Here is a 285,903-nt window from a genome sequence, read left to right as displayed (position 1 = left end):
TCCATGACAAATCACTGAAATCAGAGAAAATCTAATTTACAACACAAACTCTTTTTCTTCTGTGTGTCTTTCCCAACTGAAATCCAAGTCAGAAACTCCGGGTTCTGCAGTACCTCTAATCTAGCAAAACTGTGGGTGTAAGAGAGATGAAAAGCAATCGCATGAGGTCTCCAGGGCTGGTCCACAGTGACTCCAAACCCTAAATTGCTCATCCCTTGAGCGTGGTTTACAACTGCAATGGATCCTGGCAGAGCTGTGTAACCAGCACTTAAATAAAGCGGAGGCAGCAAACCCTCCTGAATCAGTGGTATCTGTTCTGGGAAGGGCTGACCCAGAGACAGCCACAGCAAGAAGGTACTGAAACCCACTGTCTCCTCCTAGAACAGAAATGAAGGTCACAAAGTAAAGACCCCTCCAGCCAGCCCTGGCCTCTGATTAAAATAAATCCCTTTCATGCACAGACAGTGGTTTGAGAAGGGGAAATACTGAACTGTGGTGAAAGCCTGGAGAGTTAATGGCTGGGCATCCTGGAATGGAAATACAAGTGACATCCATTCAGGTACAGCTCTATACCCCAGCCACTGGGGGTATACAATCATTGTTTATTGATATATGTATTTATTATATTATATTTATATTATATTATATTTATAATATTAATATTATAATAATACTATTATAATTACTATTATAATATTATATTTATATTTATAATATATTATATTTATATATTATATTTATTATATTTATTGATATATGTAACCCCACTGGGGGTATACATCAATGTACAGGCATGTTCCCTTCTCTTACACTTAACTTCTTTCACAGTAAAGCTGATTTTTATGGTTCTTTCACCTGGGAGCAAATGTGAAAGCAACTCATTCTTAGGAACTAGAGATGAAAGGTTGTTTGGGGTCATACACATGCCATCTCTGGAGCCAGGAAAACGATGGTCCTCTGTGGACAGTTGGTGCTTTGCCCCAGTACAAGAATCAGCATCATTATTTCCAAGTGATGGCGGCTGCCACTGTCTCTCACTAGAATGATAACAAAACCAGCACTGTAGTGTGGTCCTCCTACCCACTGTATTGTACTCTCAGGGCCAGCAGACACCAGAGATATTCGGGCACTTACAAGGTTCACTTCTTTATTTAAAATGCACTAGAGGAAATACTGGTATAATACACTGCATGATTGGCCCACATAACTTACTGCTGTCAGCTATGACGGAGAAGGAACTGTGAGGAAAGGAGATGGCATTTATAGGAGTTGAGAACATCCTCTGTTACACCACACAAGCAACGGCCATGGCTTGCAGCCCCACGAGAAGACAGATTTCCATAAAGTACCTGAGGATTGAAAATGGAGAGCAATTAAAACCCTCCAGACCAAACCAGCAACGTTCCTCATGAGTAGGTTGATGTATAAATATACTTCACACCAGATCCATATTTCTGGGGAAGACCATTAAGTTCCTGGGAAGCCAACCTCTGGCAGAGGCAGAGCTACTCACCAAGGGAGGCTGTGACCCTGAACACAACTCCTACACCACCATCACAGACAGAGAATCTTGCAGAAGTATTAGTCCTGGTGCCAGCAAGCCTGTCGCTGCCTGATGAATCCTGTGTAAGTCACTCTTCCCTCAGTGCAAGCTGCCATCCTCTCCTTCTTGACCAGCTACCCAACAGATTATTTTTGTCCTGGATCACACAGTCCCAATGTTACAATTACACGCTGACCTCAAAGACTTGCTTTTCAAATTACCCTTCTTCAGCAAACCCTCTGTCTAGTGGCTTGGGTGGGTTTCTCCTTTTTTATTTTTATCTCTAAATGGTTAAATATGGGTGTGGTTGAGGAGGGAGGAAAAGAAGAAAGAGAAAGAAGCAGAGAGCGGGAGGGTTGTGGGGGTCATAACTGTCCTCCTCAGGACAGAGAAGTCCATGTGCTCCAGAGGAGACACTTGGATTCCTCCCTTTCCCCAGCAGCATCTTCTTCTGGAGGGTCAGTTCTCCTTGCTGACAAATGTCATTTCACCACAGTGACAGTGGCAGTCCCCCTTCCACACAGCTGCACCTAGGGACTTATTCTTGCAGCCACTACCTAAACTCAGAGACCCAACAAACCAGTGTCCTTCAAACATGGTGTAAAAATTGGGACTTTCCTGTAAATGTCGATGTTAAATGTTTTCTAAACAGAACAGACAGAAAAGCAAATTGGAAGTGCTCTGAAGGGCCTAAAGGCGAACAGGGCTGAGGCAGCCATGACTGTAGAGATGTTTTCTCAGTGAAAACCATGTAGGAGAGGTGTCACCTGTCCGTGTTGCTGTTCGCAGTCCATCAAATCCCTGCAAAACTTCACAGAATGCACAGAAACCTCCTCAGGAAAGATAAGCGTCTTCTTCAAGGATGGAGAGTAGGAGGAAATAGGACTTGGGTCTGTCCTAGCAAGGAAGAAAAGGGAAGCAACTCACAGGCTGACAGGAGAAACTTCAGATCAGCAGCAGCATCTCACACCTACGGTGCACAACAATCTTATCAGTTTGCTACACACTCAGGCTTTCCCTCCATGCTCTAAATAGCTTTAAAGCCCAGTCGGAATAGTTTTAAGGCTGATTTGAGCCACAGTGAATTGGCTCCAAATGATATAAGAAGCTTTGGCTGGACTGGTTATGAAAGCTGGCCTTTTAACAGCCTTCTGAGGCCAGTGGCTGCTCTTCCACTCATAATTGTCTCCTTCATCTTCAGGCATGCATATCACTTCCACACTGATCCACATACCTTGTCCTCCTGTCACCTTTGCTGCACACTGGCTATGTCAGGGTCCTGCCAGGGTGAGCTTCCATTGTATCAGACCTCACCAACACAAAGCCAAGTGTGGCTCGCAGAGGAGACCTGCACACAGAGCCTTGAGCTGTGTATTTGAGAAGAAGGGACCTGTTATTCAGGTAAGTGAGCCTGAGCCCCTGTTCTGGCTGGGGGTTCAATTGCAAAGACAGATCTGAACATCATCACAGTGGAAATGATCTCAGCAGCATTTTTGGCAAAATCAGTGTTCCAGAGGCTTGGGAGAGATGGTCCTCTTCTGGAAAACAGTATTCTTCCTGCAGCTCCCCTTGAACACAAGATCTTTTCCCCTTCTCCACTTTCTACGCAGTGGTTTTGGGGTGCTGCCTTGTGCTGTGGCAGAGCTTCACCCTCGCTTGCAGTGGCTGCACATCCCAGTGGGTGAACTGATGTATGGTTTGGTGAGAGCTTTTTGGCTTGGTTGATTTTGTGAAATGCTTTTGAAGGCAATGACACTGAAATGGGTCTGATATCCACTGGCACAGGCTACAGGCTGGTCAGCACAGCCCAGGCTGGGGCAGAAAGCAGCACCGAGCTCCAGTTAAGTGGTACCTATAAATGCTGTTAAGGGACACAGTGATTATGAGCAGGCATCTGAGGACTCCCCTTTTCTCTCTCATTTGGATTTAAAAAGCCACATCCACCTGCAACATTTGCTGACTAGTGTTTGTTTCACTGGTATCAGTCAGCAGGACATCAGTCAAAGGTCCTCATCCCTGAAATAAATAAAATCCCAATTCCAAACTCTTCTCTTTTAACAACCTCCAATAAATTTGCTCCTTTTTGCAGTCCTGGGGTCAATCAACTAGAGACTGCCTGGGCAGAAGCTTAATTAAGCTCAGATAACACAACAGAGCTTTCACCCCCTCAGCCTCCCTCTGTACACATCCTCCTTTACACATCTGGATAAAAGCTTCGCTGCTAAGCCTGGAGAGAGCAATTGCTTTGAGCAGAGAGTCCCGGAGAGCACATCTGAGCTCCCAAAAAGCATTGCAAACTCTTGCATCATGCAGAGGCAGGAGAAGCCAGAGCGGCTCGGAAGTGAGAAGATCCACTCTGGCAGCTGCTGCCACAGGGATAGGGTGACGCTGGGAACAGCAAAAGGTGTTTCGACTGAGGAAACCTGGTGCCACAAGTTATTAATCTTCCAGCAAAGGCAGGAATCCCAGCGCTGCTCTGAGGGTGCAGGAGGAGCGAGCCAGCCATTCAGGACTAGTCTGACGAATCTGGCTCCAGCTGCTCAGCTTTATTAAGGACAGAAGCCCTCGAGGGGTGGGATCTAGAGGCATCACAGAGAATTTCTTTTTCCTCTTTCCTAAGCACAAAAGGCAGAAGTGGAATGTAGCTGAGGAATGCTTTGCCCTTGGAAGGGATGTCATAAATCTCCCTGGATGTGTATTTGGTTTATTTTGTGGGAGTCATTCAAAAGGAAAATGCAGATTGTGGGGCTTAGTGCTCAGCCTATGCTGGCAAAGGATCCCTGACAAAGAATGTCCATTGGCAGGGAATTTCCTGACTTTGCAAGTGAGCAAACGCCTCTTTTTCGGTTACTCTAAAAGCTGTCTCGCTATTATATAAAAGGTTGCTATGAGGCAGACTGTGATCAGTTCTGCTCCAGAAGAAGGACAAGTAATAATCAGCCTGATTTGCAGGAGGAAAGATTAGGGCTGTGCTCCAGAAAGTGTTTTTTTTACCAAGGAAGGTCTCCTGGGCCGCAGGGGGCTGCTGGGGAGCTGCAGCATCCCCATGGCTGGAAGCATTTCACACATGTGTCAGGCACTGCTCCTGGGTGACTCCACCTCGGAGAGGGGGGAATGGCTTCTGAGACTTCCTGAAGTCCCTGCCAGCCCTCTGGTGATCATTACTGTGTCATTATTTAACAGTGGGAGTGTCGCCTTTGGGACAGGGGCTTAAGGAGGATCCTTCCTGCAGTGGAGATCACTGGACCTAAGGATAGATTAGCAGGGAAGAACAAAACGGAAGGGAACTGATGGGCAAATGGACTTTAACAAAGCAGCCTGGCAAAGAAAAAGCCCAAAGGTGACTGTGGATCTACCACAGAGCAAGATAAGGCCAAGCTGGCTGGCGGAAGTGTGCAGGGAGGAGAGAAGGGATTACTCCTGGGGTCTACCAGTGAACTCTATGGGGAGGTCATGACACAGGCTGGTGGGATGGCAGTGAGCGATATGGGAACCCTAAACCAGGGTTAGAGAGGACCTGGTGGAAGAGGAATAGACTGCATGGAGCCAACCACAGCTGCCTGCAGTGGTTCCACCCTTAATGTGATCACCACAGTGGAAGGCAGCAGAGGCTATCAGCCACTAGCTATCAGCCATTAGCTCTACACAAGTATTTATAAATGGTAGAGACTTAGTTATTGCCAGTGGTGATAAAACCCCAGCTATAAAAGCACAAAGCCTTTCTACCTGCCTGTTTGGCCAGGAGTGGGGTAGGCTGAGCAGGCAGAGCTGCCTTTAGAGCTGCAGGATGCCTGGGGAGGGGTGGAAGCATGGTCCCTACACACACCTCATGACCCCTGCTGTGAACCTCAAAAACTGGCCAGGTGACCCCTACTAGAAGCAGCTGTGTGGTGGCATCACTGCTGGAGGCCACAGCTCCAGATCAGACACACATTGTCATCTCATAGCTCTGTTCATCCTCCAGCAATGCAGCGTTGTTCACTCTGTCAGGTTACTGGAGATTCCCCTTTCTCGTGTGCTTGTGAAAAGAGATAAAAGGTGATACCATCAGCGAGGAGATGTCTGTTAAGAGTTTAATTTCCTAGAAGAGGAAGCATGTTTGCAGTGCTCGGTGGAGGGGCAAAGGCCCCCACAATACATTTTAAGAGTCCTTCAGGTTGTTGCCTGCTGTTGTCACCATGTTTTCAGTGTTTCTGCTCTTGTCAGGGAGCACAAGTATCTTCTGTTCTGTACCCTGTGCTTTCACATGGAGAGGAGGTGCCTGTGTAAAGCAAGCGACCTTATCAAGAAGTCAGCAGTCTTGGGTTATTACCAGAGCTGGACTAAGCACTTTGCTGCTGTTATCATTGCTATTGATTTTACATTTATAGAGAGCTGCAAATTTACACAGTGCTTAATAAACACAAAGTTTCCTGGACTGCAACTAATGACAGGAGAACTGGGAGGCCTCTAAAAAACCCAACCCTCAACATTTAAAACACCCAACTCACATTTACATGATATTTCTATGCTATGTTTTCCACTGTAGTAATAGGCTGAAGATTAGAGGAGTTGCTGATGCACTCCTGTATGGCCACACGCGTAAGGACAACAGGAGAGCAAATGGATCTAACATCCTCTCAGACAGAATGGCAATTTTATGCAACCTATCCCACTGATGTCACCCAATGTTTTAGACAGACAAGTCCAAAATGTGCTGACCAACAGTGAGTTAGCACAAGGTATTGGGTTCTACTCCTGTTGTGACACTTAACATTTCAGTCAGGTTTTCCGAAGGTGCAGCATGTCCTTCTTGCAAGAGTGGGGCTGAGTCTTGGACTGGGTTACAACATGGGATATCACTGGGCTGAGTTATCTGTGAGCAGGAAAGTCAAGCAATGTAAGATAGGGCACAGCACTATTATCAGCACAAATGTTTTGACTCTGGACAAATTATTTGTTCATCAGCTTAAAAATTAAAACCTTTTGGCTTAAATCTCCACTGGCATTTAAAGGATGTTTTTTCTAAAGAGACCTCTGAGAGCAGGATTAATGTCCCATGGCCCCTCCACTGTACATCCCAAAGTAATCACTTTGTGCAACACTTCCTGGCAAAGAGACTCAAAAGGAGAAAAAGGAATAGGAAACAAGCATGGGAACAGGGAAGTTGGAAGACGCAAGGAAAGAGTGGAAGTCATGTGGCCTTGAAGGAAGAGAAAGGAGCACACACAGAATCCAAATAACTTCTGATGAGTTAAAGAGGCAGGCTGAATGATTCTGGGATGAAAGCACTGGAGAGGCCTCAGGAGATCTGAGTCGTCACAGACTGGTGCTCAAAGGGGACTAGAGACAGAAGTGAGGTTAAGCCCAGTGTTCGGGAAGCACTCAGGGAAGTGGAAACCAGTACCTGAAACCCCAAAACAAAACCGCAAACAAACAAAACCAACCAGAGAAGGTTTTACATGCAGAGATGACATGTACCAAAGCTGAGCTATGGCAGAGACCTTGTCAGGAAACCCTGCGAGATACATCTTCCCTGGAGGTGTGGATATCCTCCAGGAGTTTGGGTCCTTCACTGTGAGTTCCATCTTCAGCTCCTCACAAGGAGTAAAAGTTGTGGCACTCCTCATTCCTTGCTTCTGCTCTGGAGATCTGGCTGTAAATGGAGGTGTACCACTCACACAGTTTACCTTGGCAGGCTGTAAACATCCTACTGCTGGCTCCAGGGTGTGCCCAGGCCCTTTCTGCACAGCTTCTCCCTATTCCCGAGAGGCTGGCACGGAAGAATGGCCCAGCCTTGGAAAATATTATCATCTCCCAGAGAATGCTGGTTCTGAGCTGTACCCAGAGGAAGCCAGGCTGCACTTGGGGAAAACTTGGTGAGAGGCTGGGTGAAACTCCCTGGGCTCTACATACACATGGAGAGGAGCAGAGACATTAGCTTTTGAGAAGCTCATCTGAGAATATGCCCTTACATCTTAGCCTTGACACTGTGCTTTCAGCCTGGTACCTGCCTATGTGCCACAGATATAGTGTTCCCTCAGTTATATTTTTGGAGTGCTGGGCATGTGTGGATGTAGTAGCATATTTACTTGTCTGCCTTTTCCTCCAGACTATCTCAAAATACCTGACGAGGCATTAATGGCTGGAGATTCCCAAGGTCCCACAGGAGTATTTCCCCACCAAGTATTGACTCTAGTGAGAAGGAACCTGAAGCAGGTTTGAAGCCCCTTGGCCTCACTTCAGGCACACTGAAGCACAGCTCTGCAATGCCATCTGTTCAGGTATCTTCCTGAACCGCCCACACAGAGGTGAAGGGCTTTCTGTCCAGTTCTGCGTCATGTCTGACGTCTACAGGTTGGGTGGAGAATTGACTTAGAGCAGCCCTGCAGAGGACTTGGGGGTGTTAGTCAATGAAAAACTGAACATGAGCCGCTGCAGTGTGTGCTTGCAGCACACCAACCAGTCTTATCCTGGGCTGCATCAAGAGGAGCGTGACCAGCAGGGTGAAGGAGGTGATCCTGCCCCTCTACTCTGCTCTCGTGAGACCTCACTTGGAGCATTGTGTGCAGTTCTGGTGTCCTCAACATAAAAAGGACATGGAACTGTTGGAACAAGTCCAGAGGAGGCCACGAGGATGATCAGGGGACTGGAGCACCTCCTGTATGAAGACAGGCTGAGAAAGTTGGGGCTGTTCAGCCTGGAGAAGAGAAGGCTGCGTGGAGACCTCACAGCAGCCTTCCAGTATCTGAAGGGGGCCTATAAGGATGCTGGGGAGGGACTCTTCATTAGGGACTGTAGTGATAGGACAAGGGGTAACGGGTTCAAACTTAAACAGGTGAAGTTTAGATTGGATCTAAGGAAGAAATTCTTTACTGAGAGGGTGCTGAGGCGCTGGCACAGGGTGCCCAGAGAAGCTGTGGCTGCCCCATCCCCGGCAGTGCTCAAGGTCCAGGTTGGACACAGGGGCTTGGAGCAACCTGGTCAAGTGGAAGGTGTCCCTGCCCATGGCAGGGGGCTGGAACTACACAATCTGAAGGTCCTTTCCAACCCAAATCATTCTGTGATCCTATGATGACACAGGGAATTAATTACATATCATTCTAAATATGATTTTTTCCTCTGTATGGTAGTGTATCTCAGCAAAACAACCATGAGGGCTAAACCATGGTTATTCCTCTGTGCAGTGTTAATGTACAGCCCTTGCCAGCACTCTATATAGAACATTTCAGTTTCACTTTAACCCATCACTGCTCCACCTGCACCTTTCAATGCAGCTGCCAGGCACATATAATGTGATTCAATTTGACTTGGGAGTTTGTCTACTCTACATGGGCCAGTAGATACCAGAGCCTCAGTACACAAGTTATTTTCAGCTTGTCTGTGACACACAATTCCACCACCAGGCTTGCACAGATATATAAATCATGGAGCAGTCTAAAATAACAGGCCCTGAGGAAACATCTGTCACCTCCAGAAGCTTGAGAGGGAGGAGGATGGAGCATTCAACTCAACAACTAACTGAATTCTCCTTTAGATCCAAGAAAGCGGAGTGCAGCAAGCCTTTCCAACAGAGACCAGATGCCTTGGCAGTTAGACATTCACATTGCCTTCACACTGCATTTGACCTGTGAATGTAGCGCATGCAATACAGAGATGCTCGCGATCTGGGTGACTTTAGTATCACCTTTTATCTTTAGGATGAATGGACTGCTTTCTGGATCTTCTTCCCCCCAGAACTGACTGGCTGATGGGCCTTTGCAAACTGATCTCTTAATCAAAGCACACTGAACTTGCTGGGATGGAACTTACTGATGGCTGCTGTAGTGCTGAAGCCTGCCACCTCCCCTGCCGGTGGAGCCTGTAGGCCAGAGCCTTGCATATCCCACAGCTATTAACGTAAGAAATCAGGATGAGCGCTGGGAAGTTGTGTTTTTGTTCCCTCCCTCCTCCTATTTGATGGGATCTGATCTTTTTTGGATGCCGACTCCACTCATTCTCCGCTGCTCTTCAGAGTGGAGGAAACTGCAATGGAGAAGAGGAAGAATTAATAAAGGCAAATTACACTGTATGGAGCGCTGCTCATGCACCTCACACAGGGCGAATGCTCCCAACCTGCGAGGCACGAAGGTAAAACGGAGACGGGAGGCAGATGGTGCTGCAGAGGCAACCCCTGGAGAGGGTGCAGGCCCGGGCTCGGCTCTCCGGAATCCCCCTGCCCCGCCGCACTCCCCGCCCCTGCACAGCCTCCCGTCCTCCCGTCCTGGTGCCAGCCGGGGAACGGGCGAGCCGCGGCCGCTCCCGCCTCACCGCCCAAATATTTACACTGCAGCGGGTTGCAGAACGACAGAGGGCAAGGGGGGACAGCGCAGGCTGCTGGTGCAGGAGCCTGACCCCATCACGAGGCCGCTTCCCCCGCCGGCTGCCCCCGCCCCAGGCTTCCATGAGGGGAGGCCCTTCCCCTGTACCGCGCGCGCTGGCGCTAGCGAGGCGCCGCGCGTGCAACGCCGGGCCCAGCCCGCAGTGCTGCTGCCCTCTGGTGGCGGGCGGGCAGCACTGCAATGTCCGTGTTTGTGTCCGTGAGCGTCCGCGTCCGTGCCTTGTCCGTCTGTGTCTATGTCCGTGTCCGTACCCATCCATGTCCGTCTTGTCCATGTGTGTCTGTGTCCGTGTCCGTGTCTGTGCCCGTCCGTGTCCGTGCCCGTCCGTGTCCGTGTCTTGTTTGTGTGTGTCTGTGTCCGTGTCCGTATCCATCCATGTCCGTCTTGTCCATGTGTGTCTGTGTCCATGTCCGTGTCTGTGCCCGTCTGTGTCCGTGTCTTGTCCGTGTGTGTCTGTGTCCGTGTCCATGCCCATGTCCGTGTGTGTCTGTGTCTGTGTCCGTGTCCACGTGTGTCTGTGTCCGTGTCCATGCCCATGTCCGTGTGTGTGTGTGTCTGTGTCCGTGTTCACGTGTGTCTGTGTCCGTGTGTGTCTGTGTCCGTGTGTGTCTGTGTCCGTGTCCACGTGTGTCTGTGTCCGTGTCCATGCCCATGTCCGTGTGTGTGTGTGTGTCTGTGTCCATGTCCGTGTGTGTCTGTGTCCGTGTCCATGCTCATGTCCGTGTGTGTCTGTGTCCGTGTCCATGTCCGTGTCTTCGCGGTCCGTGACGGTGCAATGCAGAAGGATGGAATAAACGACCAGTTCATGCTTTTCACTTTTGCAGCCTTTCTGCTCCTGGTTTCCGTGGAAGAGCCCATTTCCCGGATCACAGGGAGCGGTAACCTCTCCTCATCACCTCCCGTCCCCAGGGGATGTCGGTGACTTTGTCGGGCAGTTGGCTCTATTCCCACTGCCCCGCTGCTGTTTATCGTCACCCCATCCACACACACGCGTGTCCCCGCGGTACCCGGGAGGTGATGACAGCCTGCCGGCGGCAGCACCCCGCACGGCCGCCAGGGGGCGCCGCCGCCGCGGCCATGGCGGAGGAGGGCGGAGCCGCGGCCGCCGCCATGAGCCCGGCGCGGAGCGGGGCAGGCGCCGGTTACCGAGCGGGGAGGGAGGGTTCCAGGGGAGGGGAGGGTGAGCGCGTCCCGGAGCGCCCCGCATCCCACTGTGAACAGCGGTGTCCCATGAGTGCCCGCGGGGACGGCTTGGGGAGCCGAAACCTGCCACAGGGAGGGGCTGCTCCGGAACTCTTGCCCTGACCCTCAAAGCGGTGTACGAGAGTCATAGAATCCCAGACTGGATTGGGTGGGAAGGGACCTTAAAGCTCATCCAGTTCCAACCCCCTGCCACGGGCAGGGACACCTTCCACTAGAGCAGGTTGCTCCAAGCCCCTGTGTCCAACCTGGCCTTGAGCACTGCCAGGGATGGGGCAGCCACAGCTTCTCTGGGCACCCTGTGCCAGCGCCTCAGCACCCTCACAGGGAAGAACTTCTTCCTAATATCTAACCTGAACTTCCCCTGTTTAAGTTTGAACCCGTTACCCCTTGTCCTGTCACTACAGTCCCTGATGAAGAGTCCCTCCCCAGCATCCTTGTAGGCCCCCTTCAGATACTGGAAGGCTGCTATGAGGTCTCCACGCAGCCTTCTCTTCTCCAGGCTGAACAGCCCCAACTTTCTCAGCCTGTTGAGTCCTCACGTGCTTGCTCGAGCTTAGAGACCAACTCCTCACCTCCAGCTCAAATGTGCTGGTTTTACCAAGCCACACAGAATCACAGAATCACAGAACATCAGGAATTAGAAGGGACCTCAAAAGATCATCTAGTCCAATCCCCCTGCCAGAGCAGGAACACCTGGATAAGGTCACACAGGAATGTGTCCAGGCGGGTTTTGAATGTCTCCAGAGAAGGAGACTCCACAACCTCCCTGGGCAGCCTGTTCCAGTGTTCAGTCACCCTCACTGAGAAGAAGTTTCTTCTCAAGTTTAAGTGGAACCTCTTGTGTTCCAGTTTGTACCCATTACCCCTTGTCCTATCATTGTTTGCCATTGAGAAGAGCCTGGCTCCATCCTCGTGACACTCCCCCTTTATATATTTATATACACTAATAAGGTCACCCCTCAGTCTCCTCTTCTCCAAACTATAGAGACCCAGCTCCCTCAGCCTTTCCTCATAAGGGAGATGCTCCACTCCCTTAATCATCTTTGTCGCCCTGCGCTGGACTCTCTCCAGCAGGTCCCTGTCCTTCTTGAACTGAGGGGCCCAGAACTGGACACAATATTCCAGATGCGGCCTCACCAAGGCAGAGTAGAGGGGGAGGAGAACCTCTTTTGACCTACTAACCATACCCTTTCTAATGCACCCTTGGATGCCATTGGCCTTCTTGGCCACAAGGGCACAGAGTCGGCTCATGGTCATCCTCCTATCCACCAGGATGCCCAGGTCCCTTTCCCCTTCACTGCTCTCTAATAGGTTATTCCCCAACCTGTACTGGAACCTGGGGTTGTTCCTGCCCAGATGTAACACTCTGCACTTCCCCTTTGTTATATTTCATCCCATTTTTCTCAGCCCAGCTCTCCAGCCTGTCCAGGTCCCGCTGGATGGCAGCACAGCCTTCTGGCGTGTCAGCCACTCCTCCCAGCTTAGTGTCATCAGCAAACTTGCTGATAGTACACTCAATTCCCTCATCCAGAGGAAGCCATCCAAGAGGAAAATTTTCCTTGGTGAAGAGAGTCCAGAGAAGGGCCACAGATATGATGAGAGACTGGAGCTATGAGGAATGGCTGAGAGAGTTGAGTCTGCTCAGCCTGGAGAAGAAAAGGCTCTGGGGAGACCTTAGAGCAGCTCCAGTACCTAAAGGGGCCTGTAAGAAAGATGGGGAGAGACTTTTTGGCAGGGCCGGTTGCGATAGGACAAGGGGTGATGGTTTTAAACTAAAAGAGGGGAGATTCAGGCTGGATGTGAGTTAAAAATTCTTTACAATGCGGGTGGTAAAACACTGGCACAGGGTGCCCAGGGAGGAGGTGGCTGCATCATCCCTGGAGACATTCAGGGCAAGGCTGGATGTGGTTCTGGGTGACCTGATCTGGTTGAAGATGTCCCAGCTCATTGCAGGGGGGTTGGACTGGATGAGCTTTGAAGGCTCCTTCCAACCCAAACTATTCTATGGTTCTATGACAGAGGTGATACTAAAGCTGCCTCTCATAGCAAGAGGTCTTCGCATGGTGGATCTGATACATCTTTGTATCACTGCACTGACACAGAAAACCAGCCTCATCCTGGTGCCCAGAAGGGTCCAAGATATAAATATGGAGGAAGATGTTGATGGAAGCAATAACTAAGGATGTAGATTAGCTGTCCAATCTGGCTGTTTCCTTCTGAACAAACTGACTCTACAACTCGGATGTAGCAGCAGTTCATATGGTAGAGCTGGTTTTCACTGACAGCTTGGCTCCTAACCAGTCTGTTGTGAGCAGCGTGATGCTTCATGCCAACCACAACTCACTGAGAGGCTGGGCAAAGACCCGGGCACTGAACCCCAGTATCCATGGCTATACTGGTAGGGGATGCTCACTGGCAGCTGGCTCAGGTCCATCTCCACTGCCCTAGCAGCAGGGTGGCCGTGCAGTGAGAAGTGATCCTGCTCCCTGTGTGCCAGTGTGTTGATGATGTCATGTCATCTGTTCCCTGCAGGAGCCCGGGGTTGCAGTGCAGAAGGATGGGATAAGTGAGGAATTCACGCTTTCCCCTTTCGCAGCCTTTTGACTCATGTTCTGATTTGCATCAAACACCCACCTTTTGCAAAACCACCTAGTCTGTTTAAACCAGAATCCAAACAGAGCTAGGAAACAAAACGAGAGGGCAGAGTTAACCCAGGTTAGCTCCCTGCCCTTGTAAAAACTGGGACTGATAAGGGCTTTATAGTGCTTCGCTAAAGGGAAAACTCTATATTCAGAAGTGAAAAAACTTCTAATAGGTAGTGGATAATTATAAGAACATGGAAACTATCACAGACGTTAATGTTCTTCCTGTCAGCAGACTGAACTGGCAAACACATATATACATTTGGCAAGGTGATGTAAATGGTAGCAGATCACCTTAATGAGATGGATAGAAGAAGGTGCATAAAGACGTCCTTACAGATTCCTCACACGTGCGAGAGCTGATCGCCAATGCCATTGCTGTGTCAGTATCTTTAATGCTTTATCTTTGATGTTGGTTCAGCATAATCTAGGACCTGTGGTTTCTGCATAGTAGCAGCTCCTTAGGCTGCCTTGGGCTGCCAAGCTGTCTCCAAGTCATGCAGAGGAAGGAACATCCACAGAAACAGGAGTGGAAATCAGCAGAAAATCTATAAAGGGTTGCTAACTTACAAAAGAGCTGCTAGAAAAGGGGGTTCAAGATGTGCCAGTGAAGCTGAGCACACTAAGTTTGTGTATTGCATTTGGTAGGAAACTTATACAGAAAATTGTCTGTGGACTGAAAGCTCAGAGATATAAAGGATTATAAAAGGCACGTCAGGGCTGAGCTGTCTGCTCCATGGAGTGCACAGGCACAGCTTTCCCAGCCACAAAGGCACTGCAGAGCCTGCAGCAAGTGGAGTATCAGACACAGAAGAGTTCAGTCTGGAGTCCATATCATGGACGCAAGAGCTGAAAGAAAGAACCAGGAAGCTGCTCAGGAGCAGCCTGTCCAGGAACAGTTCACCAAACATCCTATCCCTTTTAACACATTTTCCATGGGCACTTTCCTTCTTATACGTAGCACATCCTCATTTAAAGGGGGAAGTATCTGGATGATCGGCAACTAAGAGATGGCAACTAAGTTCAAACAAATTACATACTGAATAAAGACATAGATTCCACTGAACTTCTACGACTGTGGATTTTGATTTGGTTAAAAACTAGTCAGAACCAAAGTCTGAAGACATTTAGCCCTGGAAGTGGTTTTCTTCCTAGGTCTCACACTACCTGATTACTGTTTCTACACATTATCATGTCCTTTAATAGGCAAATTCCCTCATACAGCAGTCTGCCTTAATATCTCTCTTCTCTTCCCATCTCTTTGGCCATATATTGCTTGTTGTGCTAAGTGCTAAATGGCTCTTGGAAAGTGCTAAGGAGGTGTTGTGAAAGGGCTAAGCCAGGTTTCCCAAACAACTGCCTGTACAGAGAAACAGTCCCATCAGTAGGATGTGCCAGGAGGCCCAGCGGCAGTCTGGTTGAAGACCCTTGTTTTGACAAGGCTGGGGAATTGAACTTCACGTTTGTCTTCTTTAAGATAGTGTAAATGAGACATTTTCACCGTGTGGAAGTGAAGCTTTATTGACCCCAACTGGAATGGAAACACTGGATGCTTGGTCAGAAATACCTGACAAGATCAGAGTGTTCCTGCTAAACAGGTCAAGTTCATCCGCTCTGCCTGCTCCACCAGAAACCACCTCAGTCCCAGCACTCGATAATTCTCAGAAGTGAAGAGTGGTTCCTGGATGATGATAGGAACAAAGCCCCAGGCCCACCGGCCCCAGCACGAACTTGGCTTCTGAAGCCCCAGCCAAAGTCAGGAAGAAACCCAAAGCATCCATCCTGCAAAGAGGCACGCAGTCACCAACACCAATTCAGACGTTTCTCAGCCAATCACCATTGTCCAGCCATGGGCAGATAATGGATCAATATTCTTTGTTTTCTCCAACAAAGTGGCAGCGTATTGGGTCCACCAACAAGCATTGACCAGGGGATAAACTTCAACGTGCCAGCAGAGGAGAAGCTTTACCATACCAGAAGCCACTTATCTGCAAGACCATTTCAAGAAAGGAGAGTGGACGTGGTCTTCTAAGTGAAGCAATCTCCTGGGTGAACCAGCTCAGTCTGTGGTTGCAGCTCGTTTATGTGCTTAACTATTGGAAGATGTGGATCTTGCCCTGCATGCACATGAATTGGGATCACAAGACACCTCTTTGCCACTGTCACTTGGGGGATCTCTGATGGGCTGTGGCAAGTGGATTGAATCCAGTGAGTGCTGGCACGGACTGGCTTCCAGCCCGAGTAAGCTGCCACTCTGTGACTGATGGGTAAAGTTACTTGTTTTAACTCTAATCCAAGAGGTTTGCCACCCCCACCCCCCCGCACTCCATCTTTAGCTAGTGATTATTTTGTTCATTTTATTGGGTGCTATAGATATTATCCATTTCTGTATAAAATAGATGTAGTATCATGAGCATTGAGGGCTGCCTTGCTAATTGTTCTAATTCTGCAATTATATTTTTGCAATTAAATTAGTGCAGGTTTGATGCTTGCCAATACATTTAAATCAGCCCAATGAATTGGTTTTTTATACTAACAACACATTCTGAAAGCACGTGTTTCCCTTAAGAAGCATAGCATCTGTAACTGCTTTACTGAGCTATTTGGGTTCGGAAATGTGTTTATTACAAAAAATGCCACAGAGCCTGTTATGTCCTATGTAGTATTTGCCATGTAGGCTATTTATAAGACAAGTTATTTATAAGGAGAATCATTCATAAGGAAAGTCAGTCTGTGTTATTTATAAGGAAAAGCCAGGCTCATTATCTCATTTTATAGTCAGAGATTTTGTAGCACAGAGACAAGTGAAACAGCTTCCCTAGTGTCCTGCAGCAAGTCCAATTTGTCCCAGCACATCCAGCCCTCTGCCCACTAGGCCACATGCTCCTCTTATGTATTCTTCTTTCCCCCACAACTCCGCAACAAACAGGATAGGTCAGTTTTGTTGCATCCTACCAGCAACGATCTACTGCAGAGGATACAACTTCCTAAGTAATGATGGATCTCCATAGAGATTCCCAACTTTTACTAGAACCCTGTGTTTCTTGATTCATTTTCAAGACCTGCTAATCCCATTTCATGCAAAGCAAAGGAGACATTAATCACTAGATTTGGCTGGTGGAGGTTAACAAACCCGTCTTTGCCACTCACCATTGGCTATGCTTTGCTTCTCCTGATTGAGAAACAGGGTGAATATCTGTGGGTTCCAGAATGGTTCTGAGGTTTTGGTTGTCTTGTTTCCTCAATAAAATTCAAAGTGCTGCTATTCAATGCAGCCAACTCTAGGGAGAATTGAAAACACAGAGGAAAATATTGACAGTGTTTTTCCCCAGTTAAATCACAACAGAGACTAACAGCTACCGAAACACAGAATGTCCACATAGATGTAGGTAGACAGGCAGAGACTGCTGCACTGACAAGGGTTTAGGCACTTTATATTGCCTCCTGGAAGCCTCCAGGACCTCCTCACCAAGATGTTCAGGAACAGCTCAATAGGAGGGGCAGGGGACATAATCCATGGCCTTTTCCCGTCAGCTGCCACAGGATTTCTCTGTAACTTGGTAGGGAGGAGGAAGTTGCTCTGCTTTCACCATCAAAAGAAATGTTGGCATCTCAGGGGGTTACAGCAAAATAAGTGATTTTGTCTTCATTTCTGGGGTAGCACAGTTTAGCTGTGGCCACCCTGAGCAGATGCCTTGAGCTTGTTTCCATTTGCATCCCACATTTGCTGCCCATTGGCAAGCCTGGCCATACCTGCAGCATCCCTGGATGAAGTTGGTCACAACATGGTGAAGGACACAATGCACGGCCACCTCTTTAGCTCCACGACTTCATTCCCTTATAGAATCACAGAATCATAGAATGGTTTGGGTTGGAAAGGACCTTAAAATCATCCAGTTCCAACCCTCTGCTGTGGGCAGGGACACCACACACTAAACTGTGTCACTAAATTATACTTAAATGTCAGGGGCTTTCATATCTTCCTGTTTTGACAGCAGAAACCTCTTCTTGTCCCGCTTACATGGGCAATGAGAACATTTCATCTTTACAAGCCGACAGTCACCACCTCATTCTCTAGGCTTGTCCTTAAAGAAAGCTTCTCAATCTTAGCGGGAGATGTTCCTGCCCATGGCAGGGGGATTGGAACTGGATGATCTTAAGGTCCTTTCCAACCCAAACCATTCTATGATTCTATGGTCCTTTGCAGGACATGTTTTCAAAGCCTCTTCTCAGATCTGCTGCTCGGTTGTGAAACCTTCAGTTGGTATCCTGTCCTCCCCAGGCCAGGAAAACCAAACTGGCCACTTGCATTATACACCCAGCACCCTGCATTAGCTCTACCCTTTTTATGTCACAGCATCATACTCTTGCCTCCTGTTCAGTTCATGGCTCACGCTCCAATCTGCCTGTCTGCAGTAATGCCGCCTGGCCACTTATTCCCCATCTTCTCTTTGTGCTTCTGATTTCCTCCTCTAAGTGTAGCACTTTGCACTTTTCTTTACTGAGTTGTTGATTTTCTCCAATTTAGCAGGATCATTCTGAATTCTCAGTCCATCCGCCAAACTGTTTGCATCCTCTCCCAGCTCGATGATGTCTGCAGATTTTATGAGTACTCTTTATTCCCTCGTCACAGGTTGTTAATGAAAATACTGCATAAAATGGATTCCACACACAGATGTTGGAAGGACCCTGTTTGAAAACTCCTCCAAGTCTGACAGTGAGAAATTGAGAATGGGGTTGTAAAGCTATTTTTTAACCAGTCATGTGCCTACTTTATGAGGATTTAATCTGAGCTGGGGTTTTTCTTGTTTGCTTAGGAGAAAGTCATGTGGAATGGTGGCAAACCCTTGTGAGAATCAAGATGTATGACAACTCTTACTTCCTCCTTGCCTATGAAGAAGGGTATATAAAGCCCACATCACCTAAGCTGAGAAGGGTATTTTTGTACAGGCTTGAACTGCTTTATCAGTCTCCAATCTTCAGTTCAATTGCTACAATTCTTTTGTGTAGCCATAGCCCAAGTAATTGTCTCCAGTATCTCAATGATTAAAGCTCATTCAGAATTCCAGCAAGCTTCGATACAACATTTTCCTCCCTTGCCACAACAATAGTCAGAGACCAGGGATTTTTTTATCATTCCAAATTCAGCGAGGGAAAAGTTGGCACTAACACACACAGAGCAGTGAAAAACTCCTTTGCAAAGCCACGGAGATGTAGGTAGGTTCTTGAAGCTATTTCCTACTTCGTAAAAGCCACACTCAAGGAAGCACATGGATGTGTGATCACAGTTGTGTATGCCATCCATCTAATGATTTTAATTTATGCACGGTTCTGCACTCCTATGAAACCCTGATGCAATCAGTGTCATTGCAAGGAAGCAAAGCTGTTGTTACAGATGAGTTACAAATTCTCATTAGCCATCAGATGTTGCACTAGACAAGTGTTTGCTATATCCTCAGTATATGATGCACTTTTTAGTGCTGTTTATTGGTCATCTATGTACTTTAATAGCCTCCATCACCCCAGTATCCGAACAACTCAATCCCACATATCCTTGTGTCGAAGAGTGGCTCACCTCTCTGAGATGCTTTTCTTTTTAGGGAAACTAGTACTTCATCTGAAGGAATGAATAGTTATGATTCTGTGATATTGGAAGTGACTAATCCAGTGTTGTAAATGGGATAAAGGGAAATGGAATGTATTTTGAGAACAAACAGTAATCATTGACACAGTAATTTGCATCCCTAGATGTTATAATAATGACTAAGTATCACTTCCCCTTGTTTGCATAAGGAAGAGTAGGCAGAGAAATCCAGTGATTTGGCTAGCGCACCACTAGCAAGCCACTGAAAAGAAGAAGAGCTGAACGTAGATCGCTGTTCTTGCACCTTGTTTTCCTGTTCTCTGCTACACGTGTGAAATACAGCGCTGTAAAAGGTGTGATCCCTTCCAGTACTAATGACTCTGCAAGGTCTTCAGTAGTTTATGCTGGAAACAGCCAACAAGAGTTGGTCAAGACTTGGGGTGGATTTAAAAGAGATGGAGAGCAATGCATTGCCTTCTGAAGAGCTGGTTTGGGTGGTGAGTTGGGATATATGAGGTGCCAACAGCCTCAGTCTGTGCTGTCGTGCTGATGGAGCTAACATACTTTTGCTGCATAAGGAAACTTTATGCTCTTCAGAAATGGATTCCAATTGCATGGACCAAAGAATACCCAGTGACCCTTCTGCTCCAACTTACATGGATTTAGATGGGGAGTACTCGCTATGAGTGGATCCTAAAGGTGCGTTTGTACAGTGAGCAGCTCTGCACAAACATTTCTAGACAGGCAGTCCCCGGGAAGCCAGAACCACTGCATCAGAGGGATGGAGTGTTCACAGGCTGAAAAGCAAATATGTTTAATGTCTTAATTTTTTTAGCAGAAAATTAAGGACCTGAGGTACAATTCACTTTGCACTGAATAAAGGGAGTGCAAAACATCATCGGTAGTAGCGGTGGTACCATTCTAAAATGTCTTTGAATCTCACACTGGCTGCAAACCACAGAATCAGGGCAAATAGCAGTTAACACAACCTTTACTTAGCTTCTCCTGACAAATATAAAGCAAAGGGTGAGGCAGTCTCACACTGACATATGGACAGATATAGGCAAGATTTACCTAGAAAAGGTAATCACTCTTTATTCTCTTTGTGGGTCCAAAGAGAAGAGCAAAATGGGTAGCTGTTACAGGCTTCACTGCCTGAGGATATAACAATCTAACGAGGGTCAGTCCAGCACCTTTCTGTAGTCCACATATCTAAACACAGGCGGTAGACTTTACCTAATACACAAAATAAGAGTTATTAGGGGTGTGTAGGGTCCAGTTACAGGCAGCAAAGGGCAGAAGAGCCGAGTATCTGGCTGCTGGGACACCTCAGGCCAAAGAGGAGTACCAGAGCTGGTGCAGACCAGGCTGTCTTGCCAGAGGGGTCATCCTGGCTCATCTTTGGGCAAGAGTCTTCATGTTTTAGGTTTGGTGGAAAAAACCCCAAACCCCAACCAGTTTTAACCCCCCCAACCTGACAGCTTCGCAGGTGAGCTGTACCCTCCTCCTCCTCTCTGCTTTTGTCTTACAGCTTAAATGCTGCTGGGCTTGTGAGGTCTCCTGTGTGCGAATAACCCCGCTGTGCTGCGGGTTGATTGGCGCACTTTGGGCACCAGTGAGATGAAGAGGAAGAAATATCTGTTTACATTTGAATAGGAGATCGGAAACTCAAGATTCTGACTCACTGCCACAGCGCCAGATAACTGGGAACACCCTTCTCTTTTCTTCTGTGTTTTCCAGCTGGGGTTTTTGTCTCCTTTTCTTCTTTTCCTTCTCTCTCTCTCTCTCCCCCTACTATGTCTGAGTGTTTCTGTGACTCTTGGTTCTTCTCTCAGATTTTGCCTCCCTGGTCTCATTTCCCTTCCTTTTCTTTCTTCCTCCACACTTCACTTCCTCTCCAGCTTTCCTCATGGCTTGCTCTTCTCGAGTTCTCATTGTAAGTCCTTCTTCCCAAGCTTGTCCCTCTCACAGGCTATCCCAAGCCTGACTTCCCCTGAGGAGGAGAGACACAGACATTTTGCCTGAAGGGTGACATTGGCAGGGAAAGCTGGGGCCAGGGGAGTTCCAAGCAAGCAAGGAATAGGGTGGAAGGAGAGGAAAGCAGGAAGTGGCACTCACCAGGATACAGCAGGAACAAGAAGAGGAAAGAAAAATACCAAGGAAGGATGGGGGGAAAATGATGAGAAGCTAGGGAGGAGCATAAGCAAGAGCAGGGGGAAGCAGGAGGATGTGAGAGGTGCATTAGGAGGCAGGAGAGAATGGAGACTTCATGGAGGGAGTAAGTAAAGGTAGAACTACACTTGCAATGACAGAGGGGAGATTTAGATTAGACATTAGGAAGAAACTCTTTACTGTGAGGGTGCTGAGGGGCTGTAGCTTGCAATGCAAGCCCTACTTTGCTTTGTAGCACAGGGACTAATGTCACAGTAGTGTGTGACACTGCACACAGCCTGGGTGCAGGCATGAGAAGCCCATATAAATTTGGATATTTTCCTGCACTCCTTCCATCAACTGCATGAAAGGTTGCCAGAAGTACTGCTTGGACCACGGGTTTCACAGGGGATGAAGGCACAACGGATCCTCTCAAACGAAGACAGTGACACAGAGGAGATGGTGCTCAGCGCCATGTGTGCCTTCAGCTGAGTTGCCTGGTACCCTCCCAAATCCAGACACCCAGAGACCTCCAAGCTCTGCTCTTCTGACACCTGCCATACTCGGGTATCCTGGCAGCCCCTTGGGCAACCTGTCCTCCACAAGCTGAGGTTCTCTGGTCCCTCTGTATCACACAGTCCTACACTCCAAGGACTAGTGTTCCTTGAGCTGACTCACATCACCATCATGGTTGTACCCTGACCCTCAGTATTGGCATATTGAGGCCAATGGACTGAGGTCTAGAGACCCCCCTGAACGTCGAGTGGTCCGTGAGGGGTCCTCACAGAATAAATGCCCTGAGGTGTCCTTAATGTTAAATGGAGATGTCCCACATTATCCCAAATGGAGGTGTAAGTGACACTTCTTAACTGTATTAGTCTGGGGTATCTTTCTTGAAGCATCACCTGTATCCCTGAGACTGAAGAACCTCAGCTGGTCCCAAACCAAGCACCTCAGTCCCCTTGAAATTGATGTTACTGGTCCTTACATTAAAATGCTGAGGAATTTCTGTCTCCAAATCACATTCGTCTGGGCCTCAGTGCATGGCAGCGCCCTGGACCACTTCGGATGCTGCTGTACTCCCAGGCACCATTCTGCCCCAGCCCACACGCTATTGAGATACCCCAGACCCAACACAGATTAAAGTGTCACAAGGACCTTCCTCACCCCACACCACTTGGTGCCTCCCTCAAAGTGATAGAGCCTGAGATGCCCTCATTCAACATGGAAAGAAGCAGCCAGCAGTGGTAGAGGCCTCATTGCTGCATTCAATTTCTTCTTCCAGGTGAAGATAAGGACCGTATCTGAATAATCTTAATGCAAGCTCTGTTCTGGCACAGGCATATCCCCTCTGCACATGTTAAGCCCAGGGTCAGAGGTGGCAGTAACAGTAAGATAGGTAATGGCAAAGGGCACGTTTCCTCACTGAATGCAGTTTCAGACTGAGATAAGGGCTGGAGTTTGTTAATGCTGATGCTGCATACTATGTTTTCAGGGGTGGAAATAGTCCTTTCCTTAACTATTTGTACCATATCCAAAAACCCCATGATTCTCCTCAGAATCAGGTGTTGCTGATGCTGCCCCATGACAAGCATTGTAAGGGTGGGACAATCCCATCTTGCAGTGGAGAATCCCGCTGCTTCCCAGGACAAGCTCCTGTGCCTGTATCTTTCCAAAGCGCTTCAAGGGGGCAGCTGTATCTTGAGCCAGAGGATGCAAAATGACACTGTTATTTACCTATCTAATCACACCGTTTACCCTCAATGTTGAAACAGAGGAGGAGCCACTAAACTTTTCAGATGCCCAGCAGAGAAGTGGGACAGATAGAGGCAGATCCTCCCAAGCAGTTCACACCAGCAACCAAAGGGAGTGACACAATGAACCAGGAAGCCAAAATTCAGCTAAACCCTCCTCAATCTCTGCTGCTTCTGCAGCTGCCTGATGCTGAAAAGGAGCCATCTCGATGCCAGAAGGAGATAATCCGCTGACAGGCGGTTATGCTGGTAAAGATAAATAACACAGGCTATTCGATCCCCTCTAAGGACTCCGCAGTAGAAAGGGTGTCACTTCCTATCCCTCAGTGCTTTACAAATAGCAGAGAACTGCTGAGGGGTGCAGTGGGCTGGGAATGGGCTTTTAGCACCTTGATTTGGTTCCCTCTCAATCTGTGCAGCAGGTATTCCTTCTCCATGAGGGCAGGTAGAGTTCGAGGTCTCCCCTTTTATCCATTAAGGCTAATACCCCTCATGCCATCTTCTCATCTCTGCCAGGAGGGATTCCCTAAAGAATTCCTAACTTTTGAGTGAATTCCCCACAAATATCCATGGTTATAATTACTCCTTGGCCCTGTAAGTTGAGGTTTGCTCATAGCAAAGCCCTAGGTAGCAGCAAGCATCCTATGCAAGTGAAGAAAGACACGGTTCATGTGAAGCTAGGGAGTTAAAAATATACTTTGCCAAGTCTCAATATTATATTTAGTAGTGCTGTCGTTGCCATGGTCTGAGGATAAAGAAGGGCAAGTCTTGAAGGTAATACATATCTATTACGAGATCAACCAGTACTGCTGGAAAACAAACCCAGCTTTTAGGCACAAAACCCTTTCTTTAGGTCCAAACTTGAAGCTGCAAATTTCATACAGGTATTTGTAAATAGAATTTTATTCTTGTTATAATATGCATTGCTTCCTCTCCTCAGTGCTGTCAGAGAGGATGTTTCATCTCTTCGACTTCAGATATCCCGTCAGGAATGAGGGATCCACTGCTCCTCGAAGTACATACACATGGTGCAGAGAGAAGGCTTTGGAAAGACGGGTGACTTTTTAGTCCTGAGAGTAACATCTGAGGTGGGAATGAATCAGCCCAGCAGCCATCCTCAACAGCAGTACATCATACATGTTAGCTAAGCCATTTACAAACACATGTCCTCATGCCTGGAAATAAAACCTTAAGCCTGTGATGCTTTCTGAACTCTTCCCTCTCTTCTTCCTCCTCCTCCTCCTCTATGTAGCACTGGCCCCTAGTGGAAGCTGCTGGGTGAGTTGACCCTGGTCTCCATATCCCCAGGGAAGAGGTTGGCTGGGATGGGAGCTGGTGGGTGCCTGCAAAGCTGAGCCACACCGGGCAGTCCCTGGCCCTGCTCCTGCCCAGCACCAGCTGCCTGTATTTCAAGTGGCAGAGAGCAAGGATGCTTTTTTGGTTTAGGAGGGATGTGTAGCCCGTTTCCTCCACAGCCTTCCAACAGCCCGCTTATGTGATTCCTGTTCGAACACTGTGTTTTATGAAAAGATAAACTGCTTCTCATTCCAATGAAGGTGATAGGAATGGCAATCTAAGGCCTGTTTTCATTCTCAGAATAAAAAAAAACCCAACCCACAGTACAAGAATGTTCACTCTATTAAAGTAAAGAGCAAAGTCTATATGCCATTGGCACACATGGATAGAGAGGAAGCCTCTTGTACTGATTTCTTTTTATCCTCCACCAAAATATTACTACTTCCTTTATTCCTGAACCCATGAAAGTGACAATACTAAAAGAGACCAAAGATGCATCATTTATCACAGCCTTTCTCTGATAACATCCCAACTTGGGTACTTAGGAGGACTGTGAGAAATGGGGTGCGTCCAGAAGGATCTTCCTCCTGGAAGCCTCTGGCAATCAGTGGTAAAAGGGCGTGCTGACTCCAGTAGGTTTGTTTCATCCCTTTCTGAACATATTCATACTTTCAGGCCCCAGGAAATCTTGCAGCGATGAGTTCCAAATGTAATTATGCATCGAGGAAAAAGGTATTGCTTTTTGTTTTAAACATTGCCTGATCATTTCACTCAGTGCCTTACTCTTGCATCTCGAGGAATGGTGAAAAACCGCTCCCTATTCTCTTTCTCCATGCCACTCTCCATTAGCAGGCCTCTATGTTGCCTCTCAGTTTTCTCTTATTTCAGCTGAAAAGTCCTAGTCATAGAATCATAGAACAGTCAGGGTTGGAAAGGACCTTAAGATCATCCAGTTCCAACCCCCCTGCCATGGGCAGGGACACCTCACACTAAACCATGGCACCCAAGGCTCTGTCCAACCTGGCCTTGAACGCTGCCAAGGATGGAGCATTCACAACTTCCCTGGGCAACCCATTCCAGTGCCTCACCACCCTCACAGTAAAGAATTTCTTCCTTAGATCCAATCTAAACTTCCCCTGTTTGAACCTGTTACCCCTTGTCCTGTCACTACAGTCCCTGATGAAGAGTCCATCCCCAGCATCCTTGTAGGCCCCCTTCAGATACTGGAAGGCTGCTATGAGGTCTCCACGCAGCCTTCTCTTCTCCAGGCTGAACAGCCCCAACTTTCTCAGCCTATTTTCATACGGGAGGTGCTCCAGTCCCTGATCATCCTCGTGGCCTCCTCTGGACTTGTTCCAACAGTTCCATGTCCTTTTTATGTTGAGGACACCAGTCCCTATATTATTTTTCCTCAAGGTGAATGATATTCCCTATCCTTAATGTTGCCTTTCTAATTCTAGCGTATTTTTGAAACACCATCCTTCAGCTTGCTCTGAGGGGTTGGGCACGCAATGGCTTCATAAGTAGGAAAATACTTATGTCTAGTAGTATATAGTAGTATAGTATATATACTATATACTATAGTCGTATATAGTAGTATAGTATACTTCTAGTATACTAGTAGTATAGTATACTACTATAGCAGTATAGTATACTTATAGTATATGAGTAGGAAAATAGGAAAATTTCCATAGGATTTTATAGACTTCAGATCACTCCCAACTCCTTGTTTAACAACCTGCCTGATGGCAAGCACTGCGTCAATGCTTTCAGAAGCCCTGCTGATATTAGCAGCGAGACTAAGGTGACCTGGAACTTTGCAATGTTTTCCAACTATCACAGGCTTTTATTCATCCACTCCGGTGTTTCCAAGTCCACTGCAAGAGAAACTAATCAAATTATGTCATGTTTCCGCTTGATTGCCTAACAGAGTTTTGAAAGAAACAGCCTTTTTATTCTGTTCCTCCTAGTGAAAGATACATTTATACTTACATGTACGATTCACATAGGGAAGCGATGCCAACGAGATCTGTGAATATATTGACATTATCTGTCTTTTAGCTGAAAAGCATAACGCTCATGTATCTACTGTTATTAATCAATTTTGAGCACAAAGAATGTACAAACAGGCTTAATTGCTGAATTCCCTAACTCTTGAGTGATATATTTTGCAACTTGCCTATCACTCAAACAACAGAAGACTTGAGTGGAAGATATTAAAATCAATTATAAATAAAGTATCTGTGTAGACCTCTCTCTACATACCCATGCCTCTGGATTTATGATGCAGTAGCTGTATTGGAAGACATGACTAAGTACAAAGGGCATCGTCTTGCTGTGCAGATGCCTTCCATGTCTGTCAGGTTTATTGACTCTTTCTTGATCTTTACTTTCCCCCTTCTCACTCTATTCAAAATGGAGCTGGATTCAACTCTGGATTATCCAAGAAAGCAGCAAGACAAGATAACGCAGCCAAAGCAGAAAGCCAGGAATTAGCCAGGCCTGCCTGGAAGGTCGGAGAAGAGGGTGTCATGCCATTGGGAAGGATTGGTGGCCACAGCGGATGTGATGGGCAGGGGACCACAGCTCCAGAAGATACCACACTGTGAGGCATGATGCTGCAGGAACACTGCAGTGCTGCCACGAGCGCACGCTAGTTCAGTGTCAGTCACCTCCGGGGTATCTGCACCCACGATACAGTTAATCCCAGATAATCTCGAGTTGACTAACACTGTTTGTTGTTAGGCCATGAAAGCCCACTTCGAATCCCTGCCCTGGCACTGACCTCTCTGTCCACTGAGTCACTGTTAACTCTTACTCTTGCATGCAAAGCCAGGCACAGCTCCGCTTGTGGATTCCCCATCCCTCCTTCGGAACAGTTGTAAAAGAGTAAAACAGCCTCTTTTGTAGTTTCACAGCTCCTCTTCCTTCCCTTGACCCTATGCTGGGCCACTTCTCAGCACAGTGAAGTCAGGACAACATGTAATATACACATGGAATTTCAATAGTTTAACACTCCCCAAAGCTTACTACTTCTGCACTGCTCTCAAACACCAGTACTCTTCTTGCTATGTCATTCTATAGGAGAAGATGCTGTTCAGCTGGGAGTCCCAAACTGGCAGCTCAAACATATGCATAGCCAAATACTTAAAGAGAAATTAACTGATTTTAAGGTGCTCCATTCACTCAAATCCCAAGCTCTTTATGTATCATAGAATCATGGAATGGTTTTGGGTTGGAAAGGACCTTGAAGATCGCTTAGTTCCAAATCTACTGCCATGGGCAGGGACATCTTCCACTAGACCAGGTTGCTGAAAGCCCAACCCAACCTGGCATTGAACACCGCCAGGGATGGGACATCTACTGTATCTAGTGATATGGAAGGATTTAGGGGTCAAACTTATGTAAGTATTTTTGAAACCCATAATTATTATGTTATTCAAGTGCTTAACATCCTGAAATTGTCATCAGCCCATAGCTTTCCTAGGGCACCTTGCTTCCCTGCCTCTCCCCTGTAGTGCCTTTCTACATTGCATGTTCTCTGGGGTAGGCTCTGCTTTATCATGTCTCTCCTGAGATGCCAAAATGACCACTAACACCTAAAAGAACTAAAAAGAAACTATATCCTGTCTACTGGTGGTAGTGTTGGTGGTGTAATTTCCTTTGGTGGGTCCTTAAAAACATACTCAGAAGCTTCATTTCCATCCACAGCTCTCCAGTTCTACTAAAATTTATCTCCTCCAAGTCCCCTAAAAACAGAAGTGAGAGATTTCTGCTGAAGGCATCTGAAAAAGGGTATTCTGATGGAGACTAGATATCCCTAATCACAGTGGTGCAACAATCTCCAGGTGAAACATTAAGTGGGGTGACCGATGTGACAACAAATCAGCCTGAATTAGGGGTATTACATTGTTTAACAAAAAGGGTGATGAGCTTCTTTTACCCCATGAGCTGCATTTGCTCCTAGGATACTTCATAGTGCTGGCTTAAAAATGAGAAACTGTTCCCTGGACCGTTTGCATCTTGGCACACAATTTCCAGCTCATTGTGATTCTAAGCAGTGTACGGGATCTGTAAGCGTGCTTAGTCAGCCTGGGCAGCCACCTGAGAGCCATGAGCAATGTCCCCTTTATGACTGCTCACATCTACTTAAGGAGAAGAGATAAAAAAAGGGCGAGGAAACCCATTCCTCTTGATTCCCAGAGCCAGTATCGCTGCTCACATCTGCCTTCAATCTGGAAGCAGGCAGACCACCAGGCTCTCTGCAAGCAGATGCACCTCCACAAGCGGAGAGCAATGGCTTGTGAAGGGTAAGAGACAAGGGGCACTCTGGCCTCCCCAAACTGCAGGTCTGATATGGAATTACTGGTTGAAATAGCCAGCATTTTGCTGGAGGTCAACAGATAAGGAGCTGCCAACCTCCCTAACTTCACATACCGTAACCTTACTGTGAGTGGAACCCTAAGAGGGGAGCAAAGGGAGAGCTCTGGGGGCTGCGGGCAGGTACGAGATGATAGTGGCTCCTCACCCTCTGCTCTCTGGTGCAACAGGCCAGGCTACCCTCTGAGCTGCACTCCTCTGCTTTGTATGAAATAACCGGTACCTCTGCTAAGCAAAACAGTAAGTGATAAGGGGAAGAGAAAGTGAGACAGAGTCATCCTCTCAAGGCTAACCTTGGGAGAGCTCGCATGCCCAGTGAAATCCCACTGCAGGCATGATGCTGTGCTGTGCTGACAGGCCTTCCCCAGCAAAACATGAATTTTGCAAAAGGCACAGGGCAGCACAAAGGCTGAATTACCTTCCCTGGAATATAGATCCCAGGCAAGGCACTCCTATGACTGTTTTAGCTCTACCTCCCAGGCACAGCATCCGAGGAACGAGATTTGCAGCTGCATCGCTCCCAGCTGGACCAATGGACCACTGCCGAGTGACCAAGTCCTTTTGGATGGGCCAGGGTAAGCAGAGGTCTGCTTCATTAGCTCCTGTGCAAGGCAATAATCCATGGTCAGAGTCAGAGGTTGTTGTGTTAAGCCACGCAGTTTTACTTAGGCTGATGTCCTTAATGGCGAGCGCCTCGTGTGCGTCATGTTTTCAGGCTGTGGCCCCAACTGGTGGTCTAAACCGTCTGCTTAATTTTCCTTATCATCTGGAAGTGAGTGATGCCCTATCCTTCCCAGACCCCAGGAAGAGGAAGGTATTTGCTTGCAGAAGGATTTCTTTGCCTGGATCCCGCTGGAGAGATAACCCCGTGTTCAAACACCGATGAGAAAACCAGGCAGGTTCCTGACTGTTTTCATCGGCTGCAGTATGTCTTGCCTGAAACGGTCTTACAGCTTTCTCTTTTAAGCACGGCTGCACAGGTTATCTCCCCTCTTACTTGCAGCCATCCAGCATCCCTGCCAAAAGCACAGTGAAAACCAGCAATAGGCAAGTAACTAACTCCTGGTTTATCTTCTAAGGTAGTTTTGGTGTGGAAAACCAGGGGAAGAGAAAGTGCTGTGTGGCTGCTCCATTGCCGACTCGATCTATGTAACCTGTAGCTCAGGCGCCTTTGCACTTGCTAATTCCTTTTAACGCGAGTTGTTACAAGACTGTTTCTGCATGTGACTAATGGCTTCTCGGATGCTGCTCTAAGTGTTCTTAGCAAACAGCACTGTAAGATGGGCTGGCTGTAGCAAAGCTAGCACATTATGATGCAACTTGTTGTTTTGAACACGTAGTACAGTAACCATCAGTAATGACACTCGATTACTTTCGAGATGCCCCTCCATGCATACTTTACACAGACGGCGCTTCCTTCTCTGAAATTCACCCAAACTGGTGAAAGAGCATTCAATGAGAAGCAGCACTGAGCAGCTGCCTGCAAGTTCTCATCAGAAGCCTCTTGATTTCTGTGACTTTTCCACTAGCTTTGGAAAGAGCTGACCTGTACTTGTAAGAGCTCCTAGGAAACAAACTGGGCAAAGTGAGCATTCAAGGTAACGTGATCAAGCAGACAGTGGAAAAGCCAAACCAAGATACAACTTTTGATGAGCAGCATGAAGACCACATTTAGAGGCAGAAGTACGGAGGGCAACCTTGTGCAGTAAGACTAAGAAAGCTAAGGAGAGAATTCTTTTCTTAGACTTCTCGCAAGATTTCCTTTCACTGCCAAGGAAAGGGCGCTCGAGATCTCTGTATGAAGCCAACAACCAACCAGTTTACTCAAGCGTGTAGCTGTGCATCAGAGGCTACCATTGCTTCTGAGCTCATACATGACACCACTTCTAATGCTACTAGAAAATGGATACCATACATACAGCTATGGAGGCCCTTTTTGCTGGTCTCATACATGACACCACTTCTAATGCTACTAGAAGGTGGGTACCATACATACAGGTATGGACGCCCTTTCTGTTGATGTGGAAATGAAACTGGGAACCATGGAGGCTGGGACCACTCCATCATCACAAGTCTGAACAAAGGAGTAGTGTACATAGAATCATAGAATAGTTAGGGTTGGAAAGGACCTTAAGATCATCTAGTTCCAACCCCCCTGCCATGGCCAGGGACACCTCACACTAAACCATGTCACCCAAGGCTCTGTCCAACCTGGCTTTGAACACTGCCAGGGGTGGAGCATTCACAACCTCCCTGGGCAACCCATTCCAGTGCCTCACCACTGTAAAGAACTTCTTCCTTATATCCAATCTAAACTTCCCCTGTTTAAGTTTGAACCCGTTCCCCTTTGTACGTGTGCTATTATTAAAGGAAAAACTCTCAGCATGCTTATAAAGCTCAGGATCTATGGCTTAAACTGCCAAGTTCGGGGTATAAAGGGGCTGAGCACACCACCTGTGAGCCAAAGATCAGTGTGGGTAGCATGCAGTGAGTGTACCAGGTATCCTGAGATGCCCATCACAGCCTCAGTTCTAAGACCATCCATGCACAATTTCTTTGCACATCTACAGCAGCAGCTAACAGTTATTTTTTTGGCTTTGAACTTTGTCCAAAGTTCATCTCCAAAACAAACTTCAGTCAAAGTGCCCGTATCGACTCCTCAGCAGAATAAACATGCTGAATCTCTAATGACGCTTCAGCACTCGTGCTCGCTTCTTCTAACCTGCTTCTTAACCAGAAAGATAAAAACCGGTGAAATAAACAGCCTTTACTCAGGATTTGTTTTTCTGGTGCCTCTATCAAAGGCCCTGAAGGACAAAAGCAACTCTTGTCTGGTTGTTTTCAGAGTAAGCTGACTCCTTGTTTTACTTCAAACCCTAACTGAAGGTAACACAAAAATCCAGGCTGTTGTCAGGTTCTAACACTCGGCCTCTGCAGCTTGAACCACTGGTAGTAAAAGTTTACACAGAGGGGGGAAATACGGGTATTTGGAGGGGTTTAAGAACTGGTTATGGAGTTGAGGCTGGAGGGGTGAGAGGAGGGAAGGGGCTGGATATAACTGCAGTAAACTAATGTATGATCGGACGGCAATCAACCTGACCATGGTACTGCTTGATCTGAGTGGCTGTAAAGTACAATGAAGTATTAAATGCAAACATAAATTCATTAACAACCATTTAATATTTTTATTGCACTGACCATAACACTTCTTGTCACAGTTGGACATGTTAGAAAACCTATTGTGAAGGCCACTAGATTTTTTTTGGTAGTCCGGTGGTATGTGACCTTACCTATTAACCCATTATGTGCTCTTTTCAGTAGCTATTTGATGGTGTTTTCTATGGTTTTATGTTTTTTAGTGCTCCACTACCTCTGCTTTTCAGATTCAGGCTTGTAAAAAAAAAACCGAACAAGTTTATAAAAAACAGGGGATAGGGAAAATTCCCTCAAAAAGCCAAGCAATGCGACACTGAAATGGAAAACAAGGGCATTTCTGGAGGACTCCATTTGCTTCGTACCTTTTCCTTTTCATGCCCTTAAGGTTTGTGTCTTCAAGCTCTTATTTACCAACCCACAGGCTAGAAGTTTAATGAAACAAAAATAACCTCAAGTTTCTTGCACAACTGTACGAGTCCAGGAGCTACAGCTTTAAGAAAGGCACCAAGTTAAGTTCACAATTCAAATCCCACAGAACTTGTTGACCAATGGGCGGAAAAGCAGTGGAAAATTAACAGTAATTAAATAAACTACAGCTTGGTAGCCCCATTTTTTGACAGTGGAGGGGGAACCTTGCTGTGACCCCCCCCACCATCGAGCACACCAGAATCCTCCAGATGATAACACTGCGCATTACTGCCCAATTATGACGAGTCCTCGAGTTACTCATCACGACTGCTTTATGGACTGAGTTTCACAACATAATAATGAGTTCATCGCGGTTTCCTGAAGCATCTGCAGAGATAATGCAAACACTTTTCTTCCCAACTTGTGAAGGCTTTGAAGGAATAAAGTGATGTGAGTGGATATGAAAAAGAAGAAATAAATCAGTTTTGCACTGCATCAATCCCCAGCTCTCTGCGAGAACTTGTGCAAATCCCGCAGCGTCCAGAACATGTCCCACTGCTTTATAGCAATGGTGGCTCCGAGATAAAGGCAAGGTTTGGGGTAATTCTGGGACTCCAAAGACTTTCAGAAGCCGGAGGCATGTACCACGGCTGGAAGTTAAGCTGGTTTATTGCAGGTAAGGGCCGATCCTGCTTAGGTTTGGGCAGCCCCCAGCATCTGAATGCCTAGGAACTGGGGGGCGCAGCGGCCCGACGCTGCCCTTTCACGGGAGAACGGACACAGAAACACCCGAGGAGCTTTATGCACCCCAAATCCTGATCCTGTTGCCAGCAACCCCCAAACCCGATCTCACGGTTGTTTTCCTTTTGCCTCAACAGGCACCGCAAGTTGAGATGTGTGATGTGTGACTTTCCCGCTTGGAACCTGCTTGGGAAACTTTGTGACTCGCCGAGATTTATTGTTGTCTTTTGGGAGGGGGATTTAAAGAAGAAGAAATAAAACAAAAAAAATAAAGGAAATACAAAGTAAAAGCAAAAAGGCGACGAAAGCTGACGAGCAGCCCGAAAGCAAATGGCAGCATCACCCAGCGCCGGAGCACTTAAGTTAATCAATAAATAACCGAACCCCGCTGCATGAGGCGGAAAAGCGGCGGCGGAAAGAAGGGGAAGAGAGAAGAGGGAAAACCCTCCCCGGGCCGGAGAGCGGGAGCGCGGCTCCGGCCAGGAACATGGCAGTGCCGGCAGGAGGGAGCGGCGGCGATGGGACAGGAACAGGGATCGGGCTGAGGCTCGGGATGCGAGGAACACCGCTCTTCCCCCCGCCGCAGCTTCCTGCGCCCCCCCACACGCACACCCCCGGCCCTGTTGCATCAACTTCCTGTGCGGAGCCCCTCGCGCGCGGCTCCTCCCGCCCCAGCTTCCTGCGCGCGGCCCCGCGCCCGCGCTCCCGCACGGGCGGGCGGGGGGAGAGAGACGGAGAGGGAAGGAGGGAGGGGAAGCGGCGGCGGGGGGGGGGGGTGCTGGCCCGCTCACTGAGCCCCCCCCCCTCCCCAATCGCCCCCTTCCATCCATTCATCCATCAATCCCTCCCTCCCTCGCCGTGCGCCCCCCCGCCCGGTGCCTGCGGTGCGGTGCCGGTGCGGTGCGGCCGCCCGGTGCCGTGTCCCCCCCCCCCCCCCATCGCCGCTCCGGCAGAGTTTGGTGCCCTACTTCACTCTACTTTAGTTTCACTCACTTTACATCCGGGCTTTTTCCCTAGGCAATGGATGCCGCAGCACTACCCGTTCCTTAGGCAAAGGGAAATAAATTCGCCGCACCGACACGTCAAGTAGTCCCCCTCAGGAGGAGACGCTGAGCCCGCCCTCTACTCCGCTACACGCACACCCCACACCCCCCCCTTTCCCTTCTCCTCCTTATCCTCCTCAACCCGGCCCCGCTATGGCGGTGAAGGATGATGAAGGGGAGGGCGTGGACCCGCCGGTCCGGTCTTCCCCTCGTTTCCCCCCGCGGGTCTCCGTCGGCGGGCCGGGGACGCGCGCGGCGGCGTGTCGGGAGCGCGCCTCAGGCAGGGAGGGAGGGAGGGAGGCCGGCGGCGGAGGGATCTGCAAGCGGTGCTGCGGCCGGGCCGGGTGAATGGGATTGAAGAAGAGTTCAGCTTCTCGGCTTGTTTTTGTGTCACAGTTTGTCTCCTCCTGCGCCTCGCCGGCTTCGTGCCTCCCTCCCCGCCCGCACCCTCCTCCCCGCCGCAGGACGAGCCCCCCACGGACAGGGGGAAGGAAAAGGACCCCACAGAGGCGAGAGCGAGCGAAGAGGAGGAGGAGGAGAAGGGAGCAACCTACCATCTTCCACTCCCCGCTTAGCTTAAAGAAAGTGAGAGGAGGAGAGAGGCGCCCAGAAGAGGGGGACAGGGAGGCCCGGAGGAGCGGCGGCGCCGGCACCCTCCCCCTATGAAGAAGAGTCCTCCCCCTCACACAGAGGTCCTGCCAGGGGGACCCGGGCCGGCCCGCACCAGCACCGCCGCCGCCAGCAGGGTGTAGTATCCCACCTTTCGGATTCGCCTCCTCCTCCTCTTCCTCCTCCTCCCTGTCCTCCCCTTCCCCCCCATCCCTCCCACCGCGGGGCCGCCGCACTCTCCGGGCCAACTTGGCGATGAGGAGCAGCAACTTCTCCGCTGCTCCCCGCCCCCCCCCCCCCCCTTTTCCCCGTCCCCTCCCTCGGGGGGTGTTGGTGGTGGTGGGGAAGAGCGGAGCGTCCCGGGGCACCGCCGCGGTTCCCCCCCTCGGCCTTTCCCCGGCGGGCGCCGGCAGAAGTTTTGCGAGCGGGAGCGGTGGAGGTGGAGGAGGGTGACACTTGGGGTGAAAGGAGGAGGTGACACATTGGGGTTGGGGGGAGGAGCAGGGGAAGGAGATGACACATTGCACTGGGGATGGGGTGGGGGAGGGAGGTTTATCCCCTCCCCTCCGGTTTCCTTCAGGATGATTATTTCCAGGCCCTTTTTCTCTCGGTCGGGTCCTTTCGCCGCGATGCTGTCGGGGAAGTTTTATTATTATCTGGGAAATGATGCCGCTTTCCGCGATGGATAATTCATAGGAAACCCGCTGCTGCGGTGCATTTTTTGTGCGTTTTTATGTCTTTTTTTCCCCCCTCCTTCCTTTCATTCGTCTTTGTGGCCCGAGCAGCGCCGGGAAAATTCCGTTTCTTCTGCAACTTGTTATTCCAGAGCCGGGCCTGCCCCCCCCCCCCCCCACCGCACAGGGGCTGCCCTTCCCTCACAAATACGGGGTTGGGGCCGGGGCTCCCGCTCCTGCCCCGCTCGGCTGCCGGCCTCGGCCACGGCTACTTCTTCATTCTTATTCTTTTTCCCTCCCTCCTGCGTCCGTGTAGGTGGAGTGTGGCTCTATGTGGGACTCTGCCATTTGGTCTAGTGCTCTTGTGCATGCTCCTTTCTTCACTTGCCTTCCTGCGGGATTTATTGTTATTTTTATTTTGATGGTGGTGTATGTTTGTTGTGTTTTTTTTTTTTTTTTTATTTTTTTTTTTTTAATTTTTTTTTTTTATTTTTCCAAGCTTTTCCATCGGTAGAGTTTTGTTGGGTTTTCTTTTTCCCCAAAAACACCTCTGCAGTTCGGTGGATTGTACGCTGAGGTTTTTAGGTGAATTCGGATTGGATTAATGCATGGAGCTCTTCATTCAACTTCTTCTCAAGTGTCAAAAAATGAGGCTATGAACAGATGTGTTTCAATATGGAGAGATTTCCAAGTTCCTAATTCTTGGGGGTGGAGGAAAGAGTGCCATTGGAGAGTGGCTTTTGTTTTCGATTGGTGAACAAATGTCATCACATTTCAGTCACGTGCTGTAATATTCTTTGTTCAGCTATCAAAGTATGGTATCTACTACACCTGTTCCCACTTTTTAATTGTAAGTAACGGTGATTCTTATCCTGCAAATCTTATACTTGTGGATAGGGAGCACAATTCCCATCTCCCTCCCCCCCTCCTGCCCCCTTGGATGTTTGTTTGGACCCAAGCGCTGAGCTTGACAATGAACTTTTGTTCACTGTGGAGGCTGCGTGTAGAAAGGTCCCACTGGGGGTAATAACTTGCGTGTCACGAGGAAGTTGTGTGCGGTGATGTGCGGTGGGTCTGAGCATGGAAGTGCGATGGGGATGTGTGAGCACTCATGGCAGGGCTCTGGGAAGGGGCAGGCTCCCCTGGGCCAGTGGCATTTTCCTAGCTAGGTACGCTGTTGCTTGCTATCAGGTTAGAGGACAGATGCTCCCGTGCACCCATATAGATAGATGCATCTTTTTTGCTTAACCATAGCTTTTCAGGTGTTAGAAAGCAAAAGGGTTTTGGCTGTCTGTTTACTTTTTTTTTTTTTTCCTATTTTCCCATTGTGCTCACTTCTGACAATGAAGGCACCTGCTTAGTTTCAGTTTTGGAAGTCAGCCTCCTCTGGCTTTCCTGGGCTTGCCCGGAGCTCGCTGGTGAGCTGGATGTGCTACATAGCGAGGGAATGTTTAACTTGGATGAAAAGAGGCTTATTTTGGAGCTTAGTTTGTGGAAAAAAAAACCAACCCACCATGCTTTTCAAATTGGGAGGAAAAAACCCCGAACCCCTAAAAATCATAACTTCTACGCAGTTAATATGTAATGCTCAAACTTTTAGATTGAGCTTGTTAGCGATTGTGTACAATACAATTTTATAGATGATATTTAAATAGTGTTGTTAGCTTACTGGCAAGAACTGGATCTTAAAGAAGGAGATGAAAGGTACATAACTACCCATGTTAGTTGAAGTTAATCACTACACTTTAGAAGGATCACAGGCTTTGGGAATATATCTGGGCATGTTTCATGATAGCTGTGTGAAACTGTTTCTGTGGGGGCATTTTCTTTATTTTTTTTCTAGAAAGGAATTTTTTAGCTCAGTAAACGAAATGTTAATACTGTATTAAAAACCCCCAAACAGATGCAGCGCTGCTTGAATGTTTTTAAACCTTTCAACCTTACTGTGCTAGAGAAATTAGGTTACTTTATGCTAGTTACATCAGCTACAAGTTTGAGCTGATAGAGAAGGGAGTATGAAGCAACCTCTTTATCCATTGATTTCATGTTGCGTAGTAGCATGTCTGGAGTATGACTTCAAGGTCTTAAGGGACCTTGTCCAGCAGAAGGTAGGTGCTTGCTTGCTAAGTACTTACTGGATGTCAGCTACCCCAAGTTTTTAGTCACACTGACCTGAGTGACAGCAAACTTGAAGTGGATCCCATTAGGGTGATTTTTTTTTTTTTTCAATTAGTGATTTTTAGTGATCCTTTTGCAGTTATCTAACAGAGCTGATGTGTATAATTCAAAGTGTCCCATTAAAGAATGTTATTAATAATTATTTGACTGTTAGTCATCGTAAGATTTCTACCTGAAAGCTTTTAATCTTTGCTCTTCTCTGTGTGCGTCCTAAACTGGATTTGTTGTGAGGTCGAAGAAGGCATTTGAAAATGTTTTTCTTCCTTTAGGGAATACAAATACAAAAGTTTCCCTTCAAAGAACTTAAAGCAAAAGTTGAAAACTGAAACTTAATGCTGCTCAAAGGAAAACACTGTTGTTTTCCTGCTTCAGCAGTAGGATCACTACTTTCAGTTTAGGTTTTGTAAAGATCTCTCTTCACCCTAGGCTATTCAGCTTCAGCTGTGTTTCAAGTATTGAGCCTAAATAGTTCTTGTTACAACTTTTCTTTTTTAAAGATGAGGTTTTGTGTATGTCTGTGAAACTTCACTGTAGAAATTAGAATTAAAAGGAAATGACAAATCCTTGGGCTGGATCTGTACAGAGGAGGTAATTTTCCTGCTTTTTATTATTTTTTTTAAATAAAAATGTTTTAATGGCTCCTAAAAAAAGTTGTTAAATTCTGTGTGCAGTTGGGATGCTTTAATAATGGGCCTGGCTATCACTTGGGTTGTTCATGCGGTTTGTTTATAATGGGTGTGATTGCATGCGAACACGTTGTAGCTGTTCAGTTCCTGTCTACTTAAGTGTCAGACCCATGAAGAACGTTGTTCAGTCAAGTAAATTGATACTACTGGAAGTTGTTTCCAATGGAGATTTCACTTTCATTTCAATACCAGTTGGTAGGAACCTTGATGGACTTACCTTGTTTCCTATGTTAGGGGCATTTTGCATGGATACCAGAAACTCGAGATGAACATCATGTGCGAAACACATGTTGGTGACTTAACCTTTTTACTGTTGTTTCGGGTTTGTTGTTTGTTGTGTTTTGCTTGCTTAAAATCTTCCAGAAAGACCTTAGTAGTGTGATAGGGCTTTGCTTTTCAGGGCGCCATCACGGTGTGATGTGAGCTATAAAGCAGCCCAGCCTTCAGGGGAGGCTTCTTGTGTAAAAGGGGCAGTGCTAAAAACCTATTATTAAGCTTCTAATAGTATTTCTTCACTGTCCCCTTCACCCTTTATGCTCACAACTGTGCAGACACATGTGTAGCTGTGTACTAGAAGTGTAAGACTCCACAAAAGGCCTGGCTCCTGTATGATTGTGAATTGCCCTTGTTCAATTACTCTGTGCCAGAAAGCAGCTCACATCCTGTTTCTGATGTGCTTGAACTGCACAAAGGTTTTTTAGGAACAAACCATATACTGGGAAGGTGGGGCAGTGTGCAGGAGGGGTTTGAGATGTCTGCCCAATGCACGGGGCAAAATATTTACTTCTGTACCCTGTAAATAGAGGGTAAACTGAAGGATAGTTTTTATAGGTATCTTACATTAATATTTCATGTTCACTATAGCACAAAGCCGGTGTCTGGCTTGTGCCAGGGGCAGGATATGCATTACGCAGGCAAAAAAGAAGTTTATTTACATTTGGGGATGGGGGGGGCTTTGTATTTTCTTATTTTCCTTTTTTCTTACTGTAAATACAGTCTCATTAAAAAAAACCAAAAAAACCCCAACAAAACAACCCTGTGTTTCTTTAATAAGTTTTCAATAAATTTTGGCTCCTGCACCTTACGAAGTTCCTCACTGGATTAAAATTGGTTAAGTGTGATTTTAAGTTTGAGTCTGCTTTTGTTATGTCAAAACCTCACGAAAGCAAAATGGCAAGTGTGGATATAGAATGGTTATAAAACGTACGAAGACCAAAAGAGGTTTTAAAATGTGCTTAGTGCTGAGGAAAGGTGCACTCGTGTGACATCAGACTTGACAGAATCTCCTATCCTTAACATGATTCTTAAAGCTATAGAAAGTTCTGAAAGGTCCCTTCGGTCCGAGAGCATTGCCGTGCCTGCTGCCCTAACAAAGCCCCAACTTACCACAGCATCTTTTGTTTTAATACTTTGATCGTCCCCGGCTTTTGAGGAAGGAATGCATTACATGATGTTGGCTTCTCTGCAGCGTTTATTTTCTGTTTTACTGTTCACATCATTGTAATATCTCAGTTGGAATTAGCAAGCACCCTGTGCCTTAAAAGCTCTTTGCCGGGGTGGTTTGACCTCTCGTTCGTTCCCTCTTACCTGAGATTTCATGTTTGCTATCATTGCAAACACTCACTCTTTGATCAGATTGTATGCTCAAAGCATGCTTTAAAAAACCCACGCCAGAAAACATACAATCCCCCCCCCAATACTGTTTCCCCCCAGCCCTAACCTAGTGTTTGTTTTTACTAGTGGAATGCGTTTATAGATAGTACATAAGGAGTGAGGCTGTGCCTAATGTGAGCTCTGTTGTAGGCCATGTTCACACAGTTCTGTGCTTTTTTTAATGTCGGATCTCTTAAATCGTGTGTTCTTCAGATCGGCCCTTCCACCTGACAGTGCTGCGCCTGTAGGACAAAAGGGAACGTTACCAAGTTCACTTGCTCCAGGAATTGTGTGTGTGCCTCTTTGCTGAGGGGCTCTTACCATCACATCCGTGATTAGAAATGTGTTTGGAAAATGTAGCCCCTGTGTTTGTGTAATGGGAGTGTGGGTATGTGACTGCTTGAAGCAAGCAAGGGCAGATTGGAGCCTGTGGCTCTAAGATGGCCTGTGCTTGTACTTGATCTCCAGGCCTACGAGAGGAGAACTCCAACACAGCAGCCGAGCGTATGGTCGGTTCAGTTTCGTTGTTCCTGCCTGTGAAATACAAGCTGTCAGTGCGAAAGGGAGAAGGAGCGTTGATTCCTTCCTTTGCTCCCCTCCAACCCTGCCGATCCAAGTGTTGTTAACTGTGTGGATCCTGAAAGCAGAGCAGTTGCAAACAGTTAATTGAAGAGACCAAGTGATATCATATTGAAGCTTTAAATTGTTCTAACAAAACTTCTGAGTAATCGCAATAATTATTTTCTGATAAGCTGGCTGATAGTAACTATGGCAACAGCTGTCTTTGGCCTATGGACAGTATTGCTGTATTGACAAAACCTTTAGATGCTCCTGCAGCCTCTTGGTAGGGAAGTGCATCAGGATGACTCTTGGTGACTGGAGCATCATTGTTTGTGTCTCTGTTGTAGCGGGACGGTGTCTTTCTCTTGGGTCAGAATTGTGGTCCTTTTTCTTTCGCAGTGCTGCCTGCTAGCTTGGAAACCCTGCTTGTCCGACAGGGATTAATGAAACCTAGAAGGACTTGGATGGAATTATGCATGCATATTACTGTTTTTTAATAATAATCCAGAGCTTCGGGGAAAAGGGAGGGAAAAGAAAGGAAGACTTGCTCATTTTGATCCCTGGTTGTTTCCTTCCTCGATTAAAACCTTCTTAGAACAGACTGGTAGGGGGAGCTGCCCTTCCCTTTACTGGAGTACAGCGTATTCTTCTCTGAGGCCTACGCTGAGACACAGCTATTTAATTTTCAGCTAAGCTCTGCTTTTCTTTTTGCAAGAGAGGCAAGCTCCTGCTTCAGCACATTGTAGAAATGGAGGAAGAGAGTAATTTGTTTCCAAATTAGTAAATTGTGGACAGGGTGAATATGCCCCATATCAAACACACTTTTCTGATTAATATTCAGAAGAGCACACTTTAGTATTAGTAAATGTAGCAATCTTGGGGGTGGGGAAATTCTTGCTGCACTTTAGCATAAAGATGTTAGAAAGTATGGCTCATTCTGCGTGTTTGAAAGTAGCAGAACTGCTGATGATGCTTTGGGAATTGTTAGTTAGCTGATGTTTATTTTTACTGAAGTCTTTGTCCTCTGAAGTTCAATGTATGAGACTGGATATTGATCCAGCTTTACCTGATGGCTACTAGCAGCAGTCTCCCTGTACGATACGTGCATGCTGTTTGCTGGCCCGTGCAAGTGTGCAATATGGCCTACATCTGGTCTCATCTTCAGTAAGAATGTGGCTCCTGGAAACTACAGGCCCCAGTATGCAGTGCTGTGTTTTTATCTGAGTAGCCCGCTTGGATTGCCATGTACTAATGCATCCTGGGAGCTGTAGTTTTCCTGAGCAGAAGTTGGTGATTCAGGGAGACAAGCGGAAGATGCAGTGATGTTGTAGAAACTGAGTCGCTGATACCTTTTGTAGTGCTCAGTTGGTCAGCTTAAACATGTGCTGTTATCACTGTGTAGCAGCACATATTTTTGTTCACAAGTTGAAGACAGTTTGTAATTCAGAGAAAAGCAGTCAATGGAAGAAGTTTTCCACCTGCCTGTATGGTTTTGTACAAAGGATATATTAATAACTACACTTACACCTGGCTTCAGCTGTGATGGCAAGTATTCTGTTTGATATTCTGGAGATTTTTAACCTTTCAAGGCAACGTTCTGGATAGAAACCTTCAGAAGGAGGAGGCAACATGGTTGCTACATTCACCTTTCAGACTGCTGCCCAACCATCACAGGAGGTTTCTGTCAAAGCAGAAGGGGATTTGGATGGCTCTTTATCTCCTGACCTCTCAGCTCTGTTTCTTGGGGTTGAATGATGACGATGTTGCTGTACGCAGCAGAACTAGGGAGGCTTCTGTGGGTGTTAGTGACACCATTGCTGGTCACCAGGAAGACACAGGATCTCAAACTCGGGTGTTGGCAGCTGCAACCACCCACAGAGCACATCTGGTGAGTTTTGGCCTGCATGTTTCAGCACATCTGGCAGGTTTTGGCCTGTGTGTTTCAGCCCTGGCCACTGCGCTTGAACTTGCATCGAAGGTGAAGTGTTCCTGGAGTAGGGGTAAGGGAAGAGTAACTTTCAGAATGCTTATTTTTTTCATATCCATTAGGAATTTTGTGGTTTTATGCAAGATGTTAACTAACAGTGTTCAGTGCGATTTGCTCAAGTTAACCTGGATGTTAATTTGAGTTCAGTTGTTAGCCCAGTAGCAAGTTTAGTGTGTGCTGTAGTCATGTGTGCCACGTTTTGGATGCTGCAGTTATCTTAAGTGCTTGCTCACTTAAAAACTAACTTTAACCGATCCAAGTCAATTTCTTTGTTCTTCAGCTTGTGTGGGAGAATCATGAAGACAGGTTTATATTTAAGTGCCAAACAGGATGAAGTAAACCTGTTTGATGTTTCTGGGGAAATTAATTAGAGCTCCAGTCTTGGAAGAAGTCATGTGTGTTTTACTTTTAAGTCCTGCAGAAGTTGGGATATCTGAATGCCTAAATCGGAACCTATATAAATAGTAGTGTGATTAAGACCTCTGAACTTTTAGTGTTGGGGTGTAGCTTCTTTTTATTCACCATAATTAGCTTATATCTATTTCTGTTTGGCAAAATTCTTTTAGTAAGTGCCTGGGAATTCCACTCGGTATAAATTTAAAGTTCCTATTTGCTTCATGGTTGTGCCAGCCCTCCATCCCCCCATATCCCCCCAGATCAACAAAAAGTTGTTCTCCTTTACTTGCACAGATTATAAATATGACAGATATTTAGGTGGTAGTAGCTTCTTTGAGGCAGGGAATGTATTTTGTCAGCATTGATGCATTGTATACTGTGTACCTTGCTGATGCTTCTGTTTAAAACTGATACAGAAAGGTAAATCTATACAGAGAATCATCTAAAACTTTACATATGCTGTAACAAAGTTTGTAAACAGGTAATAATACAGTTTTAAGTGTTCCTAGCCCCTTCACAGCCCATGTGGAGCAAATTGCTGACAGGACACACAGTTAGTTGAAATAGTTACTATTAGTATATTGATATGATTAGAAAGGCTGTCATTGTTGCAGTGTAAGGGTGAAATTCCCTTTCAGTGGCTGATTGGGCCTGCACAACAGGCAGGAGAAGAAACCAAGATAAATCTGTATGCAGTGGAAAGATGATGTATCTTGTCCTTCAAGGACATTTTACCCTCTGTAGAGAGCCTGTGACAGTGCCCTTTGTAACGCGGCTGTATCAAGGTATTCTAGATAAGGAATGTGGGTAAGAGGGATGTACAAAAGGGTTTGATGCATAGTTGTAAAGAAAAACTCTTCTATAGGTACTTCTTATCTCATAAGAGCAAATGTGGCCTGATATGGGAGGACATCCTGGCCCTACTCGAGTCGTTGGAAGCTTCCCAGTTGACTCAAGAGTACCAGGATTTCATTGTTTTCCCCAAAATGGTAGTTCTAAGTAGATTTTGCAGAGACGAAACACTGACAAAGTTTGAAGAATCTGGTGTCTAAGATACCGCTGCTGGCAGCCCTTGGGGATCTCACACCAGGTACTTTGTCTCCTAGTGTCTTTGCTGCTCCTTGAAGAAGTGGATAATATTGAACTCTTGTAACTCTTTGTAAGAACTTGGAATCTATTTATTCAGGCCTTTTGCTTAATTTAACACACCAAATTTTACATGGAAGCCAGAAATTAGTCCTTGATGTATCCAAGAAATACTTTTTGTCTCTGTCTTTTCCCTCTTGTGACCAAACTGCCCCAGTTGAGATGTTCAGTCTGAAACTTGAATAACCTGACTTGTGATGGGTTAAAAACCAAAATCCCAATAAGAAAAAGGTTCCCACCTTTTCATAACTTCATGAAAGGGCTACAATGGCCTCTATTACTGATAACAAAGCTTTTTGCTAATTTGCATCTAGCTGGAGCTCCAGATACCTTACTGTTACACTGCTGCTTAGCTTGCAGGAATTGTCTCTGGTAAGCATCTTTATCATGTAAATCTATTGTTGTGTGTAGCATGTATTTGCAGCATTAAGGATGCTCTTGTCAGCGACCCCAAACGGAAAGGATGTGGCTACCTGAGCTTCCCTTATTACCCTTTCAGAGAGTACATTCTGGTCAGGAATAAATGGGGATGCACTAGCAAGGTTTGTGCTGGTTTTGAACACCAGGTGCCTGTCCTTGAGTCAACTGCAATTCCTATCCCAGGGAGTAATCCCACCATACCATACCCCTTCTACTGCATTCTCTGAGGATGCTGCTGAAATCAGTGTGCATTTGTTATAATGAAACTTTTTTCAGACTTAGCCTCCATTTTCCACCCGCATTTTGGCATTTTTCACTTTTCCTTTGAATTTTATACTCTCAAGTAAATATGGAAATCCCTCGCTTCACATAATTCTCATTCCTGTATGGCAATTTCTTCTTGGCTTAAAACTCGCGCTGTCTTCTCCCACCTTACTTCTTGCAGGAATTGCATTTGGATGCCTGGCTGTTGATGCAGAACTCTTAATAGATTGTGCAGTGTTTAATGAAACACTGCAGGTTTTGCAGTCAGTCAAAACCTGATGTTGTTGGTCTCTTAAATGCATGCTCCAGGTTAGTGCCTCGCTGTGCAGTATCTTCTCAGCTGCAGAGTTGATTAGTTCAGCACCACAGCTCTGTGACTGTGTGAATGCCACTACCTCAGGTTGTTGTTTTGCACTGACGTTGTCATTGCTATGAAGTTGCAGGAGTGAAAATACAGATCTTGGGTTTGCTTCTTCCTGATGCAAGATAAAAGTGTGATTCCTCAAAACTTGGGACCTTCTTTCCGGTTTCCCTTTTCTAACTTAATCTTACACTTCTCTGCCCATGATCGGTTTTGTCCAGAAATGCTGATTTTTCTTTATGTTAAATGTATTGTTAATATAAAGGATGATCATGCATAGAAGCAGTCTTACCCTAAGGCATCTGAAAACTTAAACTAAGGAAGGGGACAAGTATCTGTTAAGTCCCTGCTTGTTTGTGTCTTAGAAATACTATGTATTAGACATACCCGTTTTTTTTCTTTCAGGTCTATCAGAGACTCCCGCAACCCCTTCAGAAACTCTTGCATAATTTAGGTAAATGCTATCTGCATAGTTTTTCCATAATTTTTGCCACTTCTCCACTTATGCAGGATACATTTTAAGCCTTCAGCTGTGAAACCTCCACTGTGCCATTAGATTTTGTTTTCTTTACATTGCTTTCCATGTCTTTGGTAGTCCAGTAAGCAGTAAGACTCACATGAGCTTCTTGGAGATCAGAAGTTGTATTAGTAAAGACTTACAAGTCACACAATAAACTTTCATGTATGTTTCTGGTTCCTCATATGGCTCCCCCCCCCCCCCGTTGTGTAGTAACCAGAGTCTTAAATTGAAAGGAGCTGAGATTTTTCTCAAAGGCATTTTAAAAGAAGGAGGAAAAAAAAGTCCTTGAAAGAGCAAGGAAAGAAATATATAAGGACAATGTAAGGAGTAGAGTGCATGACAATTTCTCTGTGTGTATGTGGAGAGAGATGTGTTTAAACATCTTTTTTTAGCACAGGACTCTTAAAAATCTGGGCATGAATTTTTGGATAACAGAATTTATTAGAAGAGTAACTGCAAAGAAGTTACTGTAATGCTGGGCACTGCACTGATACCACAGTAGTGCTGTGACTGTAAACATGTTATTGTGAGTGTTGGTCTCTGTGGCATATGCAGTACTAGTTTGGTACCCCACAGTGTTTTGTCTCATCTGCTGTTATGGTTAAGCCTTCTTGCTATGTGGTGGCTGTCTCCATTTCCCAGGACAGTGCTAGAGTAGGGCTGTTGTATATGTGGAATCAGTAGGCCCCGGGAGAGTGGTTAAAGGTTATGGTGATGTTGGTGTGAGGGCATGTCAACGAGGAGCAAAGCACCCTGGGAATAGGTCCTGCCTCCTTAGGAAGAAAAATAGTTGGGGAGGGAAAACTGCCACAAGAAGCCTCTTTCAAACTGCCGCTGCTTCTGTGTAATCATACCATCCTCAATGATACCCTTTCACTCTATCAGCATTGTGAAAGTTGAAAATGGAAATGCCTTTCAGTTATAGCTGGTTATAAAAGCCATGAAAAATCAATAAATCTACAGTTTAGTCTTCCTGTTTTAAGTAGACAATCAGTTAAAAATCCATAGTAGTCAGTGCAAGCAAAAATGTTTCGGACACTTCATTTTCCTTGGAGCTACTTTGGAAGTCTACTTTCATTGCACAGCAGTCCTGCACTTAGCTTTCCTTCCATTAAACAGTAATTGCATGCATGTGCAATTCCATGTTAGGTTGACACAGTGCTTCAGTGTTGTGTTTGTGTGATATAGCATGTAAATCTTGCTTACATTGAATATTTATGGTTTCGAGAAGAAAGGAACTTCTGTTAAGTGTATGGTTACTTGAATTCTTCTTTTCAGATTAGTGACTACCATCAGTACTCCCACATGGAGTGTGACTACCCCAGCTACAAATACCATTCTCCAGATGCTACAGTTCCCATTTGTGTGCTTTTGAGAAGGAAATAAAGCACTTTCAAGGGGTAAAGAGGAAGAATGTAATAAAAAGGGAAGAGAAGGAAGAATTTGAGGTTGATACCTGTGGCTGTATGTTTCCAGGGAGCAGTGAGAGTGCCAGCTGACAGGAATGTAGGGGAAGAAAAATCAGAGCACATCAGTGTATTAATTTTGGAGTGCTTCCTGTTGACTTGTTAATACTGCATGGAATTTGGCCCAGGCAATCTGCTGTTGTGAATCAGCATAGTTTATTCACTTGAGTATAGGTGTGCCTGTTGTTACTTTAAAATCTGCTCCACTTCAAAGATAACAGGTCATTCTGGTAAGTAGTGGTATTCCCATGTTTCGGATTAGAAACTGAGGCAGAGAGGAATTGATTTATTCTGCATTACAGTAAATGTATTGAGGACTTTAAGTTAGGAACAGAGGCCCTCACTTGTGTGTTTAATCCAGTGAACTGCCTGCTTCCTTCAAGTCCTGAATGTTGCTACCTTGTAAACAAAACCAAGCCTAAAAATGATTTACTGATTAAGTACAAGTGGTGTACAAGTAAGTAGAACTTGCCCCAAAGGAGCTGAGATTCTTGTAAAACTGGTTGTACAAAATAAATAGGCTACTTTGGTTTTTGAAGTGTTGGATATATTTTTATGTTAGTTTATCTTGGACTGGGGGTAGAGTGGAGGTTTGAATGGGAGTGGGAGACCACCTGATGCCAAGGGGACATAATGATTAATGAATGTGAATTTGAAATCCAGTGAGGTCTGACTTGCATGGGTAAGCACTGGTGCCAAGAAACAGTCCTGAGAAGTTCTGCACAACCTGAAAGAACGGAATAAAAATGGTGGTGATGGTTGCTGCTGTTGAAAATTTTTGTCCACCTTTCCAGCTCCCTTGCATTATGCTACATTTAATACAAGAAATTGCATATTATCACATAGGCATGTTTTTAAAGGTACTGTTACATGTCTCAAGAGGGTCAGAGTTAAGGTTAGTGCTCATATTTACCAACTTGAAACATCCCCAGAATGTACTTGGTCTATGACCAGCGTGTGAGTGAGGATCCTGTAACTTTACTGCTTAATATCACTATTTTCTGCATTGTACTTTCCGAGTCTGGTACACAGGACTTACCATTCCACACAACTGGCTATGTTTTGATGTGCAGCAAGGCTGAACACTGAGTAACTAATGTCAGTGCTGAAGTCTTGCCTACGTATTAAAACTGTTCTGTGTACAGCTTATGGGGGCAAAATTCTCTAAGTCTCCCAAGTGAGTACTGTGCAGTGACAGGTATCTTGTTCCATATTATTTGGACAAACACCTTTTCCAAGGAGAAAATCAGCAGAGTTAGCAATACCCAAATTTCTGTATCTGTCCCAGTTGGCTGGATCCAGCGTTGCTTTCACTAACTCGTCTGGTGCTGCTTAATAAGGACGCTATATTTCAGTGCAAACATGAAAGGTTTCTGCTCGCTGTCTGCTGTAAATAGATCACTTAAAAGTGTGAGTCTGCTTAGAACTTCATGTGGTTGATTCTGTGACTACCCATAGCATCAGGCTTTTGGGTTCTGGTGGGATGTTGAATTATGATCTTTTAAATGCATGTCTCTTGGTTTCCAGTATCTCCAGTTACAACCCTTAATGGCACTGCTTGAGGTATCTGCTGGTGTCTTAGAGTATTTGCAGAGCTCAGGAACTTTGGCATATGCCCCCCAATGTCTCATTAGAGTTCCTGTTTTGAGACTGGTTCTGCGTAAGTCTTGGTTGTCTTTCCACAGTAAGCTGCTTTAGCGCAATCTCTTTTTACTGAAGTGTTTTTATGCTGTGACATCTCAACTATGTAACTGTGGAGACAGCTTCAAGGCCAAATACAAGGCAACTTCAGTAACAACTGCGTCTCGTACTTGTCGTGGTTTAAGCCCAGGCCGTAAATCAGAACCACGCAGTCTACTTCCCCCCCCCACACCTTTCTTCCCTCTGCTCCTGGAGAGACGGGGAGGAGAATCAAAAGAATGCAACTCCCATGGGTTGAGATAAGAACAGTTTAATAACTAAGTTATAACACAAATCACTACTGCTACCACTAATAGTAATAATGATAAAGGAAATAACAAGGAAGAGAATACAACCGCTCACCGACCGGTACCTCACCCCCACCCTGCAGCGTTCCAGCCCTTCCGGGAACTCTCAGTTCTACATCCTGGGCATGACGTGCTGTGGTATGGAATACCTCTTTGGCTAGTTTGGGTCAGGTGTCCTGTCCCTGCTTCTTCCCAGCTTCTCCTCCTCCCTGGCAGAGCATGAGACTCACAAAGTCCTTGGTCAGTCTAAACATCGGTGTTATCAGCTTTGTTCCCAGGCCAAAAGTCAAAAACACAGTGCTGCAACAGCTACTAAGAAGGAGAAAAACTGACTGCGACTGCTGAACCCAGGACAGTACTCCACAATGTGATTTCTGTAATGCAGACTTCTAGTTTTGGTGATCTCTTGATTTATAGATGGGTGTAACGAAACTTCGTGAAGTATCTTCTGGTGTTAACAATTTAGTGACTGGCATGCTTCTTCTGATCACGTGCAGTTAGCCCCACTCTACATCACTGCTTAATGACGTGATTCTGCAATAATGAATGTGGATGATAGATAACATAATTCTGAAGTATATTGCCTTGGCATTAAAGTCCTGAGATCCAAAGAGAGAGTGTTGGCTGGCACTGCATTTTTTTCAGAGAAAAGACTTTCCATTCTTGTTCTCGATGTTGCCAAAGGAAGCAGTTCTGCTTTAAATGCAAGTGTCATGGAAATGTGAAGAAACCCAATGTGGGAACTTTGTTGCACCAGAAGGATCAGCCTGCATCATCACTAAGACCAGTAGCTTGAAATTGCAGGCAAATGGGCATAAACTGTACAGAGGTATCCATACAGCTGCCCTGTTCTTCCTCTGTCTCCATGCAGCATAATGTGTGAGGAAAGAAAGACGGCTCAAAAGCATTGCCTGTATTTTGGGCTATATTGAAATCAACTGATTTTTCCTGTATAATAGTTGAAGAAGTATCAGCAGATAAGAGGGAGAGCAGAAACTCCCCTTGAACTTAGTAGGAGAACAAGAGGATAAGCATTTGTGCTTTATTGTGAGCAAAAAATGAGTGAGATTTGAGAGGCTTCTTGGTACTTTATACCAAGGTCTTTATACCTTGCTTAGTACTTGACTTTGCTCTCAGTGAGAGATGGGGCACTTCAGAAGAAAACTTCACAGGTTACGTATCTGGAAGACAAACTCTGCACCTGTGGGTGGGCTTTATTAATGGGGTGGAGAAGAGAGACATGTTGCCCCATGGATAATCAGCAGAAGCACTGAAGCATGCATATGCTCACTACACACACGTTATGAGTAAATCTTGTGGCTCTCCTGGGTTTATGAACAAGTTCAAGTTGAAACATTAAGCCTATGGAGTGAGGAAACACATAGCAAATCGGAAGCTCCCAACTACAAATAGAATTTCTTTGACTTGTTAGTTTGTTGTGCTGTTTGTTGCAGGTGTAGTTTGCACAGGTGATCTTCAGGATGAAGACAGTGTTCCATTGCTGTTTTCTTTCAGCAGGACCAATTTCAAGGTTTTGCTGGTCTGGATAACAAACCTTCCTCTCAAAACAAACTGAAAGAACTCCAAACCAACCTGATACTAGCCCTTATGTGAAATGAAAATGAAATGTTACCTCACCCTAATATCCTTACTTTGTTGTCTTTTTCTGTGGCTTAAGAGGTTTCTCATGTAAACCAGGTCATCGTCAGCTTCCTTACCAGAGTAGCTGGGCAATAATAGCTTTGAGGCAGTGTTCATGTCTCATGAATCTGATCACAGAGCTTCTGCTTTTTTATATATATTTTAATCCTTGATACTTGCTTGTTCCTGATAAGAATGATAAGCTTACTGGGTGCATCTGTCTTCATCTGACTGCCTACAGCAGTACTGAAAGGTGGTGTATGTATGCTGGCCACTTGCTTTGTTTTCCAGACCTGTTGTAATTTGGGCTCTAGAAAATGAAACTTCTGTGTTTCTTACAGATTGAGACCTGCTTGTTTATCCTACATGGCTTTCAGCTTGGCTATCTTCAAAAACTCATCTGTCAGGGAGAAGGAAGCTGACAGTAATGAGAAAGCAGACACTCACCAAATTGTTCAGGCAGTGCTTTCGAGCAGGATTAGCAGTACTTCCTAGCAGAATGCTGTTCAGTGTTTGTCCTGGGCCTCAGCTTGAGGTTATGCATTTTCTGTGACAGTAGTACTTCAGCTAGGCTTCCTTATTAAAAAGGAGAGCATCCAGTACTGCTCCAGGGTCAGACAGGACCTGATGACTTTGGCAAGATGAGATTTCTTGGAGAGAAGTCAGGCATTCATCTGCGTATTCCCTTTGCATCCATTGGTTCAGGAGATCTTTCCTCTGGTCAGCTGGGAGGAAGCCAAGTTGTTGCCAATCTTAAATGGGTCTTGGCAGTTTTTCCTGCAAACATCCATGGCTTATGTTTAATGCTGCTTTCCAACTTTCTGGGTCTTTCTCTGTTAGGAGAGGCTAGCTGCCTGAATCTGCCTTGGTTGAAATTGTGATTAGTGAGGGGCTTATAGAAGAATTTTTCAGCAGTCTGATGGGTTATGTAAAAGAAAATCTGTACCCTTGAATATTTGATTGTGTCTTTATTCCAGTGTTGTGTTATATTACACAATAAGCACAAACCAGTTTGATTTCTGCTTCACAAGTTACAATTCCTGCTTTTAACGTTACATGCTTGAATTATAGCCTGGTTTATTTACCAGAAGAACCAACCTCCAGAACAACCCAAGGCATATACCAGTATGGCTGCTCAGTGTGATTAAATGTAAGAACTAACATACTGTGCTGGACCAAATGTCCATCTCATCCAGCATCTTGCCTTTATCAGCCGCCAGCAGCAGCAGCTGACTGAACGGCATAGGAATGGGTGAATTCTGTCAGCTGCTGAAATATTAACAGTAAATTTCTGACAGACACTTGTTTAGCTGCTGCCTGAGATGGAAGCTACATTTGGGCTATTGCACTGTGAATAGCAACATCAAACTATTTATAGGTGAATTTGTTTGCTGCCTTTTTGAACTGCATTTCTATCTGTGGCTTCCATAGCGTTCCAGAGCAGCAAGTTCCACGCAGTTTAACTGCATTTCCTGTGAACATGGTGGGTCGATGGGAGAAAACCAGTTTCATTTGTTTTAAACATGCTCCCTAGTTGTTCTTCCTCTCCGTACCATTTCTAGCTCTCCCCTTTTTGAGGTGGAGCAGCCAGAATTACATGCAGCGTGCATCACAGCACAATGTTCCCTGTTTGTTCTGGTTCTGATACCTTGTGAGATTTCTCCTGCTGCTGGAAGTTAAACTGTTTGCTTGCAATAATCTCAGTCTTTTTCGTAAGTAGTAATGCCTAGTTTAGACTCATCGTTGTGTATTTATAGCGAGAGCTATTTCTGCCTCTGAGTGTGTTACTTTGCACTTGTCGACACAGGACAATAAAATGACAAATGAAAATCATTCGTTAGTATCAGATCCCATCCAACTCTTTGAAGTTTGCTTTAATTTTAACTGTCTGCAATAATGCAAAGCATCATCATGTCTGCAAACTCTTTTTTTTGCCAGATGAGTTAAAAGTACATTCAGAGACTCAACCCTCATCCTTTGTATGGATCCCTGCTTTTTGTCTATTTAGTGTTTTATGTATTTTCAGCCTTTTAATATATTCTTAAGAAGGGAGAGGTTCTCTCCTGTATTTGACTCTTACGTTGGCGTGAGGTGTACAAATGGGTTCACTGTCCTGTTAGTTTATTGATGCAACGTGGTGTATGACCCTTTTGCTCTTCCAGATGTGTATATTCCAATGTCCCTTTTCTTCTGCTTTGAAGCTAGACGTCCAAAAGCTTCATTTCATTAAGATTGCAATCTTCAGTATGAATGCTCAGAAGAAAATGTTCTTCAGAAATGTGGGGGTTTGGGTTTGTTTTGTTTTTAATGATGATTTCAATGGCCAGCGTTAGCTTAGTACCATGAATTATATCAAGTTTGTCATGTTTTTGTAACGACCAGTTGTAAGTTTATTGTTTTGAATAAATACCAAGAATCCACTGCCTATCTCTTTTTGTCATCTGAGTAGGATTTTCATCTGTTTTATTTAAAACTCTGGTTTGAAACCCAAAATCTGGTTCACTCATTCAGCTTTGATCTCAGTGAGGGGTATTATGACCAGTTTTAAGGCAGTTTGAGAGGCAAAGGGCAGGTGTTAACTTTCATTGGTTTTATCCTTCTTTATCTAGAACATCTCAGCTTGGTTTGGGGGGAGTTTGCATTAACTAGTTGAATTTTTAGATAAGTGGGAACAGACACTTTTCAGAGCAGAAATATTGCTAGAAAATACTGGTTATTTTGGTGGTTATGTTTGTACATGTGAATTTACCTTTCCCTTGCTGCTCAAAGTATTGATTGGGGATTAAATAATTAGACTGACAGAGGAGTACATGTGTTTGCTCTTACCATATCTGAGGGGTAGGAAGAAGGGCTGCGACAGACACTTCTGTCCAGAAGACTTCTAGCCTGAAGGACAAGGCGACTAATGAGTCATGTATGAACTTGCAGATGTGACATCCAGACTGTGACAATTTACCCACTGTGGGAACTGCATCCTTTACTTCAGCTTTGCTTGGTGTGTACGGATTGTACACACTGATATCTGGGTGGTTTAGATGATTGTTGGGGGAACCATCCCCTTTTCCACTTCCTTGCTATTTGTGCATTTGGGAATTTAAAGGATAATTTTACATTATTATATTCAGCAGCTCTTAGCAGCTTGTGCTCTTGTGTGGGTGCATCTTGTGATGCTTTGCAAGTTGTGGAAAAAATGTGTTTTTGGTAGGTTAGTATTAATCTGTTGTGGAATTTGAACAGTCTGTAGTGTGCTTGTGTGACTGCAGCAGGAAGTTAATAACTGCTAAAAGTTTAATTCATAAAAATTAACATTATCTTGACTGCTTGTGTAAGAACTTTTATGCAGACTTTAGAAATAGGCCTGAGAGAGATGTTCATGAATGAATGTGTTTTGGTTTTGTAGCGCATGTAACTGAAGCAGCTGAAGTTTGCTTTGGTGCTTTGCCTCTACCTGGACAAACCATTGTTCTGTGTATTAGTGAACTTTATTCAGATGCTTCTAACACATACAAAGCCAAGAAATGAATATTTGCATTGTTCTAAACCAGGTTATCATTATTGTGTGCTTGTGTTTAAAGATGAAATGCTTTAAGTGACTTGATAGAGGCTATTCAAATGAACTAGTTCTGAAACTGGCAACACACGCTACTGCTGATCCAGGGGCCTTTGGTCTGTTCACTAACCAACCATCCTGTCCTCTTCAGAAAGAAAGTACTTATCATTCTGCTGTCTTCCAGGAGTGGAGCCTGTAGTGTGTATGAAAGGTAGATATAAAAGCCACTTCCCCCAAAACCTGTGCCAGATATTATGTGCTTGTTAATGCAACTTGAGAAAATAGGGCTGAAATAATCGAAATTCTTAATGTTTCTCCAATAGATGGTTTGAAAATATGCTATTTAGCACAGGTCAAAATGACAAGAGGGACTATTATTCACTAGGAGTGACATCTGAGACATTAAATGCTTCTTGTTTTAGAATTCTTTAAAAAGCTCATGTTGTTTTGGGAACTTGAATCCTGCCTGGTGCAGGATATATGTTTTCTTGCAGCAGAGGGTGTGCGGGGTGGTGATGTTCTGCTTTTCCTTCCTTCTAGGGCAGGTGTTTCTTGGAAAACAAGGGGCTGAAATAAACCTTGTAATTCAGTTCAGGTCTATTGTGCAGAACAGAGAGGGGGAAACAGCTGCTCAGATTTTGAGGTCAGAAAACAAACCTGTAATGGGAAAGAGAAAGCGGGTCTTTCCAAGGTGCGTGAGCAAACTCGTATATACAGCTGTTCTCACTTGTCCATCTCTTTTGTGTTGGTTGTTGTCTAATACTGAGTTCCTTAGGACTCTGTCATAAATGTTTCACGTATCAAGTGTTGTCAGGGTTCCCATTGCAATATGCTCATCAAATCAGTGTTTAAACAATTATGTATTTATTAAAGAAAAGAAAAGCTTCAGGTACTCCAGATTGTCTAGGAAGTCTTTTAATTGCTGTGGAGCCTTCCCTGGAAGGAACAAACTGTGGCGATACTGGGAGGAGGGGAGATTGGGTTTGGGTTTTCTATTTTTTTGGTGTGGATTCTCTAATTCTTTAAAGAAGAAGTGCAATGAAACCATTTTTGCCTCCAGTATTCAGGTAAAACGTGTATTTCTGTACTTGCCTCTGAGTCTCAGTGTTCTTTCAAGCCTTCTGTATGTGTTTTTATGCAGTATTTTGATATATGTTTGACCTCCAGAACTCTACCCCTTTTTGTTTAGCCTGGTGAGATGAATGTTGAGACTTCATCTCTACCTTAGTTCATGCTGTTGTGTTTCCCCGGTAGTTTTGTGTCAGTCTCATGAGACCGTGTTGCATCAAGTACTTTACCCAAAATGTCATTCAGGGTAAAGCTATTAGAAACTGTGGTTTTTATCTCAGTGCTCCATTCTTGCCTGGATGAGAAAGTTCATGCTATATAGAGACAAAACTTCTTTACTTGTTTTTGCTTGTCTTGAGCCTGGGTGTTGCAAAGCACCCAGGTAGATTAGGAATCCTAACATCAGAAAAATGATGAATTAGATGAAGTAAAAGGCTCAGAGTAGTTGTCGGATTGGGATTAACCTGGCAGAGAATCAAGTTCTCTGTAAGAGAACACTTGAGGTACTTGGGCCACCACTTTTATTTAATAGCTGTGTATGAAAATAAACAGGAATTGGTGTTGAAAGAGGGAGAAACGGGTGAATACTGAACCAGTGCTGGACTTGGATAGCTGTTGAGAGAATGAGGAGATGTGAATGTTCAGAGCCCAGTGGGAAGCAAGTGAGGAAAGGGATTTTTTTTGCCCTTAGTGATACGCTGTGACAGCAGTGCTGCAGCCTAAGTCCTGTTGCATTCAAGGAACAGAACCTAACAGCCGACAATGGCTCAGAAGCCGCAGGGAAGCTGATGTAGCGAAGAAGGGAAAAATTAGGGCCACATCTTGCACAACAAATTGTGATTCCCTTGTCTTTAAACAGAGACGCTGAAGGGAGCAGAGAGGAATAGCAGATCTGGTGGTTTAAATGTGAAGGGAGAAGGGGTGGACTCGGGCTCCTCTGCAGCAGCACTGCACGCAGCCTACCTGATTTAGGCCTAGCGACGGCTGCGTTGGAGGCCTTGGGAAGGCAGATAGCTCAGAAGCGTGACGTGCCTGGGAGTGTGTACAGCCTGCATGCGAGATGCCAGGGGCTGGGCCTGACTTCCCTTCTAACAGCTCTGAGAATGTAATGAAATCCCTTCTCACTCACGCTTTTATTTTGGGATGGAGGAGGAGAGAAAGGAGCTCTCGATATTCTGTCTAGTTCTGAGTTTGATACAAGCGTGTTTTGCCTAATTCTGTTTACTGGCTTTTTATTTAGACTACTTGTAAAACATGTTGATGCTTCTAAGTGCTCTATCATAATTTAGCAGTCCACAAAACTAGGAACTCGTGAGAAGCCTAATGCTGTTTATTTTATTAATATAATCTCTACCCAGAGCAGACTGTTCTTATTGTTAGAGGCTCTTAAGCTGGTCTGTATTTCTTTTTTTGTGGGTCTCTGTGCTCTGCAGATCAGGGATGCCAAAATGCCAACATACCTTAATGAAATAATAGCTGGGGAAATAAAATAAGCTTGAATAAAAAGCAAATCAAATTCAGATGCAGAATGTTTTCTAATAAATGTTGTACTTAGAACGCGTGTTGTATTTATTCAAGAGCAGAGGAAAATGTGATACCTTTCTGGTAGCAGCAGAGGGTCCCTGCCACCTTTCATAGGGTTCTGAGCACCCAACTGTATCAACAGAAGTCTGAGGTTTATTTTGCATAGAACTGTGTGAAATTAAAGTGCCACAGTATTCTGTCTAGGAAAAAAAAGTAAATCACTTCTAGCAGGTGAGAAGCTTTTACCTTTTTCATCTCGTTCTTAAAATCTGATGAGGGATTAAGAAACAAACGATTGTTCTTTGATACTTTTGTCATGTGAACATCTGTTCCCTAACAAATCATTTTCATGTTGGCTTCTGACAATTATTGAGAGAGAAGGCAGTGACACATTGGAGCCAGTGATCTGTATTGTTGTAAAGGCAAGGATTTACTTATAGCGTCTCATTTGGAGCCGTCTTGCTTCAAGTTACAGCAGAAGTTCTACAATAGATAAAATGAACTGTATTCTTTTCAGTATGTTTCAATATCATAAAATACAGAACACAAAGATGTACATTAGCAGCTAATTTTCAAGTTTATTCTGCTGTTTTGTATATACATAAAAATGGCTTTTTTTAATGCATCTGCTAAAATAATGAAATTGAGGGGGCCAGTTTATTAGAAGAACTGCGCCAAACAGGAAATGTTGGACCAATGCTTGTTCCGGTATATTGACATGAGAGTTGACCCATAGCTAAACCAGCACTGGTTGACTTGATTTTAGTGTTTAAAGTACATCTTAAATGATGATTTCTCTCCTTAACCTTTTTACACAGTCTCTTCTTGAGCAATACAGTCAACAAGTAAAGAACTGTTATCCCTGTGCTGTAATGAAGATAAGTAGAAAATAGTGATTTCTATTCTGCCTGAGTAACCAGCAGCACACAGAGAATTCAGATGCCTGACAAACTCAGATGCCTCTTTTTTTCCCCATTGGTTCTGTAGGTCTCCCAGTCTCAAAAGGAAAAGAATCTGTTCCTGTGACTGGATCACTGAAAGCATAACCCTCAAGCCAAACTTCTGACCAGGTGGGGAAAGTGAAAGATAACTCCCTGATGACTGCAGTAGTTAAAAACGAAAACAGGAAAGTGCTCAGTCTCCTATCTGCTATTGCACACTGGAACTTGACTGCTGAAGGAAGGTCTCTGTTCTGCTAGCCCAGTGCTTTTGCTGCTTAAGCTATTGCTTGGTGCTCCTCAGACCTATCTGTGAATCACTTCAGCTTTCTGTGGACTCACCTACTGCTCCCCCATAAAAAGAATGGGGACTGCTGGAGGTAGGACCTTGCAGCTGGAGGAGAAGATAAAGGAGAGAGCCTTGGTTAGATAGATTAGCTGCCTGTGGGAGTGTCCCAGCTGCAGGATGAATTACATGAAGAAAGGGAGGCAGAACTATAAACTCTGTGCAGAGCTGGGATTTAGTTAAACCTCTTGATGTGCTGTTAGCCTAATCTTTCCTTCTGCATGCTGGAAGAACTGGGCAGGTTTTGTGGCTACTCTGAGAGAAGAGCTTTACTGAAGGTACCACATCTGGTTTGGGAAGAGCTTTATAAATATGGAAGTATAAGTGACTGGCTGTTGTAAGGTACCCACCATAGAATCACTAACCACAATTTGTCTGCATTTTTAACTGCTGGCTTATTGTTACATGCGTGTACCTAGCAAATGTCTGCTATTTGTGGGAAGGTAACATCAGTAGAAACTTGTGTCCCTCATCTCTATAAATCTGTCACTGAAAATCTCCTCATCACTCCTTGTGATGCTTTAAACATGAAGTCCTTGTGTTGCAGGGCTTGTCTGTATTTATGGTTATTTTCATTTGTAAATGCATGTTAAATTTTGTTGTTCAACAAATTTTCACGTTAGTCTTCTACTTCTTAATTTTAAAATGCATCATATAACTGTGTCTGTTTCCTCCCTGTTGCATGAAAGTTGCCCTTCATCAAAGTACTTTTAACGCTTATTTGTTCCCTTAACTCATATACTCCTTTAAATAGTTTTCATTCTACTTTGTAAGCATGGAAGTGGTGTAGACATAATATTTTTAAGGTAGGAGTAAACCAGGGTGTCTAATGGGACCCCTGCTGTTCTGAAATCTCTGCAGCAAGAAACTGCAGGCTCTTGGGATTCTGTGCAAGTGTAACAGGAAGTTTTTTGTGATGGAAAATGGTTTTATAGAATATATATATTCCCTTTAAATGAGTTCATACGTTCATGTTGAATAGTCCTTTAAAAATCCATATTCTTTCACCTTGGCTCTCTCAGCTGGGCAGTCACAATACTTTGCTCTCATTGAAATGCTAGGTTTAAGAAAACTTTGATTTGCAGTCACTCTGTGCTAACACTGAAACCGAAAGCTTGTGTTTGCTGGTGCTTATATTTTGGACTGGCACTTTCAGTGTTTTCTCTCTAAAGCTTGGAAAAACATGCAAAATACTTGGTTGCTTAAAGTCATGTATACTTCCCTTGTCCTGCCTCCCCTCTCAGGAGCAGAACCTTTCCCTTCCTTATCTGCTGAGAATACGTGTGCGTGGAGGGGGTGATGGTGGTTTGTTTTGTTTAATTTTATTCCTCATCTTTCCTGTTTTGCTCTCCTAACTTTTTTTCACTTGTTTGGCATTTCCCCCTGCTGGCAGATTGAGTTAATAGCACTTTCCTGCTCCAGAGATGGAAGTTGTCCTTGAATGTCCCTGTTTTGTGGTGGACGTGTTGGCTGCTTTTCTGATTGCATTCAGGGTGTCTCTAGTAGATAAAATTCAAGGAACAGTTTGAACAAGCAGGGGATATGCACATAGTTGAAGTTCTCCCCACCACAAGTGAATTAGCACTTCCAGTGCCAGTCAGAGATCCCTCTGGTTTTGCATTTCATGCCTGCAGTCTTGCAGCGCTACCCAACTCATCTCCTTTTGTACTCTGGACTTCTTCCCAAAACTCTTAGGGCACTTCTGCCTCACTAACATATCGTTCCCACAAGCCAATTATTTCCAAGATATAGTGGATTGCTGGAAGGGGAAAAGTAGTGTGGCACTCAGGGTGAAATTTCTCCTTGTGTTTAAAAGAATAAAACAAGAAATCAGGGATCACTCCATTCTGAATGGAATTTAAAGGCAGGGGGGAAATACTTTAATCAGTACTGGAGTGATTTTCCTGATGTTTTACTTGTTCCTTGCACCTTCAGTTTTAAAATTAATTACTAGGAATCTTACTATGTGTGTTTCCTATAAAGTAGTCTTCCTTCCTCCTTGAAACTCCTCTATCTCCTTTTCCCCAAATACTCTTTTGTCTCTGAAGAAGACTTAGTGGCTGGAATGAGCAATTTGCAGCGCACCTTAAGAACAGGTTAGTGGACCCTAAGTACAGGTTAATGAACTGATTTTTCTAGGCATGTTAATAAAAACCACCCCAAACCAACACAAAACCTCCTCCAGATAATTTCCTTTTGAATTTCTTGCACATTCAGAGGCAAAACAGTGGGCTAGTACAGCTAGGAGTGCACAACTCCCAATTTTTATTAAGCTTTTCATCCTTTTTCAGCTCCCAGCTGTATGTACACTCTTTAAATACATTTAAAATGATTTAAAAAGAAGAAATCCTGTTTTAAGACTTACTAGATTAATGAACGTTTTTGGATGTTTAATTGTTAAACTTTGTTTTCTAAAAAAGCCCACAAAACCTACAAAACAAGCACCCAATAACACATTTTCAGCAACTTTATGTGGTAGAACAAAACTCCAAACTCTGCTTTTGACTGATTTATGTCTTTCCATCATGTAAATCTTTTCATTTTTGCGAGCAATTACTTTGCTCTCTGCTTTAGATGTGACACTTTGCTGTTGCACTGTTAGTAAAGCATTAACTTACAGACATAATTTGGCCTGGGGGTTCCTCTTAGTGTATGTGTAGGTAAACAGTCCTTCCAAATAGCAAAGCAATCCACTAAAATTAAAATTGAGGTCATCCAGCTTTTGACATGAGCAGGAATTTAACCATGCTGCATAGAAGGTGGTTTTGTGTTTACCCAAGAACTGGTGAATAATAACTCAGTGAGCAAAGTGAGGCGTAATGTTCTTGTTTATGTTTGCAGTACCAGAACCTTTGAATGCAACAAGTGCTATAAAACATCCCCATATGATGGTTTCTGGGTGCAAAAAGCAGCATTGTATTGATGGTGGTTTTATGAATGTCAGAAGGGGTTAGATGGGACCCTTAATATCAAGCCAGGAAGAACTTCTGACATGCTTACTGATAGTCATGTTAGAGAAACAGATTTGCTATAATTTTCTAGTTTAGCTGTTATTTATTAAAAAACCCCAAACAGTTTCCCTGGATGTCTTATTTATCTTACAGAAGGAAAGAGAAAAGCAAGGAATTGACTTTGTGGTGGGTTTTGTGGTGGGTTTTGTTTTGATTGGTTCGTTATTTTCCAGCAGCACCTTTCTCCTCTTCCTTTAGAAGGTGTATGTGTGTGAGGAGTGGGAGGAGGAGTCTCTTATTTTAAAGATGGCTTAAATGGTTAATCCTTGGTGAGTTAAATTATGCAACCTTTTTCCCTTTCAAGTGTAAAGTGGCTTTAGGAGGTGCTTCTCTGATTCGAGAAATACTCTTCAAAGCAGAGGGGTTCGTGCATGAGTAAAAAGTGCAAAGCCACATGCATTAAATGTACTCAGGTGAGAGAGAGGCAATGCTGAGACTTTAAAACATCCTCATGCTGACTTCCCGGTAGGCCAAACATGGGATTGTGGGGGGGATAGGGAGAAAGAAGGGAGAAGTTAAAGGGAGTTGTGCAGATGAGCAAACTGGAAGGCACAGCTAGACACTGAAGTCTCCGTTCTCTAGGGCAATCCTGTTGTCCCTTTACCACCTGCTTGGCACACATTAGTGGGCTGACTGGGAGTTCTCCCAGCTGCTGCATGTGGGCAAGGTCAGATTCCCTGCGCTGGCACACGGGAGCCTTGTTTTTAATCACGGAAGTGACAGCACCAGCTCTGCTAACGATGGTCATTGAAACGTGAGCTTATAATAATGTCATTTGAAAGAGCTTGTACATCATCTGTCTGGGCTGTGCTTGCTCTGTCTTCTTGAGACTGCACAAATCCTGTCCTGTTGAGGAACAGGAGTTGTGTCATTTCTGACTTCAAAATCACAGTGAAATAACTGTTATGACTTGTTTTCCTAGAAGATACCGAGTTCTGTCTATATGCAGGGTGCCTTTCAAATACAGGAAGAAGAGCTATTGCTTTGAGGAATTCACATCTGAAGACAGAGGTCTGACCAATGCTGTTAATACCTTCTGTGTGTGGTGTATTTTGCACCAAATAAATTAAATTTTTAATTGATGCTTTACCCTTAATGCTGGCAAGCAATGCTCTGAAATGTGAAGGAATGTCAGGCTCACAATTGCCTGTGCACAGCCATTAGACCTTTCTCATCCGAGTCTATTCTCTGCACTTGAACAAGACTGAGGTCCTATTGGCAAAACATAAAAATGACATAATTAAGTATTGTAATGTGAGATGTAACTTTAATCAGGAACTTTACATGTACGTGCTCTAACAGTGTGTGCTGTCTTTTAGAGTTAGGAAAAATGTTGACAAAATGGCTAAAAGTAAATTGTCACTTCTCCCCCTTTTTCCAAGTGAGTTTCTAGTTACAGTAGCATAAACTATATTGTGTAACTTAAATGTAAGAATAGGTATCTGAGTGATGTAACCAAACATCTTAATATGCAGATACTGAGCATTGAAAGTCTTAAACCTTCAGGTTCTGTATGCGATAATGTTTAACCACCATGTGTCCGTTCTTCTGATGTCCTCGGTTTCATGTTTGAGGTCTTTGTTTTTGTAACAGTCCCACGAAGCGAGGAACTTTTCTTCTTATTTACAACCTTCAACACAACGTCTGAAGTTGGATCTGCAGAACATGATTGCTTTGGTAACAGTGATGTATTTTTCCTTACGTATATTATATAGAATTGTTTAAAAGGTTCAAGAGTCTTTTTTGGGGGGTGGGGGGAGTGAAAATATTACTTCAAGTGTGTGCATGTATCAAACTGGCCTTCCCGTTTAGTGGCACTGACAGGATTCTCAGTGCTAATCAGATTCTCAATGATCGATCTCGCTAAGAAAAACTTGTTTCGAACACTTTGCTGTTTTATTTGGCTAATTCTGATTGCTTTTTTCGCTTGCAGTAAACACAGGAGAGCACTGCTCAGGCTTTTCTTCTAATCCTACGTAGGTTTTGGGAAGCAGAAGTGGATATAGAAATATGACTCCTAGAGCTGGGGTTTTATAAACCCCCAAATGTTGCAGAATATACTGTAATAACCTGAGAGTGAGCCAGGCAGACTCCTGCCTTACACAGCTTTTACAGCATGTGTTTCTAGAGCCTTCTAAAGGCAACCTCAGTAAAATGAATAGCTGAGATTTTGATACATTTCTGCTTGCTGAAGTTTTTGTTAAGAAACCCTACAAAATGCTAAACTCTAGATTTTTCTATTGATGTGAATGATTGTGAGCTGTGTGGTCTTAACCTTCCTAATATGTTTTGTAGTGAGTGAGAAAGGCAGTGTGAGTTTGTGTATGTACTCTTGCTGCAAACAAATAATCTGGTTTAACCTATAGAGCAGATTTTATCTGGTACCTTTTTCATTAATACTGTTCTGGGTTAGTTCCCTGTAGCCACAAATGCAGAGAATAGTCAAGAACCAAAGCTACAGATTTAATTGGTCATAAAACGGTCTTTACCATAAATATTAAGAGTAGTAGAAAACTTAAGTCTAAGATGCTCAGAGTTGCCAATCTTGTATGTTTATTCTTCATTCCTCTGTCTCAGTTCCCTATCTGAGAAAACTTGCCTGTGTCAGGCGCAGGTTTTTCCTGTGGCTGTTGTTCGTGTGCTGCTTATGAGGAAACCAATTCTTTCTTTGTGATAGCATTTAGATACTGAACAAAAAAAGCCATGCAAACTGGAAACTCAGAATGAAAAGAAATTATTCAACTGATACTTGATTCTCTGAGCTTGTCCCCTGTGCTAAATAAGGCGGAAATGCCAGTAAAAAAGCTACACTTGCATGAGGATAGAATGAAAGTCTTTTGTATTTCCAAAGGCTTGACTTTCAAACACTAACCTGTTCTAAACACTTAAGAAAAAACCCTGTAGTAAATTATGTGCAGAGGAGGATGCAAATGTGTTTCCGTTCCCTCTCTAGGTCCCCTCTAAGTGACTTCTCCAAGGCAACACAGCAAATCACTTGGTCAGTCATGATTAAACTCCTGGTGTTCCCAACTTCATCCTCGTGAGTCCCTGGGTTCCCAGCCTGGGGTTGCAGCCCTTCAGAGTGGTTAAATGCAATTGCAAGGTTGGTAACTGTGCAGCTTTATTCTGCACAGTTCAGCCTTGATGAAGGTAGGGTCCTGCTATGGAGGAGAGTCCTTATGTAAGGGGGGAAAAGGAAGGAAGGAGCAGTTAATCATGCTGTTATTTTTAAGTGTCAATTTTCTCTCCAGTTCATGTGTGTACTTGTGCTACAAGTGCATTGATGTTTTTCTTTTTTAGAATGAAAATCATGTTCTTTTATTCTCAGGCTGTATTTGCAGATGTGTAGTACCCACTGGTTTGTTCAGCTTTCCAGAGTTAGTCACCTACAGCAGTGAGATTTCTTTTCAGTTATTATTAATAATAGCATGGAGATACAGTTGTAGTGGTTTGTTCAAGAGGGATGTCCAGTGCTTGCATGATGAAAGAGCTTCCTGTATAGATTTTTAAGCCATTTAGACTGATAGTGGGAGGTGGAGATGATAACTAAGGTTTTAATATTGAAGAAACAATTAGAGTTTGAGAATCACACCCTCAGCACCTTCAGCAATGAGGAGCGTTCAAATTCTATAGCATCCAGAGCAAAAGCTCTTAATGTGAATATAGCCTCAAAACAGTCCATACTCACCAGTTTATAACCTACCATGTTAGCAGTTGGATGCTATTTAGCCTGAAATTGCTCTAAAATTAACTCAACAACTTATTTTCTGTTATATTTTGTTGTTCCAAGCACACAACAAGATTTGAGGCTGGGGGACACAACTACCAGTGACTCCCAGCACTTCCTGTCCTCTTTGCTGTTCTTGGTGTTCATCAGCATCCTGGTTCTGCTGGTTAGGAAATGTGAACTCCTCCACTTGTGCTGGCCTCCACTTAGCAAGAGATGATGATGATGTGGCTTTCTACTGCTGTGTCTATTTATAAGGCTGGAACTTAAACTTCAGCACTGTGACGACTTGTGTGTGGCTAGAAACATATCTGCGAGGATCTTGTTAGGTGTGGAGTTGAAGCTTAAAATACACTAATATTCTAGTATTTTACTAGAAAATTGGAGTGTTTTGAAGGCTTTTTTTAGCATCAGGGAAAGTAATTGAGCAAATGAGTTATCATTTATATTTCAGCTATCTTTTTAGGACTCTGACTCACGAGTCTTTTATGATTCATATGAGGATGATTTAAGACATACTACCTTGCTCTGCTGCTAAAGTTTGTTCTTCCCATGACTCAGGCAGTGTTAACGGGCAGCGTATCCTCTCAGCCTCCACAGTTCATGACCTAGGGTATTAGCTTAAACTGCCATTGATTTCAGTTTACGTTAGTGCTCTGGGATTTGAGCTCTGGTGACTGCTGACACACCACCTGCTCTACCATCTTTGTTGTCTTGGTGTAGCTTCTAGCAGAGGTGATGGGCAAGTGTCTGGGGTGGGTAACCTCGTCATACTTAGATGCGGCAAGTGACAGGGCTTGTGATTTAGATGTTAAATGTGATGGAGAGGAGGTATTTCCCCCTGGGGAAGGGGACACAGGCCTTGCGCAGAACTAGAAAAGCTTGTACCTGTAATCTCTTCTTCCCTTAGTGACAGTAATAGTTTGTATTTTAATCCAGATTAGAGTTGTAGGTCTCCTTGGCTTTCCCTGCTGTGTCAAACAGCTTTTCCTTCCAAGTGGCATTTTATAGTTAGTTTCAGCACTTAAAAAAACCCTGCCAAAACCCCATATGCCCGAAAACCAAACAAAAAACCCTCTCCCAAACCCCAAGCAACTCCTTCCCCAACTTCCAAATGCTTAAATTTCCTTTTTTTTTCTCTTTCAAACTGTAGTTAAGCTGATTGTAATAATCTTTTACTGTTGTTTTCCTTTTGTAGGAGGAGGTAGAGAGCTGAAGGGAATAACTTCCTCCAAACCGGTAAGTACTCCTTGCCAGGGCTAAGGTGGTTTACCTAAGAACAGATGATAGGAAGAGCTGGCCTCCATTGCTGGAAAAGTTTGATGTTTACAGAAACTGAAATCCTATCTGTTCTTATATTCAGAAAATAAAACTTAAGAAGTAAATGTTACTGATGGAAACCCCAGTCCTATGAATAAAATCAGATTTGGGCCCAAGGGTCTGTAAGTACCGAGGAATTTAAATTCATCTACTCAAAAATAATAACCTTAAATATATTTTTTCCCTGTGTAATGTGAAAACCAGATTTATTTGAAGGAGGTTTTGGTGCAGAAAGAGTTCTGTCTAAAATTCAAAGTTAATCAGAGTCTTTCCATGCACAGAGAATGCATTCGAGGCTTTTGTGTGGTTCTTTTATTTTTCTATCTGTACACCTTGTCATCATCTGTATTTCTAGTGTAGTTTCCAAAATAGCTGTAGTTCAAATACTGTTGTGATATTTTAGAGGTTCTGGTGTGGATTGTATTTAATTGAGATGATACTAGAGAAGTGTTAATGCACTTAAGTGATTATTGTAGAGTTGAAAGTTTGATTCAGTCTCTGAAGATACATATATATATATATATAATATAAATACCTACTATATTAACTGCAGTGCATTGGTGTCCTCATCTGGGTATGAAATTTTAAGTCCTGAAGCAACCACATAAGATATAAGAGGTTACTTATAACAAATGCATGCTAGCAAGAAACTGAATGGAGGACTGCTGCCTCCAGTAGTTGAAATCAATCCAAGTTGAAATCAGTCAATCCAAGGAATGGCAAATTTCCCTCTTGTTCTCAGTGTTCTTTCTGGAAGCATGTCTGGGTGTGCAAGGGATGCAGGTAGTCCACAGTCCTCTGCTTTCCTCTTAGAAATAGATGATTCAGGCATCAAACAAGGCATTTGCATGTTTTCCTTTAAAAACGAGTGGGATGAAGGATGTCTGCAGACCAACCCATCCATGCAATTTCAATCATCTCCACTGTCATAAGAGTAAAGTGGAAAATGCAGTATGTTTTATGATTAATCCAGAGATGACTTAATACATTTTTGGATGTGGTATTCTAGGTAGTTTACAGTGTCACAGGACTCAAGTTTTTGAATCTTCCCTTGAAGTTAAGTCTGAAAGACTGAAAGTTCAAAATATAGAATTTTGCACTCACACCATCTATGTGACTACTTGCTTATGTAGTTACGTACCTGCTTTCAAAGGGAATACTAGCAATATTTATTGCTATATAATCAGCTGCCCTCACAGATATATCTAGACATTATTCTACATAAACCAGAAAAATACAGGCTAGGATTTGTTGAAGGTAACGAACGATCACATTGGGTAAGTATTTAAAGTACTTCAGGGGAATTTTTGCACAGGGATAACTTTGGATAGTTATTCCTCAAGAAGGAAAGCTGCAAGTGCATGTTCCTGACTGTTTCAATTCTAGAGGGGTACAATCGAGTAATAACTGTATATATTTCATGCTCAGAAATCAGCAACTTAGGGAAAGTTTTAAATGAATTATGGTTGTTCTTGTCTTCATCCCTGTGAACACGGCTGGGCTGAGCATCCACTTCCTTCTGCAAAGCACGACCAGTTTTTTCTTAAATCTCTTAAAAACTGGTTTTGGAAAAAACCTTTCTAGCTGTTCCAGGTATCTGTGAAATCAGGTTGGATTAGTTTTTATGAACCATCAATACTACAAATCCTATCGGTCAAATTAAGTTCTGCATTAATCGTAGTTGCATGATCTTTTACAGAAGTACCATGTCATTTTTCCCATGAGCTAGTAGTGAGCTTTACAGTCACATGTATTAAAATTACAGATACTGCTTGCATTCTCAGTTGAGAGGACTCTCTTCTGCTGTTTTGCACTGAACTTTAAAGTTACGTAGTTACAGAGTGGTGCTAGCTATTCATCATGAGTTATTCTCATTTGTTGAGGAAACCAGATGTATCTGTATCTTTACCCAAAACCTGAATTTCCAAGGCTTCTAAAAGACTTTTTCTCTCTGGAGTGGGTTCAGTTTTCATTAGCCAGCCTCCCACGTGTCTTTTTGAAGCATGGTTTCTTTCAAAACTGCAATGCTAGGGTCCTAATGCAGGCTATAGTTGTTCTTGTCAGTGAGTGGAAGTAATAATACAGGATTCTGTTTTCTCATTAGTGTTTGTGGTAATAGAACAGGGAACTATATGTAATTTCCATGTATCCCTTGATACAAATTACAATTTTATAGAGAGTAGTGCTGCAAAGGCAGCTGGTTTTGCTGATCTGTGTCACATGTGGGAGAGGCCCTTGCAGAAGGTCATTTCATGTGTTGACTAGAGAATCTGATCGAGCCTTTGTTATTTAAATAAGTAACTTTAACAGCAGACAGCACTGACAGAGAATGAGTTTAAATATAATGCTTTTTAAACCCCTTTGTAGTCCTCTCTTTTTGTAACATATTTCAGTTTGGAAAGAGAAATAACTAAGTTAAATAAGCAAATACCCCTTCCTGTTCTACCCCCCTTTCATTTTCAGGAGTTCACAAACTTGTCCAGCACCTCAGTTTGCTGTAGTGAGACAACATTAAAAGTCTTTAACTTATGAGAATTATTCTCCTTTTACAGCCTACATGTCTAATCTAAACTGTCAGTATCCTTTTGAAAATAATGAAGTCCTGTTAAGAAAGCCTCCGAGTTGGCTACAATACCTGTGCAATAATTGTGAGCAGTTTTCAAAAACTAAAAGAATAGGAACTGTTTTAACACTCCAACAATTCTTTAATGGATGGTGTCTGGATGGAGAAGTGGCTGGAAAGATTGCTGTAGTATGTTTTCTGATGGCTTTTATGCGTATGTATTTATAGCTGTTTTTACACCAGTTCCATTGTGATGTGTGAGCATATGGGAGTCTTAATCTTTAATTTCAGAAGCTGATACATTTAATGTGTTTATGAGCAAAAATCTCTTGTCCAACTTCCAAGGCTTTTAGAAGTATGGCTGATAAAGCTTTTGTATGTCAGAGGTTGGAGGGATTAATTTGTTTGTAGTACAAATGAAGATGGTAAACTCGTACTCACGTTCTACAAGTAGAATTCCAGGATTAAAAAGACTTCAAAATTAATGGTTTTGAAAAAGTCTTCTGCTGCTTTGTATCAATCTTGTGTTCCTTCAAAATAGGTTTCAACAGAAGTGACTAACTCAGCACTAACTGAGCAGTAGGTTATTAATACATTAACGTTGTTCAGTCAAATTGCACGCACACCATCCCGTCTAAGAACAGCTCTGTAGTATCGTGGAAGTATGCTAATGCAGTACGTTCTGTTTAACAAATCATTGCTGTTGGGGTTGCAGAATTTTAGTCTCCAGAATATTTTCTCATCTACCCATATTTTTAAAACCTTCTCGTAGTTAATTTTTTTCTAATTTAATATGCAACTGCAGTAGGATATTGGTAGGAAATAGCTGCCTGCAAACTAAGATAAGGGACAAGTATGTCAACTTTGGGATATGTGGGAAGTAACAAATTTGGCTAAACGACTCCAAGGCAGGCGTTTCGTACAGCCTGTAGAGTTCTTGTGTTGGAAAGACTGTTTGTGTTTAGGCTAGAAAGCTGCAGTTGCATATAGTTCCCTACCGAATTCTTGCTCTGTTATCTCCTTTTTGACTTCTGCCCTTCACTAACCAAAAGAAAACCTTTTTTTTCCTACAGCACTGGTGTTAAAGAGGAAACCAGAAACTAAAGGCACTGGAATCAGCAAAGACACTTTTAGAGAAAGTGGAGAAGGTAGAGAATGGAGCTGCAGACTCTACAGGAGGCTCTGAAAGTAGAAATTCAGGTTCACCAGGTAATTTGTATTCTTCCTTGCTTTTGACTTTCAACTTAAAGCAGCATTAGTATTGCTGATCATATTACTCCTAACGGTAGCATTAATAGCACTACAACTATAGTAATAATTGTTTTATAAGCATGAAGCTACTTTAGGATTTTATACTCTGCATTTTGACCTCACCACCTGTTGAGTTTTAGCGAATGTGAAATATCTCTATATCAGGCTGTGGGTGGGCATATTTTTTTCCTTTCAATACTTTGCACCAGTGATAAAAACATTCTGAAAACTCCATATTCATCAATTTCTGTCTGGAAGGTTCTGAAGCCAACTTCAGCATTCAGTTGGCAGTGGAAGAATATGGTAGAGGAACTTTGAAGTGAAATGACATAGTGCTGTATAGTCTCATCTGGTGCTTCTCCTCTGGAGTGTGTCTTCTACTTTAGTACCTTGTAAGCTTGCAGTTGTGTTGTTTTGCTAACCAAAATGTAGTGCTTGGCCCCAAATTTTTACTTCTTGGGTATTTTTACTGATAGCTAGTCCGATACTATATGGCAGTAGAGTTGCAGTTTGCCATTCTGTTACAATATGAGAAATGCTGCTACTAATAAAGCATAATTTATCAAATATAAAAGAGGAGTTGGAACCCTGTCTTACCCTTAAGATGATCTTAAGGCCCTTTCCAACCTAAAACCATTCTATGATTCTACGACATATGCTTATTAATTCCTGGAACAAAACTCCTTCAGCCATAAATGCAGAGTAGCTGCCAGCTTGTAATGTTAAATTTATCGATGAGACCTTTTCCAAAGACAGTTATCCAGGTGTTTCTGTTGGGTATCTGAAGCTCACAACTGTTACACAGTGGATAAAAGAAATATATGCTAGGTTATGCTGATTGGTGTAACCTATCACATAACAGTTGCAAAATGTTTCCAAATTACCTGGAGACTTGTCTAAACAAGTGTTCTAGATGGCTGGTTCAGTAGTTGCTGCAATGATGAACATAGTGCAAGAACTTGAATGGGCGGATTAGGAAACTGAAGCAATGTTTACTTTAACAAGATACAACTTTCAGCTGGGGAGGAAAACTTGAAAAAGCTAAAGATAAATTTCCAGAACTACAAAGTATTTTGCTCTTACCAAACTCCAAGGCCTTTGCATTCAAAACTTCAGTGAAGTTGTGTGGGTAAGGAAATTCAGAGATTGCCTGGGGCATTTTGCTGCAGGCATTAAAATGTTTAAGGCCAGTCAGTATTTTTTCCAAGTCTTATCTGCTGTATGGTGATCAAAACGTTAGTCATACTTAGGTTTGTAGAACAGAATCTGCCTCGTGTGTAACTTCATTGCCCTTTTTGCTTAACAAAAAACTTTTAGACTGTGAGTTTGCAGTAATCTTTAGCATCTGTTCATGATGATGATGACAAACAGGGATGAAGACTGGAAAATGTCCAAAAGGACTTTTTAGTTTTTTTAGGAACTTCAAAGTTGTTTGACCCTGTTTGTCTTAGCTTTGCCCAGTCCTCATTAAAAGTGATCTCTGCCCTGAGATCCACTTTAATTAAATTTAGATCTAGTTGCTGAAACTAAACAAGTCATTATAGCAGAAGGCTGTCTTTTTTCTTCAAGATACTATATATTCCTGTAATCAGGGCTAAGAAAAAGAAGTCTAAATGTTTACAGTGGAAAATAACACTTGCAGCAACATGTTGGGTGCTTCAGTAGACTTCTCTTGAGCTGTGCTGGAGTGGTTGCTACTCTGCTTGTCAAATGGCCACTGATAGAAATGGAACTGGTTTTACACACACGCAAAAAGAAATCTTCATGTTAAATGCTTGAGCTATATCGTATATCTTTGGATTCTGTAACTTAGAGATACATTATAGAATCATAGAATTTTTAGGGTTGGAAAGGACCTTAAGATCATCTGGTTCCACTCTTGACAGTGCTCAGGATTGTGGAGAATTGTCTCACTTACATTTTACTTATCTAGTGTTTCTTTTTCTGAAGACTCTCCAAAAAAGCTTGCCAACACTCATACAGCCATAGTTTGCCATCCCCTTGTAAGTGGTGGATGAGTGTCTATGATGAGCATACAGAGTTCAGCTCTGTGCTGTGAGCAAAGCCTCCCAGCTTCCTGATGCAGCGCATTACCTGTGACTGCTCACATAGCTGTGGAAAGGATGCTCAGCGTGACTGTATTTTTACTTGTAGAATAGCTCCTTGATTCCTGCCTATTCCAGTTCACCTCCAGAACTCTGCCTGAAGCTTTATACTGCTACTTTGGCAAAGTGTATCTTAAAATACCCAAAGGAGGTGTTGAGCTGTTCAGAAAAAGCTCCTTTTTTTGCTTCATTTCAATGATCAAAGAATCCCCCATAAACGCAGTCTGACCAGGTCACTTGCTGTATCAGAGCACAACTTGAATATTCAGGTGTTCTCCATGCCAAAGCTGTTGCTTATCCTGAGAAGCCAGGACAAGTAGTCAATTCTGCTGCTGTGCTGGCTTAATGAATGTTATTTTGAAACCGTTTGCTCTTCACAGCTTTGATCACAAGAGGTGTTCAAGGAGGTGTATTTAGCTGTTCTCACAGAAGGGTTGGGTTTCATGGATGATTCTTTGAGCTGATGTGTGGAGAGAACCTAAAACATCCTTTTGCTTCTCTGGAAAGATCGTTAGGTTTTAAAATACCTTAGATTTAGTTTGTGTTCGGGGGTCAGTGCAAAAGAGCATTATATTTTTATTTGCTTATGGTTGGGTGATGCGGTATTGTGTGATCCTTAGATTTAACAATATTTGATGAACAGTTTACAGTCACTGACTGTACTGTGTCATGGCTGAGTTTGTACAAGCACTTTGTACAAAAACTAACAGATTTGTTGCTCTTCAAACTCTGATCTGGCAGAAAGCACTGACGAAAAACAAGCTAAGCATGCAAGCAAAAGGGTAATATAACACCTTAGCTCTATGACAGTGAATGGCAGCATGATAAAATAATAATATTAAGTGTAGATAAATGCCAGGTGATGCACTTTGGAAAAGCAGTCTTGGTTTTACATCCGCAATAGCAGGCTGTGAAGTAGCTGTTGGCGCTTGCAGTGTCAGAGTACTTCAGTGTTGTAGTTTTAAACTTTGTCTCCAGATGATAGAGATGAATTAGCGAAGTGCAGGGAAGAGTGCTAAGAGTGAACACAGCACTGGATTGATTCCTGTATGAGGAGACTTCCAGTGTGACGAGCAATGACTGATGGGGGAATATGTGGTATGGAAAAAAATGTAGGAGGAAGTTGAGTAGAGAAACAGTCATAGATTCATAGGATATCTTGAGTTGGGAGATAAGGATCATTGAGTCCAACTTCCAGCTCCTCCTGACTTGAGCCAAGGCTGGTTTTCCCTAGTTCTTTTTGTCCTCACACTTGCATTATCAGGAGCAAATTCAAAAGGAAAAGGAGGTCCTTTTACATAAGAGTCCTATATTTTAACTTGCAACTTACTGTCACAGAATCTTGAGTATTTGCCTGATTCCGAAAGTAATTAAAGCAGATTAATGGAAGAAGAAATGTGTTACTAGCTGTTAAACCTAAGACATAATCTTTAAAGACATCAGAGATACAGATTCCTTAAAGATGGGGAAATAACACTCCGTGCTTGTCCAGCACAGGCATCATGCTGATGCCTCTGCTTGCTAAGAAAATTCAGCAGGTAAACCTGTGGTCTGATGCAGAATTATCTTTGTGTTACGCTTTTTATAGTTAAAACCATTTTTAGGATGTGAAATGAAATAAACTTTAATTAGTTGTCAAAGTCTGAATTCTCTGAGTGGTATCAGTGCAGGTGGAATGAAACATGTTTCTCTTGCTTTGTCCTTCTGTTTCTCACTCCTTTTCTTGATTCTGAAGAGCAAATAGGGAAGAAAGTACAGACTTTACATGGTTCTTTGCGTATGTGGAAGGGACGTAGCAATGTGATGAATAAATGTGGCTGTAACCAAAAAAGAAACTGGGAATTTTTTGTTCACATTGCATTTTCATCCTGGGCCCTGGTTTTCTTTGGTGACAGCCTGGTAACTTTTTCCTTGCTTAGCAATAGACAGCATTCTCCTGCAGCTGCCTGAAGGAAGTGAAGGAGAAAGAATAGTGAATGGTAACCATCTGTCTGCTTTCCCTTGGATGTGGAGGGCATCTATTCTACAATGATCTCAATCTCTCTCTGAGGTCTTCCATGTGGTACCAGCCAAGCCAACACACGGACAGACCCTTAGTACTTGAGACATTCTGCTCTTGAATATACAAACAGCTTTTGTGCCTGCAGCAGCTATTCGTGATTTGTGTTTCTTGTGACTGCAAGCAAAGAAGGCAGCAGTTCTAGAGGAGACACAGCTATTAGATTATTTTACCCAGCTGGCTTAAATTGTCCTTAAAAGACATCACTTGTTCAAGAGCTCTTTAGGAAAAGCAGCAAAAGTGGTGGCTTAGTGCAGTAGTCTTACTATATTAAGTAGGATGGGTTGGAAATGATGGATTCCAGGCCTTGTTGTTGAAATGGTGTAAACTGAATAGTTTGCTTTTACAAAAGTTCTTAAAAATGTTGAATTTCAAACTCTTGAACAAGATCCATAATGAAATTGTGTTGTTGCATCTCTTTCTAGAAATTGGTTGCCCAAATGAAGCAAGATCCGCAGGTAACTATTGAGTTTTATATTGCATTATTTAGCCTTAAAAATAAAGGAAGTAACAGTGCATGAAGCTTGAAAATTGTAGATATTTCTCAATCATGTTCTACCTGCTATCACAGTGTTTAGAATGACTGCTGATAGTTTAAAACAAAACCAATACTTTTAGCTTTAGGGAGCCTTTTGACTCCTTCATAGTTTAAATCATGTAACTCTTGGAGACTATAGTGCAGTTTAAACATGCAGTAGGCTTCTGATTCTGTTGGAAGCTGCTCTTCATAAAATCTGCCAGCACTAGGATTTGCATTCTTCATTTTTTTGAGTATCAGAAGGTTGTGCAAGAAGAGATAGGATATTTTGTCCAAATAGAGCATGTAGCTTAAGGCTGTGTTCAGATTGCCTGTTTTAGTTGTCCAGCTTAAGCACTGTAGTGTCCAGAGAGTGGGCACTTGGAATTCAGATGCTTCTGAGCTACTGAAGCTAGATTATACATAGACGGCAGAATTCATCTCTTTCCCAGTGGCTGTGGAAGGAGACTGTGTTGTCTTGCACAGCAGTTAAGCACTCCATTGAGTGCTGATTGAGTTCTGTGAAGTTCTCTAACCAGTTTGAAATGTTGAGTAGAGGGATAAGGGCAGCTCCCTTGAGGCTTGCTATGAAGTGTTTCCGTCCCCATAAAATACTGAATATCCTGTAATATTTTGAGCATATATTTTTCTGAGCTCAGTGGAGTGCAAAGACAGCTTTTTGTAACAGTCAAGTAGTTAGGCCCCTGACAGGGAGGGATGAACAGGGAGTGGTACTGGAAAATCTGCTTTGTAGAACTTCCTTATTGTGATGGCACCTGGGTAAGGTCTGCTACTCTTACTTGCTGGGAAAGCCTACTAATGATAAACTTGCAGGGCAATTTGCTTTCAGTTCAGGAAGAGTAAATCTGGTCCCTGCTTCCCATGCTCATAATGCATTTTAATCCCCAGTTATTAAGTGGAATCTAGAAGAAGGGAGGATAACTGGTCAGTATCTGGTTTTGCTGGAATTGTGTGTATATTGAAGAAGACTGTCTACAAACTGAGACTGTAATGCGTTTCAAAATTCTATGGAGGAATATAAAAATAGGGAAGTTGTCCTGAACATGAAGTTCCTTTAAGGATATTAATGACAGGAATATGTTTTAGTATTTCTGTGCAGCACAGAAAACCTGTGTAATCTAGTGTAAAGAGTTTACAGCATAAATAAGAACAAAAATAGTGGGGGGAAAGAGAAGAACTCAGGGAATTTTGCTTCCCTGTCACGTTTCTACAGAGCTTCACAGGCTTTAAAGTGAAGACAGATTTTTGTATTTTAGTTTTAGTCAGAAACAGATAATCCTGCTAAAATAGTTTCCTGACTGCATCCTTATAGTGATGTTTATGGCTTTCATATCTTAAACTTAAGAAAGTGCTATTGTAAGCAAAGTGCTGATATGAATGATGTGTTAATACAAATGTAATTCTCTTAAATACAGTCTAAGGCATAAATGTACATAGAAATAAAGAAATGTGTGCCGTCATTTGACACATGTGTCAAGTAAGATTTAATAGATAAGTTTGCTGCTGGTCTACGCAGTCAAATGTATGATAATGTCTTTGTATAAGTAGCATAAGTGGGAATGCTTTAGGTAATACATCATAGCATGCTACTGTAAACAATATAATACTATTGTATTATAGCTTTACAAATTAAATGAGAAATGTTTGTTAGCTTGATGAAATGTACAGACGTGCTTTATAATATGGTAAGCACTAATGGATGTTTTAATGAAATCTTCATTCCAAACTGAGTTTTTTTCTGAGTGCCAGAAAAGTCCTCTGGTTATCATTGCACTCAGTGACTTAAGCAAGGCTTTGTTGAGCCTCTTGAATCTTATTGGCTGTACCTGTACATCCAGAGGTGCTGTGTTTGTAGTATACAAAACAAACTCAAACAAAAAACAAACCACCTTCCTGCTACTACTCTCTGTTAACAAATGGAATATCTTTCTCACAGATATTTTTTCTTTCTAATCAGAACGCTGATTTGAAGAAACAGCTTCATGAACTTCAAGCCAAAATCACAGCTCTGAGTGAGAAACAGGTAGGGAAACAGAGATGTATTTTTAACACCTTGTTCCAAAGATTTCACTTTTCCCAGCTTCCAAGAGAGCTGCTAAATTTTTAAGTGCAAAAGTAAGTGTGAGCAGCCAGACACTTCTGGTTTGTATTTGATTTGAGTTATTAGTACTCTATCAAACAAGCAACTAGAGTAATCAGTGGAAGCTATAGCCCTTTCTCATGTGTTGAAACTAATGCTTTATATTAAGGGAGCTGGGAAAATGAATGAATATTGTCACTTCCTTTATTATTATCTTGAAACTTATTCTAAGCCAGACCGTTCTGGTTTAGGTAAAGTTGGTCCATACTGTCTGGATGAGGATGCTGGAATTTTTCTGTGTGTCTAGACCAACTAAATTGGTGTCAGTTATGGGTACATAATAGACGTTTGGAAATTAGTGTGCTTTTGCCATGATAAATTGTACCACAATTGTCTTACATTTGCTATTTAGTAGGAATTCTCTTTGACAGATTTAAAATGTAAGTAATAATTACAACTGAATACTTAATAGAAAGATTTTGGAACTTGAAAATGTGTCTTGTTGGGTGGGTAACTAGAAGGAAAATAAGTAACACAGACATCCACAAAACTGGTTCTCTTGTTTTTAAAATAACAAAACAGTAACACATGCAAAAAATCCTCATACAGAACTGCCCTCCAAAACTGAACTGACTTGAGCAGTCAATTGTATTGCTATTATGTCAGTAGTGGAACCAATGGGTTAATAGATAACACCTTTGAGGGGAAACAACATGTGCATAGGTAAGCATAGAGTTATGCGTTGGTGTCACGTGTAGATACCTGCATTCATCTGTTGTTATCTGCATGTGTTCTGAGAATTACCTTTCCAAAGGAAATGGGCAGACAGTGATTAGCATTTATCTACAAATTGTTTGCTAAACAATTACAGTGTGTTTTAGTAGTGGAACAGTGAGTGTAGGAAGGCATACGTAAGGATAATAAAGAAAATGATTTTTTAATGAGAATACTAATTCAATAAAAACGGAGGTTTTGCTGATGTGGTGGCATGCCTCTCTTGAAGATGATTTATTCTCTAAAACCAGCATGAGGCTCTGCATGTGGCTGTGTCTCACAGCAAGCGGCTTCAGAAATCTCTGATAAGCTCTGGAGGCCCATGGTAATTTCAGAGTTAGCTTGCCTTGATGCCACAAAGCAACTCATATTGACTACGAGTTCACATGATCAGCAGGGACGGTGAGATGGGAAGGTAAGAAATGAGTGCGTGTATCTTACTGTAACTTTTAAACTTGGATTCATAACTCTTGAAGGTTATGTTAGTGTATAATAACAATTATTGTCAATTGCCCATCACCAGAAATGCAACTCTGTCTTTTCTGCTGACAATTACAGTTCAGTGAGCTAAGGCATACTCGTTCATGGCACGAGCATGGGCTGTTTCCAGAAGACTTTGAAAAACAAGTTTCTGACTTCAGTTCTACCACACAGAAAATACAGTCAATACAAAGTCACAGTCCAGCTTCCTTCATTATGTATTTATGGTTTTGATTATCAGTAGAACAGTGAACTTCTCTGTTGATGTTTAAATATCTTGTTATATCTATCGCTGGACCACAGAGCTGCCGGTGTCCCAGATGAAAGCGGTATTAATGAAGTATGGCTGCTAAAATGCATTGGTCATGGCAAATGTGAGTTCTAGGAAAAAGCCCCACAACTTCCCAATGCAGAGAAATGCTCACTCCCTCTTATTTGTAGGACTCTGTGGTACAGACATCTGTGGCTTAATGTGCAGAGTTGAGCGGCATCTTAGAGACTACAGCAGAGCCTCTTTTTTCTCCTGTTCTCACTTTAATTTCCTTTTAGGAAAAATAATTATTATCAGCTGTTTTATGGGGAGAATATTATCCAACAACTTAATTTGCACACAGCATGGAGAAATGTGTGGTTTTGAATAGTAAATAAATGCTTTACATCGTGCAGCGCATTTCTGAGGAGGAAGAGTGCAAAATGTGTTATCTCTACTCTTGTTTAGAGTCAAGTAAGTAGTCTTGATATCTGACATCAAAAGAATAAACTCTGAGGGCCCAACTCCACTCTGGACAGTGACAGAAGGCATGAGTGTCACTGTTTGATTAGTTTTTCACACTTCATTAAAAGCTCAAGTTCCAGCCTGCGTGGTTGTCCGTACTCCTTGACAGCGTTGTAGAGCTAATATCCTGATGTTGAGAGGCAGAATACCGCAGTATTTCTGGCTCCTGCAATATTATGTCAGCCTAATGAACTCTTTTTCTTTGCTCTCTTATTTAGTGAAGTTGCATGAAGACTTGTGCAAGAAGCGAGCCAGTGGTAGGTTAGCTAAAAGCTTTTAGCTGCTTTAGGACTTCTCTCCGTTTCTGAAGCATTGTGAGAGTAGCACAGACACTTGCTGCCAGTCGCTGCAGTGATTCAGTGTGGCTTAGGTTTCTTGCTGAGAATTAATAATGGCAGCTCTGTTTGGAAGTTTGTGAAATTGAAGAGATCTGGCAAAGGACAAAAGGAAAGCAAGTAGGTTGTGCAGTGTGTAGGCTTAAACCTAAAGGAATTCGTTAGCTGATGCGGGGTTCAACTCTTATAGTAGAAGGTATGTCGTATATCCATATGCTTTTTGAAAATGTGAAAGAGGTGAAAATAAATGCTTTGATTTGTTTCACCTGAGAGCTGATGGAGCAGTGTATGCTGGTTGTGATAGCTTATGGAAGAAAAACTACAAAAAGAGGAAAATCTTGAACATAACTTGCATTTAAAGGCAAGTAAACATGAATCCTTCAGACAATAATTTTCCTCTGTTCGTCTCTTTGTTATTACTGTGGAGTTCTAAGCTGTGCTTACTGTATTTTACTAAGCTGGGGGCAATAAGGTGATGTCAGTTTAACAGTCTTGTTCCTATAAATGTGAGTGCTGCACTTTGGAAACCTGAACGCAGGGGTTTTTAAACTGGTTTCTTCTTTCTTCCCCCACCCCGCTCTCCGTTAAAGAGAAGTCAAAAGTCACTGTCTACAAAACAGTTTTAGTTACCAAATTGAAGCTTAGGTTGTAAATATGAATTAATTCTTTTGCTGTGCAGCAGCTTTATTATGTTTTCATCTTTCTTTCTGAGAAAGCCAGAGTCTTAGGTCTCAGCACTCTTTCTTTCACTTTGTATTCTATGAGACTGTCTTCCTTTGGTATTGTGTTTTGTAGGCTTTTATGATGACCTATCACTACTCCTCTTTTGTCTGAGTTAAATATGTTCACATAAAGAATTGTATTCCTGAATTTTTCCATGAGGAAGTTTACCAGTGTGCACTCTTTTTGCTTTGGGGAGGTGAAGTGGAAGTTACGTGACACCAGGGAAAGACTGAGATAGAGCAGGGCTAATGTAAAAGAGCAGGAGAGGTGTGATCTTGAAGTAACACCTTTTTTCTACTTCTTTCCATACATAGCTAATTAAAAAGTTACAATAGGATCTTGTAATGTGTCATCATTGAGTATGTATCGTAACAGTACTCTTTTCCAGTGACAAGGAAGAAGTCATGTTTATTTGACTAAAGCAATGTAAAGAAAGAAGTGGGCAGCAAACAAATGCTTTTTAGCAATATCATGGTAAATGCAGAGAAATTTCTACGTCTGTTCTTCTCCCCATTTCTTGGAAAAGTTGGAGCAACATTCTACCCTAAATGTGGCAGACAGCTTCTAGGGATAGTCTTTGACCTTATGGTAAAGATGTGATACGCATATCCTAAAGTAATAGCCTGGCTCTTTCGCTTGTGTTTGAAAGGAAAATTAAAGGTCTCTTAGTGTAGTTGCAGGGAAATTCATTGCATCTTCAAGAGAAGAGTCTTGTGAAATCTAGACTAGTATTCTAATGCATTTGCTCTTGACATGGAAAGAATAAAGTGGATCCCTTTGTTATTCTGATTTCTGAAGAGTAGTATAGACTTGTATGGAAAAGTACTCAGTTGATAGCATGGGGATACTTGTGTGTTTATTTTTCAGGAGGAAAAAATTTAACATACTTTACTGTGAAGAGTAGTTGAAGCTGTAGAATACAATGGGGAAAAAAGCACGCTATAAAAGTGAGCTTATCTCTTTCATTATGAATAGGCAAATCTAGTGAATTAGAATCATAGAATCACAGAATAGTTAGGGTTGGAAAGGACCTTAAGATCATCTAGTTCCAATCCCCCTGCCATGGCCAGGGACACCTCACACTAAACCATGGCACCCAAGGCCTCATCCAACCTGGCCTTGAACACTGCCAGGGATGGAGCATTCACAACCTCCCTGGGCAACCCATTCCAGTTCCTCACCTCCCTCTCAGTAAAGAATTTCTTCCTTAGATCCAATCTAAACTTCCCCTGTTTAAGTTTGAACCCGTTACCCCTTGTCCTGTCACTACAGTCCCTAATGAAAAGTCTCTCCCCAGCATCCTTGTAGGCCCCCTTCAGATACTGGAAGGCTGCTATGAGGTCTCCACGCAGCCTTCTCTTCTCCAGGCTGAACAGCCCCAACTTTCTCAGCCTGTTTTCGTATGGGAGCTGCTCCAGTCCCTGATCATCCTCATGGCCTCCTCTGGACTTGTTCCAACAGTTCCATGTCCTTTTTATGTTGAGGACACCAGAACTGCACACAATGCTCCAAGTGAGGTCTCACGAGAGCAGAGTAGAGGGGCAGGATCACTTCCTTCGAATTCTGCTTCTATTTAAAGCTTACAGCAAATGGAGCTAGTTGAGGTTATTCTAAATCCTGCGTGTTCAGGGTGAGACTCCTTTTAACCTTGCCCTTGAATACATAAGTAATGGGATAGGAAGCTTGGGGAAGATTTTAAGAGTGGTAGTGTAACTTAACCATAGTTTTATGTAGTTGAATAAATGTAAACACGTGGTTTAGACTGACAAAGGGAACTTGTTATTTAAGTCTTCAAAAGGTGTCAGGAATAGATTTAAGCATTAATGTTGCTATATTTATTACAGGTACCATAACTGAGTAATGAAAAGATTGGTAACGTGCATAAATTCATCCTGGGAGACTGTTCTTTTTGAACGCTTGTCAATCAGAGTAAAGGTGAATTTTTATAGAGGCTTTTTAAACACATTATCAGAAAATTGTACCCGAAACGTGTTCCATCATATTCTGTAAAGATGAAAGGCAGGGTTTTGGTAAGAGGAAAGTAAGCACAGGAAAGCTAGAGAGCAGGAGGGAAACTGGGCACAGTTGATGGGTAGGAAAGAGCACTTTGAAATGGTTCTGTAAAAGAAGGTAGGTAAGATATGCCCATATGTTGTAGATGCACTTAATGAATACCATGAGAACTTTAGGGCTGGAAATAAATAATGAAGTCACTTCCTTCTTCCTACCAGTTATGTCTGGAGTTTCTTACCCCTCCTTTCCCCAAGGTCCATCAAGGGCATATTAAAATGCCAGTTGTTCTGTCAGTAATGGAGAAAGTGTGCAGTATGAACGTGTGGTAACAAATAACTTGAGGCAGGTGATGCTTAATTTCAGTTCCAGTTGTTTATCCCTAACTGTATGTATGACTAAACACCTATCTTCTTTAAGTATATGGCGTGAATGATAAAGATATGCTAATTTCCATGTAACTGCAAGCACTGATTTGTGCCAACTGTTTATAAAGCAGTCTTAAAATACATGGAAAAACAATTTTGTACCTTCCCAGAGTTTGGTTTTAATAATGAAACCCTGTAGTGATGCACTCCGATCTGCCTCCTCCTCCTATAATTGACTATTTATAGTTTCCTTTCTTAGACAGTTTGAACTAGTCACTCTTCCTGTCAAAAGCCACTGGTTTATCTGGATGTCAGGAAGAGTAAGTTAACAGCCTCTGTGAATCATCAGACCCTTTTGAACCCTCTGATCAGTGTGAACAGCACCTGTTTCGAAGGTGAATGTTTGCTTGAGAAATCTGCATGAGCTTACTATTTTAATCTTTGGTATTTATTTAATTTGCATCCAAATTTTGTGGGAAAATGTGAATATAATGACTTCTCATTAAGTTATCATCTCCCATATTCTCAAGATATACTGGCTGAAGTGAATGTTGAATGTTGTACAGATGATCGTAGATAGGCAGAGTGCATGCATCTCTCCCTGCTGCCTCTTTTGCCCCGAATTCTCTTGCAAAAGTGATATTATAATCACCTGCATATGACTGAAATATTGCTAAGCTTTCTCAGACCTTTTTGTAATGCTTAAATCACGATTAAACCCATACTGGCATCTGAACTTGGATTCCCCATTCTTCTCTTAATGTAACTCCACCTAGACTCCTCACTGCTGGTCTGTGAACTTAATTTTTGCACATCTAAATATACATTAGCACCAGAGTAACTTGATTTAGGAAATGCAAGTGACCATTTAATGGTATCATTAAAGAGAGCAAAACTCCATCCACACTCTACCCTTGCTACCCTTCCTTTAGCACTGCTTTTTTGGCATGATTTGTTAATTTTTGAGTTTGTGCTGTATTTAAGCCAGGTTTGGATGCAGCTGAGGAACTTTTTTAATTGAGCCTTGTTGGATACATCTTTCATGTAAGCCAAGGCACAACTCCAAAATAGCCTGCTCTGCTTGAAAATCAACATTGTAGCTAGAAAATGGGCAGTTAAACCTCCATATTTCCTTCAAAATCCCATCCTGATGGGGAGAGTTGGTTATTAGGTGCTCCTGCATGTCTTGACTTGCTGGATAACCTCACACATCGCTAGTTATTGCAAAGCCTGCTATTCCCTTTTCCCTTTTATACTTGGAGGAAAGACAAGCGAAACATCAGATTATGGGGACTGGGATTTAGGATGTTTTGTGTAGCACCCTTAAAGGCATCTTAGTTGGAGGCTGGGAGAAAGGATTAGATCTACTAATGAATTTTTATAAGTGAAAACAGATGAAAATAGCCCATTCTGCTCCATTCTGCCTGCCTTGATGGAACCTCAGAGCCACAGAAACAGCGTTTTTATTTATTCCAAGTGTATCAGTGTTAGATTCTTGGATTTGATTCCCTTTCTGGACCCTTATGGGTCTTTAGTCCCTATTGGAGTTGTTTCGGCTGTTCTGAAAACTGTTGAACTGCGAAAGGGAGAAGAGAGAAAGACACTGCGTCTAATGCTTAGAATGCAGGCAAAAACTTGTCTTTGCTGTTTGTTCTATGTTGCCTGGTACTTGATTTGAAAATAAGCTTCTTCCTGAAATTGTGCTTTTTGAACTATGAGTTACTGAGTGTAGTACAGCTGTGGGCTAAAATACTTGTATTAGGAAAGATTATCTTATTTAATGGTACTATGCCAAGAACCAGACTGACGAGGGCAGTCAGTGTGAGGTGGTGTTTTCCAGCATCTGGGTTCCATGTTACACCCTCATAGTGCTTTGTGAATACGCTCAGTTCAACTCCTCATGCTTATTTTTGAAAGGGACTGAAGTGAATGTGGTATTCTTACACTGCTTCCGTACTGCCAATTTGGAGTTGGTTTCTGTTCAGTCCTGGCCTTTATAGGCAGACCAGGGGTCCTTTGTTCTGGACACTGGATAAATAAAGAGGAAATGTGCCTTTATGGGAGTGATTTGAAGAGGAGATGGCATACTAAGGAAGCATGAGAGGGCCAGATGCATGTACAATACTTAGGAAAGCTTGTTTTAGGGTTTGCCTTTTATATTGGAAGAAATGTTATCTTCCCTGCTCTAGCCACTATGAGGGCTTTTTCTCATTTTGTTGTGGAGACTATGATGGGCTTGGGCCTTGAAGGGCTTGAAGAGGGAACAAACCCTAAGGATAAAAGGGTAAGAATGCCCTTGATGACGTTTCACTAAGTCTCATAGAATGGTTTGTGTTGGAAGGGACCTTAAAGCTCATCCAGTTCTTACCCCCTGCCACGGGCAGGGACACCTTCCGCTAGAGCAGGTTGCTCCAAGCCCCTGTGTCCAACCTGGCCTTGAACACTGCCAGGGATGGGGCAGCCACAGCTTCCCTGGGCACCCTGTGCCAGCGCCTCAGCACCCTCACAGGAAAGAGCTTCTTCCTAATGTCTAATCTAAATCTCTTCTCTTTCAGTTTGAAGTTTCATCTGGTCTTGTTATCTATTTTAGACATACATATTTGGTACTGTTGTAGGGAGAGAATGCAGTCTTCATCCTTAGCAAACATTGGTGTTCACTGAAGTTGTAATCTGCTAAGCATTTTCTGTCCATAGAATTAAATGAGTGGTTTATTTATTTCAGATGTGGGTCAAGTCACTGTGAATTTTACTATTTGTAGCAGGTACAGTCAGTTTCTTTCCGTGTTGTGCTAATTTCTACGTTAACTTTTAGGATACTTGTTCTGACTTACTAAAACTCCAAAAAGTGTATAGACTCTTTAAAGCAACTTTTCCCCTGCACTCGCATTGCAGAGGCACCTGACAGGGTGTCAGGGAAGATAGGAGGACAGACAGTATGTGGGTTTTCTTGGTGTGTTTTTGTTTTAATTAGGTCCATTATTTTCTGAGCTTTCCGTTTCCCCCTTCAGGCTTAAGTCTTGTAAAATCTGGTACGGATGTGCAAGGTGTCTTCCTCAGCTTTCCCCCTTTATTGTAACGGAGCGGGTAGATTTAGGCACTGGTGAGTGCAGAATTCTGATGGAGATTTTGCTGGAATAAGGTTTGAATTTCTATGGGGATCAGTAGAGAGGTGGAGAGAGGGTGCTTCCCAGGAGGCAGTGCAGACAGGGGAACCTCATTCTTCCTTTTCCGTGTTGCCTTTGTGAGGGCGCAACCCTGCACTCCTTTGACTAGGGAGGTCAGGCTTCAGTTTGTTACCTGTTTTCCCTACAACACTTATCTGATGTGCTTGCTCTATGGAAAAGAATGCTTGTTCTAGTCTTCCTTTGTCTGATAGTGAGAAATTCTAACCATCTTCTTACAGTAGACTTTTGAAAGCTAGCAGGAAGAAAACCCTTTGAGTTGTGATGAGTATTTCTTCTTTGTCCTGTAAACTCCCTTCAGGGTCAGGTGAGGTGAGTTACAAACAGTTTAGTAGTTGTGTTTCCTTTATTTATTTTACTTTCCTCCCCCTCTTCTGTTTCAAGATTTCCTCAGTAAATGTTGGCAGTGTGTCATAGTGAATGGACACTAGTGTGTAAAAGAGCTGGATCCACGCTGCCCTACGTAGGAAGGGGAAATCAGGTAGCTTTTTCTTTACCCAATAAGTAAAGCCTCAGTGGTGGTGTTTGTACTGTTTATAGAAGGAAGAACTAGCTTACTTTATTTTTCCTTTAAAAATAAACAGAGAAAAACTACGTAGGAACTCTTTAATATGTGATGTGAATTTTTGGGACATATGCTTTAGAGCTGCTTAATGTCCCACACAACAGTGAGTGGCTGTTCTTTTATTGTGGACTTGTGAAAACGTGAATAGTTGGCAGTATTTAAGCCTGTGGAGTCTTGCTCCATAGCCATGAGCTTTCTTCATAAGTTGCTTCATTTTTGTTCTAGTATGGCAGCTTTTCAGAGCAGTGCTTTGTCCTTTGGAGTTGTGGCCAGCCTCTGGCAGTGTGGAAGTGCCTGATGGTCAGCAGCGTCAAAAGCACCACTCACACCTTTGGGCTGGTAATAAATGCTCCAGTGATCAGCTTGGACAAAAATACATTCTCAAATTCTCCACCTCATTCTAAATTTTGTCATGTATCTCAAGAAACAGAAATACCCCATTCTGCAATTAAATAATGTGGGGGAAGCAGTTTTACAGTAGCCCAGGACACTAAGCTCCTAACACTTGTCTACTGGGAACTCAAAGTTATGTGGCCTACAGGTGCTATGCTCTCTGTTTGAAACTTGGAAATAGAAGAAGCTTTTCAATTTCTAAGTTGTTTTCAAATGAGAACAAGTTCCTGGAGATCCAGGGTTCAGTTCTACCTGCTGTGTAGGAACTACTTTCTCCATAACTTCTGTAATGTGCAGGAATCCTGCACTTGAAGGCTGGTTTGGTAGGTGTTTCCTCCGTACAATGAGAGTCTTAAAAAATGAGTCATCTAGATGCTTTACTGTGTTGAAATTGTCCACTTCAAATGGATGAAAAAGAGCAAAATCTTGCTCTAAATGTTAGAATTTCTGCTGCTACCTGATCAGGATTGGTACTTTAATATCTTATAGAGAAAATGGCCCTCTGTTCCTGCTTCCTCAGGAGAGCATCACGTAAGTGTCAAATGCTACTACTGTTGTTTAAAGAATGGAATATTGTTCCCTTCTTTTAAACTTCTAGCCTATGTTTTGGTTACCTATTGAGGTACTGTTGTTTGGAGTAAAAATGTGTTGTAGAGCTGCTTTTGACCTGGCTTTAGGAATACAGAAATTCCTGTGTAAAGGATTTTGGTGCACAGTACAGTACTGGAGTGAGGAAGATTGATTTTAATCAGATCTTAGTCTTTTTCAAAAGCAAATGAGACTAATTTATATTTATAGATACAGACAGAAATGATTTGAAAGATTTTGTCTTTAAATGTAACTTAGTGTATGTTAATTTCCCTTAAATATTCACTTAGACATGCCTATGACAAACCAGATTTGGAGTTTATAACAGTTTTCTTTATGAGGAACTGGTGAGAGACTCAGTAATTTCTCCCAAATTACTTTTAAATGCATTCAAGTAGCTGCATAGCTTTTGTCTAACAGAGTTTCAACAGTCACGAATGGAATTTCTGCAAAGGTCTTGATTTTTGAGCAAAATACAAACCAGTCAGATGAGAAATGGCAGCTACTACAAATTTGGATTTGATCTGTTAATGGAAAGATCTTTTTGAGTGGAATTTTAGTTATAAAGTTGTGTCTTTAGGATCTAGTATGAATTTGTGGATCACTTTGGGTACTTGAATACTCTTCTCCTCCCTGGAGTTCAGGGTTATGTGCATCTCCTGTTAACAGGAACATTGGGTCAGGCCTTCAGTGATGTCAGTTCAGCTTTAAAATCCAAAGAATCCTATGGTTAGAGTCCATTAACTTAAAACATGAAGCCACTTTAATTTTTAGCCGTGTCTCTATTCTTAGTTTAGTAATCTGAAGGCCTTTAAATCCCACTTACGTGGAGAACTATAAAGAGAAAAGTCATCAAGAGCTCATAGAAATTGGCACTTGGAATGCAAACATCTCCGGGCACTACAAGTCAAGCAGATACACCAACTGCAGGCAAGCAAAATAAGCTGTTGGGCAAACTAGCTTGGGAGCCAGATGGATCCGCAGGCAGAATGGCTTTTCTGAGGTCACCAAAAATTGTTAGATACGTCAGTCATGAAACTAAAGCACTTGGAGGAAAAAAATAGCCAAACATTTTTAGAAACAGCTATGCCAGCCTCATTTACCTTACTGATGCTCCACAGCGCGTTCTTCCCAGTTAAACCAGGTAAACCCACAGCTGATAGATTTGTTATATGTTTTGTTTTGAAATAAAAGCCAAATGCATTGCTTTTATTCTTTGCATTAAGAAGGTGCATTATGGTAATATAAAAATGTGTCAGGTTTATCCCTAAACCTTAATTTTTCTGTCCAGAACACAAGCTGTAATTGATGTGTTTAGTAGGACAGCCCTGCAGCAGCAGGGATGTGGCACTACCTGGGGACACTAATACAGTGTAGCTGCTTAGTTTAATGTGGTAACATCACCTTGGACTGCAGTTTAACTCCATGTATAATACACCAGGTGTTTCATTTGAATAGTAAGAGACAGTTACTGTCCTCATGTTCAAGAAGAAGGTTTAGAACTTAAAATGTTCCATTGCTCTTACTCTGGTTTTTTAGTTTTGAGTAGAAATGCTACTTGTAAACTAAAATCCTTCAGAGCAAGAGTTAGCATTTATTGGGTTTGTGTGTTCTCTGACAGTGAGGCCTGCTCTTAAAGCATTGGTGATAGTGCACAGTGCATATTAAGTAATCTGTATGGCACTTATAGAAGGTTAAGGGTAAATAAACAGATTTTGCCCTTTCCTCTTTCTTTTATCCTGTTTATCTCTTTCTGCTGTATTAAGTGATTTAAGCACTCTTTATTCCGTCATTTCCTAGTGGGTTTTACATAATTTAGGTTTAGCTACGTGGAATCAAACTTGATGTACTTCTCAGAATAATCTTTGTGGGTTCCAAATGATTCAAAACTTGCTGGAATAAAAATCCTGATCATTTGAAGCCTTGCAGGTGATAGAATCTCCTTCACCTTCATAGTTCATTTATGTATACCTTTAAATGGTGACTGTTTTGCTAGCTTTTAAAGTATGTGTGATATCTATATTCAGAAATGTGGGTTTTCTAAGCAGTGTGTGTATTATTGTATTTAGCAGATAGTTAGCTTCCCTTCTGACCTCTCCTGAGTTAGCAGGAGACCCACTTAACTGACACACATACAGTCATTTTGAGCCTTAGCTTTCAAAAATATTTTAGTGGGTCAGATGTCTCCAAAATTTCATTACATCCTTTATTTGCCTTTAAAATATTAATGATCTGCTCAAGCAAAATGCTGATTAAGACTACAAAATGCTGAGACAAAAGGTTCGTTTTACCACTTACGGTACTCAGGGTTTCTCTGTGTTTAGTTCCATGTCTCAAGCCCTATTAAATATTCTGAGACCACCCGAGCTGAAGGCTGTTTGTGAAAAGACAAGCTTTGACTAATTGTTCACATAATCTCTCATTAAGTTTGTATGAGAAGAGAAGTGGGTTCTGGACTTAAATTTTACCCGTCTGAGGTGTGCAGAGAGGTGGGTGGTACTTTCTTGTTGTTCTATTTGTTAAAGTTCTAAGTACCATGCACAGGGTAGTGTCTGTGCTCTTCTGGACTGCCTGGGATAGGCAGTAAATCTGTGAAAACAGCCTGTGCCTACCTTTATGTTTCGAAAATAAGCTGTATAGATGTCTATAAACCTAAATTTTCCTCTAACAGTGCCTTATTTTTCCTCTAACAGCATCAAACATTAATGTTTCCTCTAACAGCATCAAATTCTAAGGCCACACAGAAATGCTGAGCGCTGTAAGAATCTTGGGCTCGCTTTGTAAAACTCTTAAGACTTGGTGTCACTGCTGCCACGTCAGGCTGAAAGATGAGTGCAATCAACTTGGACCAGAATAGGGACAGGAGAGTATCTGAACCAAAAATAAGAGGAAGGCAGGACTGCAGAGGCCTTGGGGTAAGCCCTGTTAGCAGCCAGTTCTGATGAGAAAGCTGTGCTGAGGCTGATGGTGTGTTGCTGGGGCATGGGTATAGGGTTTGTGTGCTTCTGTTTGAAGATTTGGTAGGAGCTTGGCCCATTTTCAGGTGGTCTTTGTCTGCATTGCTGCATTGGGAGCAGGGGAAAGAGGCCCTTTTTGTGTCTCTGACTGTAGCTTACTCTCCCATAGTGAAGAAGTCATAGCATAAGATGGTCATTGATGCCAAGAGAACCATTTCCCTCTGGTGAACGGATTGAGATTGTAAGAGCAGTTGCACCCAAAGGCACTTTAAACTGTTTAGAACAGTTGCAGTCCCATTTGATTTGCTCAGTGTTGCCCAGTGTCCATCACTGCTTTCATACCTGCTTTTAAGGGAAGCTGTCCAGCTGTGCTCTTTACCTCATCCCAACTCGGACTATTCTTGTTCCTTGGAGATGAAGCCCTTTGTGCAGTCTACTTGTTTATGAAGGTCAGCAAAGAGAGGAAACTGCAACTAGGGGAGTGGGATGCATCACCTGAAAGGATGGTGCAGCTTGTGCATATCCTGTTTGTGCTGATGTATGCTGCTGTCATGGTTTGCAACTGTGTGATGTCCCCAAGGCAGGTCTGTGCCTTCAGTGTGCCAGGAGACAGTAGGCATCAAATGTAGCGTCCTCAGAAAGAAAACCTGCCTGTTACAAGGTTTCAGGTATTTAAACTGCCTTGGTTTTGGTTTTGAAACTGGTTTCAGGTGGTTTTTTAATACTGGTTTCAGGTATTTAAACTGCTTTGGTAAGGGGTCAAGTTCTATGGGAAACCAGGTACTAAGAAAGTATCTTTAAGAGTAATTCCCCCCCTCAGTGCATTCTGTTACCCTTGCCTGTCTTAAAAATGTTTTGAAATCTCTTATTTTGTAGGGCTGAGCTCATTTCAGTGAATCATTTAATCATTGGTGTGTGGCATCTAATTTATAGATAGTTCATCTCTATGTAGCCTATTGCAAAAGATAAATATTTCTTTAATGAGCTTTTGTACTTCTGTTTTTGCAATAGGCCTTTGCTAACTCAGACTAGGGAAGTACCTGCTTTTTTAATAGATGTTCATCCTGTACTAAAAATCCCCCCAAACCTGCTTTTACAAAGCTCCTGTTTTCTTTGTCTTTTCCTAATGGTCCTTGAAAGACCGTGAGCAGGTTGCAGAAGAAATACCTGTTTAAGAACATCCTGTGGTTGGGCTGATGATAACACTTTGTTAGTTACTGAAGCACTATGCAGGAGCAAGCAAAGTCAGGTTGCACTTTTACTTTGTCTTCCTCTGGAACCAGTGGTTCCAGTGCTGTGCTTCCAAGGCACCAAATTCGCTGTTTCAGAGGCAAAACGGAGTTAGGATCCCATACCTTGTGGTGTTGTAGGCTGTGATTATATTACCACTTTGATTAAGCTTCAAGTTAGACTGCTGCTGTGAAGGTATTGACTTGTCTCTTGCCTGGTCTGACTGCTTCATTCTGCCCCTCCCTTGTGCCAGAATTAGTGCTTGTGTTGCTGTGCAGTAACTGGAATCAAAAAGTTGCCTGGCTAAAGTCTGAAGCGGAGATGTGCTGGGTTTTGAGCGTGATCCAGTTTGCTCACTTGGCTTGCGTACAGTTCAGTGAATGCTGCTTTTGGCATAAGGGAGGAGGCAGAAAGAAAGGGCTGAAACAAAGAAGTGTGGAACAGCTTTCATTTGACAGTTGCCTGGATTTATCCTGGAGTAAACAGCTGTGTAACCACAACCTTGAACCCAGCCCATGGCTTGGTAGTCTCCTTTCTCAGTGATGCAGCTGCAGTACCTGTACCTGCAGCTCCTGAATGGCAGAAAGGAAGGCAAGTTCTGTCTGTCTTCTTCCACTTGAGTGCCTAATCCACACATTAGCTGTATGCATGAAGCAGGCACAACATTTGTCAACACGGCACAATGAGTGGGATTTAAGTGTAAGGGAAGGTGATTGTTACAGTTGGACATGGAAAATTCCTGTTAAAGCTTTGCATTTAGTTTGCCTCCATTGATACTATTTTCAGAATAACCTAACACGGGAAGTATGAAGATGAAGCACAAAAAGAATCTGAAATGGTTCTTGAGTGTACTTTGGAGAAGCGAATTTGTACCACTTGACTTGTGCATAGGAAGAAGAGCTGAGAAGGGGTTTGGGGAGCTCTTTGACAGCAGAGAGCAATCTGAATCCTCAGGCATGATGATTTTTGTTTAGCGAATTTCCAGCTGAATTAGTTGGAGACAGAACTTCTAAATTCTGCCTGAGCACTGAAGTTGTGATTCTGGAGTGTTTCAATGTAGATCATGTGTGCCAGAGCCAAGCAGAAAGCAATGAGGTGTCTTTGAAATCTCGTACGGGCAAAGCCTTTATGTGTTAATCTCTGGCTTTGAATAAAGCTATTCATGGGCAACAGGAGATCAGACTCAAATGATAGCCCACGGTGGGTATCTGCACTCCTGCTGCCCACTTATGTAAAGGAGGAAGCCCCTAAATACTACTAAAAAGGCTGTGAATTTTCCACAGCTGCTTTTATTTTCCGTGGTCTTACACAGGCATAGTCACAGGGAGAATTTGCCTTGCACTTGGACCTTGGTTAGTAAGTATCAGGTTGTTTTTTATGCATGAATTGGAAAAGAAACATTTCTTTTTCCTTTTAAATTGTGCAGAGTTGATTCAAAATAAGTAAAAAAAAATAGTAAAATGACTTTTTGCTTGCATTTTTTGGTATGGTTTGGTTTTCTTGGGGAGGGTTCATTAGATTTTAAACGTATGATTGAGCTACTGAAGATGACAACTTTTCTGCAGTCGTGTTTCAAAGTGTAGTGGGATGTATAACAGGAAAGCAGCAACATGACTTCCACAAAATCACTTTTGGAATCAAGAATTCTAAAGGGTAACTTCAGTCTAATGCTGTAAGGCATCTTTATATTTGAGATCAATATACAGCAGTTGCTTTTGATTAAGACATTTATCATTTGATTGTTAAAAAATGCTGAGGACAGAATGCTAAAGGAGAAGAATATAGAGGTTCTGATCTCGTTGATCATAAGTGTGGATTTAAAACACTTATATACATAAGAACTACCTGTTAAGACAGGTGCTTATAAGAGGTGTTCTGATCTCTTTTCTGCTTCTCTGTCCCCTGAAAATCCCCAGTTATAATTGTTTTATATGGTAGCGGGGTAATGGGTAATGTGTTTGAGAAGAAAGACATCTGTGAAGCTTTAACATAGAATCCTAAAATGGTTTGGGTTGGAAAGGACTTTAAAGATCATTTAGTTCTAACCCGCATCATGTTCAGTAGTTTATCACTGGTGTGCTGTTTCAGTCAGGTTGTTTCTGGACAAACAGCAGCCAGGTCAGGCAGAAGAGAATTGTAAATGACCAAAACTAACGAAAATGAATGAACAACTCCCTTCCTTCTCCACGCCAAGTTACCACAACCACTACAGTGAAGAAAGAAACTGCAGGAAAACTGTCTCCTGCTACCCTCCACCTAAAGAGTGAGAAACCTTGAGCTCACTGACAGTAGGCAGAGGTAGGCTCCTTTACATGGAGGAAGTAGGAAACATCCTTTGACCCTAACTTAAATTTATCATATCCCAACCCCCCCGTCAAAGAGCTCTGTTAATACAGCACATAGTTCAACTCAAGAGACACAAACTCTTACAGGTTGCTTCTGGGAAATGAGTTATGGCTCAGTGATAAGAAATGAGATTGTGAAGAAGTGAAAAAGATGGAGAAGTTCAGTCATGGGGTACACTTGAGTATAAAACTTCTGTCACATTTTTATGTCTGATACCATAATTGGTGTTTGATAGGGTATGGTAAATGGAAAGCTGTAGGTACAGCAAGAGCTCCGGAGGTTGCCTAGTCCAACCTCCTCCTCAAGGCATATATGTACTTCGTGAACATGGAGTGATAGCAGCCTGACAAAAGGGATTGATGCCTTGGATTTGTATTACTTGAAAAGAAGTCTAATCATTGTTTTCTGATTTGTATTCCTTAGTATCCCTGTCTAACCTCAATGCATGTGCCATCAGTCTTCATATGTTCACTTGTATATTTGAGAATCTTTTTTCTGGGCTGGAAAATTCCCCCTATTGCGGCATTTTAGGAAGATGTTTTGAAAATGGTTGGTTTGGGGTTTTTTTCCTAAAACTCTTCCAGGGCATTAACATTGCTGCAGCTCTGCTGGCACTAAGGCCAAAAGGAGCGATGCTGTCTGCAGACAGGTTTTGTTACTGTGTCGTCTGCTAAGTGTTCATGTGATGGTGAATAACCAGTGCTTTTCTCTTGTGCATCCAGCCATTAGTAACTGCAGTAGATCTGAGCAGGCGCTATGACAAGGAGGCAAATGTTTCCATTTGTCCATCTGAAAGGTCTTATTCCAGTCTGAAAAGAGCCTTAAACTGAGTGTTCCAGTGTCAGCGTTTGAGATGAGCTCTTTCTGAGTCAAGTTGAGAGCTGCTGCTAAGCTTGTCTTTTTATGAGGAAGTGAGGAGCACAAAACCTACTGCATTTTCCCTGGAGTGTCAGCTCTGTTTATTGTCTGTATACATGTAAAAGCCCTAGCGCTAGCTCCATCCCTTGTACAGTTAATTACCCCCCCTGCTGCGGGCCTAGGTGTGTGCTCTTCCTGCTCAATGATGTGTGAATTGACTGAAGAACATACACTCCTGTGCAGGACTATGCAGACAGAGAGAAAGCCTTCGAGAAACACAAGAGAAAGAGGATGAGGTAGCATGTGGCTTCATGATCTGTCATGCTGAATACAAGCTAAAGCTTGCAAAAATTGGGGATTTCAGTTTTACAACAGGTAACTACAGAAAAGCACGGCATACCATTGTACTGTAACAACTAGCCAGTTTTTAAGGTGTTACTTTAGGAACAACAGTAATAGGTGGTAGCATCAATAACCTAGAAATGTTCTTCAGTATTTCAAGCATCTGAAAACTCCTAACTACACAATCTCAGACAAGTAACTGTTAAAGAACAGACTTGTGCTCTTAAAACACAGCTACACACAGTCCTAAAACAAGACAAGATGCAAACTCTATGAAGTCAGTAAAACTTCAGAGTAGCAAAGGTGCCTGTGGTATTTAATGAAAGAGAAATAAAATCGTTCTGTTGTGTGTCTAGTTTTATTGCAGAATGGACCTGGCTCATTCTCAGTTTTCGTACCCTATTTCCATACAGGCTTCAACAAATGCACACACCAAACTTTCACTAGATTGGGCAAGGTTTGATAATCACCTTTGCTGCTATATATAGAGTCTGTATTAAGCATGGACGATCTCTTTTTACACTTACCCTTTTAATCAACTACTGAACAACATTGTAGTCACTGCATTGTGATAGTTTTCTAATGAAAGTATACACGTTGGCCTTTGAACTTGAAGTTTATTCTGAGTCCTCTTACTGTCCTTGCATATACATCTTATGGGAGATAATTCTTTATGCACTGGAGATGTAGATTCAGATGTGAATTTTGCTTAACTGTGAGGGGACAGATGCCAGTGTGCAGTTAAGGATGCACACTAAGTACTGTAAGATCTCCAGTGTTTTCCTGTAACTTATATGCTGCTTTACCATCTGCAAATGCTTCCAAGGTTTTGCACAGTTGACTGAGGAAGAGTAAGAAGCGTTTTAGTAGAAAGAGGCAGGAGGTATTCTCCCCAGATGCTGTGATATCAGCACGCTGTAGCTGTGTAGAAAGGGCACCTGAATGCTCTGTAATGTGGACAACCTTCAGAGCAGGGATGTGTACATTTGAAAGTTTAATTTCTAGTGCTGTTGAAATCTGAAAAATACAAAGGGAAATAGTGGCTTTCTGTTCAACTGGAGTCCCAAAAGGCAGGTTTAAAACTTACTTACACTTGTGATACACTGGTCTCTCCTGTTCACCCTAAAGCATCCAAGCTGCTCATCACAGGATGATTTTCAGTTGCTTGGGAGGAGGAAGGGACTGAGAGGATACTCGTGAAAGCAAGGAGGGAGAGGAAGACTGCGGCTTTGATCATCTTCATTGTGAAGTTTATCAAAAGACAAGAAAAGATGTTTACTGTCTATTTTCCCCTTACTATTTCCTCACATTCTCTCTTCACAGAGCACTTTTGCAGCACATCCTGTTCAATGAGTAGGTAAAAAGGAAACAGTCTGGAAGTTAGGAACTGCTCTGAATTCTAATTCCTACTTCCCTGTCATTCACTGGATGTACTTGCAAAACCTTTTTGCTTCTCTGTGCAGATCCATGCTCAATTAAACATGGCTCAGAGTATTTCATGAAGTGACTAAAAAACTGAAGGTACATTAATTTCTGTTTACAAACCACCCAGATTATGCAAAGAGCTATTTTACTGTTAAATCTAATCCCTCTGCATACATGGTCACGGGCACAGAAATACCCCGCTGTCCGCATATACTGTAGCTATGTATAAACATTACCCCTGTATGTCTTCTAATTTTTGAGAAGATTTCTTGGTTTGGATTGTGGGTTTTTAAATCCTTCCTGTATATGGAAAAACTTACAGATATATTCTGGTCTTCCAAGGGGAAACATGCACAAGGCAATAAAAGCTTTTTCATTAGGCGATAATGTTTGTGCAAGTGCTGTAGAGTGGCATTGTTTAAATAGTGCATTTAAGGAAGGGAAGAAAGAGAACGTCTGCAGGACCCCTGCTCCTCTCCGCACAGAAGCAGTTAGAATCAATTCTAAGCTAATTGTAAATTTGAACTTTGTAAGATGCATCATTTTAACAGTACATTCTTTGCAAACAAATGTGCTTTAGTATTAAACTGGAGGGTTTTAAGCTTGTTTGAAGCTCCTTGCAGCAGGATGATCAGTTTGAAGAAGGCTGATGAGAGACTAGCAAAGTTTTACTGTCGGATTGAAAGCAGGCATAATCTAGATAGAAATAAAGTCTTGATATAAGGGGTATTTGTGCAGATTTGGGTAGGATGGTCTAGTGGAAGATGGCTCTGCCTATGGCAGGGCAGTGGGAACTGTATGATGTTTAAGGTCCCTTCCAACCCAAACCGTTCTATGATTCTAAATAATGTTTCTTGACTTATTTTCTCCAAGTGTGCTATATTAGGAGTTGTCAGAATCAGCCTGTTCTTGAGCAACTGATCTCAGGTTTGAACTGGATTTTAGTGTCATTGTGATAAATTTATGCTGGCTGAGCTGTGGTGCCCAATGAGAAAACCTTGTTAATGCATGGCAAAGACAGAAACTGGTTTAAAGCTGTTAACCACAAGCCCAGACTTGCCCAGTTCCCTTGATATACTGCAAATTCAATTAAGTGGCTGGATATAAATCATTAAATGCACATTTTAAGGTTCTAAAGGAGATTAATTTTTCATTGTTCTCCTCACACGTAGCCACCCGATCTACAATTTATAGTTCTAAGAGCTAGGAAAATTATTAGAGGATTGTCCTTCAGGATATTGAAATGCTCACATCAGTAATCCTGTTTGGAATGCTTGCTCCTGGCAACATCGCTTTTAGGTATAAATATTCATACTCCACCTGGAACAAAAACCTGCTGATTTTTGGAAGTGGGTCATTTTCTTTAAGAAGGAATCCTTTGGCAGTTTTCATTGTGTGGATGTAATGCTAGATCAAAACAGGAGAATTATGTGGCAGTGTTTGTCTGTCAATGTGTTCAGCTGAAATTTAGATACGTTGACAAACCCTCACACAGAGAGGAGAGAGCTCATTCACAGCCGTGTGAAGAAGGCTGCAAAAGTATTGTGCCATAGACATCATTTGCCTTGTTCTGCTGTTTTCTTATTCTCTTTAACTAATTCCTTCAGAAGTAATTACGCTGGAAGTCACATAAATGAAGATTTTATTCCCCAGTGCATGAAATGAAGGCACAAAACGTATAGGGTTGTAGAATGTGGATTTTCAACTTTGTAGAATTTACTTCTGTAGAATAAGCTGTAAAAGACTCTCCAGATCAATTTGTTAATGTTTGTGTGGTGCTTTGAAGTATTAAATTGCCTCATAAGCAATAGGGACAAAATAGTGTTACAACCTACTTTGGTTGCTCATGCATAAGGAAGAGCAAACTCTGCTGTTAATAATACTGGTGGTTTGGTAGAGTGCCATCATGTCTGGACACCATCTAGATATGTGTAGGTGGAGAACCATCTGTGGAGATGAGTCTACAAATATAAACACCTATTTAGGACAAGGTCTTAATGTTCAGTTATTTCACATGTGAATCCGGAACATACTTTCATGCTTTGTTTTGCTGTGAAATGAAGTGTGGAATGGAAGAAAAGAGTCACATCTACTCCTGGTAATCTTCACTCTGACATATTTACTTAATCTTATTTAGAAGGTTTTGAGCTTCTTCCAGAAAAATTCCAGATTTTTATATCTTCCAGTGGTTCTTTGGTTTTGGTTTGTCTGTTTCTCTTTTATGGTTTTCCTTTGCTTTGAGAGAAACTCTTAGAAGATAATGATATTTGCTGGTGAGGGAGTGCTCTTATCCTTTTGTGTCAGAGAACAGAAGAAAGAAGAGTGAGTGCCAGCTCTACACTGGCCTTAAGGTAGCCAGTGTATTTCTCTGGCAAGTTACTGCCCTGTCAATAGAGAGGAGGAACATAGTGCATGCTTAGGCTGTGCCAGCTCAGTCCCATATCGTACCTCAAACTCATGCTAATAATTTACAGCAAGATGTCAGGCTGTGAGCAGCCATGGCTGAGGAGCAGAGTTATCTTCTGTTCTACCAACTGATTTATTTTTCCTAGCTAAATTTGGAAAAATAATAGGTGCAATGCATAGGAGACCTGACTTGCACATCAATTCACGTTACTCATTGAGGAGACTTCCGCGGCCTCCAGACCACTCATGAAGATCAGAATAGAAATGGTACAAAAGAGGATACTCAAAAGGTTCTTTTATTGAAAGCCTGTTGTTTACCTGTTGATGTATATGATGGAAGAGCTAAATACATTATATAGTGTGTGTATGGAATTAGTTGACACAAGCACTGTTGTATTATGCTCTCTCTACTACCCTTATGTCATTGGTGACTGTTGAGCGTTGACTTCCGATCAGTTGTAAGGATGCCCTTTTGTCCTGCTGCTGCAGAAACTAAGCAGAGCTGATTTTACAAAAGGACAGCCTAATTTTTTTTGGTTATAAATGGTCATCTTAACTTCAGTTTAGGAGCAGAAATTCTAGACAAAAAAACCTAAATATTTTCCTTCATTTTAAAGCAAGTTGAATTAAAATGACGGAAGGCAAGAAAAATAGATCAAAATTCTTGAACGGTATCTTTCAAAGTTTGTTTGAATTTAACAAGAAGTTGAAATACATACTTTTTATGGAATAAATTCTGCATGGATGGATTTAACAAAAAGATTTGTATTTAACAAAAGTTTACAAAACTTTTATTTAACTTAATCAGAGCTGCTAAATGGGCCAGAATATTTACATTACATAAGTAATGTATCAAAGAGTTTATCTGTGGGTGTTGCTAATTATTTAGTACAATGTGCAGCATACTCCAGCCCCTCCCCAGGCTTAATTCTCATCAGTTGAAATCAATTCAGTTCATTTGAATTGGTGCAGCATCAAGTCTCCCATGAAAAGCTCTCGTGTTTTCTGAATGATACCATTAACAAATAAAGTAGTTGGACTCTCAGTCTCTATGTTTTAACTGTTGATTTACCTCTGTTGTCAGAGAAAATGAAACAACAGATTTTCAAATGGAAACAGGCCAGAGGGGATCTCAGAAACGTGCTCCAGCCACGGGACACCTGTGCAAAGCAGCCTTCGGAGCGGTGTTCCCAGCAGTCATCGTGAACGATATCGATGGCTTACTCTTAAAGATACTGAATAGTAGAAGGGTGACAGTGTCCATAACACTTAATAATCACCATACCAACCACAGAACTTTATGACTATTTAAAAATTATTATTATTAATGACCTGATTTATGATTCACATGTAAGGCATGAATTAATGACATAGTTAACTGTTAACATTAACTGTTTATTTCTTTAACATAAACGTGCAGGCCTAATGGCTCAGTGGAGGCTCTTTTATTGATCCTGCAGTCAAGTTTTCACCTGTTTGGTGGAACACGCTGCTCAGGACAGTGGTGCCATCACCAGCCTTGAAGGTGTTCCAAAGAATGTGTGGATGAGGCTCTTAGTGACCTGCTTTAGTGGTGGCCTTGGCAGTGCTGAAGTAATGGTTGGACTTGATGATCTCGAAGGTCTTTTCCAGCCTGGTTGATTCTGTGGTTCTCTTCAAAATGTGAAACTCTCAGCCACATTTGCGAGTTAGAAAAGAGCTGATTCTTGAAATGCTCTTTGCTGAGCACCCCCCGATTTGTTTATCAATTGTCTTAGAATATTGAAACTGAGAAACCAGTGAGTAGTTCAGGGATTTAGTCCATACATAAAAGACAAAGTAAAAGAAAAACCCTTGAAACACACCATTAACAACAGCCCTAAGAGTATTTAAACCAGGCAGTTTATGAAGTAACATTTTTTTCAACTTTTACTTTACATCCTAGTCGTATAAAGAGAATGTATGTTTCTGATCAGCTTTATTGAGTCTAGTATATGCATTGCTAACACAGGAATTGCTGTCCAAACAAAACTGCTTTTAATGCGGGGAGGTGGGTGGGTGGGGATTGTAAAATGAGTTGTTTCCTGGGGTTTTCGGTCTTAGTTCTCTGTCAAATATATTTTATTTGTAGGGCTTGTCCATGTAATATTTGAGAGGAGTCATGGAGTAAATCTCAAAAACTTAGTACTTTCTGACTTCTATGAAGGTGCAGGTTTGAAGTGCCTACTCACCACCTGCAAGTGGAAAACAGACTTTGGAGGTGTTTGGACCATTGTGGAAAATTGCTCTTTTTTTAACTTTCAGATTATCATAGAATCACAGAATAGTCAGGGTTGGAAAGGACCTTAAGATCATCCAGTTCCAACCCCCCTGCCATGGGCAGGGACACCTCACACTAAACCATGGCACCCAAGGCTCTGTCCAGCCTGGCCTTGAACACTGCCAGGGATGGAGCATTCACAACTTCCCTGGGCAACCCATTCCAGTGCCTCACCACCCTCACAGTAAAGAATTTCTTCCTTAGATCCAATCTAAACTTCCCCTGTTTAAGTTTGAGCCCGTTACCCCTTGTCCTGTCACTACAGTCCCTAAGGAAGAGTCCACCCCCAGCATCTTTGTAGGCCCCCTTCAGATACTGGAAGGCTGCTTTGAGGTCTCCACGCAGCCTTCTCTTCTCCAGGCTGAACAGCCCCAACTTTCTCAGCCTGTCTTCATAGGGGAGGTGCTCCAGTCCCTGATCATCCTCGTGGCCTCCTCTGGACTTGTTCCAACAGTTCCGTGTCCTTTTTAAGGACTAATTATTATTAAGGATTGCAGCAGGTAGTGTGGAGTGTAAAACTATAGCAAATCTCTGGAGTTCTTTGGAGTAGAACACAGAGCAGACCTTTAGCAAACTTGTGCAGTGTTCACAGTTTAGTCTTTTATTGGACTGATACAAATGAAGTCTTGTTTGTTTCTAAACATTCGTTTAATGGTCTAAATAAAACTGAAGAATCCTTCTTTAAATTAGAATGTGAATAGTGAAAATTGATAGAAAGCAAAAAAAGATTTTTTTTCTCCTTTCATAACCTTTTGAATCTCCTCCAGTTATTTAATGAAGTCCTACTAATATGAATATGTTCAGAAACTATATTTTATACTGCTGCTTCATGATATCTCCAGATCCATTTTCCAGTATTAGGCAGTCATTCATATGATGTTTGTCAGACAAGCATGTCATCAGCTGAAAAATGGCCAAAAATCATCTCCTTCTGTGAAATCCAGATAGCAGGGAAGCTGGTTCACATTGTGCTATTTATTTCAGTGGGGTGAAAGTTTCATCTCTTGGCCTCTTTCTGTCCCAGATTTCGTAGTTTCCTGTCTTTTTCTGCTACCAACAATGCAGTCTTCCATTTCTATATTATTCAGGTGTGCAGTTTTTAGGTTATATTTTTGTGTGTGTGTTCATGCCGTTGGTTGTAGTCATCTAGGTCAGCTATAAATCTGGTCCTTGCTTCCTTAGCGTCTTAAGGGCAAGCCTCATTTCATGACCCGTCTTAACCACTGCACTGTCTTCAGCTCTGTTCTAGACATGTCTATTGTGACAGAAGGAAGGGAGACTTCTTTCACTTCCTAACATGTAGCTGTTAAAATAATGCTTCCTGCTTGCTGATTTAATTGTCACTCTTATTTTTGTATTCCCCCTACTGTTCCCCACCCATATTAGCATCAGATTTGAGCTCCTTTCAGTACTTTCAAAGCTCTATATAATTCTGCCCTTCCTTACTTATGTTCCCTTGTTGAGTTTCCTGTCTCTCCCCCACTCGCTCCACTTCTTTAATGTTCCCACACATCCATCTGTCACTTCTTTAGCAGTTGCTTCCATGTCATCTTCCATGTTACCATCTATGCATCCTGTGACCTCTCAGGACTCCTCTGTAGAGGTGCTTAGCTTGGCCACAGGTAAGTCCCATTTAAGAGTACACTTTGCTGCTTTTATGGAGCTGAGTTGGATTTTATGTTTAAAAAACAATCTTTCCTGTTTATTATTCCTCCTCTTGTAACTTCTTTTGCTGTATCTATAAACTGTACATTGCTCATATTACCAGTTCCATTTAAATGCCTAGACAGATACCCTGTTGCTCAAATGTCTAGAATAATTCAACACATTACCAGCAGCAGCATGTCCTGCACCCCAGCTAATCAAAGACTTTAAACGTTTTACAAGCTGTTAGTGACAAAACTTGGGGCAAAGTGGCCTCAAGTTTCCATCTGCAGGAGAGTAGATCATACAAGTAGGAGTGGGGAAAAACAACTTCTGGAAGGCTTGTAGACAGCCTTTAAAGATTACATCTGCTGGAGCTCAGGCTGTCTGGATAACAGCTAGTATGTTGTTTGTGTACCAGTGCTATGCAAGGAGTTTAAACAGCTATAACTTCAGAACTTGCATTGTGCTTGCAAAGGTCACGGGTGAATTTCTGTGTGATGTGTGGGATCAGTAAGCGCCTGGGCAGGAATAGGAGCCTGTACATGCTGATACTGATGTGTAAAACTGCATTTAATGTTTTAACGTGTCTGTGTCACCTATATTGATACAGAGTCATGGCAAAATTTAGGCATCTACTGAAAACTTTAGCTCAGTGTGATCTTGCTAACACTCTATTAGAGCACAGATACTTCAGTCTTGAATTTGAGGTTTTGGCTTTGTTTGGTTGGGTTTTTTGTGTTGTTTTGCTTTTAAACAGTACAACTCTGTTTTGGGTCGAAGTGTGGGGTCCTGCCTGAAAAAAAATTTGAAGCAAACAGATCTGTCTTATGTCACTTTAAAAGAAGCAAGATGTAAGTTTAACCCTGACCAAGGTTTGATGATGAGCTGATGTTCAGGCTTCATGTTCTTCTGCTGCACACATCTGCTTCCAGCTTTCTGGAACTGAACTTTAAGCACCAGTAGGTGCACTGCCAGTGTTGATTCCAGTATTTTAAAGGAACTATGCAACAGGAAAGGTAGTTTTTAATTGATCCCACTGAACATAATCAAATATAAGCTGTATACTAACATATGTGTGTATTGAAACAAAATGATGTGCCTTTTCTGAAATAGCCATTAAACCAACTGGACTTCGAACTTTTTGGCCTGTGTAGAGCTGTGAATGCATTGCCAGTTACTTGGAGCATTATAGCCAGTAGCAGCCCTTCAACAACATTTTCCCTGGTGTACTTCATCTTAAAAATGCCGATGCTACTTGTAGAGGATAGATTCTGATACAGTGATTTTTGATACAGTGGTATTTCAACATACAGGTTTGCTGACAGGATGAGATAAAACTAATATCTGACTAAGTAATTTTTTTATAGTCAAGAGAAAACATTTTAAGGACAGAAAGTCAAACTGTTCAAGTGGGAACAGTGTCTATACTTAATGGGTCACAAGTACAATACCAGAGACCACTTCTTGTAATTTTTGTAATAAGAATTGTACTCTGAGATTCATCCTTTATATAATCATGATGAAGTTTTTTTTGACGGCATTTCTGTGTATAACGTAAGTCGGTTTTAATGGTAACTTTGATTTTTAGTTTGTGTCTAGTTTAAAAATGAGCTGGCAGACTTCTGAGCCTGCTTATCATCAGTTTGGAATTTGGGGAAGTACCTCAGTGAGTTGGACAGTGTGTGTGGCTTGAGTGATAGACTAGACTGTGTTTTGGGGTTGTTGCTACAGGCTCAGTGTTCAGGTGCACATATTCTTTCCCAGTATCTAGTGGGACAGGCAGTTTAGTTGTTTTTTCTAAAGACAGCTGAATTATAACCCTAAACATTTACTTTAGAACAGACAAGGCAAGTGTGCAGGCCAGTTGTGCACATGTATAAATCAGGTAAACAGTAACAGGTTAGTGCAGAATTGCGTTCACTGTGAGTAATCTTAAAAACAAATGTATTTGTGCTTGAGCCTGTCACGCATATTACAGAGCTTGGAGGAAATATGCAGAAATCACTCTATCATGTTAGTAATCTAATAGAAACGGAGGGAGAAAGCAGAATGATGAGAGACAGCTGCTGCTGCCGCTGCTGCCCGGATTGGCAGCCTATTTATAATCAGGCAGGCTGGTAGTTAGATTGCTGTGCTTGGCTCTAACACATCAGATACCAGTGATGACTGCATAGAACGCTAAGCATTTTATATCTTTAAAGCAATGCATATTTTTCACATACTAAAGAAATGACAATAATGGACCAACCCAAATTTTCAGCCTTTTAAATAGTTTTGAAGGGTGTAATGCTTTCATATCAGGAAACTCTATTTAACAGATTGTTACTGGATTTTCTCATGACTCAAAACATGATAGGGTCGTAAGGCTTGTTTACATGTCCTGAATGCCATCTGAAATAATGGTAGGTGAGATTGAGTGTCACATAAATCTTGGTTGTGTATGAAAATAAGTGTGGAACAGTTGCCAGCCTGTTTTGTGTTTTGCTTTTTATTCTTGTTTTTTAATTGACATTTTAAACTCGTGCAGTGGTATTGCCTTAAAATTACCCTTTTAAATATTAGGGCAATTCCATTCATAAATCACATGGGGGAATTACAAAGGCAGGCATTCATTCCACTGGGAGGGGATTTTTGGCTAGATGTCTGCATAACACACAAGGGCATAGAGCCTAAGTGACTTGTTTCGCTACTCAGATGCAGGAGTTTACCAACTGATCTGGTTTCATGCAAAGGTGAGTTCCTTCCAGCCTCTTACCTTTCTGGTGTCCTCAGCTCCTTTATTCTGAAACTCTGGCAAGCTTCAGAAATCTTTAAAAATATCTTATATTTTTATATTGGGAATTGTTTTATGGTGAGATTATTCTAACCAGGCTAATGCTCAACTGAGCAACATAAAGTATTGTGTTACATCTGGACCTGATCTGCTGTTTGGCATATTCCTGGCAAGGAGATAAGTGAAATATTTTCATGTATTGAGCTAATGTAGTTAACTTTCCTTCTTTATCAAAATGTGCTGTGAGATTGTAATTGATTTGGTACCTTAATTCGTGAGAAAAATGAGATCTTCTGTCTTTTGGAGGAGAAAAGGGGAAATACAGGGGAGGAGGAGTCTCTTCTTTGCACAGCGATGTCCTTGCCTAAATAAACATGAATGTAAGGACTTCACCGTGCTGCCTTGTGGCTGTGAGTTCTAAAAGTTACTAAACCAAATTACTTTATTTTCAATCCAAATTGATTATTTTCATTTTTTTATATTCTTTTTCAGTTTTTAAAAGGACTTGTTTCTTTCTGTAGCACTCTTTCACTCACTTCATCTCAATCAATTATATCGGCCTAATTTTATTTTTCACTGCTGACCACATTGCGGTAGGCATTCAAAGTGACTTACACTGAAGTAAAGCTGGTTCAACTGTAATTTCTAGGATTTCCTTTTGTGTCTCAAAACTAGTTATAGTGTTTCCATTTTAATATGCTAGTGCATGTAAATGCCTGTTTCTGTCACTTGCTAAGGTACTTCATATTAAATTCCTTCATACTTTAAAGATATTTTATATATATTCTCAGTGACTATTTCTGCCCTAATTTCATCAACTTCATGCCAACATCATCTGTGGCATCTCACATATGATAGATACACATATGAAGATACCTGGGCTTGTGCAAAGCGTTTGACACTGTCCCACACGACATCCTTGTCTCTAAATTGGAGAGACATCAATTTGATGGGTGGACCACTCGGTGGATAAAGAACTGGCTGGATGGCCGCGTGCAAAGAGTTGTGGTCAATGGCTTGATGTCCGGCTGGAGACCGGTAACGAGTGGTGTCCCTCAGGGATCGGTGTTGGGACCGGTCTTGTTCAACATCTTTGTCGGTGACATGGACAGTGGGATTGAGTGCGCCCTCAGCAAGTTTGCTGATGACACCAAGCTGTGTGGTTCAGTTGATACGCCGGAGGGAAGGGATGCCATCCAGAGGGACCTCGACACGCTTGTGAGGTGGGCTGATGCCAACCTGATGAAGTTTAACCATGCCAAGTGCAAGGTCCTACACCTGGGTTGGAGCAATCCCAGGCACAGCTACAGGTTGGGCAGAGAAGAGATTCAGAGCAGCCCTGCGGAGAAGGACTTGGGGGTGTTGGTCGATGAGAAAATGAACACGAGCCGGCTTCAGTGTGCGCTCGCAGCCCAGAAAGCCAACTGTATCCTGGGCTGCATCAAGAGGAGCGTGACCAGCAGGTCGAAGGAGGTGATCCTGCCCCTCTACTCTGCTCTCGTGAGACCTCACTTGGAGCATTGTGTGCAGTTCTGGTGTCCTCAACATAAAAAGGACATGGAACTGTTGGAACAAGTCCAGAGGAGGGCCATGAGATTGATCAGGGGCTGGAACATCTCCCATATGAAGATAGGCTGAGAAAGTTGGGGCTGTTCAGCCTGGAGAAGAGAAGGCTGCGTGGAGACCTCATAGCAGCCTTCCAGTATCTGAAGGGGGCCTACAAAGATGCTGGGGAGGGACTCTTCATTAGGGACTGTAGTGACAGGACAAGGGGTAATGGACAGGGGAAGTTTAGATTGGATCTAAGGAAGAAATTCTTTACTGTGAGGGTGCTGAGGCACTGGAATGGGTTGCCCAGGGAAGTTGTGAATGCTCCATCCCTGGCAGCATTCAAGGCCAGGTTGGACAGAGCCTTGGGTGCCATGGTTTAGTGTGAGGTGTCCCTGCCCATGGCAGGGGGGTTGGAACTGGATGATCTTAGGGTCCTTTCCAACCCTAACTATTCTGTGATTCTACATGAAAAGTAAAGTTATAGGCATGTATTCATCTTTTGTGGAGACCTCTGTAGATGTTAAACATGAAGTGTCCACTGATTCCTCCGCAGCCCAGCAGACTGGTGTGCTCCCTACTCTGATGCATCTCAGGAATGCCTTGGTATTGCCGGTACATCTCTGTTGTTTGCTGTTCGCATTTCCTCTCATGTCTCCTTATTTCCATCTTTCATTTCACCTGTCACAATTGATGCTTCCTGATATTGGTGTGTTAGGGATGCGTTTCCCTCCTGAAGGATGCGTGTTTGCCTCTAATAACCTCTTCAATCACACCATTAAGGAAATTGGTTAATTTCTCACTATTTTGCTTCCTATTCTAGATAGGTTTTTTTTCTTTGTTTTATGGCTTCTGTGATTGTATTTTTCACTTGGTAAAAGGCTTTCTGGTAAGTGCTGGGAGTTGTTTCCCTTCTTTCATTCGTAAAGCCTTGAGACCCACATGATTTTTCTGAAGTTCAAAGTTAGCAGTTAGTGTTTGGAATTCCAGGTGTACACCACGTGCCCTTTCCCAGAGGGATCCTCTGTGGGCAGTATTCATACACATTTGTGTATAAGTGCCTGGATTAGCTATCTAGTGGCTTTGTAGGAGCTTCCAAGCATGATTGGAGAACTTTGGGAGTTCGTGAACTGAGCCATGGGATACTTCTGGATATCCGCCCCCTGCTTTTGAAACCTGAAGTAACACAAAGCAGGCAGCTGTGGCGATGCTTTTAAGTTTTTGGCTGAGATTCCAAGGGAGTGCTTTCCATTAGAGCATCGCCTGCCCTACAGTCGGATATCGCGGCTGGGCCAACATCCCCATTTTGTGGCCTTCCACAGTCAGGCTTTTCTTTCCTGCCCTTTTCCTTTCCTCCATGCTCCAGTGACCGCTGCCTTGTGACGTCTTTCTGCTAGTGCACTCCCTTTTCTCATTGGGTTTTGTTCCTTGGCAGAAATGTGTTCCAGCCCAGGAACAAAGACCAGACCAGCTCTGGGCGAGTACATGTATTTTTCCTTTGCGTGTGCTCACATACGTCAGCTGCGTGTTGGAATCCATTTCCTTCCACTGCTCCCCAGTCAGAAGAGTTTCTTATGTCATTATTCTCGTGACCTTTTGTTTGTGGGGGTTGGAGTGAGTGAAAGCCCCAGTGAAAATGTTGACCTGAAGCACTATCAGGTTCTGTTCCGAAAAATGCAGATGGATCAGCTGAGAGAAAGCTTGTTCACTTCTCAGGAATTACACTGTTAAAAGCACTGTGCCCTGAAGGGAAGTGAAGCCAAACTAAAAGCAACAATGTCCTGCTAGGAAGTTACTTACCTTGGGCTGATACGGAGTGTGTATGCAGTCTGTTTCCCTGCAGTTGAATGATCAGAATAGGTATTCCTTCTACTTCTGTAGGATAAAAATCCATGCAGGAAAGTGGCCTCTCAGTTTAGCTTGCAGGCACCCTTGTCCTGCTTCATAATAAAACCAAAGGAGAAACGGGCCCAGGCCAGCGCTTGGTTGCCCTAACTCTGACAAAGGTGGCATTGACTCAGTGTATGCTTCTTCATTCTGTCTGGGATTAAATAAAGGCCTCTCTGTGTTCTGGAGAACTAACGTGTATTCTTAGTTGAACTTAGTTATAAAAAGGTAGGTAAGATGCTGGGCTGGAAGCTGCAGCAGGGCTTGGCTGATCCCGCTGCAGAACTGGATGCCCATTTTATTAATGATGGAAAATAATGCAACTGTTTTAATAAAAACATTAGCCCAGACTGTCAAATGTCCAATGTTACACTCCTGAAGAGAACTTGTTTTCACAGGCTCAGAGCCCCATCTGCTTTTATTGATTTTAATGCCTTTAAAATTAGTCTTTTCCGTGCTTAGGCCTTGACTTCGCATTTGGGGGACGCACACTTGCATTTTTGTTTTTAAATTAATCTCTCTGTTTCCGTTTTCCCATATGTGAAGTTAAAGAATAATGAGTACTTTACTCCCTACCAACATTACAAGGTTATTGTGAAGATTAATTATGCTTGTAAACATTCTATAAAACCTAAATATTGCCAGCAGTATTACTGTGCTTTATTAGGTATTTGCATGCCTCATCCTATAAATAAATGTGTAATGTTCAATGATGAGCAGTTAGCAGTTGATAGTTTATAAAAGAAGGAAAAAAGATTGTTCATTTAAATTCCTCCTTTTCTTTTAAAAGGTACCTACTTCAAGTTATTGCAAGTCAATGTCATGCCCTGTTTCAATTTGAATAAATCTAATTTTAATGAAGATAATATTAAACAATACAGGGCTGTTTCTGACATCTTAAATCAAATGAACCACCTCACGGAAATCGCTTGGTACACTGCTGGAATTAGTGTGTATGTGTTAAATTGAATTATAACGGCCGTAGTCCCTTCTGCAGGTAAAGAGCATATTTCCTCATTTATGCATATTCAGTTGATTTAGTTTTATAATTGCTTCATAAAGAGCTGAAAAACAATCTTGGAGAATCATTGAAGAATCATAGAAGAATTGGGGTTGGAAAGGACCTTAAGATCACCTAGTTCCAATCCCCTCTCTTAATCTAGAAGTAAAAAGCAGCTGAAGAAGGGCAAGATCTACTAACTCCAAACTCTTGAAGGACATGTTCACTAAAACCAGTTCAATTTTATGTATATTATCAGATATATAGTATCTTATCAGATAGCCCTTCTCTGTTTAATCCATCTGATTTAAATGCAAATCATGCCTTCATAAACCTCCATTCCCCTCAGATACACAACACAGTCAATACATTGGTACTGATCTTTTTTAAAATGTACAGTGTCCTAGTGCAATATCAGTATTCTCCTTGCCACAAATTATAGGAAGAGATTAAAGGAATAAAATCTATTTAATAATCATTTTGAACGTAGTGATCTATATGTGAATAATTCGAATGAATGTATGCTTAGGTTTATTTTTACTTTAAAATTACATTGATCTGAGCTACTTTCTGATTAGTGAAAATAAGCTGAAAACGTAGGGACTGTTCTTATGGCAGTGTTTTATGGATTCACTGCCACTGAGAACCAGATTTATTTCTACAAAGTTAAAAGAAAAAATAAATCCAAATTCAGAAAAGATTAAAACCCAGCTGTTTAAGTGAAGATTTTTCTGTTCAAAAGAGAACATGCAGTCAAAGCTCACTGACTTCCCTGGGTGCCTCTGTGGATAAAATGTACCTTTAGACTTTAATTGATTTAACTCAGCTGATGGTATAGGGGTACCTATAGATCTTTGTGTTTAGGAGTCATAAAGAGTGACAGCATTGTCTGGGTCTTTCTCTTTGTATCCGTATGATCTGTTTTGTTTGTAGTGTCACTGGTGGATGTTCCCTTCTTTATCTGAATACCTGGATAGGGGGTTGTGTTAGAAGCAAAGATCAGCAGCACTGTGCTTTTGCTGCAGCATTGTAAGAAGTGGTTTCTTGATACTATTCTGTTGATTGTTAGATTACCTCCTTGCCTTCCCTGTGCCATGTGTGTATGTTATTCCAGCCACAGCTGAACCAGCAGGGCTGAAGAGATGAGGAGCCTGCAGAAAGGTGGGATTTGTAAGTAATGGAGTACTGTGTAGGATGCAACTACAGCCTTTGCTGTCAGCATCCGGAAGTGGATGTGTAACTCTCCATATTCAAATTACACTAAACTGAGAGTTTGCATTTTGCTGTTTGATTTTTTCAAGGGAATGATTCTATAGCACATGACTTTTTTAGCGAACAATTCTGTCATTTCAGTATGTTTGATAGGTTTTTGTGTCTGGTTTTATTGGATAGACTTAAATGCAGGCTCTTTTAGGGGCTTGGTATGAATTGGGATTTCACATCTTAGTCACAGCATGGTTTTGCCACACCTGTTTGTGCATGCTGCCCTGATTAATATTCAGCTGATGTCATTCTGATGTAACTTGATTTGAAGCTGAAGTCCTGAGCTCATCAGAAAGAGCTTCTCGTGGCAAATGAGAATGCTGACACCCCAGAAATGCTTCAGAAGGCTTTCAAAAACATGAGGAGTAGCTTTTCTCTGTGTATTCAGGAAGTTAAAGCAAAAGCCAACTATTTGGAATGAAAAACTGCAGGTCCTCAGTATAATGTGTATCTCATAGTGTGCACACAAAGGAAATATATCAATCTTTAATCATCGAAGACAAAGCTGATGCCATGAGAAGAACTTTGAAAATGAGTATTTAAGAAAATAATATTGTGTTGATATGTACCCCAGGTCAGACTTAGGAAAATGTCTCGATACCCAGTGATAGGACTGGACTTTCAAAGCATCATTATTTCTCTCTAGAAGCTGACTTCCAAATAGGAATCTTTGCTTCTAACACAACCCCCTATCCAGGTATTCAGATAAAGAAGGGAACATCCACCAGTGACACTACAAACAAAACAGATCATACGGATATAAAGAGAAAGACCCAGACAATGCTGTCACTCTTTATGACTCCTAAACACAAAGATCTATAGGTACCCCTATACCATCAGCTGAGTTAAATCAATTAAAGGAAATAGGAAATCACAGAATGGTTTGTGTTGGAAGGGACCTTAAAGCTCATCCAGTTCTTACCCCCTGCCACGGCCAGGGACACCTTCCACTAGAGCAGGGTGCTCCAAGTTCCGTCCAACCTGGCCTTGAACACTGCCAGGAATGGGGCAGCCACAGCTTCTCTGGGCACCCTGTGCCAGCGCCTCAGCTCCCTCATAGTGAAGAATTTCTTCCTAATGTCTAATCTAAATCTCCCCTCTTTCAGCTTAAAACCATTCCCCTTGTCCTCTTACACTGGCCCCTGAACATTATTAAAAGTGTAGTTTGACTTTCATAGCTTTAACTGAGATCTCGTTGCAGTGAAGATGTGCTCTTACTGTAGATACTTCTGATACACATTGGTTTTGCGGTTGTCGTGACAAGTCCTGTAACTCTTGCCATTGCCCTGCAATGAGCTTTGTTACTGTAACTTGTCATCTCGGTAAGAAGCAGGCTTGGACACATGCAGGTTATTAGAGATGAAGAAAAGGGAAGTGTTCTCTTATCAGCATTTGGAAAAGAGGATTTTTGGAGGGGGGGAGCAGCAGTTAGAGGCATGAGTTATGTGAGAGTACTCAGTGACTGTTACAGGCAGAATGTAACTGGGGAGGCCCATTGGACTCATCTGGCAGCACTTACTTGCTGGAAGCTGTCATCTTCTGTAGCACTTTTTTCCCTCCTTAAAAAATGGGGAGAAATATTTGCAGAAACAGGGTATAGTTACACTGAAATAATAACCTCATTTTTTCTGAGGCAACTGAGGGTAGAAAATGTCTTTAAGGAAAAAGGCTGAGACTTCCTTAAACAGCTTTAAACAATTTAATGTTCAGTTTTCTACTTGTAGCTTGTAGGGTGGGTTTTGCAGACCAGAATTCGGAGCTGTGATGTTAGAGAAGAACCCAGTTCCCCTCAGTACACTCTATATGGACTTTATTCATTAGTTTGTATACAGTGTTTCAAGAGGAAAGTCAAATCAAAATACCAGAAATATTTGATACAGAGTTTAATAAACTAACCCAAACAAGACCTAGGAAATAATATTGAATTAATTGGTTCTTCTAATGGAGCACATAGAACCTGTAGGTAACATTGAGCTTTTCTAGGTAGAGGCTCAAGACACATTCCTCCCACTAAATCAATGGCAGAAGCCCTCACGTGCTTCCAAGTGGAATCCGGGTAGCGGTTTGCCCCCAGGATGTCTTGCAGAGCTTTGTTTGCTCCGAGGGAGGAGACATGGCGGTGTCTGAATGATTGTAGAAGATGAAATTTTATAGTCCATGTGCAGTGGAGCGGAAGAGGTGGGGTCCCGATAAAGCAGACAGTGTGGGAATACTTCATCTCTATGGTATCTGGGGATTTCAAACACAAGATTAAAATAAACAGATGCTGGTGCAGGACAAGCGTGCTCTCCCAGGGGAAATTCCTCCTCTTTATTCTCCCTTATTCCTCCATCCCTGGCAATTTTGGGTTCTTCTCTACATTGTGACTAACAAGAGGAGATAAGAAGTGTCCCTGCAACTTCACATACTACCAGATGCTTAGAAAGCTCTTGGGGGAAAAAGAGATGTACTTCTGTATTATCTCAAGCTGGAAGGGGAAATTAATGTCATCTGTCATTTTTTGGGCAAGTACTCCAACCACAAGGACATGTGCAGCCAAGCACTGCCGGAGTAATGCGGGTAGATGTCTGAGTGTGCAGAAGAGATGGGATTTCAGGCATTCATCAGGATTTCCTTTAGGCAGAATTGCACTAATGGGGCTTTAGGTGTTGTAAACTATTTTACTTTCTTCTCTTACTTTACCTTCTATTAGTTTAGAGGAATCAGAAACAAAAGAGGAGATTGGGTTGGTAAATAGCTATAGCTTTTCAGTTTCTCATAGGTGTAGGAAGTGAAGGCTGGAAATGTCTCTGTACAGCATTATTATTGTATTACCCAGTATGAATTGTGGAAAGTGAATTTACAAGAAGTAATTTCTGTCTCAAATTAAATACTTTCTTTTATTTAACTGTTGTGGTTAGTGTATTTCTACTGCTTTATTTCTGTTAAAGGTATTAGCTTCCAGGAAGATTTCAGACAAAGTTAATATTAATGAATAATTTTAAAAGAAAAGCTTAATTATTAATAACACCTCCGAAAGTCACTAATGCACTGGAAGAAAACCGGGAGCTTCCTGAAAGAAGGTTGCTGAAGGAAGGCTCTTCAGTCAGTGATTTCCAGCAGTATCCAGGAACACGATTTAGCAGACTATTATGTTCAGCATCCGGTATTCTCATCTTTAAAACCTCTGTTTCCACGAGTTCTTCAGAACGTGCTGCTTGGTTAGGCAGAGAAATGTTCTTGACCTGAGGTGAGACTGAAAAAATGTTACATTTCTGTTTAATTCCCCCTGTTCTGATACATTTTTTAATTACTATGTTGTTATTTTTAGCTAAATTCCTTGCACCTCCCTTACTTAAACTTCCTTTTCACGTGATTCTAGTTGTATGTAAAAGTTCTGGCAGCATAACCCTCCTTCAGTGTTCAGATGCAGATTGAAGGAAGAAAAGTTCACTGTTTTCAGTCTTTTTGCATTCACCAGTATTCACCTTTAGCTTAGCTCTTCCACATATTAAAGGCTGGGGGTTTTTTGCTTATGTACATGAACAGCCAGAAGACCAGGTTAAGATTAAAGCCTTAGTATATTAAACAGTTGTGCTAACAGTTGGGGTTTCCCCCTGAAAACAGTACAAATGTCAGGAGAGAGGAAAGGAAGAGTTTTTTCAAAGTGTGTGGGTACATTTCCTGTAGTGACAGGACGAGGGATAATGGGTTGAACTAAAACAAGGGAAGTTCAGGGTATAGATATAAGGAAGACGTTCTTTATTGTGAGGGTGGTGAGGCACTGGAATGGGTTGCCCAGAGAGGCTGTGAATGCTCCATCCCTGGCGGTGTTCAAGGCCAGGTTGGGCAGTCTTGGGTGACATGGTCTAGTGTGAGGTGTCCCTACCCATGGCAGGGGGTTGAAAATAGGTGATCATAAGGTCCTTTCCAACCCAAACCAGTCTATGATTCTAGTGTTTTATAACATTCAGGAGCAGCAGATTAATCTCAGAACTAAGAAGTTAAGAGAAAACAGTTCCTGTTCTGTACAACACCTGGGTTTCTGGTGCCCCGCTGGCCCCTTGGGCTTCCAGTCCTGGAAAGCTGCTGGTGACAGTGGAGGGTGGCATGTCTCAGCCTCCACTCACGGTGACGTACAGTGTGTGGGACATCATCAGAATACATGAGAAGCGACTGAGATTTCCAGCACCTCTCTTCTGTTGCGTGTCCTTATAATATCAGTTGCAGTATGTTTGTCAGTAATGTTTTTTGTGAGAAAATACTGATGTGCATGAAATCAGGTAGTTATTTATGAAAGAAAACTGGAAACAAACAGATTTTGCTACTGGCTATCACAGTGAATATGCTACTTCCTGTAATCCACTTGCATGGGGACAGAAAGTTTTGAAACAGGGACTTTTCACTAGCTCTCAGCATAGCTCTGTGTTGATAGAGTTAATGGGATAGAGGGAGAAGTAACAAAAGTGATGTGTTGGTGGTTTTGTCAAAAACTTGGCTATTTTTAAAGTAGCATTTCAACGTGCATTAGATTTCCCAGAATCTCCTCCTATTTTGAGGAGAGACACCTGATCAGACCTGTGGTTTTAGGCAAGATAGTCAAATATATGGATTTGGCGCATCATCTTGATGGCTGACTAGGGTATTTCGTTCATATTAGGACTGTGTTTCAGTTCTAATATTGCAGAAATACTCTTGTGCAATCTATGTTTATTCATTTATAAGGCAAAAGGAATGATCTGTTGAATGGTTTGTGGCCAGGTTCAATCTTAAAATGTTAGAACTGAGCAAAAAAAAACACACAAGGGACATGGACCTCCTCAAGTGAGTCCAGAGGAGGCCACAAAGATGCTCTGAGGGCTGGAGCACCTCTGCCATGGAGACGGGCTGAGAGAGCTGGGCTTGTTCAGCATGGAGAAGAGAAGGCTCTGGGAATACCTTAGAGCAGCTCCAGTGCCTAAAGGGGATGACAGGAAGTCTGGAGAGGGACTTTGGTTAAGGGCATGCAGTGACAGGGCAAGGGGAATGGCTTTAAACTGACAGATGGGAGATTTAGAATAGACATTAGGAAGAAATTCTTCCCTGTGAGGATGCTGAGGCGCTGGCACAGGGTGCCTAGAGAAGCTGTGGCTGCCCCATCCCTGGCAGTGTTCAAGGCCAGGTTGGACGGGGCTTGGAGCAGCCTGCTCTAGTGGAAGGTGTCCCTGCCCGTGGCAGGGGGTTGGGACTGATTGATCTTAAGCTCCTTTCGAACCCGAACCATTCTTTGAATCTATGAAAGACATGTATAGCAGTAAGCGTTCCTTGCCTTGTAGTTCACTGTGCCTTCCTTTAAGCCATGTGTTTTGTACAGCACCATTTTTTCCTATTTCTGCTTAGCAGAGATGTGTGTCAAGGTGATTGATAGACTCAGCCTCTGGAACACTGGAATCTGCAGTGCTTGAGAGCTCTGGAGTACCTGTTGGACCACTGGTACCCAGCTCTGAACAGTGCTTGTCAGAGGCCTGTCTGTTGGGCTTAGATTTCTGCTAGACCTGAACATGAAAACCTTTTTGTTACACGGATGTACACAGACCACTGTTACACACATGTGGGAATTAGTATTTGTTTTCAGGCACCTTGGGCCTTATATGTAATACAGAGCATGTTTAAATCATCCTGTGCCACAACTCAGAAATGAAGAACCAGATTTCTTGTAACAGTAGCTTGCTGACATTGCTTTATATATATATGTGTGTGTGTGTGTGTGTGTTGGCTATGTTCTCATTTGAGGACGGAAGAAACTAGACTGGTCTTTGCTCTGAGTTAGAGGAGCCCCAAAGGCTTTTGCCAGACACTCTGTTTGGCTGTGGCTCCTTTGGCCACAGGAGCTCATGGTTAAGTCTGAGAGCAGGTGTTAAGTTCTGGTTTGGATGTGCTTGGTGGTGGGTAGTGCCTGAGCTGGTGTGCCAGCTGTGCCACGTCTGGGGAGGGCCCCTTGTCTTGATGTATGGAGTGCTTGAGCTCCTGTTCCCACTGGATTTCCAGCTGTTTGGAGCCACTGGAGCAGTGCAGAGCAGTGCAGAGCAGCTGGAGTGGGATTGGCAATGGAAACCTCTAAAGTCTTGTTGAGTCTTCAGCCAGAGCCTTTGCAATGCATATATGAGGAGTAAATAACACTGCGCTCTATAAAGGTTTGGTGCTGGCACAGAGCTCAGGCTGGGAACAGCTTAGGTAGGAGATCTAGCGAATGAAGACTTTACAGCGTAACCGTAGCGCTTCAGTTTCACTACGGACAGATTTAGATGGCCTTTGAGAGCTGGAAATCTCTGAAGAATTTAACGGCGGTGTATTGTTCTCATTAATACATCGCTGCAAATTGCCGTCTCCGCTAATGCCGGATGAGAACCGACGGGGAGAGCGCGGAGCGGTGCCCTCCAGGCCCGCAAGGTGGCGCCCGTTCACTCCCGCCTCGGCGGGCTCCAGCGCACGGGGGGTACCGGGGTCACCGGCCACACCGGTCCTCGGGCCGCGGGCCGGGTCCTGCCTCCTCCGGGATAAAGGTGGAATTCTGCATCTTCCGCATCCTGTGCTGCTGCAGAACACCAGCGCCGTGATACACACCGTACCTGCTGGTAATGGGGGAGACACTTGTTATGGTAGTAGCAGCTTTCAGTGATGTATGTCAGTGCTAATCTCTGATTTGTTACGGGTTTAGAAATTGAAGCTAGAATATTGCCTTTTGCTGTTGAAACAGCAATTTCCTGAGTAACTTTTGCAAAGAAGAAAGCTTTATACTAACTGAATTAACTAAGTTATTTGTTAGCCAGTCTCGTGGCTTGGTCACTAGAAAAGTAATGTGGAAAAGATGCTTCTTATATATTCTAGTTTGGTTTGGGGTTTTATTGGTTGGTTTTGTTTCGGGTTTTCTTATTTTGTCTTGTTTCTTCACTGTTCTCATTCTGTGTAAGACAGCTAAATTTGTGAGGTGGTATTTTTAGTTTCGTGCCTGTTTCAGCTCAGTTTAAACAATGCAAAACTTTGTGCAAGTTTTTTTTTGGGTGTCTTTCTTTTGGAAGGGCTTAATGTGAAATGCCTTTTTATGTGCATGGAGCGGGTCGTTTCTTGGAAGACCAGGTCTTGAGCATGTCAGGGTTCCTGCTATTAACTTCCATGTTCTTCCGTTAAAGTAATTTTGAGTCTGATTGTGCAAACACACTTGATGGGTGCGAATTCTTCCAGGATGCACAGAACAACCAGTGCTTTGAACAGCATGAGCTTGTCTTTAGGGCTTGGTTTGCAATGACAGATTGCTAGTGTTCAGCTTTCTTACTTTCAAAGACCATTCCAACCCTAATTAATTGGAAATTAATACAGAAACATTTGTGGAGAGCAGTTTTTGAGATCATATGTTTTTCCTGTGTGCGCATACATGGTATAAGTGAGTAGATACAGAAGTAGAACAGCAGAATACAATAGGCAGAAGAGTTTGGTTCTCTAATTGGGTTTTGAATAACACACAGCACTGAAAGTATTCACCTGTCCTCAAGCAATACTTATTTGCTCAGTGTTGTTAGGACTTTGCATAGCTGCAAACAGGAACATCAGTCGGGTATCAGTGTTGTTAAAATACCACATAGCTGAAAACACAAACATTGATTTGATACCTCTGAAATGTCGAATCTAAAGGAAGGATGCATTTTACAGACGCAATCACTTAAATGTTTTGGCACGTAAAAGCATCCTTTTAACTGCTTTTGGTTTTATAAATGTTAATATATTTTGGCTTTAATCTGTTTGTAAAAAGCCTGTTAGAAGCAGGGAAGTTATCTGCTTTTCATCCGCTTCATCCTATTCTGTTCAGCAAACTTTGATGTATTTTATGTGGGTTTATTGAATGTGAATTTAGCAGAGGTGATCTTACTTATTTCATCTCTTGTGTTACCTTCAAGACTGATAATACTGGTTCAGTTCTAAAGTTATCATTTACCAGCTGCTAAACAGCATGTTGCTTTAGTTTCTTGTGCAGGTGATTTGCTCTGTTTCAGTATAATCATAATGTCAAGGCAATGAAAGAGTGACTTTAGTTCTCTAGTCTCATGTACTTTAATAACCCAGGGAAGATCGTCTACTTTTTTGATTTCCCCACCCAAGTGTGTCAGTTCTGGCTGAAGAACAATATGTTCCAATACATACATTGAAAATGCAGGGTTAGAAATTCTAACACAGGTGTCCCAATAGTATTGTAGGTCCTTGAAGAAAATGAAGTTCAGCGAAATTCCCTCTTTGATGCTGGAGTCAGTCTGTAGGAATTACTTGCAAATACTTTAATATTATCATACAATTCCAGAATGGTCTGGGTTGGAAAGGACCTTAAAACTCATCCAGTTCCAGCCCCCTGCCACACGCAGGGACACCTTCCACTAGAGCAGGTTGCTCCAAGCCCCTGTGTCCAGCCTGGCCTTGAACACTGCCAGGAATGGGGCAGCCACAGCTTCTCTGGGTACGCTGTGCCAGTGTCTCACCACTCTCACAGTAAAGCACTTCTTCCTAACGTCTAATGTAAATCTCCCCTCTTTCAGTTTAAAGCCATTTCCCCTTGTCCTGTCACTACATGCTCTTGTAAAAAGTCCCTCTCCAGATTCCTGGTAGGGCCCTTAACCTGAAGTAAGTCAGAACAGAATTGGAAGTTGTTAATATTGAGCTGGATCATACGGCAGAGCTGTTTTAAGGAGGTTTCTTAGATGCTTTATGAGATAACCCTTTTGTTTCTCCATTGTGTTCAGAGTCAAACAAGCAAGACGCAGATATCCCCAGGGAGATCTGCTCTGAGTCATTCCACTGTGGCGAAGTTGGTAGGAAGTGGTAATATTCTTTGATTCAGAGAAATTATGCCAAATCAAGAGCACAAGCCTTTTATAGCTGCAAAGTGGAAAAAGCACATTTCAAGCTATGAACACACTGAGAACAGTCACTCAGTTCTAATTGAAAACTGTCAGTCGGAGAGGAAGATGTGGGTGGTATTTGTGAAACAGAGTGGATGTCAGCAAGGGCAGAGGTGCTGCGCTGTAGTGCCTGCGTTAGCATCAGGGGATGCAGCTGTGACTGCTGCTCTCAGCAGCAAGGTGCAGGGTAAGTGCCTGCTGTTTTTAATGATGGACTGAGTAAGTTATGCTGTCAAACAGCAGTAGATGCATAAAGTAATGAGGCAGTAAAAGAGGGGTCTGTGGAGTTGAGGAAGAGATGTTCTAGGGAGTCATCTCAGGGTTTCTGATATCAGCTGTGTAAAAAGTAGTCTAAACTGTCCTGAATTAGTGAAGACAGGGCACAGGCTGAGCATCACTTACCCAGCCACCCAGCTGTCTGTTGACTACACATGGAACCAAATGTTGATTTGTTAATTACAGTATTAGAAGAGTTGAATACCATCCTAGGTACACAGTGGAGATGGCTTTTCTGAAGACATGAAGATACCTGTGCTGTGGTCAGCTAATGTGCTGGAAGACTGCACATACATTCCATAGTACTTAGTGTTGATTATAGCCAGAGCATGAGGATCCCAAGAGGACGAAAGTAATCTGCATGGATATGCACCTATGTACCCTGAACACTTTCTTAGTTTCAGATGTTGGGATTCACTGAGTTTCATAGTCAGCAGGAGCACCAGGCAGCTATAACTCCTTGTTAATGAAGATTTACGTTGCTAAGTTTCCTCAAAACTGTAGTGTTCATCCATGTTTGGGATCTGTGGGTTTTGTTGGTTCCCTGGTTTCAGTTTTCTTTTGCCTATGGATTTTTTTCTGTTTGGTTTTGGGTTTTGTCTTTCTTTTTAAGAAAGTATTCCTTGTAGGGGTCAGTAATGAGTTAAGGTGCTGTAGTTGCATGGAATTGACAGTTGAAAGACGTGGTGGAAAAGATGATGCTGTGCAATTTGTGAGTACAGCTTTCTTCTGTATCGCTGCAGAGTGGAAGTTCATGCTTTGAAATGTCTGGGCTATGTGATTGGCAGTAGAGTCTGTGAGAGGAATCCACTGGCCTGGCTTTTTGACCCAGTCTCTTGATATGTACACCACATTATGAATAGAGTAACTTTAACTGTGTGGCATCAAGCAGCTTTCCTTGCAACTTGCAGCTCCTTCCTGCTGTTATCTCTGGTTCATTCTCTTCTTCCCATTAAGCTGTTAGAATTCTGGTAAGCATCAGCACTTCACAAATTCTCTTTTTCATCATGCCATTCCTTCTGTTTTATATGTGAAACGCAGGTAGCAGTTACAGAGATTCAAAGAATGGTTTGGGTTCGAAAGGAGCTTAAGATCAATCAGTCCCAACCCCCTGCCATGGGCAGGGACACCTTCCACTAGAGCAGGTTGCTCCAAGCCCCTGTGTCCAACCTGGCCTTGAACACTGCCAGGGATGGGGCAGCCACAGCTTCTCTGGGCACCCTGTGCCAGCGCCTCAGCACCCTCACAGGGAAGAATTTCTTCCTTATATCTAACCTGAACTTCCCCTGTTGAAGTTTGAACCCATCACCCCTTGTCCTATCGCTACCGTCCCTGATGGAAGAGTCCCTCTCCAGCATCTTTATAGCCCCTCTCACATATTGGAAGGCTGCTATGAGGTCCCCATGCAGCTTCTCTTCCGCACGCTGAATATATGATGTGACTATAGACAAAGTTTAAGCAGTCTAGTCTGAGTTTAAAGCCAGTTGTGTCCAGCTGTGTCCTTAGTCACACTTCTCCATCCTGATTTATCACTTCCAGTTAATTCCCACTAGCTGAGCAGTCTTCAGGTATTTTAGTCTGTATTACAGATGGGGTATTTCATCCCCCCTCACTACTGAGGCACTCTGGTCATTCCGCAGGAGCTCCTTGCAAATCCCCAAAGCACTTCTGCTGATACCGTCACCGCAGCATGTGTCTCTGGCTCCACATGCTGTTGCTGACAGGAGCACGGGTGCCATGTGGCATGGCAGGAACACAGGCTGCCTGCTCTAGTGCGCTCCCTTACCCCATACATGAGATGTGATGTTCACTGGATAGACAGCTTTAAACAGGAGGGCTTGGGGTGGAAGGGGAAGGAAGCAGAGTGCTGAGAAGCAGGGAGACAGGCAAGTGCCAGCCTGGGTATGTGCCCACCCCAGGCACATTCCCTAAATCCACAGTCCTCAGGTTGTGTATTAAATAGGGGAATAGGCTCCGGCCCCAAGAGGGGGCACAGCTGATGGTGGGAAGGGTGGCTGTCCTCCTGGGTGATGAGGAAGTACTTGCAAGCCAGGCTGACTAGTCCTTGTGTAAATAGTACTGGTTAACAGTGCTGCTCTATGAAGTGAGTGTCTGCAGTTTTTAATAAAGTGTTTAAAGATATCTGCACAGACCCGGATTTCAAGGCTCTCTGTTCCAATTTTAAATGTTACAGTCCCTCTAATTTTGGATTATTTTGACTAGGCACAGCTGTTAAGCCTTTCTCTCCTCTTCTGCCTCTCCTCTCCTCAAAGAACATAAGCCTCTGAAAGTCCATGGTTATATGTCTTACTGTTAGCCTCGCTGCCTATCACGTATTTAATGAAGGCTATTAACTACCTGGTGATTAAGTTGAAAGAAAGAAAGGTGAGTAACGTGAAATAGGGCAGTGACTAAAAAGAGAAGACAGCACCCAGTTTATATCAGATTTAAAAAACAAAATAATGTGCCTTAAAACATACATTTATGAAGAAATTGTTTAACTGGGTTTGTTTTGGGAACCACATCTGTGTAGGTCACATCTGAAGAGCTTACAAAAAGCTTTTACAGGTGTTTCTTTAGAAGGCGTTCTGCTCCTGTTGCCTGAAGTGGCTTCCCTGTTGCAGCTACCCAGCACACCGAGTCAGTGCCTTCGAGAAGCCATCTCACCTCACCATTGTAACAGGTGACCCGTTGTGCTACTAAGAGCACACAGTAAATGTTGGTGGTTTTGTTACTGTATTATTGTTACTGAATTATCTCACATCTTCAGGTAGAGTATGGAGTGTTTTCTGCACCTGAGTATCTGCTGCAAAATGTCACAGAAGACCAAATTAGGGATAAATAACAGGAAAACCCTATCTGAGAATATAACTCAGGCCGTTAAACAAGCCCTACAAAACAGTGGGGTGCCAGATTTGCCAGTTTATAATGAGTTAAGTAAATTAATAGAATCGCGTTATTTTGGGGGCCTGTTTTTTGCTTTTAGTGTCTGCTGGTAATTTCCCAGTAGCCTAGTTTTAATGAAAACATTTACTCATGTAAATGAGGGGTTTGGTTTGTTTGCGTTGACATTATTATTTATTTTAGCAGGGAAAAATCCCTCCTTTCTTTATCATCTACTTTCAGGATTCTTTCGCGGTGTGCTGAGGAAATGTCATCCCTCCGCTGACATTCATGTTTTGTTTGGGGTTTTTCTTTCATTTTAGTTTCTCTGAAGTAGTGTAAACTCAGGCTTAATTTGATCTGGCATCCCCGCGGTGGAACGTTTGTAAGTATCTTGTATTGTGGCCCATCTGGGTTGTCATAGAAACCGGAGACCTCCATCCTCCTCCCTGTTGTTGGAAATGGAATGCAAACAGGGCATCAAAGTGACGTTTTCCTAGTACAAGTGAGAGCCCTGGGAAGAGCTAAGCAGAAAGGTTTCTCACTGGTTTTATGCCTTGTGGCCTGTTGTTACAGTGCACCCTATTTTCTCTTGAATATCTAGCAGCTGGGTAGTAGCAAAAATGTGAGCATCGTGGTAAAAAAAGCCGAGCTTGCGTGGTTAATCGTGTGCACAGCTTTTTCCTCTCTCTCTTGATGTGTTTGTCTTGGATTGGGCTGCTAACTAGTAAGGAGGTGCAGAGCATGTTACTGCAAAGCATGTGTGTTGCGAGGGGCTGAAAACCAATTACGTAGCACGTGCGTGTGGCTTCACATTTCCCTGCACTTGCCCTCTCTCCTCTTGGAAGAAAAACCAGCTGAATAAGTCCAGGAAACGTGTTAAAAAGTTTTCACGTGCAAAGCAGTGGCAATGCCAAGTGGTCACTGTTCAAAACTGCGTGGATTTAACAGGTAGAACTGCAGAATCATGCACCGTTTCCCTTCCCCCATGCACGCTCCAGCTGTGTACTCAGCACTTCTGCCTGCTGGTGAATGGTCCTATCTCCTCTCCAGGACAAAGAACCTTTGAAATCACCGCTGAATACGAACCCTCGCCGCCCGCTCTGCACGATTGTGGCTCTCCAAAATCAGTTGAGAAATGGCTTTCTAAATAGCGACTTGCTCATCAAGCAAGAGACAGGCTCCGTCAGCACAAAGGGGGCACAGGAACAGTTTGGTTTTGTGTGTGGGAGAAAAATCTTAGTACAGTCTGTTCATGCTGAGCATGCTGTTGCTGGCCTGAAAGCAGCTGCCTCTGTAGCCTCCGCTGCTGGTGTGGTTTCTCCAGCAATGTGGGTCACTGATCTGCTTTAAATTGAAGGAAAAAATCACTGTCTGGCCCTGTGCTAAAAGATGGATCCTCCAGTCAGGAGAGAGAGTGTGAGAATCTCTGCTGGGAGTGTTAAAAGCTTGGAGGAAAAACTCCTCTTTCCTCATTGCTCTGGTAAACTGGAAGAGGAAGATGGGGAATGTGGAGGCAGAACGCTACAAGCCTGCGGTATTTGTCTAGCTCCTGATAAATACGTTCGAAATGCAGAGCAGGAAAAGGTCACTGAGTTATTATTACTATTTACATAGCACTAGCATGTAGTAAATATTTCAGGAGGTTTTTGCAGGCTGGCCTGCAGAGCCTACAAGCCACTTGTGCAGTTAAGACTGTGGGGTTAAATCGAGCATGGTTTGCTGGTCACTATTTGCATGGGTATATACAAAGCGTGGACTTCATTTCTCTGATGAGAGAGTTATTTCTAACACCATAGGCCTTGCACTGGCTCGTGTCACCTCAGACATCCCTCTGGGCATAGGCCTGATGTGTGAGAAGGGGCTTTAAAAGGGGCTTGTGTGACCAGAAGTGTGTCCTGTTTTCCAAGGCAATCTGATAAAACACAGTGCTTTCTCCTGCCAGTCAGAAAGGACTGATTCTTGCTTGTCAGACTTCATTACTTTTAGGTTCAGTTTTACATTGTCTCCGAGTGCCCTTTGCTTGTGTGAACCTGTTTCTTCTTACTCCTTTCTGTGTTTCCTGATGGGGCTTTTTGAGCTTGTTTTTTGTTTTCCTCGGAGCTTCCTCACGGTCGATGACAGCTTGACTGTCTTCCTATGCAAACTGACAAACGTGTTTTGGATTAAGTGTGCGTTTGATGCAAACACATTTATATGATCCTCCAGACAATTGCCGTGAAAATCCTACTCTGCTTGTCATGAATGCTGCCGATAGAGAGCACAGGCAAGTATTCCTGTTTGCACATTAAACTCTTTACATTGTTGGTGTGTTTTATTTCTGCAACACCCGTCACACACTGACATTTTTATTGCAGTTGGTTCATATTTTCTCAGTCTTTGCTCACGGTGTTTCTTTTTTTTGACATAAAGTTAGATCACTACTTACTTACATGCCCTTGTCTATATTTACTGATGTAAGAGTGTGTGTGTGCAGTATGGATCTTTTAAAAGCCTCTTTCTTCTGCTTACGTCCTGCCCCAACTGCAGATGAAATACAACAGAGGATAGCTTTATCAAAACAAACAAACATGCCCTATTTTCTTGACTGTGTGCCCTGTCATATTTGTTAGAAAACAGAAGGAAACCCTCAAGCTTTTTTCCCCAAAGCCCCTTGCATTTCTGTGTCAGTTTGGTTTATTCAGAGGTAATAGGAGGGAAAACGTTACCTCAGCTGTTTCCTTCTTCTAATGGCCCCCCTACCTGCTCCCTGATGCTGAAGCTCCCCTTCTGCTTCTTATTTTGTGGAGGTTTACTAAGGAAGAAGCTGATTTTTATGGACTGGAATTTAAAAGGGAACTGGATGATCTTAAGGTCCTTTCCAACCCAAACCATTCTATGATTGTATGACATTATGTGTATGAAACTTAATTAGACTCTGGTTGCAAAGACAGCACAGCATTAAGGTAGTTCTCCAGGCTAATAACAGAGCTAGAGATCCCAGTATGAGTGAAGTTAGCAGACCTGCGGACACAAAGCAGGATGGCTTTGCTCTACCAGCCTGAATTTCAGTTGCTAGGTTTCTGTAATCTTTCAGCCTTTCTCAACAGTGCAACATGTGCTTTCTTTAAAAAGAAATGAAGTAAACCCATCAGTGTGAAACCATGGGGAGGAAAACTACTGTTTTGTGATGTACGGCTCCTAGGGACAGGTCTCTGATAGAGATACCTCAGAGGGACCTGCTGGTGCTGGGTTTAGAAGTCCCTGTGTTCTGAGCTAATGCTTCCAAACATATTCACAGCTGAATTGTCACACAACACATGCTGAGTGAAGGCCAATGGAGTAATAGTTCTGAGTTTCACTAACACTGTCTGATAGCTCTGAGTACAGGTTTAGCTGGTCAGACCGGTTTGTAGCATGAAATGTGTTCATCTGGCAATATATTGCATGTTCTCTGCAATAAGGAGCAAGTCAAGCATATGGTGTGAAAAAAAAGAACTTGTACTTCATTATGTGATGAAAATACACAGTAGTTTTTGTTTAGTCCTTTAAAAAATAGTCCATTTGCCTTTTAAATCTCACATGGGCCTGCAAAGATGAAGAAATCACGGTCTCCCCTAAAAGCACACTTGTTATGTATGTTCAGTATTGCATAAAGAGGAATTATGAGAGGGCTTATTTTCTATTTCTTACCTCTCTTTGACAGAGAGCTCCCTGGAGAATTACAGGAATTCATCCAAGGCTTCATCAGAGTTCATTTTACATCTGTAGCATTCACAAACTGTCTTTAAAAGTCTTAACAAAACACTAGTAACAAAAATAGCCCCTCCAAAAAAGCCTGAAATACAGGGAGTTTCAGCCAGTTGTGTGAGGGCTCTTTTCCCACCATTTAAACTGGGGCTCTCACATTTATATTTGTGATGTCAACAGTCACTGAGCCTTCAAGGGTTATTAGAGCAACAGGTTAAAAAGCCTCCACAGTTCTGTTCCTGGAGTCCTTGACCACACTGCATGTTTCTGGATGTGCTAGGTTAAAAGATCTGTTCACCCACCTCATGGCCCTCCAGAAACCCTCAAGGGATCTTCTTTATTGATGTAATAAAAAAGGAAAGTACTTGCCTTACTTTTGACAGGTCTTATGTAAAAACAGAATGGTGAGCCAATGTAGAGCAAAATGTTTCCTTCTAATTCCCTAAGTGGTGTTGGGAAAAGAGCAAAGAAAGTTCTGAAGAGGCACATTTCTCAGGTGATTAGTTGCAAAAAGGTCCCATCAGCTGCAGTGTTGCCCTCTTTAGAGGTGAGTTGGCCCACTTGTCAGAATGCAGTATTCCGAATGATGTTAGCAGCCATGGCTGGCTGCTCAGGGAAGTGGAAGGCCCTCTGCAATGCTTTACTCTGAAAGCAGTTTCAACACAGGAATTTCGGAGCTTTCAGTCACAATTCCATAATGTACTTCAGAAAAGATGAGCGAGCAAGTTGTAGGGGCATTAAGTACCACTCATGGGTACATCAATCCAGAATTCTTTCTTACAGAAGTTACGAGCTAAGTGTGGCTTAAAAATGTGGTTCTGCCTTTCTTCACTGCGCTGTCCTGACAAATTTTAATCCCAGCTCAAACAAGATTTCATTGCCTTGAAGCACTGTAGATACGCCTTTACAAAAGAGGAGATACGGATGCTTTAGGTAATTTTATTCAACCCCCTGATCACATTTGTTTCAAATTTATTAGGTTTGAGGGCAAAGATGATCTTTAGGAGAGAAATAATATTTGGGGCAAAATTCATCCTGCATCTTAGTTGATGTCAGATGCATCCCAGCAACAGCGTTCATTGTTCATCCAAGGAATTATTGTTACAAAGGTACTTTCGTGTGCGCTTTGAGCAAGCCTGTCTGAGAGGGAAGAACTCACTGCCCTCTGACTGTTCAGCTTTCCTGAGGCAACTTCAGCAGCTTGACAGTTTTGGAATTACTGTGCTTGGTCACATCCGTGAATTCTGGATTTAACATCACATATTATGTGCTTACATGGCACAAGTTAAATTGCATTAATGACTGAATTGGCATCTTTACATTAAATTGAAGAAAATTTGGGAAAGGTGGTCCAAAATCTACTAGGAAGTTACTTAGAGATAAAAGATAGGTCTTATGCTAAAGGTCTTCAGTGATCACTCAGAAAACCAAGTCTCCTCAGGGTACTTTAGGTGGGTTCAGTAGCAGCATTTACCTTTCAGAAGGGCCTCTTCTGCTTCGTTTGCACTGGAGTGGATCTTTGCCAGGACTCTGTTCCATTCTGGACAAGGATGGTGCTGGATTTGTAGCTTGGCTTGTAGCACAAGCAGATTTTGTTTCAGACACTTCAAAGTTACCAAGACTTAGGAAAGAGCAGCTCATTTCAAAATATTAGCTGAAGGTTGAGAATCTTACCCTAGAAAAGAAGTAAGTTATATTTATTTATGGAAATACATGCAGATGCGTGTATCACAATACATTAAACAAACAGGAGAGGGGTGGGAGAGGATAATGGAGGTAATAGCAAAAAGAGTATCGCCATCACTCACTTATATAGGCCAGTTCCAGATACAACTTTATGCTGCAAAGTCATTTGAAACGGTTGAAAATCCTGATGGATAGTATAAAATGTCATTTGAAAGTGCAGGTTTTGTAGTGTTTCATTTATGTTAAAAAATAAGTTGGATTCTGTTCCAGATTGTTTACAATCCCTCCTTCCAAATTTGTTTCCCTTTTATCTGTGTAAGCATGTGCCGGCGCTGTTACTCAGTATACACAAATGCTAATCTACCTTCGTGCACATGGAAAATAGCTTTCCTGGCACTGAGTTGAAAACTCCCATAGAATACATTATTAATCGAAGAAGTCTCTCTTTTTAGAAAAGCCTATCATTTACGTGGTCACCGTTGAGAAGGTTATAGATAAATATAATGCTGTTTGTTAACAGTGTGGTCTTCAGAACATACAACAAACAACCCCAGATACTGAAAGTACATTTAAAAAAGATTTACATTTCCAAAGTCATTTTCTTTCTCTGTACTCTGGCTGAATACACTAACATGATCTAATTATAATGTAACGACAACTTCTTTTCTATCGCCCTGCATGCTTTAATGCTCTAAATGCATTTCTCTTGGCAGTCTCCGCAGTGAGGTGAAAGCATGGTAACCGTTCAGTGCCCTATAGAGAATAATTCCCTAGTTCTGCATTTGGCTTTCAGACATGTCTCTATGAAGTTCAAGGCGTAGAGCTGTGAGGAAAGTGGGTAGGGTGAGGCTGGTGTCCATCTGTGTATAATTTAGCTGCTTATGACTGCAGCTTCAGCCCAGCTTCTGCTAAGTCTGCAGTGCTGAAGTGTTCCTTTAGTTACACGTGCTGGTCTTGCAGCCTCTGCTGAGCCTTATCAAACACAGCCAGTTGGTGCTGCTGGTATGAAAGCACAGGGGGGCTCTCATGTGGAAGGTTAATGGAGTGTAATTAGAAAGAAGAATGAACTGCTCAACCACTCTATCTCACTCTACCTGCACTGAGAGTGACAAGTGCTCTGATCTTTTATAAACCCTAGAGCAGAGGTTTAACGGTGTAAAATTACGACAGTATAGCTGTCAAACAAGCACGCACACTGTGAAGAAGTAGTATGACCTTATGGATAGGAATGTTTACATTCCCTTATGTGGTCTCTCTTAGTACTTTTTTCCTGCTGGATGTTGTCCATATTGATATAGCAGGTCTCAAATGCATTTTCCTGGGAGGTGTCCATCAAAGCCAGGAAAACCTTTGTGTTCTGTGCATAGCTTCTTCGTGTCCTCACCTTGCGTAACTGTTACCTTGCAGGAAGAAGTGATGGCACCATCCTAAGGCATTTTGATACCAAGGAATTAAGCTTTCATAGAGAAGAGCTCTGATGGGAGCAATAACAGCTCCTGGGGTTCACATTCCAGGAACTAACTGAAATTTGAAATTACGAGCATCATTTGAGATTAGATACTAATGCCTGATCCTGTCTCTTAAGTTAGGTGCTGCATACACCTATTGAAAACAACCATGTTCATAAAATGCTTTTCTGTTGTTTATCTAGCATGAAGATTATTTTTTCTTGTAAAAGAGCGCTGATAAACTTTAGTAGAGGGAAAGTACCACACATCAAACCCAAAAAGGATAAGGAGATTAATCAGTTTAACTCCCTGCATGTTAGAGGCCATTCTACCCTGGTACTCCTGAGTGACGTCTCCCGACTTCAGGGAAACAAGGACACTTTGGTTATCAGGATACTAAGTTTTTGTCTTCCACATCCTTGTGTTCCAGAAAACAGGAGGTGGATTGAGCTGCCTGTTACTCTGAAGGCCCTTGCAATGTCAACAGGCTGATAAGGGGAAGTTTGCCCAGCTAATCCTAGCAGGCAGTCCACATCCTGCATTGCAGTGGAAGGGGAAAAACATCCTAGCAAGTCTGACCTGGGGAAATTTTTTTCCATTCCAAGTCTAAAATCAAGAAGAAGCTAAATATGTAAAGAAGGCACAGAATAAAAGGCAACAAAAGAAGAGGATGAGCTTCGCTAGCTTCTTTTGTCTGGCCATGGCAAATACCTTGTGTTTCAGAGGAAAGTGAAAAACCAACCTTGAGTATATCTGGTTGGTTGTGCTCTGGGTATGTACATCTTCTGAAGAGCAGGGCTGTCTTTACACAGTTCTGCTGGAGAGGTATACGGGGAGCAGTGCTGGCACTTGCACCGGCCTTGGTAAGAATGAGCAGGGGCTTCATAGATCCCTCCCGCCCTCACACGTACTGTACAGTCTCTTGCAAAACTTAAGATGAAGTATTTCCTTTACAAAGCTGTATAACTTTGTCTTAAAGACTTCAAACCATGGTAGGCCATTGCCTCTCATGGTTTGTTCCAGCATTTAACCATCTCTGAGTCTTATTTCAAGGTTGAGTTGGTCTACCTTCAACTTGCAGCCACAGAATCATCATTTTACATTTCTCAGAGAAACTAAAAACGCTCCCAGCGTCAGATTTCTTTTCTGTGTATAAATATCTATACTCAGAAGTCACCTCAAATAACTGGATGTGCTGAGCCTCAGTAAGCCTCACATTACACCGTGTTGTTTGCTGGGCCCTTGATTATATTTGTGGTTTTCCTTTGAACTGCCTGCAGTATCTCTGCATCCCTCATGAAGAAGGTCACTTTCCAGTCTTTTGGCAAAACGCCTGTTCTTGAGCATTTTTACGAGAGCTGGAAGTTCACTAAATCTTCAGTTGTTGAGTAGTTTCAGCCTTACTTAGTGAGGTGCTTTTTGCACTGGGATAAATAAGCACAGGGACAAAGGCCCCCTCCCCATGGCATTCAGATGGTGGGGAGGCTATGGAAGAGCCATTGCTTTGTTTCTCAGAGTCAGTGTTGACTGATCCACAGACCTTGATACAGTTGAAGACCAGCAATTTGAGTCTTCTGCAGTGATTTAATTTGATGTCTTCTCTGTGAAGCAGGCATTTTTCTTGAGTTTGATCGTGCTTGGTTAGCTGAAGAGAATAGTACAGCAGGTTTCTTTAGGTGGACAGAATATCTCTATTTGATCTACTGCTCGAGTGACTAGGAAGAGCAAATCTCATTTGAGTGAAGTGAAGCTATGAATTTTTGCTCTGATAACTCATTCTGCCTACGAAGTGCAGATCAGCAGTGAATTCTAATGTGATGTTGTTAGTGATGGGCTTTAATTCAAGTGGCACTAAACAGTATTTAGTTAACAACGTAGGAAAAAAGCCTGGCTGCCGCTGTTAAGTTTGTGATGTGTGTAAAGCAACTGTGGAAATTAAGTATTAGATGCTGTTGACAACATCAGAGTGCTCAACAGGTGGTTGTACAATATAGTTTGAGAATCCAGATCTTTCTGTTCACAAAAGAACAAGTTTTGCTTCTGTGGTGCAATAAAACTGATCATCTTGCTTGATACTTCTGATCATGCATGAAACGCATGAGCATGACCTGTGTGTGTGTTTCCTTTCATGAGGAGGAGAGGAGGTGTGACTCAGTTATGAGAATAGCTGTAGGATGCACAAGAATCCTGCTGAAGCTGGTCCATTTTTAGTCAAGGGACTGTGTGACTGTGCAGTAGTACGCTGTAAAATTAGTTGATGACTATCCTTTCACTTGGGTTATTAAAAAACATGAGGAGTTACCAGATTAGAAAGTAGACTTCTGTTTAGGTTGATCATTTCTGAAACATGAAGTTTACTAATTTAGATTGCTCTACTGTGCTTGCTTAATTCAGATCAATTTACTCTGAAGAGGAGGCTGGGGGAGACCTTATAACAGTCTTCCAGAACTTAAAGGGGTCAACAAGAAATCTGGGGAGGGACTTTTTATAAGGGCCTGTAGTGACAGGACAAGGGGGAATGGCTTTAAACTGACAGAAGGGAGATTGAGATTAGATATTAGAGATCAGAGATTAGATATGAGTTTAGATATTAGAAAGCCAACCGTATCCTGGGCTGCATCAAAAGGAGCGTGACCAGCAGGTCAAAGGAGGTGATCCTGCCCCTCTACTCTGCTCTCATGAGACCTCACTTGGAGCATTGTGTGCAGTTCTGGTGTCCTCAACATAAAAAGGACATGGAACTGTTGGAACAAGTCCAGAGGAGGCCACAAGGATGATCAGGGGATGGAGCATGTCCTATATGAAGATAGGCTGAGAAAGTTGGAGCTGTTCAGCCTGGAGAAGGCTGAAGTGGAGACCTCAGAGCAGCCTTCCAGCATCTGAAGGGGGCCTGTAAGAATGCTGGGGATGGACTCTTCATTAGGGACTGTAGTGATAGGACAAGGGATAATGGGTTCAAATTTAAACAGGAGGAGTTTATATTGGATCTAAGGAAGAAATTCTTTACTGTGAGGGTGGTGAGGCACTGGAGTGGGTTGCTCAGGGAAGTTGTGAATGCTCCATCCCTGGCAATGTTCAAGGCCAGGTTGGATGAGGCCTTGGGTGACATGGTTTAGTGTGAGGTGTCCCTGCCCATGGCAGGGGGGTTGGAACTGGATGATCTTAAGGTCCTTTCCAACCCTAACTATTCTAGTCTAGTCTAGTCTATTCGGTTCTGTTCTATTCAGTTAGGAAGAAGTTCTTCCCTGTGAGGGTGCAAGTGTTCCTGGCAGTGTTCAAGGCCAGGTTGGATGGGGCTTGGAGCAACCTGCTCTAGTGGAAGGTGTCTCTGCCCGTGGCAGGGGGTTGGAACTGGATGAGCCTTAAGGTCCCTTCCAACCAAAACTATTCTATGATTCTATGTCACATTTTGAGGTAAACCAGAAGTAGGAGAGAAGCAGCAGAACTTCCCTGATAGAGGTGTTTAGGCAACTGGTTATTGTGTATAGATGCAAATGGCTTTCCCATGGGGGTGTTTGTTCTTGTGTGTTGTCCTGCATAGGAGCAATAACCCACAGTATTATTTGTGCTGAGATTTTATGTCCGAGGCTTTGGTCCATGACAGATTTTACAAGACCATGTTATAAGCTTCTGGAGTAGTAGGTTAAGTCAGAGATCGTAGAAACATGCTTTACATTGAAGCGCAAAAGAACCTTTATTTCATTTCTGCACAATTTAGATGGCCCTTTTTTTCCCTAAGGAGACTTTTTTTCTCTGAAGCGGACAAGTGAGGGTACAATGATATACAGAGATGGGCAAGATAAAATTAAAATGAGCACCTTTCCCATGGTAGTCAGCAGTTTACTTTCTCATTTCTTCAGACTGTTCATGTTGGGGTGATCCCCACATCCTTTTGCTAGTTTGTATTTGGGAAGCAGAAAAACCTAAACCAAAACAAACCTTGTCAAATCTAGAAAACATTAATTTCATTCCTTTCATTCCATTCCTCCTTAATTGCATTCAAAGTACTGCACTTAACTGGTTTTCCTGTTCTGTTTTGCCTGTTGTCATACACTTAATTCTCCATTTATTAACTGCTTCATTGTTTAATTATTGTAGCTGTTCTTGCCAGTTTCTTTCCATTAACGTAATTACTGGGATAAGAAGGTAGATATTACATTTATTTCATATACAGGCTACAGGAAAACATTGTCTGTGTGCTGCTCCGACTAGTTCAGCCCCTGTACCCTACTTTGTGCAAGAGTAACAATTCCAAAGCGAGAAGACGGTGATACATAAGGCATTTCACAGTACAGCGTTCCCTTCCAAAAATTGATTGGTCTTGTGGTGCTGCAAATGGTAAAAGACACGGTACTGAAAATAAAGCAATCAAAAAGTCACCCAAAGCAGAATGGCACAGCAGCTATTTTTGGTCATTTTCATTTGTAATTTTAGCTATATTCTTAAATAAAAAAAGTTATAAGCATTCTCCCTGTTAAGAATGAAGGAAGGAATGTTATTTTCAGAACTTAGTTCATTTCTGAATGACTTCTAGCAACTTCAAGTAGTTTTGTTATCCTAAAGGAAAAATCCCCCACTCTTTTTCAGAGTATGTATGCTCATGTGTGAACTGTGTATTTATTTGAGTCACACCTACAGTAATTATTTAAAATAGTCTGAAATATAGCGAAGTGTAGCAACTTTGCCAACATTTTTAATGACAGAAATACTTTTCACACCATGCCAACGCTATATAACAGTATTCATCTGAAAAAATACCAAAGTAGATTTTATGGAATGAAGATTTATTTACACAGGCTTACATAAGGTACCCCATGCTGTATTCAGTAATTGTATTAAAAGTATTAAGACTGCAAAGCAAAAAATTAACTGTACAATTTTGGTCCATCGCTAGTACTTATCAGCATCACGTGTACTGCTCAGTTAATCCCATAGGACCATCCTGACAGAGGGAGGAGAAGCATTCAGTTGTTCTAACATGCACCTCAACTCCTGTTAGATGGGCAGAAGTATTTTTGTGCAGCTTTTAGTTGTGTTTCCTGTGGGCTGAATGCAGCAAGTGCCCTTTGGGGCACACTTACTGGAGTGTTGGCAATGCAGCCAGGGGATGGGTATGGTGAGATACCTGTGTATTAACAGAAGCTAAGGCATTCAGGTATGAGTTGAGGTGGTCTCCCAGACCTACTGCTGTGTTCCCATTCATCACACAAAAAAGCCCTGCCCCAAGAGAGTCTTTATGACTGAAAGATACTGGTGCCAGTTTGATCACTTTCTGAAGCAGGAAATTGTACCACACTATTTCTTGGAATAAAGTTCTTTCTAATTGTGTTGGCTAAGATTTTTTGTTGATTAAGAGATCTGGGTATGAGTGAAACACAGCCAGAAGTGCAAAATTCCATAAAAACACAGGATAACCACAGAAACAGCTGAAAATACTTCTCTATTCCTTTGATCATTGTTTCAATGGAATTCAATTCAAGTTGTTTTGTACAACATGTTTTCTGTCCTCACTGGTGTAGATTCAGCATCATCAATTTCTGTAATTGGATTTCACTGTTTTAGATTTTAGATACTATCTTAAAGAAGCAGAGGAGTGTGCAATTAGTCTCCTTCTGGTAATCTTTCCACTCCCGAATTCCACTCTCAAAATGCACCCTCTTTGCAGGTTAAAGACTAACCGTGTCAGGGCTCCAAGACCTTTTAGCTTCTTTCCACCATAGAGGTTTTGGTATCTTTCTGTTCTGTCAAAAAGCAGAGGTATTTCACTTCTCTTCAGGTAAATGGGGCTGGCAAAGAATGCAGAGAGATATGGGAAGGAATATTGCAAAGCAGTGAAACTCCCTCCATTCTCCCCACTCCTAATCGGAGCTTATTTGGAATCAGTATTTTCTCCCACTCTTTCATTCACAGCAGTTGGCAACTTTTACATCCCAGAGAACATTTCTTGGTCATTGAAGGGAACAGGTAACAGAGGATCCATAATAGCTGACTTCCTGGAATTGGAATAGCAGCCTCATAGCAGCCTTCCAGTATCTGAAGGGGGCCTGTAAGGATGCTGGGGATGGACTCTTCATTAGGGACTGCCGTGACAGGACAAGGGGTAACGGGTTCAAACTGAAACAGGGGAAGTTTAGATTGGATCTAAGGAAGAAATTCTTTACTGAGAGGGTGGTGAGGCACAAGGAAGCTGTGAATGCTCCATCCCTGGTGGTGTTCAAGGCCAGGTTGGATGAGGCCTTGGGTGCCATGGTTTAGTGTGAGGTGTCCCTGCCCATGGCAGGGGGGTTGGAACTGGATGATCTTAAGGTCCTTTCTAACCCTGACTATTCTATGATTCTGTGATTCTATGGTGGAGCGGGAAAGCAGGTCACCAGCTGAGCAATTCAAACCACATCAGCTTTGGTTTTGGGGTATGAAATGTATGGGATGCAAAGCTGTTTAGTGGTTGTCTTTCTCATTTTTGAAAGATATTGATAGTTTAGTTTCTATAGATTTTTGAAGTTTCAAACCAGACCCTCCTTTAAATATGTATGCTTTTCTGAATGGGTTTCCTGGATGAAGAAGAAAATGTGTCACCAAATATAAGTTGATCTAGGATATAAAAATTGCTCAGAGAACTACTTTGATATTGATTTATTGATTAAAATGGAAATAATGCTCAGCTAATAATGTTATACTAAAACCTTACTAAGCTTTAAGTTTGCTCCAAGGACTTTTCTTATCTTACAGCAACATATTCGTGATAGTTTTTTCTATGAGCACAGAGAAGACACCTTTTGGCACAGATATATGGCCCGCAAGACACAGAGGGAGATTTTCTGCTTAATCAAACCAAAATAGTCTTCTAATGCTGTGTTAGGATCTGGCCTGTGGCATGAATGTGCAAGTGGTATCACTAAATGTCACAATATTGATTACAATTATTACCATTAAGAACGGGTCATGTAAGATGTCTGGGGCTCTGTGAACTCGGTGGTGTGAACAGTTCTTGATGAGATTAGCGATAAAGATGTCAAGACAACAAGATCTATGAGATCGTGTAGTGTGCTTACAGGGCACTGTTCAACAGTGGATGTTGGAGTAGTCTGATAGTAACCCCTGCAGAGGACTAGCAGTTACTTTTTGGGTGGAATACAGTTCAGAAGAAAGGAAGTGGTTATTAATTTCATTCACATTCTGACTGTAAAGAGAGGGTTGGCATTCAGCTTGGAGGGAAATCCGGTGAACTTGAAAGACAAAAGCTTTTCATACATTTGTGGTGTGGCAGGACACAACTATTTTAGGACTATGGGGAGAGTTAGAGCTTTCAGACACGTAGAAAACTGACGTGTTTATGATTGAGTTAATCTCAGTTGAAAAGTTTGAAGTTGTCAGGAGGAGTTTAATTAAATTAAATATTCTTATAGGAGAGTGGGAAGGGAAAACGGCGCTGATTGCATTTAAAGAAGTGCAAATTTTCCTTGGAGTTCTGTGGTGCTTTTGGATAACCTCAATCTCATTGACAGTCTCTAAGGCACATAAGTAAGGACTTTCTTTGTAACAGCCTTGGCAAATTTCAGTCATACAGAGTGTACTTTCTGCAGCACAAACCGCCCTCAAAATTGATGAGGAACAGTCAAATAACTGAAGAACAGTTTTAAAATGCAGTTTTAATGACGTATCAAGTCTGACAGTAGACAAGAGTTTCTTTCATGCTGCCCTCCTGTTTCATCCGCTATAACATGAGGCTCTGCTAACATTGCTGCAGGCAGACACGTGCTGGGGCTCTAGTGCAGCTGCAGAGCAGCGGTTCCAGCAGGATGCTGCAGAGGAGCCCCATACATTGTCAGACCAATGGCGTGGGTTGAGAAGGACACAGTAGAGGGTAGTGTTGAAAATAGGTGTAGATCTACTCTTAGTTCCTGTGTAGGTGCCACACTAAAGAGTCTCATCTGGCTTTGCTGATTAAGCTATGCAACTTTGGAATATGCTGTTTATAGAGTCTCCCTCCTGATAACTGCTAACAAACATAATCCCAACAGTCTTGCAGGTCATAAAATGATTTCTGGAGTTGCAGCGTGGTGTTTTCACTGGCAGTTGGTAGAAGCAGCTTAATAAACCGCGTAAGCAATTGGCATGCACTGCAAACTTCAGTTTTACTCTCTGAATCTTAAAAGCATTAGATGTTTCTTCCAGTTTAATATCTGCATAATGGATATGCATGGCAGGATACGCTGCTGCCAGGCAGCTCTCAGCAGCTTCTAACAGGCTAGCGTAGACTTCCAGAGCAACAGCTCTTCTACCCACGTTATATCCATCTTGTGCCAAATGTGCTGAGCCTCCGTTTGTGCACAAGGCGCTAATAAAAGTTGTGCTTTGGTCCTGGCTCAGCTCAGCTCTGCTTGCTGTGGTCCGGGCCCAGGGGGTGGGACAGGCAGCAGTGTGAATGTGATGTGATTCACCTCGCTCCTGCTCCTCGCTGCCTCTCACCCTGCCGGAGCACAATGGCAAGAAAGTGCTTCAGTCTGCCTCTTCCTCTCTTCTCTCTCTCTTCTTATTATTTTAAAAATCCTTTCACTGATGTTCATCCCATTGTAAAGAACAAGATGGAAACGAATTCTTGGGCCGGTGCTGCTGATTTCCTCCAGTTAGGAAACAGTTACTATATAGTCAGGAGCACTATTACCCCTGAATTCCATGCAGGCAGCTGTGGAAGACAAAACCTCCTTTCCTGTTCATGCTGGGTACAGTAATTCTTGAGCCTCCTGTGTGCAGTGTATGTGCAGTCCATTTTTTGGCAGGTATTCCATAGGCATTTCGCATTATTCCCTCTCCTTCCCCTCGGGTTACTCTCTGGAAATGTTTTTTCAGCTCCTGTATCTGCTTGCTGACATGGCATGACATGTGGATCTTCACAGAAGGCAGCTTTAAATGCTTGTTCAGTTACTACATATACAAAGGAGCTGATTGACCACAGGGCATTTAAAACTATGTAAAATATCTGAATTAGAAAAACGCTTTCTACACTCCTGTTATTTTTGCCTTGTTGTAGAAGGGAACAAGCAATTTACAGCTTTTAGGCTTTGACAGCTTTTAGCACTTTTCTGGATGCAGTGTAAAATAGTTCCTTCATGCTGCCGTCCATTACCAGCTCCCTGAGCGTTCTGTTGGTGGAGCTGAGTGTGTACTCCCAGCCAGGGCAGTGGGCTTTATAGAAACCGGTCAGTCCTCCTTCTGCACACTTCTGAGTCTCTGAATGCAGTCTCTTGCAGAAATGTCAATCCTGTGAGCTTACACATTTTAGCCTTGTGAAACAGGGATGGTGTTTTGGTTGCCAGTTTGTCCCTAAGAACTATGCAGAGAACAGAGATTTGGTTAGCTCAGAGTTTCATAATCCCATGTGAAAGCAATTTGAGGGGAAAAAATTTTCGGTTGGTTGTCAATAGCTGGATTTACTATTTTTTTTCCCCTCCATCTCTCCGTTTTGTATTGTCTTAATACCAGTGCTTCAAAACAAAAATCAAAACATTTGATGTTGTCAGAATGTGAGTTCTTTTCTTTCCCTCTCTGTGTAAGTGGAACTGCTTGGGCAGCCCACCAGTGGCACCTGGCTCTGATAGAGGTGTCCTGACCATCTCTGTTTCCTCTAGAACTTTCTCAGTTGAGTCCCTACCACATCTGTGACTTCATTGTCCTCTTCGGAAGCCAGCCATGTGGTATAACTGTTTTGGAGTATGCATATGCTCTTGATCAAAGGAGCTTAAGTATATATCTGCATCTTTTTAAAGCTGTCCTAATTTGGGGGTGGTTGGAGTGTAGGAAAAAATATGCAGTGCCTACCAGGTGAAGAAGCTTCTTTTTTAAACTATTTCAGACTTTCATGGAAACTATAATGTGATAGGAAGCCTTTAAGCCAGGAGAAATCAATCTGTGCCATTTCCTTCCCACATAGGTAGCCCTGTCTGATTTCTTTCAGGTGACAATAATATTGAACAGAATTGCCGCACATCCATGCCCTTCCTATTCCCACTTTGCACTCAAAGTAGCTGCTTCTCCACTCCGTTTCAATGCCTGGTACAAAATAGCATCCCTATTGCCCTGAAGTCAGCCTTGAGGCTTCAACCTGAAGTCCTTTATCATCCCTATTTAGGAATGGTGCATGTTTGAAGGAGTCAGAAGCTTTGGAATCAGAATGCTAATGAGTCTCAAGTGAATATAGGTTAATGAGGTCTTGTAGTGGTTTGTGAAGAGGCTGACTTTTGGGGGATAGGTTTCTGCAAGAACAGCAAGGTCAGCCTGCTGGGCAGCAGTACTCCTCTGGGGCCTGTTTTGACATCGTGCCTATTAGATAACACCAATGTTTAAAATTCCAAAAAGAGAAATCCCATTAAGCTTCTGAGCAGTTCTTTATTTACATTAAATAAATGTAACTTCAGGAGTTCTTACCTTCTCTAATGCTTGCAGCTAAATAACTGTCGTCATTTCTGTTTCTGCTTTTGTTTATCTGGTAGAAAAGAGTGGTGGAACAGCTTCGAAAGAATTTGATAGTGAAGCAGGAACAGCCAGACAGTAAGTTTCAAATTCAGCCGTTGGCACAGTCAGAAAACAAACTACAGACACCCCAACCGCAACCACTACAACAGCTACAGCAGCATCACCATCAACAGCAGCAGCAGTCTACTGCACCTTCTCCAAACGTGATTGGATCACAGGTAAAAATCTCTACAACAATTCTTTTTCTTGCTAAAGGTGAAAAAAGAAATCAAAAATGCAGGGAGAAAATTGCAAACTTTCACTTATGCCCATTAATGTACCAGTATGAATTTCTCCTTCTGTGCATATGTAGGTATGGGTCTCATGGGAGGGGTTTGGCAATAACATCCTATCTGAGTCAAGTTATGTGGTGTCTAAAATTCAGATTATAACCTCACAGAAAGGAAGGGTGGCAGTAACACCTTTCTGCAACATAAGTGAAAGTTAGCAATGAACCTGTCAGCAATGATTGTCCATACTCAGTAGATGTTGAACCAGTGAAGACTTTGGACACGCTGTATGAGGGGGTATGATTAAAATACTTTATTTTTAAAAGACTGACAGAGTGTCCACTGTATCCATGATCAAAATGTCAGAAAGCAGTTCCCTCTTCCTTCTGCTTCCTTCTTTATAAACAGATGTAACTCGTATCAAGCCATATTTACAGAAGTTTGCAAGGATTCATCTAGAAGTGTACATTATTGATGCCAAAGTTTGAGTTTTAGGAAGTAGTGTCTTTCTTGGGAAGGTACACTGAATTTCAGTATGGTATAGGATTAGAGACACTCGCTGGAGTTTTGGGATTATGGACAGGCAGATGGCAGAGTTCACCCATGAAGTTTACTTTATGCACACTGCAGTGAATCACAACCGTAGCTTTGACTGATTGTGATTCCTGTCTTCCCTTTTCCTGGAAGTAGAGGGGGGAATAATGGTTGAGCTGTCAGTTCTCTCATTAACTCAGCAAGTTGTGTTGGATGAGCTCTAAAAATGTATTTGTGAGGCTTAGGTAATTGTATTTTTGAGAAAAGAATATTGCAGAAATGAAGCAAACTTAGCGAAGGAAAAGACATTTCTGAGCAGCAGCATTAATATCAAAGCTAAAACAGAACAAAGAAGTTACTGTGTCCTAAAATACTGATAGGCGAACAATGGGTCACTCTTTGCTGTCTCACTGTTTTCAGTCAGGAAACATGATTGCAGGAGCAGTGTCATATGTTTCTCTCAATTCCACACTTCACATTCATGCATTAACTTCCAGGTCATCTCCCTGTGAAAACTGAGGTTTTGTTCAAAGTTAAAGAGCCCTCTAGTGAAACAGTCAAAAACTGCTACACCCTTCTGAGTATCATTGATACAGCTGAACACGGAGAGTACAACATGAAAGTCAGGCCATCCTCTTACTTGAATGAATAAACCAGCTTTTATTCTTAACACTTTCCTATTTTTACTTATGTTGGTATAATTCTGACATAACCTCATTTTGCATCTGAGGTTGTGCCTCTCTCCTGCTGCCCCTCAATCCCTTTCAGCAGAGAAAAGTCAAATACTGTGTCCCTCTAGAAAGTTTTTTGGTGCCTACTCTTGTAATGAACACATCTCCCAAGGCTGTGTCAGTAAAGGGAATGCTTTCAATGGTTATTTTCAGAGTAATTCAATTTAAGAATCAAGGTATACGTGCTGCCTTAATAGTGACATTTTAATATACTTACTATAGCCCAGTAAGAAGGGCTTTTGAAATGTTCATAAAGCACCAACCCTGCTAAAAGGTCATATTATTACAATGTTATTATGTGAAATAAATGCAGACTTACTATGAATGCCATTTCAGTACGAATTCATGCATTGAACATTTTGAGAATAACCAAGGTAATTAATGCTCAGCAAAGTAACACGGATATTCAAGCCCTGTGATCTGCTGACTGAAACCATACTCTTAGTACTTACACACTTAATAGAACCCCTTGAAAGAGTCACAGTCTTGTATTACATGATTGATTATACTTTCCTTTAAAATGTTTATGGATGAATGTTATGCTTATGAAAATGATACCACGTTACATCTCATTGGGAAAGCTTGAATGATGTTACTGCATTAGGGGAAGGGAGCCTCTTGCTTTGGAGAAGGTGCAGCAGAGGCTGATAGGAAGCTCTTGAATCTCAGATCCAAAGTTCATAGAAGAAACTTGTTGCAACAAGGAAAAGTTAATGATGTCTGGATTTTGTATAAATGTTGAAAATTGAAGCATGAATTATCCTTTGGTCTGGCATTATGCAGTAAATTATTTTTACAATTGTGCATAATGAACGGTTAGGAGATATAGTTTAAGCATTCTGAAATTAGAGGTGTGAGGGTAAAGTGAGGTTTTGTTTAAGGAAATAATACTGGTGAAAATACTGCAAATCCAACTGGAAATATTTTATTACAAAGAAGAGAAAGGTCTTGTGTGATTAAAATCAGGCAGTCTCAATCAGACATGTTCAGAACATGGAACAGACTGCCTGATCCCTGGTTCTCCTTTTTTGTCCTGTTATAGAGCCTAGCGCTGACATCAGAAGGCAGTGGTGGTTTATTGCTATATTGCATGATCATGTGCTAAGATCATGCCAGTAACTGTTTTGAAGATGCAGTGCCATTGGTACGATGGGGTTTTTTACACCAAAAAGAAATAAGCTTGCCTGCCATTCTGTTGAGTGTCACTTACCATGAGTTTTCTGTGCACGTTGTGTTCTGGTTTATATGGAGGCTGTCTTGCTTTGTTGCTTTTTGAGTAAGATTTGTGCTTGTCCATTTCCCTTAACATCTTAGAAGATAGTGCGTTTTACAATCAAACTATGAAGTTATAGTTGTTTTAACTTTGGAATTTGTGGGTATAGGGTATTTAGGCATTTCAGATAGATGCTGGCATTCGCTGATTCAAAACCACTCTCTTTAAGAGGTAAAGAGCGATCATGGCATCCCATACATGTTGCAAAACCAGCCCATTTCACAGAAGTTAAACTTAGTTTTCTGCAGCTGGACAGGCTAATAACCAGCTCTTAGAACTTCATGATAGTCTTACTCAGAGTTTTAGGAAAGAAAGTTAAGGGCTTAATAACTGTGTGTATGGCTAAAACTGAAATTTGGGATACCCCAAATCAAAATGCACATTTGTTCTTAAGGAAACCAATTTATGAGTGTGTTTTTTCCCTCTTCCTCTGATTGTGAGGATCTCTGGCAATAAAGTTCCCACTTGAAAATTTGAGGTTTGAGTGGTGAGAAGCCAGTTTGCTGATATATTTCATAAATCTCCAACTTACAGGTTTGATATTGACAGTGGGTGTTTGGTAGTAATATGAAACTAAAAGATCCAAAACTGCATATGCCACTACTAATGCTTAGTTACAATTTTCTTGGGAATTTGCTTTGAATCCATCTGTAATGCTGCAGATTATTAAAATAGACCCAACAGGTGCCTCAAATAAGAATCCTTTCTAGCTATTTAGTTTCAGAAGCAGAAGATAATGTGCTTGTCTGAACAGCAGGTAGATAGACTCGGTGCTGCCTTTTCTTTCTCTTACTGTCTATTGTTTCTGACTAACCAACCCACGTCCTGTCTGATACGAAGTGTCTCTGTCTCTTACAGTGTATTTTCTGTTTTCCTTAGAAAACTGTAACTACAGCTTCTATGATCACCACTAAGACACTACCTCTCGTCTTGAAAGCAGCAACTGGGACCATGCCTGCCTCTGTTGTGGGTCAGAGACCTACCATTGCCATGGTTACTGCTATCAACAACAATCAGAAAGCAGTCCTCAGCACTGATGCGCAGAATGCACCAGTCAACCTCCAGACAACAAATAAGGTCACTGGGCCAGGAGCTGAGGCAGTCCAAATAGTGGCAAAAAACACAGTAACTTTGGTAAGCGTTTTGTGTGTTTGCCCTGCAGCGATATGTGGGTTTGGTTTACAAGAGGGATACTGGGAAAAAACAGGCAGGTTTTTGCACAAAAGGAGGATAGTAGGGACATGTTGGGAGTCTTCACCAGTTGACATTGTTAATACGATAGTCTAAGAGAAAAGTATTTACTGTCCACATGGGTTGTTATTACTGTTTTGCTTTATAGAATTACATCAGTGCTATCCTCACTCCTGTGTAAAGTTTCCCCGATAGTAATTATTAGGCATGGGGAAATAATGATTGTTTCACCCCTACCTAATCTATGTGGAATTCGTACGCTTTTCTTTGGTAAAGGAGATGTCAGACTTTCTTCATGTGATCAGCTGGGGTTTTCATCTTAGATTTTTTTGAGACAATCTCTCTCATTCCCTTGCGTGATAAAGTCCCTGATGTTAAACATATCTCTTAATTCTGCCCACTACCATGTCTTCACTCACCATTTTTCCATACATATATACAGATCCTGCTTCTTTAAGCGTATATTTTGCAAAGTGCTTTGATTACACTACACAGCCTTTTCCAGAAGAGCTAGCCACCTAGGAATAAAAGAAGCAATGTTTTAGGATTGGGTTATATAGGCTTCTTGGTCTAGAAACCAGGCATTGTATAGCATCGTGACAGGGAGATTTTTACTTCTGGAGTAAAGGCTAAGGCTTCACTAAACATAAATCCAGATTGTCTTTATTAAAAAATAGAGTTTATAATAACATATGGAAGGAATTTTGCTTCCTAGTGAGGCAGATGTTTAAAAATCAGAAGAGAAGAGACTATTTGAGTGGAGTTTTTTCTGCTGTTCTCTTTTCCCATGTCATCCCTTGCGCCACTCTCATCTGTCCTTTGTGTCTGTGCTTCATTTCTTTGCTGAATAACATAGGTTTGGGGAGGTGAATCTGTTTTAGTAACAGTCCATAATTTATGTTTCTGTAGCAGATTTCATCCAAAGTCTCAGAATATTTTCGCATGCATTAATCAGTACAAGACTTTTTTGAAGTAAATTGCAGTCTTACCTGGGTAGACAGAAGTACAGAAGGATGGAAACTAACATGGATATTAATTTCAGAGGATCTCACCAGCTGCTCAATTTAGGGTACCTAATAATGCTATTCAGTGGTTAATCGTGTGGCAGCTCCATCCAACTGATTTCAATTAGACAGGGAAGTACTTAGGTAATCTAGTACTGATTTGAAGGGATGCCTTAAAGTCAGATCTTAGTGTTTCATGTAAATGGTCTAATTCTGAAAATTTCAAGTTGTGTGTTTAGAGCCCTTTGTAGTGTTGTTAACATTGCTAAAAGAGTTGGAACTTCCAAATCTTTTCTGTTTGCGTGAGATGCTCTTTCATTCTTCTGTATGCTGTTCAGTATGAAAGGACAGTGGTTCGTATAGCTGGACATCGAAGTCTGTTAGGATTTTTCATCTGGTCTAAAGCCATTTTTTAACTATTAAAACAAATAGAAGTTTTCATTGTATTCGAGTGAAATGGTTTTAGGTCACAGAGCACAGTAGCTGGTACAGTTGAACTACAAGGGAAGATATTTGCAATTTGTGAAGCAAGGTTTAAGTAAAATTAGCTGTCTCTGATATATTTCTAATAAGGAGCCTGTTGCTATGAAAAATTGTTCACAGAGTGAAAATCAGCGACATGAGGTCTGAAAATGCATTCAGGATGCTGATTTTGATGAACAACTTCAAAGCTATTTTGCTTTCTGAACTCTCTTACGTTCTTCTAGCAGGTTCAGGCTACGCCTCAGCCCATAAAAGTGCCGCAGTTCATCCCTCCTCCCAGACTTACTCCTCGTCCAAATTTTCTTCCACAGGTGAGTGTAAAGAGAATAAGCAATAGAAGGAATCCAATTACAGCATAGATGGGAGATGCATTCTATGAATATGATTTCTGTCAGTGTTTCTTGGTGACCCAGTGAAGGAGGCAGTTCATCCTCAACAGGTTTGCAGATGGTGCCACGTTTGCGGTTTCAGTCAGTACTCTTGAGAGCAGTGCTGACGTTCAGAGGCCTCTAAACAGGACAGAGGAATGGGCCAGCAGGAATCTCTTGAGCATGGGAAAGAGCAGTCTTGCATCTGGAATGGGCTAACTCCCTGCATAGACTGGTTGGCTGGGGAGCAGCACTCCTTCAAAGGTCTTTGTTGACAGTAGCTAAGAGAGAGATGTGCCCGGGCAACAAAAGAGTTAGAATACCTAGAAGCGTATTGGGCTGTACCCACAGAACCACAACCATTAGATTAAGGGAAGAGATTATCCACCTTTCCTCAGCAATCATAAAACTGGCTCTGATATGCAGCATGTAATTTTGGACTCCCTAGTTGAAAAATTTGAATGAATCCAGGAGAGGGAAACCATTAAAATAGCTGGGAGGGACACAGGGGATCGGGACACAACTAGAATATAAGACCTGCAAGGGAAGGCTGAAGGATCTAGGCTTGTTCAGTTTGGAGAAGAGATTTTGGGGGCAGCTTTATTTCCAATATCAACAAGGGAATTAGCAAGAAGATGACAGTGCTTGGCAGAATTATAGATAATGATCATAAACTAGGAACAGGGAAGGATTAGACTGCGGATAAGGAAACATTTCTCTCATTGATGACAATCAGGAGTGGAAGAGGCTTCCCAGAGTCTTTGTGGAAGCTCCATCTTTGGAGTTTTGTAAGACCTGTCTGGACAAAACCCTCACCAAAACCTGGTCTGCATTTAGTGTTGGCCCTGACCTGAGCAAGAGGTCAAATTGGAGACCTCCTGAGCTGCCTCCCAATCTCCATGAGTCTGTTTATGAAATTTGTATGATGATGATATATGATCCTGTTTACACCAAATGAAGTGAACCCACAGAACTGATGTTGTCAAAATCAAAGCATCGCCCAAGGCCTTAAATTGCTGTAATTGTTGCTTGCAGCTCATGAGCAAAGAAGGAAAAAGAAGATGTCTCTAGATTGTTCCCAAGTATTCCTGTGTTGCAACAGAGAGTGACTTCTGTTTGCAGCTGAGCAGTGAAACTTGTGGTTTACTTGTTTTTCATGGTTTGGGAAAGACACAGATTGCTTCTTCATTGAAAAAAACATATGGAGGAACTACTGAATTTGTAAGAAATAATGTGGTGCTGTGAATAAAAGTCTAAATCTTTTACAAAAATAAAAAGGAAAATATAAGCTGGTATCTGGTAAAGATTTGGGGGTGGTAAGAGCTGTTGAAATGTGACCTAGTTTTCCATGATAAAATGCATTATGGAGTATTAAAGGTGGATAGGACAACAGGAATCAAATGAGGAAAAAGACTTTCTTTTCAGAGTAATGTATTCTACTTCTGTTCTCTGTAATGATGTGATAAGTACAAACTTAACAATGGGTAAGAAATAAGAAAGTATTAGTGGTGGAGTATTGGAAGATTCTTGTGGCTCTTTTCTTTCTTCTGAAAGAAGAAAAGAGCAATGACTGCATTTACCTGTGGCTTTTAGCACTTTCCATGATGGATTAATGTATAATCTTGACAATTTCGTTGCTTAGCAAGATTGGTTGTGCAGGTGTCTAAATAATGTATAGAGTTGACAAAGGTAACAGGTATTTGCTGAAAAAAATTACTGTTTCTTTCAAGGCACAGTCAACTGTTCATGATTTCTTGGAGGCTCAGTAGAAAGCCCTGAGACACACTTTGAACGGGAAAGCCTCAGTTTTGCCTGTAAATATGATGTGAATGTTTTGGCTTGCAGAACCAAGATGTAGATTTAGATACAGATATGGCACAGGGCAATGAACATGCAGTATAAGTGTCTATGCATCCAGATACCATTTCAGGGACAGTGACTCCATATGCAGATGGGTTTATGCAAGTAGGTTTGAAAATGTGTTTTTCCTTCTCATAACATCCTTAGGACACTATGCTAAAAATTGCATTCTGTAAAAAAATAAAGCAACATTCTACAAAATATAGGCTGAATTAAAAGAATCAGTAAAAAAGTTAACCTGAAATAATGATATATTAAAACCTCTCTTTTTAACCTCTTTTTTTGTAGGTTCGACCTAAACCAGTTGCCCAGAATAACATTCCTATTGCCCCAGCACCTCCTCCAATGCTTGCAGCTCCCCAGCTTATTCAGAGGCCTGTGATGCTGACAACAAAGTTCACACCCACCTCTTTACCCAACTCTCAGAACTCAATACATCCTGTACGTGTAGTTAACGGGCAGACAGCAACCATAGCCAAAACCTTCCCTATGGCACAGCTCACCAGCATCGTGATAGCAGCACCGGGTACCAGGCTTGCTGGGCCTCAGACTGTACAGATCAGCAAACCAAACGTTGAAAAACAGGTACAGATCAGAAAGCATGTACTAACGAAACATACCTTTTGCTTTATTGCTTTACTGTGCTGGTTTGGAGAGGATTGACGACCATGTAGTGGAGATATTCATGTTCCAACAACAGTGCAAATTATGGAATGACTTTCAGTTCTTGGGGTAGAAGTTACCATTTTCTTTAATATGGGTCATTGGAATCTTTTTATCATGCTTCAGTGTTTTTATGCTCCCCCTACTGTCTTAGCTTCAGTAGTTGATAAGCAAGCTACATTGCAGGGCTGTACTGGTATCTTGGAGACCAAGTGCAAACTGAACACCGTGTTCATATTGAGCCTTTAAGAAACACTGGAACAATATTTTCTGTGTTTCTGTTTTATCAAAGGGTGGCTGCGTGAAAGGCAAAAATTACACAGAACTGTAGAGGTATTTAATGCAATAAATGCAGTAACTTCTTCCTTGATCTTGTAGTCTTGTGATTGGAGGCAAAATAGCCTCACTCAGCTTCTGAAGACTGATAGTTCCCTGTGACTAAATTGTACTGATTGAGTGGAAAGGAGACCCTTAGAAATAGAGAATTCTAGATGTTTAGTTTTAAAGTTTCTCTCCTGGAAAGACTTTTATAAAATAAGACATTACTTAAGCTAGTGTGGATTGCAGCTGACGGTCCTTTCCATTCAATTCAAGTAAAGCAGTCTTCTGTTTCACTTTTAACTCTTTCATATATAATATCATAGAATCATAGAATGAATCATAGACTGGTTTGTGTTAGAAGGGACCTTAAAGCTCATCCAGTTCCAACCCCTCCCGTGGGCAGGGACACCTTCCACTAGACCAGGTTGCTCAAAGCCCCATCCAACCTGGCCTGTTAGTAATACTATAATATTGTGTACTATATAACACATTATAACATAGAATATTTGTGTAATTTGGATAAATAATAATAGTATATGTTTCAGTTATAACTCTTTCATAGACTAATGTGCCTTGAAGTTACCTTCTGCTTTTGAAGTCACCTATGGGGACTGTGATAAGCATGGGCATGAAAGATACGCTCGTGCTCAGTTCTGCTTATGAATTCTATGGAGTAGGTTCATGCGTACCCTCAGGCTGTTCCACAAGTCACTCAGCAATGTGTGCCCTTTTTGTGTGATCTAAAGTTGTACTTCTACAATACTGTACTTTTGATGCCTATTCCTTTTGATGTCAGCAATATTCATTTGCTCTTCAAATAATTACTGGCAATTCAACTGTTGAAAAACATAGAGACGAACAGTGGTGGCTTAATAATACATCAGGTTTTCTGTATATTTTCTCCTTACCATAAAGGAGAAAAGTTTGTAGCTTACCTCACTCAGCTTGCAGCCTCAGCAGCTGTGCCGTGGGCTGCGGGTTGATTGTCATGCAGGGTTGGTGATACCATTGCAGACTTCAGAAAAGAAAAAAGCTTCAGAAACATGTGAGATCGTAGGAGTCAGCAAGGTTTGGAGCCATTCATAACTCTATGAAATATGAAGACTGAGGAGTGAGAACTAGAAAATGCTTGTGCCGTGCAGAATGGTTTCTACCTAGGGGTCTTCCATGGGATGATTTCTCTTGAAGTGTTTGATAAGATTTCCCATACTGTATAGTAATGGAGTTAACTCTTAAGATTACTTCTATTGCTTGCGTGTCTGCATGAGTTTAGAGAAGGGTGTTTTATCATCCTGTGTTAAAAGAAAACACCTTATTTAACGTTCCTCTCATGTCAGATTCTTCAGTTGAGTCTTTGTTAGTACACCACTGCCTTTAAACTGGTTTTCTCCTCTATCTGCAAAAGTATTTGTTTTTCTTTATTAGTCAAAGCAGTCATTCTTATCACTGAATAAACCCTTCCTTTTCAGACTATTAAACCACATGTGGAAGCAGAAGAGAAGCAAACAGAAAGTCGTACAGTTACTCCACCTGCTGCGCCGAAGCCAAAACGAGAAGAAAATCCACAGGTATCAGAACACACCCAGAGCTTTCTTTTATAAAGGAAACACTCTGTCCTTCAGAGAACATTTTTCCCCCTCTGTTCCCTCCAGACTCCTTAACTTAAACATTCCGTACATTCCTATTGGACAGCAGTAATTGATAAGGCTACAGAATAAGAAATCTAAATACATGTAATACATTGCATTTTTTCAGTCCTGGAATGCTTCTGGCTTCTGATACTTCCTTCAACCAGGAGGTGTAGTTTACAGTGTTGATTTCCACTCCTTGAGATTTTAGACTTCTGGAGTTATTTTTAATGCTGCAGAAATGTCTTTATTTTGCTTTATAAAATGCTTCTGTTTTTGTGAGCAAGATGGAAAGAGTCATGTATGTTCATGTTCTGCCTGGGTTTTATTCTAGTTTAGGTCCAGTTGGTTTTGCGGGGAGAGAGTGGCCAGAATGGCTATTTCTTAAAGCCCTTCCAGCATGCAAAGCTTTGGAATGGACTAAAGCTAAGTGCTCTACTACATTTGGTTTTGTAGATGGATTCAAGCAGACTACTGTGTGAGCATTAAGTAAAGGACCAGCTTTCTTGTTCCCAGCTCTGCCAACTTGTTGATCATGACCTGTTGGCATTTCCCTATATCTCAGCCTAGATTCCCATCTAGAAAATATGACTATTGTCTATCTTTTGTAAAGCAGTTTGACATCTGAATAAACAGCGATTTATAGAAACAAAGTATTCCCAATTACATTATTGCTCTTTAGATACCTGTCAACTGAATTTAGAGGGACTAAGGGACATAGCTTACCCTAATGGTTGGACTTGTCATGATCTTTTTCTCTACCCCCTCACAGAAACTTGCCTTCATGGTGTCTCTGGGACTAGTTACTCATGATCATCTGGAAGGTAGGGAAAATATCTTAAGTTGGTTCTTGAACTCCCTGTTTCCTGATCATTCTGAATTGGATTAACTGTGATATATATACCACATTCCGGATGTCTGTAGTCTTGAGTCTAACTTACTTTGTTGGGCATAACTTTTTGTTGCTCTTATTACATTGAAACAAAGCAGTTACTTATGCGGTGGAGATCAGCGGTTGTAAAGAAAGTGGTGCATCCTCCAGTGGAAGGAAAGAAATTTGTGACAATCCCATTGCTTTCTGGGAAACCCCTGCAGCTGCAAAGTTACCCCAGGGACAATTGCATGGGACTGTAAATCTGTACTGAATGAGTTAATAGATTATAATTTGATTTAGAATTTGAACTCCTTAATCTTATACAGTGAAGTACAGCCTAACATTTCAATGGCTTGCATGTTTCTGTACTGCTTTTATTACTAAGATTCAACAGTGTGGCCAGAGGCTTTTGATTTTAAATCACAATTACACTGACCATGAGTTTAAAATGTCTTAGTCATGGAGTATTTGGCAAGAAGATGGCAATCATTTCATTAGTTTGTTGAGCACTGTATTTGTATTCCTGATAAACTCTTAGTTTTCAAACCTTTAGAAATCAGAAGTAAACCAAAGTTACCTATATCCAGCATGTGTTCTGTAGAAGCCTTCACAGCTCTCCTCACATGCAAACTGAACTCTAAGGACTTCATATAATTTCAGAGACCCATTGTTTTCTAACCTGAATGCTTTGTTTTACAAGAAATCCAAAGTAAGCGACAAGAGAGGAAAAGAAGAACAACAGCAAATCCAGTGTACAGTGGAGCAGTCTTTGAGCCTGAGGTATTAATTTTTTGCTGGGGAAGCTGATATTTTCATTCTGAGTTTGTGTGTCTTTTTGCCAAGTTGCTGGGAAGGAAATTAACTCTATCCCAGCTGAAACCAGGGCACTGCCTCCTAAGCTATCTCAGTTCTAACTAGACAGGCAATGTGTAGATATCATTTGTAATTCAGAAGGCCATTGCAGTGATATAACCTTCAGATTTTACAATAGCAAATACATTGGGATATTCTTTTTCTGCCTTCTCCTATGTAAAGCTGCTGTTAAATGGTAGCGTGTGTTATTCTTACCATTAGGTCAGCTTGTGTATAAGCCTGAAGCAATCCAGATGTCAGAAGCAGTGTAAAAAAGCTAGCCTTTCTGAAGCTGTGCTTCAGAAGCTGTGCTTCAGAAAACGGAACAGCCAGTAATCTCACCTAGTACTACTGTGCTGTTCCTCAACTATTGCATAGAGTTGTTGCCTAAAAATGGTAGCCAACATAAATTGCCATATTCTTCCCTGCAGCGCAAGAAGAGTGCAGTCACGTACCTGAACAGCACAATGCATCCTGGGACACGTAAAAGAGGTGAGGTATACTTAGACCTCTCTCCCTGTTGTATGCCTCTTCTTCCATCTTACTTTTGCAGTGCTCTTGTTGATCTGAAGAGCAAAACAAAGAAGGACCCTCTAGTACTTTTTTGGTAGACAAAGATCATGGCTTCTAGGGATTAGCATAGCTGGTTTTGTTAGGCAGCTCAAGGTTTCATTTCAGTTTCTCTCTCTCAAAAAAACCAACACAAAAAACCAAAACAATAGAGCAAAGTGAAAGGTAAGATATTTGAACATCATTTAGTGGTATAAAGCTGCTGTCAAGATCCTCTTGTTAATAACTAGATTGTATTGTTACTGTCAAGAAGAAGGTGGTTATGGAAAAAGTGTCTGTGGAGAGGAAACTTAGTGTGACAAAAGTCTTGTTCCCTACTGGGATTAGAGATGGGCCTTCAAAAGAATGTATCTTGATCAAGAAAGGCTATTGTGCTTATACTGAGCCCTTTTCTGCAGAGTGCCCCTTGTCCTAAAATGAGAGATGATCTTTCATATAGGTGTGCACTGTTATTCAGTAGAACACGTGAAATTTTAGGATTTAGATTATGGTCAAAGAGATGAGTCAGAACAGCACAGGAGAGAACGTACGTTTTTTGTGCATGGCATCAACCACACATATATGACAGTCTTTCCCTGGTATTGATGATTTTCTGCACTCCTTAAAGAGTCGTGATACCTTCTCTACTCATGAATTTGCTGCCTAAAAAGAAGTAACCAACCAGATTAAAAACCCCACAGTCCTACCTGACACTGACCACTTCCATTATCTTTGGGTTTTGGCTGCAAGGTCAAATATTCATTTGACACATGCTCTGCTTGATACGCCTCTTCAGTCCAGCAGGCAGTGTGGCAAATCTGACACTTCTGCAGCTCTGCTGTTTTTACATAAAGGACATCAGTCTCTACTGCCATCCTCTAATAACATTAAATGTGTTTTTTAAAATGATGTGACATAGATTTGAGAGAGAGAGGTTTGCATTTACTCTGTGGATAAGGAAATGTTCCTTCTTCTGGTGATGATTTCTTAATTCTATTTTATAAATCATTGTGAACAATTACTATATCAATGAAAACAATAGCATGCTTTTGTACTCGATGCTCTCTTAGCCTGTTTTTGCATACTGACTGCTATTATACTTCCTTTTTTTCCTCACACCCTGTTGTGAGCCTATACCTTGCATCAGCACCAAATTAGTAGCACACGTTTTTCAGCTGACAAAGGATTTGGGTGTATACATTTGTTTTGTGATTTGGGGTAGCAGTGTATGAGGTGAAAAGCTTATGCAAGCATGTGCCCTTGAGAGCCTTAGTTTAATTCTAGGTGGTGCTAAGCATGTCAGAAATTTCAGCCATGGGCATCACTATCAGAAATCCGTTTCCAAGGACATACTTAGTTCTGGAACATGTCCAGACCTTAAATGCAAGGTTTAGCATGTCAATAGGTATAGACTGACAATCTGTAAACATAAGTCTGGGGAATTATTCCTAGATTCTAACTCCTTTATGTTTACATATCCATAAATTACCCTGGAGAAGGGAGGCGGAATTGATGGTTACATACTGGGGTTTTTTGCTGTGCTGCTTTGCAGACAGAGTTTTATGAAGGTGGTTATAAACACATTTTGCACTTCTGCTGGTCTAAAAGACTGCATAGGAGTTGTGCATGATCAAACATACTGAACTGAGTCTGAGAAAGAGAGACAATTTGGGGGGGTTTACAGTGGAAGACCAGTGGTAGGTTACAACTGGTGGTGGTTACAACTGGTGGTAGTTACAGATCAGACAACAGGAGCCTCATTTAAGAAAATATACAGTAGGGTAGAAAGTGCTGATCTGTGGGTAGGTGGCTTTAAAAGAAGGGGAGGAAAATGAGAGGGTTGGTGAGTGCTGGCCTCTGATAAAGGACTTAACCTTTGTGTAGATTTATGCTGGCACTAGAAATATAGGGAAGTGTGGGATAACAGTAGAAGGGATTTAGTAGTAGGTATTGTAGCTTCTCTCTAGCTTTGATGCCAACATGATTCCCCTAAAAACTGAATAGCCTCATTTCTAGGAGTGGCAAGTGTTCCCACACTGCTTTCGTGGCAGTGATTCTTTGACCCTCTACAGAGCTTATTTCTATTTCCTTCTGAAATGCATCTTTTAAGTGTTCTTTCCTTGCAAAATCTACTTAAAAGATTTCTGAAAAAGAAATGTTTAAATCTTTGCTTCTGTCCTTCCACTTGTAACCTTTATATTAACTTCCTCTCTGTGCTACATCATTTCCTTTTTCACGCTAGCCAATGAGGACCACTGGCCCAAGGTATGTAAGATCATTTTTCCTTTCTTTTTTTTTTCTTTTTTTCTTTTTTTGTGTGTTCCCTGTTGTTAATGTGTAGGTCGGCCACCTAAATACAACACGGTGCTGGGGTTCGGGGCTTTGACCCCCACGTCCCCTCTGTCCAGTTATCCTGACTCCCCCGAAAATGAAAAGACAGAGACCACATTTACCTTTCCCGCAGCTGTTCAGCCTGTGTCCCTGCCTAGCCCCAGCTCCACAGACGTAAGTAACTCTTGGGGAGGGGGTTACTTTTACAAAGTAGAAACAGCTACAAGGAAAATGGTCACAGATTTTGTTTCTTTAGGCTCACTCAGCATTTGTCCCGATTCAGCGTAGTGAAACAGTCCAGTGTTCATTTAAAACCTTTCCCTTCTCCTCCTGCACCTACGTTCTTGTCCTGTATTTATAATCCTCCAGTGGATTGAAACACTGGGAGACACCAGGCATGCTAGATGAGTTCATTTCCTTTGTGCACTGTGTGAGATCTTGTCAAGCTGAATTGAATCTGTCATCCATGAAAAAGGGGGAAAGGGAAAATAAAAAGTATTGTTTACAGACCCTCATAACAAAAGTTGTGATGTTTCTGTAATGAGAGAAGGAGGGAAACTGCTTGGGTCATGCACAACAGCCAGGAGCAGCACTTGGTTTGGCAGTTCTGGTGTGCTGGTGTAGCTAAATACATCACCCCTGTGGTCAGATCACAAAATCTGTCTGGAGTGCAATCTGGTCGTATCATTGCAGTTCATAAGGAAGTGAGTGTCTTTAAGTTAATTCAAAGATAAGATTTGCTACTCAAAGCACAACATTTTTGAAGTCTCTGAGAACTATCCGGTTATTTCATTGTTTCTATTTCTTGCAAAAACATGATGAAAAAGATTAAAGGTCATAAACTTTAGAAGATAAAATAGTGTGGGAAGAATTGGACTGAGTCACTGTATAGGTCCAAAATGACATAAAGGAGGGACAGACACTATGGTTTGTCTGAAAGTGTATTGTGACTGTTGAGTATGGGTGAAAGGATTCATTGCACACAAATCCTCTGGAGTTGTGTACTTCTAGTAAAGTGCTTGTGGGCACAGTTTAAAAATAAAAAGGTGATTGTGTATTTATTCATACCAGTGCTCCAAACTCCTTCTGCAATCTGAGTCAGAGTTGTATCCCCTCCTCCCCTTTTTTAAACATATTATTCGATATAATTGAGGCCAAACCATTTGAAATGGGCTTGAAGAAGGAGGTGGGCTACTCTCTCTATTTTTATCTATGCACTTGCACTACTGTAAATGCATAGACTGAGACACCAGCTCTGCTGGCCACATACAATAGGGAATAAAAGCCAGCTTCTTTTGAGCTGTATTTGTTCTGCGGAGGTAAGAGGAATAGAAATTGTACAAGTGTATCTGAGTCACTGAAATAAATAGATGCAGTTCTGATACCCAGGGAATATGTATGTGAAATTAAAAGGTTCTCTTTTATATAGTCATTTTTGAGAGCAGAATAGCACTTGACTGTAAAAACCCTTTCCTGACAGTCAAATGAATGGGACTGTGCAACAGCCCCTCAGGGAGAACGTGTGGGAGCTCCAGCTGTGGGGATGAGAGTAAGCAGTACAAACAGCTAGCAGACATGCTGGAGAGCACATTTTTTCCATAGGCCCCAAGAGAAGGACTGGATGATGTGGTGGGGGGGTCTTTTCCATCTCTGACTTGGGAGTCTTTTCCCCCTGTGTACAAACAGTCTGAACACTATAATGAGGAGTTGCCCTGTTTTCTGCAGTCTTGAGAGAAGCAAGCTACATCAAGGGTAGTGAATTTCTGTAGCATTCAAATCTAGTTCCGAATGCCCTGAAGTTTCTGAATTTGGATAGTACTTAGGCCTAGGCTCTGGTTTGCTGTAATAGTCATTAATTAATGACAACAGAAGTCTTTTAAAGGAGACAATGGAAGATTAAATAGCAGGTAATTAACATTCTCTCTTACCTGAGGATATTCTAATATAGCACAGTAGCGTGCTTTCCCCTTTAGAATCATGTCTAAATCTCTGACATGTTTACAGACAAGTCATGTAGTTTAGAAAGATGCAACAGCACTGCCATTTTTGTGGGTTTAACTTTTAGGAAGAGTTTTATCCCAAAGTCACATTCAGTGCCTATTTTCTATCAGTTGGCCTAATTTGGTAGACTTTTCAGAAATATTTGAGATTGAATTCCATATAAAATACATGTAAAAGTAGAAAATAGAGTTCAAAGTGCTCATTAATTGGTTTTTTTTTTAATTAAACATAGATTATTAAAATTTGAACCTGCAGAAAGAGCAAAAATATTGGAAAGGGAGTAAATATGAGATCTTCTATCATTACATGTTCCAGTTTTTACTTACTAATCATAAAGAGAGAAGTGGTTTCCCATTGCCATCATGAGCTAGAAGGTAGTTTTCTGTTAATATGCGGTCATAAAGTTGCTGTACAACCTTGTGCAGTCACATCCCTGTTTTGTGATTTGGCTTCCCCCACTTACACATTTGGCATGGTTGCTCCTTCTCCCATCTACGTTTTGAGAACTTAGGAGTACTTGTAAAAACCTTTAGCGTCCTTGGCTGGAAAAGGCCTATATAATGCTTGGAAAGGACTGTCTATTTAAACACCAACAGTATGAGTTGTGCTGGAGGTGAAGACAAAAGGCAGAATTGGGTCTTCGCATTTAAGGATCTTGCAGCTTAATTGGATATAGAATACAGAATACACTGAAATGCTCATGCCACAGTGTATGACTGGTGCTGTCACTGAGAAGAGCTGTCCTGACTGTCACCAGCAGTCTTTTCTTATCTCTTAAGCGTCTTCTGTGTTCCAGCACAGATCTATCTGAGGCCACATTGTAATCTGCATAAGGGAACTGGCATAGCTGAAAATCGTTAGTCTTAGCCAAGATCATGCCCTAATACAGTTAATTTTATAGACACACAGGTTCTTGTGCCAGCCTCATGCAGGGGCAGAAATGAGTGTCTGGGCATATAGAAACGGCAGGATTGTTTCTTTCAGTGGTGAGGCCAGTCCATGTCATGTTGAAGAGGCTGTACACTGTTAGCAGATGATGTGAATATAGAAAGATCTATTTATTCTAGATGGGACAGACAATTTCTGTAGCTACAGCCTCCAGCTTTTGGAGACTTAAAATGAAAACGTGACAAGTGCATGTCTGAGTTGGCTATTTCAGAAGTCTCAGTTAAAACAGTTGAGCAGTTCCTCAGACAGATATAGAAGAAAATTGCAGTTTGCCCATCTTTAAAGTATTCTTGCATTAATTTGCTGAGAAAGTCTAATCCATAGCGGCTTTCGAATGGACATTTGATGTTTAGTTCTTGAGTAATCTTTGTCTTTAGCAGCCTATGAAAATTACAACTTGGGCCAAGCACTTGGCACCATGGCTCAGTACAGCCTTCTTGCCTTTCTCCTGAATTGTCATTCTCTGAATGACAGGGCTGAATTTTGAGGGGAGAATGAAACAGGAACTTGGGATTGGGTTGGTGATAAGGATGGAGGGGTAGAAAGTGGGAATAAAACTTGGGAACTAATGACCAGGACTTCTCTTCACACATACACACACTGCTTTTTCTTTCTTCTCTCCATTTGGCAATTTCCTGTGAACCACTTGGTTATGTGTGATTGTCCCTCACACAATAGTAGCAAAGATCTCTATTCCAGTGATGGTTTGACTCTGTGGTCATAGAATGCCTTTTTATTAGTAAACTTTTTCTATCAAAACAATGTTTTAATTGAGAGGAACATTGGAGAACATTCAGATTGTAAAGTCAGTATTGGAAAGTTAGGAAATGCCAGAATTATTATTGCTACTCAGAACTTAATTCATTTATATCATACACTGTGATCATCTCTAATTATATGATCATGAACTGTTGCAGAGTAGTTTTCCCATGTTGTTCCAGTGAAATGTACATACAAGTATGCTCCATCCCTGGCGGTGTTCAAAGCCAGGCTGGACAGAGCCTTGGGTGCCATGGTTTAGTGTGAGGTGTCCCTGCCCATGGCAGGGGGGGTTGGAACTGGATGATCTTAAGGTCCTTTCCAACCCCAACTATTCTATGATTCTGTAAGTATAGATATTACATATTCAAGCACAAAAACTACATATACTTCTGATTTGATGCTGTATTACTCAGTTCTACTGCCTAAAGCCAGGCCCTGCTGCTTTAGACATTTATGAAACTGTTTGCTGTCCAAAAAGCTTTCATTTATTTTCCTGGTCTGTTGGTGCAGAGGAAACAGAGCAAAACGTGACGTTAAATCACCTTTTGCAGTCTCTGTTCTGAAATCACTCTTCAGCCTCTTCAGCCTGTGGCATGTGATAGAGCAGCTTCAGTGAGCTCTACTATAGCCTAAGTTGGCTGCCTGTAGGCTTCACAGAGCTGGTCCAGAACATGAGATTCATAGAATTGTAGAATGGTTAGAGATGGAAAGGACCTAAAGATCATCCAGTTCCAACCCCCCTGCCATGGGGATTAGTGGGGTGCATGTCATGACATCAAATCCAGCTCCCCTTTATGCATGTATTTATTAACTGCCCATAAAACCAGGGACATTTCTTTGGAATCAGAACTGTGGCTGGGATTTCAGTGAGGCCAGTTACTCACTCTGAGGAAATGCCCTGAATTTTGCATTACCAATAGGACTGTGGATTTTGTGCCTGTGTGTGGTCATCTCAGCACATTCAGCCGCACTGCATGCTGACCAGCTGTGTCACTTCAGGTTTTGCAGCATTCAGTTGAATTTAACAGGTTCCAGGTCTAAATTTGTAAATGTATTTGCTCAAGAAGCAACTGCAGGTGTCTCTTGTGTCAGTCTCTTCTGCAAGGTATTAGACAAAACAGGTTTGGTTTTCAACACACCAATAGTTTTGCAGCTGAGCCACTCATCAACTGCCAGTGTAGTGTATGGCAACCAAACCACCTTAACACATCTCATTCTCTAGAACAAGGATTTTCTACTAAAATGTGAGAATTTTCCTCTTAATTTTGTCCTTAGGTTGCAGAGGATTTTGTTTTAGCTTATACAACATCTCCTGCTGCCACCTTTTCCTTATGCTCACAGAACACATGATAGAGGAAAAGTAGTTCTTCCCAGCCTGGTTAAACAGATCACTTCAGAACAGGCATGAAATGTCACTTATTTAATTCTTCACTTAACAATGAGGAACTCTTTGGTGTTAGAGGATGAAGTAATACCATAGCCCAGCTCTCAGTGATCCCTGGGAGTTCGAGAACCAAAACATGGCACTGAAAATTCACTGAAGATTAATCCTGTACAAAACATGACATCAGTGCTAACCTTGGGAATTAAGAGAAGAATAGCCTTCCCTTTGAAGAAAGGCCTCATCAGCAATAGAGCTGGGAGGTAGAAACCTGAGCAGATTGCTTGTGTGTCATTCTTCTAATATGTTTAATATTTTATCCATAGTAGAGATTAGTGTCATTTTTCTTGCCTGGCATCTTAATGTGTAAATGTGCAGCCAAGTCTGCTATCCCTCCAAATTGATAAAACTTATTCACATACATGGAAAGATTATACAGGGTAAAATGCAACCTTGCACACACTGATATTTCATAAAAGGGAAGTATAGAAGCTGTGGCTGCTCCATCCCTGGCAGTGTGCAAGGCCAGGTTGGATGGGGCTTGGAGCAACCTGCTCAAGTGGAAGGAGTTGGGATTGGATGAGCTTTAAGGTCCCTTCCAACCCAAGCCATTCTGTGATTGTGTGATTCTATATATACACAGTTTGATTCACATGTCTTAAGATCATGATCTTGCAGATCTGGTGTGTGTGTGAATCTTCAACCAAAGTCAGTGACCTGGTGGGGCCTTGAACATGTCAGTTTGCCAGAACAGCCCACAGGCAGTGAGAGGAGACGGCTGAGGTGCCCCTCTCCTCCTCTGTGAATGCTGAGCTCTTTCTTTCGTGCCTCTGTATTCCAATATCCGAAAAGCAAACAGAAACACCACCACTGCTCCAAGCATGAGGTGGGAGTAACAGGAGGAGAGAGAGAAGAAAAAGTGACAAAAACTAGACTTGCCTTTCTGGGAAGTTAATGGCTGTATAAAAAAATCCTCTCTGATAGGGATGCAGTAGTAACAAAATCCATTTTTTTTAAAGAGACACTTCCAGTAATGTTTTCAGTTCTTCCTTTTAGAAACCCCTTTAGAAAACCTCTCTTGGTGTCCCTTCATCCTGGCTCTCAGCCTCTGTTAGTGATGAAATAAACCACTCTATATAGAGAATGAGAAAATTTCAAGTCACAGCTTTTTTGGTGCGACTTGAGGTAACCCAAGTGAAGTAGAAAGAATTGTCTCAGAGCATAATTCATGCTGCTCTTTTTCATTTACAAGCACAACACCTTTTCCTTCCAGTTTTTTAAAGGTGACCTAAATATCTGACAGTGTTCTTTTAAGTCACTCAGTTGGGGTTTCTTACATATTGTTACTGGCAAGAGACAGCCTCATCAGCATTCCTGAAGTGGAGATGGGCTTACATCCAGAAATGAGAAGGGTTAAGAAAGTGGGTAGCTCATCACTTTAGGCAAAGAAAAAAGGCAGGGTAAGGAGGGAACCTTGAAGAAGAAAAGCTGCAGGGTCACAGCTGTTAGGAGAAGCTATAGTAATAAGTGTTTGCTGTAACATTTTGCCTTGGGAGGACAGAGGGAGTGTTTGGGAGCACAGATGTCAGCGTTTCTGACATCCTGCCCGGTTTTCCTGTTCCACAGCCTAGAAAGGGCTTGACCAATTTGAATCCCCTTAGAAATAGTTTGTGCTGTAAACTTTGCATTCAGCTGGGATGTAGATGTCAAAGGTGAAAGTTCACTTTTTGCTTTCTCTCTCTTTCTCTCCCCCTCCTCCCTTCCCCTCAATTTCACAGGGCGATATCCATGAGGATTTCTGCAGTGTTTGCAGAAAAAGCGGGCAGTTGCTGATGTGTGACACGTGTTCACGTGTTTATCACCTGGACTGTCTGGACCCACCTCTGAAAACCATTCCCAAGGGCATGTGGATCTGTCCTAAATGTCAAGACCAGGTATTGTTTGACAGACAAACAGAGAGTTATATACAACGCACTCTAAAGATTTTGGGGTGTTAAAGAAAACAAAGAGATCACTTGGCTTTCTTAGGTCAGGGCAGCCCGACACTGAGCAAATCAATTTGATCTGTAATAAGGCTTGTGTGAATTTCATCAAATTACCTGTATTGGAATGCATGCAAATACAAAACTCTTAGGTCTTGCTCCCAGATTTGGGGTCTTTATGTGTTAACCCATGTGTTTTTTCTGGCCTAAAGCGTGCAGGCTTTTGGGAAAGGTTCTTTATGACCCATAGAATTCTTGCTGTTCATCTGAAGCTCATTTCTTCAAAAGTTACTGGTATATTCTTCTGGACAAATAAATGAAACATTTGCACTATCCTACCTCAGTAGATAGAGCAAATATAAGCCCCTGTTTGCTCATATAAATCAAACATCAGAGAGGTTGTCTTCAGTGATGTCTTTGATAATGTCATCCATCATCACTATAATGAGGATATGTGAACAGTCTGGGGGTTCTTCCGTCCAGCTCCCTCTCTGAAAGTACACAGCTGGAGTGAACAGATTCTATTTTAACATTCTGTTTATAATTGCATTGAAATTACAAGACAAAGAAGTAAACTGTTGTATTCCCAACCCTTAACTGGAGCTGCAGAAGTTGCAAAGGATTGCTGATAATCAGCAGCCTGAAGCTGTTAGTGTTCTGTCTGATAGAGCATATTGCTTCATCACCCACGTGACCTTCAGTTAGCCAGATGGTAGTGTAAGAAAACAGCCTGACCTGCTGTTCAGCAGCATGAAAATGCAAAACTCAAGTGACTTGGTCAGTAGTTACGAGAGGAAGGAGTGTTACCACTTCCCTGCTCCTGCTCTTGCCTACTGTCACCTTCTCTGTCCCTTCTCTTTATATTTCTGTGACAGATTCCCACAAAATTAGTGGGGGAAATCTGAGTAATTTCACTGTAAAGTGACCAAGTCCTCTATCTTCTGATTCAGTCATTAAAAATACGTGTCCTTCCTCTCAATACAAAGCTTGTTAGGATGGTGCTTCCCCTTACAGAGAGTTTGACAACTCTATTAAGATGATTCTGATAAGAAGTTAGGAAGGTTTCATGTTTTACTAGCCAGGAAGCGTGATGTTAGAATGTATGGTGTGGAGACTGTTCCCTGCCGTGAAAACTTTTGTCGCAGAACACCCAAGATCAGCAATTTGTCTGAACCATGAAATAATGTTTATGTCTGCTGGCAAGTTTGAGTTCAGATACGTTATCTTTTCGTCCCTCTTTTAAGTTGTTCAGTTTCATTAGCAGACTTTATCTGTGGCTGTGGAGGGAATTTGAGAAAATGCTGACATTTGTGAGAAACGGGCCTGCTTTGTGGCAGCCACAATACAGTTGTGAATAATTCCCTCTGTTAAATCTCAGAACAGGTCTGTGAAGCTTCGTGTCAACGGGGCTGAGGCTAATGATAGCCATAAAAGAAAATCCTCAGTCTTTCCATCTTTCTCCTTTTTGCTTTCTTAGAGCTAAATCTCTAAACACTTTTCTTTCAGATGCTAAAGAAGGAAGAAGCAATCCCATGGCCAGGAACTTTAGCAATTGTTCATTCATATATTGCATATAAAGCAGGTAGGAAAATGGAGAACAACACTTTTGTTTCACTTTCATTTTATCATATTAAAAATAATGGAAGATGTTATTTCAGGAATTGGGTAGAATGGTGCTTTCTTTACAAAAGGAAATTAAAGGGAAAGAACCTCAATCACTAGTAAAGTGAAAATAGCAGCCTAAATATTTGTTAAGCCTTCTTAGCAAATGATGTTTGTGTATGTAGGTGGAATTTTGGGGGTGATTCAGTATACATATTATTGAATTGACTTTAAACACAATTACTCTCTTTACATGAAGCAGTTTAGACCCTCTACCCGCTCTTGTAACAGGAACATTTTAAATACTCTGATTAATATTCCATTTTGCAGCAAAAGAAGAGGAAAAACAGAAACTACTTAAATGGAGTTCAGATTTAAAACAGGAAAGAGAACAACTAGAGCAGAAGGTCAAACAGCTCAGCAATTCTATAACGGTGAGTGTTGCCCTCCCAAATAATTCTGCACCTGAGTTCTGGTGCCAGAATGCAGAGGGAAAACTGTAGAGTGACTCCATGTACGAGAGCTTTCTTCCACTGGATTTACTGAGAATTGAGTGAGCACTTTCCTTTGCTTTTTAGGACTTCGGGGAGCAGGAATGAAATACAGACACATACACTGAGTCATTTATACCTGATCCATGCTGACCATATATTGTACATACAGTGCCCAATAAATATCAGCAGATGACAAACATGACCCAGAGCACTATGGTTTGTGGGCACTAGATGAAGTCAAATTCTCCAGTGTCTTATTACCTCAATAACAATGGTTGGGCCTCTGTGTGTAATAAGATTTACAGACTTGGTGTGTTTTCTAGACCTTGCTAATACAGAAGTGACCATTTCCTCATGACTGACTTTCAGGCTCTTGACGTGTTTCCTTGGCAGTTAGCAGCTGGACACTGTACATGCATCTGCATAATATTAATTAGATAATGTCATATTTGAATCAGAAGTTGTAGTTTCCACCTTAGTTTATCACAGTAGTTGGAGCATACATCTTAAGTTGCTCTCTCTTCTCACCTTAATACGCAAATCAGGCTCTTGAGTTGCCAGTGTAAAGTTGGAGCCGTTCACTTCAATCTCTCGTGTGGCAGCATCTGTAAGGCTGGGTACATGAGTACAGACTTTTTAAATACAGACACACTTCCTGGTCTATCTGTCTTTGCCTGTTAGAACAACAGTAAGTGTCCCATGTTCATAGACCCGTAAATGCTGAGGATACAAATAAAATGATCGTCAGCAAAAAAGTGGTGAGAGGTGCTGGGCAAAAGTTCTTTAGACTGTCACCTTCTGGTTAGCAGTGGCTGGGCATAACCTGAGCAGCCCTAGAGCACCAGCACTGTTCCTCAGTGATGTACCCAGGCAGATGGAAGCCCTTAACACGAGGGGATTAACAGTAGGTAAGGAGAGTGGTTTATTTTGTATGATCAATTTATTGTTTATACTTTCATTGGTACTGTCCAAAAAGACACATTAGCTCTACATTTTGTGGCGTTTTTATGCAGCCATGAGCTGTGGGTAAAAATAGTAAAGCTGAAACCATCAGGGTCTGGAGATCAGTATAAAGAGGTTTAAAAAATGCAGGGAGGTTGCAATCTCTATGTAAGAACCTGAATGTTACAGACACCATCTCCTCCTTTCTGAGAGTTTTAAAATCAAGATGCAAGCAGTTTTTCACCCTTGAAACACCATTTGTGGGCTTTTTTATCTTACCCTGACTCTTCACTGAGGAGCTAGCTAGGTTACTACCCCTTCTCAAAGAAAGAAGTGGCCACAAAATAAGGTTTTCAAGTGAGGAAGGGCTTGTTTTTCTTTTCAAGTGCCCCTTTATTTATTGAGAGGAGGAAGTGGTGTTCCTGCTAAAATGTATGTGAAAGCAAAGGCTGTATCCATTAGCAGCATGCACACACAGTCAGCAGTCAGCTGCAGGAGGATGCCTGAGTTTGCAGATCTGAGCTAAAGAAATTTCAGCAACTAATAGAAAAAATAGTAAGAACATATAATTGGAAGTTTCCCTTCAGAAGGAACACAAAAGGATGGAGCTGTCTGTGTTCATTTGCAGAACACCTTGGGATGAAAGGGGGCCATACCAGGTGAGACCAGCTTGCACATACGAATTCTCTTGTGAACACAGCCCTGAGATTCTTTTTCTTCTAGGCTGGGAAAGTGGAATTGTAGCTGCAGCCTTTTCTTTGTACTGAAGATTTAAATCTTTGAATCTCATATTCCTTCTTTTGCCTTCTTTTGTTCGTAAGCTTGAACTTATTACTGCTTTTCTGTCTCACTGCAGAAATGCATGGAAATGAAGAATACCATCCTTGCAAAACAAAAGGAGATGCACAGCTCCTTGGACAAGGTAAAACAGCTGATCCGCCTCATCCAAGGCATCGACCTTTCAAAACCCATAAACTCTGAGGTCAATTCAGTAGCCATCTCCAACGGCATGGACTCCACTAACAATACTAATGCTGCCACCTCCACCTTAGCCCCCTCCCCTTCCCAGAGCTGCATGGTGAACTGTAACAAGGGCGATGAGACTAAATAACACAGTGAAGTTAAAGAAGGAGCCAAGGGAGGTGGCGGCGAGGAGGAAGAGCAAAATAACGAAAACTCTAGTAAAGCAAAACTGGATTTCTTCTGGAAAGTGCAGAATTCTTTAGTTCTTTGGTTCCAGAGAGAGCGTGAAGATGCTTGTGCCAGGCGGCACCGGAGTTTGCCAATTGATCCTTCTTATTCTGTGTGTACATGCAAAGTTTGGATCATGTTACATGAATAGTGCCAGCTGGGGGTTCTTTGCCAGCACCATGCCAAGTGAAATAATATATTTACTCTCTCTATATTTTACACCAGTGTGTGCCTGCAGCAGCCTCCACAGCCACTATAGGTTTGTTTTATTTTTGTTCGGGGTGAGGAGCAGGGATGAGGGAGGAGAGCAGGTTTCAAATCCTTATTTGCAGAACAGTTTGTTTAGCTAGGGGAAAACAAAAACAAATCCAAAGAGCCTGTGGGCTTTTCCTGTTTCTAAACTCTCAGTACTATTAAACCAAAAAATACCAGAAATATAAATTATCAAATCCCAGTGCCCAGAAGGGACAAGTCTATCAAATAAGCAGTATTTACTATTGTTTAGACAGGAGATATACAAAAGGAAAGGAGATGGACTTTTCACTGAGTAACCAGCACATGCACAGGCTGAGGATCTACTGTCCCAACAGCTTTGGGTTAATCCTAATTCTTCACATTAAACAAGACATGCTTTGCAGAATTGGTTTGGGTCCTCACACTCATCCAGAAAGCCTATGTTGGGAATGGGAAAACAAAAGGGCCGGAATCCAGGGTCAGCTTGGAGCATTGGATGGAGGTGTCCCAAGAGAAAATGTGCATCGATTACTTGAAAATGAGATTCCAACCCTTTTCTATATTTATAAACAACAAAGGTATCCTGAACAAAGTAGCACATGACCCAGATGTGTGAACTGAACAGAGAAATGTCCTTTTCTTTCACTTCCTTTCTCTTCTTTTGGTAACAAGAACTAAATAAGGAATAGAAAAGCTGTTTTTCAGGCTGACAGTCTAATTAAAGAGGTAGATGGGACCTTGCATGGTATAGATTAGAAGTAATAGTGTCAGTGAGATACAGTGAGTCTTTGTGAGTCCTTGTGTCATCGTTTTGGGCACTGTTTTTTTATGCAAGGGCAAAATCTTTGTATCTGGGGGAAAAAAAAAAACAAACAACTTTTTTAAATTAAAAAGGAAAATAAAAGCTATTGAGGTCTTCCTAGTGTTACTTCAAATGAGATCAAGGTAAGAAACATTGTAAAAAAGAAAAAAACCTACAAAAGTGCTATTTGTTTCCTAAACAAGTGATTTCTATTAAAAAGGTGTCAGAACTGGAGAAAATGCTGTGTCCTTAGAATTTTTTAACACAGACTTTGCTTCTTTATGATGACATTCTGCTGTGTTTGTGTTTTAAAATCCAATGGGACAGTTTCCATAGCTTATGTACCATCCATGCCACTGGCTAAACTCTAACGAGGATCCGATCCTGCTGTGCTGCATCTCGCCCCACCTGGAGGATCTGCCAGGCTTGTCTCTGCTGTTGCCATTTCTCCCCCATTCTTTCCTGTGTTTGTAACCCAGAGAAGAGCATTTGGCAGTGTGCTCGGGTAAGGCTTTTATAGTTCTGTGATATGGACCGATCAGAACTTGAGAATGAGAGACAGCGAGTTGGTTGGACCTAAATCACCTTCTGACACATCCTGTTGTTTAAGCTCATCTCTTATGTATAATCTTTTCACTCTGGATAGCAGAGCTTGCCTTGTGCTTCCTATTATTATGGGCTCTGTCTCAGTTTAGAGTGCAGGTTCTGGTCGCTTAGGGTTGTGTCCCAGAGCTGCCTCATTTCACTACTGCGTGTAAACACTTGGGGCAAGCCCTGTTTCCACTGGAAGGACTGGGAAAACTCCCTTTACTTCCAGTAGGAGCAGAGTTGAGCCACTACAGACACAACGTGAGTCCCTGGTGTAGTGCCCTTGAGAGCATGCGCTGGGTGGCGAGGCAGGGCTGTTCCTAGTGGAAGATAGAAAAGCTTTGGATTTCAAGGATGCATTTCTGAGCAAGAGGGGGTGAATACTCTAGACACTAAATAGCCTGAGAGAGTCTCTTTGCTGCCAAGTATGCTTCTGTGGGATTCGTGGAGCTGTTTTCTTTGCTCTCCTTTAGGATGCCCTTCTGCTCCTTAAGGACTGTTGCTCCTCCTGTAGGAGCGTGCGCTATTTTTAGCCCTGAGCTCAGAACTGATATCCCGAGTTCTCACATTTGTCTGTAGTTGGGAAAGTGACTCTTAGGTGCAGTTCTTAGCTGAGCCTGTGATAACCTTGACGCTCTCTTTTGATGTTTGAGTTCTGTTCTGGAGCTGGCAGAGCTGGAAGGCAAAGTTAGCTCGAGTGGCAGGGAGACAGGCCGGTGATGTCAAAACTGATCAAACTAAAAATGGCTTTGCATCAACTTAGTCACCAGTGGGGGGCATTCCTATAGGGCAGCACTGGCCCAGCAACCCATAGCATTGAAACAAAGGACTGAGCATTGCAAGGCATGGAGAGAAAAGCCAAACTGAATTTTAGCCTTCTTTCTTTAGAAAGCCAGTGACTTAATGGCCTGGAGAAACTGCCTGTTTGGCCAGGTTGTTCTCTACAGTTGGCCACTTGGGTAACTCTTAACATCATCTTCTGAAGCATTGAGTATGTTCCTGGTAAGAGGCAGTAAGGATAGGTGCACTGTCTTGATGGTTCTCATGTTCTTGTTTCTGGTGTTAGCTTCTGAGCTCACTTGGAAGCACTTGCGCTATTTGGGGGTAGCAGCTATGCCTGGAGCCTGGAAAGTCCTTCTGGTTTTATTTGCCAATTCAAGAAAGGATAGAAGCAAAATTCATATGTAAATGTGAGCACAGTTAACCAGCCAGGAGATGTTGAAACAGGAATTACTGCTTTTCTGAGGCATCTGCTTGTCTCCAGCATCAGAGTAGATAAAGTATAGACTTTTATGTCCCTTTTGTTACAGCGTTTGTGTTCCAGACTGTTAAAGGTTGCCTTTAGTTAATCATTACCAGGCAGAGAAATTATTTTAACTTAGACTTTTTGATGCTACTAGCTAGTTCTGCCTCTCTCTGGCTGTTTGGATGCTTTTCCTCCTGGCTCTGCAGCTGTATCAGTCAGTAGGCAAGGAGCATTCCCAGCATTGCCACTGGCAGTGATGCTGCCACATAGACAGGAGTAATTTGGGGTTATCTCTGCCCAATTAGCAGCAATGGGGTAGAAGGGGAATTGGCATTTGCTAAATACAGAAGAAAATGGGAGTTTTCTGGCAGTTGTAAGAGGTTCCAATCAAGGGAGAAATCTAAACTCATTGACAGCTTAAAGCTCAGGTTTGTCTCCTGGGTTTGGATTGGTTTGTTTTCTTGCTCCTGTAATACCTGACATAGAGTGAGTTTGGAATAAAACTTGTGGTGTTTTGCATTTCCAAGTCACCATCAAGATATTAACTAATTCTTATGTCATTGCCTGTCATTGGTGGGAAATAAGTAGCTTTTAAATCTCTCTTATAAAGGAGGAGATGAGACCACAGAGGAAGCTCATGTTGGAGCCGGTCCTGGCTCTCAGCCCAGTGCTAAGGGCTTTAAGAAGTCACCCTGCTGCCTTGCTCAGAAATGGAGTAAGGACTGCAGAAGCGGTTTCTTCCTTCTCCTTGCAATCTCTTATTTAACCAGCTGGAAGGGTGCCTTGTGGTCAGAGGGGGAAAGGGACCAGGAGACCTGGCGAGAAGAATTAGTGTTATCATTAGTAAGCTCATGGCCTTTGCATGGGGCCAACAGTGGTTTTAGTGCTGCACAAAGCCCAGCAAAGGCAATGCTTCTAGGGCTGATTGAGTGGCAGGTAGGGTGAGCAGCACGGGTGATTCTGGGAGGACATCGTTAGCCAGGAGCTACCACGTTAGTAGGATGAACTAATGGTTTGCTTGAGCAAAACAAGGGCTTTGTTGCAGCAAGTGTGTGTCGGTGGGGATATGGGTTAAAAGCTGCTAACTTAGAAACTGAAGAGGTGATAATTTATGGGCAGATCTGTTGGTTTTGCCATTGGCAGGGAACCCAATATTGTATGTTATCCTTCCTGGCTGACCAGGCTTTAGAAAGCCAATCTGCATTCCAGCTGTCTAGAAACATGAACCCCAATTCTGACCTCCTTGGCTTCAAATCATCTTCTTCCCTGTACCATTGCAGAGACAGCCCTGAAAAGCAGCATAGCCAGCATTCAGGAGGACCCAGAGTGAAACCTCCCTCTTAGCCCCATCAATACGGGAGTGAACTCTGGAATCCGCATCCTTCCCATGTGGATCCAAAAGAAACTAGCGGTGAATTTGCAGTGCACGTTTCTCATTTCCCCCAGCTGGGTTGCACCCTGCCCTCTCTTTGTTTCTGAAGCACTGATGGCGAATGCATGGTTTTTAATGACACATCTTTGTAAGGTACCGTATTGAGATGTCAAACCAAAACTCACTCTCTTACTGGGGCCTCCCCCCGCGAGCTGCTCAGATAACCACTGAAGCACTGGTGTTACACTTCCTTGTGGACCATGCCCCCTTGGGCAGAATCTGTTGTGTCTTTTCAGAACTGTTTTGACCCATCTTCACCTCCGTTTGTCCTCCCTTTGGGATTCTGACGTTCAGCCTTGCTGGGTTACTGCAGAGAGTATGTACAAGAGTCAGGAACCTGGAGAAAGAGGAGGATGTTCTGTCGTGCAGCTAATTCATTTGGCACTTAGGCTTGCCTGGCCAACAAACTACCTCAGCAAAGGCCATTCCCAAGCGCTCTGTGGATCCTGTAGTTTATGGCATTCGGAAGGCAAAAGGTCTCCAGAGAACCCTGCCAACAGGGTTCTGGTCTCTGAGGGCCTCACAGTGACACTGTTGGATCCTTGTTGTCAATGGTCAGACCTGGGCCAGGGAATGCCCTAAAACCCAGGTGGGATCAGGAGAACACCAGAGCTGCAGACATCTTGTCTCCAGGTTATTGCCGTCTTACTCAGATCCTCCTTTAAGCCTCAGTCCTGTTTGTAACACCTACAGAATGGAATGTAATACTTGAAAACTATGACTCTATCCTTTACCTTTAGCTCCCATTTTCCTCCATGTTTCTCTTTTATCTGGGACACGAACTTTCTGCATCATTGTGTCTTGTATAGGCTGAGCACATAGTTGAAACTTGCCAATAAAGAGAATTATTTATACCATGCACTGGTAAGCTTGGTAATTACAGAGCCATCAAAAGACAAACACCTCTCCCGGAGGTTCATTTAAGATGCGGGCTTGTCTCAGAAAACCAAGACCTTACCTGTGTGAGGGTCTGTGTATCCCAGGTCAGTATTACTGACCTGCTGAGGAGGGAGTGGTAAATAGGCTCCTTGAGAGCATCGGTGCTGTGCCAGGCCCTGGTGTAGCGATGAGAGCAGCCAGGACAGGGCTTCTTCTCTCCCCAGGCCAGAGGTGGGTGCTGCAGGCATAAAGGAAAGGAGCCTGAAAAGCAAGAGCAGTGAGACGGGGAATAGGGCTGGAGATGGGAGAAAGGAAGAAAGGAAGCAAGAAGATCAAAGGACATGAAGGTTATATGGGGTAAAGCAGCGCAGAGAGAAGAAATGGGAAGAGATGAGAAGGAGGGAAAGTGAGGGTAGGAAAAATCTGGGAGTGAAACAGGGCTCCCTTGTGAGAAGATACATAGTGCTGCAGTTACAGGGCTTGGAAATGCAGCGGGAAGACCAGAACTAAAAAGGTCTCTGGCCCGCCTGGATTTCTGACCAGGGTTGGTCTGTATTCCTAAAGCACCAAGTGTGGTGGGAGGAAAGAGCTGCTCAGTGAAGCAGCGGGCACCAAGTCATCCTTCACTCTCCTGCCATCATCCCATCCTGACAGTGCTTTTCTGTACCACAGCATGGGATAAGGCAGATTGAGCAGACCTGGGAGCAGCCAGAGCCTGCTCCAGTCTGGAGCACATTAAGTAACAATGGTCTTGGCTGGAATTACTCCCAAGACTTGCGGAAGGTCCCGCTCTGCCAATGTGGCTCCACCTCCCTGGTTCAAGTGCCACCATCACCAGCCTGGTTGAAACCAGTGCCAGCTCCGGAGGTCCTGGGTCCCGGTGAGTGGAGGAGGTGATGCTGGGCAGGACTTGGGTACTCCTCAGCCATCCCACGGAGGATCTGTCCATGGGGATTCCTGCCCTCCTGCCTGTCACATCCAGCAGTTCTGTGCCAAGCCCACTCTGTGCAGCGATGCCTCCCTGTTTCCTTAGCGTCTGGTTTCTTTAGGGGCAGAGGGGCACCTCGCAGTGCACCCAGACATGGGTAAGTTCAGCACAACCCTTGAGGAGCTGAGGGCCTGCAGCCCATGGGCACCCTCCTGGGAGAGCGGCTGTGCCGGCTGTCCTGTGTAACCAGCGAGTACGCTCCGTGTCTGTTCTTCTTCACCCTGTGCTATCCAAGAGATGTCAAGGGCTTCAAACAGCCCAGTTCCTGCCCTAGGAAGGAAGAAGTGCTTAAGGGCATGTTTACTATTAGGAGTGCCTGGAGCACTCACAGGTCTTGTAAGCTTGGCTCGCACTGTCCTGGGTGGAGAGGTGGTAGGGAAAGGCAGCAGCAGCAGTGAGTACTGTGCTCTGTTGATCTGCTGCTGCTGCTGCTCAGTTTTCACGCTGAGGAATTTCCATCCTTTTTCCCTAAATTCACCCTGGCAAATGCAGACTTTGACCCATCCCTGCCCCCTTTGGTCACCTGCCGCCCTCTAGCCATGGTGTTGGAAAAGAAACTGAGATTGTGCTTTGAGAAAGCCCTTTTCTTAGTGAGCAACCGGGATGGCCTTGAGGTGCCTGAGGCTGTGGCTTCGGCAGGTCCCGCACTGGCGCAGGGCTGTGTTCAGTGGCCAGCCTGGATGTGGGATCTCCAGCACTGAGGAGGTCGCTGTGCATGGAACAAGCAAGGGCAGGGGCTCCCCTTGCTCCTTGGATGAGGTGGGACATGCCAAAGCTGAGAGGGAAGGTGCTTATTGAATGAAGACAGACAGAAACCCCTCCGTGCCTCCATTCCCCTCCATAGAGCAGGTACCGGCAGTCGTGACGCTGCAGGAGCTGCTCATGGGCTGCAGGCAGTGGGAGCAGACACAAAGCAGAGGCACAGGCGTGCTCCGTGTTGGGTGCCGCAGGAGGCTGCGTGTTCCTGCTTGCCCTGGGCTGATGTGGAATGTCAAACCAGTCTCATGCGTTTCCCCATCACTGGCATCAAAAGAGCGATCGATTCTAGGGGCAGGAGCAGCGCCTTACCCAGCTCCCTTACAGCAGGTGCGTTGTCCCCGAGTCACCCCTGATGCTGTGTGTGCCAGGCAGCCGAGGCTCTCCTTAAGGAAGGGTTTGCACCACGTAAGCTCCTGTAGCCCCACACAACCAGAGCCAGCAGGAGCCGTGTCCCAGGAGCTGCTTCACACCAGTTATAGCTGCAGGGCCCCCCAGGCACCCTCCAACACTGGCAGAGGCGTCCTGGCCGCCTCTCACAGTCCCTCAGAAGCAGAGCACAGGTTGCAAACTGCATTAAAGGATAAAGCAAGTACTGGGGAGCTGGGGGGACACTGCTTGTGCCAACTGCGGAGGCTCCCGCTGCATCAACAGCAGTGGAAGCTGTGGTGCAGGGACGTGGTGCTGAGCTCTGCTTGCCTGGCAAGCCTGGTGCAGCTCCCCACGCAGTGTGTTGTGTTTTGGGGGCTGACCGGCTCTAACCTACAAACACCCACTGTGTCTTCAGCTGAGGGTTGACACCAGCTCTGCTTGTTTGGAGAGAACACTCAGGCCTAAATCGCTGCATCTCAGTAGACTCATTGATATGATCACGCCTGATGTGCTTCATCCTGTCCCCACACATCCCAAACCGGAGCTGTAAAGTGGGAATCCTGGCTTGGGATGGGACCAGGAGCTGGTGCTGGAGAGCACCATGTCCGAGCCCTGGTCCCTCCCCAGCCTGCCCGACTCCTCTGGGTTCTTTAGGTGAGGAGCCCCCAGCCCCAGGCCTGGTGCTATGAGAGCTATGGTGTAAAACACCTTGTCTGGCTGGTGCTGCTGTGCTGTCACAGACTCACACCATGAGCACACTCATGAGCTGGTTTGGGGCTTCTATCTCTATTGTTTTTAGCCTGATGCTCACAGTGCTCCGCAGTCTCTTTGCTGCCTTCGGGCCCCTTGTGGTGTCAGGTTTGGTACAGACGTGTTTAGATTTTAGTAAACTATACTGGGGGGGATGGGGACAGAGCATCTGATCAATTTGTATTTATTTATTTTGCCACTTTACTAAATAAACCACAATCAAACCTCTCGTCTCCTCAGCTCTGTGTACCAGGCGGGGGCAGCGGGGCCAGGGGCACAGGGGATGGTGCCCGTAGGACATTTCAGTGTGGCTCTGTGCAATGGCTGCGGCACCTCTGGCTCCAGCCTTGCTCTCCGCGCAGGGAGAAGGGTGCTGCGTTAGTAGAAATGAATTTGGCTCGAGCAGGGGCTGTGCTGGGTAAAGAACATCCCTGGGTAACGAAAACCGGACTCAGTGGTTGCCTCCCGCTGATGCCGCCCGGCAGAGGGCACATGGAGACCGACACTGGGTCTGCTCCGGGTACCTGCGTCCTTGGAGGCACGTTTTGGGCTCAGGACTGTGCAGGCTGGGAAGGATTAGGTGGAAACGATGGCGCCCAGTCCTGCTGCTGCAGGCACAGCAGTGCCCCTTCCAGAGCACCCCCAGAGACACCGGTTCTGTACCCACCAATCACTGAAGAAACACCAGCTCCATCCCAGCGCTGCTCCACCACTGTGTCACCAGCAGTGAGCAGGTTCAGCTACCATCTAGAGCTGATCTAAACCTGTCCGGGTGCTCAGTGCAGAAGCAAAGCCATTCTGGTGAGCATTGGCTGTGTTCAACAAAAGCTGTCTGCTATGGGCTGCTCGGGTGGAGCTGCGCCCGTCTTCACTGGTGAGCAAAGCCTTCCCAAATAAAGCCTCAACAACTCGCTCCTGGCACGCTACCCTCCTCCTCCTCCCTGCAGATGTGAGGCAGGCGGCTCGTGTGAGGGCCAGTTTTGACTCCCAAGTCTTGCAGTGTGCGAGCCCTGGCTTGGTCCTGCTGCCTGCGTTGTGGATGGAGCTGGGTGCCTGTCCCCAATGGTGGGCAAACAGAAGGTCCTGCCTGGCACAGTGGTCTTGGGGGTGAGCCACAGCACCACCGAAGGAACCGTATCTCTTGTACTTGGGTGTGATTAAACTGACACCTGCCTCAGCCATGAGGTACCAGCCAGAAAGGGAAAAGGCTTCAAACACACCAGGCAGAGTGAGCCCAGGGATGCTCTTCCTCGGCTGCATTGCTCTCCTCCTGCCGCCTTCCCTCCAGGACACTCAGCAGGCTCCCAGCATTCGGACGGAATAACCAGGCAGCTCCAACAGGGACGTGAAAAAAGAATAAAAAAGCTTTAATTTAAAAATTAAATTAAAAAGAGAGACTCAGCAAGAGGCGCTTGTGCCCTTCCCACAGCCTGGGTACGGCTCCCACTGCGGACGGAAACCCTCACCCCTGCACAGAGCTGGCTCCTGCAGCCCACAGCAACGCTAAGGAGAGAAGAGCAGAGACTGCAGCAGCAACGGGCCTGGAGAGCCTCCAGGGCCACCGGCAGAATCATCCAGGAGGAAGAAAGGATTAAACCCACCCCCGGGCACCCCGAATCGGTTAATTCTGAGGAGGAAAGTACTGAATAACTTAAATAGCGTGAGGAAAGCGACGCATCCTCTGTGCTCCAGTGTGTGACAGAGGTGAGCAGTGCCCACGGCACGGGGATCCGCCACGGTCGTGTCCAGTGTCAGCCACATCCCTGATTGTCGATGGCAACGTCTGCGCTGCCCAGAGCTGGGGGGAGCAGGGGGGGCCCTGCCATGGATGTCTCCAGTGTGAGCTGGCCCATGAGGCTGGTTCACAGCCCTGCCCTGCGGGGCACTGGCAGCGCCGGCACGGCTGCTCCCACTGCTGGGACAGCAGAGAGCTCATCCTGCTCTGTGTGACTCCCGCACCACCAGTGCTGGGCCAGCTCCGCTGTCGGCATCCGTACAGATGGGAACACCACTATTTTGCCCTGTTAACCAGCCAGCCTTGATCCGGCCTTGGAGTCACCACAATTCCTGGTTCTCCCTGGCCCCACCTCCCAGGGATTTGGGAGGCTTCACAATCCTACAATGGTTTGGGTTGGAAGGGACCTTAAAGCTCATCCAGTTCCAACCCCTGCCCCGGGCAGGGACACCTTCCACTGGAGCAGGGTGCTCCAAGCCCCTGTGTCCAACCTGGCCTTGAGCACTGCCAGGGATGGGGCAGCCACAGCTTCTCTGGGCACCCTGTGCCAGTGCCTCACCTCGGAGCCTGCTCCACCAAGGATGCAGAATGATGCTCTACAACCTTGTCTCCCCCTTATCAAAGCCCTGGAGGGGTGTGCGGAGGATTGGGACCTGGAACCACAGACCAGAGGGTGCAGGGTAAGGTAAAGCTCCCAGGCCTCAAAGGTGAGGTGAGCTAAGGAAAGCTGGGAATCCACATCTGCTACAACAGCGGAGGGAGGACACCCATTGCTCCCCTGGTCCCTGGCATGGGGAGGTTCCTTCTGCTGCTCCAAACCCCTTGGATGCACTGCAGCAGCGTGGCCTGCAGGCACTGCCTTGTTCCCACAGCTGGCATCTCCCATCTCATCTACAGGCACCCCTGTGCTGGGCTGAAGAGGCTGTGCGGCAGCTCTGTTCCTGTAGTGAGCCGGGGCAGAGGGAATCCCAGCACCTTCCCATCTCCAGCGTGCTGCTGTCACCCCGTGCCCCCGTCCCCGGGCATCACAGGCTCCGCTCAGCAGTGAGGTATTTGAGCGCGGCAGCCCCATAGCGCCGTGACAGGTCCTGGTGGAACTCCTCCCGCAGCGTCTGGAGGCAGCTCCGGTAGCCTGCGCTCAGGCGGAACTTGGAGATGTCGAAGCTGGGGGCATGGGGCATGTGGATCATGAAGGCGTTGGGCAGGACCAGCAGCTCGTACTCCTGGGGGCAGAGCACGGGGTCAGCATCGGGTTGGTGGCACCAACACATCTCTGGCCCCCGCAACCCCCAGCGTCACCCACCTGCGCATCCAGCTCCATGATGTGCGACACCTTGTTCCAGCCGAAGCCCACGAACCTCTGGTCGTACTTGGGGCAGTCTCGCCTCACTACAACGTAAGGCTCGAAGTCCGGCTGCCAGGCCACGCGGTACGGCACCGTGGCCGTCCGCCACTTGGCATAGTCCGTTGGGGCATGGCCTTTTGGCCACACGTGGTACCTGTGGGGAGAGATGGGAATGAGGGGCAGGCAGAGGAGCCTCTGAGCCGCCTGCCCCACAGGCCGAAGGGTACAAAAGTGCCTTCTACTGCGTATTAAACAGGGGAAGTTTAGATTGGATCTAAGGAAGAAATTCTTTACTGTGAGGGTGCTGAGGCACTGGAATGGGTTGCCCAAGGAGGCTGTGAATGCTCCATCCCTGGTGGTGTTCAAGGCCAGGTTGGACAGAGCCTTGGGTGTCATGGTTCAGTGTGAGGTGTCCCTGCCCATGGCAGGGGGGTTGGAACTGGATGATCTTAAGGTCCTTTCCAACCCTAACTATTCTATGATTCTATGATAGCCCCGAAGGACAGCAGAACAGCACTGGTCCCTACCTGAAGGTGTAGAGGGAGCCCATGTCCAGCATGGAGAGCAGCTCTGCTTTGGATTTGGGGAAGGTTAGGCGGTAGTGCAGGGTCTCAAACGCCGGCACGATGAGAGCTGCCTTCCTCTGGGGCAGCTCCAGCTGCTGGATGGAGTTCCTATGGTGGCAGTGGGAAGGGTGTGAGGTCTCCCTGGCTGTGAGTCATGGTCACAGCCCCTTTCCTCAGCCCCTCCAGCCTGCCCACTGCTCCAGGAGAGCATTAATAGGTTTGAACACTGTGTAGTGTGAGGCAGGAGGAACGGGGCAGCCCTCACAGCTCCAGCTCCTTCATCCACTGATGTCTGATGAAAGCAAGGGCAGGACCCCAAGGCTGAGCACAAAGGAAACAGTTTCTATATGTTGAGAACTGCTGCCCAGGGCAATTCCTGGTGCTTGGGGAGCCCAAGCAAGACCCATCCAGAGAAAGCCTTACCTGAGGTATTCGTAGAGGCCATACATAGGCAGGAAGTCAATGTCGGTGAGGAAGACGTATGGCGTCTGCGTGTTGGCCAAGGCCACGTTGCGCAGGAGGTTGATGGGGTAGAACTGCCCCTCCTTGTACACGATGTGGTAGGCGACGTTGCGGCGGGCGCTCAGCACCTCCGAAGCCTGGGCATAGCGCAGGAACTGCTGAGCCTCCGCGTCCGACATGTACAGCGCCAGGCTGATGGGGCCGGCCCAGTGCTTGCAGATGGCCTCCAGCATCTGTAACCTGCGAAGCAGAGGGCACTGCCCTGCGTCTCCTGGGGCAGACTGGGTGTCTGCCAGTGAGATCCATGCCAGCCAGTGCAGGGGAGAGCGGGAGGAGTTGCTGCTCCCAGCTCAGGGTGTGGAGGGTGAAGAACCCATGTCTGGAGACCCTTGGTAGCCCCCAAGCTGTTGAGGCTCTCCAGAGAAGCGGAGGCAGGAGGTGAGCTCCCACCAGCCCCACCAGCAAGTACCTGTCCATGGAGAGCTGTGCCACGAGGGTGACATCGGTGGGGTTGAGAAGGGCCAGGAAATCATACTGCAGGAAGAAGAGGTGGACGCGGTGCTGCGTGAGGTACTGCTGCCGGAAGTCATAGCAGGGATCGTCCTCATCCAGCTCCTCCAGCGCCTGCTGCAGCTGCAACGCCATGAAGGTGAGGGGGATCCGCAGCCCCACGGGGAGCTGGGGCGGCTACGCGGGGTCTGTGTCCACCCCGTGCTCTGGGGCTGGGGGGCAGAGCTGCCGCCACCTCACCTGGTCGCTGGGCGCGCTGGGCAGGCTGGCGCAGCCGAAGAGCTCCCTGCGCAGCAGGTTCCCGTCGTACTCCAGGAAGGTCAGGTAGAGGTTGCGGAAGAACTCCACGTGCTTGTTCTTCACCCGCAGCTTCTTGGGCGAGTTCCAGTGGATCACCTGAGGGCGGCACAGGGGGAGTCAGCAGCACCCAGTGCTCCCCAAGACCCCGTCCCAGTGCCTGCGCTGTCCTTCAGAGCCTCCCCAGGAAACCCACACACCTTGAGATCCGAGAGCTCGGTGTAGCACTGCTCCGAGCGGGTGTGATCAGAGAGCTGCACGTTCCAGAAGCAGGGGAGCCGGTACACCAGGGACGGGTCCTGCTTGATCACTGCGTTAAAGATGTCCTAGGAGGGAGAACGGCGCAGGGGGCTGAGGAAGGCAGCATGGCTCCCCATCCCTGTGCCAGCAGTGGGAACGCACCGGGGCCAACCACCCCAGAGGAAGGCCCGTTACCTGGTCAGCCAGCGATGTGGAGAGCATGCTCATGAGCTCCCGCTCCGCCGTCAGCCGCCACATCTGCTCCCAGCCCAGGCGACGCAGGCGGTCGAGCAGGAGCAGAATCACCCCTGGGTGCCGGGGAGGAGGGTGCTGGGTCACCGAGGAGCGCCTGGCACAGCAGCCTGCATGCCCTCGGCCCCTGGGACATGCCCAGCACTCTCCTGCCTCACTTCAGCCTTCCCCATCCTCCCCATGCCAAGCGCTGCCTCAGCTGGATGTGACCATCGCACCCCGGCAGCCACACTCACCCGTGTTGAAGCCACGGCCCAGGGCTGGCCACGGTTTGTGGTTTTTCCACAGGTTGCCCAAGTACCAGTCGCTTTGGTTCTCCACCAGCCCAATGACCTGCTTGTCTGAGGAAACAGAGGGACGTGATGCTGTCTTGCTGTAGGTTCAGGCGCCCAGGCAAACCCACTGCGCCGGTGCTGTGGCAGATGGGGGCCCAGCACCCAGGGCCCTGTCCTCACCAGAAAACTTCCCAAAGACAGCCCAGAGCTCAGCAATGTCAGTGGCAAAGGTGATGTCGGTGTCCAAGACGATGACCTTGGAGAGGTTGGAGGGCAGCGCCTTGGTAAGCGTCAGCTTCATCAGCCCGTAGATGCCGGAGTAGTGCTTGTTGGGGATCCAGGACACCTCCGGCTGCAAGGTGACATGGCCTCAGGGCTGGGCATGGTCATGCCCTTGCCCTGCCCGGGCAGCATGGCTCTGTGTGCCCAGCACCCTGTGCAAAGGCCAGCAGAGAGGCACAAGGGACCTGTGCTGCCAGCCCAGCCTGGAGCATCTCCAGGGGCACCACTGGCAGCCTCCAGGTGCTTGCAGACTGCATCCCCTTTTCCTTTGCTCTCACCCTTGCTTGGCCCTTCCTCAAGGCACCAGAACTCCCATCCGAACCCCAGTGTTTCAATGCTCAGTGAGGAACCCAGCTCCACCACGGAGCCACCCCTCCAGCATCAGCCCTGTGCCCCCGTTCTCAGCTGGACCAGCAACAAGTCCAGAGAGGGGAGCAGATAAGCAAGGGACCAGCAGGAAAAGAGTTAATAACCCCCCCTCCTGCTCCCCTCGGCCCTCTGAGCACTAGGCTGGGACAGGGCAAAGGGGGAATGAGTGCCTGCCTTCAAGTCATCGGCGTTGTAGAAGCTGACATGGACAGAGGGCACCATCCAGGACTGGAAGAGCGTCTGGAGGATCCGGTGAGCCACCGAGTCCGTGATGAAGTGAAAGTGGAGAGGGTTTTTCCTGCCGAGGGCAAAGCGCAGCAGCACTCAGCACCACGCATGGTCCCCATCCCTCCCACCCCTGCCAGGGGACAGACATCAGCTGAGGGGGCAGATGGGGAACGAAATCCCCCTCTGGCTCTCTAAGCAGTGGCACAGGGCGAAGAGCCCCTCTCCTGGAGCACTGCCCCCCCCCCAGCAGCTCATCTGGGAGCCCCAAGCCAGGCCTCTGGCACAGCACTTCCCCTTACCTGTGGAAGAGGATGGATTTCACCAGGGTGACCACATCCCGGCTCGCGTTGTGCCCGGCGCACACGATCGCGATGTGCAGGAGCTGCCCAGAGACAAACGGTGCCTTTTAGAGCCTGGATACCTCCCACCTTGCAGGGGCCCATCGGCTCTTCCCTATGGGCTGTGCTACAGGGAGAGACTCCATAACCCAGCCCTTCCCTTTGGAAAGGAGCTACAGATGGAGGTGGGAATCCTCTGACTCAGAAGAGGGGACTAAGGATCTGTCTGCCCGGCCTCCCCCTCTGGAGCAGCAAGACACCCTCATCCACCGACTGGGGCCCATTGAGCACCATGGAAAGCCAGATGAGCCCCCAGCACGGCCAGAGCACAGTGTGAGCAGTGCCAAGTGGGTTCACATCCACTCTAAGCCAAGGTCCCAGCCTCCCATCTGACATCCCCTATGCACCGCGCCGGTGCCATCACCCACCTCACACTTGTGCACCATCCGCTGCTTGGGGCAGGCCGTGCGGTTGCTCCTGTCAGCCCCGGGGGGGTCCCCATCCTCGGCGGAGGCCCCCCACTGCGGGCTGCCATCGCTGCCCTCCGCCTGGGCCTGGCTGAGCTGCAGGCGGAGCTGCTGGTTCTCCTCCTCCACCCGGCGCACCCGTGATGCCAGCGCCTCCCGCTCCACGTCCCGGCTCGGCTGCTCGCTCAGGCAGGGCGGCAGCAGCAGGAACCGGCCGTCTGCAGAGGGGACGTGGGGCATGTGATGGGCACAGAGCTCGGCAGGGACGGAGAACGTGTGGGTGGCGGGGCAGAGCCCCAATGGAGAGGTCCCCGCACACCCCACACGTGCCCAGCTCTGATCCCCAGGGATGCTGTGGGAATGCAGAGCTCAGATAGACCCACAGCGACTTGCATAGCCACAGAGCAACCACTCCAGGGCCCCCGCCACCCTCTGTCGTGGACTGTCCCTTGCTCTGAGGAAGGAGAGCTGCTCCCACTCACATTCGAGGCTGCCCATGAAGAGGTAGAGCCAGCAGAGGAGGATAGCCAGGGTCACCGTGGCGAGCAGCACCTTCAGCTTCATGCGCCAGGAGCGAAACATGGTGTGTCGGTGGGACACAGGCGGCGAGGATCAGGTGGGCAGCGCCAGCCCGGCTGGCCCCAGCATCCTAGAGCCTGCGAGGGACAAGGGGAGCAGAGAGTGGGGTCACCAGCAGCCCCAAAGGTGCCTCCGTATCTGCCAGCAGCACATTCCCCATCTCTGGTGGTGAGAGATGGCTTTCACCTCTCCAGCAACAGCCTCTCCTGGCTGGCACCCTCCTGCATTGTGCTGGGGCATCTGGACCATCTCAGGCTTCCCCACCACCTTATCACAGCTACAGAGCCCAAGGGGGGACCTCAAACACTCCGAGTCCTCTGAGTAATTTCATTTAGCTCTGCTCCTTGCTCCCTGCAAAGGGAAAGGGTGAAGGGCTCCCAGGGGAGCAGGGAGGCTGTGCCGGAGGGTCCCCTTCGTACTGGGTGGCCGGTCCCGGGGTGGATCCTGGCTCCTTCCAGGGGGAACTCCCGAGCCCAGCTCTGCCGCAGGCCCAACACCTCCTCCTCCTCCTCCATTCACAGCCACCTGCCCTGACAAAGTGTGGTGGAAAAACCCCACACGCTCCAGTGAAACGTGCCTCGGCCGCGGAACAGCCCATCCATAGGGAGCCCTGCCCTGGGAGACAATGACCCCCGCAAAGCAAGGCAACACCAACCTCGCTCACACAGCCCCTGCCCTCCGCACAACATCTGGAGGCTCAACAAAAGCTGCCTCCGGGATGAATGGGCCGGATTAGGGTCTAGCTCCCCCCTGCACATACCCACTGGAGCCCATTGATGTGCAGATGCCCCTGGGGCCGCCGGGCTTGGGGGCTGGGACAGGCAGGAGACAACCCCGAGCAGCCCCCGGGGCCAGGGTGCAGCCACTCGTCCCCATAGGGATCGCCTGATGGGAAGTGCTCCAGGAGCACAGGATGCGCAGCAACAGGCCCTGCAAGGCCAGTTAGAGGAGCATGGTCACCCTCAAACACTGGGGGAATGCACCCGTGGCATCAGGCACAGCACTGGAGGGCTGCACCCCTTCTCCCTATGGAAAAGGGGTCCTGCCAGCACCACAGCTCCCTGCAATGGGGACCAAGACTTCCCTGCTTTTCCTGCTTTTCCGCTCCACAGAGCACAGGCATGGCGGGGAAGAGGGAGCCGACGCGTGGAGCATGCCAGGCCCAGGCACACTTGCCCCCATGAGCGAGGTGTCTGCCCGCTGCTGCCAGCCCGGCTCCATCCCACAGGCTGCTCCGCACCGCTCCCGGGCATCCCCCAAACTGTGTGGAGCTCGCAGGGTGAGGGGCTGGGGAGAGGCGGGACGAGGGAGGTTCAGCCAGCACGGAGCAGAATGGGAAGCCAAGGGACGGGAAAGGGACTTCAGCATGGAGAAGGAGAAGGTGGTGGCACACAGCAGCACCCCTCCTGCTCCCCCGGGACCCCACCAAAAGAGCAGCACTCCGTCCTCAATCCTGCATGTGAGCACGCTACCGCGTAGGAGTTTCGGGGTACCAGCAGCAAGCCAGTTGCCAAAGACCCTCCCGTCCTCCCCTCAGCACCCAAGGACTCCATGCACCCCCTCAGCACCCTCACCCCTCCTGCCCTGCCTTCTCCCCCTCCTCACCTGCCTCCCAGGAGGCAATTTCCTTACCTGCCTTTCCCTTTCCACTTCTCCTCCTCCTCCCGCTGTTGCTCCCGCTCCCTCCGGGGCTGCCGTTCCCGTCCTCCCGTTACTCCTCCCTTTCGGATCTGACACTTCCCCCCTTTCCTCCCCGCTCTCAAACCCAAGCTCCCCCCGCACCGGCCCCCCTTTGGGAGGAGGAAAGAACAAACAAAACAAGAGATTAAATTCGCTTTCTACTCAAGAGCCCCCAGCGCCAGGGGCACGGAGTTGCCCGAAGTAAATCGGGGAGGAATCCTCCCTCCCTCCCTCCCTCCCTCCCTCCGAGCCCCCTTGCCGCTCCCAGGACTCAAATACCCCTCCTTTGCTGAGATAAGGGAAGTATCGGGAGTATTTACTCCCACACAGCACCTGCATCCCTTTTTCCCAGGGCAGGAGGCTTCGTCCACATCGAGAAACACTCAGGAGGGGAGATATGGAAGGCAGTGGGGCCCTTGGCTGGCAGGTTTAGTGGGTAAGTCCCAGAGTAAAGGTTGGACTTGATGATCTTAAAGGTCTTTTCCAACCTGGGATTCTATTCAAAATAGAGAGGGGCTGCACGTATGGCAGGGCTGGAGTGCAGCCCTTGCTGCTCAGATAGAGGAGGGATCAGCCACCATCCAAACACTATCATCTCCCCACCTGGACATGGTGCAAATGCCAGTGTGAGGTTTGGAAAGGAAAGAGCTGCGCGCCGATAGCCCAAAAGAGCAGTGCCCCCCAAAATGCACAGCGTCCCAAGGGCCTGCCCAGCGCAGCGGGAGCAAGCAGGATGGCAGCAGGAGGAGCGGGAGGCTGGGAATGTTAACTATGTGGAGACGGGCTCTACCTGCAGCTCCCCCACGCCTGGCCCCCGGGCTGGGGAAAGGCAGCAGGCTCCATCCCTGAGTGAGTGGCAGGAGAAGCGCTCTGCCTGCTTCAGCCCTGGTGGGATCCCGCTGCAGGGTGCATGGAGAAGGCACCGTGCGGTGGGAGGAGGCCACCACGGCAGCAGGCAGAGGGATTGGGATGCAAGCTGCCTGCATAGCAATTTAGATGCAATGTAAATTGCCCCCCACTCCATAACCCAAGGGCGAGCGGCGGCAGCAAGCCCCAGCCTGCCTGGCAACGCCAGCACAGAGCTTGCAAAGGCACCCAGCGAGCTGCAGGGGAAGGCTGGGTCTGCGCTGAAATCACTGCCCTGCGAGGCATCGACCTCCCGCTCAGGCAGGGCTGTGCTTACAGTAGGCACTCGCTCCGCAGCAGCACCTTCCTGCCCAGCACAGCCCCAGCATGGAGAGGGAACCCCCGGGGCTGCCCCACTGCTCTCCTGAGCCAGCAGCTCCAAAAGAACCCTCCCTTTGCTCCCCTGCTCATGGAGCTCAGTCTGGCACTGTCCCGTGGTATCCAGGATGAGCCAAGTGCTCCCGCTGAGCTATGGGCTTATCCATGCTCCTGGGGAAGCCCAGACCTGCCAATGGCACTGCTTGGGCAGGACTTTGACTCCTGCTCTGGCTGATCAACACTGCCTCACCACACTCTTCTCCTGGCTCCCCTATCTTGCCCACTCCCTATCAGTGCCTGACCCGCTGCAGTGTGCCCCAGCTGGGGCAGGAGCAGGTAGGTTGCTGGGGAGCCCAGGTGAGGTAGAGGTGTTTGCTTTAGGATGTTTATAGCAGTGGGGAGGAGATGACAAGCAGGAAGGCAGCTACAGCCTCTCCTCCCCCGTGAAACGTTAAAGGCACAGCAAGTGCAAGGCAAGGGCTGGGAGCAGCTCACAGGCAAGCAGTGCAGTGGGTACTGGCAGCTGAGCTACAGCAGCAAGTGTCCCAGCTCTGCTGCCCCTCTGCTCTGCCCTGGTGAGACCTCCTTGCAGTCCTGCATCCAGCTTTGGGGGCAACAACACAAGAGGGACATGGAAGCATTGAAGCAAGGCCAGAGGGGGCCACAAAGATGCAATGAGGGCTGGAGCAGCTCTGCTCTGGATACAGGCTGAGAGAGCTGAGCTGGTTCAGCCTGGAGAAGAGAAGGCTCCAGGGAGACCTCGGAGCAGCTCCAGTGCCTGAAGGGGCTACAGGAAACTTGGAGAGGAACTTTTTACAAGGACATGTAGGGACAGGACAAGGGGAATGGCTTTAACCTGACAGAGGGGAGATTGAGATGAGATACTAAGAAAAGATTCTTCCCTGTGAGGGTGCTGAGGCACTGGCTCAGGTTGCCTAGAGAAGCTGTGGCTGCCCCATCCCTGGCAGTGTTCAAGATCTTATTGGAACTAGATGATCCTTAAGGTCCCTTCCACCCCTACCATTCTATGATCCCATACCCATTCCTGCAGCTGCAGCACTCGTTCTCCCTGCCCTCCCTGCTCAGTCTCCTTGCTCACACCAGACGAGCGCAGCCAGCAGTAAGATGAGAAGTTTCCCAATACCGCTGGCTCCCAACCGCAGCACAGGAGCACAAGGCAGAAGTGCTGTTGGCAGCAGGTTCTCCTTCCTCCCCCACGCTCTCCTGTGAGCAGGTCAGCGCCTGCTTTGGCAGGGACCAGGGACATGGCAAACACCAGAATGAGGTCCCCTCTCTTGCTCCAGCCCCAGACTCCCCCCTGGGCTGTCCATGGGCTGATGCTTTGCTCCTCCAAGATCTCTGCTTTTTCTAGGAGCACTGCTCAGCTGGCCTTCGCTCTCCGTGGCTCTGCAACCATCAGGTGAACAGTTAATGCTTAGGGAGAGCTGGCAGTGGGAGCTTTCCATTGCATCAGCAGGCTTCCCCCAGCCTCGCAAGCACAGAAGTGAGCAGCTCTGTTTTCCCACAGCACCAGATCTGGCAGTAAGGCCCACGGCAGGGTGGGCATCTTAACCTCTTGTCTCCCATGGAGCTAACGTGCACCTATAGAGGTGATGCTGAGGCACAGCAAGACTGTCTACAGGTCTTGCTGCCCCCTTACTGTGTCCCCCCAGGGACATATGACACATGTTCCCCCCCATTACACATGACGGGATGGCCTGGCTTCTTCCCAGCAAAGAGCCGCAGGGCAGCCAGGAGTGATTTTGGGGCCATGCCTGTTGTCTTACCTAGCTGCAGGCAACAGAAACTGCAAATCCTTCTCCCAGGCCTCATTTCTGGAGCAGTAACAGTTTAGCTGACCTGCTTAGACTGGGGCACAGCAGGAGCACAACACAGCAGCTTCATAGGCTCGCAGGAGGCGAGAAGGGGCCTGACAGCCATGGTGAGAGCTGCAGAGCAAGAACTGAGAAAAGGCAACCGGGAACAATCTCTTCTGCTCTCACAAAGAGCAAGGAGGGGACAGGCTGGTTCCTCCTTCAGCAGATCACCTCTGTCAGATGGGTGCTGAGCTATGACGCAGTCACCTCCCTGTCCCCCTCTGAAACGCTGCCACTCGAGGGGGGGCCGTGCCAGCCGGCGGATGCCACACGGGCAGTGCAGAGCGGGGCAGCTGCTGGAATGTACAGAGGCGGAATGGAATTTGGCCAGGAGAGCAGATTAAAACCCCATGCTCGGGATTACCATCCCTGCCTCCCCGGTCTCATGGTAAGCAAAGCTTCAGTGAGAATTCCACCTTCCTATTTCCCTGGAAAGAGCAACCTGTGGCAAAACAGGCACCGTATGCTAGAGATGAGATTGAGCAGCAGCCATGGGGTTGGATACCAGCACATGAGCTGTAAAAGAAAAGAGGTCCCCAACTCCCCACTGCCTCCAACACCATCAGGGTACGGAATAAATCCCAGCCTGGGACAGCTGTGCCTCGGTTATGGCTTATTTTTGTGCACCAACCTCTCCTATTAGATCATCTCCACACACAGTTCTGCTGCTCCAAGGGTTCAGCTTTTTATTCTGCAAAGGTCACACTGAAAAGCCACCCTCTCTGACAGAAGCACAGCACTTGGGGAAAGGAGCTAACAGCCACTGAAGGGTGTTGGTGGAAGCTTCGAGCTTGGCTGAAGCTGGGACTTCTGTCACCAGACTGATTCCTTGTTTCCAGAGGAAACAAGCAAGTTCAGGCTGGGTCTGACACAGGAACATGCCTCGCTGCTTACCTCCCCATGTCTGAAACCCCAGGAATGCACCAGGGAGCAACTCCTCTTGGCAGGGACTCTAATCACGAGGTCCTGCTAGACACAGGCTGCCTTTGCAGAGCAGCACTGCAGCCAGCCTCCCTGTCCACAACCCAGAGGGAGAAGGGGCTGTGCAGGGCAATGTGGGAGTCCAGGGCCACGGCAGACCAAGCAAGTGTTGTGTAGGAGGCTTAACTCTACCAAACACACTGCGATGCTTACAAGTTGGGCAGCTGCATTTTGCCACAGCTCTCAGGCCACCCAGCGAGCAGCACTGTCCCTAAATGCTCTTGCTCCTGTTAGGACCAAGAGGAAGCGGGAAGGATGCAGGTGGCAACAGCCTTCAATGGCATCTGTGGGGACACCAGGGCAGCAGAAAGCAGGGTGCTGATCTGCACTCCTCTGCATGTGCTGCATTGGACCCTCACTGCAGCAGGGGATGAGCAGGACAGACCCTGAAAGCTTGTGCGTGAGCAGAGCTGCAACACACTGGACACAACACCCAGGACACCCACCCAGACATGCCAACACCCCAATGTGCTGCTGAGACCCCTCCCAACAAGCTGATGGAGGATATACCTGTTCAATACACTGCTTCCAGGTTTACCTCCCTGTACTATGGGTTGTGTGATGCCAAGAGGATGCTCAGCAGGTGAAGTATTGACACTGACCGGCCTTTTTCTGGGCCTGCTGGAGCATAAGCCTAACTCTGGAGAGCTGCTCTGACACTAACACAGACTGGATCAAATCTCTTCCACATGCCCACCAGTCAGCACAAGAGGGACCAAACCTGGGCACTCTGCAGAAGCACCTCCAGGCACTCACCTGCCTCTAGAAACAGAAAAGGAAGAGCATTTGGACTGATCTCCAGCTCCCTTCTCTCTTGCCGGGGTTAGGTTTCTAATATCTGCAGTTTTGCTGATGCCTGTGCTGCAGCTAATGCCCAGCTCTGAATCCATTAGGTTCACTGTGTTCCGGTCTCCGGATGTGCTCCGGGCATCAATACCTGTTCATCCCTGCCATTTCCCGATGCTTCCACTGCTGTGGGCTTGTGGCAGATGCAGTTCTGGGGTCAAAGCCTGTTCCCGTGTCTCACCACCCTCACAGTAAAGAACTTCCTTCCATACAACCCGAACTTCCCCTGCTTAAGTCTAAACCCATCACCCCTTGTCCTACTGCTACAGTTCCTGATGAAGAGTCCCTCTCCAGCATCCTTGTAGTCCCCCTTCAGATGCTGGGAGGCTGCATCACCTCATACAAAATTAATCAGGTTAATTATAGCAAAGGAGGCAGAGGGACTCCAGCCACCCCAGACCAGCTCCTCTGCATGGAAAAGTCCACAAGAGGCAGGACACCATCCTCCCCACCACCTCTGGGAAGGCGCCAAGGACATGGCTGTGATCCAGGCCCTCAGGTGCCTGCCGTGCATGGTCACTCTGAGCTGGGTGAGTGGCTTTGGGTGAATAGTTACTGATTGAAAACTGCAGTTTGCACACAGCTCAAGAGTTCTTTGCTACTTCCAGACAAGTTCTGGACAGGAACAGAAAGCTTTGTTTCCCAAGCAGAAAAAAGTCTCATTTTGCATTGTTTTGTTGGAAACTGAGCTGTGTTACATTTAGAAGAAAAGATGAAGGGGCTCTCAAACCTGGCTGAGTTGGGTTGTGGTTTTTTCCCCTCCAGCTTTTCATTTTGGGCACTAAATCAAGCAATTAATTATTTGTTCAAGTTTGCTCTCCAGACAAGCTGTGAGCATCACGAGCCAAAGGGCCAGAGCAGCTCTGCCCAGGCAGCCGTGCAGGCAGTGGTGCTGTTTTCTGTGCTAAAGCTCCTTTCAGACCTCAGCTGGAGCACCCTTGAAGCCAGCAAGCACAGGGGGAAGAAGAGCAGGACCTCTTTGGTGCCCTACCAAAAAGGCATCACCCTAATGGGTAACCACCCAAGGCAACTCCTGTAGTGGGCACAGTTCAGGATGCACGAGAGGTCACAGCAACTGCTTGGAGCTGTGCTTGGAGAAGGGCTTTCCATGCCAACTGTCCTCCACAGTGCAAGCACATCGCACCAAGGTCCTTCACTCCACCTGACACTGGAGCAACTCTTCCAGATGCCATCTCTTGCAGCACTGAACTCTTCTCAGCATCGCGAGGGAGCCAGGCACGCACACAGGCAAGGAAAGGCAATCCCCTCACTTCTCCTGCATGCAAACCAACTGTGCCACAGAGGAGGCTGATGCTCACCAACAGCCAGAGCTCATGGATGCAGCCTGGACTGGCCCAAACTGGGATCTGTGCTTGAGCAGCCACTCCCATGTCTTCCTTGCCCAGAGCTATTCCTGGCACCGGTGCCCTCAGTGTCCAAGCAAGGCTGAAAGCAGAGCTCGTCCACAGAGGAATGGAACAACTGCACTATAAATAGCAAAGGAGGATGGCTCAGGGCAGGCTCTGAGAGACCCAGGCAGTGACAGTGCTGTCCACTCAGGGTGCCCTGAGCATTTCCTAAGGCCTGAAGTGACACCTGAGCTACAGAGAGCCTACCTTGCAGACAGGCTCCTACACAGTGTGGAGGAAGAGCTGCTGGCCAGGCTAAGGGACTGCAAACTTATCTGCAATAAAGCACAGGGGGTATTTTCAAACTGGGAATGAAGTAGCAAGTGATGGGGGCAAAAAAGAGAGAAGTGGATTCCAATAAGGGAGGCATTTCCCAAAGCCAGACAGTGGAAAGGGGAATACTCCCAACACCCGACCTTTGTACTGGCCATTCCCAGCACTCTCCCCTCCTGCTGCTCCTTGTGTTCTCATCCCTGTGGCTTCTCACACTGCTGAGCTAAACCCTGAACTCACACACCAAAGGACAAAGGCAGGGAAGGAACAGCATCCCTCAGCTCAGCCAAGCAGCAGACGAGTGACTCAGGACAAAAGCTCTTGTCTTCTGCAATCCACAGCAACCTCTGTGCAGCGCCCAGTCTGCACCAGGAGTGGGACAGAGGCATGGGAGCTCAGCCCATCCTGTGACCATCAGTGTCAAGGTTCCCTCCTACCTCCAGGAAGAGTCTTATCCTTGCCACCACACTCATCCTCTCTACTCCCTCTTCCCTGCTGGTGCCTCTCTCTGGAACAGCAAATATTCCACCTTCCCCTTCACACTGACAGCATGTAAAGGGATGTAAGCCTCCACAGATGAGGATATGACCAGCCTCACACAGCACTGCCTGGCTGCAGTCTCTTGCTCTCAGCAGGGAGCCCTGTGCTTTCAGCAATGCTGCAGCACAGCTCTCTTGGGCATACACAGGGAATAAGAGCACAGGAGACACAGCTGGGAACACAAGGAGAGGTGTGTATGCACAGGGAAGGCACAAGCCCTGAACGGAGTCACCCAGCATGTAAACACATGCAGACGCACACACAAGGAAGCAGTTACTTCCTCTAAGGGCTCTTCCATCAGAACAGGAAGACAGCACTCCAAAGAAAGGCCACAGCAGAACACCAAGCCCTCGCTTTGCTGCTCCTGGAGCATCAAACCCAGCCAGGACACAAGAAGCAAAGATGGCCAGTGCAAGCTACAAACCCACCTTGAGAACATCAGAAATTCACCACTCGCTTCCCTCCTTCCCAACAGCTCTCCTGTCACCCCTCATCCCCCCTCCCCTGCACAGTAAGCAAGGGGAGAGGTAGAGGTCTTGAGTTTGGCTGAGTTTCCACTCTGGCGGACAGAAGCTCAGTAACAGAGCGGGCAGGATGTGAGCACCCATTTAGGCACAGGCTCAGTAGCCCCCTAATCTGCACATTTCGGACTCTAAGCACTTCACTGTGCTCTCTAATTAAACCACAGAGCGCAGAGATTGCCAGAAGGTGGAGAACAAGGAGGAAGAAGGAAAGGAAATAGAGGCTGTGGCTTAAAGGCTATTCCTAGTGGCTTATATGCAGGGGGGGGGAACAGGACACCGGTAGGGATGTATTTTACTTCAAGTACTTTATGCCAGGGCTGCTGAGCAACCTATCGCCTCCCCAATCCAATCCATAGCGGGATGAAAGGGAACCTGCATGATGGCCTGGGCACGGTAGAGGAGGGAGCGAGGGGCTCCATCAAGCCAAAGCTTTACCTGTGGCAGCCTTGCCTGGCTGGCCATGACTCCCTTCCTGGTTCCCCTGCCTCCTGGGAAACAATACAAGCTCCAGAACAAGCTCGTTTCCACTCCACAAACCTGTCTGCACAGAAGAGCCTTGTTCAAGCTCTTATCTGGCTCCAGGCTGGGGAGGGGCTGGTGCCTGGCTGCCCTGGCACCCAGGCAGGATGCTCAGCTCTGCCAGGCTCGTTCAGGGCTGCCTGGCAGGGAAAGGTTTCCTGGCACAGGTAAAGAGGGAAACCTTTAACCACAGCCCATGACAAAGAAAGCAGTTCAAATAATGCCCTGCTTCCCTCAAGCTCTGCTCAGCCCCACGTGCCTGTGCGGAGGAGGCAGCAAGCCTGAGCCTCCATTCCTCACTGCTTCAGGACAGCGCTCACCAAGGAAACTACCTGAGCAGTGGGGACAGGAGCTCTCTGGGCTGCAGCACAGGGAGCAAGGCACAGCTGGGAACAGGAGCGCAGCGGAATGGCCTCGCTTCCCGAAATGCTCTGCCTCCAGCTCTGACCCACCAGACCGAGGGGGTGCGTGCGTGCAGGGGCAGCCTGTCACTCCAGCATCCCTCTCTTCCCTCGCTCCTATTCTTTGGCATTCCTCTCTTCTGTTTGCTTTGTTTCAGCCTTCAATGAACAGGAAGAAAAGGGAAGGAGCCTTGACAAATCCGATCAAGGCGCAGCCACGCTGAGGCCCCCTCCTGCTGGCATGCCAAGCCCTGCACTAACGAGGGGTAGAGGAGAAAGAGACGTGGCTGCTGTGAGCAGTGCCCCCCCAAGAAACAGTGTAAGGGACAGAGGGAAAAGAAGCTTCTAGGGCAGAACAATGCCAGTACAAGCTCCCATTTCCCCTGGCTCAGGGAGCTTGTTCCAGCTCCGCAGCCCAGGTCCCAGCCACCTACTGCCCACGACACCAGAAACAAGCAATAGACCATAGTAGTGTTTGGGGAGAAGGATCCAGGCTTGCACGTTCAAGGGAAGTTCAACTGAAACACCCTTGGAGATGGAACCTCACTTTGTTCCAATGACTCATGCAAGGAATCTGGCCTTTCCCTCCAGAGAACTGGGCCACAGGGGCTTACAACTGCCAGTGTTGTCTGCACATCCTCCCCACAGGTCCCAAATATCCACACACCCAGTAGAGAGGAGACCCACAGAGTCAAGACCTTCTGCCATGCAATTATCCCTAGTTGACCAATTTGGGAACAGAAACACTAAGCCAGGAAAGGAGCAAGCACACGTAAACCGTCTATTTAACAAGCAAGATAACTGACCTTTGGAGGCTGCCAATGTTGCAGGGATGGCTGGGAATAGCTGGAGAAGCTGGCAGGGCCTGGTGGCGGCTGAGGACCACCCTTTAACCAGGGATTCTCAATGCGAAGGGCAGATAGCACATCTCAGCTGCACTTGAGGGAGCTTGCTGTCACCTGAAACCCAAAAGACAGTCACATGAAGAGCTACTGCATAAGAGAGCTCTGGGGACAAGCCCTTGCACAGCCAAGAATGTCATAGATCAGCAGCACCCAGCACCTTGGGTTTGTCCTTTTCTCCAGCCTGTGACAAAGCACAGCTTGGCCTCACCCAGGGCTACCCAGGCAGCCTATGTGTGCTGCATGTTCCCACTCCCAGATCACTGTAGCACATTCCCCAGCCACGCAAGGACTGTACACGTGTCCCCAGGAGCACTGGCAAAGCCACAACCAGCGTGCAACACACACAGTCCATCGCAACACACACAGTCCATCACAACACATGAGTCCTCACACTGATTGCAGCAGGACAAGGAGCTGGGGCAGGGATCCAAGTTCCCTGGTCCCCTCCCAAACATGATAGCAGTAGCAAGTGTTTAGCTTGTGAGGCAATGAAGGGATTAACTATCACGTCCAGTAACCTGAGCGCCTGTGACATACCCTGGGCAGTCCCAAAAGGGGAGTCAAGAGAGCCTCTCCAGATAGATGCACAACAAGGAGAGGGGAAGGATAAAGGCAGAGAAGAGAGAAGGCAGGCAAAACCCACCATGCAGCTTGCGCTGCAGCCTGCACATGCAGGCTGGAATGGGTGATCCCTTCTCCCAGGAGGCTACAAGGATTATCACCTCCTTATGGAGAGAAAGCCCAAACCAGAAGGACAGAGCCATGCAAATAAGCTGGGCAAAGAAATCAAAGAATTGGGAGGTTTGCTTTAAAGCCCCTCTATCCACACATCATTGCTCCAAGATGCAGGAGGAACAGGACCTTCAAAGCAGGTAAACCCAACCAAAACCATCTTTGTGGTCTGCCCCACCTGTTTTAAAACCCTAATCAGAGAAGTATGCATGCAGTGTGCTGGGCACCAGCTCTATTGCAGCCCTGCAACCACAGCAAACCCAGGTCAGCCTGGTACAGCACAATATGGAACAATGGAGACAGCAGCAATCCCAACAAGGGCTGGAAATAATTTACAACATGTAGCCTGTGAGTTGCCCCCTGAACAGTGAAACCAAACAACTCGAAGTCGTAGAGCACCACAACTGCACAGCAAAACACTCCTCCAGCTACAAAACCTGACATTACTTCTGCTTTGTGAGTCTCCAGCAGTATCTGGCTACAAGGTGGACATGTATGGACACTACAGCACACTTCAGTGAACAGACACCTATTCCCTCCATTATCCACACTCTGCTTGTCCTGATCTGTCAGCTTCCACCTCAGACGAAAGAAGTCAAAGGGGAGAACCTCAGCAATGGATACCTCTGGAGCAGAGGAAGCAGGATATGAACCAGGGTGCTGCACCCACCTGGCACACATCCCTTTTCCAGTCACAACCCTCCCTGTGGTGCTACTAGAACCCTGCATTTCCAGGGAGCAGCTCAGCAGGTAAGCTGGCTCTTACCAAGCCCCTGGCACCCACCTGCGATAGGAAGAAGAAGCTGCCAGCAACAAGGCTGGGTCATTTCAGTAGCAAAGAGCTGGAAAAGCAAAAGCACCTTCAGCATTGCCAATTCTGAGTGGGAACAGCAGACATGTGCCTGCCACACATGGAGCTGAGCCACACAGCACAGTCACCAGCATCAACAGGAAAGCAGACTTCCTACGGGCACATGGCAAGAGCATCACCTCCACGGTAAAGAGCTCACCTTCACTGGCTCAATACCCAGTGAGTATGAGCCACCAGCAGCTATTGACACACATGGGACCTGCAAGACCTGCGTCGTGGTGGAACCGATCTGTGTCTGCTGCCTTCTCCAGGCAGGGTCAGAGAAGCCAAGGTGAGATGAGAACCCACAAGCAGTTGCCTCCCTCACCCCAAAGCAGTTGCTTCTCCTTCAGGGCCAAGCTGCATCTCTCCCTTGGAGTGTTTCCATTGACTTAAGCCACCAGAGAACCGCATGTCCAGAAGTTTTTTCCAAGTGCATCACATGGTTATTAAAAGATACGGCCTCTCCCTCTCAGCCTTTAGCACAGGCAGATTTGGGACGTTACAGGAGAGACGGCACATTGCTGATGAATCAGGGAAGGGAGTTATCCAAGTAACAGCCTGGGGCTCTACATGGCTTTCTGGAAAAGGCATTGGGAGGCAGGAGGCGGTCACCATCCCGCAGCAGGGCTCTGCACACATTGCCAGGTGTGTTGTTCCTCCTGGGAAGCCAAAACCAGTCTCTCTCCTGAGATGCCAAGTCTCAGCTAAGTTGGGAAGGGCAGGGGCACCCTGACAGCGAACAGCAACAAAACCTCTCCAAGTCAAAATAGGCATTAAAAGGCCCCTTAACCTGGTTTGACCTGGGTTTCCCTTCCCCTCAGGCTACCGCTTCAAGCAATAGACCTGTCAGCAACACTTCAGGAACTCAAGGACTACCCCACCAACATCCGCAGCCAGCTGCTGCCTTTCCAGGCCCCGGGAGGGCTGTCGGAGGTCAGAGGCACAAGCTGCCACCACCAGCAATGCCATGCACGGGGCCTGCATTGCCCTTGTCTCCTCATTTGGACAGAGATTTGGAGCTCTCCTGAAAGGTGCTGGCCTCCAGCACCGTGAATGATTCAGGCCTTCCATTCTAGGCAGGGCTCATGTGTCAGGGACTAAAATACTCCCTGGATATGCCTTGTCTACAGGTTATCTGGAGTGAGTCACGATTTATCCCAAAGTATTGCCTGAGCTCATCCAGAAGCAAGAAAATTGATGGCCACAGCGTGGTGTGGGAGCTGAACAGAGCAGGAAGGGATACCCCAAGGAGACAGGGCCAGAAAGGCCATCGCATCCTACACCAGGACTGCTCCCTTCCAACCACAGCTGGAAAGATCCACATCCCTCACCTCACACTGCAGGCTGCTTCCTCCAGCAGTGGAAGGACAGCAGCGAAACATGGTTGGAAAGAACATCCACTTTCCCCACAGGTACCAACCTCCCAACACAGATCGAAGCATCAGTTATAGTGAATCTATTCTTCTACATCCCACCCCGCTCTAACACATCCTCACCTACGCCAGCACCCTGCAAGGCATGTTTGGAGCAAGGCTTCCTTAGGGTGAGCTGCCTCAGACCCACAGCAGTGCTTTGCCTGGAATCAGGCTCCCCAGGAACAGCATGATCTCGCAGATCTCAGCTAAGAGCGAGACGCTGGCAGCCAAGCAAGTTGGACTGAAGCACTGTACCCAGTGATGGGCTGGCACAGTGATTGCTTTTTTTGGTTTGCTTCTTTTTCCTACATTAGTGCTGAGCCTGCACCCCTCGTCATCAGAGCACAGGAACTATTTGGCCTCAGTTACAGCCAGTGGATTTCCAGTAAGCACGAGCCCTTGGCACCCAGAGTAACAGTAAGGGCTAATAAAAGAGCTGCTCGGAGATGTTTCTGGGTACAGTGGAGACAGAAACTAGCCCCTCATCCCAGCCTTTCACCTCCTGCCCTCCCAATGCTGGCACCATGAGCCAAGGCGATTTAAGTCTTGCTCTGTCTCATGGGCTCACTGCTGCTCTGAGACACCACCCTTCCTACAGTGCTCCCTCACAGCCTATTTACCATAAAAAGGCAGCTTGATGCTACTCAAACTGTCCTCCAAACTCACCCACTGTGGGAGGGAGATGTGCAGAAAGGGGAACAGGGCAAACAATGGGTAGGAGGGAAGCTGTGGGCAAGGGATGAAGAGGCAACATTGGCCAAGAAGCTTCTCACTCAGGGCCAGAACTGCACTATCTGCCTCTGCTGCTGAGAGCAGCCCAAGGACTTTGTGCATCAAGCTTCACCTCTGGCTGAAGACAAGGTGTCTTTGGCAGGCTCCTAGGCGGCCGGCTCTCAGATTGCTGTCTGCCAGAGCCGGAGCTCCTCCTTGAAGGAGAGCAGCTCCAGCAGTCTGCACTGGATATGCCCCTAGAGTCACTGTCAGTGCACACCTATCGCCAGCCAGCTCACACCTCTGCCACAGGCTTCAGGTGCTATCTCACCCACGCCGGTACTTCCACTAGCAGCTCTGCCTCTGTGACATTCAGAGGAGCCCACAGGTAGCGCTGCGTGTGAATGGAAAGTTGGGTGCAATCCATGTGATTCTGACTAGAAAGGTTTGTTTAGCACCAGACTGTTTGCCAGCAGTATCTCGTGCCCTTGTTGAACTCAGCCTGCTGGAAAACAAACCCTCGGGGGAAGGAGGGAGAAGAGGAGAGGAGAGATCAGAAAGGATAAAGTGCCTGCCCATGCAACTGTAATTCTTGCCGAGGAAGCTGCAGGCACACACTGTGTCTATTGTGTGGAGGTAACTGGACAGGAGGAAGGAGGGGCAGCTTGGCAGAGCTCCTTTTTGTGCTCTGTGAGAGGCCACAAAACACCTTCCTTACCCTTAAAGGTGCGGCAGGGAGGCACAGAGCTGTGTTCATGTGCACCAACCGCTGATGATCTTTGCACTGCAAGGTGTGCCGAGGGCCAGGCCCAGCTCAGGGCAGCAGTGCAAGGCAGGGAGGGCACCAGGATAACTCTCCCTGGGTGAGCAGGAAGGCAGAGCTGGATGGAATCCATGCAGCCCAGCATCACTCGGCACGGCAGGGAGGAGGAAGGGATGGCCTGAACACAGGTCTGAGCCCTCACTCGCACCAGGCTGTACCCAGGCAGGTCACACACCTCTGCCCCCCGCCTGGAAAACGAGGGGTAGTGCTTAAATGCTGTAAAGAACAGAGTGAGTGAGGCTGGGCTCCGGGAAAGAGCCGGGAAGCACTGACAGCACGGTCCTGGCTGCCTCCCTGCTCCTCCTTCAGCGCTCCCTCCTTCCTTCCTTTCCTTTCCCTGCCCTCCGAAGCCTCCTCCAGCCCCAGGTTTCGGGCAGGGACACACACACACACACACGACGGAAGACGAACGCGACATTGTCAGCCCCGCGTTCCTCCCCGATCCTTCCCCATTCCCTGCCCGCAGCTTGCGGCCCCGAGAGCAGTTCCCCCTTTCCCACCCTCACTCCCAGCGAGCACGGAGCGTTCCGCCTGCTCAACAGCGGTACTGCGCTGCCCGCTCCGTCCCACCGGACGCTTCCCGACATGAAGGTGCAGGCACACGGTGCCGGGGCCACCCGAGCGGGACCCCCCATACCCATCAGACCCCCCTCCGAGCCCACCACCCCCGACCCCCACGGGGCACCCAGCACTCACCGCACCGCCGGCGCTGACACCCCGGGCACGGCGTTACCGGCTCCCAGACCCACGGAGCGGCGGCCCCGGGCACGGACCGACCCCCGCCCCGCTGCAGCGCCCGAGCCACGCGTCCCTCCGGGGCCCCCAGAGCTGACTCCGCACCCTGCGGTACCACGGCCCCGCCGCACAGCGCAGAGCCCGGCCCTACACAGGCTCCTCACGGGGACCGGTGCCTCACAGCCCCACACGTACCTGCCCGGCGGCGGCCGCTCCGGCTCCTTTAAACCGGCCCATCGGCCGCTCGGCGCTCGGCCGCTGCGCCTGGCTCGCTGTCTTCGCTTGACTGGGGCGGGTCTGTTGCGCAGGCGCGGTGGCGGTGTCCGGAAGCGCGGTGCGGAGGGAGGCATGGCGGCGGCAGCGCAGCTGGTCGGGGGCCGCGGCCCGGTGTGGCGGCTGCGCCTGCTGTGCCAGCGCTACCAGGAGTACGTGCGGCGGCACCCGGCCGCCACGGCGCAGCTGGAGGGCACCGTGCGGGGCCTGTCCTACCTGCTGCCAGGTGCGGGATGGGGCGAGGGTCGGGGCTGGGCCGGGGCTGAGGCACCTGCCCCCGGGCTGCGGGGCACTGGGGCCGGGAGCCGGCTGGTAGCCGCTGTCGTCCCTTCGCAGGTCGCTTCTCGGACTCACACGCGCTGTCGGAGCTGGGTAGGTGGCAGCCGATTCCCGGCCCCGTGTTTTGTCCTGTGTTCCTCCCGCAGGCTCTGCGCATCTCGCTGCTCTTCTGCTCTCGTCCCACCCCGCAGGGAAGAGGCAGTAGTGCCCGGCTGGTTTGTGTTCCGTGCTTCCCATAACTGTGGTGTACCTTTCTTCGCTTTCTAGTGTACTCTGCCTCCAACCTCCTGGTGCTCTTAAACGACTGGATTATCCGAAAGGAGCTGCAGCAGAGCTTGCCCGTGGTAAGGCTGCAGTGTGCGGGAGGATTTGGGCCACATGCTTTCTTCCTTGCAGAGGATCTCAGGGAGTGTCTGTAGAAATTAACAGGTTTTGCTGTGGCCTCTCTGCTGTCAGGTATGTAGAGGCCGGAGGCAACATCTGAACGCCCTGCCCAAGCTCCTGGCTTGGAGAAGTGGCCAGAACACTCCCTGGACCACAAAATCAGTCCCTGACTTGCACTGGGAACTTTGCTGGGTTTGTTTGAGGTCAGAACTTGAGCTGGGCAAAGGTGTTGCCACATAACTGTCACTGTGCCAGAGCAGTGGCTCTGGAGCACTGAAGCTCTGATTCCATCCCATAGACTTTTCTTTTCCATATGCTATTGAGCAAGCCAAATGTAAGCACCTTGCTTCTGTGTCTCTCTTGCAAAAGCTCCAGGCTGGCTCCCAGCACTTGTGAGACCCTTTGGGGGCATGAGGAGGAGGGCATTTTTTCCCAGACAGGCCTCTTGTGTTGCAGGCCCGCCTGCTGTGTGGGTTTGGGTGGAGGCAGGTCTTTGGCTGGACTGACAGGCATGTAACAAACAGCAATGTGGAAGATTTGCTTCCCCGGTTGTGAAAGGCTGATGTGAAGTTCAGCTGTCTTGCTTTTATTGGTGCTTTTCAATGAGTTAGTCCTGGGGTTGATGGCACCAGCAAGTTCTTGTGTGGGAAGCAGAGACCCAGACTGGAAAAGCGTCCGCTGACTTGTGGTTCCTGCCTGGAGTCTAGACTGGTGCTGTATTCAGCAGGCATTCACTGTAGTGTGACTTCGCATCCCCTTCCCTATAGTGACCATACACCCTCATCAACTCTAACAAGAAAGGAGGTTCATTGTGTAATCCAGCTCTGGGACAAGGAGGAGGAAAGTTTTGCTGTGCAGTTTGGGCACAGTGCCACAACCCAGGAGGCAGTCCTGCTGTCCCACCTGGGATAGAAGGCAATCCAAGATGCAACTGTGATGTTTTCCCTATTTCTGGGGTAGTGGCTCTGTGTGATACTGTAGTGTCTTGAGCTTGTGCATAGACTGGCTGCAGTGGGGCATCACTTTTTGTTTCTGGGGTTGTGACTTCCAAGCCCATCCTGTGCTTATTTCTGAGGTTCCCACCAGACTGGGCTGTACTTCTGCCCTGTTTAAACTCCCCTGCAGAACCTGCATCCTGTCCCCCTCCTCCCCTCTGTGTTTTGCAGTCGCTGCCCCAGCAGAAGCTGCTGACCTGGCTGAGTGTGCTAGAATGCGTGGAGGTCTTTGCAGAGATGGGGACAGCCAGGGTGTGGGGGGAGATGGGCCGGTGGACCATCATTGTCCTCATCCAGCTGGCTAAGTAAGTGCTGCGGTCGGAGGGGAAGGGGCAGCATGTGCTCGGAAAGGGGATCTGGAGGGGTCTCAGCAGTACCCCTGGAAAAAGTCCAAGCAGGACTGAGCTGCCAGTCCCTGAGGCTGGGGCAGTTTGGAGCCCCACAGTTTGGTGGGTACTGTGCCACAGAAGGGGACATTTCCCCCTCTCACCTTGCCAGTTGCCCTGAGCAGACCTGAGTGTTTCCCTCTTCTGTGGAAGCCACCTTCCCAGCGCACCAGGAACCCACCTCCGTAGCCTGGTATTGAAGGCTTCCACGTGTCTGCTCACAGAGCCATCCTTCGCCTCCTGCTCCTGCTGTGGTACAAAGGTGGCATCCAGATGTCTCCTCCCATCGTGCCGCTGAACAGAGAGCAGCAGCCTCTCCACCACCAAGGTGAGCCCTCGGAGCTCCATCATTGGCTTGGTGCCTCGCTGGGCCACATGTCTTGTCCTGCTGGGAATTACTCATCAAAGCAGCAGTTTAGGTGGCACAGGGAGCTGTAAGACTTCAGTACACAAGGCTGAGCTACACTGAACTTTCCACCCTCTGCAGAGCACGAATTAGCATAGTGACAGGGTTGGCCTACAGTCAGGAAGGAGGGGGTTGAGGCTACAGTCTAAGGCTGGAACTGTGAGCCACTGGCTGAACTGTGAGTCAAGCTGTGTGTCCCCTGGTCTGGCAGTGAGGAAGGAGATCCTAGGCCTGGGTGATGCCAGGCAGATTTAGATTTTCATCCTATGTGTAATGTTAGCCCCTTCAGCATGGTATGGTTTGCACTAGGTCAAACTTTCAGCCTGGCAGTGTACGGAAGGGTGCTGCCAGTTCTGGGGTCAGGCACTTTCCTTTGAAGCCTCACCCCTGTGGCTTTTTTGTCCCGCAGACATGGAAGACAGCTCCTCAGGAAAGGATCAGACCTATGTTGGCAAGCGTTCCAGCCGTGTTGTGCGCTCTCTTCAGAGCAGTAAGTAGCTGAGCCCGTTTTCTGTCCTTGCCTGAGCTGTTTCTGCTCTGCACCCTTTATGTGTGAGCTGGGTGTGGGCAGTAAAGAGCAGAACCTTCTATTGGGACATACCCTGTCAGTCACTGTGGGTGGGGGGATATGAAAGCAACAGGGAAACAGCCCTTCAGCTTGATTATGCTTTAGGAAGCACAGACCTTGCAAGTACCTTTGCCTGCTGTGTCCCCTCTAGCGGCAAGGCTGTGAGAGTGCATGTCAGCCACAGCATTTGCTTTGTGCTCAGCTCTTCAAGCATTCCTGTTTCACACTTTGACAGTGCAGAAAGCAGCAGGGCGGTGGTGCGGGGAAGCATGGGAGGAAGGTTTTACTTGTGTTAGTGACCTGATGTGCTTGTTTCAGCCCCATCCCTGCAGTCCCGGCACTGGGGGTCCCCCCAGCAGAGGGAGGAGTCGCAGAGCCGAAGAGCAGAGGAGATGAACCAGCCTCCCACCCCTCTGGGTCTTCAAGAAACCATCGCAGAATCCCTCTACGTTGCCCGTCCTCTGCTCCACCGTATCCTGCCCTGGCTGCGGGCGGGTTCAGGCCCTGGTGCAGGGCACTGCCATGCCAGGCTCCAATCTTTCTGCCCTGCTCTGTCTCGGCAGGGCCTCAGGACTCCTGCCTTCTCTTACACCTCAAAGGCTTGCCTCAGCTGCTGGAGTTGTAGGTGCGAGTCCTCCAGCCCCTTCCCTGGCCCCCGCCCACAGCACTGCCTTAGTGTATTCTGCACTCAGCAGAGCTTTGCTGGCACCCACGGGGTGCTTGTCTGTATGCCTCCTGTTAGGTGTCTCTGGTTCTTTCCATTCCTTGACTGTGTGTTCCTAGTCTTGAGTTTAGGAGTGTGGGGCCAGAGATCGTGGAAACCCTGGCTCCTTTCAGCAGTCCTGGACATCTCAAGGTCAGTCTGAGGAAGAGGCTTTGTGGGTGAAGTTGGTGGTAGCTGAGCATCACACTTTCCCCTGTTCTCCACTCCTGGGCAGGCCCCACTGAGAGAAATACACACAGGGGCTGGTCTTTAGCTCGGAGATTGACACTAGGTGTCTTCTGCAACACATAGTGTGCTCTCTGCTTTGAGCTGATGCAGCCTGCTCTGCATAGAGCTGAGAAGGGAGAGCATTTAGAAATGCACTTTCTCCTTGCTGACTGCTGTTGCTGTGAGTTAGCTCTGTGCCCTTCTCCTTCCAGTCTGAGCTTGCTGAGTGATCTGAAAGACCTGAACAGGCGAGAGCGAGCGGAGCTGAGGCGACGAACCATCCTACTGCTGTATTACCTGCTGAGATCTCCTTTTTATGACCAATACTCAGAGTAAGGGGCCCCTGCTGGGCTTTTGCTGAAAATTTCCCTTTTAACAGAAATAGCGTCAGGGGACAGGGTGAGTAGATCTGAAGAGGTCTGGGTGCCTGTGACCAGGTTAATCTGAGGCCTTGTGTAACAGCTGCCATTGCTGTTTGTGCATTCAACAGCTGGGGCAGGAGGTATCCTGCTGGATTTGTTCATACTCTTTCCCTTCCTAGGGGCAGGATCCTCCTTCTCCTGCGCCTGCTGGCTGATTATGTGCCTGGAGTTGGCTTTGTCACGCGTAAGTGGGCCCACTGTTATATCCCTGCTCCTATTGGGTGGAGAAAAATCGGGCAGAACATTTGTCAGTTGGTTTCCAACCTGAGGAAGGAATTGGGAAGTCCTTCAAATGGTTAGCACAGGTGCACCCTGTTTTAGACTGGAACAGGAAAGGATGAATTGCTTCCTGACTTGTCCGCAGTGGTAAACTTCTCTGTGCCCTCCCAGGCTGCAGAGCTTGGTCTCTGCCACCTAGGCCTGTTCTGGGTTCCCTTTCTGCACTTCACCAAAGGCCTGCTTTGCAGCCCTGTTTCTGAACCCTTGATCCATCCCCAGTCTGCAGTGCAGACACGAGGGGTAAATGGGTGCCTTGAGGTACTGACCCAGGCAATTAAAGGGCCGAACCAGGTCTATCTTCTAGTCCTTCACCAGAGAATCTCTTTATTATGGGCCAGAATTCCACCTCCCCCTCTTGACTGCTGATGTGAAACCTTTTGTGGAGTGATTCAGGACAGCGATGTGGCGTTAGATCAGCCTGGCATCATGGCATTGTCCGTCCTTTTGGGAGGTCACAAAGCTGGCTAGCTCAGGAGCTGCTTCCTTCCACTTAGTGCTTTCAGAGAGGCTTTGGAGCCTGCATTAAGCCATGTACTACATAAGCATTTTCACTCTACAGCAGTTGCTTCTGCGTCTGCACCTGCTTGTTATTGCTGAGTTGTCTTCCCTGTGCCACAGCAGTGTCCTTCTGACTCACTGCATCCAGGTTTTCACCTTACACATTGTAGACCCCCCCTTCCCACTCAGTCTTGGATGTGTCAGCTCTGAGAGAGTGGTGTCCCACACCATGGCTGTGTTTCACACCCTGCTTGGTGCTGCTCTGATCTCTGCCACCACATCCCAAAGTTGTCTCCCATCTTAACAAAAGTAACTGTTATATTCCTGGGTTCATCTGGAGGTTTGGGATCATAATTGTTTGGTATCATAATGAGAGGGAGGATATATATATAGCTTGTATATATAGCTTGAAATTCTTGCCTTTCTATGCGTGATTCCTCTGCTCTCTTGTTTCAGGGCCACTGATGGATTACTTGCCTGCTTGGCAGAAAATCTATTTCTATAACTGGGGCTGATGAGAAGATGATGATTGTTCTCTGTGAAGATTGTGGCTGGACATTTCTAAGGAGAGCAAGCAGGCTGGGAGGGATGTTGATAATGTCTGATTTTCAAACCATCAATGAGAAGCTCCCATTCTGCAGGGTGGGGAGGGGGGGTGTATGTATTTTTAACAGATCTAGCTGTGAATGGTGGACACTACATGCGTGGAGGGACCCTGGCCACCTCTTTCTCTGGACCGTTCTGTGGCTACAGTGATGGTGATGGGACAACCTCTTTTTTTAAGCACTTGATCTTTGTCCTTTTGTACAGCTGCGCTATCATAAAGCCAGGCAGCACAGGGGTTTTTTGGAGAGCACTGTCTCCCACCTCATGGCGCTGAGGTTGACCTGCAGCCTGCTTGTGTTGGCCCTGCCTGGGCAATCTGCTTGGAGCGGGCTTGTCTGTCAATAAACTGACTGAATGGGAAGAACTGAGGTGAAGGACCTCTCCCTCTGTGTGGGATCCCCTTCTGTGTGGGTCTGTCTCAGAAAGAGCAGCTTTTGTAGTTTTGGACCCTGGGTTACACTGTCCTTTAGAAGCCTCTGTAGTAGCCTTTCTAACTCCAGGTGCCTGGTTCAGTCCTCAGTTTCCTGGGCTTCCCCTGGGGGTACAGAGCTTCGGTTTGAAGGCTGTGTTCCTAGCACCTAGCTGTGTGTGCTAAAAGGGTTTGCAGGATGGCTGTCCGCCAATGCTCATGGGCTTGGCCAAGGGCAGAGAAGAGGAGAAATGAAGAGATTCATTCAGCAAATACTGTTCTACACTAAATACAGGGCCAAAGAGAGGCCTGGGCTGCCATGGCCACATTTCTGCATCAGCTCTGCTAGCTGAGGGCCAGTTGAGGCATCACGCTGCTGTGGATGCTCCCTTGGCCAGGACGAAAGGGCAGCCAGCTGGTGGCACTGTGCAGAGCTGCAGAGTGCCAGATGCCTTGGCCAAAAGTGGGTGACAGGAATGGTTCCTACATGGATCATTCTCCAGGAACTCTGGCCTGCAGGGATCACTGCTTTCTTGCCTCAGAAATAGGGGGATAATGGATATAGCACACACCCTCCCTATGGGCCAGTTGGTGACAACAGCGGCAGTGGGCTCTGTGTTGGCACTTTCCTGTAACAGCAGTGTAAAAAAGCGGTGAGTGAACTGTGCTCCCTTCATTTGGGTATTGCAGGGGGTCACTCCTGGGGACATGGAGGCACTGAGATGAGATGAAGGGATTTTCTTCTGGAGGGTTTGCAAGGGAGGAACATGGTGGTGGTGAAGGACATAGAAAGGGAAACAGCCCTGGGGCTGTGACTGCACGGGAGGGATGTGCACCCATGCAGGGAGAGCAGTGAGCAGAACCTGGGCAAGACCACACAGCCCAGGACCAGAAGCTGATGTAGCAGGAGAGGGTAGGCAGCAACACCTGAGTGGGGGTATGTCTCCTGCCAACCCAGCTGGTGTCCTGGGGCCTCTTTTGTGACCTCACTGCAGAGCCAGAGTCGGGGTGCACCATGCAGTGGTGGCTGCTGCTGCTCGCCCTGCTGCTGGGGGCTGTCCTCCCGCGGCCCTTGGATGAGAGGTGATGGCATTTCCCTCCTTCCCTTCCTCCCTGCTGCCCTGGTACCTGCAGAGGCACCCCAGGGCTCCTGGCGTGAGCACCAAGCCCTCAAGCCCTGGCTGGGCTGGGTCAGGACAAAGGTGCGTAGGAGCTCTTATTTCAATGCGGGTGAGTGCTGTAGGGTCTCGACTCGCTCTCACCCCTGGTTTTCCTCCACAGGGCCAGCTACTCGGTCCCTGAGGACTTCTCTGCTCTCCTGGAGCTTCCACAGCAGCACTTTGGCTTGGTGGATGGTACAGCATGCTCCCTATCCCGCTTTCCCTGCACTCACCCTCCACGTGGGTGCTTGTCCCCAGCACTGTGAGCAGCCCGGGGCTGAGCCCAACCTCTCCACTCTACCTGCAGATTATGGCATCAAGCCCAAGCAGCCGCGTCTCAGGACCCAGGTGGGACGGAAGCGGCCGGAGTGGCTGCAAAGAGCTGGGAAAAGCAAGAGAGATGAGCTTGACCTGCAGGAGTACTACGATGATGCCCATCTGTGAGCCAGTGTGCCCACTGCAGCCTGGCCCGAGGACAGGACAGTGTAGGTGTGGGGTGTAGGGTAAGGGTAAACCCTGCTTTGGGAGGGGACTGGAGCAGGTCACCTCCAGCCATCCCTTCTGATCATCACACAATGATTTCTGGCCTTCAGGTAACTAGGGCTCTCAGCTCAAACCTGAGAAGCTCTAGCTAGCTCCTCTTGGGGTCCCAGAGGAAGGAAGCCAGGGCCCAAACCTACTGCAGTGGGACACAAACAGCACAGCAGCCCTGCTCCATGAACCATCATATTTAATAGTTGTTGCCATCACAGCAGATCCAGCTGAAGCACAGAGCTCTCTGGCTGCAGGGACCGGGAGAGCTCTTCTACCTTTCCAGTGCTTTGCTCGGCTCCCTGCAGGCTGTAGCCCTTCCCTGCCCCATGTCTGGCAGGCACCCAGCTCTGCCACTGCCTCTGCTACCTGCAGCCAGGGGGAGAGGAGAAAGGGGCAGAGAAAGGCTCCCCTCCTGAGGGTGTATTTACTGCAGGGAGCTATAGAGGGGCATTTCTGTCTCTCCCCCAGGGCACGGATACAAGAAGAGAGGGATGGGGGCAGAGGCAGGGGTGAGCTGTCTCAGCTCATCCTGGTGCTGTTTCTGGCAGAGGGGATAGTGGGGCTCCCTCTGTCATTCCTGCCCAGCAGCCTTTATATCCCCAGGGCACGGCAGGGAGGTGATGCCTGCCCAAGGCAAGCCCGTCCCCCCGGCAGAAGCCAGCATTATGGATCTTATTTGCTGTAGCTGCTGTGTCTTCATATTGCAGGAATCTGACTCTGCACTAAAAGTCACCCCAGAGGGATGTGACGGGAAGCTGGGCCATGGTCACAAGGAGGAGATGCTGTCACCCCAGCCTGCAGCAGGAAAGGGCCTGAGCACGCTCTGGCACTCACAGGCAGGGCCCCCAGCAGGTACTTCTCCAATAGAATAAACTAAGAGTATTTTGTACAATAAACACAATTTGTCCAGCCCTCCCCCCTCCCGTCCCCCCCAGCCCAAGGAAGGGGAGTCATGAAAAGAGGCTGCACCCTGTACCCTGGAGAGCCCTGCCCCGGGCCTGCTCCTCCTCCAGGCTCAAAGCAGCTCTTGTCCATGCACGACATGGGGAAGGGACGACACTGCAGCCCTGGCTGCGCAGGAGGTGCCTGTGCCAGCCCCTACTCCAGGTAGATGTCCTCCGTGGGGCACGTGTACTCCACATACTCCTTGTAGAACTGCTGAAAAGCCCTCCTGCAACACAGCACGGGCCAAAACTGAGCGGTGTCCTCCCCATAAGGCATTTACAGACCCCTGCTTCCATTCTCACCCTTGCTCCTGCAGCCAGTTTGACCTTCCAGCCCCCCAGCCCCTGTGTTAGCACCCAGAGCTACCATCAGATCATCCCTGCCCTGATCCCTATACATCCACATGACTTTCAGCCATCTGCCTGCAAAGCCTTGCAATGGGATGTGCTCCAGTGCTGTCAGGAATATGCTGCCTGTAGCCCTGTCAGCCCTGGCTCTCAACCCAAGCCTCTTGCTTGAAGAAAGAGGTGCCAGCCTGGGGCCAGGTCCAAGCCCCCCATGTATGAGAAGAAGGCAGGATTTGTTCCTCCTGCCCTTAGGGATCAAGCCTTCCCTGCCCAGCGAGGACTCACCCTACAGACTCCGCCAGTGGCTTCGTGGACTCCTCCGAGACGAAGACATGACAGGCGAATCTGTGGTCTGCAGGGTGCTTGGTGATGAACCCAAAATACCTGAGGGCAGAGAGAGTGGGGCTGATTGGACCAACAGACAAATAGGCACAGGTAACTCAGCATCCCTTTGAGTATAAGGGTTTGGGACCTGAGACCCCCCAAACCCCACCAAGCCATGGCCCATGCTCATTGCTGTGATGCAATTCCCTTCCCAGCCCCAGTTGTGCTGCTCCCAGGGAGTGAGAAGGCAGCAAAGCCTCTGTGCCAAGCTGCTGGCATCGAGAGCTGCCCCACACCTCACTACTCACTTGTTGTTCTTTGGATGGTACCCACAAAAGGAAATGTTCTTCAGCTGGAAGAAATGGCTACACTTGTTTACCTGGGGAGAGAGAAATGAACTGTCAAAGCTTCCCTCCCTACTCCCCTGTGGGGCAGCAGGTCTCTGGACCTGGAAATATGTGCTTGGATTGAGCAGTGAAATGAACTAGAGCCTGATCCAGGGCTGCTACCAGTAGCTTCAGAATGGTCCCAACCACCCACCCCAGCTGCCTCTACCTGAAGCAGCTCCTGGGGGCCCTGGGTTAGACTCTGACACGAGCCTGCGCTGCTGTTCACCCAGCACACACCGTTCTTCCTGTTCTTCCTTGCTAAATACCAGTGGATAGAAGGTGAATGGATAACTGAGGTAAATGGATAGAAGGCGAATGGAGCTAAGCCATTCAAGCCCGGGTGTTCAAAGGGCCCCAGCCAGAAATGAGAACTTATTTACAGGAGTTTAAAGAGCAACTAAGTTGATGGCATCCTCTAGATACAGGCAAGACCTGTAGAAACCTCAGCCCAGCTCTCCGTCACAGTACTCAGAGCCATAAACCACTCCTACCCTCAGCAGTAGGGGAGGTTTCCCAAGGGCTTGCTGCAAAAGCCCTCTGCCCAACACATGCTTTGCTAGGCTGCTTATGCAGAATGCTAATCAGCAGCCTGCCCTCACTAAAGAGATTACAGGGCAGATCTGGAGGACACCACTCAAAATAGTAGCAGAAAGGTTTAGAAGCAGCTGACAGATTACTGATACAGCTCAGCTTGCAGCATCCCAGCACAGCAACATGTTTGGGAGCTGCAAGGGCATCAACCAGCAGAACGGCCCAAAACTGGGATTACGTGATGCACAGAGGACCCTGATGGTGGGCCTACCTCCCCAATGGTGGTGCTTCTCACACTCTCAGTCTTCTTATGCAAACATGAGCTCTAGCACGGCGGGCAGGAGCCAGCTCAGAGCTGCAGCTGGGGAAGGGGTGGGATGAGTGGGGAGCAGGGCTCTACCTTGCTGTGCTCCTTGGAGTCATCAGCTTTCACAGCAATCTTGACCCCACGCACGCTGATCTCCAGGACGCAGCTGGAGGGTGGGTTAAAGTGCACAGTGAGGCGGCGCGTGGTGGCAATCTGGGGGAAAGACACAGAGAGAAAGGCCTGAGACTCGTGAGCAGTGCTGTTGGCTTGCCCCTTCCTGTCCCCATTGAGATTCTGCCCTGCTGCCAGGAGGAGCTCCTGCTTCTGCTGATGGGGTGGGACATTACCTTCTGCATGGCCGCGCATAGCACGTCATTGCCCTTGTGATAGGGAACCTGCACCGAGCCAAGGAACTTCACCCGAAACTGGTCCACCCAGTCACTGCTCTTGGCCAGAGCTGCAAGAGAGAACACATGGGGGGGACCATCTCTAATGACCAGGCTGAGCTCCACCTCTCCTCTCCATATTCCCACCCTTGGCTCTGCAACATTGGGTACCAGCTCCCAGCATCACACCAGAAGCTGCCCATCGCTCCCTGCTGCGTGCCCTTGTTCCTCCCTCCATCTCGCTGCTCAGCACCAGCCTCTGCTCAGCAGAAAGGAGGTGGACACAAGACTGGGACATCAGCAGAAGCTTGGTACCTGTTATATGGTCTGGGTCCTTGGTGACTTCAATAGCGTAGTAGGCAGGAAAAATGCCCCGGTCGCCCGTCCGCATGTTGTAGGCCTCGTACCAATAATCTTCTGCCTGCACCTCTACCAGCAAAGGATCATCCACCTCCAGCTCCAGCTCATCCGCATGGCGAGGCACAAACCTGGGTAGAGAGGCACTGGTGCCTGGCTGGCCAGCAGCATGGGGGCCTTCTCACTGGTGGCAACACAAAGCCCATCGCTGGCCCAGGCTAAATAAAGCCTTGGAGCAGGTTTAGACTCAAAAGGGCAAGGATAAACCCCTATTGCACCACTCCTGCTGCCCTCAGAGGTGTGGCTCCTGCAGCAGCCTGGGCTGATGTTGCTCCTGAGCAGGGCATGACCTACGGGCAGTGGTATGGGGCTTCCCATGGTGGAAACACTGGGGTTTGGGCTGGCCTCACCACAGTGGAAGGGCAGCACCAGCTTTCCCCTGTGAGAGGCTAGGGGCACTGCTCACACCTGCAAGCTCACCTAAAGACAGCGCGGTGGGTCTGCTCCTGCTCCTCCCCGTTGATCATGCAGGAGAACAACCCGAAGGACTCTGCACCTGGGGACGAAGGCAGAGGGGCATGTCTCAGCACCACAGCCAAGGGATGGGCATGGGCCAGGCAGAAGAGACAAAGCCATGCGGTGTCACCAGCATTGTGGGACCAGCTGAACCACGGGAAGCCCTGCTTCTGGGCCATGCCACCACCACCAGTGCTCCTCTGGGGTTGGGGAGAAGGGCAGCACTCCAGGAGGGTGCTGTCCCCCTGCAAGGCCACTTAACCCCCCCTCAGTGTGGCCATACCTTGGGCTAGGCGAAAAAGCATCCTGAAACCTGTCTGGCTCACAAGGCGTTTCCAAGCCCCCCCATGCCTCCCCAGCCACCAGGATCAAAGCCACAAAGGCAGCAGCAAGAACCGGGGCTCATGTCTGCTGGTGGCTTCCCACCTCCTGAGTGTGCCCTCAGCCTTGTACTGAGTGCCCACTGCCCAGCTGCCCCCATGCCCCGCACTCACTGGAGGAGCGCGCCCGGCCGCTCATGAAGACATTGAGGAACTTCTTGGAGAAGTGGATGTCCGCCTCGGGAGTGGAGTCCTCGGACAGGCACACCGAGTCACGCTTCAGCGCGTCCTCCTCGTACTCCTCGCCGATGGCCGACTCGTAGGGCGAGGAGATGCAGTTGTCATAGACGGTGGCTGAGTCGCTTTCATCGCTGTAGCCCGAGTAGCACTGCTTGAGGCTCACCAGCTCCAGCTGCACGTTCTCGTCCACCACTAGCGTGTATTTGACCGAGTCGTAGGACAGGGCGCTGGTGTCCGAGCTCACCGAGGCTCTCTGGAGGTTGTGCCCTGGCCGGGAGCCACTGCTCCCACCACCGCAGGAAGCCCTGGGCAGGTTCATCTTGTCAGGGGAGGACATGTAGTCCAGCACCTCATCCTCCTCGCTGATGGAGGGGTTGGTTTTCCCTGCCAGGGCTGAGTAGCCAGAGGTGTCGATGTCAGAGCTGATGGACATGCGGTTCTCGCTGGACTGAGACAGGAACGGCTTGTCAGTCTCCAGAGGATCCGAGTTCTTCTGCACGGGCGTCAGGTAGATCTCCTCCGTGGCCTCCAGCCTTACGTCCGTCTGGTAGTGGATGCGGTCCCGGTGGGCCTCGGGGACCCTCGATGTCACCACCACCACGCTGGCACCGTGCGGCGGGGGCCGGCTGGTGGCCTGGTGTTTCTCGGGTGGCCGGGATGTGGCGATGCAGGTGGGTGCCATCTGGGTGGCTGCTGTGCGCCGGCACGGGCTCTCCGTGGATGTGCCCCGGTCTTTGGTGGAGGTTGTGCTGTTTTGGTGATTGACCTCATCACTCAGGCAAACGTGGTCGTGGGGAGGGGTCTGCTCACCTGGAGGGGGAGAAGAGCAGCATTGGCAGCCCTGCAGAGGGTGATGCTCCCTGCTGGGGATGCCACCCAGACCCACCCTGCCTCCATGTGGGATGGTTTCATAGAATCATAGAATAGTCAGGGTTGGAAAGGACCCTAAGATCATCTAGTTCCAACCCCCCTGCCATGGACAGGGACACCTCACACTGAACCATGTCACCCAAGGCTCTGTCCAACATGGCCTTGAACACCGCCAGGGATGGAGCATTCACAACCTCCCTGAGCAACCCATTCCAGTGCCTCACCACCCTCACAGTGAAGAATTTCTTCCTTATATCCAATCTAAACTCCCCCTGTTACAGTTTGAACCCGTTACCCCTTGTCCTGTCACTACAGTCCCTGATGAAGGGTCCATCGGGGACTTCCCTGACCTCCTACACCAGCATCACTTGCCCGAGGCTCCTGAGAGCCACAGAATGGTGCAAGGAGCTGCCCCTGGCCAACAGCTTGAGAACTCACCCGTTTTCAGAGGGGATGATGACCGGGACACCCGCTCCTGCCAACTGTGCTTTTTCGCCAGAGAGTTGTTGTTCAGGGTGTCCTGAGGAGAGGAACAAAGATGCTTTGTAGCCTGAACAGTAAACAGCACGTGGTGGAGCAGCAGCAGCACCCATCCCTCCCCAGGATGCACACACACATGCATAGTTCACTAGCAGACGTGAATCCTGACGGAGCTTCTGTGGGTGCTGTGCCCTGGGTTGCTGGTCATGCATGTGCACACGTGTGCATGGGGGAACGTGTTCAGCCTCACTGTGACACCCATGGACCAAAGGCCACCAGGTCCCCTATAGAGGACAAGTCCTCCCTGCCTGCCTCAGCAGGGAATGACATCCTGCCTGCTATAACCCCACCTTCTCCTGCACCCCCAAGGTCTCCCTTGCCCTTCCTGCAGGGCACTGGGTGTTTGTCCCCCATCTACAACCATGGCATTTTCCATGCCATTGGTTTTCACTCAACTGCTGAGCTCTGCTGGGAACCCCTGGATTTTCTCACAGCCTTATCACCAGCCTGCAGCTGCAACCAGCAGTGCAGGAGCTGCCCCATCCTTGCTTTGCTTCCCCACCCACATAAAGCAAGCCTTTGCCCTGAAACTCCATCATGTCACATGCTACTTAACCGTGGCTGCCAGATCCCTGCCTCCATGCAGGGAAGGAAGAGGCCTCCACCACAACATCCCAGCATGGCCTCTGTGAGACCCCCTGTGCCAAGGCTAATAACAGCACGTCTCTGCTTGCCTTTCCCAGAGCAAGGATGGGCTGGGATGCAGCCAGGCAAGCTGCCACAGCGACAGCCTCTGCGTGCCAAAGGGCCAGCACACCAGCCAGCCTGGCTGCCTGGACTGGGAGGCAGCAATGCCGCAGGCAGATCCCACAAAGCCCGTCCATCCCGCAGGGCCAGGGCTCTGCAATGCCCAGCCAGGGTGGAGAGGCATTCACAAGGTCTTAGAAGATGAACCTAGCCAGCCACAGCAGCTGTTTCTTCCCCTTTGGGAAGCTGGGGATGTTCCCCTCACTGTTTCCAGGCCATCTGCCTAGGCATTCAAGAGAAGCCAAATGGCCATGGTCCCTCTTGTGACCACCTGCAGGAGGAGAGAGCTGAGCAAGCCAGGATGGGCTGGTACAGGTAAAGGCAGATCTCAGGCTGATATCCAAGGAATACCCTGCACCCTGTCCTCATCGTGGGGCACCACACATGGGCATGGAAAAACTGCCTTTAGCTAGGTAGGCATCCAGAGCAGGCACCCCATGCACCTCGCAACCAGCCTGCCTCTCACCAGATGCCACCAACAGCACTTCCCTCCCTGGCTGGCCATGCCCCAGTCTGGAGCCCCCATTCCCAATGCCAGCTGCAGCAAATACCCTATCTCCCATTCCTCATGTCCTCAGCTCAGCTGTGCCCATGGGTCCTGGTGCCACTCCACAGCCTCCACCATCGCCCTGCAAGGGGACCATCAGCTCCATCCCACCACCTATGCAGATCCCCCTCCACAGGCCTGTGGCCATCTCTGGACCAGCTGACCAGGAGTGGGGCTCTATGGTCCCCATCCCCACAGCTGGATGTGCTTCCACGTGCCACTTGCTCCTTGGGGTCCTTGCGCAGGGTGGAACAAGGCTGCTGCTGTCCCCTTGTCCATTATACTCAGTGAGGCTTCCCCCGCCTCCCCAGCCCTGCTGCCTTTGTCCCTGGTGCCAGCTGCCCCGAGGGTGCCCATCCTGGCTCTGTGCCTTCCTCCTCCTCCTCCTCCTCCCAGCCGTGGCCTCAGGCAGAGAGCTGGCATCAGCTGCCAGTGCTGGGCTGGTGACACCCAGCTCCGACTACTCCCCATCTGTCACCCACAGGGACACCTGCCTCTCGCATCAGTGCTCCTCGGCTCAGCGTCACTGCGACGACAATCCTCCTACTTGGCAGCAGGCAGGGCTCAACGCAGGAGGGTGGCAAAAATAGCCCCGCGCATCGCGCAGCCTGCCTGGCTTCAGGAAGTTTGCCATAGGGATGGGGCAAAGGGGCTCTGGATGCTGCTTAGAGAGTCAGCATGTGGGGCACTGAAATACTGCCCGCCCTGGAATGACAGCAACCCCAGTGCTGGTGGGGTGGGTAGGCTTGGAGAAAACCACCCAAAACCCGAGCGTGAACAAGACAACAGAACCCCCTTGTCCTCCTGGCCACCATTTTGGGCGTTGCTTTTCTGCCTCTCAGATTTAGCATGGGGTGCTGACATTAATGCTTCTTTTGCCAGATGCTGCTGCTCTGGATCAGAGCCCACCAAGTCCCCACTGCCGGGCTCTGAGTACCCCGTGTCACCATCCTGCCCTGGGGCAGCTGAAACCCAGCCAGATGTTGACCCTGGGCTCACCAGCCCCGTGGCGTGGTGCCCCGTCCCGTGATGGCTCATTCACGCGTTCATTCACCATGGCTCATTTGCTCTCCATCCCTGCGGGTTCCCTTTCGCTGCCAGGCGCCATGGGCTCTGCTGGGGGCACAGCTCGGTGCCACCACACTTCCCGGCCTATTCCCTCCCCACCTCGGCAGCAGGGATGGAATAAGGACCCACCCAGCTCTTCAAGCCCCCATCCAAGCGCATTGCCCGGGCAGGCTCAGCCGTTCGAGGGGGCGGCCCGACTGGGAGCGAGCACGTACGGGTGGCCCTGGGCCCGGCTCTGCGGTAAGGGATGCGGGCAGCGTCGGTCACGGAGGTCCCCGCCACCCTCCATCCGTGCCCCGCCATCCCTCCATCCCTCCGAGACAAAAAGCTCCCGGCGGCGGGAGCATCCCGAATCCCCCCTCCCCGTCCCGTCCTCACCTGGCTGCGAGGCACCTGCGGGAAGAGGTTGAGCGTTGTGGGTCTCTTGGGCCGGTAGACATCGGTGGTGCCGGCCGTGGGCTCTTTCTGCAGCGGCTCGGGCGCCGTCTGCTCCTCGGCCGGCGTGTCCCCCGCCGCGTCGATGAGGTCGAGCTGGAGCATCTCGGCCTGCAGCCTTGCGGCCTCCCCGCCGCCCGCCGCCCGGGCCCCGCCGCCAGCCCGGCTCACATGGCCCTGCGGGAGCAGCGCCCGTTGTCAGCGCGCCGGGACGGCAGCGGCCGCTCCGCTCCTCCCGACCGGGGAAGGGGGGGGGCCGGCGCGGGGCAGCCGCATCAGCACCCGGCGGCCTCTTCCTTTTAAAGGGGCAGGGATGTTATTCCCGAGGCTGCGGAGCCCCGCGCTGGGATCCGGCCTTGCTGATGGCCCCCGGGTGATGGGGCACCCCCAGCACCCCATTCACCAGGCAGCTGTAGGTACGTGCGACCATCACGTTCACCATGAGCTGTGCACAGCCAGGTTTCATCTCGACATAACGGGGACATATTTTACAGTGAGAACAAACAATCAGAGAATCACAGAATGGTTTGGGTTGGAAGGGACCTTAAAGCTCATCCAGTTCCAACCCCCTGCCATGGGCAGGGACACCTTCCACTAGAGCAGGGTGCTCCAAGCCCTGTCCAACCTGGCCTTGAACACTGCCAGGGATGGGGCAGCCACAGCTTCTCTGGGCACCCTGTGCCAGCGCCTCAGCACCCTCACAGAGAAGAATTTCTTCCTTATATCCAACCTAAATCTCCCCTGTTTAAGTTTTAACCCGTTACCCCTTGTTCTGTAGCTACAGTTCCTGATGAAGAGTCCCTCTCTGGCATCCTTGTAGGCCCTCTTCAGATACTGGAAGACTGCTATGAGGTCTGCATGGAGAACTCATAGCAGCCTTCTCAATTTGGCAGAACAACCTTCCAGGGACATGGTAGAGCCTCATCACTGGAGGTTTTCAAGATGCAACTGGATATGGTGCTCAATAATCTCATCTAGGCTCCCTTTCCCACAAAAGGTGACCAGTTTCCCAGATGACCTTCTGAGGTCCCTTCCAGCTTGGGCTGCCCTATGATTCTTCCTTCCAAGGCAGACTGTGCCCTTTCTTGGTTCCTGTCCTGGCAGCTGGGACTCATACAAGCACACAATCATGTCGGTTGGAGGTTTGGTTCAACCCCTGCCTGGGGCAGGTCACTCAGGGTCTTGACCGTAACACCTGAATACCCCCGTGGATGGAGAACCCACCACCACACTGGGTACTGGCACCAGTGCTGCACTGCTGCTACTTCTCTCTATGGGGTTGAAGCTTTTGCTGCACACCTCTGAGAGGAGTCTGGCTCCTTCTTCCCTGTAATGCCTGTTAGGCAGCTAGGAACAGCAGCTACATTCCCCCTGGCCTCCTCATCTTAGAATCGTAGAATCAAGTAGGTAGGAAAAGACCTTTAAGATCATCAACCCCAGCACTGCCAAGGCCACCACTAAACCATGTCACCGAGGGCCTCATCCGCACGCTGTCTGAACACTTTCAGGGACAGTGACTCCATCACTGCCTGGGCAGCCTGTTCCAATGCCTGAGCACCCTCTCAGTGAAGAAATCTTCGACAAGCCATTTCTCATACACCTATGTCTGCACATATCAGGACCTGAAGCCATGCAGAAAGGATGCCTGATGAGCCAGTGACCAGGCACTATCACTTCAGCCTCAGTTGATGGTGGCTGTGCTCTGGCCAAGGACAGCCCCACTCTTTCCCTTTCCACCCTTCACTCTTGGAGCAGGGCAGCCATCATAGCCTGTGAGGGCTGTGAGCAGCAGATGCCCCATTGCACCACCAAGGCTGGGTCCCAGCTCTGAGCCACCACACTGTGCTGCTGTGTGAAGAGGCATCGATGTCCCCCTGCTGCTCCAGGTGTTTAAAGGTCAGTGGTTTCTTTCCCCTGCTGCCTTCCTCCCACAACCTGAGCTTGCACATGAACGAGTTGCTGCAGGCAGCACTAATGGCTGTGACTTGGCATTAGTCACTTGAATTCCCTTGTTATCAGCTGTTTGTGGTGACTGGAAAGCTCGTCAGTGGGCAGAGGTGGAGAGGGGAGGTTTTTAGCAGCTGATGCTATCCATGTCTCCAGCTGCACGGAGGATGCTCCTTGAACCATGAGGAACAAACAGCCCCAGCAGCTCTGGCAGCCCCTTCAAGAGCTCCCGCTGCTACCAGCTCTTAAACTGTCACACTACAGCCAGTACAAGGGCTCTGCCTGCTGCAGGCACAGGATGAACCCTGTCGGGGGGACATTTCACCCCAGTGCCCCTGTTGCAGTGCTGGTGAGGACCTGGAGGAGCGCTGCCACCAAAACCCATCACCCATCCTCTTGAGGCTTTAAACATTAAACTTCCTTGCTTTCACCATTGGCCTTCATACAAGTTCTGTGTTTCTGTGACACCAGTTGCCTGTGCAAATCACGTGGATTTTAACAAGGAAACCGAGGCACAGGAAAAGAACTGGGTGGAAGTACCAGATTATACCTAAGCAAGATGTATCTGAGTCAGCTGGTTACGTTCAGGCTAGGCTGCTAATGATGCTGCCTCAGTAATCCTGGAGCTGCTGCAATCACTCAGATGGGAAAGTCCCAGAAGGATTCAGAAAAGCAAAACAGTCCCTGCTCTGAAGAAAAGCACACCTTAGGAGGGATGCACCATTCCTGGTTCAATAGCTAGGAGGAAATGACAGCCACTGCAGGTACTTATTAATGGCCTGCAGCACAACAAAGTCCTTTTGAACCCACACACCTTTCCATCCGAGTGGAACCTGTGGTGATCTGCAAAGCGAGGGCATGGGCTGGACTTTGGGAAGCCTTTCTAACTGGAAGGATGCTGCCCCACCAGAACAGCATCAGGAGCTCTCTAGGAACAAGGTAACGTCACCTAAGGCCAGCTTGAGTATACTCATGCCTTAGCACAGATGCAATGGTGAGGTGACTTCCTAAAGTCCCTCAGACTGTGAGGGAGATTAAGGCATGTGGGAAAGCAGTACCAGCGCCTGAATCGTGTGGTGGGATGTACACAGGCTGTACACCTGGATCCCAATGCAGTCATGGAGAGGCTCAGAGCTCCACTGCGGAGCCATCCCTGGGACAGACATGATGCTGGTGTGCTCCTGCTGATGCTACCTCCAGCCCACAGGGTGCCATCCCAATGGCAAAAATTCCCAGTGTCCAGCAACTGGTCTCTGAGGGTCCCAATGCTGTGGTCCATGGGCCCCAGGGAGGCTGGAGCAGCATGGGCCCTGCTGCAATTGAGAGGTGCTGGGGGCACCCCTGGGAGCACTGGTTTAGCCAGGGGAATAGCAGTAGGAGGGCTGCTCTAACCCCAGGAATGGACGGATGCTGCTGCTCCCCTAGGAATGAAAGGCTCTTTCAAGAGGAGTGGGGTGATACATAGGATATTGCTTGGGTGACCTTAGTCTCTACCCACTAAGGTCTAGCAGGTGAAAGGCTCTTCCCTGCTTCCCAACCCCTGTTGAGGAGGAGTGACAAAACCTTCAGCTGGGAAAAGCACTTCAGGAGCATGGGGAAGCAATGGGGACTTGCTGAGCAGAGAGACTGTGTCCCCTATCCCTACCACCCAGATGTGACTGCTTCCTCTCAGCTTCAAAGCACCAGAAGCCTCTCTGCCCCAGCCTGGCACAGCCACATCTGGTAATGGATCACAGTGGCAGCTTCATGGGACAGCCTTTGAAATAAGCCTGGAATAACCAACAACCTCGCTGCTGTGTCCTTTGCTCCCAGTCCATGCAGCCAGATCCCTGCCAGGCCCTGGATCAGCACGTTGGTTTGGCTGGATCATGGCAGCCACTTTTCTCTTTGCAGTGGGTCCTGCTGGCCTTCCAAGGGCGTCTGCTGCCAGCAGCACACTGGGTCAGTGGTGATGAACATCAAGAGAAAGCCTGGCATTTCCAGCAGTCATTTTATGCTGGGAAAACAAAGTGTTTTGCTTTTTTTCCTGTACATATCTGTATCTTCATGGCTCGTTCAGGCCTTTTCATAGGGTCATAGAACGAAAGGGACCTTAAAGCTCATCCAGTTCCAACCCCCTGCCACGGGCAGGAACACCTTCCACTAGAGCAGGTTGCTCCAAGCCCCATCCAACCTGGCCTTGAGCACTGCCAGGGATGGGGCAGCCACAGCTTCTCTGGGCACCCTGTGCCAGCGCCTCAGCACCCTCACAAAGGCTCAGCACAGCCCCACATCATCTCTTTCCCTTTGGGCACTTGTTCTCATGCTCTCCGGTGTTTCCAGGAAGGGTACTGCTTATTTTTCTTTGATCTGTGTTCATTCCTGCATTGATCATCTTTCACAACGCCTGCAGTAGAGATGAGGAACCACCAAGCCTTTATCAACCTCAGCCTGGCTGTCTGCCGGGATCCATCTTGCTGGAACCAGGGATTGTGACTTCCAAGCCACCAAACTATGGCTGAACCCAAAGCTTCTGTTGTCACTGTCCCTCTCAACACTCTTGACCACTGCCATTTGAGAGGTGGAGGTGACATCCCTCACCCCAGCAGCCCCCAGGATCCTCCTGCTCTGCTCTAAACAGCCCTAAAGGCAGCTCTGCTCCTCCGCTGAGCCCTCTCATTCACTTCGCTCCCGGTTTTCATTCACCCAGGACTTCCTGTTGTATTTAAGCCATGCTTCCGATTATTCCTCATTCTTAGTACATGGTCTCCCATCCACGAGGTGCGGTCCTCATCCGCGGAGAGCTCCCTCTTGCACAAATATCAGTCTACGCCTCCTTGCAGTATCTATGTGTCTAAGCCACTATTTCTGGAAAGCTGCTAAAATAGCCCATGATGAAATCATCTTTGTTTTTCCAGGACCACAAAAACCCCAAACCCCACCTCTGTTTGGGTGTTGACCTCTGCACCAGCCACACTTTCCTGTTCAGGGTTCTGCTGCCAAGCAGCTCTGCCTGGATCCTGGAAGCCGTCCCCGTCCAGCAGCTTCCTTCCCATCCCTCCAGCAGGCTTTGTCCCATTGCTCCTTCCTGCTGCTTTCCTGCTTGCTGCTGGCTCTGCCCATCTCTCTGGAGACTTGCTGCTGGATCAGGAAGCTCGGAGCAGCTCACCAAGTTCCCCAGAGCCCATGCTTCCCCTTTCCCCATCACTCCCTGGCTGTGGTGTGATCCAGAAGCCATCAGCCCGCTCTCACCCTACATCCCCCTCTCCATCGCAGGGCTCTCGCCAGCAACCCATCATTGTTGGATGAGCGGGTACCAACCCTTACCCACCACGGATGCTCTGCAGCACTGGCACCGGAGCTCACCATGGGCAGGACACCAGCATGGGCCCCCCCAGCCCTGGCCCCCCTTTGCCAAGCCGTCCATCCCCACGTGATGCAATTAGCTGCTGACGCCGGCCACGGGTCAGGACGGATTTGCTGGCCCCTGCGCTGTGCACAGACCCAGCCAACTGCTCCCTCTGGGCCTGGCTGCATCCATCAGGCGGATCCTGCACTCCCGTCGCCTCCAGCTCACTCCAGACATCAATCGGGTTGGAAAGCTCCCTGGTTCTTGCGGTGTTAGGGATTGAAACCCCCTCTCTTTGCCGTTGCTGTCACCACTCTCGCTCCTGCTCCTCAGGCAATCCTCCCCGTCCCATACAAACCATTCAGATGTATTTTTAGCAGGCATTTTTTTCCCTTGAGCGTGGTAGGCTTCTTCCTTTGCTGTGTTTATGAATAACTCGCTGCTTCCCCGGGGGCAGCCGCGCATCCCCCTTCCACACCAGCATGCTCTCAGTGCACCCAGGCGTTCACACAGAGCACCTCGGGGCTGTCTCCTGTGTCTGTTGAGGGTCAGGTCTCTGCAGCAACACAGAAACCCCTCAGTAAAGTCTTTTAAATAGGCAAACAGCCTATTTCTCCTCAATGTCTATAAAGGGTTGCAGCAGTTGAGCTGCAAGTTGCCTCCTCCACCCTCACCCTCCTCACCAAACCTTAGCAAAGGGCTGGTGGCCCATAAGGAAGAAAGAAATCCTGTCCTTAAGAGCCTGGTGGTGCTATCGGCAGCAGAGAGCTGGGATGGCCAATTGGAAGAGTCCAGCAATGCTGGACACAGCCCCTGCCTGCTTTACCAACTGCGGGCAGGAGGATCTTCCCACTGCCCTGCCTTCACATCGACACTCAGCAATGGGCTTGCCTTTGGTTTTGCCTCCAGTTATCCCTCTTTCCTTCAGCATACACAGCTCATGAGCCCAGGCTGTCCTTGTCCTTCCCTGGCCATAAAGTCATAAAACCATAAAATGATTTGGGTTGAAAGGACCTTAAAGCTCATCCAGTTCCAACCCCCTGCCACAGGCAGGGACACCTTCCACTAGAGCAGGGTGCTCCAAGCCCCGTCCAACCTGGCCTTGAACACTGCCAGGGATGGGGCAGCCACAGCTTCTCTGGGCACCCTGTGCCAGCGCCTCAGCACCCTCACAGAATCATAGAATAGTCAGGGTTGGAAAGGACCTTAAGATCATCCAGTTCCAACCCCCCTGCCATGGGCAGGGACACCTCACACTAAACCATGGCACCCAAGGCCTCATCCAACCTGGCCTTGAACACTGCCAGGGATGGAGCATTCACAACCTCCCTGGGCAACCCATTCCAGTGCCTCAGCACCCTCACAGTAAAGAATTTCTTCCTTAGATCCAATCTAAACTTCCCCTGTTTAAGTTTGAACCCGTTACCCCTTGTCCTATCACTACAGTCCCTGACGAAGAGTCCCTCTCCAGCATCCTTATAGGCCCCCTTCAGATGCTGGAAGGCTGCTCTGAGGTCTCCACGCAGCCTTCTCTTCTCCAGGCTGAACAGCCCCAACTTTCTCAGCCTGTCTCCATACAGGAGGTGCTCCAGTCCCTGATCATCCTCGTGGCCTCCTCTGGACTTGTTCCAACAGTTCCATGTCCTTTTTATGTTGAGGACACCAGAACTGCACACAATGCTCCAAGTGAGGTCTCACGAGAGCAGAGTAGAGGGGCAGGAGCAGGAGGAGGCTGTGGTCACAGCAGAGATGTGGAGCAGAGGCTGCATCTCTGGAAGCAGCTGAATTTCTGCTGGGAATGTCCCGAATTAGACCAGGAGACATCAGGACTCCATGGATGAGATCCGCCTGTGCCTTCCTGCCGGCAACAGGGGATTCCCAGCACCACAAATTCACTTGCTAATTTTAAATCTGCAACAAATTCCTGTGCCTCTCCCCTCCTTGCTGGGCCTTTATCAGTTCTGCACAGGAAACACTTCTGAGGGATGAAATTATTCCCAAATCATTCGGCTGCTCCTCCAGCATTTGCATCCCTTTAGCATGAAACACACTGGCAAAATGCAGAACCCCTGCGTATTTACAAACCCAGTGTCATTCTCAGTTTATCTCCATGTTTCTGCTCCTGTGGCCTCCCTGCACAGTTCTAATAGTGGTGTGAACCCTGCTGGGGTCTCCACAATGTACCTCAGGGTGCTTAATGTGGATGGGAGATCCTCCTATAGCACCTGCATAGGTTTCCCAGCTCCCATTCTTATTTCACCTGATGTGGTCAGAGCCACCTCCTCCATCCCTGTTTCTCCAAGCCTCCAGGTCTCCCACCCCCTAAACATGTTCTAAAGGCCAGTTTCCTTCAGCCCTTGCAAGCCAGAAGGAATGCTTTGGGTAAGCAGAGGAGGAATCTCATCATACCAAGCCAAACTGCACCTCCAGGCCCAGGGATGCATGTGGGGAGCAGGAGGCATAGCCCATGTGGGACCTTTGGTGCCACCTCACACATGTCCTCACTTCCCAAGGATGCTCATCAAGTGCCAGAAGCTCGCTGGTCATCCCACTCAAATGGAGCATGGCCAAATCCTTGGGTGCATCCCTGAGGAACAAACTCAAACCTCCCCAGAGCAATGGGAACCAAAAGGCACTGTCTTTGAGATGCTTTTTATGTCCCTTGTTTGGCTGGCTCAGAAAGGGTCTGTGCTGTGCCATGGTAAGGAGAGGGCACTGTCAAGCAGAGGGCATTGTGGTTGTGACAATGGGCACCTTGAGGAAGCATCACTGGCCTGGAGACCTGATATTCCTGCATGGGAACTGATGGTCCAGCCATCCCCACCAGCATGCTCTGCGCATCCCATCCCCAGCGCTGTCCCCATCCCCATCGCGCTCACCCGGGTGGCCAGGCTCTCCTTGCAGTGCAGGCTGATTCCACACTCGTCGGTGATCTCGGAGAGGTCTTCATCCTCAAACTCCTCGAGGCTGATGTCGTGGGTGAGCCTGGAGGGAGCGGAGATGGTGCCATCACCCACTGCACAGGGCACAGGCAGGATGTGCAGGGTGGCATACTGCCCGCGGGCAGGAGCAGCACTGCCTGCCTTGGAGGGGCTCTCCAGGTGTTTACTGGGAAGAAAGACCAGGGAGGGGGCTCCTTCCAGAGGGGATGGGTCTGTCCCCACTGAATGGCTGAGCTTGGCATGGTCCGCAGCTGTGGGGAGGCAGGAGGAACGTGCCCCAAGCCAGCCACTGGTCCCAAAAGCAGCAGGGATGTGCAGGCTGGGAGAGCATGGGACAGGCAGCAGAGCCAAGCCCTACCCCAGGATGTTTGGCTCTCACCATCCCAGGGAGGCTCTGGGGCTGTCCCAGACACCCAACGGGGCAAAGACCAGTGTTACAGAGAAAGGTTGGGGGTCCTGGCAGGGCACAGCTGGGGGATGGACCTGCTGGGGCAGTGACCACATCGAGACCCACAGACCTTGCAAGCACCACAAACCTGCCTTTGGTTTTGCCTCCAGTTACCCCTCCTTCCTTCAGCACACACAGCCCACGAGCCCAGACTCTCCCTGTCCTTCCCTGGCCATGTCCTGGAGCAGGAGGCACAACGGGCCTCCAGGCTGTGGCTGGGAGGGATGTCCTGGGTCAGGTGCTGCACTAGGAGAGGGCAGTGATTTCCCTCTACACCAAAATCACTCCCTGGGGTGCCTGCGGGTACTCCCATGACCATTGGTGCTGCCAAGCCTGCCTGGTTGGGGTCCCGTAGGGCTGTCAGCCCCACAGGCTCATTACACCCCTTCAGAAAGTTTAGAGATACCCTTTTAGTAGCTGGAAATGTGCTGATGGGCGAGTTCCTCATGTGCTTGATCCTTGACTGCATCCCTGGGGACCTGCGGGGAGTTCCTGGCTTCTGTGAACTTAAACATTTCTCCATGGTGGCATCACAATGCTCCTCTTGCTTATTCATTACCATGGGGTAAATAAAAGAGCCCAGCTTGAAAATTGTCCGCTAACCTGCGTTGTGTGCCACCACTTCCATTGCTCCCAGGTCCTTGGGCTGGGAGATGCTTGGGGGAAAGCACTACGCTGAGCCCATCACCCCTCTCTGGCCTTGCCCTCACTGGCAGGGAAGGAAGGAGAAGGGTATTTTGTGACCTGCAGAGCTCCCACCCTCACTTCAAGCATCATTTGCACACCCTGGGACTCCCCTCTGCAGTGGCACCAAGCCAGTGCCATGGAAGGGTAACACCTCCCTTATTCTGGCCCTCAGAGGTGGGGAAGGAGCAAGACAAGCCCATGCGGGGAGCAGCATTGCCCATCCATGTTTCCAATGACCCCATCAGTGGTGGGCTCCTGGGGTGAAGGTGGGCACAAACCACTGTGGCCATGGGCTCCAGCCCCCGTGATGAGCAGGGACACAGCCTTTACCACAGGGTGGGATGCCCTGGCCCCCCTCTCCCATCTCCTGCTGCTGCAGAGCAGGAGGCTCATGACAAGCCTGCAAAGCACAGATCGATTTCTTCTCCGGTTACACAGGTCACCGGGGTGGGACATCATCAGTTGATGATGCTCAGGGCCTCCATCTGCCTTGGTGTGCAGAGCCCCCCACTCCGGGATGGGGACCATCAGCCCTGCCTGCGCTTCCAGGGATGCGCAGGTCTCCAGCACTGGTCCTGCCTGCGGACGCTGCTGGACCACTTTGCCACGCAGCTCCCTGTGCAGCCAGGCAAAACTTTGGGCTCCGCTGCGTGCCAAGTTTGCTCCTGTCCTGTGGCCATCGCTCAGAGAAGGGTGATGTGCCCAGGGGCTGCTCCTCATCACCCTGCACACCCACAGGACAGCACCCCCCATCCCCAAGCCCCCGGCCGGTCCCCTACCATTTCTCCCACTGATCTTCCAGCCAGCTCTCCTGCTCGGTGCTCGACTCCATTTTCAAGGGCAGCTGCATTGAGGAGGAACCCCCTTCGCTGGGGTACACGCTCCCACCCTATAAGCAAACCCCCGTGCCTGGAGCAGGGAGGAGTGAGGAGGCGATGGGTGCCCGCTGCCTGTCCGCCTGCCCCGTCGCAGTCTGTGGCTGCCGGCACTGCTCTGTCTCCTCACTGCGCAACCTGGGGAAGCTCATTAAAAATAGATGGAATCAGCTGTCCTAGAGGGGGAAAAAAACATAACCTCACCACTGAGGCAGTGCCAAGTCCCTGCTCTCTGCCGGGGATGCTGACTGCCTCCTTGCCAGCCAGCCAGCCCGGCTCCTGGTCCTGCTCCAGCACCGCTCCCCTGCACCCGCAGCGGGATCTGCTTACCCCAGCACGGGCACCCATGCCGCCCAGCCTCCTCCTGCCCTTGCCAAGCCAGGGACAAGGGGGTCTGCTTCTCTCTGCCCCACTGCAGGGATGGCATGAGCTTCTGAGGGAGACGGGAGCATCCGTCCGGCTTCCCGCCAGGCAGAGCAGGGATGCTCACAGCGTACGGACCGCAGTGATTCCAGCTGCTGGACTGGCACCGTGTCTGGCTGCATTCCCTGAGCAGAGGGATGCAAGAGGAGCACCTTCATCAAGGGGCAAGCCGGGCTGGCACAGAGCAGTGCTGGGGGTGATGCTCCTTCCCCATCTACTCCTGCTCCTGCTTCGGGAGCTTCCCCAACCTCTATTCCCTGTTAAGGGGCAGAGAAATGCCTGGTGAGCTGCTCTGCCAGCTCCCACTGCTCTCCTGCTGCCGAAGGAGAGCGGGACCTTTCCCAGGAGAGGCTGCCAAGTGTTGCCAACAAACTGTTGGCACAGTGGACTATCATCCTCCATCATCATCACTCATGATACTGTGCTCATTGTACCCAATAATGGTATCCAGGGCTCCATCTTCCCTATCAGCTCTGCCTGGAGGCACCTCGTCTGCTCAAAACCTCCTTGCTTAATGCAATGAATAAAGAAATCTCTATCTCCGTATTACTCCTCCCCTTTTCTTCTCTGATATGGATGCTTCAGGACTTCCCAGGAGATACAAGGAAGGCTCTCCCTTAGCACCCCCCACTCCCAGGGCTGGAAACACCCCTGCTTTTCTCTCTTGCTTCCCAAAGAGGCTAAAAATACCAGCAACATGCAACAGCTCTGACTCCCCTCAGCTCCATCACTGCCAGTACAACTCTGAGCAGGACCTACGTGGGTATTCTGGCCAACATCCCTTGTCAGCAGCAGCAATGGAGGCAACGGTGCTGCTGTAGGTGGGCATCACAGCATCGCAGGTACATGGGACAACCTTGCCCCGATGCAAGGATGGAAGAGCCCTGTATCTGCAGAGGTTATGAAGGATGTGCCAAGAGGCACTCAGAGGCTGCAGCCCTGCTGAACATGAGAACTGATAAACTCGGGACAAGCAATGGAGCACACACGGGTGTTATCCGACTATAGAAGGAGCAGCTTGAGCACAGTGCTTATAACAGCCTTAGCATCAAGCCTGGCTGCTGCACCTCCCTCATCTCCATCCCCTGCCAGGGAAAAGGGGACCTGCAGCATCGTCTCCCTGGCCCACTGCCGCTGCATGGGGTTCCCACACAGGGACTGGGCCATGGCAACACACGTGATGGAGCTGGGGCTGCAGCAAGCCTGGATGGCCGGGCAGCACTCCAACCCTCTGCTCCCAGCAGCGCTGCATGCAATCACTGTCACCAGCATCAGTGGTAGAAATAGTATTACCCTACACTGGGCTGGCCCCGGGGGAAAGCCCAGAGATGCTTTTAATTGAACCAAGGAGAAGGTGCCTCCATCTCCATCAGAAGACAGCCCTTTCATCTCCCCTCACAGGAAGACAGGTGTCCCCACTGCAAAACCCAGCTCATCGCCTCCAAACAGGTTCTTCTGATGGCTCAGACGAGCACAGCAGACACATGAAGCAACCCACAGTGCTAGCAGTGATTTGTGCATCAGCCTGAAGGTGCTGCTTTGAACTTCCTGAGGAGCTGGAGGCCTCTCCTTCCCCTGAAGACCTCCTCCCCGCCTGAGGCCCCAGCTCGGCATGGAAAGGGCTCTAATTTCCCACAGGGCTCCCAGAGGAGAGAGGAAATTCCCCCCTCTCTCCTGACCCATGCAAATAGCTCCCTAAGCGTTTCCTTCCTGAGGAGGTTTCCAGCCTCACCAGCTCCATGGATGCTCTTTGCTTTCATTAGGGAAAACAGAAGGAGAATGTGCTCACAGACACACATACACAGGTCCCAGCTACACCACAGCCACACTCCTGGGGGCAGTGGGGCAGGCAGCACGAGCACTGCTCCTACCGCAGTTATGCCACCCCTCCCTGCCCCTCTTGTGCTGGGCAGAGGGACCCCCAGCCCCCTTTTCCTCACAGGAAAGCTTGGTCCCAAAGCACTGGGAAAGCTTCTTGGCAGGGAGAGGAGCTGCATCACAGTGTCCCAGAGGAAGATGCTAAGGAGTCCCAGTGGGGCGCAGCCCCCAATGGGAGCCTTTGAGAGGTTTATGGACAATAGGGAGGCTGGATGAGAAGAACTTTATGTTGTTGTCTACTACTATGCTGTTATTCTTGTTATGGTGAGCGGCCACCTCTGGAGGTCCTTGTGGCTAAAGGACAGGTCCCACCTCATAGAATCCCAGACTCGTTTGTGTTGAAAGGGACCTTAATGCTCACCCAGTTCCAACCCCCTGCCATGGGCAGGGACACCTTCCACTAGAGCGGGTTGCTCCAATCCCAATCCAACCTGCCCATAAACAACATAAACCCACAACCTCTCTGGTGTAGATTTGGAGGTTTTCCTGCTGCCCACTCTTGCGCCTTCTGAATGCAGCAGGATCCAAGACCTCCCCTCTTCTCAGACAGCACCAAATCATCACCAGCAATGAGGACCTGCCAGGCCACCATTCCTGGCCTCCCCAGAACTTAAGACCCCATTGGGATGCTTGCCGGCCAGGATCAAGTCCTCTCTTGATTCAAACCATCTAATGCTTGTGCGGGAGCTGGATGGGCAGGCAAATGTACCAGAGAGCATTAAACCCGAAACCCCTCATCCTGCAGGCAGGAAGCGGAGGCAGAGCGTGGGGCTCAGCCAGGACCTCAGCACCAGCCACGGGCTGAGCCTTCACCCTGAGCCACACTCATCACTGCTGTCCATGGGGAATGACCCCTCGCTGAGCAGGGACCCAGGACCTGGGACAGGCACAACCCCTGTAACCCAGCTCACAACCAGTTCACCAGCAGAGCTCCCTCCTCGCACCACGCTCCATGCCATAACACTGCCTCTGATCCACCAGACCCTGCCCCAGGCTCAGGGATATCACTGGCATCTCCTTCCACTTCAAGGCTGACACCCCAGGCTTGGTACACGGGAAAGCTCTTGCACCCCTGCCTCAAGTACCCAGCTGTCTGCACCATGGAGGTCGGCTCTCCCCTAGAGCACAGCAAGCAGCAGAGCCTCATCCTCCTCCCACAGCATCACTGTTTGCTGGGGAGCAGGAGGGTGCCCTGGGGACAGCCGCAGCATCTGGGACAGCGCTGTGTGATGAGCCTGACCCTCTCACAGGCCCGAGCTGCTGCTCAGTGCAGCCCTCAAGCTCCAGCCCCTGGCTCAGTGGCCAAGCCCCTTCTCCATGGTGGACGTTGCCAGAGGCAGCGTTTAATGGCTGAGTTTGCAGGATGTACCAGCCATGTTGCAGCAGCTCCCAGCAGCTCTCGCAGGCAGCACTGCAAGAGGAGGAAGATGCTGAAGCACTGGAGCCACAGCAAAAGGGCTCCAGGAGCAGAGCCCATCAGGGGTAAACGGCCTGAAAGCCACCACAGCTCGACTGCACCTTCCTGCTTCCTCACAGGGATTTGCTGGTCCCCATGCCACAGGGGCTGGGGCCTGCTATAGGTAAGGGTGAGCTTAGCTGTGGCCCCAAGTGGGGACCAGCCCTTCCCTTCCCTCCCCAGAATCTCACCACATAAAATAGCCAGTACTGATCCCCTCATCTCAGCCAGCTCCCCTGCAGCATCCCTGGGTGCCAGAGGCAAGCAGAAAGCAATGGCTGATGGCACGGCCACCAGAAGCAGTGAGCATCACACCGATGGCAAGCAAACAACACCGGGCACCGCATCCCCTTACCCACCCATCGCATCCCTGTCCCAGACCCGGAGCCTCCAGAGCCCCAGGCCATCCCTGGCCTGGCTCCTGCCATCGGAAGTCCCTGTGACCAGCCCTGCTGGGGTTTGGAGGAGACACAGCCCCCCTGCATCCCAAATCGATGGGAGCGCTTAGCATTGCCGAGAAGATCAATCCTGGCACTCTCCCATCGTCTCACTCGGGATTCTGGTTTCGCAGGGGTGGGGAGGAAGGGGGAACACCTGAGATTTCTAGGAAAGGGCTAGAAAAAGGCTTTACTGGGGGTGGGGAAAGAGATGAAGGGTTTTCACATGAAGGAAAAGGTGTTTAAAGAGCAGATCAGCCAGGTGAGGAGGCTGGGGGATGGAGGGGGACAAGCAGGGATCTGGTGGGACCTGCAGTGGTATGTGGGGTGAGGGCAACGAATTGGGGGGGGGAGCTGACACTGAAGCAACATATGGGGGGGGGAGGCTGGAGTGATGCATGCGGTGGGCTCCAGCGGTGCCCGGGGTGAGGGGCACAGGGATGTGTGGGGTGGGGACCGAGGGATGCACAGGGAAGCAGCGGGGGCCCGGCGCGGAGGTGGGGGGGGGGGGGGCTGCAGCAGATGGGGAGCGGTGCTTGAGGAAGGGGAGCAGGGGGCAGCCCCGCGGGGGTCCCGAGAGGGGTGTGAGGGGATGCGGCCGGTACCTGAAATTGGGGGGCGAGGCGAGGTGCAGGCCCAGGAACGGGGAGGAGGCGGGCGGGGATGCGGCTCCTTTCTCTCGCTCCGCCATTCTGTGGCTCTCTCCATGCAGGCGGAGGGCGGGCGGGAGGGAGGGAGGCAGGGAAGGAGGGATGGAGGGAGGGGGATGCTGTGGTGCCGGCGGGGAGGGACATACCTGCCGCCGGGGAGGGGGGGGGCGCGGGGCGCGGCCGGGGGGGCTCCTTCCGCTGCCCCTGGTGGCAGCTGCAGGACAGATGTGGCCGCAGCTGGAGGCGACACCCCGCATTCCCCCCCCTCCCGCACGGGCCATAGGAAATGCCGGGGCCGGAGGGGCAGATGTGCCCGCAGCTGGAATGACCCCCCCCCAGCTGTGCCCGCAGCTGGAGGCACAGCCCCGCAGGCAGATGTGCCACAGCGGACCCACTGCAGCCGGTGCGGGGGGCGGCCAGGTCTCCCCCAGGCACGGGTTGGACACTCAGGGCCGCTGTCGAGGGTCTCCTCCGCAACGGGGACGTGCCTGAGGCGGGAGGAGCAGAGCGAAACCCGGGCTGCGCTCTCCCTTCATCGCGGGTTGGCAGCACCCCGCTGGCAACAGGTCTGCAGCCCCGGCACAGACCCTGTCCCTGGTGAAGCTTGTCAGGGATGCGAGCACAGCGAGAGGAAGTGGAAAAGCGGCTTAAACACAGGGCATAAGGCAGGGAAAACACATCTCCAGGTTGCACATGTCTTCCCAGAACAGGCATCCAGCGATGTCCCAGGGAGCATCTCATCTTGGGTGAACGCTCTCTGCTGCTACCCTTCCGCATCAGGTTTCCCTCCCCTGCCTCTCCTTCACATCCTTTTCAGGCAGAAGAGCGTGCAGGTTGTGCTGTGCACAGAAGTGGGTAACATTGGTATTTTTAGGTGCCAAGGCCATTTCTTGTACCTGAACAGGAGAATGTTTTGTATTCCCTCCATGCCCACCCTGCTCCTGTTTACCGCCTGTGGCAGTTCTGGATAGGTAGCGGGGCACTGCTTTAGCACAGTTTAAAGATACAGCAGATCACATCAGTGTTTCTCAAAGCATGGAGCTGTCATTGAGGCAATCGTATTAGTCGTTGGCCACGACCCAGGCCGTCAGCTGGTCTTCCAGAGGAGAGCAAGCAGAGCCCTCCAAGGCACACAGCCCTGCTCTCTCTCAGAGCCTTGGTCTCCTGCCAGACTAGCTTGAAAGAGACGTTAGTCCTGGATCAGGGTGGAAACAAGCACACACCACAGGGTCACCACACACAGCACCCGAGGCAGCATCCTGGGTGAGGGTAAGGTGTCCCCTATGCAGTTTGGATGCACACAGTGAGCTGTCCTGCATGCAGGACTCAAGAGACGCACCAGTGCTCCTCCAGGGCTCTGGCACAGCTCCATCTCGAAGCATAAACCCTGGCTATCACAACATGATTCCTCTGCAACCTCCCCTGTGCTTTGGCCTCTGAGCTGGGACAGAAGCTGAAGGCAGAAGCCTTAAGGCTGCCTCCTCCCCCTGCAGCCACATCACTACCAGCACATCTTACCCTCTCTGATGGGACACCAAGAGCTCCCCCCAGCTTGGTCATCAGGCCTCTCATCCCAGCCCTAGCCTGGCAGAAGCCCCATTTTGGCCTCTCTGGCTGCACTATTGCTGGTCACATCCATCTCCTTACATGCACGGCAGAGCCCATGGGCTCTGCGAGAGTGCATGTCCATCTCCTGCAGAGACCACACTTCTGTCGTAGCCCATGTGTCTGCTCACAAGGCATCTCCCATCTTGTCTCTTTCAAACTGTCCAACTGAACATCAAGTTCACTTCATAGAAACTATTCTCAGCCTCATGTTAAGTCTGAGGAGAGATTGCGTGTGGAGAGACGTTTTCCTTCTTCTCCCCACCTGTTGAACCTCCTGATCTCACCCTAGACGCAGCTGTGACACCAGGCCAGCACTCTGCTCTCTCCATCAGCCATCCTGCTCACTGCTCCAGTTTCCCCTCCATGGCTCCAGCTCCCATCTCTTCAAATCCAGTCGCGTTTTCCACTTCCAAACCTTTCATCTAACCCCTCCCAAAGCTGCTCCAGCTTTTTTGTGCAGACAAAAGGGAACAAGGGGGATTTTCCCCAACCACCAGCACATGCAGCAGGCCATCTCTCTCTGCTAGAAATCCAAGGTTAGCCAGATTCCATCCTTAGCCACATCACCATCATTCCTTTGACAGGGAGAACAGATGTTCTGTCCAGTGCAGACTGCTTCAAACCCAATGTCTTCAGGCCTATTGACGTTACTACACTCCAGGTAGGGAAAGCAGGACTGAGTTTGCCATCATCCGGCCTCTTCCATCTTTCATAGCACTGGCTGCTATTTTCAAACGGCTTTTTGTCATGCATGAGCCACTTCAAGCACTGAAGTGTTACTTCCTCAAGCCCACAAGGTCTTTGCCATTGACAACAGCTCAGCAACAGCATGAGCCTTGACCCCAGCCCCACTCAGTTAACCAACGCACTGCACATGTTCTCACAGACCAAATATACTGCTTTATCTCCATCAGCTCTTTGAAACACCTGAAGTTACATCTCCAAAACCTCCCTTTTGTGTCTCAAACTTGCCCAGCAAATCAGACTCCAGATTTTCAATGCTTATGTACATGAAGTACTTTTAAGCTGTGTCTTGGCTATGATGGATGTTTGCAATAACCACTTAGCTGGTCTTTGGACTGGCGCTACAAGAACATACCCAGCTCAGGCTCTCGTGCTGCTGTTCTGGATCAGACCCATTGACAAACCTGAACAAGAAACTGCAGGACAACTTGCATTTCCTAAAGTCTTGCTAGGTGCTAAGAAAGTAACGTACCTCAGGTAAGTCTCCAAAGAGAAAAAAATAGGGTCCAGTAACTGCGTCTACACACAGGAACACCAAGGAGGATGGCAGAAGGCACAAGCAGGACTTTACTCCAACTGTGTCCTAGCTAGTTACTAGACTGCTAAGTCATGGTGTTTTTAGTATCAGCTTGTGAGTTAGCGTAAGAACTGCAAGACAGAAAGCTCAGTTGCTGACAAACCTGTTCTGGTTTTAGATGGGATGGAGTTAATTTTCTTCCTAGTAGCTTGTGCAGTGCTGTTTTGGCTTTAGCCTGAAGATAACGTTGGTAACACACCAATGGTTTAGTTGTTGCTCAATAGTGCTTTCCCCAATCAAGGACTTCTCAGTCTCTCATATTCTACCAGTGAGGAGGGGCACAAGAAGCAGGGAGGAAGCACATCCAGGACACCAAATTAGCCAAAGGGATATTCCATACCACAGCACATCATGCCCACTATAGAAACTGGGGGGAGTTGGCTGGGAGCCACCAATTGCTGCTTGGGATGGGCATCGGTCAATGAGTTGTGAGCAGCTGTACTATGCACCACTTTTGTTCCCAGGGGGTGATGTTTATTCCTTCCTCTAATTATTATAATAGCATTATTATATTTTACTTTTATTTCAATTATTAACCTCTTTCTATCTCAACCCATGTGTGTTTTACATGTGTTCTGATTCTCCTTCCCATCCCACTGGGCAGTGGAAGGGAGTGAGCAGCTAAGTTACACCAGATACGACCCATGGCTTCACAGCACTTCCCTGCTCCAGTGCCCACCCTCTCAGTTGAAAGGAGCCTCCACATCACCACGGGGAACATCCTGAAAGCCACTACTTCCACTACTGCTCCCCCTTCCCAGGCAGAGAGCTCACACTGTGCCTGCTTCAGGTCAGATATTGCCACCTAGCCCTGAGACACAGAAAAAGGCAATTATCCCAGGAGATGGCAAGCCCCAAACTGGCATCCATTTCATGCTGCTTCCTCCATCTCAGCTTGCAGCAATCCTCTGCTCCTTCCTGAAACAAAGACGGTATCTTCACTAATGGTCCCTGGTGGCTTTTTCTCTCCCCATGATTTTCAACTCAAATTGTCAGCAGCCACAACTAAGGAAAAGTTACCACAAAAACTAAGGAAGGCGCAGCTGTGTTCAATCTGCCAGCTTATAGTGCAATGGAACATGCCCAATCCTAAACATTACAGAAAACAGCGAACACTTGTCCCCCCCTCATTTGTCACACAATTCTACCCACCTTTATCCTTTCACCTGGAAAGTTCTCAGTGGATGAATCCCAGCCTATCTAATAGGTTTCCTGCAGGAAGTTTTCCCCTTGCCTTTGGCTGGTCTTATGTTTCTGTGTGTCCTTCTCAGTTCTACTACCTGAACTGCAGCTCTTCAGGTAACACCATCCACACCACAGGGGCTGATAGAAACCTTGCAAAAGGGATTCCCTCCTGATCTACAAAGCCTTCTAAGACATCACTTAAGAGGTTCAGCCTCCCCTCCCTTTGTTTTCTTACGCCTCAGATCCAGTCCCAAACATGCCACTTACCAACTGAAATAATTTGGATGACAGCATAGAGAGGGTTAAAGACATTTATATATTAAAAAAAAATTGTATTTACAGACCATTGCCCAAGCATGAGGCTCTGCAAAGGACAGAAGTCACAACTTCTGTAACCTAAGTGTACAAAGTGCACGTCCACTCCCTTTCTTCTCTCTGCCACAGAAGGGGTGTCTCTATTTCTTTACACCTTTCTACCCCCAAGAGAGTGGGAGTAAGGTCTGGGTCAGAGTGAAGGGGACAAAACTTGTTGAGTACCGGGTTTTCCACAGGCAGGCTTTATGAATGCAAGTTTAGAAGAAAGTAAGAGCAGGAAAAGTATTTTCTTGGTCAATCTGCTCAATGGATTCCCTTGGAAAAAGGAATCTAGGGTCACTGCCCCATGCAGATGAGTGGGAAGGAAAGGTTATTCAGCTATTCACTAAGTTAACTCACAGACCTAATTCAACCACTTCAGCTTTCCCAGGCACATTTGAGTCACTTTCTATTTGCAGCCCCACTGCTCTGGGTTCAAACATGGGCTCCAAAATGGAATCTGATTATCCCAGTCGGAGTGGGAGACAACTCCTGTGCTCCCCAAGCTGTTCACTGAGCAGCTCACATATGGTCCCACGTTGTCTGTGCCAGGCAGCGATGAAAGGTTTTGAACAGCAAACGAAAACAGTGCCAACAGCAGCCCGTTGCCTAAGACCAGCTACCTGATCTACTCCCTCTTTAGAACAGCCAAAAGACAGGCTCTTCTGTAGTACTACCCTCCCTTGTCCTCTCAGATGGTAAGGCAAGTAGAGGTGCTCTTCCAGCACCATCTTGAAGTGACATGTAACAGAACTGGGCCAAGGAGCGTATGGTTAAGAGCCAGGAAAGCTGTACAATCATCCTGCTTGACTACAAAGCAGCAGCATGAATGCAAATGGCCATAAGGAGCAGTGTGCAGGGCAAAAGAGACAGGAGTATACTGTGTAGAAACCTGAAACACAGATGCCAGTGCAGGAAAGAGCAAACAGAATGGACACACAGAATGGACAAGGGACTGAAGCTGAGGAAGACTCACTTCAAGGAGCTGATGTGTAACACATCCCCTATCAGTATGAGGCACTCACAGGCTACACACCATGGTTGCTCCACCTGAGAGAGCTCTCGCTCAGGAAAGGAAATGCTCTAGAGTGCAGGGGCCCAGATGTTGCTTCCTTATTATCTGAACCAGCAAGCTTCTGGGAAACTACTTTACTCCTATCAAGGCATGTTCTTATTCTCTGAAGAATTCCTCCTTTCAGAGTCCCTCCCACCCAGTGTCAAAGTGCTCTGAAGCTGCCCCTTCCAGACAACAGCCCACGTTGCAGCAGCGAGATTCTTCTGAAGGGAGAGTTTTAAGTGCTGTTCAAGTGTACAGACAGTTTGGTTCCCTTTGTTCTTGTGCTACAGTTGTCCTTCATTTTCTTTCCATCCCATGAGTACCACCTTGATTTACTCAGAAAGCATTTACATCTCCGCCAGTCTAGACTAATGAAAGAAAACCTGAGTTTCTCCTGCTCTCTCATAGGATGGGTACTCTATTTTTAACACTGTAGCAGCTTCCTTCTCAACTCCTACTATAATTTGAATTAATCAGCGCCACTCACTGCCTAGTATTAGTGATGAGAATGGGCGTTCACTACTTGAGATGCGCAGATGCTGCTCCCTACATCAATGCATCAAGCCACTGTCAGAAAAGAAAGATACACCTGGGACTGCACAAACTGACAGAAGGCTCTCCCCACTTTAAATGTGGGCAGATTTTGGACATGGCTGAGAAGAGATATTTGGCTCTCTGGAGACCAGAAAGCCAAATAGTCCCAAGTACAAGTAATGCAGTGCCCTTTTGTGGCAGCTACTGGAATTACACATTTATATGAGAGCCCAGATTTTCTGGGGCACATCACAAGTTCCAGTCCCTCCATGGCAGCAGTTCCTACTCCTCTGGTCACCTCTTCAGCGCTCTCCCTCTTCACTTGCAAGGTGCTTGTTGCTGGCTGTAAGAAAAAGCAAAAGACAGAATTTGCCTCAAACTCACTTTTCATCCTGAGAAATTGGCAGAATATGCAACCAGTTCCTTCCCTCCTGGAAGCACTTCAGGAAGATGACTGGACCTGCTTGCTCTCCTCCTGTAGCCTGTACCCTTGCCACACGGGCAAACCTGGCTGCAAACCTACCCTGTGGAAGGAGAAGCAGCCTCACTAGAGCAAACCCAAGAACAACTGTGCTCTGTGATTGTTCTAGCAACAGGGTGCTACTCTCTGATGGACAACTGAGTTAACAGCTTGTCAAGCAAAAGCAAAACAACCAGAGGGCAGCCCACTGTCAAATTGCAGGGCTATGGAATATACAGTCAGCAGCCACCTCCCTCCATAAGCAAGTCCATTTTGCTCATCAAAATGCAGGGAGCAAATGGACTGAGCCTTGCTATCTGCCAAAACAAGGCGGTTTAAGCCAGATCACACTGGGGACTACTCACAGTCATAAACTCTTGCCAGGGACTTCTGGAGCAGGGAGACCTGTCACTTTGGCTCGTTTGAACAGTTCTTCAGTGCACAGCTCTTCTGCTCCCTCGTGTTTGCGCTTTGGAGAAGCCTGATCTGCTTGCGACAGTCTCACTGCTGTAAAGCAAGAAGAGTCATTGCAACAGTTCCCCTGCCTTTAGATCTCATGAGTACACCCTGGCCTAACCTGCCACAGAGGTGGGAGAAAGAGCATGCAGTGTACAAGCACAGACATGCTGCCACAACCTCCTTGAAAACTGCTGAAAGACCTTTGTTAAAAGCAGAATCAAGTCCTGCAGAGCAAACGCAAAAGTATTCTCCTTTGCTGGAGGTCAGCTTCATTACACCTGACTGGCCCTACAGTAATCCTCACTTCTCCCTTAAGTGGCTGCATATGAACCCATACAGGCAATAAAAGGTTCACTTTAATCAACTGTTCTTCAGCCCTTTTAGAAATGAAGGCTTGCTGGGACTTCTGAACAAGCCTAAAGGAAGGTGAATGTGATCTAGGTATTCCTAGCTACACACTCTCTTCTTACTAGAAAAAGATCTCTCCCTCCTCCTGCCCATAGCCTGTAAGTCAACATGAAAACTATCTCAGAAGCACGGAACTCCAGCTCACCTGTACTGGTGCTGCAACCCTGCCCTGAGGCTGACTCTGTAACTGGGCCACTGAGATCTTCCACACATGAAGGGACTGATGCCAGTAAACCTAGAGAAACACAAGAAAATCATAGTTAAGAAACACTTAACCATGGTGGTGGAAGAAACCTTTCACATGGAGACATCTTAGTGATGATCAACCAGTACATCCATATCCCAAAGCAGGATGAGTTCAGAGCTGTGCTCACCCAGTGCTGGCCACAGACACACACAGTGATCCAGAAGCGTATTTATTTAACATTCTTTGCCTAGTTTTTTCCCCACAAAGTGAAGAATGGACCACTGGTGGCACAGGGATGGTGCTGTGCCATCACCACCTCTCAAAACTACTCAGTGCTATCTATTTTAAATCACTACCTTTCCTCCTAGCATTTTATTTCGTATTAAAGAAACAATCTTTTGCAATTATTGGTACTTACAGAGCCCTCTGTAGCGTGACAGCTGCTGGTAGATCTGCTTCATGCGCTCAATGTTCAGTCGACTGGTCTCTGCGTGGTTCACCATGGGTTTAGGGTAGTCCACCCCAATGATGCACTTGGCTGCCTTCTGCACAGACTCTGGGGCATTCCATGGTTCATAGATGTAGCGTGAGGGGAAACCCTTTAGTTTGGGCAGATACCTCCTGTAACACAAGTAAAAAGATGCACAAGCATCACTCGAAGTGCAGCAACGCAGTATTCACAATGCACACAAAGTGCTTATACACCCATCAGCCACTGACCAACTTAGGCTCAGAGATAAAGCAACAGACACATCACTCACTTAACGTAGTCACCACTGGGGTCTGTGCGACGTCCGAAGCCCACAGGGCAGTAGCAGTGGAAGAACTGTTGGAAGAACGCACTGCAGGAAAGCCACATCCAGCTGCCTGCATTCACACTGAAGTCTGCATCCAGCAACAGTTCATCAAATACCTGCAGCAAGGGGAGGAAAAGGCACTGAGAGCTTTCCTACACAGTACTTCGTGGCTGGAGGACCCAAGATGCCAGTTCAAATGGCAGGTGCTGAGCTGTGAGCACAGCCCCTAGGAACCAGAGCAGCAGCAAAAAGGCGATGTGCTGGCTGAAGCCAGTTGGCTGGTTAATACATCTCACTTTATGATGCTTTCACATAGGGAGGCTCTGTCTGCTCACACTGATAAAGTGCTGCCTTATCTCTCATGCAGGTAGAGACTAAATCACTACCTAGTGTTGCAGCAAACCAGGGGTATTGATCCTAACTTGGGAGGCACAACAAAGTGTAAAGCACCAACCACGGGAAACAGGCAGATGCTGCAAAGAGCAAACACCAAAGCAAGAAGCAAGAAGCCCTCTGAAGGTCACAGAGCATACTGCCACTGAGAGGTGGACAGGTTTCAGCAGTAACTTACATCCATGCAGAGCCATTGCACTTTTAGCATCTGACCCTATGATGCACATTTTGCTACGTGCTCCTTTGTCACCTTTGTGACAAGACACCTCTCCCTCCACTTTGTGTAGGGCTGTGTGTACACCGGGTAGGTTCAAGCTGTCTGTCCCTTCAGACGGCCCAAGAGGAGGGTCTTTTACCTCTTTCCTTGAGAGACTCTAGACTCAGATTTCACAGTCATGGAGCATTCCCTGACAGGCACGGTGATGGATTATACAATCCATTTCCATGAGGAAAAAGGTCCAGTCATAAAGTGACACTGAACTTGCAAAGAAAACAGATGGATTGAGAGAACTTTTATAAATTAAAAAAATAACCTAAAAAGCCCCCAGTACCCCAGACCATATTTACCAGTGTGTCCCCGTAACATTTAGTTATGGTTACTGGAGACTCTCGATAGTGTCAGAGCCCCATGGTAGAAGGCAGAAAGAAGTCATGCAGTTGGCAGGCCAAAAGCCTCTTCCACATACGAAGCAAAAGCCATACCTGTGTACCCATCCTTGCAGAGAGTGCCAGGGAGACTTTGTTTTCCATATGGACTCCTGCAAGCCTCTGGAAATGCCAGACTCACCCTGACTCCTGACTCCCAGCTGATCCAGAGGTCGCCCCTGGTCAGGAAGCAGGCCACCGCATGCCTGGCCAGATGATGGATCCAACCTTCCTGTCTCAGTTGGGTCATGATTGCATCGATCCAAGGGAAGCCTGTCTTGCCCTCTGCCCACTTTGCCAAGGCTTCAGGATTCCTGTCCCAGGGGATTTGGATGCAGATGGGGTTCCCCTCCATGCGATCAAACTTTGGGTTGTTTGTGGCTGCTGTGTAGAAAAACTCCCTCCACAGAAGCTGTCCGTACAGAGAGAGGGGTGGTGTGCTGTTCCGCTTCACCTGTGGAGCAGGGAACAAGGTATTCACAAGCAGGGGAGGACTAGCTTTATTAAGCTGTAAAGTAAGCCACCCATGCATTGAAGGTGTAAGCCACCCATAGATTCGTACACAATTCCCAAGTTGTTTACTAACAATTACCATAAAGGAGCTCAATTCCAGATCATCCTTTACGAGAAACCCCAGGTGGTAAAGTCAAGAGTACTGCTTTTAGCTGAGTACACTGACAAGTGACTTGGATGACACAAAACTAACAGGAAAAAGCTCTATTTGGCTCATGACACAAAAATCCAGACTGAAGAACAAGGTACCAGCAGATTTAAGATCTGCTTGACTGTATACAGGAGAATCTCTGTTCCTCACACCCAAGTGCCTCTTCCTTAGTGTCAACAGTAGCCCAACAATCAAACACAAAGGAGGCAACAGCAGCTTCTGCAGCTGTTCTGTCACAGTCTGGGAACCAGCACCATGCTACCTATGCTCACATCCAAGCTGCTCTTCAGTTGAACCTCTTGTCTTACCTTCTTATACAGCTCCCAGAGACGATAGTAAAACAAGCGGCAGGACAAGCAGCCAAAACGCAGGTAGGGACTGAGTCCTGTCGGGCTGGCCAGCAAGGAATTGGCATTCATCCTTGGTCTTTCGTAATTTGCAACCCATGCCTAGACACAGTCAGGAGAAATAAGCCAAAAAATCCCACATTCTGGGGACACTGCTAAGGGCAGGCCTCTGTGCAGGTGGTGAGGCCACTTAGGTCTGACAGCAGGTCTCTTCTATTCACCTCCAACCACTGCTGGGAGAGATCTCAAGTGGGCAGTCCCAAACCCTACACCCTTTTCAAGACATGCAAGACCTTTGCTCCACGATCCAAACCAGTTACTTTGGCCAAGAAAAGGATTAAGCTTGCTTTGTATTCAGGAGGTAATAACCCTGAGAGCTCCTAGGGATACAAGCTAACACAGTTGTTTACGTTTAGGTACCTCTACCTCATTTCACACCTTTAAAATTCAGACCTTTTTGTGGAGCATTATGTTGACAGTTTACGCCCTTTTCAGCATAAGAATTTATACTTTGATTTCTACAACTGCCACCAAGCCACTCAACATTAAAAAGATACAAACTTCTTAAAATTGAGCTGGGTCATCTTTTTATTACTTTGAAACCATTTGCCTTGTGTGTTATAATCAAGAACATGTGCCCCACAGAAAACATGTGAGTATTTCATCAAGGGGCTCAAGTAATGCCAGCCAGTGTGACAACACATTAACAGGCTGATGTACAAGGGGAAGGCTCACTTTCATAAGCATGTACTTGCACTAATCCCTCAGCTACAGACAAAACAAGATGGTGTGCAGCAGGGACTGAGCAACTTACAAGAGTTTCCAAGTTTGCAGTCCTCTAAAGGAAACTGAGGGGCAGAAACAAGTTAAAAATCCTCTGTGCTTCAAACAGCAGCATAACTAATATACAGATCTACTTCTTGGGGTCTGAGGAAGCCCAGGAGCTCCCTGATCCACACACCACAAGATCACAGGAGTGCTCCAACAATACCAAACACTCCTCCCAGAGGTGAATGCTGTGACCATTGCTAGAAGAGCAGGGAAACAGAGTTATGGCCAATGCTCAACATGTTCCATTTGGAGGCACAGGCTGCAGGAATCATCACTTAAGTAACAGGGATTACCTTTCTTTCCAAGTGTTTATCCAGCCGTGCTAAGGCTTCTGTCTCCCCTCCTTGCCAAACTGCAGGGGCAAGACCATCCGTAGGAAAGCCTGAGAGAAAGAACTTGGTTAAGATTCAAAGCCATGCCTGACATAGGGTATAGATGGAATTAAGCAATGATAACAGCAAGATACTACATACTGCAGTTGCCTAACATGGCTTGCCTGCTGCTGTAGTCCTTGTATAGCAGAAAAATCACGTGGGTCAAGGAGAGAACCTGCTCAAGCCAGGACTCTCTGTGCTGTGTCAGCACTTACCCACAGGGCTCTGCTCCAAAGGCCAGAGCAGCTGGCAAAGGAACATCTGATCCACAGCTCTGCCTTACAAAATACCTTGCCATGGACACCAGCAACTCACTAGGTAGTCTGGCTGCTCCTGGTGAGGGTTTTACTCTGCTGGACGCTGGTGCTGGGGAAGCCTGGGGAAGTGCTGAAGAACTGACGAAAAGGGAAAGCAATAATGCAGTTTCCTTGCACTGCTCTATGCTGAAAGAGGAGCCTCCCCTGGCAGCAAGCACAGCCATGTAAGGTTGCAGGCAGTCTCATGTTAGACCAGACAATAAAGAAAGCAGATCTACTCAGCACTGCAACCTTAGGATACTCCTGCTGTGAGGCCCCCTGCTTTCACATGACTGCTGAAACTGTGCCCTAAGGTACAAGGTGATACCTATAAAGCTGGTACGGAGCCTCCAGTCACACACATGCAGACAGTATCCTGCATTAATCTTTTCTTCCCTTGCATTTAGATTCCGTGACACAGGCCTTGAATTCTTCATCCCTGGATCTCTATTCACCCTCCTCCAAGAAAGATACAGCATAAGGCATAGCAGGATGAATGAAAGAAGTTTCTGCCATAATCCTTTGTCTTGCTAAGCAACCAAATTGGTGCTGCCTGGCAATAACTAAATGAAATTATCAAAGCCTGGTACATAGTTAGTTTACATCTTCAGAGGACATGAGACACTGATACAGCAGTTACATGCTCAGTATAGCAGAGAACATAAGGACAGATACAGGGTTTCAAAGCAATGCTAAAGGGACAGCGATCTGTTTTCATAAGGTCCAGCACTCATTAAGCCGCTTCTATGGCTACAGGCAGCCCAGGTCAGATGAGAACACTGGAGCTGTCCTGGGCACAGAAACAGTTCCACTAGATCCCAGTTTCAGCAGGCAGTTAACCCTTGCCTTGCCTTCTGACACATACCCAGCTCTTCCAGGGATGGGACCCCATACACATCGTCATGGTTCTCCTGGATGTCCACTTTACATGTCTCCATCTGCTGGCTTATTACAGTGCTCACCGGCTTCTTCGGGAGCTCCATGCGGCTAATGATGGCCTGGAAACGCTTGTAGGTGAGGGGTGGCTTGTGGCCATTCAGCTCAATTATTCTGGAGACAAAATAAGCATTACAGCCTAATACCACAGAATACACAAGGAAATGGCAGCCAAACTCCATCCCACTTTCACTCTGGATATAGAAATCCTTATACACCTACCTTCCACTTGATGCATCCCTCGAAGGGATATTAAAACCAACCAACCAAAACCTCAAAACACAGCAGAAAACAAACCCTCCACATTTTAATTCATCTCCATGGGGAAAAACACACCAAAACACCTCCAGCTAAATCAGGTTTAGCCTCGTATTTTTCTTCCAGAGCTCCTCATCAGACCCCTGTATGAAATCTCAGTCTGACTACTGCGTTTATGTCTCCTCAAGCAAATCCCAGACCTGCATCTGCTCCCCTGACACCTTGTGATGTCCTAACATGATCCTGACCTTACTTCCCCCCATCTGACATGAGAAGTCCCAGCCTGTTTTAGTGATCCCTCCTTCCACCTATGTCCGATGAGACAAATCCCAGTTTGCGTCATTCCTCTCTCCCAGTGATTAGAGAAATCCTTCCCCACGCCAGAAGGTCACGAGCAGACCTGTCTCTTGCTATTCCCCAGTGTCAGATCATGCTACTGGAAAAGACAGCCATAGTTCCCCATTCCTCTATTTCAACTAACCATCTACAGTCTGCTAGTGCCATGCAGTCTCATTTATCCTGAGACAGAGAGCTTTGAGAAGCCCCCTGGGCCAGGTAAGTGAAAGATGTCCTTTTGAGCACGCTCTCCTGCAGGGAGAGGAAGGAGTTAACAGCAAAGCAGACAGCACAGGGCTCGCCAGCATTACATAAAGCCGAGACAGCCAAACCCACAGCTCACACGGGAGCTGCAGCAGAGCAGCCTTCCCCACCCATTACAGTCAACAGCTTATGCAAGGGGCCGGGCTTAAAGCCGAGTGGTTCGCCCGACGCCATGTGCGCTCCCTGCCCCCCAGCACCGCACGTGTAGCGAGGAGGAGCGACATGCCGGTCCCTAGAGCACCGGCAGCCCACCCCGGCACCGCTGGGGCCGCCGCCTCCAGCCGCCTCCGGGCGGCCGAGGGAAGGGAAACGAGCCGGTGAACGGGCAGCGCAGCCGCAAGCACTGAACCTGAACCCTCCTGCAGCTCCATCCCATTTTCCTGCTTATAAATTGTAAACACCGGGACAAAAGGATGCCGAGGAAAAGGGCAATCAGGATGGCTGGTTTCTGCATCTTCACTATGAGGGTGCTGAGGCGCTGGCACAGGGTGCCCAGAGAAGCTGTGGCTGCCCCATCCCTGGCAGTGCTCAAGGCCAGGTTGGATGGGGCTTGGAGCAACCTGCTCCAGTGGAAGGTGTCCCTGCCCGTGTGGCAGGGGGTTGGAGCTGGATGAGCTTTAGGGTCCCTCCAACACAAACCAGTCTGTGATTCTATACCAGTCTATGATGTGCACTGTACGGTTTCAGTGCCAGGCTAGACAATCAATCACAGCATGGGCACAGCACACTCTGTCTTCTGTACAAATATTTGTCCAAGGAACCCCCCAGTTAGCAGTCCTTTCCTTTCTCCTACTGTCCTTCTACTGCAGGCAGTACAATCTCACACGACTTTCTCTGATGGCAGAAAAAGGGAGGTGCTTCCCCAGGATTTAATACTCCCATTTCATCTGTCTCTCCCTGTGCAACCCATAGACTACATGTGGCAGTTATTCTGCTAGTTTTCCTGAAGCAGAACAGAGAAGACCAGAATCACTGTCATACAGAACCTAACCTTTTTAACGCTGGTGAGCACACATGAAACCAGCCGTGCAACCAGGCTAGCAATACACTGCCGAGCACTATCTGACGGTTGTGCCTTGATGCTTGAAGTTATGAGGGTCTTTCTGACTATCAGTCACACTTTACCTCAAGAAAGCAGGCAACCAAAACTTGACCAAACGTAGTCTGGATTACAGGGTATCCTAAAGTCCTACCTGTGACAGCAGTGTTTGTGGAGTCTGAATGTGCCACCTCATAGGTGCCAGCTTCTATCTCTCATCTCCATGGCAGTGACTCAGTGGAATTGCTATAGGGCTAGGGAAAGCTGCTTGCTTCAAAACCCTGACACCCGAGCTCGATCGCAAATGACAGGTCTGGGTTCTTGCAGGGGACTGAACGTGCTCCTCCCTGCTTCCTTGCATGAGGGAGAGCCGGCTGCCAGCACTCGGCAAGCAGGCTGCTCAACAACGCGCCCCACTACCAATTCACACAGCTTACGCAATTGCTGTGATCTAAATCCTTGCTCCAGAGAGCTCGTGTAGGGCTACGTGTATATAAGACAAAGGGTATTTCTACAGATTCAAAGAGAAAGATGGAGAGATATCCAAGAGATATTCTATTCAACAGGCGCTGGGTAAAGGACAAACAACTCGACTTCAACAGCATCACACACATGAGCAGAGGAGAGATGAAATTACTTGATGATGGGGTAAGTATCAGCACAGGGAAAAAACACCTGACACCAGATCACCATGCCAGACACGAGGATAACGAGATCTGGCAGGCACAGGTTTGACTTAACCTCCTTAGGTGGCAACAAACCATGTTTTTGGCATAGTATAATTATGAACTGCAGAACCTCCAAGGTCTGCACACTTCCCCAGTTCCTTCAAATTACTACATACTCCTATAAAAATGTATGTAACTACTATTTCAGCCTTAGGCTACAATATTTGAGGGAAAGCTGCTCCTGATGCATACTACAAACACACAAGCTTTAAGTGCTCTTTTCTGCCCTAAACCTCTTCCCCTGAATAACTCAGGCCTGCCCAGGATTACAGAAACCACAGTGCTGACAGTCAACAAGCAGGCTACAGGAGGAGAAAACAGGCTGATACAAAGAAGAGACAAAGCAACCTGTCAGCTGTTGTCAGATAGAATGATTGTCAAGTAAAGGCTTTGAGCTTGGTAAGCTGATAACGCAAGAGATTATCTTTCTTGTCTGATTTCTACAATCTGAACATCAATAATCTTGACTGGAAATGCCTAGATTTTCTTAGGAGCATTTTTCAGCACTGATGCTGATTTTCTATATCCCTCTTGTTTGGGTGAAGAGGAGGGGAAAGATGCTCTGATTATCACACAGCTATGATGGCACTGCAACAAGGAGCATATTGTAATCTTCCTACTTTCTTTCCTGGTCAAATTCACAACTTAACTGAACAGGCTCTTTGTTTAAAAGGAGCTGGTACTGGGAATACACTGCAGGGGACAAGAGACGGACTGCTGGGATCATTTATGTTGAAGTGAAAGATTAGTCTAAACTGTTTAAAACCAGGTCTGAAAATCTCATGGGAAATTTGATCAAAGAAAGATGAGAAGAAGGATGCTAGCACCAGGTTACTAATTATGCCAGAAAACCAGTAGGGTGTGCAGAGGGACAACACATACCATGAGTTAGAAGACTAACGACTGGAGGGTGATATACCCTGCGAGAGGCTTCCAGGGGAAATACAATATTAGAACTGTATTACCACCTGCTGGGAAATCTCAAGAGATGCCAAGAACCAGGAAATGTCAGAGTTAACTGGAGATTTCAACTGCCTCTGCACAGGCTGGGTAGCTGTCACACCCTGCCGCCTGCCAAAAACCAGGGAACAATTGGTTAAGAACCCACAGCGAAAGGCAATTCATGATTTGGTCTTTGGCAGTGCTAAAGTATAAGTGAAAATGGTAGTTATCACCTGCCTGTTCTATCCGTGACTGCAGCTTGCATCAATAAAACAGCCTTCCAGGAGCAGCAATGACTTTAAATTCAAGAGGAGAATTGCATAAAAATGAGGCAGGCTGCTAAGCAAAAAGAACAAGCTGAGACATAAAACGCTGACAGGCAACATGAAGATGGTTTGAGGATGATGTTAGGCGGAAAAATATTCAACAATTGCACACAAAAAGATTTCAGAAAGATCACAAGAGTCAAAACCATTAGAGAACAGCATCAGCAAAGATAACAGAAGGTAAAATCCTTCAGAAAAATGAAGGCCAGGTAAAGATAGACAAACCCCAAGCTTCGGTATGTTAAATTAAAAACCACAAAAGCCGCTTCTTTCCATCTCCCAGCTCACAGCAAAGTGTGAGAAGCCTCTTAAAAAAAGCCTAAGTAGTTAAAAAATAAAATCCCTTTCCAGACACTCAGGATATTTATAGGGCCAAGAGAAGATCAAGTCATAAAAAAAAGCAGTCTCTGTAACAGCACATCAAAAAACCTGCATTTATTTTTACATGTGTATTCATTACGGACGCATTCAGGGAGGTTACAACTCAATCGTTTAAAGGAAAATTTATCAGGAGATGTCACAGACTGGTAGGCTTGGAAGAAATTAATTCTATGAGAAAAAGGATTCTATGATTCTATTCTAATTGCTACAAGGGAAAGCTATGCTTGAACAGCAACAGATTGCCAGGAGCAGCAAGCATTCACCCAAGAGCTGTAAAGGACATCAAGAAATACCCAAACTAATAGCTGCTGCATGGAACACTTGCCTTAAAACTGAATACAACAAGGAAAAAAGAAGAGCAAATATGACTCCAGATTTAAAAAGCATTTCAAGGCATCAGAGGGATGACACAATAGCGATTCTGGTATGTGCATTAGGCAGAGGGGTAGAAAATACTAATGGAATCAGTGAATGCATGGGTATATGCAATATGCTGGAGGGTTAATTTGGCCTTGATAAAAGAAGTCATGCCTCAAAATTTGGTAGTGACATTTGAGCTTGGGGAAAGGCAGATTCAGCTGATATCCTCTACTTGGATTTTCAGAAACCATCTGACTAGAGCCCTCACTGAAAATTATTAAAGAAACCCTGATAAATATGGATAAAGCAAAAGGTCCCTGCAGACAGGAAATTCTTTGAGATACAGAAGGAGAAACCCTACACAGAGCTGAGCAGGCGCTTGTGCTGCTCAACATTATTCATAAAATAGCTGTGAAGGGACAAAAAAAAGAGGCGGCTGATAAAAGTTTACTGACGCAATAAGCTATCTTGCATAGTTAAAGATGAACACCACATGACCAGCTCTCAAAAATATCAGATGAAATGCACTGTTGGTCATGTTGTTTCTCCATATGCACAGCTATGCAATCTCAAATAGCTATGTGTGCTCTGGAAGGAAGCCCTAAGACAACAGTTTAGTGTTTAACAGCACTCAGAAAAAACGTAAAGAATGCTGGTGACTATTAGGAGAAGACAGGAAACATTATAGGACTATAAAAATCCATGCTGCTCCTGCAGTTTGAATGCTAGTTGCTCTCCAGCTCCAGAAATACCCAGATGTATGAAGGTGACAAAACTTAGAAGAGATATGGAAGATTTCTTAGAAGAGAAATTCCACCTGAAAACTTAAGTAAACTAGGATAATCCAAGTTGGAAAAGACAAGGATGACATGAGGAAGGATGTGAGGGGCACTGACACTGAAGAGATGAGGATGTAATAAGCATTCAAGAGGTCTCTTCCAAGGCAAAATGAGAAAGCAGTGTCTGTTCATGAGACAGGCTCAAGAAGAATCCCCACACTCCAAAGACAAGCATTTCCACACAGCATATGCTAACTGCAAAGCTCCTTCCCATGGGAAACTGGGGATGTTAAAGGAGGAAATCTACATTCAGCATTACCGACACAAGTCATATGCCTCCGCCACCCAAAAAAAACCAAGCAACCTGTAAGAACAGTACTGAAACATGGTTGAAGTTAAGCATACGTTAGTCTTAGCTGAAAGACTGTTCACTCTTTAAGGAGATCACAGCTATATGGAGATTGTATTTTATATAGGTAAATATATAAAGCTCAACATAAAGGCAAGGCTCCCCCACAGCAAATACACAACAAAGACAAGGCATTCATGTTTTAAAATATGGTAAGTTTGCCCCAATCTACCTTGTTCTATTCCTTCCAGCTGTCCTGGCATGTCCATCAATTAAAAGCCCTGCTTTCATAACCTGTTTGAGACAAAAGCTCAACTATCTTTAACAAAAGACAGCAAAAACCAGCAGTCCACAGAGTGAGGACATGCTCAAGGAGAGCAATCAACAGGACACAACTTAAAAGCCTGTTAAGTAGAGAGTTTAATAAGCTCGAGGAAACACCATCCTGTATATTCACGTCACTGCCAGCATTTTAACGTGCTCTAATCAAATGCGCAAGTGCGCAGAGTAATCCTGTTGACACCTTCTAGGTTCACACAGGGTGACAGTGATCAACATGGATAATGAAGAGACTGGTCTTCACAGATATGACAATCCCAGCCTAGCCCAGACAGCACCTCTGCCCTTGCTCTCCCTTTACCTGTCCAGGTCGTAGAGGGTGTGGGAGTTCTCTATCACCACCTCCACGCCAGCCTCCTTGGCCAGTTTGATGATAGCTGCATCTCTCTCCTTACCGAATGGCTCTGAGTCGTATTCAAAGGTGAGACGAGTGACTCCCCATTCCTGCAAGAAACACAAGGCACAGAGCTGACAAACAAGACTCTTTGTGACCAGCACAATTACAAATGAGGGTTTCAGAATTCCTGGACAGTCTGGAAGCTTAGAGAAGGTTCCTGTGAGGACCAGCAATCTGGAGTTGAGATAACCAAAGAGTCAACAATTTTATCAGCTCTAGCAAGCACCACATCAGCCATGCAAATTCCTACCTCAGGTGTAAAGCACCTAAAGGAGGTTCAAGTTCTTCTCTATTAATGTTCTTAGGTTACAGCTCAGTCCTCAAGCCTAACACCACCTATTTTGTTACACATGCTGTCCAAAAGTAACCCTACCATCAGATTCAAGCACTTGCAGAGAAAGCCTTTCAGAGAACAAGTTCCACCCAAAACCCCATATCATAGAATCATAGAATAGTTAGGGTTGGAAAGGACCTTAAGATCACCTAGTTCCAACCCCCCTGCCATGGGCAGGGACACCCCACACTAAACCATGGCACCCAAGGCCTCATCCAACCTGGCCTTGAACACCGCCAAGGATGGATGAAACCAATATGCTCTAATTTTTTTCCAATGTCTCTTTAAAGCAATCATATAATAGAGGACCAATGTCCAACCCAAACAGCAAAAAACCAAAGGTAGTGGCAAATACAGGGCAAAGGATGGCAACTGAGGGAACCTTTCTGGTCATCACAGTAGAGTATGATAATGCAATTCAGTTCTGCCTTTGGGGGGTTATTTTACTCTAGCCAAGCCATGCACCTGTCCTGTATCTTCATGCCTTTAACAGATCTCTCACAGAATACACGAAACAAGCCTTACGAAATAGCATCCAGGCTTTTTCAGAGCATAGTTTGCTCTCAAGGACTATGGCCTAGTTTTTCTCAGAAAATGAATCCTATGAGAAGAGGTTTAATGGTTTCCACAGTGACGCTCCTGAGACATCCATCAAGCAGAGCAGCAGCCCACAGATCTGTTTAGCAAACACTTTAGTCAAACACATCCAGAAATCTACAGAGACACTTAAAAAAACCCTCACAAAACCAAGTTCCAAACCACATTCTCCAAGTGAGACAGTCTAAGTCACCTCTACATATACAGGACAGTCTTTTTCACTTCGGAACCAGACACAAAACACAAAGAACAGATGTGATTAGCTCATTAAAGACCATTAGAAAGTAATGCAAAAGACAGGGAAGGGAATTTGGAAGCAGAAAACTGTACAAATTCCCTTCTTTTCTAAGCTTTTAGATTCAATCCTAAAATTAGTATTAGGAAGGACAGAGAACTGAACCAGTTATGTACTGAATGTACATCTCAAGAGAGGTCCTCCACTCCTTTTTCAAACTAAGAGCGTGACACTATCCATAACTCAGAGCAGGGGCGAAACAAACACGTTCCAGGCCCTGCCCTGCTCCTATGTGATTTAACAGCTTCATTTTAGACTTTTCTTTCTTCTATAAGAAAGACAGTATCAGCTAGAAGGCTTGGAAAAGACAGCTTTGGTCTTGAAGAAACACACATTACTGTCTTGAAAGAAAGGAATGGAATAAAAAAGCCCTCAACCATTTAAGGCTAGCAGAGATTTTAGGTACGAATACAAAACTTTAAATTCAGGTATTTCCCACACTTTAGAGAAGCCCACCACTCTGTGTGTGACAGCACAGAACAACCATGAAGAAAACAGTAAGCTGTATGACAGTAAATTGCTGCAGATATACAAAAGAACAGCCATGACTGACTTGTCTGTTAGTATCTAGCCTAGAGCAAAGCAAAACTGTAGGGAAAGAAACACCCACCAAAGGGACTGTGGGCAAACTTTAGGGAACAAATGACTCTTTCTTTGATAGAAGAGGTAAAATTACAGATGTTTGTTCAGAGGAAGGGAGACAAAAAGCCTCTACAAAGGTTAACACAGAGGTAACAAGCACAATTCTCATGGTATCCACACAGAGGAGTGCTTTTGCAGCAACTGCTATTGCCAACATAGCTCAAGCTACTGGCAGCAAGAGCAGAAATTATATTAGATCTAAGTGTTGCATTACCACACGTGACATAACTCTCCTCTCCAAAACAGCTGACAGTAAGACATGAGCTGCTGCTACTTCACTGTTCAGTGCAACAGCTCTGAAGAGGCTTGAATCCCCATGAAAGCCATACTTTTCCCACATAATAGCATAACACCTTCACAACCTCCTTTTCTCTGTTAGAGCACATCCAAGATATTCATTAACTCACTTGCCCCAGAAAACAGACTGCAGCAAAAAGCAAGTCTGGCAGATTCCACAAACATCTCTCCAAACCTCTGATTCTGCCAACTACTTTTTGTTCTTTGACCAAAGTGAGCTTTTTTCTCTATCAAAGTTTTAATTATCCTGTGAATACCTTAAACTAATATAAGGGGGGCATGAATTGCTACAAGCCAGAACTTATTTGCAGATCAAAAAGCAACCCAGACACTGAAAAGGCTAAAAGCAGCACAGAGTTTGTGTCATGTGTTAAGATGCAAAGCCAAAATAAGTATCAGTGCCCCTTCTGACCTGCTCAGTCCGATTCCCCTCCCCAGTACTGCCTTCCTCCCAGAAACACACATCACAACCATTTACAGCTGGAGGTTATAGATTTAAGTTTGTTTTCTTCTCAGCAGCTGGTATATAGCAGCTGACACTAGTTTTGGTGACACTAGTTCTGTCAACCATATGTAAGGTAAGTCCACACAACAAATCTAAATCTCAAGACTCTTATGAACTATTTAGCTTTGTTGCTCCAGTAAAGATGCTGTCAAAAAGCTTCAAAGACAATGGAAAATTCAGTCTTAGAGCAGGACAGAGAAAAATGATACTGCTTGAGGAACCTTAATATTCAAGGAGATGCTCTGGCCAGCCCTGTCTCTCATAATCTGCAGCACTGACACTTCAGAAATGTATCCCACTAATACATTATTGATCACTGAAGTCACTGCATATTCATTGTCCTAAATGGTACATCAGCAGGGAGCCTGGACCCAAGCTGTATTTTGCTGCTTTGCTGACCAGACTGCAGCCTTGAACAGAAGAAGAAAAGGAAGTCAGCTAACATAAAAGCTTCTGAATTTTGAAATTTTAACACAAAGCCCTATTTGTAACTCACAGATCAATATATTTTTTTCAGTTGTCTGTAAAGGTGTGTTGTCACAGCAGCCTTCACAAAGCAAGAGCTGCAGAGGAAAATACCCAGTACGAGAGAAGCTCTCAACATAGAGGAGTGGCAGCTCTGTGAGACCTCACTTATGAAGATGAAGATCACCGTCCAAAAAGAGAAGCTCAAGCATGCTAATATTAGGTTATACTCTACTACTAAATTTCTTTGCAAGCCTGAGTTCAAGAGTGTATCTGGCTCCCAAGCCTGACCCTTATGCTAGTTGTAGATAGCTGTAGTTGAAGAGATTTGTTATAGTGAAGATGTGTTATAGTTAAGAATTAGTTACAGTCAAAGAGAAGCTGAGGGGATCTCCAACAGCTAGCAAATCATTAGAGTGAAAACAAGGATAGCACCAGGACGTAAGTTTTTCTTCACTATGCTCCAGAAAATTATTCTCTTACTTTAAAGAGTCTTGGGAAGACATCTGTTGGCTGCCCTCGCACAACAAACAAGCGAGAGTTGAGTTTCCTTAAACTGTTGTCCAAATCTTCCAGAGACTGGAGCAGAAATCTGCAGAGGAGAAACAAGAGCAGTTAGTGTAAAGACAAAAGACGATAATGTGGATGGAACTCCAGCAAATCTGCATCACCAATCAAACTGGAAGTTAGGACAAGAAACAGAACAACAATTCATATTGATCCTGGTGTCTACTGACTGCTATGAGACTGCAGCACCAGCCAGCTCCCAGCCATTCATGTGCATGTTCTGCTTGTACAGATACAGATTTCCAGGATTTCCTTTTTCCTGCAACCCCCTTCCCATGTTCTCTCTCCGAGCTGGCAGCATCCCCCACCAGCTGCTCTCCCCACATAATGACATGGCAAAATGCATAAACCATATAATTCCCTACAGTATTTTCTCTCACTGGTTTTGTTCTGGAGCGGGAGGGATTTTGCACAATAAGTAGATGCTGGCACACTACTGCTCCAAAAAGTAATTAATTATTACAAGAACTGTGCAAGTTTTACAGTTCTCAGTACAAATACACAATGTCACAGCAGAGAAATGTACACTCCTAGCTCATCAGCAGCACAAGACTGAGCATCAGGATATCCCAAGGCAAGATTTATCTGTACTTAAGAGTTGCTGCAAACAGAACTGCATTTTGTCTTCCACCATGAAGACATAAAGATGAGAGAGTATGCAAAGATACCAATCTATTCCCTTCCCCCTCCCCTCATAAACTGTAAAAAAGCATTTAAGTGATTTTTGCATTTAATGGTGTGTCTTACTGATCTCCCACTATGCTATAAAACATCAAATGTGTAGTCATTGCTTTCACAGTCACATCACCGGATCTACACCATAAGGTCACTTTGTTTTGTCTAATGCTGCAAAAGACACCAGCTCTAAAACTTCAGTCTCTGTGAGAGCACGTGGCACTGCTGGCAAACTCACAACCCTCTGTGAGCTGCCAGCCTCCACCTCCTCCCCCCATTCCATGCCCACTCTGCAGCGTGACCTGCAAGACATGAGTATCTGCATCAGCTCCCTTAAGACCACACGCAGCTAAGGAAAGCTAAGCTACAACTGCCCTGCAAAGTGGATTCTTTCTCTCTCCTCAGCTGCACTGCCAGTAACATAAACTGCAAGCTTTGAGACAGAACAAGCTCCCTCTCCATATCCTGAGGGAGAAAAGGACACGGGGCTCATGGAAAGAAGAGCCCACTGTAACAGTACAGAAGACTCAGAACCACTTCTGGGTAACCTAAACAAACCACTCCCTTACCCTCAGCCCGTTTTCCATCTATTAAACAGGAATAGCAACTTCCCAAGGTGTTCTAAAAATTAAACAAGGATTCATCCTATACGAATAAATAATAAGGGAATTTCAACATTTCTGGGAGCTGGGTAAAACACCAACCGCTGCTTTAGGTGCATGGACCTCTGAATGCAAGGAACTGCATTAAAAAAATAAACAGAAAAACAAAGTCAAAGCTCTCAATGGGAACCAGTGGAACTCCAGTAAATGTAAGTAACTTGGCAATGTTTTTGCCTAAAGCCAGTGGTGCTAATTTCTGACATGTGCAGCAGGCACACTTCCAAGAAAACCTTATTCTTAAAAACTTCACCTGCTCACCTATTACATGACTACAACATAAATAACATCTACTTCCCTCCCTATGGAATGTTGGTGGAAACAAACAAGGATTAAATGGATCAGGAATGAATCTTCTGGGAGCACACTGCTTTGGTTGTTCCAAATGAGGGCAGCTAGCAACAACAGCAGCACTTGAGAGGCTCTGTCTGCTGCTGCCTATAGAAAGCCTGGTCTGTGCAAAAATCACTTCATGCTCCCAGCATATTAGGCTGTAACAGAATCCAGAGTTTTCTGTAATCTGAACATCTACACCGTGGTCATTTCTGCACATTTACAGTTTTTAAGCCATCCTCTGATGAGGGTTCTAGAAATGCTTAAATCACCCCCACTATTTCATTCCTTAAGGTAAAACTGTGGTGCACAGCAGAGGCAGTCAGTTACAACTACAGCTTCCCTAACGCCCAGCCACCGTGATATTTCAAAGAGCACTTGTAGCCAGGTGGTTGTCCTGTCCGCTACCCCTGATTGGGGCAGGAGAGGGCAGGGGGAGATCCTGCTTCGTTTGTATGCAGGGAAGCCTTTCAGAGGAAAATCCCTTCCTGGATTGGGTTTCCAAACATTCAGAAAGCCGAGACTTGGCACAACAGCATTATGTAATGCGACTGGCTCTCCGTACACGAGGTTTTGCTCTGCACAGACGTGACTCAAGTACTAACAGCTTCATCTCCACTTCCCCAGCAGCAGCCAAAGTGCATTCCCGTAAAAAACCCAAAGAGGGACTGGAGGAAGGCAGGCGTGCACACACGCCTATCCGCGCTCAGCAGCCAAAGGGCAGAGGGAAGCAGTGGGGCTGTAACACAGCTCTGAGGATCCTTTGCGCTTGCCTTTAAATGCAGGGAAAAGCATTTTCTAAAGCTAAGCGGCCATCGGTTGCAGAATGGTTTGTGTTGCAAGGGACCTTAAAGCTCATTCAGTTCCAACCCCCTGCCATGGGCAGGGACACTTTCCACTAGAGCAGGTTGCTGCAAGCCCCGTCCAACCTGGCATGAACACTGCCAGGGATGGGGCAGCCACAGCTTCTCTGGGCACTCTGTGCCAGCACCTTAGCACCCTCATAGGGCAGCAATACATGGACTGGCCCGGGCGAGGCTCCCGCTGCGGCCTCACCGACACGGCCCACACCCCTGAAAGCGCTCCGCCAGCCGCGGGAGCCCTCCCCACCGCCGGTCCCGCCCGCACCCAGCCCATCCCGTCCTCCTCAGTCCCCACCCGCGGCCTGAGGGCCGGGAGCCACCTCAGCTCACTCACCGCCAGCGGTTGATGCCCACAGCGGAGGAGGCGGCGAACCACGGGTCCAAGATATAGATGCAGCGGAGGGACGCGGCGTCCCGCAGAGCTTCCTGCAGCGCCGGGTTGTCGTGCAGCCGCAGCCCGCGGCGGAACCAATGCACCGAGCGACACCGGCCCGGAGCCGGGCCCAGCGCGGCAGCCGCCATCACCGTCGCCGACTGCAGCCGCGGCACCTCGAGTCTGCTCCGCCCCTTCGCGCTGATTGGCTGAGTTGGCGTACGCCAACTCAGCCAATCAGCGCGAAGGGGGAAGGACGGACGGAGACGTAATGGCACTTTGCCGCCCCCCAGCGGCCGCGCCTCCCCTGTCCCCATCCCTCTGGCGACAGAGGCTCAACCGTGTCTCCCATCCTCATCAGCTCCAGAGACCCCCGGCTTTATTAAGCAAGTTTGGCCAGTACAGCAGTGATAATGTCCTTTCCCATTAAAAACCTTATAATTCAAGGACTTTTAAACAGGGGAAACTCAGGTTAGATATCAGGAAGAAGTTCTTTACTGTGAGGGTGGTGGGGCACTGGAACAGGTTGCCCAAAGAAGTGGTAAATGCTCCACCCCTGGCAGTGTTCAAGGCCAGGTTGGACAGGTCTAGTGTGAGGCACCCCTACTCACGGCAAAGGGTTGCAACTGCATGATCTTAAGCTCCTTTCCAACCCTAACCATTCTGTGAGTCTATGACTCCAAATGGCAGCCTGCATTGAAAAGGAGATGGTACCTGTTGTCATGAAGCCTGGAGCAGGAGGCCACCAGAGTTAGACAGGAACATATTCTGTGTTCTTCTGTAGGAGTGGCCAGACATCACATGCAAGGTATGGTATGTCACATAGGATCCACAGGATAGAGTAAGAAGCAGTCACATCAACCACCCAGGATCGATACCCAAATAACCCTTTAAATATAAAAGGGTTTAAAAAGTTGGTACAACAGTATAGAACATCGCTGCTGACCTGTTATCAGAAATCACAGCACAGCATAACCTCAAGTGGCACTTGCACGGGACCAGATGCGGGGCAGAGATTTCTACAGAAGTACCTGTTCAGCAGCAAGTTTCAGGTAAAGGGAGTAATGCAGCTGAGCAAAAGATGTTACAGCTGAAGGATTCACTCAACTGGCCACAGCAGGGTGTTTAAAAGGAACAAGCCAGAAGACAAATTGCAAACACCACAGGAGACTCAAAGTAGATATGGACAAGTTCCCCAAAACAAACCTAATAACAACCCCATTTTCAAACACAAACCTACCCCCTACAGAGAGATTAAAAAGGACAAGTGTTGTGAACCCCATTAACTGGGATCCCCACCCCACAGAAGCAAGCGCTTCAGAGTAACTTTCCCCCTCCTGCTGGGCACTGGAAGAGGCAGAGTCTAAGCTTGCTCCTCCCTGAGAAAGGCCACTAGAGAGGGCATGCTCTCCCTTCATGGGACATGGTGCAAAGAGAATGAGAAGTTCCATTCCTGATTCTCAGCATGATTTCCTGAAATAAGAAACCAAGTGGAGAGAAACACAGAAGAAACCTCAGCAGGATGTGATACTGACTCTTTGAAAAGGAGACTTGGAGGCACTGCTGCTGGTTGGGCTTGTATAGAACCAGAAGGGAGTGAATTTCCCATCCCTTGCACTGAATGGGGCAACAAGAAGAATGACTGTTGCCAATCCTTTTACAGCAGAACAGATTACTGGAGTCTACCTACAACAGCCTGGCTACCTGCCTCTTCCTTAGGTGGAGGTTCAGGATTTTATAGCTTCAGACTGCATTCATTCAATTAATTCTAAAATCCCAAATACACAAAGCTCCCATCTGAGTGTCTGCTACAAGCCCACCCTCCTCCAGAGATGCAAATTGCCCAGAGTAGGTCAATAGCAACATCCATTTTAGAAAACGATCACAAAAAAGATTGCTGTCTACAACACATGCTCTCCCCAACTCTGATACAGGGTGAGATCCCACGGATAAAACTTGATCCAGTCAGGTCCTTGGCTCTGGTTCCTGACACAGCTCCCTGTACACTTGGCAGGTGATTTTTCTTCCTGCTCCTTGCTCTTCTTCTCCCCAGGAGGAAAGGACCACGAAAGGGTAACCTTCCGGGCACAGAAATGGAGGTGCAGGAGCTGCCTACACACCAGTCTCATTTCTTTCACTGCTTTTGACGTTAGGATCTTCTTGTACCTTTCTCATCTCCAGCCCTTTCACCCATGTGTAGGCAAAGGAGCCCCCCAGAACCATCAAGTTACTCGTCCACCACAAGAAGCTCTTTGTCTCCTCAAAGTAGATTACAGCCAGCACTGTTTGGGCACAGGCCTTGGCTGTTCCAGACACGTTGTGGGTGAGTGGGCTCGTGAACTTAATCTGAAGTCCAGTCACATAACCAATGGCAAAGCCAAACACTCCCCCCAGGATCATTATTCCCCAAAAACTGGGACTCCCCAGCTTGTCGAAGTGGTAGAGAGTGCGGAATTCTCCCAGTAGCAACATGAGGGGGAAAAACAGGACGCAAGCATTGACATTGTTGTAGAAGGTCAGGCGCCAGATGCTACCATCCACCACAGGCAGCACTTTCTTGGTGTAGATGGCATTGAGTGAGACACACAGGCTTGCCAAGATCCCAAAGAATATACCTGTCCATGACAGAGTGCCCTCTGCTCCTTCCTGGTCAACACCCAGCCAGAAGCCACCTGCAACCAAAAAACATGAATAATCAGGCATCATCTGAACAACTGCTGAAGGACTCAAAACATAGCAATTCATCACCTACCTTACACTGAACAACCACAACCACAAGCACAGACAGGCTTAAGGGTTTCCCCTTTCTATTAAGTGAACCCACAAAGTGTCATAACTAGTGTCTTGGGAAGATTTATTTTGGGAGCATGATTTATTTAGGGTAATTTACTGTGCTATCATTCAGTCTCAGAGGACTGATTCTCACACTGAGCAGGCAGCATGAATTTAGCAGCTATTATTCCAAAGAGCCAGGAATTAAAGCTACTCACAGGCTATAGGTAATTTTTAGGAGATTTTTTTTATTTGAAAAGGCAGCAAACTGACACATAGCAAAAAATAATCCTCAAGGTTTAAGAAAAAAAGGCCTCACAGGCTTTGCTGTGCTGTTAACGGGAAGGAAAAGATAAGTCAGAAAAGAAGATGGAAAGATAGTAAACACACAGATGTAATATTAAGAAGCTCGATAAAAAAAAGATCACAAGGGAGAAACTGAGTGCAATATCTTCAACACATTAAACTTTGATGGGTAATGCACTCTTTAACAACCTCCAGAATAGGAGCTACAGGCTTTGCATCTTCAGGGCAGAGGAGACCTCTCCCCATCCAGATCATAAACAAAACGTAAAAAGGGAGATGAGCTACTGAAGGAGCACAGCACTGCCTTTCCATTAGCTGCTTCATGTTGGAGGCCATCTGTGAAGTTGCCTGCAAAGTGGCTAATGTGCTTTAAACTAAGCCCAACTACAAATGGGTTTGATGCACGGACAAGAAGGGCTTTTTGTCAGGCCACAGAGGATGCTTGACTGTGCTGTCACACGCATACACGCAATGCTCTCATTGCAAACAATGGAGCCAGGGGTCAAAATCTTAGAGAAACCCCATAAGGCTGGCAGATACCATAGTCCTGGGCAATACCTGAACACAAAACTAGCTGGAGTCAATTGCTGGCATCACTTGGGTGAACCTCTTCTATGAAGAGATTCTCTTGTCTTATTTCCATCCAAGTCCATCTGCCTGTCTGAGTACCAAAGTGAACACATGTCCACCTGGACTGAAGTCAACATTTCACCACTCTTGGCATCTAAATAACCCTTCAATGGAAAGCAACTTTTGGCATTACCCATGCCTCTGGAACAAAACACTTTGAAGCAGTTCCCGTTAAGCCAGTCAGTGCCCCACCCAACACCCTAACCACACAACCAGATCTTCTGGTGGTATTTTACACTTGGCTTGATCGGGTAACCTTTATCACAATGCATTCAGCCTGTTTGAATTGTGTGGCTCCACTGTATTGTTCTGATGTTTTTCTGGTGGCACTCACTGATTGTTACAGAAGTTAACAAACAAGCACTTGAGAACAGGGAGAAATGCACCTGCTGTTTCATGGCCTTAGGAGGAGCAGTGGGGAAGGGAAGGCAAGTTAAACTTCATTAGAGAGCAGACAGGTTTTAGTGCTCAAAGGAAAAAGGGAGCCATGGTCAAAGGAAGAGTAATTCCCCTTCTTTATGAGTCACCTAGATGTTCCACACACGCAAACTGGGTTGCCAGAGGCAGCACAAAGCACAAGCCCTGAGCTACCCCACCTCAGGGAGCTGCCATGCAGGGCAGGATGGCTTCCCAAGGGGAAGACACTTCACTTCCATCTCTCTCTGAAGCCATCAGCAGTGTGGGTGCAGCCCCCTCCCGCTCCCCCTCACCTATGATGACTCCGCAGGCCAGGAGGGCGTAGAGGGAGGTGGTCTGCTTGAGGAGCAGGTAGGAGAGCAGCACGTTGAACACGGTGGTGAGGGAGCGCCCCACGTTGTAGAAAGCCACACCGACATGCTTGAGGCAGAGGTTGTTGGAGGTGACCATGCCGATGAAGACGATGGAGAGGGGCAGCACGCTGCGGGACACTTTGGGGTCGAGGCGGAGGGTGGGCAGGCTCGAGCAGGGGGGCCCGCAGGCCGCCCCCAGGCTGAGGCCCAGGCAGAGGGCGGCCGTGAGGGCGCACTGGAAGAAGGTGACGAAGAGGGGCGCGTCGAGGCGCAGCGAGGGGCTGTCCAGCAGGTACTTGTTGAGGAACACCATGGCGATGGAGGTGAACCAGTACAGGCACACCACCACGGCGATACGCAGGGCTCGCAGCACGAACGGCGTCCGCAGGCCTTCGCCGTCCTCCTCCGCCGGCAGCAGCGGGTCGGCGGCGCTACCGCCGCCGCCGCCCAGCGCCATCCGCAGGATCCCCGTCCGCGTCCTGGGCATGGCGGGCGCGGGTCGCCAGTGACGGCCCTTGGCCCTCCCCCGCCCAGGTCCCTCCGCCGCCGGCCCCGCTCACCCGGCACCGCCGGCGGCCCCGCGCTTCCCGGAGCGCCGCGGCCCCGCCCGCCGCCCTTTATTCACGCCCCGCGGGCGCCGCTCGGCGCCTGCCCGCCCGCGTCGCCATGTCGGGGGAGGGCCCGGCCCGGCCCACTCGGGCCCGGCCATGGAAGCGTGGCGGGGCCTGGTGTGGGTGACAACCGGGGCGGTTCAGCGGGGAGCAGGGAGGTGAGCGCGGCCCCTCATGCCAGCGGTGAAGGGTTTTGGTGCAGGGGCCGCTGGGGAAGGGCTGCGGCGCAGCAGGAGGTGGTGGTCGTTAGTGGTTCGTATCGGTGCCCGTTATGTGCTGGCTGGAGCAGATGCGATCTGGGTCTTGTGCAGGGATTTGCTAATGTGGATTTTTTCCCACAGCCTGCCGCGAAATACAGGCCTGCGCTCTGCTGTCTAACCCTTATTACAGAAACAAAGCTTGCGTTTTTGTGGAGGTAATAAAACCTTTCCAGCACGACCTGAATGATGCTGATGTGGTGACACCTGCAAGCAGCTCATAAGGACAATACAGGCAAGTGCCGGCTGCTTTATCCCCCTTCCTGCAGCATTAACTTTGAAATCTAACCAGGAGAATGTCATTGCCAATGCCATCAACTGCTCTGGTACTGGTGTGCAACCTGAGCTCAACTCTACACCGCCCTGCTACATTGCAAGCAATGCAGGAACTACTTTTGAGGCATCCTAGGTAAGCTGCACACACTCTTCTGCTAAAGCAGTTGTCCCGCAGTCCCAAATCACCATTCCAGATATAAAAGACCCATCTGCCCATACTCACATGCCAAAAGGTCCCATCCTCTCTTAAGGGTGCTTTATAACCAAGAAGCCTTTTCAGTACCAAACTCTAGTGTGTTGTGAAACCAAACTGCTGAACAGGATGAAATAAACTGAAATGAATACCAGATTCCACACGGCGGGGGAGGCTGCAGTGAGCTGTGTCAGACATTGGTCAGTACAATCCCCCGCTCCTTATTTCATCTGAGACTGCTGCAAAGAGCCCAGCAATTCACAGGGGGCACAATTAAGGGGGTTTTTGAGACAAGGCCAGTGATATTAATTGCCCTCAGAACAGCTATGCTCTTGCAGTTGTAAAGGACAGAAGCATAGGTTGTAGGGAGACAAGTTGCATATTTCATTAGACTGTTGATGCAGCTGGAAGATGCTTTAGCATAATGTGCTCTTCTCAAACCTCTGACTTTTTTTCCTCCCAGCTGCATCAATTGATTTAGTAAAGGATGTCACTTTCCCTCATAACTCTTCCTTTGTAAATAGCACCTGGATGCTGGTAGGAATTACACTCCCCCTGGACAAAGAAAGTTGGTGCCCAAGTGCCCTGCAGTCTGATGGGTATGTGCTGAGCAGCATCTCACCCCTGCATCTTGTGATGGGCTATCAGGTGCCTTTTCAGCCCTTGCAATCCCAAGTGAGTTCTGGGAGAGCCACAGCAGTGCTTAACCAAGTACACATGGAGTGTGAGAGCAGGACTGCAGCTCCTGCTGTGGAAACAGCAAAGATCCTGACTATGAAGAGGGGTTGGCATCAAGGCAGGGAAAGCTGCTGTTCATGTGCTGGAAATGACTGGCCAGTGTCTCCTCCAGCTCAGCTGTGCTCTGATCCTGATGCTAGAAGTACAGCTAAAACTTACTCATTGCAAGCTTCTTATACTGCATCCCAACCCATTCACCTCCTTCCAGCTCCTGGCCCAGCGCTTTGCTGGGTTGGTCCTAGAGCCTCCATGCCCTATAACACTTCCCTGTGGCTTCAGCATCGTACATTTGTCTTCAATTTCAAAGAAATGACCTCTCCTACCACTAATGTTGCAAGTATGATAGCGCCTCTGGTAGAATCAGAGCCAGATATAGATCTTTCCCCTCAACTCCCCCAGCACTTGCTAGTGTTGTTCAAAATGTCTTCTCTAAACTAAACACAGAAATTAAAGATGGCAAAAAATCCCAACCTTCAATTCCATCTTGTCCACTCATTCAGCACACAGACGATTGCTTTGTCCTGCACAAGTTTAAAGTATCCCAATCAATAAAACGTCCATTACTTCTCCTGGGGGATTATTCTCCAGCCTTATTACACATGTATAGCACGTCTGTATGGGAGAATTGACCAGAATAGCTCTCTCAGCTCTGCCAATATAACTCCCCGGTGTTGACAGTGTATTCCAAAATAAAAGTGATTTATTCTCGAATAATCAGGTAGTTCTCTGATAGTTGTGCTGGTCAGTCTCCCTAGGCAGAGCTTGTGTACAGCATGGCAATGGTTCTGACAAGTACTTGGAGTAAAGGCTTCCCTAGGTGCAAAAGGTGACTGGCAGAGTTACTCTGCCGTAGCTATGCCTGCCTACCTGCCTCACAGGGATGCTCTGCTTTGGGGGGTGGGTGATTTGAAGTTGTAGGTGGTTTAGAAATTTCAGAGTAAAGGTGGTAACGGACAGGTTATAATGCTAATTGAAGCTTTTGTGGCAATGTAGCCTGGCCTCCTGCACAGCATCAAGCTTGGCCTTCCGCGAATTAATTCCTGCTTGAATTAAAGGTGATCTTTTTTTCTGGGGGGGAGAAATCAGTCTTGGTTAAAAACACTTCCAGGGACACTGAATTCAATAGGGCACAAGCAGTATTATTCCAATGGCTGGTTATTTCCCACTAAATAAAGCACATTCCTTTCCATGCTTGGAGTTGCCTGGTCCAAGATTTCAACTTCTGCATCTTTTACAAGCAAGTGCTTACAGGCAATTGAAGTACCTTTTAACCTATTCATTTTGAGAAGATAAATACACTTCACTTCCTCACAGAACATGTTCATTATGCTATAGCAGCAGCAATTCACTTCCTTATGTGGACAAGACCTAAGGCTTTTCCTGCCTGGTTATATATTAGTGCGATAGCAGGTGTTGTGAAGAGCTAGCACAGGATTATTTCTATCTGAGGAGTGTGCTGCTTTATGTTCCCCAGGTGCCTTCAAAATAAACAATTATCACTAGTGGAGGTCTGAAACTGGAAAATAAGCTGTCTTGATGGGTTCCCGTGTTGGGAAATCTGTCTTTGTGGTAGTGTCCTTGTCCCCATGTCCTGCAAGGTGCCTGTCTGCCTGCTGGCATCACAAACGCGTGCACTCCTGCATCTTATTTAATCCTTTCCCATGTGAATAGGAAACCTTTTAAAATATGCTCCTCTGAGGGGAGAGCTCTCCCCTTCTCTCTTAAATTATGTGACCTACTTGAAAGCAAGCAAATCGGCTGATAACCAGGAGCCTGGCTGATGAAATAGTAATAGGCTTTGGGGTATAGGTCAAACTTGGTGGTGAGACAGCATAAATTGCACTTCCTGGCTACACAAGAGACCAGGATGTACCTGCCAGTGCGTTAGTGTGGTAACAGGCCCTTTGTAAGTCATGCAGGATAGCAAATGAAACAGCAGAAAACAGTGCCAGGTTTTAGTGTTTCTTGGTCTTCAGGAGACCTCTTTGGGGTTAGAAATAGGGCTTATTCCACTACCTGGAATGGAACATGGGAAGAAACCAGATCAGCAGTGAGGTCATTCCAGTGTATTTAAGGATTTATTGTTCCTCATGTGTATGGGGATCTCATTTCCAGTTAATACAAGTGTCCCTGATGCAGACATATGAAGTATGGGGTTTACGAGTCAAGACACCAATCTAGCTTTACATATGTACACACACACATACATACAAACACAAATATATACAAGTATATGTATACCTGGACCCATACATATATGTTGTGTCTGTTGATTCAGCCTACATGCAGATAGTGTGACCCCACAAGGGCATCCAAGAAGGGACCAACAACCCAGGAGGGTTCTCCTGTCACAGCAGTATTACTCTACTGGACCTACTGGCGATTCCTCTGGTTTGCTGTGTATCTCAGCAAAATTAGCTTGAGCCCTCAAGGTTTCACGTTTGAACTGCAAATATTGCCTGGTAACAACAGATCTCAGCTGTCACACCATATTTGCTGATAATTAATATAGGAGAAGGAGGCCAATGCAAAATCTAAGCCTGATTTACCAGATCGTAACAGTTGTATCGTGTCTCTCTGTGCTGGTAGTAAACATGAATTAGGGTGAGAATAGAGAAATCTGTTAATATTGTCCCCCAATAACACCCTTTTCAAGCCCCAGTGTGTCCCATTATGATTCAGCATCTTTCCAGACTCTCTCTGGATCACAGAGAAATGGCCGTGGCAGGGTAGTGCTGCCGTAGCTCTCTGTTGTGCAGATAATAAATGTCTCTGCAGTTTCATCGTGGAAAAACATGGAGCACCAATGCGGAGGTGGCCTGGTGTCACTGCAAAATGGGAACAGTTTTGGTCCAGGTGGATTTATTAGCTGTGGTTCTGTGCCAGCTTTGTTGGCCCAAGCTGCTGCAAAGATGCTCCAATACTGCCCCATGTGCCATCCTCCATCACCAGATGGAGAGTGTTTGGATCCAGCTGCACCCAGCTCAGGCACCTTCCTGGACCCCAGAACATGGGGGGCTCATGCAGAGTCTGCTGGAGCTTAGCCCAGAAGGGGCTAATTCCCAGCTGGATCCAAACCAGCCCTGTAACTTGATCAGAACCAGCAGTGCCTGGGCTCTTCAGCCTCTGCTTGCCTTGTGCCAGGGTCCTGGAGCAGTCATACTGACTCAGCTCTCTATAGAAGCAGCAGGGTCCAGCAGGACCTCTGTGAGGGCTCTGTGCCACATCAAAGCAGCCCAGGGCTTTGCAGATCTGAGCTGTTTCTGGAAGCAGTGGAGGTGCCCCATCAGCTAATAAACTCAGCCACATCTCAGACTTCTTCTGTATCTGGGGCATGCTTAGTCTCCAGCCTGGATAATCTGACTGCACATAATATATGTGTGTATATATGTGTGTAAGAAATAGCTAATGAAGGTTTCTCCTGGCTCTCTTCTTCTTTCCTGGTTTCCTTAGGATTTCAGCTTGACTGGGAACCTGCTTTGACCACGAGCAGTGGGTGGAGGTGAAGGCCAAGTTCCTTCCACCCCCGGATTACAGCATCACACTGGCAAATATCTAAGCCTGGATCCTTCCTCTGTCCAGCTCCCCCGGTGTAGAAATCAGGCTCTGCCTGAAACAGACACACTTTATATCCCACCGAACATCTGCACCAGAGGTGCTGCGGACATGGACTGGATCATAACGTGTGGTTGTGGCAGAAGTGACACTAGAGGGCAGGGCTCGCACACTGTTGGAGCCTTCGCGGGCAGGGCTGGGGACAAGCCTGGGGCTGGACTGGGGAGTACTGGGGCGAAGCTGGGGCAGGACTGGAGCTGGACTGGGGAGAACTAGGGCGAAGGGAGCCCTGGCCTTGCTGTCCCACTTTGCCTGCCCACTTGCTGCCGTGGGAGGCAGCAGCAGGTGAATGCTGTAAGCTCTGCAGCTGCTTTATGGGGTGTGTGAGGATGCTGAATCATAGGGCACATCTCCAGATGCCCATGCTGGGCTTTCCTGCTAAGCACTTGGCCTCTGATACAACCCCAGAACAGTATGAACAGACCCCAAGGGTCCTGGTGTCAGGAAATCACATATAGAAATCACAGCATGGCACAAAACATCACGGATAATAGACACTGCGCAGTTCTTGCATGTTTCCCACGCACACCCCACTCTCCACCTCATCCCTGTGGGATGCAGCAGCCTCTGCTCCCCACCCACACCAGGCAGAAGAAGCTGGCAGGGACCTGACCACCCGCACAGCAGAAATGACTCAACAAGGCAGGAGCAGAAATGAGTCAACAAAGCGGGGTGAAAACTGGCAGCCTGCGGCAGCGAAGTGAGCAGCGAGCTGGGTGTGAGGAAGCTGTTGCTTTGTCCCTCTGGCTCTGTGGGAAAGGGGGTAACCTCGGAGGAAGGTATCCCTGTGCCCTTCCCAGGGTGGCCCCAGTTCTGAGGGATGGCTCCACTTGTGATGGCCTGGGGGCAGCCTGGCCACAGCAATGCTGAGCTGTTTGTCTGCTGTGGCCAGGTCAGGCAAAGGAACAGCATCCCAGCTCCCCAGGAGCAGGGCTGTGATTTATGAAGCAAGTCCTTGGAAACTCTCCGAACCCAGTGCTTAAGTGCTTCTGAATGGCAGCATTAATTGCTATTAAAAACACACATTTATATCTCTCTCACCTGCTTTAAATCCTGTGAAATTAGATTCCCTACCCATCCCTTCCAGCCTCAGTGGCAGCTCAGGGTGTTTTATAGGCCTATAAAGCCCTGCAGTACCTGCTGTCTGCATGGGCTTTTATTTACGAGGCCTTTAACAGGCTTCCTGGCTGCATCATCTGAGCCCCCTGATCATTTTGTGTTTGTGTACCTCAGAGGGAATGGTCCCCTCAGCCACCCTGCCTGCTCTTCCTCCCCATGAGGAGGATGCAGAGACCCAGCTACCTGGGGTGGGAGCAAGGCCGTGCCAGGGATCCTAATCAAACCCATTTCCACCATTTGGCTCAGCCTCTCTGGTTTTATGTAGAAAAGGGATTTAGTGAGACAAGCACCTCGTGACAGGGTTGTGAATGTCCTCATTTTCTTGTCCTTTACAGCACAGTCATGACGGGCATCACCAAAAGTTACCCAGCATCTCCCAGGACTGGGAGCTGAGCAGCCCCAAGTGCCAGATTTACTGAGCACAGGGACAGTAGTTTGTGTATATGTAAAGTCATGTTTGTGTGGGTAGGTCTTACGCAAAACCCAAATATTATTTCCATGGTGTATCCTTTCTTCTTGGAGGATGGAGGTGAACTATTTAAGTGTACCTTAAAATAGTCAGCTTTTCCCTAAACGACTGCATCCATTTTGCAGCTCATCCTACACTGAATGCCTTGATGGTGTGTTTAAAAATATACTGTGCTTTTAGACTGAGATGTGAACCCCATTTTCTTGGGGCCCCCAGGTCACAGAGGATGGGCTGGGATGGAGGTGGGAGCTCCATTCTTCTCCAGGGCTTTCCCATGTGATCCCTCTATTGCTCTCTCTGCCCCCCCCCAGCACTTCTGGGTCCTCAGACCTGCTGGAGACTGGCTGCTCCTCTGGGGAGCTGGCCACATCTGTGTGCTTGTGTCAGCTGCTGGGGAGGAATTGATAGATACCTCTGCCTCCTGACTCCCAGGCTGAGCATGTTAATTTATAGATTGTATCTGTCACTCCTGATAAACGATATCTTACTTTCCTAATGCCACCTTCAAATTGAGTTTTTAAGGCTAGGCCAGGTGGAGAAACCAAAGGGTGGCTCTGCTTTCGCTGTGCTCTGGCTTCGTTCTCCACGAAGCTGGCTTTTCAGGCAAGAGATGGATACGATGAGCAGGGGTGTCCCCCTGCCTTGGTGGCCAAGCAGGCAGAGTGTCCACGCCAAACGGGGCTCTGAAGCCCCCTGTCTGACTCCCCTAGGTGCTCAGTTGGCTCTGATGTGGTTTTGGGGAGGGCCAGATGGGGCATCTCTGTGGGATGCCCCATCAGTGCCCTCCGTCCCTCTCTCCATCCCCACTGTGCCCTGTGAGTGCAGGAGCAGCTGGCTCTGCTGGGACAGGGTTGCCACCATAGCAGAACCCCTCTATTCAGCACCTGCTGCTCCCCTCACAGCATCACACCAGGCCATCCTGCCCTTTCTGCTTCTCCAGCCAAAATGCAGGTTACTCGTGGAGCAGCATCCAATTTTCCCTGCCAGAAGAGCCATTTCTTACAGCCTGGCAAGGCTCAGGGCACACCAGGGCTGCACCCATGGTCTGTAAAGTGCTGTCTCACCTCCCTCCCGATGAAGACGAAGGATCCAAAGCCCCTGCAGGACCTGCCCTGGTCCCTCTGAGAGGCAGGCTGTTATCCCCTGCCCACTGGGGGGGTAACGGAAGGCAAGGAGGCTAACTTGCCTGGGCTCAGGAAAGGGCAGAAAAGCCGCATTTTCCTCCTTCTCCCCAGCAATGTGAAGAAAACCATAAAATCCTTCTCCTAAAGCAATGCCCAGGAAGAGGGAAGGATGTTTGAGGCCATCCTTGGGCTATAAGTTCCCTCCACATGCCAAAGGGGGGTAACTCAGCAGGTAGCAGGCACTTATGTATTGGAGCTCATCTCTCCAATGTTTGGCTGGTGTGAGGCACTGGGCAGCGAAGATGGGAGCTGCCTAACAGGAATCAATGGCTTTGGATTTCTGAAGCCAACAGATGGTGGAGGTGGACCCAAAATCTTGCTAAGGAGGATGCCAGAGCACCTGAAGCCAACAATGTACCCCTTGCCGCTGTCCAGGAAAGTGGCATTTCCCTTTTTCTACATGTTTTAGGTGGGCTTTCCTGAGCATTCAGTGATGTGCCTGCATGAGCACAAACAAAACTTTGGTGAGGATCCTTCTCCAGCAGCAGAGAGGACTGTTTTCTGGAGCATAGCCAATGGCTTGGAGCTGTACATATGCGAGTAGCTTTGTTCCTTCTCCAGGGAGCTGACTAACGAAGTTAAGAGTTGGCCAAACAGCCAGGATTAAGCATATCATTGCTCTAGCCCCCTAGGGGTTACAGTGGGTAAAGGCATATGCGTGAGACCTGTTTAGTTTGTTGTTATCAAGCCCGGCTATTTTCTTGTTTCCCAGCACGGAGTTTGCTGAAGCCACCTCTTTATGTGCGAGTGTCATGGCAATAACACAAATTAGATCAGCCCAGTGAATACCTTCCATAGGTGATGAAAGAAGAAGGCAGTAATATCACACAGAGGCATAAACCTTTGACTCAGGGCTAACTCTGAAACCCAATAAACCACCACCCAAACTACACCACATCCCTTGCCTGGTTTCCAGCAACCACAACACTCAAAATTTCCCTGCACAACAATCACAGCCACTTGGGATTGCAAATACTGCAGCACATTGGAAACTAAAAATGATGGAGCTGGGAACAATAAACCACATTTGAACTTCCAATTAAAGAAACGCAGAGGAGATGGCTGTGATTTGACTCAGATTTAATTCAATCCAAGCTTCCCCCTTTCAAGGTTTGTTTTTTCCCCCAGCTGCTGCAGACTCTCCCATCCACTGCAGTGTGAGCTGCAGAACAAACCTTGCTGCTGAATTTAGGTCAAGCTTGCCAGGGAATAGTACAGGGCCTTGGCTATTATTAAATGAATATCGTTAGCATGAAGACCACATTGCAAACACAAGAAGAGATGCTTTAAAGCCAGCACACAGCTCTGTGGCACCTGAAGAACCTGTGAGCAACGAACAGGGTGACAGGAGCTGGCATGGAGCACAGGAGAACAAACGTGAGCCGTGTCTCCCAACACTAACAAGTTGAAACCCTCAGCATCCCTTTGGCCTAGGATCTTGGTACTGAGGATGTGTTACCCCAGAGAAGAAAAATACCTGGTTAGAGGAAACCAGGGCAGAGCAGAGGCTGATGGCAGAGCCCTCTCCAGCCACCTCCTCTCTGCCATTCCAACTGGCTGCACAGGAGCACTTTCATCACAATTGTATTTGTACTTTTTCACCTCTTGCTCCTGATAGTGTGATGCTGAACACTCTCACACCCAGAGTGTTAACAAGGGGATTGCAGGACCCACAGGAGCCTGAACAAGTGGAAGGAAATGGGGAAAGGAGCTCCAACCTCCCAAATCACTCAGAGCAGGGGGAAAGCAGGCGAGTGCTGGCCACAGCCAGGAGCTGCTTCTGGATGTCCAACCATGAGTCTGGGACAGTGAGGAGGAGAAGTATTTATGAGGCTGAGAAGCAGGCTCAGGCCATGCACGGGGCTGGGAAGGTGGCTCACAGCTTCTGCAGCGCAACCAAAGCAACCCCCTTTATCTTCCTGTGGTTATCAGTAACATAGAATACAAGCAGCGAGGGGGCTGCTGGCAGGGCTCCAATGCACAGAGCAGCTCGCACCCTGCAAATTATCCCATGGATTAAGGCAGAGAAGGGCCAGTTTATGCCTCACAGAGGAGCTGTTGCCTGCTGTAACGTAACTCAGGAGCTGCAGGGCTCCTCAGAGCAGCCTGTATTCTGACAGCAGAGGTGCATCTTGGGGCATCACATCCCCACTGCCCTGTTCCGCATGTGTTAGCACAAGGTTCATATAGTCAGAACCAACTGTTCTTCCTTGGTCTTAACCCATATATATGTCCTTTCTGGTAAGAAAAACTCCCCCTCCTCAGCAAGCATCCCTTCTTTGCTTCCACCTATTCCTCACCTATTCCCAACAGCTCACTGAACACATGCACCCAGATAACTTCTGCCCTGAGCCCCCTCCCTGGTTCTCTCTGAGGCCCTGGGTTGCCAGCTGGGGCAGATAGACGGAAGAAAAGCAAGTACCAAAGGCTGGAGGGAAATTATCTCATGGCACAACCAGTTCTGCATTAACTGGTCCCACTGCAGGCAGCTGTGAGGGAGAGGAATGAAGCCTGTTAGTGTGCGTCTGGTCCCCAGCTCATCCCCTGCCCGTGCTTCCCAGTGCATTGGGAATGGCATCACCCCAATGCCCCAGCATCACCAGCCCTACCCCTTGTTACTCACCCAGAACTGAGCTCCATGCTCCCCAACATGAGTCCCCAGCGCTCGTTTTGTGCTAATGGGGGCTGCTGTGAATCTAATTGCCTGATAAATGTAATTGAAGCCTGTGGCTTACCCTAGCATTACTACCTGGAGCTGTTGACCAGTTAATGATAGCTGAAGCACAGCTGTGGTGCCTTCTGCCCTTGCAGCGTCAAGCACATGGGACTCCTGGGCAGTCAGTGCCAAGACCTGGGTTGCTCCTGTGCTGCGTCTCCAACCTAGGGAGATGCTCTGCCGTGCAGCCCTGCTCACATAGTCCTTTAGCCTGCACCTTTTTGGTTGTGTAGAATCTTTCCCTCACTCATACACTTGAAGGAGGCTCTTTAATGCACTTCTGCTTTATTACTTTTCCTTTTCAATTTACCTCTAGCTAGTTATGCTGTGTGAGACCAAACTCTCCTGCACTGCTTGCCATCAATACTGTGTTGTTGCAGACAATTAGACAAAGAAACCACTCAAAGGATTCTCCAGGTAAGGCTACATCTCAAAATCCATCAGTAAAACAAGAGACCAGAACAAACACAGCATCAGTGAGTAGAGCTATGTGATTGCAGAGCCAGTGGGTTTGGGAAAGTGCTTCTTCTCCAGCATCACAAGGGGCTACTGGTAGGGTTAGGAGTGTTACCCTGCAGCAGGATGATTTGAGCATAGATTTCATTGGTCATCAAGCTGAGCAGCAGCCCTAAAGTATGGCATGAAGAGTCCAGATCTCTGCAGAGAGGGGATTGGGCTGGAGGAGCAGAGTGATTTCCTGCTGATGTGGAGCCAGGCACTGTAGAGTGGTCAATCACCTCCTCAGGGAGTACACTGATAGAAACCCAGTGGCAGTCACAGGCTCTGGCAATCAGCATTATCCCTCCTTATAATTGCAAGCTCTTTTGTTTGAAGTAAAGAATGCCCACAGATGAAATTATATCAGCAAAAATTGAGGGCATCCCACACTGAAGATATCCATACACTATCTGAAGTGAGTCTTTTCATCTGTTTTGTTGAACAACTGTTACAGATTTGGAGCCCCCATGGTTTTCCACAATGCAGCTGGGGCAGGTACCAACTACAGCCTTTATCAAGAGCTCATGCCCCTCCAAGAACATTTGATTCTCCTCTAGTCAAGGGGCATATGCCAAGAAGAAAGAAAAGCCTTTTGGATGATCCTTGCAGAAATCCTGTAGCACCACAGCACACCTGGCCCTAAGCAGGTTTAACATTGTGCAGGACAGAGCTGGTACCCAACCACACTTGCTCCATCCCATTCCATTCCATTCCATCCCAGGCAGATAGGCTGTTGTTGCTACTCTTGCAGGCAGCTGGCCCTTTGCTGTCATATCAGCCATGGACATGCTGCCACATCCCAGTCAACAGTCATGCTGCATGCTCCCAGCTGAAGTGCTGACCCAGAGCTCATGTTTCACATCCTCCCATCCCTGGGAGGTGTGAAGCCAACAAGCCCTTGCAGTGGGGACATTATGGAGTTGTCCTCCCCTTGGTAGGGAGAGCAAGGCTGGCAGAGACAGAGCAAGAGCACACGCATTTCTTTGCCCCTTGGCTGCCACCAGGCTACTTGTTCCCTGCCCTCTTTGCTGGACTTGATCATCTTATGGGCCCAGCTAGCAAGAAGAATCCCAAACAAAACACATGGGGAAGGAAGGAGGCATGATGAAGCCCCTAGGCTGCAAACCACTGCTCTCCCCACTCTTCCTGCCTCGCAGGGCTGGCCCCATGCCCTCTCAAGAGGTCCCAGGCTCTTCCATTAACTCCCTAAGCACCTGAGGGAGCTCAGTTCAGTGAAGTCCCCACCTCTATGGAAACCTCCTTTTTTTCAATTTTTATTATTTTTTTTTATAGAGGCCTTTGAAGATGCTTGTTTCCATGGAAACATGCTTTAAAGGGTGCCTTTCCCCTTCCCTCTATCTTGAGAGCTTCTGTTGCCATAACAGCCACATCCGACTCCTCCCTTCTCCCCATCGGCTGCCCCACTACAGGATGCAGCAGGGCTTTGCCTTTGTGATCCCTGAGTCCCGCGTGGTCACAGCCAAAGGAGATGCCTATACTGCAGGTGGTTGATGTCCCTCCTTGTGCCTGTACATGCTGGGTATGGAAGAGGCAGCCCACTAGAAGAGCATTCCTGGGCCATGCCAGTGCAACCCCCTTGCTTACACAGCGAAGGGGCTCTGCCCTCACCCCTGGCCCTCAAGCCCCATGGTAATGACACCGTGTGGCTTTTCTGCACCATTTATCCTATAGGCCTTGACCAAACAATTCCCCTACAGCTCAGTGGGAAGCATCATCGCTGAGCTCAAAGGAGCATCTGCATTTAAGGTGTCTTTGATCTCTGCAGTGCCCACCATTGGGCAGCCAAGGCTGTTTTCTGGTCTCCATAGAGGGCAGGATCCCTCAGCTAGGTTGCAGCCTTCCCCAGGCAGTGGTGCAGGTAGGTTGGACACACTTGCTCCAGGAGTTCCCATCTCCAGGGCAGCCCAGCCCATGCCACCCAGCAGGGAGAGCGGCACATGTGGTCGCTGGCTGCTGCCCACCCACTGGGCACCCTGTGACAGCCCTGCTCATCTCATTGTCTCTGCAGACAAACACAGCAACTGACCTGTTTGTTTCCTATTTGTTTTGAAGCCAGCAGCTGATGTGTCAGCAACCCTGGATCCTCCGCAGTGGCTGAGCAGCCTTGGACTACGCTGTGAATCCTGCCCTGGCAGGCTTGGCCTTCTGGAATGGCAAGTCCAAGCTTACCAGTGGTGTCTTGAGATGGAGAAGTGAGCCATAGCATCCCTGCTTCAGCAGCTAGGCAGGGTCTGGGGTCACAGGGAGGAGGCTGTGCAGTGGTAGAAAGCAGGACCCAGACCACATTTATGAGTGCCGCACTCCTACATCCTACTGTGCCTTCAGCCATCCAGGTCTGGGGGGCCACTTTGCACCTTGGAAGCCTGGGGCTCCCCACTCAGCTCCCTTAATGCCCCTCAATCCTGCCCTGCATCACCCCCCTCTTCTCCCACTCTCACGTGTTGCCTGAGCAACATCTTTCCTTTGCGTCAACGTGTTGTTTGGGGACAGGGTGCTGCAAACCCCCCCATGTCCTGCAGTACCTCCAGGCACGATTCTAGCACAGGTGGGAGGAGAGGGGGCGAAAAGGGGGGCTGCAGCTCCCTCCCTGCTGGGCACGCACATGCCTGTCACAGATGGCTGCCTGCCTCCCACCCTGCGGCTTCATCAGGCTCTTGCATCTCTTGGCAGGATGGTCCATTGGGCAGGGATCCCCCAGTGCATGTCAGCAAAGCTGGTTCCAGTGCTGGACATGGCCCAGCCCACACCAGCGCGGTGTGGAGCCATAGGAAATGGCACAGTGCAGCTAAGGAGTGTTCAGAGCACTTGGGGGCAAAGGCAGGTTTCTCCCCTGCCCTCTTGCAAGCCTTTGCCTGGAGCATCACTGTAGAAGAAATGGCCCCCGGCTCTTGTCCCCTGCTGCTGCTGCTGCAGAGCCAAGACTGATGGAGAGCACATTGTTGGCTGCCGTCATCTCAATTAATGCAGCTCTGCTTGCTTTAGCAATTACCTGCCAGTGGCTCACAGCCACTCCAGCAGGAGATCTCCTGCCAGCGTTTACAGCTGAAAAGGAGAAGCGGGGAGCAGACATGGAGGGCACCTTCATCCAGCCTGGTCTGGATCCTGGATGCTCTGAGGGATGATTCCCTCCCTGCCAGGCACCTGCATGCCTGGGACTGACTCCCTGGACAAGGATGGAGATGAGCTGGCCACTGGAAAGCTCAAAGTGAATGCATTAGCCCCTGGCTAATGGCTCCAAGGAGCACAGTCACCCTGGCCAGAGAAGGGTGGCAAGGCTTTCAGCACAGGCACAGCTTCTGTGGCTGTGTCCAGTGCTCAGGGTGAAGCTCTCCATCAGGAAGGGATGTCAGTGACAGCAGTGCTATGGTCCCCCATAGCCACCAAGTGCTGGCTGATGGGTGACAGCACTAGACAGCCACCAGGAGTGACCGAGCATCCTCAGAAAGGGGCACAGAGGCTACACTGGCTTCTTCTATGCCAACACCACAACCCCAAATCTCCCAGAGGCATCAGTCTTAAAAGAAGAAAAAACCATTTCTCCTGAATCAGGGCAAAAAGGGTTCGGAGACGCTGTTGGGTTTTTTACTTAAATGTGACTTTCCAAGCCAGAAGAGAAAGCACTCTTTATTTACTTGCTGCTTTTAGGGTGCACCGGGGTCAGGTTTTCAGAGCGTTCCTCCGAGCACTGAGGAATAGAGGCTTATTTAAAAGTGAAGTGAGGTGGGAGAGACAGAAAACCAAGCCAAGCATCTCCTGCCTTCAGGAGCTGGGTTTGCAGAAGCAATAGCAAGTCCTGAGAAAGGCACAGCAATGGGGCTATCCATGTAGGATCTTTGGCCAGATCCACCCTTAGCAGCTCTCCAGCTCTCTGTGAGCCTCAAGACCTCAAGCCCTTGTCCCAGTATCCCACCTTCCTTCCCCATTATGGCTTGCCTGCATGGGCTGCAGCATGCCAAGCCCATCCCAAAACCCCTTCCTGGCCTGGAGCTCAGCTTTCCAGTAGCCCTGCATCAGCTGAAGCAGTCACACAAAACAAAGTCAGGGAGCCAAGCGTCATTCCAGTAGAGGGAGAAGTATCACCGGCCTTCTCCAGAGGGCAGCAGCAGCGGGGATTTAAACGGCCACAACGCAGTTTCCTCAAGATGCTGAAAACTGTTACCAGGCTTCTCATCTAAACTAATTAGAGCTCTTCACATGGCATTAGTATTTGCTTCACACCCTGGCAAGGTCTCACCACACTGAACTCTATCAGCGTGGTTTCCCCTTTGGATGTACACACATGAAGGCTTTGTGTATGTGTGCATGTGCACTGAGTCAAACAAAATACCTCTGTTGCTAAAAATCAGAGCTCCTTATTGCTACATTATTTACTGCTGATCACCATGACCAGGAAGCTTTAAATGAGAGATTTTCAGTACCTGTATAACACAGGATGCTCCTGTGCCATGGTGTTTCATGGTCCCCAAGCCAGCCTGCAGGCTGGGGAGCAGCTAAGAGCAAGCTGCTGATGTGCTGTCCCACTCCCCATGCCAGGCAGGGAATGGACTTGAAGAAATAGCTGTATTTTCACCAAAAGCTGTCATGGGACCATTAAGCAATAGCTCTTTGAATGGTGATGCCTATGAACTCTTCTTGGCTTTATGGGGATGGTGGGGCTAGTGGCATGCACCTTCTTTGGGGTGGAGGACAGTGGGTGATAGGGCTGAGTGTGGTCCTGCAAGCAGCCTTGCTCCCCTCAGCCCTGTCCTGTCCCATTGGTGAGCAGAGAAGATCCATGCTTGGCTCTGAGGATGTGAGATCCCTGCAGCAGACAGAAAGCAGCCCCAGAGACAGTGCCAGCAGCTTCCATCCTTGTGGTTGGTTTGTTCTACCCCAGAAGAGGCTGGAGCCAGCACTGGCCACAGGGTTCCTGGGAGGCAGGTCAGATCAGGAGAGGCAGCAGCAGCATCCTTTTGGATGCCAACCCACTGCGTCCCCGCTGCTGAGAGGTGGCAGCCGAGGGGATGCTGCATGGTTTTGCTATGGTAAGTGAGTACCAGGCCCCTCACACAGGTCAGAGGTGCAGTAGCTGAGCTTCCACAGCAGGATTTGGATGGAAGCCCCAGAAGATCAGTTTATACAAGCACCTGTGTGCTTTCCAACCAACAGTTGTACTGTGTGCCTTGTCTCTACCTCTTATCGTGCCCAGAAGAACCTAGACCTAAAAAGGAAATGCCAGCTTGTCCATCTCTGCGGGGTCAATGCTTATCGCTGCCAGTGCTGTATAAAGTAATGCCATACATTTTGGGCATCAGAACTGCAGAGGACCAGATAGCAGGGGACTAATTGTGAGGCATTGAGCTCAGGCTGGGGTTCACATGGTGCAGAAAGTCAGGGTAGCCAGCTATGTGATGCTTCATGTTCAACCACACCAGAGGCAGCTGGGACTCCAAAGAGGTTCATCTCCTGCTCTGTTTTCCACACCTTTCCTGCCAAGGATTTTCTTGGCCAAGGGTCTCAGTGCTGCTGACCCAGGAATGCTGAAACAGAGCTACCCTGTTTGGGGAGGAGGGTCTGACAGCAATGGATGTGCCTTGCCAGCCTTGCCGGGCTGGCTGCTGAGTGTGTGGATGCATCTGACAGGCCGGTGCTGGCACCAGATTGATGTCCCTTTTGTTCCTGATAAGGATCTGAAGTCTCCTCTGGGTTCCAGCAGCAATTCTTTTATCCTTCCTGATTGTGGCATCCGAGCTCGCGGAGTCCCCAGAGATGCATCAATCGCGGAGCTGCAGGCGCCGCGGCTGCTATCGGCAGAGATGATGGAAAAGCTACAGGAGTGGCTGTCATTTCTCCCTGTTTGCGTTTTGTTCTCGGCCTATCAGTAGGATGTTTTGCACCAGACACCTATCAATCTGCTGCGGTGCAGCCCAGCCTTGTCTGTGTGCCTGATGCTGCCGGTGCCTGCCTGCAGCCTGCCTGTGGACAGCCTGCAGTGCTTGGGAGCTGCCTGTCCTGAGAGCACAGGGCTCCATCCTGGGAGCAAGGGAGCAGGCACTGGGATGCAGCCAGGGAGCTCCATGCCTTGTGCTAGCCCCACGTGGCCTTCGTTGCTCCCTTCCTTAGGACTTTGTTTCATCAGCTCCCTTCTTTGGGCTGGTCCAGATGTGCTCTGCAGGTCCCAGGAGATGATGGGAAAGAGCACTGCCAGCAGGTAAATCCATCCCATCCTCTGGATGAGGGGCAGGCAGCATGGCAGCCTAAGTTAGCCCCACAGGTCAAGCTCTGTAGAGCCCAGCGTTAGGGCTGGCACTGAGGATTGCACTGGGGGTTGTTCCATTCACCCTCTGCCACCCCAGAGTACTGCCTTGGGAGGAGCTGCAGGGTGAGACAAGCCCATCCTCAAGGCATCAGGGCTGATGGCACCGGGGAGAGGTGGTCACAGGGACATTAGTGGCAGGGGACGCTTCTTTTAGCTCTGTGTGATGAGATAGAATGACTCAGAAAAATACCCCCAAAACCTAGGTTTGATTTGCCTTCAAAATTCTCAAAAAGAACACTCATGATTCAGTTTTTACTCATCCTGAGCAACAAGACCCCCAAACACATTTCATTTCAGAAGGGAGCTTCCAGACCATCGTGGAGTAAAGAAGAGTGTGGGGTCTGTGATACTCCCAACCCTTCCTGGGCTCTGCTGCTGGCATTACCTGCCCCCAGCCCACAAAGGGAGCAGCTCCCAAGGCCCCAGTGCTCAGCATTCAGTTCACCCTGCTCTGTGATGGGTAAAGACAAGATAAAGACAGGCACCGAGTCCCATTTAATGCCACTCTCTATCCATCACTGAGCTCACTGGCGTATCTTGCCTCATTACTTAAAACCCTCAGGGCAAGACGACCTGTCTGCCCATTCCTGCCCTCTACAGGAGCCAGCACGGAAACCAGGCACCTGCAGAAACCCAAGTCCTCCCTCAAGGTGGCCAGGGAAGGTCACTGTCCCCTTGCTGCTCCCTGTAAACGGCTGGAGGAAGATTCAGTGCTCATCCCACAGCCAGCAGGCACCAGCCATTCAGGACCGATGTCCCTTCCCCTCTGCCTGCTTCCGTCAGTGCTATCACCTCCGTGTGAGCTGCCTCCCTTCCTCTTCCCAGCCTTGGCTGTGCTCCTTGCCATCAGTGCCCCTCACCAGCTGCACCCAATCCCAGGTTGCAGGCATCCCACTGCTCTGCCAGCAGGTCTGAGCAGATGCCCCATTTCTTTCTGCAGGGTCCCAGTGGCTGGGCCAGTTGGCACATCAGTGCTAGGATGGAGGGCACCCACCTTTCGCTCCTGCTCCTAGTTTGGTTGCGGTGTCTTCACACAGACGGAACACAGGCTGGGAAAGCAGACTATTTTTATGTTAAGCCTCATTTAACTCAACTGAGTGACATATGCTGCTTTTGGTGACAAACCTCTGCTTCCTGCCACACTTGGGCTGGGATTGCAGGCTGCCCCTAGCTTTTCTTCCTCAGGCTAAAGCATCTCCTGTCAAAGCCAAGAGCTGATTGCCCTGCTAGGTACCACATTGGAAAGCCTCTCCTGGTTGCTGGTGCAGAAGTGATCAAGCTGTTCCAGTACAGCAGGCGCTTCAGCTGCAGCCTGTTCTCCTGGGATACCCAGAGTCCAGCTCCATGTTAACCTGACTCCCCAGTGAGGCTTTTCCATCCAAGCCTGTGTTACAGCGGTGCTAATTAAACAAATACATCTCAATTCCAATGAAAATCTACATGTAAATCCTTGTGATGCTTCACAGCAGGCTGCATTTTAGCAGTCAGCTCTGCATCCCTTATGCCTCCTCAGAGAGCTTTAGCTACACGGTCAATGAACCTTAATGGGGGCTGAAGCCTCCCAAGCTCTCCTGCCTGGGAGACAGCACTCTTGCTGTCTTCACACCCTGCCAAACTCAGCTCTTCATCCTTGCCTCCCTGCACAGGGCTGTGTACCAGGGCAGGTTTGAGCATCTCATTGACTGAGCCTTGCTTTTGCCATGTGCAGGACTGCCTCTTCAGCACGGATGAAACCCCCAGGTACAAGATAAAAGCTGAGCTGTGCCAGTCAGGCTCCATCTGCAATGCCCAGGGACTCCAGAACAGCACATGGTATTTTCACTACACAGCCTGACTGTGCCATCCAGACTCCTCTTATTGTGCTTATTTGCTTTCCTCTCTTGTCTGGTGAATGAGCAGAGAGGGAAGAGAGAGAGGGCTTTTTATGTGCTTATAGATTCAAAGTAATTAGAAATAGAAAGGTTGCCTACCTTTTCTTGGTGAAGATAAACTTCTTGAGAGATGGCCTTTGTGCTTATTCTCTTCCTGTTCAACATCTTTGCTGGTGACATGGGCAGTGGGATTGAGTGCGCCCTCAGCAAGTTTGCCGATGACACCAAGCTGTGTGGTTCAGTTGATACGCCGGAGGGAAGGGATGCCATCCAGAGGGACCTCGACACGCTTGTGAGGTGGGCTGATGCCAACCTGATGAAGTTTAACCATGCCAAGTGCGAGGTCCTACACCTGGGTCGGAGCAATCCCAGGCACAGCTACAGGTTGGGCAGAGAAGAGATTCAGAGCAGCCCTGCAGAGAAGGACTTGGGGGTGTTGGTCCATGAGAAAATGAACATGAACCAGCTTCATGTGCAACAGCACATGAGTACTAACAGGGACTTCATTAATGTGCATTGGCTGCCCCTGCCATCTCCAGGTCCCCATGCGCCAATAAATCATTCTGAACTTAAACCCAGAAAGCCGACCATATTCTGGGTTGCATCAAAAGGAGCGTGATCAGCAGGTCGAAGGAGGTGATCCTGCCCCTCTACTCTGCTCTTGTGAGACCTCACTTGGAGCATTGTGTGCAGTTCTGGTGTCCTCAACATAAAAAGGACATGGAACTGTTGGAACAAGTCCAGAGGAGGCCACAAGGATGATCAGGGGACTGGAGCACCTCCTGTATGAAGACAGGCTGAGAAAGTTGGGGCTGTTCAGCCTGGAGAAGAGAAGGCTGCGTGGAGACCTCATACCATCATTGCAGCCACAGCCAGCTGGGATCCTGAGCAGCAGTCATCATGATGGTCCCTTGCTACTGCTCTGTACCACGCTCACAGCTGTGATGAGACTTTGCAATTACCCACGCAGTAACTGTGCTCTGCCCTTTCTTCCTCCTCCTCCCATCGCTGCTTACTTCTCCCTCCTCATGCTGTAAGGAGCTTTGTCTCTTGCCAAATCCCCTGTCTGTGTTGGGGGATTGGGGTGAGCCAGGTGTAAAATGAAAATAAATCACTAATTCCTCCTAATAATGCCTGATTTCCTGATTTGATATCCCACATTAATTCTAATTACTCACCCAGAGTCAGGGCATTAATCAACGTGTTAAAACTTTTCCTCGCTTAGCAACACTGACGTGCCAGGCATCTGGCGCATCCGGGGCGATGGGGATTTGTCTGTCACACCAGCCCCATCTGCAGCAGTGCTGCAAGGAGGGGATGCTTTCCCAGCTGGGCACAGTGAGGAGTACAAGGGACTCGCCTTTTGGGTGCACACAGATGGTGGCAGGTGGGAATCCCTCATTGCAAAGGTGAGGACCTTGGTGCAAGGGTATCATCATCAGCATCATACAGCTGCTATGGCTTCCTCTGTTAAATGGGAATGTCCTGATAAATAACCCTTCCTCTGGAGAAGTACTCATAGATGATCCACTCATCTCATAGTCTTAAGGGTTTTTTTAATATAAACAATATGAATCACCTGCTATGGAGAAAGGTGAAGAGGCAATAAGAGGGAATCACACCTGCAATAATCCCTGATCCGCTGTTCTCGTCTTCCTGAGCAACCCCCTTCCAGGCAGGAAGGATGATTTGATTTCAATTCAAGTTGATCTAAATCTGTAAACAGGAAGCCTTTAAATAATCCACTCTAATCTTGTTTCACATTTGAGATACTTCTTTTTATTCTAAAGCAAGCTGACTGGCACTGGTCAGCAAAGCCCGATACTTGTTTTTCACCAGCTTCCATTGTAGTTAAACCAGCTTATTAGAGCTATTATGCAATTAACATTTATTCAGATTTTTTTTCCCTTCATGTTGAAAGGCTTAATATTGCATTTATTCACTAGCTGATTTTTTTTTATTTTAATTCATCAGTTGAATAAGCTTTAATTTGGATGCTAATTAACTGAAACATGTGCAAACTCAGAATCTACACTTGGGTTTATGAGCCTGCCTTACCTGTCCTAGATACAGGACAAAAAGGTCTCTCCAAATACGTTTGCATTTAAAAGCCATACCATTTATTAAAGGCAGCATTAGAGGTAGTTAATGAATTCGGCTTGCTTTTTGGCTCTAGGGTCCTTGAGGATTTTCAGCAGTATAGATTTCAACCTTGCAGATGTCACTGCTAGGACAAGGCTGGAAAATGAGCCTTCCTGCTTTTTGGGGCTTGCAGCATCTTAAATGCGACCAAGCTTATCCTTGAACTGAAGACAGTCCTTTTGCTGCACTTACAGAGCCCATTGCTGCCAAACTCTGTATTTCATCCCAGGTTTTGGGTGGCTCCTGAGTTGTTGGCTTAGCATTAACTTTTGAGCAGCAAACGTGGGTTTTGTGAGTACTTACATTTACATGGGGTTTATTAACCTACGGTAATTTTATGCCTCTGCTTAGAGTTCCAATTCAAGAGAGTTAATTTTTAGGAGAAATACAGACTTAAAATACTCTCAATTAGCAGTAATATTTAAATACATCCTGCTCCTAGGGCTCAGGCAACAGCAACCATCTGAGCTCGAGGAAGAAGCAGAGTCTTCCCACGCTCTAACCTAAAACTGTGTTGTAGCTTGACGGCATCAAACCTCACTTGTTTCTGTCCCCAGGCCCAGGCTGCAACCCCATGGTTGTCCTTCCAGCAGCGAGAAGATAAGCTGAAATCCATGCTGCAGACAGTGTGCACGTGGACCCCACCACATGCCAAAGCCTAATGAGATCAGGACATCTGCTTGCTCCCCCTTGGGATACTCCCAACATCCCAGGGACCACACAGCCGTTTTTCTAATGGTGTCAGGCTTATAATGGCAGGCAGGAGATTTTAAACTAATAGCCTGGCCCAGCACCTTCAGTGTGCATGGCTTTATCTGGGTGGAAATAACAGGACTGCCCTCTCGTTTCCCTCCTCTATGCGCTGCAGGTCAGTGGTTTACAGCTGGGGGTCAATAGATCCCGAGAGTGCTGTGGGCTATTTCTAAGTGTATCTAAGAAAAGCAAGCCTCTTGTTAGCAGCCTTACAGTTACTCTACAGGGATTTGTGGCTCCATGGGAATATTTTTAGGAGGCATACAACTGGGAAAGCTCACAAAACTCAAGCTAAAATGGATGCATTCACCCAGGAGAGTTTTACAGCCTCCGTGTTCTAACTCCCCTCTATCCCCTGGGTAGTGTGCAGAATTAATTACACTTCAGCAATGCTGGCATTGCCCCATAGCAGCTGAATTGCTGTCATGCAGCCTGCCTGGACAAACTTGTACCGCAGAGCCCCTCATCATCTGCACAAGGAGGGACCACGCGCAGTCCCACCAGGCAAAGAGGAACTGGGGGCTTGAGCTGTGCCCCTGCCCAGGTAACAGCATATGAGTATTAACAGGGACTTCATTAATGTGCACGGTCTGCCCCTGTCATCTTCAGGTCTCCACGTACCAATAAATCATCTGGTTTGGAACAAACTCACTGGGAAGAACTATAGCAAGTCAAGCAGAGGTCTTGGGCACGGGGAACAATGGCCCATAAAGCAAACATGCAGCAGTGTGCTCAGCTGCTGGGGATGCTGCTGGCACATGTGCTCAGGAAGATTAATATGCACTGAGCAACCAGGAGTAGGGAGGGAAGCTTGCAAGGTTCCTCTCATTAGTCCCTTGTTCCAGCTGAATTAATAACTCACAAGTTTTGCCCAGCCCTTGCTGGGTCTGCTATTAAATGGCACCATGGATTAGTGGAGAGTTGAGTGCATGTGTATGTGAGTGGGGGCTTAAAAGCCTCTTAGACATTCTGTGGAGAGGGTGAGGGAGAGATCTGCTCCCAGGATGCTGGGATCAAGTGCAGGGAGTCAGAAAGGGAAGCCCCATGCTATGATAGAGGGTCCTTTGTCGCTCTCTTCCCTCTCATGAGGAGATGCAGAAGGAGAGTCAGGGTGCCCCAAGCTGCAAGAGGAAATCACAGATGAATTCAAAATGAACATGCTGTGGGCAAAAGAAAGGGAGCTCAAAGGAGAATATGCATACAGGAGTAGGGAAGGAGTATGGGCAATATGGGAAATACGGGTAGTAACAGCCAACAGGCTCCCTGCATGTACAGAGAGACTTTAGAGGGACCATTATCAATCGTACCACACCTGCAGCCAGCTCCAAGAGAGGGCAAGGTCCCTGCTAAGATGCCCCATCAGGACAGCAGCAGCCCAGCTAAAGGTCCTGCGTCTCACTCATGCTGAGGGACACACCAGGGGAGTGAATAGGGAGGACGTGCACGGACACAGAGCATGTCAGGAGGGCTTCAGCAAGGCTCTGATTTCAAGGTGCTT

The 285,903-nt window shown here is 46.8% G+C and overlaps 6 protein-coding genes across 16 annotated transcripts; 2 read left to right on the top strand and 4 right to left on the bottom strand.

Annotated features, from left to right (window-relative positions):
• Positions 1 to 70,013: 70,013 nt before the first annotated feature.
• On the top strand, positions 70,014 to 168,170 carry PHF21A (PHD finger protein 21A; the record flags this gene model as incomplete). Of its 5 annotated transcripts, none has more annotated exons than XM_080618872.1 (16): positions 70,014 to 70,067; positions 74,699 to 74,731; positions 76,769 to 76,834; positions 140,481 to 140,681; positions 144,153 to 144,404; positions 146,173 to 146,259; positions 148,465 to 148,761; positions 150,630 to 150,728; positions 151,561 to 151,612; positions 152,363 to 152,442; positions 152,946 to 153,006; positions 155,306 to 155,328; positions 162,265 to 162,420; positions 163,975 to 164,050; positions 164,401 to 164,504; positions 166,363 to 168,170. In XM_080618872.1, 16 exons carry the CDS (start codon positions 70,014 to 70,016, stop codon positions 166,615 to 166,617), a joined length of 1,896 nt encoding a protein of 631 aa, XP_080474998.1. In that variant the 3' UTR covers positions 166,618 to 168,170. The 5 variants fall into 5 exon arrangements, with proteins under 5 accessions (XP_080474998.1, XP_080474996.1, XP_080474999.1 ...); XM_080618870.1 differs by lacking the exon at positions 155,306 to 155,328 and adding an exon at positions 155,405 to 155,568 and having other exon boundaries at positions 144,150 to 144,404; positions 146,176 to 146,259; XM_080618873.1 differs by having other exon boundaries at positions 144,150 to 144,404; positions 146,176 to 146,259.
• A 7,975-nt stretch (positions 168,171 to 176,145) lies between these two features.
• On the bottom strand, positions 176,146 to 182,695 carry LARGE2 (LARGE xylosyl- and glucuronyltransferase 2). Its single transcript, XM_080618724.1, has 14 exons — positions 182,593 to 182,695; positions 182,072 to 182,328; positions 181,605 to 181,687; positions 181,252 to 181,375; positions 180,607 to 180,778; positions 180,388 to 180,492; positions 180,095 to 180,207; positions 179,860 to 179,985; positions 179,603 to 179,758; positions 179,322 to 179,485; positions 178,814 to 179,092; positions 178,352 to 178,498; positions 177,783 to 177,978; positions 176,146 to 177,702 (listed from the first exon to the last, which is right to left on the bottom strand). The coding sequence occupies exons 1-14, from the start codon at positions 182,690 to 182,692 to the stop codon at positions 177,505 to 177,507; spliced, it is 2,220 nt and encodes a 739-aa protein (XP_080474850.1). The 5' UTR covers positions 182,693 to 182,695; the 3' UTR covers positions 176,146 to 177,504.
• Positions 182,696 to 199,466: 16,771 nt separating this feature from the next.
• Positions 199,467 to 206,592, top strand: PEX16 (peroxisomal biogenesis factor 16). 6 transcript variants are annotated; one of them, XM_080619824.1, is made up of 11 exons: positions 199,467 to 199,636; positions 199,747 to 199,782; positions 199,957 to 200,033; positions 201,240 to 201,373; positions 201,679 to 201,782; positions 202,270 to 202,350; positions 202,747 to 202,899; positions 203,212 to 203,284; positions 203,572 to 203,691; positions 203,901 to 203,965; positions 205,015 to 206,592. In XM_080619824.1, the coding sequence occupies exons 1-11, from the start codon at positions 199,486 to 199,488 to the stop codon at positions 205,071 to 205,073; spliced, it is 1,053 nt and encodes a 350-aa protein (XP_080475950.1). In that variant the 5' UTR covers positions 199,467 to 199,485; the 3' UTR covers positions 205,074 to 206,592. The 6 variants fall into 6 exon arrangements, 5 of the variants coding, with proteins under 5 accessions (XP_080475950.1, XP_080475948.1, XP_080475949.1 ...); XR_013957083.1 differs by having other exon boundaries at positions 202,747 to 203,284; positions 203,572 to 203,758; positions 205,015 to 205,082; XM_080619822.1 differs by having other exon boundaries at positions 202,747 to 203,284.
• A 1,773-nt stretch (positions 206,593 to 208,365) lies between these two features.
• MAPK8IP1 (mitogen-activated protein kinase 8 interacting protein 1) lies at positions 208,366 to 231,248 on the bottom strand (the record flags this gene model as incomplete). Its single annotated transcript, XM_080617935.1, has 12 exons — positions 208,366 to 208,438; positions 208,845 to 208,943; positions 209,192 to 209,262; positions 210,204 to 210,323; positions 210,458 to 210,567; positions 210,812 to 210,984; positions 211,334 to 211,409; positions 211,864 to 212,739; positions 213,238 to 213,319; positions 216,080 to 216,313; positions 224,291 to 224,396; positions 231,163 to 231,248. The coding sequence occupies 12 exons, from the start codon at positions 231,246 to 231,248 to the stop codon at positions 208,366 to 208,368; spliced, it is 2,106 nt and encodes a 701-aa protein (XP_080474061.1).
• A 4,370-nt stretch (positions 231,249 to 235,618) lies between these two features.
• CRY2 (cryptochrome circadian regulator 2) lies at positions 235,619 to 257,374 on the bottom strand. Its single transcript, XM_080617338.1, has 12 exons — positions 257,128 to 257,374; positions 254,180 to 254,288; positions 250,466 to 250,608; positions 243,993 to 244,177; positions 242,751 to 242,839; positions 241,588 to 241,728; positions 240,758 to 241,069; positions 239,542 to 239,693; positions 239,199 to 239,401; positions 238,739 to 238,828; positions 238,092 to 238,233; positions 235,619 to 237,609 (listed from the first exon to the last, which is right to left on the bottom strand). The coding sequence occupies exons 1-11, from the start codon at positions 257,313 to 257,315 to the stop codon at positions 238,094 to 238,096; spliced, it is 1,752 nt and encodes a 583-aa protein (XP_080473464.1). The 5' UTR covers positions 257,316 to 257,374; the 3' UTR covers positions 235,619 to 237,609; positions 238,092 to 238,093.
• Positions 257,375 to 257,565: 191 nt separating this feature from the next.
• SLC35C1 (solute carrier family 35 member C1) lies at positions 257,566 to 262,201 on the bottom strand. Of its 2 annotated transcripts, XM_080619626.1 has the most exons (3): positions 261,585 to 262,201; positions 259,333 to 259,838; positions 257,566 to 258,054 (listed from the first exon to the last, which is right to left on the bottom strand). In XM_080619626.1, the coding sequence occupies exons 1-3, from the start codon at positions 262,129 to 262,131 to the stop codon at positions 258,019 to 258,021; spliced, it is 1,089 nt and encodes a 362-aa protein (XP_080475752.1). In that variant the 5' UTR covers positions 262,132 to 262,201; the 3' UTR covers positions 257,566 to 258,018. The 2 variants fall into 2 exon arrangements, with proteins under 2 accessions (XP_080475752.1, XP_080475751.1); XM_080619625.1 differs by having other exon boundaries at positions 257,918 to 259,838.
• Positions 262,202 to 285,903: the final 23,702 nt, after the last annotated feature.

Source organism: Psittacula echo (assembly GCF_963264785.1).
Source record: "Psittacula echo genome assembly, chromosome: 5".
NCBI lineage: Eukaryota > Metazoa > Chordata > Aves > Psittaciformes > Psittacidae > Psittacula > Psittacula echo.
This window is presented reverse-complemented; position numbering and strand designations above follow the sequence as displayed.

Excerpts from the sequence above, each read along its gene's own strand:
- LARGE2 (XM_080618724.1), bottom strand. The coding sequence starts at position 182,692 with ATGTTTCGCTCCTGGCGCATGAAGCTGAAGGTGCTGCTCGCCACGGTG. Across the intron at positions 180,493-180,606 it reads TGTCTTTGGGAAGTTTTCTG|ACAAGCAGGTCATTGGGCTG; the intron begins GTGAGGACAGGG and ends CTGTTTCCTCAG. Across the intron at positions 177,979-178,351 it reads GGCTCCCTCTACACCTTCAG|GTACCACGTGTGGCCAAAAG; the intron begins GTAGGGACCAGT and ends CTCTCCCCACAG.
- CRY2 (XM_080617338.1), bottom strand. The coding sequence starts at position 257,315 with ATGGCGGCTGCCGCGCTGGGCCCGGCTCCGGGCCGGTGTCGCTCGGTG. Across the intron at positions 239,402-239,541 it reads CCCAGTGGTGACTACGTTAA|GAGGTATCTGCCCAAACTAA; the intron begins GTGAGTGATGTG and ends CTTGTGTTACAG. Across the intron at positions 238,234-238,738 it reads GGGTTGCAGCACCAGTACAG|CAGTGAGACTGTCGCAAGCA; the intron begins GTGAGCTGGAGT and ends CTTGCTTTACAG.
- SLC35C1 (XM_080619625.1), bottom strand. The coding sequence starts at position 262,131 with ATGCCCAGGACGCGGACGGGGATCCTGCGGATGGCGCTGGGCGGCGGC. Across the intron at positions 259,839-261,584 it reads GGCCTGCGGAGTCATCATAG|GTGGCTTCTGGCTGGGTGTT; the intron begins GTGAGGGGGAGC and ends TTTTGGTTGCAG.
- PEX16 (XM_080619822.1), top strand. The coding sequence starts at position 199,486 with ATGGCGGCGGCAGCGCAGCTGGTCGGGGGCCGCGGCCCGGTGTGGCGG. Across the intron at positions 200,034-201,239 it reads TGCAGCAGAGCTTGCCCGTG|TCGCTGCCCCAGCAGAAGCT; the intron begins GTAAGGCTGCAG and ends TGTGTTTTGCAG. Across the intron at positions 203,692-203,900 it reads TTTTATGACCAATACTCAGA|GGGCAGGATCCTCCTTCTCC; the intron begins GTAAGGGGCCCC and ends TTCCCTTCCTAG.